The sequence below is a fragment of the Rattus norvegicus genome, chromosome 18 (genome assembly GCF_021556685.1).
Source record: "Rattus norvegicus strain SHRSP/BbbUtx chromosome 18, alternate assembly SHRSP_T2T, whole genome shotgun sequence".
In the NCBI taxonomy this organism is placed as follows: domain Eukaryota; kingdom Metazoa; phylum Chordata; class Mammalia; order Rodentia; family Muridae; genus Rattus; species Rattus norvegicus.
Window position 1 is genome coordinate 55,629,454 of NC_141551.1, and position 259,736 is coordinate 55,889,189.

Here is a 259,736-nt window from a genome sequence, read left to right on the forward strand (position 1 = left end):
GTTTTCTTAGCCATCATGTTCCCTATGGACACCTTAGCACATGAATCAAATCAATGATGCATGCTGATGTACAGGAGCGATGCTGATCCTACAAGGTTAACATTTTAACAGAGATGTTTCTCCTTTTAGTGTATCATAGCAACCAACTTAAAACACAAGGCCCAATCAATATCCTAAGGAGCAATAAAAGAAAGGACCCAGATGCAGTAGTCAAAGGGGAGGTAGGGTGAGTCATGGGGACCATGAGGAAGGAGACAAGTACCAGTTAGAAGCCTCGATTTGCTCCTTTGCCCTTAACCCTACATTTTCTGAACTATAGCTTGTGTTTCCCCTATTGACATAAAAAACAGCATTTTTCAAAAAAATAGCAGACAGCAGCAAGACTAGTCTGAAGGTAATGCTATCTCAAGTGATTGTTCACAGTCAGTTACAGGTTTAGACCATTCTTAATGTCCTACTGGCACTCTATCCTTGTGATGCTGGTAACTGGCCATTCACTGTGACTCTGTGGAGATGGAGTCTGAGTCTCAATTCTTGGCTAACCTGGAACTGAGGGTTTGATTACACATCAGTGACTTGATCAGACCCTGCCTCTGCATAAATAAACAAATACAATAAATGAGTCAAACTTGAAAGAATTCTTCTGTTAATATTTTATTTCTATTTAAAATCAGTAATGAGTTTTGATGTTCTGATAGTTTGACTAGGAATGGCTCCCATTGGCTCATGTAATTGACTGCTGAGTCATCAGGGAGTGGAACTCTTTGATAGGATTAGAAGGACTGGGGGTGTGGCCTTGTTGGAGGAGGTGAATTCAGCAGGGCCCAGTGTGATTCTCCTCCTCTCTCACCAAGCATCAGGTTATGCCTCTCAGCTGCTGTCCCAGAGACTGCCTGCTCACTGTTATGCTTGCCGTGAGCCATGATGATCATGCACTAAGCCTCTGAAAATCTAAGCAAATACAGACACTCTAAGTTAAATACTTTGTTTCATAAGAGTTTCCTGGTCATGGTGTCTCTTCACAGCAATAGAACAGAGACTAAGACATAAGACAAGTGTCTATCTGTAGACAAATATATTACATGTGTATTTATAACAGAGAAAAGGTAAAAAAAACACAATAAATTTGAAGTATTTTCTAAAATAATTTTTGACAGATAAATAAAATTTGTGCAAGGGTGGAGTCTATTATTATTTATTTTCTTTAATGAAAACTAAATGCAGAGACCAGCATGGTATCACACATCTATAATCTAAGTTATGGGGGAAAGGAGGCAGGAGAGTGTGACTTAGGGGCAAGACTGGGAAAAATATGCACAAAGTGACACAAAGAAAGAAAAAATGGAAGGAAGGAAGGAAGGAAGGAAGGAAGGAAGGAAGGAAGGAAGGAAGGAAGGGAGAGAGGGAGGGAGGGAGGAAGGAAGGAAGGAAGGAAAAGAAAGAGAAAAAAGAAAGGGAAAAGGAAGGAAGGAAGGAAGAGAGAGAGAAAAGAAAGAGAAAAAAGAAAAGAGATTGAAATTTTTTTTCAAAAGAAAGGAGGTAGCTGGATGGCTAACTTGCTTCTTAGGTTTCAGTGTTCTTTCTCTCTCAATTATATCTTTCTGCTAAAAATGGATTCTACGTACGTTTTAAAGGTTTCAAGAAATGGACTTCAGGCACAGATCTTCCTGGTGGCTGCCGCCGCAGAGAGCTCATAAGCAACACCCCACTAGCAAACTTGAGCCTCGGGACCACAGTTAAGACCAACTTTTCTGCTACAAACGACCTGCCTGGTGAACTCAAGACACAGGCCCACAGGAACAGCTGAAGACCTGTAGAGAGGAAAAACTACACGCACGAAAGCAGAACACTCTGTCCCCATAACTGGCTGAAAGAAAACAGGAAAACAGGTCTACAGCACTCCTGACACACAGGCTTATAGGACAGTCTAGCCACTGTCAGAAATAGCAGAACAAAGTAACGCTAGAGATAATCTGATGGCGAGAGGCAAGCGCAGGAACCCAAGCAACAGAAACCAAGATTACATGGCATCATCGGAGCCCAATTCTCCCACCAAAGCAAACACGGAATATCCAAACACACCAGAAAGGCAAGATCTAGTTTCAAAATCATGTTTGATCATGATCCTGGAGGACTTCAAGAAAGATGTGAAGAACTCCCTTAGAGAACAAGCAGAAGCCTACAGAGAGGAATCGCAAAAATCCCTAAAAGAATTCCAGGAAAACATAAATAAACAAGTAGAAGCCCATAGAGAGGAGTCACAAAAATTCCTGAAAGAATTCCAGGAAAACACAATCAAACATTTGAAGGAATTAAAAATGGAAATAGAAGCAATCAAGAAAGAATGCATAGAAACAACCCTGGATATAGAAAACCAAAAGAAGAGACAAGGAGCTGTAGATACAAGCTTCACCAACAGAATACAAGACATGGAAGAGAGAATCTCTGGAGCAGAAGATTCCATAGAAATCATTGTCTCAACTGTCAAAGATAATGTAAAGCAGAAAAAGCTACTGGTCCAAAACATACAGGAAATCAATGAGAAGATCAAACCTAAGGATAATAGGTATAGAAGAGAGTGAAGACTCCCAGCTCAAAGGATCAGTAAATATCTTCAACAAAATCATAGAAGAAAACTTCCCTTACCTAAAAAAAGAGATACCCATAAGCATACAAGAAGCCTACAGAACTCCAAATAGATTGGACCAGAAAAGAAACTCCTCCCGTCACATAATAGTCAAAACACCAAACGCACAAAATAAAGAAAGAATATTAAAAGCAGTAAGGGAAAAGGTCAAGTAACATATAAAGGCAGAATCACACCAGACTTTTCACCAGAAACTATGAAGGCCAGAAGATCCTGGACTGATGTCATACAGACCCTAAGAGAACACAAATGCCAGCCCAGGTTACTGTATCCTGCAAAACTCTCAATTAACATAGATGGAGAAACCAAGATATTCCATGACAAAACAAAATTTACACAATATCTTTCTACAAATCCAGCACTACAAAGGATAATAAATGGTAAAGCCCAACATAAGGAGGCAAGCTATACCCTAGAAGAAGCAAGAAACTAATCGTCTTGGCAACAAAACAAAGAGAAGAAAAGCACACAAACATAATCTCACATCCAAATATGAAAATAACAGGAAGCAATAATCACTATTCCTTAATATCTCTCAACATCAATGGCCTCAACTCCCCAATGAAAAGACATAGATGAACAAACTGGATACACAATGAGGACCCTGCATTCTGCTGCCTACAGGAAACACAGAGACAAAGACAGACACTACCTCAGAGTGAAAGGCTGGAAAACAACTTTTCAAGCAAATGGTCGGGAGAAGCAAGCTGGAGTAGCCATTCTAATATAAAATAAAATCAATTTTCAACTAAAAGTCATCAAAAAAGATAAGGAAGGACACTTCGTATTTCTCAAAGGAAAAATCCACCAAGATGAACTCTCAATCCTAAATATCTATGCCCCAAAATCAAGGGCACCTACATACGTAAAAGAAACCTTACTAAAGCTCAAAACACACATTGCACCTCACACAATGATAGTAGGAGATTTCAACACCCCACTCTCATCAATGGACAGATCATGGAAACAGAAATTCAACAGAGCCGTAGACAGACTAAGAGAAGTCATGAGCCAAATGGACTTAACAGATATTTATAGAACATTCTATCCTAAACCAAAAGGATATAACTTCTTCTCAGCTCCTCCTGGTACTTTCTCCAAAACTGACCATATAATTGGTCAAAAAAAAGGCCTCAACAGGTAAAGAAAGATAGAAATAATCCCATGCGTGCTATCAGACCACCACGGCCTAAAGCTGGTCTTCAATAATAATAAGGGAAGAAGGCCCACATATACATGAATGTTGAACAATGCTCTACTCAATGATAACCTGGTCAAGGAAGAAATAAAGAAAGAAATTAAAGACTTTTTAGAATTTAATGAAAATGAAGGTACAATATACCCAAACTTATGGGACACAATGAAAGCTGTGCTAAGAGGAAAACTCATAGCGCTGAGTGCCTGCAGAAAGAAACAGGAAAGAGCATATGTCAGCAGCTTGACAGCACACCTAAAAGCTCTAGAACAAAAAGAAGCAAATACACCCAGGAGGAGTAGAAGGCAGGAAATAATCAAACTCAGAGCTGAAATCAACCAAGTAGAAACAAAAAGGACCATAGAAAGAATCAACAGAACCAAAAGTTGGTTCTTTGAGAAAATCAACAAGATAGATGAACCCTTAGCCAGACTAACGAGAGGACACAGAGAGTGTGTCCAAATTAACAAAATCAGAAATGAAAAGGGAGACATAACTACAGATTCAGTGGAAATTCAAAAAATCATCAGATCTTACTATAAAAGCCTATATTCAACAAAACTTGAAAATCTGCAGGAAATGGACAATTTCCTAGACAGATACCAGGTACCGAAGTTAAATCAGGAACAGATAAACCAGTTAAACAACCCCATAACTCCTAAGGAAATAGAAGCAGACATTAAAGGTCTCCCAACCAAAAAGAGCCCAGGTCCAGACGGGTTTAGTGCAGAATTCTATCAGAACTTCATAGAAGACCTCATACCAATATTATCCAAACTATTCCACAAAATTGAAACAGATGGAGCACTACCGAATTCCTTCTATGAAGCCACAATTACAATTATACCTAAACCACACAAAGACCCAACAAAGAAAGAGAACTACAGACCAATTTCCCTTATGAATATCGATGCAAAAATACTCAATAAAATTCTGCAATTTTATTGCAAACCGAATCCAAGAGCACATCAAAACAATCATCCACCATGATCAAGTAGGCTTCATCCCAGGCATGCAGGGATGGTTTAATATACAGAAAACCACCAATGTGATCCATTATATAAACAAACTGAAAGAACAAAACCACATGATCATTTCATTAGATGCTGAGAAAGCATTTGACAAAATTCAACACACCTTCATGATAAAAGTCCTGGAAAGAATAGGAATTCAAGGCCCATACCTAAACATAGTGAAAGCCATATACAGCAAACCAGTTGCTAACATTAAACTAAATGGAGAGAAACTTGAAGCAATCCCACTAAAATCAGGGACTAGACAAGGTTGCCCACTCTCTCCCTACTTATTCAGTATAGTTCTTGAAGTTCTAGCCAGAGCAATCAGACAACAAAAGGAGGTCAAGGGGATACAGATCGGAAAAGAAGAAGTCAAAATATCACTATTTGCAGATGATATGATAGTATATTTAAGTGATCCCAAAAGTTCATACCAGAGAACTACTAAAGCTGATAAACACCTTCAGAAAAGTGGCTGACTATAAAATTACCTCAAATAAATCAGTAGCCTTCCTCTACACAAAAGAGAAACAAGCCGAGGAAGAAATTAGAGAAACGACACCCTTCATTATAGATCCAAATAATATAAAGTACCTCGGTGTGACTTTAACCAAGCAAGTAAAAGATTTGTACAATAAGAACTTCAAGACACTGAAGAAAGAAATTGAAGAAGACCTCAGAAGATGGAGAGATCTCCCATGCTCATGGATTGGCAGGATTAATATAGTAAAAATGGCCATTCTACCAAAGACGATCTACAGATTCAATGCAATCCCCATCAAAATACCAATCCAATTCTTCAAAGAGTTAGACAGAACAATTTGCAAATTCATCTGGAATAACAAAAAACCCAGGATAGCTAAAACTAACCTCAACTATAAAAGGACTTCAGGGGGGAATCACTATCCCTGAATTCAAGCAGTATTACAGAGCAATAGTGATAAAAACTGCATGGTATTGGTACAGAGACAGACAGATAGACCAATGGAACAGAATTGAAGACCCAGAAATGAACCCACACACCTATGGGCACTTGATTTTTGACAAAAGAGCCAAAACCATCAAATGGAAAAAAGTTAGCATTTTCAGCAAATGGTGCTGGTTCAACTGGAGGTCAACATGTAGAAGAATGCAGATCGATCCATGCTTATCACCCTGTACAAAGCTTAAGTCCAAGTGGATCAAGGACCTCCACATCAAACCAGACACACTCAAACTAATAGAAGAAATACTAGGGAAGCATCTGGAACACATGGGCACTGAAGAAAATTTCCTGAACAAAACACCAATGGCTTACGCTCTAAGATCAAGAATCGACAAATGGGATCTCATAAAACTGCAAAGCTTCTGTAAGGCAAAGGACACTGTGGTTAGGACAAATCGGCAACCAACAGATTGGGAAAAGATCTTCACCAATCCTACAACAGATAGAGGCCTTATATCCAAAATATACAAAGAACTCAAGAAGTTAGACCGCAGGGAGACAAATAACCCTATTAAAAAATGGGGTTCAGAGCTAAACAAAGAATTCACAGCTGAGGAATGCAGAATGGCTGAGAAACACCTAAAGAAATGTTCAACATCTTTAGTCATAAGGGAAATGCAAATCAAAACAACCCTGAGATTTCACCTCACACCAGTGAGAATGGCTAAGATCAAAAACTCAGGTGACAGCAAATGCTGGCGAGGATGTGGAGAAAGAGGATCACTCCTCCATTGTTGGTGGGATTGAAGACTGGTACAACCATTCTGGAAATCAGTCTGGAGGTTCCTCAGAAAATTGGACATTGAACTGCCCAAGGATCCAGCTATACCTCTCTTGGGCATATACCCAAAAGATGCCCCAACATATAAAAAAGACACGTGCTTCACTATGTTCATCGCAGCCTTATTTATAATAGCCAGAAGCTGGAAAGAACCCAGATGCCCTTCAACAGAGGAATGGATACAGAAAATGTGGTACATTTACACAATGGAATATTACTCAGCTATCAAAAACAATGTCTTTATGAAATTCGTAGGCAAATGGTTGGAACTGGAAAATATCATCCTGAGTGAGCTAACCCAATCACAGAAAGACACACATGGTATGCACTCATTGATAAGTGGCTATTAGCCCAAATGCTTGAATTACCCTAGATCCCTAGAACAAACGAAACTCAAGACGGATGATCAAAATGTGAATGCTTCACTCCTTCTTTAAAAGGGGAACAAGAATACCCTTGGCAGGGAATAGAGAGGCAAAGATTAAAACAGAGACTGAAGGAACACCCATTCAGAGCCTGCCCCACATGTGGCCCATACATATACAGCCATCCAATTAGACAAGATGGATGAAGCAAAGAAGTGCAGGCTGACAGGAGCCAGATGTAGATCGCTCCTGAGAGACACAGCCAGAATACAGCAAACACAGAGGTGAATGCCAGCAGCAAACCACTGAACTGAGAATAGGACCCCCGTTGAAGTAATCAGAGAAAGAACTCAGAGAGCTTGAAGGAGCTCGAGACCCCTTATGAACAACAATGCCAAGCAACCAGAGCTTCCAGGGACTAAGCCACTACCCTAAGGACTATACATGGACTGACCCTGGACTCTGACCTCATAGGTAGCAATGAATATTCTAGTAAGATCACCAGTGGAAGGGGAAACCCTGGGTCCTGCTAAGACTGAACCCCCAGTGAACGTGATTGTTGGGGGGAGGGCGGCAATAGGGGGAGGATGGGGAGGGGAACACCCATAAAGAAGGGGAGGAGGAGGGATTAGGGGGATGTTTGCCCGGAAACCAGGAAAGGGAATAACACTCGAAATGTAAATAAGAAACACTCAAGTTAATAAAAAAAAAAAAAGAAATGGACTTCACATTTACAGTGCTGCATTCCAAAGTGGCAACACTGAATGTGTCTAAACAGCCTGTGGATGACTACGTCCTCAAACTGGAAAAAAAAAATAACTTTTCCTGAGAAGTTGTGACGTTGATTTTTAAGTTTATAAATGTACAGTATTAAGTCACAGAATTAAATTTAGTGACATGAACCCTAATGACTCAGGCTCTCTGGGTATAAGCAGTCACTGTAGCACCATCTTGTTTGTTGGGGGCGGGAGAGGGGTTGTTTTGTTGGTTGGTTGGTTTAGTTTGGTTTGGTTTGGTTTGGTTTGGTTTGGTTTGGTTTGGTTTGGTTTGCTTTAGTCTACACAATCAATGTATCAATGAGCAGTTTCTTCTGGAGGAACGTAAAAAAAAAATTTATTCCTGCAGACTGACTTGCTTTATTTTACATGTAGCAAAATGTGGATTCCAGGCTTCCAAGTCTACACTTATCATATCCTAGACAACACCTGTCTGTGTCTAGCCTTCAAATCCCCTGAAATAGGCACAAGCCTGACTGACTTGTTACAGGTAGTGCAGTGCATTCTGTTTTAATCCACTCTGTAAGGTGCTATCAGAACGTTGTAACTCTCAAGGCTTCACTCAGATTCACCTGGATTTCATCAGCTCTCTCTAAGGAAGGGAACCAGATGGAGCTACGCAGTGTAGTCCTGCTATTTATGGATGCTATCAGTACACCTTGTCTTTAACAACAGTATATTGCTAGGAAGTCTATGACAAGCCTGTTCCCTAAAACAAATTTTAAAAAATGATGGAAGATATGAAAACTAGTTTAATAAAACTTTGTTTGGGTTTTGACTTTTTGGTGTCAGGTTTGAAAGCACAATTATCCTGCGTACGCTTAAGAGATAGAGCAAACATCTACAAGGCTGGGGGCAGGTCCCTATGTCTGTGAACTAGAATAAAACCAATACTCCCACCCTCCCTTCATCTAGAACAGTGTTCTAGGAAATTACTTTTCTTTTGCTCAAACAAAATTGGAATTTTAAAACTCAGTAGTTTTGGAAGGAAACAGACCGGATAAACAGTTCTCTGCACCCAAATCCCGTGAGAGGGAGAGCTAAACCTTCAGAGAAGCAGACATGCCTGGGAAACCAGAAGAGACTGCACTCTGTACACACATCTCGGACGCCAGAGGAAAACACCAAACGCCATCTGGAACACTGGTGCACTGAAGCTCCCGGAAACGGCAGCGCAGATCTTCCTGGTTGCTGCCGCCGCAGAGAGCTCGTGGGCAGCACCCCGCGAGCAAATTTGAGCCTCGGGACCACAGGTAAGACCAACTTTTCTGCTGCAAGAGACCTGCCTGGTGAACTCAAGACACAGGCCCACAGGAACAGCTGAAGACCTGTAGAGAGGAAAAACTACACACCCGAAAGCAGAGCACTCTGTCCCCATAACAGGCTGAAAGAAAACAGGAAAACAGGTCTACAGCACTCCTGACACACAGGCTTATAGGACAGTCTAGCCACTGTCAGAAATAGCAGAACAAAGTAACGCTAGAGATAATCTGATGGCGAGAGGCAAGCCCAGGAACCCAAGCAACAGAAACCAAGATTACATGGCATCATCGGAGCCCAATTCTCCCACCAATGCTATCAAAAACAATGACTTTATGAAATTCGTAGGCAAATGGTTGGAACTGGAAAATATCATCCTGAGTGAGATAACCCAATCACAGAAAGACACACATGGTATGCACTCATTGATAAGTGGCTATTAGCCCAAATGCTTGAATTACCCTAGATGCCTAGAACAAATGAAACTCAAGACGGATGATCAAAATGTGAATGCTTCACTCCTTCTTTAAAAGGGGAACAAAAATACCCTTGGCAGGGAATAGAGAGGCAAAGATTAAAACAGAGACTGAAGGAACACCTTCAGAGCCTGCCCCACATGTGGCCCATACATATACAGCCACCCAAATAGACAAGATGGATGAAGCAAAGAAGTGCAGGCTGACAGGAGCCAGATGTAGATCATTCCTGAGAGACACAGCCAGAATACAGCAAATACAGAGGCGAATGCCAGCAGCAAACCACTGAACTGAGAATAGGACCCCCGTTGAAGGAATCAGAGAAAGAACTGGAAGAGCTTGAAGGGGCTCGAGACCCCATATGTACAACAATACCAAGCAACCAGAGCTTCCAGGGACTAAGCCACTACCTAAAGACTATACATGGACTGACCTTGGACTCTGACTTCATAGGTAGCAATGAATATCCTAGTAAGAGCACCAGTGGAAGGGGAAGCCCTGGGTCCTGCTAAAACTGAACCCCCAGTGAACTAGACTGTTGCGGGAGGGCGGCAATGGGGGCAGGGTTGGGAGGGGAACACCCATAAGGAAGGGGAGGCGAGAGGGGGATGTTTGCCCGGAAACTGGGAAAGGGAATAACACTCGAAATGTATATAAGAAATACTCAAGTTAATAAAAAAAAAGTAAAAAAAAAACTCAGTAGTTTTTACTAGTCTTTTATATAATATATATCCCTATAGTAACAGTATGAACTTGAGTGGGATTTTATTATCTTGGAGGTAGCTAAGAGCCCAAGTACAACTGCTGGTAGCCAGGAGGTAGAAAGTCAGTTGAGAAGAGAAAAGGTATATCTTTATTCTAGTTTGATTTCTCTTGCTGTGATAAAAAAAAATTAAATGAGAGAGAGAGAGAGAGAGAGAGAGAGAGTATTTAAGAACTTTTACCAAGAGCAATTTGAGGGAGGAAAGTATTTATTTTAGTTAACAGGCTATAGTCCACCACTGACAGAAGTCAAGGCAGAACTTGAAGGCAGACCTCATTATGCCATACAACATCATCTCTGACTCAGAAACTTAGCAGAAAGAAACTACAGTAACCATGCAAGAATGCTGCTGGCTGCCTTGCTCAGAGCCTCTTGCTTATCTTTTTAATACCATCCAAGACCATCTGCCAGGGAATGAGGCCACCCACAGTGATCTGGGTTCTCCAATATCAATTAACAATATAATCCCCCACAGACATGGCCACAGGACAATCTGACTAAGTGTTCTCTTAATTGAGACTCCCCTTCTCAAGTGATTCTAGGCTGTGTTGTGTTAACAGTTAAAGTTGACTGGGACTACTCTCCCCCATCCAGGCACCACTTCCTAATAGTCCACTCAGCTACCAAGCTGTGAATGATTAATAAAGTTAAAATCCTCATGATCTAATCACTTTATCAAAGCCCATGAGCTGGCAACCAATCCTTCATTACCTGGGCCTTCAAACCATAGATCTTTAAGTATTATTTCTGGCACCAATTTTGTCTTCTGTGACACCATATTAGCACCTTGCAAACAACTATGGTGAGAGTATTTGTACCATGGAACCTGACATATACAACAGATCAAATCTCCACTTACAGATTTATTGATTATCTGCATCAGGTGCCAGCTAACTGCAAATGTGCACAGTTCACAAAATGAAGCTCAAGAAGGACGAACAAAGTGCAGATGCTTCAGTCCTTCTTAGAAGGGGGACAAAAATATTCATAGGAGGAAATGTGGAGACAAAGTCTGGAGCAGAGACTGAAGCAAAGGCCATCCAGACACTGCCCCACCTGGGGATCCAACCCATATACATACAGACACCAAACCTAGACAATATTGCTGATGCCAAGAAATGCATGTTGACAGGAGCCTGATATAGCTGTCTCCTGAGAAGCTCTGCCAGAGCCTGACAAATACAGAGGTGAATGCTCGCAGCCAACCATTGAACTGAGAATAGGGTCCCCATTGGAGGAGTTAGAGAAAGGATTGAAGGAGCTGAAGGGGTTTGCAACCCCACAAGAGCAACAATACCAACCAACCAGAGCTCCCAGGGACTAAACCACCATCCAAAGAGTACACATGGACAGACCCATGGCTCCAGCTGCATATGTTGCAGAGGATGGCCTTGTTGGGTACCAATGGGAGGAGAAGCCCTTGGTCCTGCAAAAGCTAGACAACCCCCTCCCAGTGTAGGGGAATGTCAGGGTGGGGAGGCAGGAAGGGGTGGATGGTTGGTTGGGGAGGGGGAACAGAAAAAGGGGGAGAAGGTGGGATAGGGGGATTATGGATGGAAAATCAGGGAAGGGGATAATATATGAAATGTAAAACTATCCAGTAAAAAAAAGAAATAGAATACTTTCCATAGCCTGGTTGCAGAACTAAAGACTCACATCAGAGCCCATAAAGCCACAAAATATGTATTTGGTTCCTTGTTAAAAAAAAATACCCAGCTCCGAAAAAAAGAACCAAAAAAAAAAAAATAAATAAAAATAAAAGATGACTGAGCTGTGGTTTATAGGTGAGAAAGTGCTAACAACATAGATTAATGTACAAGTATATGTAAGCTGCCATGTTGTGAATGGCCCCCAAAATTGAGAAAATAATCTTTCTGCTGTTCGAAAATGTTATCTATTTCAACACCAAATTCACTTGTGTCATTGAATAATGAGTAAGTTCCCAAGATATGTCTTCATTGTTTCACTTCTGTCGTGTTAACATAAATTAAAATGTCAGCAACACTTATATAACCATTATGCTTCTTATTAGAAATACAAGCTGGCTACATACAAGTTTGGAGCATTCTGAGAAACAACTGGCTATACTTGTATTTATGGTAAACTATAGTATGTATTTATTTTATTACTTATATAATTCAATAAAATCATCTTATGGTAAATTTTCAATAAATATAAAATAACATCCCAATTAGCTTTAACAGTCAAATTAACATAGCCTTGGAGGATAATGTCATACAGGTAAAGGGAGGTACAAGATAGATCGAGGCCTGTCATTGGATGAGAAGGAAGGATGGGCGAGAGAAAAGTTTAAGAGAGAGGGGGAGAGTGGAATCGAAGGAGAAAGAAGCAGCCGGGAGAACATGGAGGCATATGTTAAGATTCCTCTCTGCACCTTTACAGGTTGTTATGAATATTCTTAAGGGATGGATATACACAGGGCTTTGTGTGTCTAGATGAGCAAATTATATATTATAAATTAGATCAGAGGTTATTGTGTTGTGTGTTCTTTCATGTGGAGATTTAAGTTCAAGAGGGTATGTGATGGCTGGAGACATGTGTGTGGTGGCAGCCTGCCTTGGGAACTAGATGGGTAGAGAAATTGTTGCCAGGCTCAGAGAGAAGCCATCGCAGTGTGATATTAGATAGAGCAAAGTAGGTGAGAGGTTTTGCTGCTGAGAGGAAGATATCTACCAGATATCTTGGGGCACTACCATGCCTGATCTTGTGTGGGGTAAAAGACACCATTTTTTATCATTTTACAGCTACACAGCCTAGAGTCATATGAGAAAGAGGCTTGAGCTGAAGTCTTCCTCAAACTAGATTAGCTTGTTGGCATGTTAGTGGAGGATTATCTTGCTTGTTAATTGATACAGGAGAACCCAGCCCAGTGTGGCTGCTACCAATCCCTGAGCAGGTAGTCATGGACTGTTCAAGGAAGTTCACATAAGCTCATAAGACAGCAGATAATGTATCTCCAGGGTTTCTGTTTCTAGTTCATGCTTGAGTTCCAGCTCTGACTTCCTTCATGGATGTACTGTCACCTGGAATAAAGCCTTTTCTCTTCTGAGTCATTTTGGTCATGATGTTCGTCACAGCAACAGAGAGGAAACGGAATGAAATAATAGCACAGTTTGGGCTTTATTTGTTTGGCTTTTGTAAAGCTCCATATATGTTAGACCAGCATTGCACCACTGAGTTATAGTGCCAGCTTTAGCTTTTAATACCATTAGGGCTGTAATACGCACACACATTTTTCAAAGTATTGGTTGCTATACATTTCCCAATGTACTACTTCCTCCCTCCCAGCCATCCCAAGAGACCCGGAATGGCACCAGCTGAGAGAGAAGAGTTTGGCCAAGCTGACTTCCTCTTTCCTTCCTAGCTCCAGTTCATGCAAAAATCTGGGTGGAGAAGATGGAGGAAAAGACAGGGAAGGAAAAGGAGGAGTTTCTTCAGAGTACTGATGACCTCCTGGTGTAGAAATTTGGATACAGGGAAGCGTCACATAGGACAAAGTTAAATTTTTCATGAGGCATAAATCTGCATGTATTAGATGGTTTTCGAAACACTGAAAGTAATTAGAATACCATAAATCTGCCCAAGATGTTATAAAACATAACGGAAAAAAACTAGAATGAGTACAAATCAAGATCAGCATAAAGGAGAAAACAAATAAAAAATAAAAGTACTTGCCCCGCACAAACCCGATTCAGAGCACTCAATAAACGAGCTGAATAAGTCTCGGAAGAAAAACCATTTATTCAAGGAAATGAGAGGACTGGCATTGTCACTGCATGGTTCCCCGTGTAGGACATTGCTTTTTAGTATTTGTCCCGAGGGCACAAGGCTTGCAATGCGATGTAATACATAAGCAAATAAACAACCCTACCACCACCTCTGGCTTTACATTTTAGAAGTCAAAATGGCCTGGCACTTCCCTGTGGAGCCACTGCAATCCACCTCAAGTTCATCATCCTGGACTCCCCAACGTGCTCCCGGAACCCCCACATTCATCTTCCGGTGTCCTCCTTCTAGCTTCCGGAGTTATGGAAAGCCCTCAACCTCAAGCAGGTTTGTTCTTCCCACAGGTGCCAAACTCTGAATTTGAATTTTTGCTGCCTTTCTGAAACACCCTGTCCTTCAAATTCACCCAGTTACATAAGATTTTCAGAAGTATTTCTTTAAGAGGAAACCGTTCCACTGCTCGTTTATCTCCTTGATGTATGATGCAGTCGGGCACACTGAAATAGCACAAAAACAAGGAACACAGAAAAGAGTGCTAATATGAACTTCTCATAAATATTTGCCTAAGAAATATTTTAATCTGCCCATGATCAGGCACACCACCCTGCCATGCTATGGTGTATGTAAGCACCAGAGGGGACCAGTGAACAGGGCCAGAGATGAAGTACCGAGCAAGGAAAGAATGTGCTGCAGTCACTTGTGAGCCAGCACACAGTCTGAAGTAAGCCCCAGCCAGCCACGAATTCATTCGCAGAAATTTGAGCTACGGGGGTTCCCACTCTTTTCTAAGGAGTTTCCAGTTTTCACAACAATATCCCAAGCAAAATTACATCGCCTGTTAATATTCTGAATTCCCGATCACCATTCCCACCAGTGAGAGAAGAGTGGAGGGAAAATGAAAATCCTGAGCTCTAACTGCTGCTACAAAGTCTGTGTAGCCCTGAAACCATAAACCTTGTCTTTCTAATGATTCAAAAATCTATTTTAATAATGTGCTCTTATGAAGAAAAGCAATTGAATTTGTTTCGAATCACAAGGATGTGGTTTCAAAGTCTGTTTCCTCACCGTAGGTATGCATCAGTTGTTAAGTTTTCAAAGACTATGGTATCCTTCTGGCTACAATGTGGTGCATATTAAATGAAACACTGGCTGTAAACTACTTACAGTCCATGCCTGACCCTCAACAGATACCATCCAAACGGGAAATATCTAAAGGACATCCTGAGCCTCCCTCACTGTGCCTAAGTTTTGTGTATTAATATCCTCAGAGCTACACTGTTCTGGATAATAACATACACAGCAGGTATGTTGCTGAATAGAACAGTGGTGAGTGGATGCATTGTCTCCCCTTCCCCCCACCCAGTAAAGCACCTTTTCAAAAATGCCCTTTCTATTAAGCGTAGTTGAATTAAATAGAAAAAGTAGAGATAAAGACAGACAAAAAATTACCCAGCAGACAGGTAGTTTATCCTCTAGTAGCATGAGTAGATCAGGGGAAATGACAGTGTCTGACCCTTAGCTGATGTGCTAATCAGGGTTTTCCGGAAGAATAGACCTAATAAAAATGAATGAAGATAGATCAGACAGACAGACAGACAGGTAGGACTACTGGACCACGACCTGTTAGTCATTCTAATAAATCCCACTTGCAGGCTAAGGTCCAGATAGTTAAACAATGGCTGTCTACCAATAGAAGGTCAAAGAATCCATTAATCGTTCAGTCCATGAGGATGGATGTCTCAGCTAGTCTTCAGTCTATGTCAGAATCCCAAAGTAGACTCTAATGCCAGTGGGAATGAACTCACCAGTGAGAGTGAAGATAATCAGGCAAAAAGCAAAAGCATCCTTCTTCTAAGAATAGGCTACCACCAGAAGGTGTGGTCCAGACTAAACATGACTCTTCCTACCTCAAAAGATCTGGAGTAAAGATATATATATATTCCCATCTCAAAATATTCAGATTAAAATGTGTCTTTCCCCCAGCAATACCATTCTTGAGCATATACCCAAAAGATGCCCCACCATACCACAAGTACACATGTTCCACCATGTTCATAGCAGCCTTATTTGTAATAGCCAGGAGCTGGAAACAACCTAAATGTCCCTCAACTGAAGAATGGATAGAGGAAAATGTAGTTCATTTACATAGTGGAATACTATTCAGCTATCAAAAATGAGATCATGAATTTTGCAAGCAAGTGGATGAAACTAGAAAATATCATCCTGAGTAAGGTAACTCATATCCAAAAGGACATGCATGGTATGTACTCACTGGTGAATGGATATTAGCCAAAAAGTACAAAATACTTAGGATACAACCCACAGATTGTAAAAAGTGTAACAAGCAGAAATGCCCAAGTGAGGAGGCTTCAATCCCACTTAGAATGGGAAAGGAAATAATCACAGGAGGCAGAGAGAGGGAGGAACCTGGATAGGAGACAGGATGGGAAAAGGGGAACAGAATCAGATATGGGGATAAGAGGCAGGAGAGAAGCCCAGAGGGCCAAGAGAATGAATGGAAATAAGTAGCCTCGGGGCATAGGAGATGGGGGACCCTCTAGAAAGTACCAGAGACCTGGGATGTGAAAGACTCTCAGGACTCAACCTTAGCCAAAAATGCCTAACATTGGGGAAAAGGAAGAAAAGTCCACCTCCAGTAGGTAGACAGGGCCTCAAGTGTAAGGACAGGGTTATTAATCCACAGTCAAAATTCCTGACCCAGAATTGTTCCTGTCTATAAGAAATTCAGGGACAAAAATGGATAAGAGAGTGAATGAAGGGAAGGAGGTCCAATGACCAGCCCAACTTGAGATCCATCTCATGGGGGGGACACCAAGGCCTGATACTGCTCTGCTATGATGTGCTTTCAGACAGGAGCCTGAAATGACTCTCCTCTGAGAGGCCCTACCAGTAGCTGACTGAGACAGAAGCAGATATTTACATCCAACCACTGGACTAAAGTCAGTGTGTGGTTGAATTAGAGGAAAGATTGAAAGAGAGAGTGATCCCAAAGGAAGACCAGCAGACTCAATTAGTCCAGACCCCAGAGGGCTCCCAGAGACTGAGCCACCAACCACAAGCATACATGAGCTGGTCCAAGACTCCTGGCACTGACATGTACGGAAGCTCAACAAGGTCTGGCCTCAGTGGGAGAAGATACACTTAATCCTGGAGAGACTTGAGACCCCAGAGAAGGGGAAGGTCTGAAGGGGATGGAAGAACCTTCTTGGAGGCAAGGGGGAGGAATGCAATGAGAAACTGTGGGAGGGGGGACTGAGAGAGAGGACAACAATGACTGGAATATAAATAAATAAAATAATTTATAAAAATAAAATAAAATGGGTCTTCCCACTTCAACCGATTTAATTAAGAATAAATCCCTCACAGATATACCTGGCCACTTAAGTTTTAGTTAAATTCCAGTCACAGTCAGTTGACAACCAAAAGTAGCCATCACAGCCTACTAATGCTTCCTCTTGTCCCCACAAAGGCTCTTGCTGATGGAGAAGTTCTGTGACGTCCAGGTGACCAGGCAGGAATCACTGTCAATCATATTACTAGTCAGGCCAGACTACCAAGAGCTCCAGGGTGTGGGGGTGGGGACTCAGCTGTCCACTGTGAGGAAAAATAAAGTTCAAGTTTGAGGACAAATCGATGCTCCTGACTCTTTCCAAATCTGAGCTCAGAGTGTGAGGAACGTAACCTCCAATAGCTTCAGAGCTTCAGAAAGCTGCCCTGCAGCTGGGTGGCTTCCCTGAAGAACACGGTAGTGAAGAGAATATTCTACGAGGCCAGAGGTGGGAGAAAGCAAAAGCTGAGATTAAAGAGCTTATGATATCCTGCTGTTAGAACCCACCCCCAAGTCCTGACTCTTTGATCCTATCCACTGTCAAACTACCTGATCAATTAACTGCACCACTAGCCTGCAACCTGTGGAGAAAGGAACTCTGAAGTGAAAAGCAGTTCTATCAGCACTGACCACAGAGTACATCTAGGTATAGCTGCTCAGACATGTTCTGCAATCCCAGAAAGGCTGGGTGTGGTCTGTAACAGGACATGGACATGGAGGGAGGTATAAGAAATGCCATGTGGTGCTCTGTCCCTGTGATCCCAGAACCCTGAAGGATGAGTATGGCAGGAGGATTTCAAGGGTGAGGCCAATTTTGACTACATACCAAGAAGCAAGGGAAGGAGGAAGAAACAGAGAAAAAGGAATGTATAGAGGCAGGGAGGGATGGAAGTGTTCCTCACCAAGTTCTTCTAGGGATCAGTGAACAAGAGACTGTCTACAAGGACAGGACTTGTCTTTGGAAATAATGACAGATGGCAAATCTAAATGATTGGTTGACTCTTCCCCCTCTTGCCTGGTTTTTTCTTGCCCAAGCTCTATTTATAAAATAAAAGGGGGAAAAGTAAGAGGGATAAAACTTGCTGGTTTCCTGTTAGTATTGCCTTGGTTTGGGGTTTTCTCAGATCTGAAAGGTATTTTTAATTCAAGAAACTGAACTTCAAAAAGAAGAAAGAGATCCCAAACCCAAACTTTCCTTCTTTGAAGACTGCGTCGGGCCACTTCAGCAGTCAGCCAGAAGGCTCTGTTCCTTCCTCAGCAAACAAAACAAGGCTTCACATTCGAGGCTCTGAACTGTTCTATTCTGGGAACACACAAATGAAGCCATGCTTACAAAAAGGTAGATGATTCCTGACAGCCAACTCTCATACCCTCTTCCAGCAACCAAGAGAGACCATCCCTCCAGAAAGCCACAGCTCCTGTCTGAAAGGACTGAGATTCTGACAGTCTATGGGAGCCACCCAGTGGTGAGCAGGTGTTTCTGGGTTCTTTAAGTCAGGGTCAGAAGATTCTGACCACCATCAAGCGCTCTCTCTCTCTCTCTCTCTCTCTCTCTCTCTCTCTCTCTCTCTCTCTCTCTCTCTCTCTTGATATAGAGATATAGAGATATACATCCCTTCCTCCCTTCTCCTCCCCTTTCCTTTCTGGAAGGAACAGAGACAGAAGAAAAGAAGAGAGGGAAAGTTTTGAATGCTCATTGTGTTTAGCATCATGGCAGCTCTTGCTTCTCGTTCAGATTTTGAATTTGCAATGAGGATTAGTACAACACCGCCCCACAGTTTGATCCACCCAAATCCAAATACAGTCTCGATATTAAGAGTTGAATGACAATGCCAGCCATAGACTGCTTTTTAGGTACCTATAGGGATTTTGAAAACATCATGGATTTCACTGTCTGAATTTGGTAAGGGGACATGCAAATTTCATGCTTTTTGAATAGAGATGTTTCTCACCTGGTCAACACAGCTCACGCAAAGTTCCTGAAGCTGTGCAGAATCTGTCCCATCACACTGGGAGAGAATCTGAAAGCCCTGCCCTCTTCAGGCAGCATAAAAATCCCATTTAAACTTGCCCACCCTCTCAGAAATCAGGAAAAGAAAGCCTCAATCCACCAACCCAAGACATGAAGAAATAGTGTATGGAAGCAGGGCTGCTATCCAGTTTGAAGCTTGAGTCTCTCAGCTGCAGAGCTGACACAGACACCACACAGTTCCACCTCAGGCTTCCTGCCTGACCTTCCCTTTAGCCTCTTCCCTGAAGAGGTCAGCAAGGAGGCCACTGACCTTTCCATTTTCCATCTGTCTATTGGGTCCTGTCATCAACAGGATGAACTCTGAGAACGCCAGCACCGTTACCCTCCAGGCTTCTGTGTACTTCACAATGTCCAATTGTGGATCCTACTCTCTACTATGTCTAAATTCTAAGAAGCAATTCCAAATCCCCACTTCAGGCAAGAGATAAAGCTGCTATCGATTGGTGTCTTTGGAGATCTAATCACTACTCCTTCCATTTCTTCAGGCATGGTACAGTGAGTGGCCAGCAAATTGATCTGAATTAAATTCTTCACCGGGTCAAAGTTTTTCATAAATTAGGTTCAAAACACAGAGGGCTTAAAAAATATTCTAAAGGCATATACATAAGAAACTGCTGAATCCTTTAGAATTGTATATGTTAATAAAGTGGGAAGTCTGACCATGACACTTGTTTGTCCAGAAGACACAATTAACATACATACACATGCACACATGTACACACATACATCATTGTAAAATAGAGCAATACAGTTAATTCTCTGTGTTTCAAAGCCTTTAGTATATAAATTGAATAACCAAGTTAATTAATGAAATTTATCAAAGACAAAACAACTTCAAATTGGATATCAAACAAAAGTTTACACAAGTGGCTATATCAAAAATCATTAAAGTTAAAATGTTAAATTGGTGATAATGGACTAAATGGCCCATTTCTGTTCCAGTGTCATTTTGTTCTGTGTAGAACATATATTTTCACAGAGTAAGAAGACAATAATGTAACTGCTTCACTTGCTACAGAGCCCTTTCCACAGGGTAATAGCTATGTGGGAATTAATTATTCTAGGAACTCTGTTCTATATGTTTGAAAAATTATGCACTAAGGATGCTTAAAGATGAGTCTTCTTAAGGCAATGATAAGTGAAGCCTCTCCACATTAAGTCCTAACAGAGTCAGCTTGGTTTCAGAAGTGTTCCCTGGAGCTTGTGAGCACCAATGTTCTAGTATCTTCTCTATTGTGGGAACAAGCACCATGACCAAAAGCAACTTGAAAGAAAGGGTTTGTTTTATCTTACAGCTTACACTCCATTATTGATGAAAACTGGGGCAGAACTTCAAAGAAGGAACCATTGGGTAATGCTGCTTGCTAGCTTACACTTTGGGTCGCTCTCAGGCTCATGCATAACTGACTTTCTTATATACCCCAAGACCATTTGTTGAGGAATGCTGCTACCCACAGTAGGCAGAGTCCCACTGCACCGGTTCATCCTTCACAGGTCTACAGACCAACCAGATAAAGATAATTGAGACTTCTTTTCCAGGTGATTCTAGATTACATCAAGTTGACAGTTAATGCCAGCCAGGAAAATTGCCTTCAGATAGCAAAAAAGATCCCTGAGCCCCTTTGCCCTGTGTCTTGTATTGCAACAACCCCACTGTTTTTATGATAACCCAAGAGACAAACTCAATAATCATCAATGCTGTGTGCCAGGCAGGGATGGTGACACAGACCTACAATTTCAATATTCAGAAAGTACTGAGGGCAAGCTGAACTACAGAGGTAGCTTGAGCTAATTTCAACCTAATTACACAGCAAGACCCTGCTCAAATATGAAAGAAACTCTGAAAACATGAGTTCAAAACCCAAGACCCACAGGATAAAAGAACAGAACCTACTTCCACAAGTTGTCCTTTGGATTCAATTATGCACTGTTTCACACTTGTAGCACATACACATGAACATACAGACACAGAGATAGATAGATAGATAGATAGATAGATAGATAGATAGATAGATAGATAGATAGATACATACATACATACATACATACAGACAGACAGACAGACAGACAGACGTACGTAATTTTAAAAATTGGCAAAAATGACAATAAACAGGGAAATCATAGGACTGATAAGTATTCCTTTTAGAATAGAAGTTTCCCCACCAAATGCCATATAATCTCATAATAGTAAACTATTTTATTTAAACAATGTTGGAATTGTTAAATCATAATGCAAGCACTGGGCTTATTCAATGGACCAGCTGTATGTATAAGGATAATTACATGCTTCAAGGTCTTTTTTATTGATAAATACCACTGGACTGGATGGGACTGGACTAGACTGGACTGTGTGAGAAACCCTGTGTTAACTCGACATTGCAGAAAAAAAAAACTACAAAATACTGTTAAATAAAGATTCATACAGGGAAGTTTAATAAAGAACTGGTTTGAGCAAATGTGGGAGGGAAGGAAAATGGTGGTGTGCTCTGGAGCTAGTGGCAGCAGTCTGCCATTAACCTGTCCTTAAAAAAAAAAAAAAAAACAAATAAGGGAACAGCTCCCAGAGAACACAGGAGAGACTAGGAAGCCTGTAAGGGAGGATTAGATATAGCTTTCCCCAAAAAGACTTTTGGACTTCCTAGTAGCCAAACCAAATGGGACAAGGGACAAGGCAGCCCTTAATGCTCCCTAGAAGTCAGCCTCCAGGAAAGGTGGTGGCAAGAGTCAAATGAAGATGACTGGTAAACAGGATGATCCCATTTAATTTACATAAGAATTCTTATGCATGCTCAATCAGAAAATTGAGCAAGTAAGTTGAGTAAACAACAGAATTAAAATTAGCATCCAGCTCTGCCCACACCTGTGATCAAAACTACTCAGGATGAAGTTTGCAAGTAAATGGATAAAAATTTTAAAAATTCTCCTGATTGAGGTAATCCAGACCCAGATAAACAAGTATGGCATTTATTTACTTACATATCAAAAATGGCTCTTAAGTCAACTACAAACTAGCACAGAAATTGGGTATAAAGACTAGGAGGGACAAATAGCTCTCCCTATTTGTAGGGACAGATAGTTATGGATAGAAGGAGAGAGGTTGGGACAGGTTTAGGAGGGGTCAGCCAAAATTAAGGGCCATTTTGAAGGTTAGCATGGAAACCAAGGACAGAAGAAGCATCCTAAAATATATACATACATAAAGACAATCTATTTTTTAAAAAATCACCAAATAATGGAGGAGACAGGTTCATCTAAATACCTCTTGTCACCAAATGAAGCTTCTAGTACTAGGAATAGATTCCATCTAAATGAGTCCTTGGTCAAAGTGATCCTATGGGAACTACTATTCAAGCCACTGCCAAGATTATAGTTTTTTTTCTACAAACTGACAGCAAGGCCCTATTGGTGAAGATAACACGGCTACAGCTCACTGATTATGAAGAAGTCAAGCTGGTACCTACATACAAGGCTCATCTCAGTGCTAGTGTCTTTGGTACAGGAAGTTACTCTGCATGCTACCAAAGGAGAAATGTAAACACAGTCTAGCAACAAATCCTTTGATCTGCAACGGTATTTTGCCTATATGATATGCTAGTTAAACGGTGGCACTAACATCACTGGAGTAAAACAATATCTGGTTTAACCTAAGACTTCATGAGAAGGAGCACATACCCAACACTGTTTAGGTGACCAAGACTAGGGGACCAAAGATGTAGGGGAAAACCAAACACTAGTAAAATAACGCAGCAATGAAATGGCTTCTGAAAGCATTCTGCTGTGTTCCTAGGTCAATGCCTTGCTCAGCCATCATCCGAGAAGTTGCCCCATCCAGAAGATGGAAACAACTACAAAAACCACCCTACAACATCAGAGATGGACATTACCTCAGAGTAAAGAGTTGGAAAAAGGTATACCAAGCAAATGGTCCTAAGAAGCAAACAAAATATTTTAGAGAAGATAGTCTTTGTACCAAAACCAATCAAAAGGGATAGGAAAGGATACTACATACTCATAAAAGTAAAAATCTACCAAGATGATATTTCAGTTTTTAAAATCTACGTCCTAAACACAAGTGTACCCAAGTTTATAAAAGAAATTCTACTATAGCTTAATTACATATTCACATTCACACACTGGTAGTGGAAAACTTCAATACCTCACTCACACCAACGGACAGGTCATCTAGACAAAAACTAAACAGAGAAACACTGGAGCTAATAGACCTTAGAAAGCAAAAAATCCAACAGATGTTTAAAGAACGTTTCACCAAAACACAAAGGAATATATATTCTTCTCTGCACCTCATGAAACATTCCCTAAAATTGACCACATACTCAGACACAAAGCAAGTCTCAAGAAAACTGAAATAACTCCCTGAATTCGATCAGACCACTACATATTAAAGCTAGATATCAACAACAACAGAAAACTTACAAATTCACGGAAACTGAACAACTCTCTCCTAAATGAAAAATGGGTCAAAAAGAAAAAGAAAGACATAAATTAAAGACTCTAGAATTCACTGAAATGAATACCCAGCATAACCAAACTAATGGGACACAATAAAAGTGATCCTACAAGGAAAGTCCACAGCACTAAGTGCCTACACTAAAAAAATTGGAGGGATCTCATACTAGCAACTTAACGGCACACATAAATACTCTAGAAAAAAAAAGAAGTAAGCACACCCAAGGGGAATAGATGGCAAGAAATAATCAAACTAAGGGCTGAGATCAATAAAATAAAAATAAAGAACAAAACAAACATGAGCTGGTTCTTTTAGAAAACCAACAAGATAGAAAAACTCTTCTCCAAACTAACTAAATGATGGGGAACTAAAGAGGACACTGAGGAAATCCAAAGAACCATGGGAACATACTTATAAACCCTGTACTCCACCAAATTAGAAAATCTAAAAGAAATGGACAATTTTCTTGATGGGTACCACTTACTGTAGTTAAATCAAGATTAGATAAACAATTTAAATAGACCTGTAACCCCTAGTGAAATAGAAGCAGTCATTAAAAGTCCAGAGCCAGATGGTTATAACACAGAATTCTACCAGACTTTCAGAGAAGACTTTCAAAGAACACCAAAACACCTCAAATTATTTCACAAAATAGAAACAGAAGGAACATTGCCAAATTTATTTTATAAGAACACAGTCGCACTGGTGAACCACATGAATACTCAAAAAAGAAAATTACAGACCAATGTCCCTCGTGAACATTGATATCAAAATACTCACAGACCAATTCCAAGAACACATCAAAAAGATCATCCACCATGATGAAGTAGGCTTCATCCAGAGATGCAGGTCTGGTTCAACATATGAAGATGAGTCAATGCAATATACCATATAAACAGATGGTAAGAAAAACATTGCATGATCATCTCATTAGATGCAGAAAAGGACTTTAGCAAAACCCAACACTCCTTCCTGATTAAAAGTCCTGGAGAAATTAGGGATACAAGGGACATACCTAAGCATAATAAAGGCAATTTACAGCAAACATATAGCCAACATCAATTTAAATGGAGAGAAATTCTGAGCAATTCCACTAAAATGAGAAACAAGACAGGTTTTTCATTCTATAATAGCTTGTTTGAAGTTTTAGCTTGAGGGGATCAATGGGATACAAATTGGAAAGGAAGAAGTAAATGTATTGTTATTTGCAAATGACATAATAATATTTGTAAGTGACCCTAAAAATTCAACCTTGGAACTACTACATCACCTTCTGTGAAGAGGATGGATACAAGATTAATGAAAAAAAAAAATCCTCAGTCCTCCTACATAGAAACGGCAGACTGAAAAAGAAATCAGGGAAACAATACCCTTCAAAATAGTCCCAAATAATATAAAATATTTTGAGATAATCCTAACCAATCAAGTAAAAATCTTGAATGATAAAAACTGCAAGTCGTTGACGAACAAATTGAAGAAGATATCATAAAGTGGAAAGATCTCCTATGCTCATGAATAGGTAGGATTAGCATAGTCCAGCCAGCCATCCTACCGAAAGCATCTACAGATACAGTACAATTCCCATCAAAATCCCAACCCAATTCTTTACAGACATTGAAAGTACAATCCCAACTTCATATGGAGACCAAAAAGAAAAAAGAAAAACAACCCAGAATTTCTGAAATAATTTTGAACAATAAAAGAACTACAATAGGAATCACCATCCATGATTTCATTTTGTTCTATAGTAATAAAACACTTCGTGATATTGGTACAAAAATAGACACATGGATTAATAGAATTTAACTGAATAACAAGTCATAGACCCACATGTCTATGAACACCTGATTTTTTTTTATAAAGAAGCCAGAAGTACACACTAGAAAAAAGACATCATTTCAACATCATTTTCAACAAATGGTGCTGGTCAAACTGGATGCCTACATGCAGAAGAATGCAAATATATCCATATTTAGCATCCTGCACAAAACTCAAGTCCAAGAGGATCAAAGGCCTCAAGAGATGCACTGAACCGACAAAGAGAGCACGAGGAATAATCGTGAGTGCACTGGCACAAGAAATGACCTTCAGTAGCGCAGGCACTAAGAACAACGACGAATAAATGGGACCTCAGGAAACTGAAAACCTTCTGTCAGGCAAAAGACATCCTCAGTGGGACAAAGCAGCAGACTACAGAATGGGCCTAGTCCACAACTGATAGAGGACTAATATCCAAAATATACAAAGAACTCAAGAAACTAGTTATCAACAAAAATAACTAATTTTAATAGTGGGGTACAGATCTAAGCAGAGAGTTGCCAACAGAAGAATTCCAAATGGCTGAAAAAATACTTAAAACAATATTCAATATCATCAGCTAGCCACCAGGTAAATTCAAACCAAAACCGTTTTGAGATTCCACATTACACCTGTCGGAATGGCTAAGATCAGCAACACCAGCGATAGCTCATACCGGTGAGGATGTACAGCAAAGGAAATACATCTCCACTGCTGCTTAGAGTGCAAGCTTGTACAGCCACCATGAAAATCAATATGGTGATTGCTCCAACAATTGGGAACTGATCCACTTCAAGACCCAGCAATACCACTCTTGAGCATGTACACGAAGAATGCTCTGCCGTACCACAAAGACACTTGGTCAACCATGTTCACTGTAGCTTTAATCATAATGGCCAGAAAGTGGTAGCAATCTAGATGTCCCTCTACAGAAGAATGGATAAAGAACATGCTCTGTGTTTACACAATGGGGCACTATTCAGCTATTTTTAAAACGACGTCATGAAATTTGCAGGCAAATGGATGGAACTAGAGAAAAATCATACCGAGGGAAGTAATCCAGACCCAGAAAGATGGATATGGTCTATATTCACCCATCAGTGGATATTAAACATTAAGTAAATGATAGCTACACTATAATCTGTAGAGGGGAGAGATTAGGGAAAGAGGAGGAGTATAGGCAGGACACATGGATCTCCATGGAAAGGGGGAAAAGAATAGATTTTGTGAGTGGACAATGGAGGATGGGGATGAAAGCAAGGTGGAGAATCAGGTCAGGGAGAGGTTTCAATGGAGGGAGAGAGCATGGGAGAGATGATTCAAATTAGAGAACATTTGGGGAACGGTGTGGGAATCTATTGCAGTGGAAACTTCCTGCAGTCTATGAGGGATATGGAGTCTGAACTTGTACCATGCAAGGTTCCCAATGGCAGGAAAGGATGTTCCCCAGACTGCCCAAGTTTATGCTAGGAAAAAGGATTTCTCTCAGCAAACTGACAGTGGGCCTCCATTGCCAAGGGCGACATTCACATAGCTCTTTCAATGTGGAGAGGTTAAGAGGGTACCTGCACGGAGCCTTCACCCCTCCGTTCTAGCCAGTTTGGTGTGGGAAGGTACTCTACAGGCTACTGAAAGAAGTGAGGACACCGATCCAGCCACAAAATCTTTGACCTACAATCTTTCCTTCCTGAAAGATATGCTATGGCAATCATTGACACAGAACTTGTGGGAGTAGAGAGCCGGTGTCTGATCTGACTTAAGCCTACAGAATGAGAGGGAGCCCATATCTGACACACTGCTTGGGTGACCAAGAACAAGAGACGAGGGAGCCCAGAGACCTGGGGAAAACCAAACATGACTGGTCTGAAACAAACAAAAAACACATAAAATGATTCCGAATGATATTCTTCTATTCTCATAGATAAGCGCCTTATCCAGTCATCACCACAGAGGCTTCTTCCTGCCGCAGATAGAAACAGATGCAAAGACCCACAACCAGACGTTCCATGAAGAATCTAATTTGGAAGTCTCTATCCAACCCCTCCTTTCAGAGCTCAGAGAATCCTATGGAAGAGAAGGTAGGAAGATTGTAGGAATCAGAGCTCATGGGTGACACCAGGAGAATAGGGCCCTGAGTCAACTAAGCAAGATACACACGAGGCTAAAGCAGCAAGCACTGGGCCTATGTAGACCTACACCAGGTCTCTGCATATCTATTACAGCCATCAGCTTAGTGTTTTTATTGGGACACCTGAATGTGAGAATAAATGGATCTTCTGACTCGTGCGCCTGCTCTTGGGACTCTTTTCCTCCTGTTGAGTTTGCTAAGCCACATCTGACTTTGATATGGTAGTTTTTGCTTCATCATATTATATTTTAATTTGCTAATTTTGGCATCTGTCTCTTAGAAGTCTGCCCTGTTCTGATGAAACAGAAAGGAAGTGGATCCAGAGGAAAGGTGAGGTGATGGAGGAACTAAGAGGAGTGGAGGTGGGGGGACTATATTCGGGATATATTTATGAGAAAAATAATCTATTTTCAAATTAGAAGAAAAAAAGAAATTGTAGTTTCCTCTAAGGGAGTCTCCCTGGAGATCCAAACAACTCTCGAGGATAGGCTGGGTGCCCAACGGTACATTGATGGCTGTTATTGTAAAAATATAAAAAATAAAAAGGTAAGGTTGTGGTTTGGGGATTTAGTTCAGTGGTAGAGCGCTTGCCTAGCAAGCGCAAGGCCTTGGGTTCGGCCCCCAGCTCCAAAAAAAGAACCGAAAAAAAAAAAAAAAGTAAGGTTGTCTTTTACCTCGCTAGGTCTGACACTTCAGTGCCCCAAGATATCTGCTAGAAACACATCCCAACTCCTTGGCAGCCCAGTGTCTCCTGCCGCCTCACACTTTCCTACACTCAAACCATCACATAAAAGAACACACAACACAATAATCTTAGATCCAATCGATAAGATATGATTGCCCACTTAAACATACAAAGCTCAGTACCATCCATCCCTTAGGAACATTGATAACAACCTGTAAATACACAGAGCGAGATCTTTACGTCAGCCTCCATTGTCCTGTCACGACTTCTCCCCTTCTCTCCTGTCTCTCTTCCTTTTCGTTCCAGTCTCCTCCTCTTCCTTCAAACTTCTCTCCCAACCATCCTTCCTTCTCGTCCAATGACAGGCCTCCTTCTATCTTGTGCCTGCCTCACCTGTGACATCAGGGACATCTTCGGAGGTTCCTTGTCCCACAGGTAAGGCCTTTGGGCGGTTTTGCTTCGTTTTTATATTTTTTGTCTTTCTTTAGCCTACAGGTCGTTTGCTTATATAATTAGTTTCTAGCTTAGTGTTTCTATGGGATTCCTGAGTGTGTGAGTGAGTGAGTTTCTGTATCTATATGGTTTCTTGTGCCTTTTGGGGGGGCTCTTTCCTTTCTGTTTGGTTTATTTTATTATTACTCCTTAGAAGCCTGTTGTTTTCCAATAAGAGTCAGAAAGGGAGTGGGTTTGGGTGGGTGAGGAGGTGGGAAGGAACTTGGAGAATAGAGGGAAGGAAAACCATAATCAAGGTATGTGCTATGAGGAAAAAAATACTTTCAAGAAATGAAAACAAACTATTTGTGTACTATGGATGTGTTACCAGCAAGCGTCTTTTAAAACATTCCTGGTCCAAAGTCTGAGTGCGACGGCGCATGCCTTTAATCCCAACAGTCAGGAGGTAGCAGCAGGTGGGTCCCTGTGAATTTGAGGCCAGCCTGGTGTGCATAGTGAGTTCCAGGACAGCCAAGGCTACAGTGTCTCTAAAACAACAAAACATCGCTATTTCACTGTAACAGTTCACTGACGTAATGGCTGATAAAATGTTTGCCACAAAATAGAAAACTACCAGTGTTTGTAAACAAGCTATGTTTGTAAATTTGTTTTAATTTTCAATTTTTTAAAAAAAAAAATTTCGAGTCTGATAAGAATTTCACAGATGAGCCAGAAAGAGAGAGAGAGAGAGAGAGAGAGAGAGAGAGAGAGAGAGAGAGAGAGAGAGAGAGATACAGAAACAGAGACAGAGACAGAGACAGAGGGGGAAAAATCTTCAGTTTTTTTAATTCTTTGACAACCATTTCTTATCACACGGGCTCCCCCACCTGGCAATGTTAGGTAATGCAGATAACGTTTTGTTTTTCTTTGGGTAAGGGCTTTAAGGACTTGAGGCACTGAAGTTGTATGTGCTAGGTATCATATCATAACAAGCTAGAGAAAAGGTGACGTGGCCAGACCAAGGTGACCCATGCACCATGGCTCGCACAAAAATCCTTCGTCTAGATTATTAAAGCTAGCCATGAGGCCAAATCCTCATTGTGTCATAATGCAGCATTCATATATCTGTTTAGTTCCCCTAGTTCCCCTTGGGTGTCTGTTTCATGAAGAAAAAAAAATCACAGTGAAAAACACTGCAAGGACAAATCAAAAGTGTCTCAAAGCACACAGAGCTAGAGACAGGATGCACATTTCTGCACCCATGAAAGAAAAACCTAATGAAAACGGATCAAAAGGTTAACACAAAACTTAAGTTCTTCATAGCTACACTAATATACAAAAGGAAAAATTTGAACATGAGGTTTGGGATATGATTCTTAAGGGGTATTCATCTGCAGCATATATTTCTGCTGTTTTCATCAATTCCTTACAAACAAACACAAACTTGCAAACACTGAACTGCATTATGTCAAAAGCTTGGGTTTGCACTGTTGGCTAATACGCCACTCAGAATAACACGAAAAGGCATTCGTCGGGTGCTTACCTTTCATATTGCTTAAAGGTACCCTAGACACCAAGGAGTAGGTTTTGGTTTTTAGTTAACAAATCTAGGAGGTAGGATTGAAGTCCTAACATTGATTGAGTCATGACTTCTGATTTTATTGACATGAACAGCAAGAGGTTCTCCTGGCAAATGACCAAGAGTCCCAGCCACCCTAGTGAGGTCTCACACTCATTTGAGAAGAAACCATCACTCAGATTCCCATCTTATTTGAACCTTCCACGACTCCACTCTGCTCACCATCTGCCTCCAACTGCAAGAGAAACTATGTGAAAAATAGCCACAAAGCACAATCCATACATGGAAGTGTAAGATAGAAATATGTTGGTTTGGGTCACCATATTTTGAAGTACTGAGCTGTGCAGTAGCATGTAGCTGATGCATTTTATAGGTAGATAGATAGATAGATAGATAGATACATACATACATACATACATACATACATACAAAGATACATAGATAGATACATAGATAGACACATAGATACAAAGATAGCTACATAGATACATATATAGATACATAGATAGTACATAGATACATAGATAGATACATAGATAGTACATAGATACATAGATAGATACATAGATAATACATAGATACATAGATAGATACATAGAGATATATATGTGTGTGAGTTTATATATATTATATATATGTTTATGTATATGTATGTACACATATACACCGATATTTTTTAAGTACGTAGGGCACACAGCCTTCAACTGCATCAAATTATCCTTTACCAAAATATCATAGAAAGCTCAGGTTGGCAGAAGGGATTCAGAAAGATTTGCAGAAAACATGACATTTCTCCATGCGAAGGTTAGAAAATTTGAAAGCTAGTCACTTGCCCAGTAAACAGATTCCATGAATGCCCTGTGCTCCAGTCACCAACACCCCAGCAGCTGGCCTTCTCTGCAGGGCATCAAAATGAATTTGGTGGGACAAAACCTCAGTAAGCTCACGTCTCTTAGTCCGGACGATAAAGTTAATTGAAGGTACTACAATGGCAGGATTACAAGGAACCATCGGATCTCCAACTGAAAACTGTTATGTCTTTAAGGGTTGGCATCGTCAAACCTGCTGTAAAAATCAAACAATGAAAGTGCCTGCTGCACAGAAGACAAGGCTTAGGATATTCCTATCCATGTGACAAGCCAGTCCTCCTACTCACACTTGGGCTCCAAGAGAGGCAGAGACAGGAGACCTGCTGACTGCCAACCTGGTTAAGACTATGCAAGTCCCAGGTTCAGGAAGAGAAGCTGTCTCGAACTAACAGGTCAAAACCAATAGAGGTGGACACCTGACACCTTCCTTAGCACATACACTCACAGACACACATACATAAATAACATATATATATATATATACATATATATATATATATTTCACTCTGTTATGTGTATATGTGGGGCAGGTAGCATGCACATGAGTGCGGTATCCACAGAGACATGAAGAAGTTTCCTCTGGAGCTGGAGTTATTAGCCAATTCAGTGTGGGTGCTGGGAACCGAACTCTTTTTAACCACAAGCCATCTTTCCAGTCCCACAAAAATCATTTTTAAGAGACACCAGGAACTACTCTATGAATTCACATTTCCAAAATAGGAGTTGTTAAATCAATCTAGCCAATGACTCAATCACCAGCTCATGCATTGCCCAACACCACTGAGCCTGGTGATTTGCCATTGGGTCTGCTGTATTTAACAGTAAAAAGAGAGGTCATTAAGTATATGGAAACTTCGAGTCATCTCAAAAACTATAGCTACTCAGCAAAATATGACTTATAATATTACCGATCTTCAGTCCTAAGGAAGCCACTTGGTAAAATCTGACGATTTTATTTCTCACTGTTTCCTTTGTGGTTTAGTGCTTTGATTTGAGGAGTGGGAAGGGTAACTGTAGAAAGTCCTTCAAGAATAATGTCACATTGCTATTTAAGCAACTGTGAGCCTTTAATGACACACGGAAAACTGAATAGAAGGAGCCAATTATTTCTAAAATTGGAGGGTTGTCAGCAAGATAAGTACTTAGTGCTTAGCATCTCCACTCTGTGGTACCTCCTCTCCCGAGTACTTGGTTTTAGAAAGGCTTGCAGAATAAATAATTGGGGTTTCTTGACCATGGTGAGGTTCTCTGTGTATGCAACCATTAATTTGTAGAATTATAGGGATGTGTGTGGTTTGTTATATTTAGTGGATTATTATTTGCCTTGTAGGTTAACGTGAGTTTTTTGAAGAATTAACTATACATTTCCAAATGGTGTAAGACTTAACTGGGAAAGTGACTCCATTGCAGTCAGTCACGCTGTATGTCCCAAAAATAGTGTCATGTTGAATCGTTTCATTATCTGCTGACCTGTTAGAAGTGACAATATGCCAAGAACTAAAAAAAATTCACATCAGTAAATTTAAGACATGTCTGGTTTTCTTTTCAACTCTGAGCCTAAGATGTGAAACCATCTGATCATAATTGGTTCCCATAAGTGGTTTCAGAATCTGCCATAGAAGTGACCATTAAAACATCTGGGAAACAATACCGAGCAATCCAATTAGTTCCGTTACTCGCATTCTACTTGGTGTTACTTTATTTTGTCATTCGTTTATTTATTGTTGGGTTTCTGGTATGGAATCTAAGAACCCGAATATCTGGGCAAGTCCCATGCCATTGATGCTCATCTCCAGCCTCCTTTTTGCGTTATTTTTTCCTCTCATTAGGTTTTCTAAGCTGGCTGTGAACTTGAGTTCCTCCTGCTTAGTCCCTGAGAGTTCTCAGGGGTCCAGGTTAGTAGACAATGTTGTGCTTCCTATGGGGTTACCATCCCCTTCAGCTCCTTCAATCCTTCCCCTAACTCTTCCTTGTGGGTCACTGACCTCAGTCCAATGGTTGGAGTAAACAACATGTTTTGATGATTTATACATTGTAGAATGGCTCAATCCAAGTAATAAACAGGGTTTTTAAGTGGTTATTTAAATAGCTATTTTAAAACCCTCAATTTCTGAGTAAATCAAACATTTAAGTACTAAGAAATGAAATTTAAAGATGCTTAGAAAATAACATGGAGGAGTCTTCTAAATTTACTTTAACATAAGAGCAAGGTCTTTCTAAAGCAATACCCAAAGACAGAAAAAGCCTAGTGTTAGGCTTTACTATGTAAACATTGAGTTTTTAGTGATCAAAGAAAACCCTAAGGACTACCATCATCTTACTCCCAGATCTAGCCCCAGACACAAAGCTCCTGCACCAGCCTTCCCTGGAGAGCCACCCAGAACTACATTAGATAGTGCCATCTCCAAACTCCTAGGCCTATTTCAAGATGCACAGATCTTAAACCAGTATTTCCTATTGAGCTCTACAGAACCTCACCCACCAACACCATCTCCACACTCCCAAGCTTAGCTCAGCAACACAGCTTCTGCACTGGCTTCCCTTGGTGTTTTGGTTACTTTTCTATTCCTATGACAAAACACCATGATAGAGGCAACTTATAAGAGAAAGCATTTAATTTTGGGGATCACAGTTCCAGAGGATTAGACTCCATGACCATCATGGAGAATAGTATGACAGCATGAAGACAGACATGGTGCTGGAGCAGTAGGTAGCACCTGATCCATAAGCATAAGGCATAAAGAGATAACTAACTGGGAATGGTGTGGGCTTTTGATACCTCAAAGCTGACTCCCAGCGACACACTGCCTCTAAGGCCACACCTCCTTTCCAAACAATTCCACCAACTAGGGACCAAGGAAATGAGCCTATTGGGATCATTCTCATTCACACATGTGAATCTCAATCACCACGTGGTGGTTGTGCCCAGAGTCAACCCTGCCCATACCACCACCTCTACACTCCCAAGTCTATCTCCATATATGCTACTAGAACACTAACTTTGCCTGGTCTGCTCATGAAGCCCCAAGTTATACTGCTATTTCCACATTCACAAAGCTCCTGCCTGGCCTGGGGCATGCTACAATCTCACATTAAATATGTAACCAAGGAGAGTGGTCTACATGGCTAGGACACATCACAAAAACACAATCAATAGGAAAGGTACAACAAAATGTCCTCTCTAGACCCAGTAGTCCTATACAAGTGCTGTGTAATAGAATTACCTAGGTTAAAAGAAAATCTAAACTTTATCATAAAATCCAAAGAATTTAATAAAAGCTTGAAGAAATGCCTCAATGAACTTATAATAAATTCCTAAGTGATGTCCAAGAAAATAGAAATGTATGACTGAATGGAATGATAAAAAAAATTCAGGATTTGAAAACTGAATTCGGTGATAAAATAGAAGTATTGGAGAAAAGTCAAGCTGAAAATTTAAAACTCAGTAATTCAATTAGACAATTCAGAAGAAAGCCTGACAAGTTAAAACTAGTAGAAGACAGAATATCAGTACATTAAGCTAAAAAGGAAGAATGGACCACTCAAAAATATGAAAAGAATCTGAATGCATAAAAGGAATATGCAAAAACTATGGGATACCATGAAAAATAAAATTCAAATATGTATGTAGATGAAGAGAAGAATATCAGGTCAATATTCTAGACTAGAACTCCAACAAAATCATAGATAAAAAGTTACTCAAATTAAAAAAAGACAACATACCCATAGAGATGCAAGGACTACAGAGAACAAGAAACAGATGAGACAAGAAAAGAAATGCCCCACAAATTTAATAAGGACAAGAAAATATTTTCAACAAAATCCTAGAAGGAAACTTTCCCAACCTAAAGCAATGGATGCACATAAACATATCAGAAGTTTACTGAAGATCAATTAGACTGGACCAGAAAAGAAAATCCTCCTTACACATAATAATCGAAACACAAAACCTACAGAACAAAGAAAGAATATTAAAAGCTGCAAGGGGCAGAAAACCAAGTACAAAGGCAGACCTATAAGAATTACACCCAACTTCTCAACCGAGACTCTGAAAGCTAAAAGGTCCTGGACAGAAATCTTGAAACCTCTAAAATAAAACACAGAAGTCAACCTAGACTACTATACCCAGCAAAATTCTCAATCAGCATAGATGGCAGAAACAAGATATTTAAAGAGTAATCCAAATTTAAACAATATCTATCCACAAATCTAGCCCTTGGTACTTTAGAAAATGCTAAAAGAAAAACTCCAAGCCAAGGAGGATAATGACATTAAAGAAATAAGTAATTCCATACCAGCAAAAGCAAAGGAAGTACACGCAATTACACACACACACACACACACACACACACACACACACACACACACACACACACACCACCGCCAACATCAAAATAACATGAATTAAAAATTACTGGTCATTTATATTTCTCAATATCAATGGACTCAATTCTCCAGTAAAAAGACACATGGAAACCGAGCAACTCTATCTACTTAGTGATATTTGAGTCAGGAAAGAAAGAAGGAAGGAAAGAAAGAAAGAAAGAAAGGAAGGAAGGAAGGAAGGAAGGAAGGAAGGAAGGAAGGAAGGAAGGAAGGAAGGAAGGAAGGAAGAAATTGAAAACTTTCTAGGATTCAATGAAAATGAAGCCTTTCCGCTCGGCTGTTCTCCTGTATGGGAGGCAGCCGTGGCACCCAGCTGGATGGCATGATCCTGAAACCCCACTTCCACAAAGATTGGCAGCAGCGAGTGGATACTTGGTTCAACCAGCCAGCACGCAAGATCCGCAGACGCAAGGCCTGGCAGGCCACATTGCCTCTCGCCCCGCGTCTGGTCCCATCAGGCCCATCGTGAAGTGCCCTACACTTAGATACCACACCAAGGTCCAGACTGGCAGGGCCTTCAGGCTGGAGGAACTCAGGGTGGTTGGTATCCACAAGAAAATGGCATCTCCGTGGACCCAAGGAGGCGAAACAAATCCACTGAGTCACAGCAGGCCAACATGCAGTACCTGAAGGAGTACTGCTCCAAGCTCATACTTTTCCCAAGGAAGCCTTCTGCTCGGAAGAAGGGAGACAGTTCTGCTGAAGAATTTAAATTGGCCACCCAGCTAACAGGACCCGTGATGCCCATCCGGAAATGTGTACAAAAAGGAAGAGTCATGACAGAAGAAGAGAAGAACTTTAAGGCTTTTGCCAGTCTTCGCATAGCCTGTGCCAATGCCCAGCTCTTTGGCATCCGAGCAAAAGGGCCAAAGAAGCTGCAGAGCAAGATGTCGAACAGAAAAAGGAGAGTTGTAATAAATTCTCCATAAAGCAAGCAAGCAAGGAAGAAAGGAAGGAAGGAAGGAAGGAAGGAAGGAAGGAAGGAAGGAAAATGAAGGCACAACATACCCAAATTTATAGGACATAATAAAAGAAGTGCCAAGAGGAAAGTTCATAACACTATGTGCCTCCATAAAGAAATTAGAAATTTCTCATCATACCAGCAATTTAAAAGCACACCCGAAAACTCTACAAGAAGAAGAAAGAAGCAGGAAGGGGAGGAAGAGAAGGGAGAAGAACAAGAACAAGAAGAAACACTGAAGAAGAGTAAAGGCAGGAAATAGTCAAAAATCACGGCTGAAATCAAACAACTAGACACAAAGAAAACAATATAAAGAACTGATGAAACCAAGAGCTGGTTCTTTGAGAAAATCAACAAGATAGACAAACCCTTAGCCAAACTAAGTGCAAGACAAAGAGACTATATCCAAATAAACAGAATTAGAGATGAGAAGGGAAAACATAAAAACAGACAATGAGAAAATTTAAAGAATCATTAGGTCTTACTTCAAAAGACTATACTCCACAAAATGGAAAAAATCTTAGTGAAATGGATGACTTTCTAGATAGATACCACTCACCAAAGTTAAATAAAGATCACATAAACAATTTAAAAAGCCCTACAATGCTGACGGAAATAGAAGCAACCATTGAAAGTCTCCCAGCCAACAACAACAAAAAAGCCTGGGACCTGCTGGTATTAGCACAGAATTCTACCAGACTTTCTAAGAAGAACTAATACCAATACTCCTCAAACTGTTCTACTAAAGCAAAACAGAAGGAACACTGCCAAACTCATTCTATAAGGCCACAGTTACCCTGATTCCTAACCCACACAAAGACTCAACAAAGAAAGACCAATTTCTCTTATGAACATTGATGGAAAACTATTCAATAAAATACTCATAAACTGAAACCAGGAACGCTTCAAAAACATGATCCACCCTGATGAAGTAAGCTTCATTCCAGGGATGCAGAGATGGTTCAATATATAAAAATCCACCAAAATAACCCTCCATATAAACAAAAAACAAGCTAAAAGAAAAAAGTCACATGGTTATCTCAGATGCTGAAAAAATGCCTTTGACACGGCACATACCTAAACATAATCAAAGTAATATACAGCAAACCAATATCTAACATCATATTAAATGGAGGTAAACTTAAAAATGTCCCCTGACAAGGCAAGGCTGCCCAATCTCTCCCTATTTAATATAGTACTTGAAGTCCTAGCTAGAGCAATAAGACAACTAAAGGAGATAAAGCAGATACAAATTAGAAAGGAAGAGGTCAAAGTATCACTATTTGCAGATGATATGATAGCATATATAAGCAATGCAAAAAACTCTACCAGAGAACTCCTACACCTTCAGCAAAGTGGCTAGACACAAAATTAACTCAAAATTATCATTAGCCCTTCTTTATACAAATGATAAACAGACCAAGAAAGAAATTAGAGAAACAGCATCCTTAACAATAGCTACAAATAGTATAAAATATCTTGGTATAAAACTCTAACTAAGCATGTGATAGACCTACAAGGCAAGAACTTCAAATCACTGAAAAAAGAAATTGAAGAAGATCTCAGAAGATAGATTGTTCATGCTCATGGATCAGTAGGATTTACATAGTGAAAATGGCCATCTTACCAAAAGCAATCTACAGATCCAATGCAATTCACATCAAAATTCCAACATGAATCTTTATACACCTTGAAAGAACAATTCTAAACTTCATATGGAAAAAACAAAGCAAAACAAAACCCAGGATAGCTAAAACAATCCTGAGCAATAAAAGAACTTCAGCATCACTGACCTCAAGCTGTACTACCAAGCAATAGTGATAAAAACTGCATGGTATTGGACAGACAGGTTGATCAATGAACTCAAATTGAAACCCTGAGATAAACTCACACACCTATGGATACTTGATTTTTGAAAAAGAAGCTAAAACTATCCAATGGGAAAAAGAAGAGAGAGCATCTTCAGCAAATGGTGCTGATATAACTGGATGTCAGAGTGCAGAAGAAAACAAATAGATCTATATTTATCACCCTGCACAAAACAAGTCCAGGCAGATCAAAAACTGCCTGTAAAGCTGGATACATTAAACCTAATAGAAGATAAAATAAAAAATAGCCCTGAACACATTGGTATAGGAGACAATTTCCTGAACAGATCTTAGAACTCAGGCTGTAAGATCAATAACTGATAAATGTGACCTCAAGAAACTAAAAAGCTTCTGAAAGGCAAAGGACACTGTCAATAGGAAAATGGCAGCCTACAGATTAGGAAAGGATCTTCACAATCCTTATATCCAACATAGGAGTAATATTCAAAATATATAAAGAACTAAAGAATTTAAATACCAAAAAACCATATAGCCAATTTAAAAGTGGGGCACAGAGCTAATCAGATAATTCTTAGCAGAGGAATCTCAAATGCCCAAGAAGTGCTGAAAGAAATGCTCAATATCCTTAGTCATCAGGAAAATGCAAATCAAAACAACCCTGAGGTTCCACCCCACATCAGTCAGAATGGCTAAGATCAAAAATTCAGGTGACAGCAGATGCTGGCGAGGATGTGGAGAAAGAGGAACACTCCTCCACTGTTGGTGGGATTGCAAGCTGGTACAACCACTCTGGAAATCAATCTGGAGGTTCCTCAAAAAAATGGACATAGCACTACCTGAGTACCCAGCTATACCACTCTTGTGCATATACCCAAAAGATGTCCCAACATATAACAAGGACACATGCTCCATATGTTCACACCAGCTTTATTTATAATAGCCAGAAGCTGGAAAGGTCCCAGGTATCCTTCAACAGAGGAATGGATTCAGAAAATGTGGTACATCTACACAATGGATTTCTACTCAGCTATTAAAAACAATGACTTCATGAAATTCATAGGCAAATGAACATACATGGTATGTACTTACTGATAAGTGATATTAGCCCAAAAGCTCAGAATACCCAAGATACAATTCACAGACCACATGACGCTCAAGAAGAACTACACCCAAAATGCAGATGCTTCAGTCCTTCTTAGAAGGGGGAACAAAATACACACAGGAGGAAATACAGAAACAAAGAGTGGAGCAAAGACTGAGGAAAGGCCATCCAGAGACTGCCACGCATAGGGATCCATCCCACATGCAGTCACCAAACCCAGACACTATTGGGAATGCCAAGGCCAAGAGGTACGTGCTGACAGGAGCCTGATATAGCCATCCCCTGAGAGACTCTGCCAGAGCCCAACAAATACAGAGGCGAATGCTCGCAGCCAACCATTCGACTTAGAACCGGATCCCCAATGGAGGAGTTAGGGAAAAGACTGAGGTAGCTGAAGTGGTTTGCAACCTCATAGGAAGAACAACAATATCAAACAACCAGACACCCCAGAGCTCCCAGGGACTAAATCACCAACCAGAGTCACATGGAAGGACCCATGACTCCAGCCGCATATATAGCAGAGGATGGGCCTTATAGGAGGAGAGGCCCTTGACTCTGTGAAGGCTCTATGCTCTAGTGTAGGGAAATGCCAGGGCAGGGAGGCAGGAGGGAGTGGGTGGGCTGGTAGAGGAGCACCCTTATGGAGGCAGGAGGTAGGAGGATGGGATAAGGGTTTCCGGAGGGGAAACTAGGAAAGGGGATAACATTTGAAATGTAAATAAAGAAAATATCCAATAAAAGAAAAGATGAAAAAATTAACACATTAAGATAAATGGGGTATTGAGAAAAAGTGTCTTCAGCTAATAATGCAAAGAATAGATCTGTAAAATACATGACATTTATATTAACCTATTTTAAAAATACCAAAACCATAAACCTTTAGGAAAAAACAGTTAGAGCGATACATATGTGTGTATTGTATACTTTGTATGTATTTTGTGTATATATGTTTTATTATGTATAAATAGTGCATATATATGTTTATATTTGCATGTGTGTATATACAAATATATATACATTATATATAATATATACACACAAAATATGATGATTAGATGTGTAAGTCAGTAACAGAAAGGTGCTGGTTTTAGCCCATCTTATCCAAGTTTCCAAGTCCTTACTATTCATTATGCTTGAATAAGAAACCACTCATGTATTGTTGGCTACATTATTATTTCAGACTCCTCAGAGGCCAAGTATCTGTAGCAAAATTGCAAATACAATGGTCCTCATTATTTGTAGTAGTTACTAGTCCGTGAGGTCAGCAGACACACGGGGTCGGTGAATGTTGAGTTATAGCTTCTAGAAAAGCACAAAACTGAAGTTCTACAAACTTTTGCCTGTGGTCCTTGCATCAGTTGGGTTGATAGACACATAACCTTTGTAAAGCTCTGTTTCTATTTCACAACATGGTGTATTTAACAGAGTGCTGCTTCCTTAACACTGAACTCACCGCCAACCGCACTGTACCTCATGCCTGAGCCGGGCTCATCTTTCTCCGTAAGAGTCACCAGTCCTTCTGTACCCTGCAGTAGTTCTCCAGTGAGGCTTCAAAGCCATTGTAGGTGGCTTTGAAGGGCCAAACTTCCTCGCCTATAAAAACAGAGGAAGATGTAACACTAAATAAACAATTAAGAGGATGCTGGCTTGCACTTTGGGGCCTGAAACAAGAAAGAAAAAGCTATCCTGGGGTAATCTCAGCTGGGAATGAGCACAATACGCAACTGAAATGTTTTGCTACTTACTATGTGCAAGTTGACAAGTGAGAGGAAGTGAGACCTGGGCAAATACTGGCTGTGGTGCTGCACGGTGTTCAGCAAACCCTAAATTTTAAAAGTAGATAAATTCACAAGCACAGAAGTAGAAGTTTAGTTATAGATGTGTCTTAAGTTCTTAACTATACCAGTTAATACAAAGCATACAGATATGCTTATTATATAAGCTGCCTTTATAAAAATCAATCATAACAAACACTACATTGCAACAAAAATGGAAACATCTAAAGATCAATGTTTTCCATAAATTATGTTAAACACACACAGAGGAAGGGAGGACTCTGTGCTCCTGCTCTGTAGGCATTAGAGGGGCTTTTACACAAATTTATAAAGCTGTGGTGAATGTCTGATAGGCAGCCAAGTTCATAGACACAGTTTAAGAATAAGGAGAGCTCACGTTCTGATGTTCATGCTTACACATTGCTTGAATAAATTGAATTTATTCACAGAGCATCTAAACCACACTAAAACTCTGTCCTTCCATTAAAAAATGCTCAAAGCATTTTGAAGATAAAGGGAGAAATCAGTTCACCTGACAAAGCAGGAAATAAAGGAAGGAAAGTGAGTGTTTTGCCAAAGCCAAGTGAAGGATGTGTGTCAGACTGGAGCCTGTGATCGACTCTGTCAAGGGCTGCTGTGGGGTCAACTGTGAGGCAGACTGAAAATTAATCACTGGAGTCAGCAGCGATGTGGAAGGTACTGATGCCCTTATACACAGCACAGAAACAGGACGATGCAAAAACCTGTATTAGGATGGGTTTGTGGGAGAATAAATAGAGAGTTGAAACCATGACAACAGAAGGCCTTTCCATTCACAGAGAAACAGGAGGTGGGAATTGCAGGAATTTGAGGCTCAAGAGGAATGGTCTCGTTCTAATGGGAGGAGATGGATTTATAAGCTGACTAGAATGATCCATGAGAAACACACATCATAGAGGAATTAATGACAAATAAATTAACTCAGGCAAGTTCCATAAGCAACTACAAGCCTTACTACAATCTAGTGTGAGGAGTTTGCTTATTCATTTCTTAGCAATCCTTTAAAAGACAACGAATATGAGGGATATAAGATCCCGGGATCTCAGGGCATGCAAACACTTTGAGCAGCAGAACTAGGAAAGGAAGGAGTCTAGAAACACAGTCTCTGACAAGTATGGCAACAGTGCAAACAGAGATTTGAAATGTATGTGTGATGGTTGATATGGTCAGGTTGAGAGGACTTGGGATCTCGCAGGAGACACAATCTCTCGGCATGCCTATGAAGGTGTCTCCAGAGAGGCTCAACTGAAGTGGCAAGGCTTGCTGTGAACACAGGTAGACCATCCAATGGGCTGGCATGTCAGACTAAACAAAGTAAGAGAAAGCTATTGCAGGATGGTGTTTCATCTTCTCTGTTTCCTGACGGTGAACACAGTGTGACCACCAGCCCAGCTGAGCTTTCCATGACACAGTAGACTAAGCTTTCAAGTCCTTAAGTTACTTTTGTCTGGTACTTTGTCACATTAATGAGAAAAGTCACTCATACAGGATTTGGGGCATTCTTAAATTACAAGAAAGATAAAGCAAGTTGCCTCACAAAGGAAAACCTCCTGTAACTACAAAGAGAAAAGAGGAGGCAGACAGCAAGTAGTTGAATGCCTGGGGCCAACATTCTTTCCATATCATGGAAGGCCTGGTGGCTTTTCCAGATCCATGCTGAAATTGTTTGGTATTTGCACTGTGATACAACTGTATCTCTCTCTCTCTCTCTCTCTCTCTCTCTCTCTCTCTCTCTCTCTCTCTCTCTCTCTCTCTCTCCCTCCCTCCCTCCCTCTCTCTCTCTCTCTCTTTGTCTCTCACTCTCTCTCATTGATCCAATATCTCACCCCTTCAATCATGTGAGACAAAATCCATCCATTTCTCCTGTGTTTTCTTCTAGACGTGCTCTTACATACTCCCTTGAAACCCTCTCTCCATCTTGCTCCTCCCATCTGTGTACAGCACCTTCCCTTCGGAATTCAAAGCACCGGAAGTGCACTGGTCAGTGGTGGTGCACACTAATCCCAGCACTCATGAAGCAGAGGCAGATGGATCCTGGTGAGTTCAAGGCCATCCTGGTCTACAGAGCTAGTTCCAAGACAGCCAAGGCTACACGAAGAAACCCTGTGTTGAAAATGCTAAAAAATAAAGTCAAAGTTTTAAATAAAATAAAATGGAAATGGAAATGTAATTGAGTAATCTTTGATGACCACCTTCAGAAAGCGTGAATGAGCTCACTGCAAAGACCATCAAGTATATATTGACTGCTGCCTTAAGGCTAAGGAAAACTAAAACCCCGTGGGAGAGAGACCTCACCGCCTGGTCAGGTGGGCACTCCCGAGGCTGCAGAGCGGAGGAGACCACCAACACTGCCCACCCCTGCCCACATCCCTGGCCCAAGAGGAAACTGTATCTGGGTTCCCTTAGGAGAGGGCCCAGGAGCAGCAGGACTCCTGTGCCTGAGACACGGCCGGAACCTGAAGGAAACAGACCGGATAAACAGTTCTCTGCACCCAAATCCTGTGGGAGGGAGAGCTAAACCTTCAGAGAGGCAGAAATGCCTGGGAAACCAGAAGAGACTGCACTCTGCACACACATCTTGGATGCCAGAGGAAAACACCAAACGCCATCTGGAACCCTAGTGCACAGAAGCTCCCGGAAAGGGCAGCGCATATCTTCCTGGTTGTGGCCGCCGCAGAGAGCTCGTGGGCAGCACCGCGCGAGCAAACTTGAGCCTCAGGACCAGAGGTAAGACCAACTTTTCTACTGCAAGTGACCTGCCTGGTAAACTCAAGACACAGGCCCACAGGAACAGCTGAAGACCTGTAGAGAGGAAAAACTACACGCCCGAAAGCAGAACACTCTGTCCCCATAACTGGCTGAAAGAAAACAGGAAAACAGGTCTACAGCACTCCTGACACACAAGCTTATAGGACAGTCTAGCCACTGTCAGAAATAGCAGAACAAAGTAACACTAGAGATAATCTGATGGCAAGAGGCAAGCACAGGAACCCAAGCAACAGAAACCAAGACTACATGGCATCATCGGAGCCCAATTCTCCCACCAAAGCAAACATGAAATATCCAAACACACCAGAAAAGCAAGATCTAGTTTCAAAATCCTATTTGATTATGATGCTGGAGGACTTCAAGAAAAACGTGAAGAACTCCCTTACAGAACAAGTAGAAGCCTACAGAGAGGAATCGCAAAAATGCCTGAAAGAATTCCAGGAAAACATAAATAAACAGGTAGAAACCCATAGAGAGGAGACACAGAAATCCCTGAAAGAATTCCAGGAAAACACAATCAAACAGTTGAAGGAATTAAAAATGGAAATAGAAGCAATCAAGAAAGAACACATGGAAACAACCCTGGACATAGAAAATCAAAAGAAGAGACAAGGAGCTGTAGATACAAGCTTCACCAACAGAATACAAGAGATGGAAGAGAGAATCTCAGGAGCAGAAGATTCCATACAAATCATTGACTCAACTGTCAAAGATAATGTAAAACAGAAAAAGCTACTGGTCCAAAACATACAGGAAATCCAGGACTCAATGAGAAGATCAAACCTAAGGATAATAGGTATAGAAAAGAGTGAAGACTCCCAGCTCAAAGGACCAGTAAATATCTTCAACAAAATCATAGAAGAAAACTTCCCTTACCTAAAAAAAGAGATACCCATAGGCATACAAGAAGCCTACAGAACTCCAAATAGATTGGACCAGAAAAGAAACACCTCCCGTCACATAACAGTCAAAACACCAAACGCACAAAATAAAGAAAGAATATTAAAAGCAGTAAGGGAAAAAGGTCAAGTAACATATAAAGGCAGACCTATCAGAATCACACCAGACTTTTCGCCAGAAACTATGAAGGCCAAATGAAACTATGAAGAACTATGGACAGATGTCATACAGACCCTAAGAGAACACAAATGCCAGCCCAGGTTACTGTATCCTGCAAAACTCTCAATTAACATAGATGGAGAAACCAAGATATTCCATGACAAAACCAAATTTACACAATATCTTTCTACAAATCCAGCACTACAAAGGATAATAAAGGGTAAAGCCCAACATAAGGAGGCAAGCTATACCCTAGAAGAAGCAGGAAACTAATCGTCTTGGCAACAAAACAAAGAGAAGAAAAGCACACAAACATAACCTCACATCCAAATATGAATATAACAGGAAGCAATAATCACTATTCCTTAATATCTCTCAACATCAATGGCCTCAACTCCCCAATAAAAAGACATAGATTAACAAACTGGATACGCAACGAGGACCCTGCATTCTGCTGCCTACAGGAAACACACCTCAGAGACAAAGACGGACACTACCTCAGAGTGAAAGGCTGGAAAACAACTTTCCAAGCAAATGGTCGGAAGAAGCAAGCTGGAGTAGCCATTCTAATATCAAGTAAAATCAATTTTCAATTAAAAGTCATCAAAAAAGATAAGGAAGGACACTTCATATTCATCAAAGGAAAAATCCACCAAGATGAACTCTCAATCCTAAATATCTATGCCCCAAATACAAGGGCATCTACATACGTAAAAGAAACCTTACTAAAGCTCAAAACACACATTGCACCTCACACAATAATAGTGGGAGATTTCAACACCCCACTCTCATCAATGGACAGATCATGGAAACAGAAATTAAACAGAGACATAGACAGACTAAGAGAAGTCATGAGCCAAATGGACTTAACGGATATTTATAGAACATTCTATCCTAAAGCAAAAGGATATACCTTCTTCTCAGCTCCTCATGGTACTTTCTCCAAAATTGACCATATAGTTGGTCAAAAAACGGGCCTCAACAGGTACAGAAAGATAGAAACAATCCCATGCGTGCTATCAGACCACCACGGCCTAAAACTGGTCTTCAATAACAATAAGGGAAGAATGCCCACATATACGTGGAAATTGAACAATGCTCTACTCAATGATAACCTAGTCAAAAAAGAAATAAAGAAAGAAATAAAAAACTTTTTAGAATTTAATGAAAATGAAGGTACAATATACCCAAACTTATGGGACACAATGAAAACTGTGCTAAGAGGAAAACTCATAGCGCTGTGTGCCTGCAGAAAGAAACAGGAAAGAGCATATGTCAGCAGCTTGACAGCACACCTAAAAGCTCTAGAACAAAAAGAAGCAAATACACCCAGGAGGAGTAGAAGGCAGGAAATAATCAAACTCAGAGCTGAAATCAACCAAGTAGAAACAAAAAGGACCATAGAAAGAATCAACAGAACCAAAAGTTGGTTCTTTGAGAAAATCAACAAGATAGATAAACCCTTAGCCAGACTAACGAGAGGACACAGAGAGTGTGTCCAAATTAACAAAATCAGAAATGAAAAGGGAGACATAACTACAGATTAAGAGGAAATTCACAATATCATCAGATCTTACTATAAAAGCCTATATTCAACAAAACTTGAAAATCTACAGGAAATGGACAATTTCCTAGACAAATACCAGGTACCGAAGTTAAATCAGGAACAGATAAACCAGTTAAACAACCCCATAACTCCTAAGGAAATAGAAGCAGTCATTAAAGGTCTCCCAACCAAAAAGAGCCCAGGTCCAGACGGGTTTAGTGCAGAATTCTATCAAACCTTCATAGAAGACCTCATACCAATATTATCCAAACTATTCCACAAAATTGAAACAGATGGAGCACTACCGAATTCCTTCTACGAAGCCACAATTACTCTTATTCCTAAACCACACAAAGACCCAACAAAGAAAGAGAAATTCAGACCAATTTCCCTTATGAATATCGACGCAAAAATACTCAATAAAATTCTGGCAAACCGAATCCAAGAGCACATCAAAACAATCATCCACCATGATCAAGTAGGCTTCATCCCAGGCATGCAGGGATGGTTTAATATATGGAAAACCATCAACGTGATCCATTATATAAACAAACTGAAAGAACAAAACCACATGATCATTTCATTAGATGCTGAGAAAGCATTTGACAAAATTCAACACCCCTTCATGATAAAAGTCCTGGAAAGAATAGGAATTCAAGGCCCATACCTAAACATAGTAAAAGCCATATACAGCAGACCAGTTGCTAACATTAAACTAAATGGAGAGAAACTTGAGGCAATCCCACTAAAATCAGGGACTAGACAAGGCTGCCCACTCTCTCCCTACTTATTCAATATAGTTCTTGAAGTTCTAGCCAGAGCAATCAGACAACAAAAGGAGGTCAAGGGGATACAGATCGGAAAAGAAGAAGTCAAAATATCACTATTTGCAGATGATATGATAGTTTATTTAAGTGATCCCAAAAGTTCCACCAGAGAACTACTAAAGCTGATAGACAACTTCAGCAAAGTGGCTGGGTATAAAATTAACTCAAATAAATCAGTAGCCTTCCTCTACACAAAAGAGAAACAAGCCGAGAAAGAAATTAGGGAAACGACACCCTTCATAAGAGACCCAAATAATATAAAGTACCTCGGTGTGACTTTAACCAAGCAAGTAAAAGATCTGTACAATAAGAACTTCAAGACACTGAAGAAAGAAATTGAAGAAGACCTCAGAAGATGGAAAGATCTCCCATGCTCATGGATTGGCAGGATTAATATAGTAAAAACGGCCATTTTACCAAAAGCGATCTACAGATTCAATGCAATCCCCATCAAAATACCAATCCAATTCTTCAAAGAGTTAGACAGAACAATTTGCAAATTCATCTGGAATAACAAAAAACCCAGGATAGCTAAAACTATCCTCAACAATAAAAGGACTTCAGGGGGAATCACTATCCCTGAACTCAAGCAGTATTACAGAGCAATAGTGATAAAAACTGCATGGTATTGGTACAGAGACAGACAGATAGACCAATGGAATAGAATTGAAGACCCAGAAATGAACCCACACACCTATGGTCACTTGATTTTTGACAAAGGAGCCAAAACCATCCAATGGAAAAAAGATAGCATTTTCAGCAAATGGTGCTGGTTCAACTGGAGGGCAACATGTAGAAGAATGCAGATTGATCCATGCTTATCACCCTGTACAAAGCTTAAGTCCAAGTGGATCAAGGACCTCCACATCAAACCTGATACACTCAAACTAATAGAAGAAAAACTAGGGAAGCATCTGGAACACATGGGCACTGGAAAAAATTTCCTGAACAAAACACCAATGGCTTATGCTCTAAGATCAAGAATCGACAAATGGGATCTCATAAAACTGCCAAGCTTCTGTAAGGCAAAGGACACTGTGGTTAGGACAAATCGGCAACCAACAGATTGGGAAAAGATCTTTACCAATCCTACAACAGATAGAGGCCTTATATCCAAAATATACAAAGAACTCAAGAAGTTAGACCGCAGGGAGACAAATAACCCTATTAAAAAATGGGGTTCAGAGCTAAACAAAGAATTCACAGCTGAGGAATGCCGAATGGCTGAGAAACACCTAAAGAAATGTTCAACATCTTTAGTCATAAGGGAAATGCAAATCAAAACAACCCTGAGATTTCACCTCACACCAGTGAGAATGGCTAAGATCAAAAACTCAGGTGACAGCAGATGCTGGCAAGGATGCGGAGAAAGAGGAACACTCCTCCATTGTTGGTGGGATTACAGACTGGTACAACCATTCTGGAAATCAGTCTGTAGGTTCCTCAGAAAATTGGACATTGAACTGCCTGAGGATCCAGCTATACCTCTCTTGGGCATATACCCAAAAGATGCCCCAACATATAAAAAAGACACGTGCTCCACTATATTCATCGCAGCCTTATTTATAATAGCCAGAAGCTGGAAAGAACCCAGATGCCCTTCAACAGAGGAATGGATACAGAAAATGTGGTACATCTACACAATGGAATATTACTCAGCTATCAAAAACAACGGCTTTATGAAATTCGTAGGCAAATGGTTGGAACTGGAAAATATCATCCTGAGTGAGCTAACCCAATCTCAGAAAGACATACATGGTATGCACTCACTGATAAGTAGCTATTAGCCCAAATGCTTGAATTACCCTAGATGCCTAGAACAAATGAAACTCAAGATGGATGATCAAAATGTGAATGCTTCACTCCTTCTCTAAAAGGGGAACAAGAATACCCTTGGCAGGGAAGAGAGAGGCAAAGATTAAAACAGAGACTGAAGGAACACCCATTCAGAGCCTGCCCCACCTGTGTCCCATACATATACAGCCACCCAATTAGACAAGATGGATGAAGCAAAGAAGTGCAGACCGACAGGAGCCGGATGTAGATCGCTCCTGAGAGACACAGCCAGAATACAGCAAATACAGAGTCGAATGCCAGCAGCAAACCACTGAACTGAGAATAGGTCCCCCATTGAAGGAATCAGAGAAAGAACTGGAAAAGCTTGAAGGGGCTCGAGACCCCATATGTACAACAATGCCAAGCAACCAGAGCTTCCAGGGACTAAGCCACTACCTAAAGACTATACATGGACTGACCCTGGACTCTGACCTCATAGGTAGCAATGAATATCCTAGTAAGAGCACCAGTGGAAGGGGAAGCCCTGGGTCCTGCTAAGACTGAACCGCCAGTGAACTAGACTGTTGGGGGGGGCATTGGGGGGAGGGTTGGGAGGGGAACACCCATAAGGAAGGGGAGGGGGGAGGGGGATGTTTGCCGGGAAACCAAAGAATTATTATTAAGTATTAAATAAATTTTTTTAAAAAAGGTTAAGGAAAACTTAAAACAAACAAAAACCAACAATAAAACAGCTATGTCACGTTACTAAGATGAGATAGACAGAGAAAGCTAACCTATGGGTAAGAGGGCATATATAGGTGGTTTCTTAAGAAAACAATGTTGCTTCTGACAGTTTGGATTTGGGAGACTAGAAAGTAACCATGTCTTCTTAGGGTTCAAAATCCAAAACAACTCAAGCAGGCACAAGAGTCCACTGCAAAGCCAGACCTTTATTTGAATTAGGTAACAAAAACTGACCAGTCAGGAACAGCAAGAAGGACAGACTTGGGAGCTGACAGTGACCTGGAACACTCATCATAGTAAGTATTTAATCAGATGACCAAAGTTTATTGTATCAAGCTATTACTGATCAATCAGGGCCATAGAGCAGACTCAGAAGCTGAACTGTGATCCGAGCCAGAGAATGTTACAGAGCTGTTGAGCTTGAAAACCACAAGTACCTGTGCCAAGTTAGAGTTAGAATTTTCCATCAATCAGAATCATGTGTTCTTTCATGGTTAAAAACGATCTTTATGTTTGGGGGAAAAACAGAAGAAAAATAAGGAAGAAATTGGCTAGTCACCTGGAAAGCCCCCCTAGAGCCTGGGAGCTTGAACTTAATTTTACTTTATGATCAAAATAGAGTCTGAAAACAAAATGGCAGCACTTAGGATAAGTCTCTTTTGTTTGATCCCAACAGGTTGGAGAATAGGAAGACTGCTGGGAAGGGAAGGGTCAAGCATACAACCGAACTTACCTTCACTGTAACAGACCAGACCATGGAAGACACAATTAGCAGCAATCGCTGCTTTAGAGTTCTCTAGAGGAAGAGAATAGATGAAATCATACATATTATGAGAGAGATTTGTTCAGTTTGCTTACATTATGTGGATTTATCTAGCAATGGCTGTCTCACACTGTAGAAGCTGAGAACCTGGTACCTATTTGTTCCATAAGGCATGAATGCCTAGAAGACTCCTGGAAAGCCTTTGGTCTTCAGTTCACAATGGAAAGCCAAACATGATAAGTGCTGATGCAAGAAATGATAGTGAGGTAGGTGGTTGGGTGGCTGGGTGGTGGCAGCAGCAGTGGCGGCAGCAGCAGCAGCAGCAGTGGGACAGAATCCTTACCAGCAAGGAGCAAAAGCAAGCCAAGCAAGCTGCTTTTGCTCAGACCTCTTTATAAATGGCCACCAACGGAAGGTGCCACCCACTCTTGGAAATGGTCTTTCCACCACCTTCCCTCCACTTCAGCTAATCCTTCAGAAAAAAATACCTTTCTAGATCTGTCCAGGGGTGTGTCTTGAAGTTAAGTTCATATCCAATCAAGTCAACAGTCAAAATTTAATACCACAATTATGATCACAGAATAGTTGTACACTTTTCTCCTTTACCACCTAAAGCAAGACCTGCCTAATGACAGCACCTGGTAGCATGCCAGTAGGGAGAGGGAAAATTTCACAAGACTCTACTCCTAAATGAAAAGCTACAGCCAATCATCAGCTGCTGCAGGAGAATCGATCTTGTCCAGACAAATGCAAAATAGGCTGGGAAATGACATTTTTATTTTGCTGCAACTGTTAGCGGTGTTTGGGGACTGGGGAGAGCTCTCCAGATTCTTGGCCTTTTGTATAAGAATGAAATAAAAAGCCTACACTGATGTCCAATGTAGTAAAGAAACTATTCAAAAACAATTCAGAGCAATCGTGAAGATTAGAAGCAATACACTGTCAAAATTTATAGTGAGTCACAAAAAAAGGAGGTATTCAGGAAATTGATTACTGTTTGGGCTTCCTCTTATGTGGCTCAGGGAACCAAGGAGTTTTGGTTAAGGAGGGCACAATGTGAGTGAGTCTCTGTTTTTGACTGACAAACTCGGATTATATAAATCCTTGTGCACTACTCATATCCCTTCCCATAATGCACCTGTCTTAATCATATGCACACTACTTCTGCATAAGACTGCAACTAAAGGATCCTAAAAGCTGACTTGGGGACACAGTTTCACCTTATTGTGCATACACACCAAACCAGTCTGGTCTGGATATGGGTTCATTGTCCATAGTTGGCAGCTTGTGTTCCAGAATGGATTGAATAGGAACAAGGCGTTCTCAATGGATTGATAAGGAGAGTAACTTATTTCCAGTCTTTAAAACAGATATACATGTAGCTTGATAATGAATTGCTTCTAATATTAATTTAAGGCTGGTGAGCTGACCCAGGGGATAAAGGAACTTAACCCTGATGATATGGGTTCAATTCCAGAAATCTACATTATAGATAGAGAGAATAGACTTCTGCATGTTGCTTTCTGATATCCATATACAACAACATGCATGGCATGTACTCTGTCTGTCTGTCTGTCTGTCTATCTATCTCTTGACATGATGAAAGCTAAAATTAAATCAATTTGCTTTGGCAGGTTCAAATACCTTAAATTTAGTCTAAATTTAATTTGAAATTATAAAAACCAAAAATGGTATTAGCATAAAGCTAACATTCTCCCTAGAATGTGTAATCTAGCTTTTATGATAATTTAATACAGGGTACAACCACTAGAAAGTAGGAAGCCTCAGTTGAGAAAATGCCTCCATAAGATCTGACTGTTGGCAAGTCTATTGGGCATTTTCTTAATTAGTGATTGATGTGGAAGGGCCGAATCCATTGTGGGTCGTGCCACCCCTGGGCTGGACCGGTGGTCCTGGATTTTAAAAGAAAGCTGGCTGAGCAAGCCGTGAGGAGCAATCCAGTAAGCAGCAATTATCCATGGCCTCTGCACCAGTTCCTGCCTCCAGGTTCCTGTGGGCTTCAGTTCCTGCCTTGGCTTCCCTTAGGAGACAATGACTCTGGGTATGTACTCCAAATAAACTCACTCCTCCCCAAGTTGCTTTCAGATATGGTACTTTCTCACAGCAATAGTAACCTTAAATTAGACAAAGAGTAAAATAAAAGTCTGTACAATTATTAAATTGAACTTGAATGGTTGAACTTAAAGAATTCAGAAAGCCATGTAGCAATCCTTTCAAGCTGCGTCTTCTTTAGATGGATGTATAATGAGCTTTGTTTTCTGTCCAAACTAATGTAGCCATTAATAGCTAAGCGCATATGTATTACGAGCATACTAATCAACACCTCACAGAAGCCACTGAGTGAGATGAGAAGAGTTGGCATGCCAACATCACTTAATCTTTCTGGTTTAGACGCTGAGTGTAATTTTTAAAATGTCAGCAGTTGGCACTTCATAGCATCTTTCATTGTTCTCCATAAAAGCACTTCATAAATATTTATCCTATAGCATCATTGTAACTTAAAAGAACATTCTATTTTACTTCCTCCTTAAAAGAGTTGAGGAAACAGCTCTGCAAGACAGCAAATAATCAAAGGCTGTACTCTCCTTTGTTGGTATCTGGGCTGTTAATTCCCATAGTTAATGACCAAACTGACTTTATTTACTTCTGAAGGCTTCCAGGGGAGGAATAATTTAGAAATTAGAAGGATTTGACAAAATCTTTTAGATTCTGTGGTCCCTTGTTGATATTGTTATTACACTGAGTGAAGACTGTTGGCTTTTTTTTAACTTCTATATTTAAACTACCACTACTGCTCTATGATAAGAGGCGTTTACAAAGAAGGGCCTTTAATAGTGTGAAGCTATTCCATGGTCCAATTTATTCTCAGTGCAAGGATTTTAGGGAAATTTTGCTTTCAATAATTTTTTTTATAATTGACTCTCACAAAAGCAAACATTTCCTTTCAAGGTGAAAAGTATTAATAGATCACTAAATGGAAAATGAGTTTCAGTTATTGTTCATGCCTTTAAGGCAAGACAGAATCACACTAGGTAGCATAAAGAAGAAAATTGGGTCAGTCTCTTGATTTGTCACTCTGACTTCACAGAGCAGTCAAGAAAAGCAAAGGTCACTCCTCCCTAGCAAGGTTCCCCACACCTACATAGGCCATAGGTTGTCTTAACAGACGATGCTGTTAACAAAGAAGAAATCATATTTCTTCCAACATAAAAACGCTCTACAAATAGACTAAAGAAATCAACACTGTATTAATCAGCATTCTCTAAGAGAACTGATAAAAATTAGTGAGTTCTGTGTGTGCCTGTGTGTGTGTGTGTGTGTGTGTGCACGCGCGCGCACATGTGTGTTAATATAAAGTGGGTCTAGTAGAATGTTTTACAGGCTGTTCTTTATCGAGTCCAACAATGGTTGTAGAAGACCCAGAATCTGGTAGTTGTTTAGTCTACAAGACTGGATGTCTCAGCAGTCCCAGTCTGGATCTATAGCCCTAGAGGAATTCCTAAAGAGCTGATAGCCTTACGTCTGTGTTGGAATCCCAAAAATATAGGTTCAAATACCAGCAAAGGAATAAGTCAACAAGATAGATAAACTTGTCAGTGAGAGTGAGGAAAAGCAGGCAAAAAGCAAATGCTTCCTTCTTGCTTGTCTTTTTTATTTTTTTAAGTGTGGACTACCACCAGAAGGTGTGGCTCAGAATTAGAGTGAGCCTTTCCAAATCAAATGGTTTAATCAACAAAATTCCCCACAACTTGCATTTTAGTTGATTTCAGAGGTAGCCAAGTTGTGAGCCAAGATTACTAATCATATCAGAACATTGTTATCTACAAGATGAAAACAACGGTATGCAATGGGTCACATCCTGAGGGCTGGAAGGGTAATCTAAGGCCTGTGTTTTAGATCAGTGACCTCTGGTAAGAAATACAATGCCTGCCCTCTGATATCCATGCTTTTAAAAATACACTCTCACATAACTAGGAAGACCCTAGGCCATTAAATATCTTCAGGAAGGACAGCATAGTAATGACTTCTGTGATGTTTAAACATACACATTGCTGTTAGGAATATGAGATAATGAATTATAATAAAAACAGCAATTTTAACATGCATGAATTATAATTTGTATACAAGCATTATGAATGTAAATGTCAAACATGATCTTTCAAACTTTGCAAGACATAAGCACTTCTTGTTTTCATAGTTTGAACTTTGAAAGGTTAGAAGTTATACTGATGGAATAGCATTTGTATGTGATTTGGCCCTTCTGTTTCACAGCTTTCAATATATGTTCTTTGTTCAGTAAATTTCATATTTTAACTATAGTATAATGTAATTTTTTTACTTGGTCCTTTCTGTTTTGGTGTTCTGTGTGTCTTCTATCTGGATGGGATTTTCTTTCCCCAGATGTGGGAAATTTTCTTGTGTGATTTTATTTAAAATATTCTCTATGTATTTTGCATGAAAATTTTTATCCTCTTAAGAAATGAACCTCAGGACCTTTTAGCCCTTCCTCATTGCTTCATGATAGCCCCTCTATTAGTCATAAAGGAACAAACACACAGAAACATACACACACACACGTGTATTGAGTGAGCATGTGTGGCATGTATACATACACATAGATTATAGATACATAGATGATAGATAGATTAGATAGATGGATGGAGATAGATATATATAGAGAGATAGATATATATGGATATATCTATATATCTATATATAGATATCTCCAATAATGGCTGTCTACCAAGAGAAATCCAATAATCCAATAGTTGTTAGTTGTTTAATCCACAAGGCTGGACCTCTCAGCTGGTCTTCAATATACACCAGCATCAAAGAGTGATGAACTTGCCGGTGAGAGTGAGGGCAAGCAGGCAAGGGAAAAATCTTCTTTCTTTCATGTCCTATAAATGTTGCCACCAAAAGGTGTGACCAATATTAAAGGTTCACTTCCAAAGATCTGGGCTAAAAGTGCATCCTCCCACCTCAAATGATCTTAACCAATACAAAAACTCCCTCACGAGTATACAGAGCCACCTGGACCCTAGCTAACTTCAAATGGAGTTAAGTTGTCAACCAAGAATAGCCATTACAGTCCTCAATACCTAGAAAGCCATTCTATTAAAATACCCAATGGACACAACTGGGAGGGACACAGAAATACACTCCATACTAGGCAACCCACAGCCAATACACTCTTCTAAGAGACAGAGAGGGTAACAGAAATCAAGGAAAAGAATAACCACAGAGCAAAGACGAGAACAGGTATGAAAGCCTGGAATTACAGTCATCCCAAGCACAGATGTGTAGATATGAGCATAAAAACACAATCAGTGACACCTAGGACAATATGTCTCCACCAGAACCCATTAGGCCTGGATAAATGCTTTATAGATGAAACAAAAGATGAGGAATATGTTGAAGGACCTTAAAGAGATATCCATTAAAGAAGTCTGTGAAAACATAGATTTTTCTAAGTGAAATGAACTAAAAAGTTCAATTCAAAAGTAAAAATAGAATCACTAATGTTTATTATCTTTCTATGTTTTCACATTTCTTTTCAAAAACAATAGTATGGTTAAGTGTTTTGTCATACAACTTTTTTTAAAAAAAATTTACCCTTCATTATAAAAGCTTTTATGGATGTTTGGTGTATCTTCCCATAATTGTATATAAATTTTCCCTTGTTTATTATAATAACATGTCCTTATGATGTGTTCATTCATTACTGATTTCCCATATATAAAAATGAAGATTATAATTTTTAAACCATTCGATTATTTTTTTGTTTTTGAAATTTTATTTTTTATAAGATATAGTTCTTTACTTACATTTCAAATGTTATTCCCTTTCCCAGTTTCCTGTCCATAAGCCCCACATCCCCTCCCCCTTCCTCATACGGGTATTCTTCCCCCATCCACCCCCCTTACCACCCTCCGACATTCCTCTGCATTGGGGGTCCAACCTTGGCAGGACCAAGGGCTTCCCCTTCCATTGGTGCCCCAACAAGGCTATTCACTGCTACCTATGCAGTTGGAGCCCTGAGTCAGTCCATATATATAGTCTTTGGGTAGTGGTTTAGTCCCTGGAAGCTCTGGTTGGTTGGCATTGTTGTTCTTATGGGGTTGCAAGCCCCTTCAGCTCTTTCAATACTTCCTCTAATTTCCCCAAAGGAGGTTCTGTTATTAGTTGAGTGGTTTGCTGCTAGCATTCACCTCTGTATTGGACATGCTCTGAATGTGTCTCTCAGGAGAGATCTACATCCGATCCCTTTCAGCATGCACTTTTTAGCTTCATTAATCTTGCCACATATATGGCCTATTCATTCAGTCTCTGCTCTAAACCTTGCCTCCATATCCCCTCCTATGGATATTTTTGGTCCCCCTTTTAAGAAGGAGGGGGAACATCCCCATTTTGGTCCTCCTTCTTTGTGAGCTTCCTGTTGTCTTTGGATTGAATCTTGGGTAATTCGAGCTTTTGGGCTAATATCCACTTATCAATGAGTACACACCAAGTATATTTTTCTGTGATTGGGCTTCCTCACTCAGGATGATATTTTCTAGTTCATTCCATTTGCCTATGAATTTCATGAAGTCATTGTTTTTGATAACTGAGTAGTACTCCATTGTATAGATGAACCACATTTTTTAAATCCATTCCTCTGTTGAAGGGCATCTGGGTTCTTTCTAGTTTAATTTCAGGTCTCTGAAAAAAGAAATTGAAGAAGATCTCAGTAGATGGAAAGATCTCCAATGCTCATGGATTGGCAGGATTAATACAATAAAAATGGCCACTTTGCCAAAAGCAATCTACAGATTCAATGCAATCCCTAACAAAATTCCTACTCAATTCTTTATAGAAATAGAAAGAGCAATTTGCCAATACATTTAGAATAACAAAAAACCCAGGGGAACAAAAACTATACATAACAATAAAAGAACTTCTGGGGGAATCACCATCCCGAACCTCAAGCAGTATTACAAAGCAATAGTCATAAAAACTGCATGGTATTGGTAAAGAGACAGGCAGGTAGATAAGTGGAACAAAACTGAAGACACAGCAATGAACCCACACACCTACCGTCACTTGATCTTTGACAACAGAACTAAAATCATACAATGGAAGAAAGACAGCATGTTCAACAAATGGTGTTGGTTCAACTGGGGGTCAGCATGTAGAAGAATGCAAATCAATCCATTCTTAACACCCTGTACAGGTCTTCCTGGTTGCTGCCGCCGCAGAGAGCCCGTGGGCAGCACCCCGCAAGCAAACTTGAGTCTCGGGACCACAGGTAAGACCAACTTGTCTGCTGCAAGAAAGCTGCCTGGTGAAATCGGGACACACAGAGGCAGAATTTCTCTAGGACCAGGCACGTCCTGTGTATACCGGAAGTCCCACACCCGCGGATCCCGGCCCGCAGCAGCTCTCTGCTCCCAGACCCCGTGGGAAAGAGACCTCACCACCTGGTCAGGTGGGCACTCCTGAGGCTGCAGAGCAGAAGAGACCACCAACACAGCCCACCCCTGCCCACATCCCTGGCCCAAGAGGAAACTGTATAAGGCCTCTGGGCTCCCGTGGGGGAGGGCCCAGGAGCGGCAGGACCCCTGCCTGAGACACCTCCGGAACCTGAAGGAAACAGACCGGATAAACAGTTCTCTGCACCCAAATCCGGTGGGAGGGAGAGATAAACCTTCAGAGAGGCAGACAAGCCTGGGAAACCAGTAGAGACTGCTCTCTGCACACACATCTCAGACCCCAGAGGAAAACACCAAAGGCCATCTGGAACCCTGGTGCACTGAAGCTCCCGGAAGAGGCGGCGCATATCTTCCTGGTTGCTGCCGCTGCAGAGAGCCCGAGGGCAGCACCCCACGAGCGAACTTGAGCCTCGGGACCACAGGTAAGACCAACTTTTCTGCTGCAAGAAAGCTGCCTGGTGAACTCAAGACACAGGCCCACAGGAACAGCTGAAGACCTGTAGAGAGGAAAAACTACATGCCCGAAGCAGAACACTCTGTCCCCATAACTGACTGAAAGAGAGGAAAACAGGTCTACAGCACTCCTGACACACAGGCTTATAGGACAGTCTAGCCACTGTCAGAAATAGCAGAACAAAGTAACACTAGAGATAATCTGATGGCGAGAGGCAAGCGCAGGAACCCAAGCAACAGAAACCAAGACTACATGGCATCATCGGACCCCAATTCTCCCACCAAAATAAACATGGAATATCCAAACACACCAGAAAAGCAAGATCTAGTTTCAAAATCATATTTGATCATGATGCTGGAAGACTTCAAGAAAGACGTGGAGAACTCCCTTAGGGAAACACAGGAAAACATTAATAAACAAGTAGAAGCCTACAGAGAGGAATCACAAAAATCCCTGAAAGAATTCCAGGAAAACACAATCAAACAGTTGAAGGAATTAAAAATGGAAATAGAAGCAATCAAGAAAGAACACATGGAAACAACCCTGGATATAGAAAACCAAAAGAGAGAAGAGACTGCACTCTGTGCACATCCAGACGCCAGAGGAAAACACCAAACGTCATCTGGAACCCTGGTGCATGGAGGCTCCCGGAAAGAGCGGCACAGATCTTCCCGGTTGCTGCCGCCGCGGAGAGGACTTAGGCAGTACCCCATGAGCAAACTTGAGCCTTGGAACCACAGGTAGGACCAACTTTTCCCCTGCAAGAAACCTGCCTGGTGAACTCAAGACACAGGCCCACAGGAACAGCTGAAGACCTGTAGAGAGGAAAAACTACAGGCCCGAAAGCAGAACACTCTGTCCCCATAACTGGCTGAAAGAAAACAGGAAAACAGGTCTACAGCACTCCTGACACACAGGCTTATAGGACAGTCTAGCCACTGTCAGAAATAGCAGAACAAAGTAACACTAGAGATAATCTGATGGCGAGAGGCAAGCGCAGGAACCCAAGCAACAGAAACCAAGACTACATGGCATCATCGGACCCCAATTCTCCCACCAAAATAAACATGGAATATCCAAACACACCAGAAAAGCAAGATCTAGTTTCAAAATCGTATTTGATCATGATGCTGGAAGACTTCAAGAAAGACGTGGAGAACTCCCTTAGAGAACAAGTAGAAGCCTACAGAGAGGAATCGCAAAAATGCCTCAAAGAATTCCAGGAAAACATAAATAAACAAGTAGAAACCCATAGAGAGGAGACACAAAAATCCCTGAAAGAATTCCAGGAAAACACAATCAAACAGTTGAAGGAATTAAAAATGGAAACAGAAGCAATCAAGAAAGAACACATGGAAACAACCCTGGACATAGAAAATCAAAAGAAAAGACAAGGAGCTGTGGATACAAGCTTCACCAACAGAATACAAGAGATGGAAGAGAGAATCTCAGGAGCAGAAGATTCCATAGAAATCATTGACTCAACTGTCAAAGATAATGTAAAGCAGAAAAAGCTACTGGTCCAAAACATACAGGAAATCCAGGACTCAATGAGAAGATCAAACCTAAGGATAATAGGTATAGAAGAGAGTGAAGACTCCCAGCTCAAAGGACCAGTAAATATCTTCAACAAAATCATAGAAGAAAACTTCCCTTACCTAAAAAAAGAGATACCCATAGGCATACAAGAAGCATACAGAACTCCAAATAGATTGGACCAGAAAAGAAACACCTCCCGTCACATAATAGTCAAAACACCAAACGCACAAAATAAAGAAAGAATATTAAAAGCAGTAAGGGAAAAAGGTCAAGTAACATATAAAGGCAGACCTATCAGAATCACACCAGACTTTTCGCCAGAAACTATGAAGGCCAGATGAAACTATGAAGAAACTATGAAGATCCTGGACAGATGTCATACAGACCCTAAGAGAACACAAATGCCAGCCCAGGTTACTGTATCCAGCAAAACTCTCAATTAACATAGATGGGGAAACCAAGATATTCCATGACAAAACCAAATTTACACAATATCTTTCTACAAATCCAGCACTACAAAGGATAATAGAGGGTAAAGCCCAACATAAGGAGGCAAGCTATACCCTAGAAGAAGCAAGAAACTAATCGTCTTGGCAACAAAACAAAGAGAAGAAAAGCACACAAACATAACCTCACATCCAAATATGAATATAACAGGAAGCAATAATCACTATTCCTTAATATCTCTCAACATCAATGGCCTCAACTCCCCAATAAAAAGACATAGATTAACAAACTGGATACGCAACGAGGACCCTGCATTCTGCTGCCTACATGAAACACACCTCAGAGACAAAGACAGACACTACCTCAGAGTGAAAGGCTGGAAAACAACTTTCCAAGCAAATGGTCGGAAGAAGCAAGCTGGAGTAGCCATTCTAATATCAAATAAAATCAATTTTCAATTAAAAGTCATCAAAAAAGATAAGGAAGGACACTTCATATTCATCAAAGGAAAAATCCACCAAGATGAACTCTCAATCCTCATCTTCGGTTGGTTTATATACAAGTGTGCAATTTCTAGGCTTGAAAGTAAAATGATGCTATCTGGTGCTGGATAGAGGAGCCTTATTTTTTATTATGGCAGCTTGCTATTTTTGTAACATGGTGATTTGGTTGAACACAATAAAGTACAGTCGTAACTGATCTCCCCTTCTTCCTGGATGAGTGAGGAGATGATTAAATGTTGATGTCAGCATCCTTGAGCATATTCAGATGAGCTTCTGCTTCTGTTGAAAAGGATGCTGTGTTTGATTGTGGTCCGAAGCTTTGAAGCACTACTTGGCATCTCCTTCCTTGGAGGTCTCACTGTTTAAACATAACAGATTTGATAGCTTGTTGGTAAGGTGAGGTCCAGCTTGTCTCCACTAGGTCATCTTCATGTGAATCCGGTGGTTATACGGTTTTGTTTTAGGGATATTTCATTTTTTTAATAACGGTTTTAGCTGACATTCATGGAGAGAATGAATCCTTAGAACTGTGCCACTAGTGAAAGGAAATCCTGTCTAGAGTATGTTTCTTTACAAAGCTGTGTCACACCATCCTTTGGGCCCTCCGCTGGAAAAGTAGAATCAAGTCTCAAATAATGCCTTTTAAATTGTATCCTCTAGTATTATAGATGTAGGACAGTACTGTATCATACCTCTGTGGATGTAAAATAGCTTGTACCTGCTTTATGATACGTAGTAGTGACCGTGCTTTATCAGAGCTGTTTTTAATGATGTTGCTCAGAATGTTTTCTTTCCAGATGATGATTGAGAAGCTAATTTTAAAAAAAATGGTGCCAGGTACCACAAGAGTAACAGAACTGTGCTGTTTTCTCGGGTTTTGTTTTTTTACTTTTTTTTTAATGGAGTGTGCTGGATGTCTCTACAGTTTTGTTCAGATGACTGCAGAACCTGGAAAAGCTGTTGCTGCTGTTGATGCATAACACACTGCTATTATTGGTCTTTTTATATAAATATAAATATATATATATATATACAGATATATAATTTGAATTTTTGGAAACTTTAGCTGTGCTGTCAACTTTGGAAAAAAGTATCCCCGTTTACTGTGTTGAGTTGGCACTGTACAGAAATTAACAGCCATATGGGTCTAGAAATGTTGAACTTAAGTTTTTTCCATTTGTACAGGGGTAACGCACTGTATTAAATATGTAAGGTCTTATCTACGTGGGTTTGATTACAAAAACTAATAAAGTATTCTCTAAATTTAAAAAAAAATTATCCAAACGCTAGAGTTTCCAGTTAGACTCAGAAAAACTCAAAGATGGAGGAAATCAATTACTCTCTGTCTAGCTGCTGTGGTAATGAATAAGCAATACTTAAATGGTTAACAGAATAAGGATATACATACTTCCTAAGCTAACATGTATTTAGCTTGTATATCACATTGATATCTATTCTATGTAGTGGGCAGGATTTGATTCACTTGCCTTTATTTCAATAAACTTGGCTTCAGATACTAAAGATGCCAGTGGCAGTGCAAGAGCCAGAGAGGAAGAGTTAGAAACCAGGACAACAAATAGACATAGACGGAACAGGACTATGGAAACCTAGGACTCCTAAATGTAACTCAAGCTGTTAGTACCCATCAGTTATTCACTATTTAGGGTTGAATTCACTATTTAGATTGAATTTTGATATTGAATGTTCCATCCTAGTTGAGACATCTATATCACACCCTCCACACTTGGAGAGCATCGTGGAAGAAGGAAAGACTAAGCTCTGGAAGGAGAGAATTGACTCCACTGTGCATACCGGCTGCTGGATATGGTGGGACTGTCCCAGTCACAAACACATGGCAGCTGTGGCTACCTGTATAAAACATGCACACCTGCACATACATACACACAGAGAAAGAGAGACAGACAGACAGAGACAGAGAGACACAGAGAGACACAGAGAGGAATAGAAAGGGAACTAGTTATGAAAAAGAGAATGAGAGTCAGAGGTGGATAAGAGGATAGATGGGAGGTTATTATAATTTCAATATATTTCATGCATGTATGTCATTGTGTCTTAGCTAGGGTTTCTACTGAGGAACACTGTGACCAAAGCAAGTTGCGGAGGAAAGCATTTATTTGGCTTACACTTCCATAGTACTGTTCATCATCAAAGGAAGTCAGGACAGGAACTCACGCAGGGCAGGAACCTAGGGCAGGAGCTGATGCAGAGGCCATGGAGGGATGCTGCTTACTGGCTTGTTCCTTATGGATTGCTCAGCCATGGCTGCTTTTTATAGACTACCAGCCCAGGATGGCATCGCCCACAATGGGGTGGGAGTGGGCCCTCCCCATCCATCTCTAATTGAGAAAATACTCTACAGGTTTGCCTAAGCCCAATCTTACAGAGCCATTTTCTAAATTGATGTTCTTTCCTCCCAGATGACTCTAGCCTGGGTCAAGTTGACATAAATCTATCTAACAGGTTGTCAAAACTTAACTACAAATAAACAAAGAGGAAAAAAAAAGAAAAAAGAAAACCAAAAGAAGAGACAAGGAGCTGTAGATACAAGCTTCACCAACAGAATACATGAGATGGAAGAGAGAATCTCAGAGGCAGAAGATTCCATAGAAATCATTGACTCAACTGTCAAAGATAATGTAAAGTGGAAAAAGCTACTGGTCCAAAACATACAGGAAATCCAGGACTCAATGAGAAGATCAAACCTAAGGATAATAGGTATAGAAGAGAGTGAAGACTCCCAGCTCAAAGGACCAGTAAATATCTTCAACAAACTCATAGAAGAAAACTTCCCTAACCTAAAAAAAGAGATACCCATAGGCATACAAGAAGCCTACAGAACTCCAAATAGATTGGACCAGAAAAGAAACACCTCCCGTCACATAATTGTCAAAACACCAAACGCACAAAATAAAGAAAGAATACTAAAAGCAGTAAGGGAAAAAGGTCAAGTAACATATAAAGGTAGACCTATCAGAATCACACCAGACTTCTCGCCAGAAACTATGAAGGCCAGAAGATCCTGGGCTGATGTCATACAGACCCTAAGAGAACACAAATGCCAGCCCAGGTTACTGTATCCTGCAAAACTCTCAATTAACATAGATGGAGAAACCAAGATATTCCATGACAAAACAAAATTTACACAATATCTTTCTACAAATCCAGCACTACAAAGGATAATAAATGGTAAAGCCCAACATAAGGAGGCAAGCTATACCCTAGAAGAAGCAAGAAACTAATCATCTTGGCAACAAAACAAAGAGAATGAAAGCACACAAACATAACCTCACATCCAAATATGAATATAACAGGAAGCAATAATCACTATTCCTTAATATCTCTCAACAACAATGGCCTCAACTCCCCAATAAAAAGACATAGATTAACAAACTGGATACGCAACGAGAACCCTGCATTCTGCTGCCTACAGGAAACACACCTCAGAGACAAAGACAGACATTACCTCAGAGTGAAAGGCTGGAAAACAATTTTCCAAGCAAATGGTCAGAAGAAGCAAGCTGGAGTAGCCATTCTAATATCAAATAAAATCAATTTTCAACTAAAAGTCATCAAAAAAGATAAGGAAGGACACTTCATATTCATCAAAGGAAAAATCCACCAAGATGAACTCTCAATCCTAAATATAGATGCCCCAAATACAAGGGCACCTACATATGTAAAAGAAACCTTACTAAAGCTCAAAACACACATTGCACCTCACACAATAATAGTGGGAGATTTCAACACCCCACTCTCATAAATGGACAGATCATGGAAACAGAAATTAAACAGAGATGTAGACAGACTAAGAGAAGTCATGAGCCAAATGGACTTAACAGATATTTATAGAACATTCTATCCTAAAGCAAAAGGATATACTTTCTTCTCAGCTCCTCATGGTACTTTCTCCAAAATTGACCATATAATTGGTCAAAAAACGGGCCTCGGGGTTGGGGATTTAGCTCAGTGGTAGAGCGCTTGCCTAGGAAGCGCAAGGCCCTGGGTTCGGTCCCCAGCTCTGAAAAATAGAACCAAAAAAAAAAAAAAAAAAAAAAAAAAAAAAAAAAAAAAAAAAACGGGCCTCAACAGGTACAGAAAGATAGAAATAATCCCATGCGTGCTATCGAACCACCACGGCCTAAAACTGGTCTTCAATAACAATCAAGTAAGAATGCCCACATATACTTGGAAATTGAACAATGCTCTACTCAATGATAACCTGGTCAAGGAAGAAATAAAGAAAGAAATTAAAAACTTTTTAGAATTTAATGAAAATGAAGGTACAATATACCCAAACTTATGGGACACAATGAAAGCTGTGCTAAGAGGAAAACTCATAGCGCTGAGTGCCTGCAGAAAGAAACAGGAAAGAGCATATGTCAGCAGCTTGACAGCACACCTAAAAGCTCTAGAACAATAAGAAGCAAATACACCCAGGAGGAGAAGAAGGCAGGAAATAATCAAACTCAGAGCTGAAATCAACCAAGTAGAAACAAAAAGGACCATAGAAAGAATCAACAGAACCAAAAGTTGGTTCTTTCAGAAAATCAACAAGATAGATAAACCCTTAGCCAGACTAACGAGAGGACACAGAGAGTGCGTCCAAATTAACAAAATCAGAAATGAAAACGGAGACATAACAACAGGTTCAGAGGAAATTCAAAAAATCATCAGATCTTACTATAAAAACCTATATTCAACAAAACTTGAAAATCTTCAGGAAATGGACAATTTCCTAGACAGATACCAGGTACCAAACTTAAATCAGGAACAGATAAACCAGTTACACAACCCCATAACTCCTAAGGAAATAGAAGCAGTCATTAAAGTTCTCCCAACCAAAAAGAGCCCAGGTCCAGACGGGTTTAGTGCAGAATTCTATCAAACCTTCATAGAAGACCTCATACCAATATTATCCAAACTATTCCACAAAATTGAAACAGATGGATCACTACCGAATACCTTCTACGAAGCCACAAATACTCTTATACCTAAACCACACAAAGACACAACAAAGAAAGAGAACTTCAGACCAATTTCCCTTATGAATGTCGACGCAAAAATACTCAACAAAATTCTGGCAAACCGAATCCAAGAGCACATCAAAACAATCATCCACCATGACCAAGTAGGCTTCATCCCAGGCATGCAGGGATGGTTTAATATACGGAAAACCATCAACGTGATCCATTATATAAACAAACTGAAAGAACAAAACCACATGATCATTTCATTAGACGCTGAGAAAGCATTTGACAAAATTCAACACCCCTTCATGATAAAAGTCCTGGAAAGAATAGGAATTCAAGGCCCATACCTGAACATAGTAAAAGCCATATACAGCAAACCAGTTGCTAACATCAAACTAAATGGAGAGAAACTTGAAGCAATCCCACTAAAATCAGGGACTAGACAAGGCTGCCCACTCTCTCCCTACTTATTCAATATAGTTCTTGAAGTTCTAGCCAGAGCAATCAGACAACAAAAGGAGGTCAAGGGGATACAGATCGGAAAAGAAGAAGTCAAAATATCACTATTTGCAGATGATATGATAGTATATTTAAGTGATCCCAAAAGTTCCACCAGAGAACTACTAAAGCTGATAAACAACTTCAGCAAAGTGGCTGGGTATAAAATTAACTCAAATAAATCAGTTGCCTTCCTCTATACAAAAGAGAAACAAGCCGAGAAAGAAATTAGGGAAACGACACCCTTCATAATAGACCCAAATAATATAAAGTACCTCGGTGTGACTTTAACAAAGCAAGTAAAAGATCTGTACAATAAGAACTTCAAGACACTGAAGAAGGAAATTGAAGAAGACCTCAGAAGATGGAAAGATCTCCCATGCTCATGGAGGCAGGATTAATATAGTAAAAATGGCCATTTTACCAAAAGCGATCTACAGATTCAGTGCAATCCCCATCAAAATACCAATCCAATTCTTCAAAGAGTTAGACAGAACAATTTGCAAATTCATCTGGAATAACAAAAAACCCAGGATAGCTAAAGCTATCCTCAACAATAAAAGGACTTCAGGGGGAATCACTATCCCTGAACTCAAGCAGTATTACAGAGCAATAGTGATAAAAACTGCATGGTATTCGTACAGAGACAGACAGATAGACCAATGGAATAGAATTGAAGACCCAGAAATGAACCCACACACCTATGGTCACTTGATTTTTGACAAAGGAGCCAAAACCATCCAATGGAAAAAAGATAGCATTTTCAGCAAATGGTGCTGGTTCAACTGGAGGTCAACATGTAGAAGAATGCAGATCGAACCATGCTTATCACCCTGTACAAAGCTTAAGTCCAAGTGGATCAAGGACCTCCACATCAAACCAAACACACTCAAACTAATAGAAGAAAAACTAGGGAAGCATCTGGAACACATGGGCACTGGAGAAAATTTCCTAAACAAAACACCAATGGCTTACGCTCTAAGATCAAGAATCGACAAATGGGATCTCATAAAACTGCAAAGCTTCTGTAAGGCAAAGGACACTGTGGTTAGGACAAATCGGCAACCAACAGATTGGGAAAAGATCTTTACCAATCCTACAACAGATAGAGGCCTTATATCCAAAATATACAAAGAACTCAAGAAGTTAACCGCAGGGAAACAAATAACCCTATTAAAAAATGGGGTTCAGAGCTAAACAAAGAATTCGCAGCTGAGGAATGCCGAATGGCTGAGAAACACCTAAAGAAATGTTCAACATCTTTAGTCATAAGGGAAATGCAAATCAAAACAACCCTGAGATTTCACCTCACACCAGTGAGAATGGCTAAGATCAAAAACTCAGGGGACAACAGATGCTGGCGAGGATGCAGAGAAAGAGGAACACTCCTCCATTGTTGTTGGGATTGCAAACTGGTACAACCATTCTGGAAATCAGTCTGGAGGATCCTCAGAAAATTGGACATTGAACTGCCTGAGGATCCAGCTATACCTCTCTTGGGCATATACCCAAAAGATGCCCCAACATATAAAAAAGACACGTGCTCCACTATGTTCATCGCAGCCTTATTTATAATAGCCAGAAACTGGAAAGAACCCAGATGCCCTTCAACAGAGGAATGGATACAGAAAATGTGGTACATCTACACAATGGAATATTACTCAGCTATCAAAAACAACGAGTTTATGAAATTCGTAGGCAAATGGTTGGAACTGGAAAACATCATCCTGAGTGAGCTAACCCAATCACAGAAAGACATACATGGTATGCACTCATTGATAAGTGGCTATTAGCCCAAATGCTTGAATTACCCTAGATGCCTAGAACAAATGAAACTCAAGACGGATGATCAAAATGTGAATGCTTCACTCCTTCTCTAAAAGGGGAACAAGAATACCCTTGGCAGGGAAGAGAGAGGCAAAGATTAAAACAGAGACTGAAGGAACTCCCATTCAGAGCCTGCCCCACATGTGGCCCATACATATACAGCCACCCAATTAGACAAGATGGTTGAAGCAAAGAAGTGCAGACCGACAGGAGCCAGATGTAGATCGCTCCTGAGAGACACAGCCAGAATACAGCAAATACAGAGGCGAATGCCAGCAGCAAACCACTGAACTGAGAATAGGACCCCCGTTGAAGGAATCAGAGAAAGAACTGGAAGATTTTGAAGGGGCTCGAGACCCCATATGTACAACAATGCTAAGCAACCAGAGCTTCCAGGGACTAAGCCACTACCTAAAGACTATACATGGACTGACCGTGGACTCTGACCTCATAGGTAGCAATGAATATCCTAGTAAGAGCACCAGTGGAAGGGGAAGCCCTGGGTCCTGCTAAGACTGAACCCCCAGTGAACTAGACTGGTGGGGGGAGGGCGGCAATGGGGGGAGGGTTGGGAGGGGAACACCCATAAGGAAGGGGAGGGGGGAGGGGGATGTTTTCCCCGATACCGGGAAAGGGAATAACACTCGAAATGTATATAAGAAATACTCAAGTTAATAAAAAAAATAAATAAAAAAAGGCAACAATCAAAAAAAAAAAACACCCTGTACAAAGCTTAAGTCCATGTAGATCAAGGACCTCCACACCAAACCCCATACACTCAAACTAATAGAAAAAAAAGTGGGAAAGAGTCTCAAACAAATGGACATTAGGGGAAAATTCCTGAAGAAAACACCAGTGGTTTATGCTCTAAGATCAAGAATCGACAAATGGGACTTCATAAAACTGCAAAACTTCTGTAAGGCAAAGGACACTGTCATTAGGACAAAATGGCAACCAACAGATTGGGAAAAGATCTTTACCAATCCTACATCTAATAGAGGGCTAATATTCAAAATATACAAAGAACTCAAGAACTTAAATTCCAGAGAGCCAAATAACCGTATTAAAAACTGGGGTACAGAGCTAAACAAAACATTCTCAGCTGAGGAATATCAAGTGGCCAAGAAGCACCCAGGGAGATATTCAATATCTTTAGTCATCAGAGAAATGCAAATCAAAACAAGCCTGAGATTCCACCTAACACCTGTCGGAATGGCTAAGATCAAAAGGTGTCTCAGGTGACAGCAGATGTTAGGATGTGGAGAAAGAGGAACACTCCTCCATTGGTAGTGAGACTACAAACTGGTAGAACCACTCTGGAAATCAGTCTGGAGGGTCCTCAGAAAATTGGACATTCCACTACCTGAGGACCCAGCTATACCTCTTCTGGGCATATACCTAAAAGAAGAGTATAATTTTTATAGAATTATTGTGAGGGCTGAGTAGAAAGAACATTTACAACCAACCCAAGGGTGCTGCTTATAAGGTATATGTTAGGTCTTATTACAGAGTTGTTTCCTTCAAATATGAAAATTGCTTACTAGGAGTCCTGGTTCAACAATTGAGTCCTATTGCAAAAAGATTGGTTCCTATCTTTTAGTACATGCAAATGGTATAGTGTATGGGTAGAAATGCCATACAAAATACCAACAGAAATGTATTGTGTTATAGGCCTGGAGGCTTATGGTCAAAAAAAATTAGTCTTTATGTGACAAGTTTCTTCTGATGCTGTAACAAAGGGCTGCTTTAAGTATCTTTCCTTGACTTATTAGTCTCTTAACATCATCTTCACTCAGTGCATGTCTGTCCATTGGTTACACTTTCTCTTATGATGACATCAACTCAATTAAATTATCATCCGTCCTATTGACTTTGTAGCACCAGCTGTGTACAAAATGACTTTATTTCCAAAAAAGGTCACTTGCTGACATGCTAAGGACATTAGGACTTCAGCATATGTTTTTAACATAGAGTTACCATGTTATTGTATTCTGTGTGTCTGTCCTGTTGTGTCTGCTGCTTTCATGAACTAATGCATCTCCTTTTGGGTTGTTTGCATGTGACTGCCATAACTTATTTTCACCACAGGAATTAAGTGGGCATTTTATAATTTATTGCTTCCATTTTCCTGCTCTGCCTTGTTATTCTGCTTAAACTGGGGCTTTATGTTGTTTTATTTTGTTATTATTATTTATAAATTCTTTGAGAATTTCTTACAAAGCATTCTGATCATATTCACCACGACCCCTTCTCCTTCTATTTCCTTCCATATCCACTTCCCATTCCCATCCCCAGTTTCCTGTGTCTCTTTTTTTAAAGCCACTGAGTCTAATTTGTGCTGCTCCATATAATCCTAAGTGCAGAGCGATTCGATGGAACATGGTCAACTTTCCAGGGGCTATACCCAAAAAACTGACTTTCCTTCTCCCAACAGTTATCAGTTATCAGTAGTTCCTCATCTAAAAAGGAGATCACTTTGTGATCACCATCCCCCTCTCTATGCTTGGATTTTGTCTGCCTTGATCCTGAGCAGGTCTTGGCAGGAATGCTGTAAATGCTGTCATAATGCCTGTGAGTTCATATGTGCACTAGTCCTGCTGTGTTCAGAAATCGGTTTTGCTGTAGCCATTTCCAGCCTCTGATTTTTATAATCTTTCTATACCCTCTTCTGCAATTATTCATCAGAAAAAAGAGGAGGAGTTGAGATATCCTGATTAAGTTGAGCATTCCACACTTTATTATCATTTTAACGTTGTGCACTTGTGGGTCTCTGTATTGGTCACCACCTCCTACAAAATTAAGCTTCTCTGATAAGGCTTTGAGGGTACACTAATCTATGTGTTTTGCAGTAAGTCATTAGGACTAGGTTTAATATTATGTCCACTTAGAAGAATAATATTAGTAAGTTCTCCTCTAGGGTCTGTGACTTTTCTAGCCACAGGTTCTTGACCTGGATGACAGTGTAAGACATGACTTCCATCTTGTGAAAGAGACTTTAAATCCAGTCAGAAGAATTGATTAGCCCCATGAAATTTATTCCACTATGGCACAAAAGGCATTTCTTCTCAGACTGGTCATTATTTTAGCTCAAAGGATTCACAGCTGGATAAGATTGATGTTTACTTTTCTGCATAGCACCTTCTAATACCAGGAAAGCTACACAGTAGGAATGAAGCTTCTGGTCAGTGCCAACTTGGTTTCTTCATTTTCTGTGACTCAAAGATGTCATGTCTTCATTACTGTGGTCTTATCATCATATTCTGGAGGACAGCCAAGATTAATGTCAATAGCGTGTAATATTGAGGTTTCGTGGGAACCCAGTGTCCAATAATTCCAAAAGAGGTAACCTATTCCTGGTATTGGGCTTTATATTAGATAACTTATGGTGTCTATGATGGTTATTATTGCCTCATTATAGGGTAAATGTGTTTAAACTGTGTGTGTGCGCAATATATAATACAATATATAATATGTAATATATTATTTTAAAAGCTTCTATAGTAGTAAGTTTCCATACTGTTTTTCAAATGTCTTCAATGTTAAGTTTTACTCCCTACCTCTCTCCTATATCCTGCCCTTGAATAACCTACTTCACTGAATCCTTCTTGCTCCATTCTTCTTCCTCTTTTTACCACCCTTATTCTACATTCTAATACTTTACATTTTATGTCTCAAAACGTAGGGTATGAAAATAGGTGTGAATAAACAGGGATGTGCTGTTGCAGAAATTGGTGTCATTCAAGGACATAGATGTGGATTTCACTGAGGAGGAACAGAAGCATCTGGATTGTGCTCAAAGAGACTTTTCTAGCTGTGGTTCTCAATCTATGGGTCCTGACCTCTTTGAGGGTCATCTAAAACCATTAAAAAGACAGATATTTAAATTATGATTCATAACAGTAGTACAGACATAGTTATCGAATAGCAACAAAAATAAATTTATAGATGGGAGTGACCATGAAATAAAGAACTACAGGGTTGCATTGAAAACCACTGTTGTAGAGGGATGTGATGCTGGAGAACTATGGTCACCTAATCGCAACCAGTAAAGATGTCTTCCCCTCATAATTCAGAGTTGTCCAACTAAGTGTTTTTCATTATCAGTTGCTGTGATTCGGTAGTTCCTGGTATATATGATGACTCTTATGATCTTCATATTTTCCCAAAAAGAAGACATTGTTTTCTTGAGTGTTACCTGGACAAATTTATTGTAGGCTAAATGAAACTACACATTCTCTTTTTCCTTTTGCTCAGTAAATACAATATTATCTTCATAATTTAATAAGTTATCCAGTTTCCAAACCAGATATTATTTTCAAGCTGGAACAAGGAGAATAACTATAGATCATAGAGTGGATCTATCCAAATGAAAATCATGAATATGAATAAGGAAAGTTATATCTGTTTGTTTTATCTTATTAACTCATTGGTGCCTTTTTCAACTGATTGGTGCCTTGGTCATTTGTTTTGTCCTTGTTGAAATCTACTATTCTTTGCTTGTGTTCTGAGAATTTAGTAACCATTCAGCAAAATAATGTGGGAAGCACTCAACAAATTATTGAAAGTAATTGTGGAACTCTTAGTGGAGAGTCATTACTTGTTCACTTGTAATTGTCTATAATATGAAAAGGCTTCGAGGGAAATGTAAAGCAAAGTTCTTGCAAGAACACAAGCAAGGCCTCCAAATGTATGACTTTGCACAGTCAGATATCAAATGCAGTAAGAAAGTATAATATCTGTGAATGGCATCAGTGCTGAAGAAGAGTAGTGTAGACTAACCGGATGGGAGAGCATCCAGACAAACAATGGTATCAGAAATATATAAGTTTGGTGGGGGAACTTTTGCTAGTTTTATATGATGCATATGATAGATGTTTTATCATGAGAGGTAGAGCCTATGCTTATTCTTGACATGAATCTGACTATTCATATTCATATTATATTCTGTCTTTTAGATGCCTTGTCTCCACCTTTGTTTTCTGAGGTCATTAACAATGGGATTGTTCACTTGTCCCAGTTACTTTGATTATTCCCTATGACTTTATGATTTTCCTTCCTTCTTTTAGACAGGAAGAAAAACTTTCATAACCCCCAGTCACATACCCTGAAGACTATTCCCTTCCAAAATAAGATGCTGAAATGAATCCCAATACCGAAAAAATATTCCAAAAGACAGTTCACTTGACTCCATTTCAAAGTTGGTTCAGATACTGGTCAATGCAGAAATGTGAAGAAACTCAAGAAAATCTTTACAGGCTTGTCATAGTCATTGATGGCAGGTCAATGACTAAGACATCAACTCATAAATACAAGTTACTTGGTGAAATATTCCAAGGGTCTATATTGTCATATGTATCAAAGCAAGGACAATAAATATGATATAGTTAAAAAGAACCTAAAATCAAATATCAACCTCCTTCATTGTAATAAGAATAATATAAGAACAAACCCTGATGAATGTTGTGGAAAATCTTGTGGCTACAATGTTTCAAACCTTGAAAAAATTAATAACAAGGTATAACCCTGCAGTAATAATTACTCTATTAAACATTTTCAGGAATAATCAGTCCCTCATTCAGTATAAAGAAACTAAGGGGGAAAATTGTGCCTGGATTACATGTGAAAAAAGATTTTGCTCAGAAGATACAGCTTTCTGTGCATCAAAGAATCTACACAGGTGAAAGTTTTTGCCTCATTGTACATCAGAGAACTCTTACTAGGGAGAAATCTTCTGACTGTTCCAAGTGTGGGAAAACCTTCTCTCAGGAATCATCCCTCATTATATATCAGAGAATTCATGCTAGAGAGAAACTTTATCTATGGAGAGAACTCAGAAGGCATTTCCCCAGAAGTCCCAGCTTATTATACATCAGAAAGCTCACACTAGAGAGAAGGCATCTGAGTGCACTGGATGTGGCAAAGTCTTCTGCAAAAAATTTCTACCTTATTATACATAAAAAGATTCAAACAAGTATGAAGCCCTACACATGTGCCCAACATGAAGAAGCCTTCAGCAGGAAGTCAAAACCCACTGCACATCAATTGGTTCATACTGGGGAGAAGCCCCATGACTGTACTGAATGCAAAAACACATTATTCCAGAAATCACATCTCATCATATATCACAGGACACACACTGAAACGAAACCCTACAAATGCAATGACTGTAGAAAAGCCTTCTGTCAAAAATCACATCTTTTTGGACATCAGAGAATTCTTACAAGGAAAAAAAACAGTATGTGCTGAATCTGAGAGAGCTTTCTTTCAGAAGTTCCACATCACAGGAAATCAGCAAATAATTCCTGCTGGAGAAAAGCATTACATATGTGCTGAGTGTGAAAGGCCTTTTCTAGAAGTCATACTTTGTTCTAAATCTGAGAATTCACGCAGGAGAGAGACCATATCAATGTGTTCACTGTGGTACCTGCCACATAATAATAAAAACGCTAAATGTATAGAACAAAGAAAGAATATTGAAAGATGCACGGGGAAAAGGCCAAGTAACATATAAAGGCAGACCTATCAGAATTACACCCAACTTCTCAACAGAGTCTCTAAAAGCCAGAATAGCCTGGGCAGATAACTTGCAAACTCTAAGAGACCACAGATGTCAGCCCGGACTATTATACTCAATAATCATCATAGATGGTTTTTTAATCATCATAAATGGAGAAAATAAGATATTGCACAGGAAAACCAAATTTACACAATATCTATCCACAAATCCAGTCCTACAGAAGAGACTAGAAGGAAAACTCAAACTCAAGGAGCCTAACTATACCCAAGAAAGCACAGAAAATAAATAACCCTACACCAGCAAAACCAACAGAAGGGAAGCAAGCATATATGTGCACGTGCATGCATACACACACACACACACACACACACACACACACCACACCACACACACACACACACACACACACACACACACACACACTGAGGGAGGGGAGCTTCCCTTCTCATTAGAGACAGGAAGGGGGAGTGGGGCAACGGGGTGGAAGGGTGAAACTGAGAGGAGAGGAGAACTACCTCATTAATTAATTTATACTAATTAGTTAATGAAAAAAGATGAATGGGTAAAGTTCATGCTGAAGCTGTTCTGTACTCTGAACACATGAGACATCTTTCTGGCCTCCTGTATCTATTTATTTTGTCAGATATATACTCTAAAATCTACTAAAGCCAGTAAGATGACTCTATGAGTAAAGGTGCCTACCACTAAGTCTTACAATCTGAGTTCAAATTTTAGAACCCATATGATAGAAGGAAAGAACTGACAACTGAAGGTTGTCTTCTACTTTAATACATGCTCCACAGCATGCACACACACACACATACACACACACACACACACACACACACACACACACACACACACACACCTGTAACTCCAGTTCTAAGAGATCTAATACCTTCTTCTAGATTTTCTGGACACACATGCACACACAAACAAACACACACACAGGCACATGCACATGCACAAACATGCACCCTCTCATTCACACTCAATAATTAAATGTTTGAATGTTTTAAACCTTAATACTAAAAAAGTCAAGCCCCATCAGCTTCACTAGTGAACTTCCCCAAATTAAATTGTATTTACAAAAGTAATAATATAATTTTTTTCACAAATTTGGAGAGTAAGAAGTAAGTGCAAATCCATTCTATTAGGCCATCATTGCTTTGACACAAAACCAAAGATTAACAGTGATGTAAAAAGATTAAACATGGGACTGGAGAGATGGCTTTGTAGTAAAAAGCACTTGCTGCTCCTTTAGAGGACCAGAGTTCAGTTCCAAGCATCCATATTGAGTAGCATACAATCACCTGTAACTCCAGTTCTAAGGGATCTAATTGCTTCTTCTAGATTTTTTGGACACAGACGTGCACACAAACACACACTTATCATGCACTCACCCAGAAACACATAAATAAAAATAAATCTGAAAAACTAGGCAATATTTTTAGCAAACTGAATTCAGTATTATACAAAAGAGTAGTGTGCAAGACCAGGAGATTTTTATTATAGTTAGTTTCGTGACAGCAACAGCCCCACTGATATCAAATTTCTGTCTCTGCTACTTTCTTGTTGCTTTGAACCCAACAAAAACAATGCAATAGAGAAGTAGACTTTTTGGGTTCACAGCTTGAGGGTATAGTGATGGTGTGGGAGTCTTTGAGGTAGCTGGTCCCATTGCACCAGAAGTAAAACAGAGGGTAGTGACTACTAATGCTCAGTCCTTTTATACAGTCCAGAATTCCATCCCAACAAATGATATCACCGTATTTATTGTGGCCCTTTCCACATCAATTGCCATAATTAAGAAAATCCCACATACTACCTGATAACTATCCAATAAAATATGTATATTCAGAGTTATACAGCCTGATAGGCTATGAGACTATAATCAGTCTTCATACAAGCTAGCCAAGATATAATATAGATTTTAAGCCTTTCTTAAGCTGGAATGGATAACTAAATGTTCTGTCTAACTGATATAGTGATGGACTGGGTGTTGAGTATATCATATGCTTTATAAATTGTAGAATGGTAATAATTGTACTCAATTTATATATAAGTGAAAAGGCTTTTTAACTGGACAAAAAGGGGGAAATGTTATGGTTTGCCCTGAAGTTATCTGTATTTTGATGCTAATTCCACTGCCCCAAGGACCTAGTCATATACTCAGAACTCAGGTGACTTCACCAGAACCACCTCCCCATTGAATTTGTAAAGTACAGGTGAGGAGCAGGTACAGGATAGAAGGAGGCCTGTCATTGGAGGAGAAGGAAGGATGGGTGAGAGAGAAGTTTGAAGGAAGAGGAGGAGACTAGAACAGAAAGGAGAGACAGGACAGAGGAGAGGGTGAGAAGCCATGGCAGGTGATGTTAAGATTCTGCTCTGTGTATTTACAGGTTGTTATTAATGTTCCTAAGGGATGGATGGTACCGGGCTTTGTATGTTTAAGTGGGCAATTATATCTTATCAATTGGATCTAAAAGAAAGAAAGAAAGAAAGAAAGAAAGAAAGAAAGAAAGAAAGAAAGAAAGAAAGAAAGAAAGAAAGAAAGAAAGAGAGAAAGAGAGAAAGAGAGAAGGAAGGAAGGAAGGAAGGAAGGAAGGAAGGAAGGAAGGAAGAAAGAAAGAAAGAAAGAAAGAAAGAAAGAAAGAAAGAAAGAAAGAAAGAAAGAAAGAAAATCCAACATAAACATGCCAGAGGCTCTTCTTCTGGGTGATTCTGGGTCTCATCAAGTTAGTAATTAAAATTAACTATCAAACCAGGAAAAGTCACACAATTAAATTGGCACCTGAACAAAAAATAACAAAATCAAAGTTCAGTTGGGGAGGAGCAGTTGCATGGCCATGAGATGGGGGATGAGACATACAATTGAGGTTGATCTGATGGTAAAGTAAAATATCCACATGGACAATCTCTATGGAGATAAACTTCCGAATGTAGTTCGGGGTAGCGTGTCCTTTTGCTACAGGAACAGTTACATGTTACAGTGGTAAAGCAGACAAGAAAGGATGAAACGCCTGAGAGTGGAGTGGGATGGTTTCCTTTGAATGAATTACAGGGCATCCTACTTTCTCTGAATGATACGGGGCATCATGTGTCCTTAATAAACGTGTCCACTGCATAACTACAGGGATACCCTTCAAAGGTTGATGGACTAGTGAACATACAATGATCCATAAAAGTAGCATGTGTGGATGGAATCATAACCAGGCTAGGGTAGCTATTTCATGGTCTTTTCATGGCTGATAAGACAGGCAAGTGAGGTTCAGTCATCTCTTTAAAAAGAACGTGTTCAAATAAAGAATGACTTATAAAGGGGAAATAGCATAGCAATCCTCCACATTAGCCTCTGCTTGACAGGACAATGTGAAAATAGAGAATTAGATAAAACAATAAAAATAGTAGTTGAGGAGTCTTAACAAAGGTCTCCCCATGTAAGTTGGAAAAGTCGGTCCCAAAAGCAATGAGGTTGCATGAAAATCCCAAAGCTAAATTTCGGTTACCTCGCTATCTCTAGACTCTGTAAATCATAAGGCTGAGCCACACCTTTTTTTTCACAAATAACACAATCTCGGAGTTCACAGTGTGGTTAAAGAGCTCCTGATATTTGCAAGATTCCTAAACTCATATGAGCAGTAATAACTGCTGGGGAAAAGAGATAAGTCAAACATTCTGCAAATTGTGCAGAGAGATCCAGGGCTAGAATTTTCATGAATTATCATTCATGCTGGAGTGGGATTTTTGGTGATGCAATATATTTGAATTATTCACACTCAGTTATCTAGATTTATGATCATGATGTGTTATGATTTTATTATTTATCATTAATAAACAGGTTCTAATGGAATAAATATTTAATCTTCCCTGAGACACAATTTATACAATTCTTAGTTTCAACATATAAATCATAGAGGGTGAGATACAAATTAATTATTTGTGATTTTGGGTAAGAAGGAATAAATGAAAAACTAGTGTAACTGCAGGGTTTTCTACCCACACCCAAGTTCCCAAAATAGAGAGGCCCATCTGATCACACTTCCATAAGCTAATGAGAAGGTGGCATAGTTAGGGTTTTACTGCTGTGAGCAAACACCATGACCAAGGCAACTCTTATACAACATTTAGTTGGGGCTGGCTTACAGGTTCAGAGGTTCAGTCCATTATCATCCAGGCAGGCCTGGTGTAGGCAGAGATGAGAGTTCAACATCTTCATCTATAGGGCTGCTAGCCCAATACTGACTTCCAGGTAGCCAGGGTGAGGTTCTTACCAATCCTACAACAGATAGAGGGCTTATATCCAAAATATACAAAGAACTCAAGAAGTTAGACTGCAGGGAGTCAAATAACCCTATTAAAAAATGGAGTTCAGAGCTAAACAAAGAATTCACAGCTGAGGAATGTCGAATGGCTGAGAAACACCTAAAGAAATGTTCAACATCTTTAGTCATAAGGGAAATGCAAATCAAAACAAACCTGAGATTTCACCTCACACCAGTGAGAATGGCTAAGATCAAAAACTCAGGTGACAGCAAATACTGGCAAGGATGTGGAGAAAGAGGAACACTCCTCCATTGTTGGTGGGATTGCAGACTGGTACAACCATTCTGGAAATCAGTCTGGAAATCATGTTCCTCAGAAAATTGGACACTGAACTACCTGAGGACCCAGCTATACCTCTCTTGGGCATATACCCAAAAGATGCCCCAACATATAAAAAAGACACGTGCTCCACTATGTTCATAGCAGCCTTATTTATAATAGCCAGAAGCTGGAAAGAACCCAGATGCCCTTCAACAGAGGAATGGATACAGAAAATGTGGTACTTCTACAGAATGGAATACTACTCAGCTATCAAAAACAATGACTTTATGAAATTCATAGGCAAATGAATGTATCTGGAAAATATTATCCTGAGTGAGGTAACCCAATCACAGAAAAACACACATGGTATGCACTCAGTGATAAGTGGCTATTAGCCCAAATGTTTGAATTGCCCTAGATGCACAGAACACATGAAACTCAAGACAGATGATCAAAATGTGAATGCTTCACTCCTTCTTTAGAAGAGGAACAAGAATACCCTTGGCAGGGAATAGGGAGGCAAAGATTAAAACAGAGACTGAAGGAACACCCATTCAGGACCTGTCCCACATGTGGCCCATACATATATAGCCACCCAATTAGACAAGATGGATGAAGCAAAGTGCAGACCGATGACTTCCGGATGTAGATCGCTCCTGAGAGACACAGCCAGAATACAGCAAATACATAGGCGAATGCCAGCAGCAAACCACTGAACTGAGAACGGACCCCCGTTGAAGGAATCAGAGAAAAGACTGGAAGAGCTTGAAGGCATTCGAGACCCCATATAAACATCAATGCCAACCAACCAGAGCTTCCAGGGACTAAGCCACTACCCAAAGACTATACATGGACTGACCCTGGGCTCCAACCTCATAGGTAGCAATGAATGGCCCAGTAAGAGCACCAGTGGAAGGGGAAGCCCTTGGTCCTGCCAAGACTGAACCCAGTGTGAACGTAATTGTTGGGGGGAGGGCGGTAATGCGAGGAGGATGGGGGGCAAACACCCATATAGAGGGGGAGGGGGAGGGGTTAGGGGGATGTTTGCCCAGAAACCGGGAAAGGGAATAACATTCGAAATGTAAATAAGAAATACTCAAGTTAATAAAAAAAATAGAAATGTAAATAATAAATACTCAAGTTAATAAAGAAAAATAAATAAATAAATTTTCCCTCTGACCATAATACATTTAACTGCTTTTATCACATACATCTGTAAGTAATTGTATCAACCTATGATTTTCTTCAATTTTGAAATAATAAATAGTTGAAGTGAAAATTTAAAAAAAGGTATCAGCCGAATTTTCAAGATCAAAGATAGCAAAGTAAAAATCTAGGTGGAAAAAAATTTAACATGAAGTAAAAATGCTGACTTGTTCTGGCACTAAAGATAATGAGTCACTAATATAACCGGCTGCAACCTCTGGAAGAGAAAACCCTAGAAATAATTTGAATTTGAGGTAAACTGAGCTTTGCCAAGTATGTAAGTCCACCTTAAAGCAGCTTGGTCCCTATGTGAGTTAAGGTGATCTCTCCTCAGTTTTCTTGTCTAATTCAAGAGGAAAAAAGACTGAAGTATTTTCAGTGATAGATAATGCTAAATGGTCCTAAGCTTTTTAAATTATGTATCTATTTAGGTTTGAATTTTGATTACTCATCATGAAATCAACTAAACACTTTTTTTAATTTCACAAGTCACACTTCAAGTGTTTATCGTAAGCAGGGATGTGACGGTACACAGTATAAGAGTTATAAGAAATATGCACTGTGAGAGAAAGATTATTGGGCAGTACTGCTGTGGTCTGAGAATAGAGACAGACCTCAATTTAACTAACTCTCTTTCATCCACTATTATTTCACTATGCTCCTGTCCTTGCCTTTGAAATGGTAATATATATATTCTGTGTCAATATATGTTTTTTGCTTGCAAATTGCTCTTTTATTTTCTAGGTGATTACAATTAAGAGTTTGCCTTGAGTCTCAGAAAAGATTTTGGACTTTGGGCTTATAAATTATGTTGGGACTATTACAGACTATGAGGACTTTTGAAGTCAAACTACATGTGTTTTGAATTATGTATGACCACAGGCCTTTGCGATTTTGTGGTTTGAAATTCAGCTATTATTCTAGATTCATGCCTGCCTGCCTGCCTGCCTGCCTGCCTACTTGCCTATCTGCCTACTCCCTACCATGATAGTCATGGACTCACCCTCTGAAACTGTAAGTCCAAATAAACTCATTCTTTTATAAGTTGCCTTGGCCTTGGTGCTTTATCAGAGCAATTTAAAAAGTAACTAAGACCATTGTCATTACAAAAACAAAATCATGACTTTCAACTTTATCATTGCAGAAGAGATAGCCTTTATTAAAACATGTGGAAATGATAGCTGAAATAAAGTAGTTATTTCCAAAGAGTCTGATGTAGGGGTTGGGGATTTAGCTCAGTGGTAGAGCACTTGCCTAGCAAGGGCAAGGCCCTGGGTTCAGTCCCCAGCTCAAAAAAAAAAAAAAAAAAAAAAAAAAAAAAAAAAAAAAAACAGCCGGCTCCATGGTAAGGGGTTGGGGATTTAGCTCAGTGGTAGAGCGCTTGCCTAGGAAGCCCAAGGCCCTGGGTTCGGTCCCCAGCTCCAAAAAAAAGAACCAAAAAAAAAAAAAAAAAAAAAAAACAAAGAGTCTGATGTGAGTTAGTAAGAAAAGCAAAATAAAGAATTATATTGATGTGTTAAGCTACTTTCTAAGATAATCAATAATGTCTGTCTCCCTACATTATTTGTTTGTTTGCCTGGTTGGTTGGTTTGCTTTGGTTTGATTTTTTTGTTTTTGAGACAGGATTTCTCTATGTAGCTTTGACTACCCAGTAATCCTGGAACTCATTGTGTAGACAAGGCCAGCCTTGAACTCATAAAGATCCACCTGCCTCCCGAGTGCTGGAGTTAAAGGTGTGCACGACCACCCTCAGAGTCTCATACTCATTCAGTTTTGTAACCCTCTTTCCCTCCAAAGATAGGAAGCTACAACTAATTTTTTATTAGGGTAAAGGTGGGTAAGTGTAGCTTATTTTAACTCAGTTTAAAAACAAATATGATTTCATCTTGCTACAGGATTGTTTAATAACATAGATGAAGCAAATGGGCTTTGTTCAAAAATCACTTGTTGATGAATTGAGGTGACTAGATAAACAATCTTAGAACAAGTCCTTAAATTCCCTCAGTTGAATCCCTAGCTCAGTCTGACACATGACCACAGCCCTGTGAAAGCATACACGAAGCAACCAGTGAAGACATACCCCAATTCATGACCCACAGACAACCATTAGACAAGAAATATATACATAATAAATAATGAAAATGGTAAAAAGTTTTAAAATATCATAATTAGAAAAATTATAGCCTCTAAAAGTATTAATAAAATATTAATTATCTTTCTAAAACATCTATTTTATTTGATTTATGTGTGGTGTATATGTGTGCAGATGCCCCTAGAGTTCTGAAGAAAGCATCCCCTGAGCCTGAAGTCACAGGTAGTTGTGAGCCATAAAATACATGCTGGGACTCGAACTTGGGTATTATGCAAAAGCAATAATTATTCTTCACCACTCACCCATTTCCCCAGGCCCAAGTAAGATACTCATTATAAAAGACAAGAACTTGGGGTTGGGGTAGGCAAGAAATATACTAGACTTAATAGGAAAACAATGTGTAATAACATTTAAATGTAATGGTTGAGATATTAAAAACTAATGGCTAGCTATGTCTTAGTCAGTAAAAGTGTTTGTTGTACAAGCATGAGGACCATAGTTCAGATCCCGGTGCCCACACAAAAGCCAGGTATGGCCATATTATAATTGATTTTTACTGTCAACCTGCTACAACTTAGAATTAAGTGAGGCCCACCTGAAGACATGTGCTGCTTGCCTTGATTGACAGTGAAAGACACATCCTGATTGTGGGTGGCAGCTTTCTGTAGAGGCCCAGATAAAAGGTAAGACAGGAGGAAGATCGCTTGCCTTTTGCCGTCTTGCGCTTCCCTCTTTCTGTGGATTGATTCACCTGCCGTTGCTACTGAAGCCTTCACTGGTATCAAAACAAGAGTTCCCAACTTCCGTTGTGCATCAGTGGCTCTCCCAAACCTTTCAGGATTTTGAGACCACACTGGAACTGCTGAGGTAACCGGCATTGTGGACTAAGCAACTATAGAATCCCAGGTATGATTCAGCTGCTATTGCTATTATATATGCTGATGTAATAAATTCACATACACACATATACGTAATATGTAAATGTTCACCCTATTGATTTTATTCCTCCACTAATGAAACTCTTATAACCTGAGTGTTGTTGGGGCTGAGACAGGTACACACTGAGAATTGTTGCCCTTCAACCTAGCTTTGAGTTGAGTGACAGATCCTGTCTCAAGGGAATAATGTCCTCTCATTTGGTCTCTGCAAGTCACACACAGAGATGTATACCTATGCGTTCATGTCCACATGCGTGCGCACACACACACACACACACACACACACACACACACAGATCAAGTGAGAATAATTTATTGTCAATAAACATGAATTTCTATAAAACATAAAGTGTTCAAATTAGTAAGCTATCAAATATGAAAAAGGCAACAACCAGGAATCATAAAAAATACACTTTTCTATTAAAAATAAGACATTAGATCTGAATAGTTCAAATTTTTCTATGCAGTATGATCAGAGAGTAATACCTTTAAAGATAAGTGGAGAAACTACTCCAATTCTGACTTTCAATATGAAATAATAATGATAAGAAGACTCATTAAGAAAAAGATCAACCTTCATTACAATCCCAGCTAGAAAATCATTATTTGTTAGTTCCTTTAGTGTCTTACATACATATTTGCATGAATATGTATATGTATCCTTCAGAAGGATAAAAAAAGATGATCAGTGAAAATATTTTTTAGTCTTTTATAGAAACAGTGTATTGAAATGTACCTCAGGCTGCCTTGTATTTACTGTGTACCCCAGGCTTACTTCAAACCCATGATCCTCCTACCTCAATGGTGAAGTTTAGAACCACAGACCACCATGCTCTAAAGAAAATCTAAAAAGCATAGATTTGGCATCTTTACCTTCTTTTCTTCCTAAGCCCACTGTCTTGGTTACTTTTCTATTGCTGTGACAAAACACCAAAACCAGGGCAATTTATAAAAGAAATAATTTAATCGGGCTTATGGTTTCATCGAGAGCTCACAGCACATCCTACAGAAGCAGGAGGCAACACCAAGAACGGTACAAGTCTTTTGAAACCTCAAAGTCCATCCTAAGTAATATACTTCCTCCAAAGAGGACACACCACCTAATACTTCTCAAACAGGTCTACCAATTAGGTACCAAGTATTTACTCATATAAGCTTATGGGAGGAAAATCTCATTTAAAAACCACACCCATATCCTCTGAGATTTCCCATTGTTAGGACATGAACTAACACAATGAATATAGGAGAAACAAAGTTGGCAGGTCTCATTGATTTTCTTCTGCCTCCCAAGTGTGAGTTTTGTGTTTGCACTAGTCCTGGATATTCAGCAACAAATATATAAATAAAGAAAATGGGATATTCATAACAGTATTTATTGCTCACACACAAAAAAAGGACTTCATGTCATTTGCAGATCAAATAAATGGAAACAAAGCTCTTCATTTTAAGTAAAATAAGCAGAATCTTGGGAAAAAAGTACCACATTTTCCTTCATGTAGAATCCAGGGAGAAAGACAAGAAAAAGCAGACTTTGAGAGTACAGGAGGGAGGAAGATAAGAATGGGTATCTCCCATGCAAATGGATTGGCAAAATTAATATTGTAAAAATGGCAATCTTGCCAAAGCAATCTAAAGATAGAGTTAGAAAGAGAAATTTGCAAATTCATTTGGGATAATAGAAAACCTAGGATAGGGACAACTATCCTCAACAATAAAAGAACATATGAGGGAATCACCATCCCTGACCTCAAGCTATACTACAGAGCAATAGTGATAAAACAGTATTGTATTGGTACAGAAACAGGCAGGTAGATCAATGGAATAGAATTGAAGACCCAAAAATGAACCCACATACCTATGGTAACACGATCTTTGACAAAGGACCTAAAACAATCCAGTGGAAAAAAGACAGCATTCCTTTTTTTTTTAATGGTAAACCAAATGATACCATTTTTAATGTGTTTTTATTTTTTTAAAGATTTATTTATTATATAAAAGTACACTGATGCTATCTTCAGACATACCAGGAGAGGGCATCAGATCCAATTACAGATGGTTGTGAGCCACTATGTGATTGCTGGAACTTGAACTCAGGACCTCTGGAACAGCAGTCAGTGCTCTTAACCACTGAGCAATCTCTCCAGCCCAAAGAAGGCATCATATTCTTGGGGCTAGATTTATACCACATGGGTGCTGGGAATCAAACCCAGGTCCTCTGGAAGCACAGCCAGTGCTCTTAACCACTGAGCAATTCCTTGAACAGAAGACAGCATTCTTAACAAATGGTGCTAGTTCAACTGGTGGTCAGCATGTAGAAGAATGCAAATCGATCCATTCTTAATGCCCTGTATGAAACTCAAGTCCAAGTGGATCAAGGACCTCCACATCAAACCAGATACACTCAAACTCACAGAAGAAAAAGTGGGAAAAGTCTTGAACACATGGGTACTGAGGAAGACTTACTGAACAGAACACCAATGGCTTATGGTCTAAAATCAAGAATGGACAAGCAAAACCTCATAAAATTTAAAGCTTCTGTAAGGCAAAGGACAATGTCATTAGGACAAAACGGCAACCAACAGGTTGAGAAAAGATCTTTACCAATCCTACATACGATAGAGGATTAATATCCAATATATGCAAAGAAATCAAGAAGATAAACTCCACAGAATCAAATAACCATACTAAATTATGGGGTACAGAGCTAAACAAAGAATTGTCAGCTGAGGAATATCGAATGGCTAAGAAGTTCCTAAAGAAATGTTCAGCATCCTTAGTCATCAGGGAAGTGCAAATCAAAGCAACCCTGAGATTTCACCTCACACCAGTCAGAATGGCTAAGATCAAAACCTCAGGTGACAACAGATCTGGTGAGGATATGGAAAAAGAAGAACACTCCTCCATTGTTGGTAGGATTGCAAGCTGCTACAACCACTCTGGAAATCAGTCTGGAGGTTCCTCAGAATATTGGACATAGTACTGCCTGAGAACCTAGCTATACTACTCTTGGGCATATACCCAAAACAAGAACACATGCTCTTCTATGTTCATAGCAGCCTTATTTATAATAGCCAGAAGCTGGAAAGAACCCAGATGTCCTTCAACAGAGGGATGAATACAGAAAATGAGGTACATCTGAACATTGGAGTTCTACTCAGCTGTCAAAAACAATGACTTCATGACATTCATAGGCAAATGGATGGAACTAGAAAATATCATCCTGAGTGAGGTAACCCAATAACATATCCAGCCCATATACATACAAACACCAAACCCAGACAATATTGCTGATGCCAAGAAGTGCATGCTGACAGGAGCTGGATATAGCTGTCTCCTGAGAAGCTCTGTCAGAGCATACAGAGGTGAATGATCACAGTCAACCATTGAACTGAGAATGTGGTCCCCATTGGAGGAGTTAGAGAAAGGATTGAAGGAGCTGAAGGGGCTTGCAACCCCATAAGAACAACAATGCCGGGGGGGGGGGGAGGAAGGAGTGAGGGGAAAAAAAAGAACAACAATGCCAACCAATCAGAGCTTCCAGGGACTAAACCACCATCCAAAGAGTACACATGGACTGAACCATGGCTCCAGCTGCATATGTAGCAGAGGATGGCTTTGTTGAACACCAATGGGAGGAGAAGCCCTTGATCCTGCCAAGGCTGGATCCCCCGCCCCCATGTAGGAGAATGTCAGGGCAGGGAGGTGAGAATGGTGGGTGGTTGGGTGGGGGAACACTCTCATAGAAGCAGGGGGAGAGGGGATGAGATAGAGGGTTTATGGAGAGAAACTGGGAAAAGGGATAACATTTGAAATGTAAATTTAAAAGTACCCAACTTAAAAAAAGAAAGGGTATCGCAGGTGTTAATATGATCAAATATATTATAGTTATGTGTGAAAGTATAACAATTGTACCTATTATTTCATAAAATTGATATACACTAAATAAAGGGCCATTTGAAAAGCTAAAAAAAAATACATTTCTAGTGCTCAGATATGCACAAAAGGCAAGCAAATCAGAAGAAAACCAAGTTGGATGTGGGAACCCACATCTCCAATCCCAGCACTTGGGAGGCAGAGACAAGAGGATTGTAAATTTGAGGCCACCCCAGAGCTACATAGCAAATGTACAGTCAGCTAAATCTAGCAGTAAGCCTATTTCTCGAAAAAGGACACTGGGGGGGGGATGGTTAGGAGAAAAGAAAGATAAAAGAAAGCACTGTGGGAGGAAGAATGAAGTGTTCATTGACTTACAGCTAAGTGAAAGCGTAGACTTGTGAATGCTTGGATGTTGAGTAAAGGGGTAGGGTGGTTTCTGGAATCAATACAAAGTACAAGGAATTATATAGAGAACACCAGGACTCTGAGATGCATGGCATATCCAGTAGTAAGAGAATAGTCAATGTGAAGGCCCGGAAGTACTTTCTACAAAGCTTCTGAGTTACTCTGGTCCCTGGGACCCTTGACAATTACTGGAGACATTTGTGATTCTCACAACTGGAAGATGAGGTAGCAGTGACACCTCTTGTGCAGAGACCAGGGATACTGTAAGGCGCCCAGTGTCGCATAAGACAGGAATGCCCCCATACCTCATCACTCCTTTATTTTTAGTTTGATTTGTTTTTATTAGGAAAGTTAAATCATATTTTTAGAGACTACTAGACGAGATCCATTAAGGAATCCTGAATAGGACAGACATTAAAGTACAAAATAGAATATTGAATGAACAGAAATGCAATAGGAATTAAGAGGAGGTAAGGGGGAAAAAAGGTAAACGTAGCTGAATAGGGTAACATTTTCTGTATGAGATCCTTTGTTCATATTGGAGCATATAATGGGCAAAACACTGCTTAAGAAAAGATGGGTTTGAGGGGTTAGGGGGATGTTGGCCCAGAAACCGGGAAGGGGAATAACAATCGAGATGTAAATAAGAAATACTCAAGTTAATAAAGATAAAAAAAAAGAAAGAAAGAAAAGATGGGTCTATTTTGGCTTAGTCTTCAAGGGGTTAATAAGTCATCCTAGTAGAAAGAGTTGGCAGCAAGAGCCTGGCTGTTCGCATATTAAACAATCAGGAAACAGAAAGTCCACAGAAAGTGGGGGATGCCTGTAAGATCTTAAATGTTACTACCAGCTGGGACCAAATGTTTAGAGACGAGAGACTATGGAGAGTTTTTCCCATCGAACTACAATATTTTGTGGTTTAAAAGGCTTCAGGAAAAAAATGCTACTAATTTTCCATTAATGTAAATAGGCTTCAATGCCTGTCTTGTGTCGGTCAGAGTCAGCAATGATAAATGGCTAGGTCTGTGGGAGCATGTTAATAGGATGTGTACTTTCATAAACACAATATTCACTGAAGAATAGCAATAATAGCAATGTAAGCCAGAAGTGACTGTGCACAATAGAAAACTCAGTCTTTGGGAGGTGGAGGGAAGAGAATCCGAAGAAGCTTCTCCAGAGAGTGGATGCTTCTAGAGTAAAACAGTGTCTAAGAGGGAAAAACAAAACATGTTATATATAGAAGTATAAATGTAAACCCAAATCATCAACACTTTCAAAACAACATAAAACACACTAGAAAAAGTTAAGGTGAAATTTGATTATCAGTTAATTCTATTGTGTGTATTAGGTTCAAATATACAAACAATTATATAGGAGGATGATACCATGCTAGACTAGAATATTAAAATAGAATCACTAGAGTCAGAAATTGTCTGGTTGAAGTTATTTTCCCAGATACAATGTATTTCTATAAAAAATTTTTGGAAATTATACAAGAGGATTAGAATAAAGAATTCATTCTAGAGTCATTCAAAAGCTTCATAACCCACAGAGGCAATACTAAAAGCATAAAGCTAAAATTTAGGGGGAAAAGAACAAAACGAAGATTTCTATGCTAACTAATAACAGTAATGAATAAGTGAATGGTAGGAATTATAAGATAATAATAATAAGATACCTTTTATGAGGTAGTATTACCTCATGAAAAGTAACAAAATTTAACCACACAATATGTAAGGAAAGGAGCAGAATTTTTGCTGCAGTATTATATCAAGTTAAGAACACCCCAAACATCTGTAATACTTATATACACACTTAACAATGGTCAAAAACAATACACTAGTGCTACCTGAAAATAGCCCATAATAAAAATTTTTTCCATTTCCTTTTTTTTTGGAAACTTTTTTATTTACATTTCAAATGTTATCCCCTTTCCCAGTTTCCCTCCATAAACCCCTTATCCCACCCCCTTCCCCCTGCTTCTATGGGGGTGTTCCCCCATACAACCACCCACCCCTTCACACCTCCATACCCTGACATTCCCCTACACTGAGGGGATCCAACCTTAGCAAAACCAAGGGCTTCTCCTTCCAACGGTGCCCAACAAGGCCATCCTCTGATACATATGCAGCGAGAGCCATGGGTCTGTCCATGTGTACTCTTTGGGTTGTGGTTTAGACCCTGGGAGCTCTGGTTGGTTGGTATTGTTGTTCTTATGGGGTTGCAAGACCCTTCAGCTCCTTTAATCCTTTTTCTAACTCCTCCAATGGGGACTCAGTTCTCAGTTCAATGGTTTGCTACTAGCATTAGACTCTGTATTTGTCATGCTCTGGCAGAGCCTCTCAGGAGAAAGCTGTATCAGGCTCCTGTCAGCATGCACTTCTTGGCATCAGCAATATTGTCTGGGTTTATATGTATATGGACTGGATTCCCAGGTAGAGCAGGCTCTGGATGGCCTTTCCTTCAGTCTCTGCTCCAAACTTTGTCTCCATATATCCTCCTATGAATATTTTTATTCCCCCTTCTAAGAAGGACTGAAGCATCCTCACTTTGGTCATACTTCTTCCTGAGCTTCATGTGGTCTGTGGATTACATCTTGGGTAATTCAAGAGTTTGAACTAATATCCACTTATCAATGAATGCATAACATGTGTGGTTTGTTTTTTGGGGGTTTTTTGTGATTGGGTTACCTCACTCAGGATGATATTTTCTCATTCCACCCGTTTGTCTATGAATTTTATGAAGTCATTGTTTTTGATAGCTGAGTAGTACTCCTTTGTGTAAATGTACCACATTTTCTGTATCCACTCCTCTGTTTAAAGACATCTGGGTTATTTCAAGCTTCTGGCTATTACAAATAAGGCTGCTATGGAAATAGTGGAGCATCTTTCAGTATATGCCCAGGAGTGGTATAGCTGGGTCCTCACATAGTCCAATTTTTTGAGAAACCTCTAGACTGATTTCCAGAATGGTACCAGTTTGCAATCCCACCAACAATTAAGGAATGTTTCTCTTTCTCCACATCCTGGCCAGCATCTATTGTCACCTGAGGTTTTTTTTAATCTTTATCCAAAATTCTATCATATCCCCCAAAGTCACAAAAGCCAATCTCTGGAAAAGCTCGTGCCATAGGATTCGGTCAGCCATCCAATCTGCACTGCTTTGTGACCACAGCGCACAGCACAGACCTTAGGTGCAGTGGACAGTTTGGGCAACTAGAAAAGAAATTATGATCATTGTATATGTCTGCCTGTCTAATTCACAGAGCTCTCATTGGCAGACCTCTTTAGAAGGGATACCAATCGGCTTACTTAAAAGTAAGCACATTGAAATGTGGAGGATCCACCAGTATTCCAGACTACAGAAAGAAGGATCTGTACAAATATTGACCCTTCTGATCTTCTGATTTCTACTTGAGGGTTTCACTCCTAACAGTATGCACAGAAGACTGGGTGATGGGGATAATGACAAAGAACAGAGAGACTGCATGGACTCCCACCAGGCCCACACAGAACAGCACTGAAGGAAGGCATGCTGTTCTCTCTCAGACTGCTCAGTTTCCTCATCTCATTCTTTCTGTCTCCATCCCTTCTTCTAACTGTACTATTGCTCTTCATTAACAACAGTAGGAACATGGTATATCAGTGCTAATAAAGGATGCATGTCCGACATCATTTGGTTAGTCTATGCTGACATGGCTTTCTTTTATTCATAAACGTAAAATAAGGATGCGTAGAAAAATGGGGGAGATGGTCCTGAAAGAAAAGGTCAAGGCCAAAGATCAGAAACACTGAGGTTTTCTCTGCTTGCTCCTTTGGATAACCTTCCATAGTTGCTTCTCCATGGGATTCCTGCACTAAGGGTCCAGCTTAGTCAGACCACATAGAATGTCTTTCAAACCCCAACCGTTTGGGCATGTCTCTTGCATTTCCAATCCAGTTATAGTGAACAACATTTCTTCAAGCAGGATTTTAGAGTTTAAGTGAAAATGTTTGTGCCATAGCATCTTATATAATCAAAAGGCACATGATGGGTTGTTTACCATCCAAATGTGAGCCAAGTTCTCACCAAGACCACCTACATTCCAAAGCAAGTCGATGATCGTGGTGGTGCCATTTCCAGCACCTTGTCACATAGATGTTGTCCAGAACCCTTATACCATGTCCAGAGTCTCCCTGATGCTGTTGACAACCATCAGCAAGTTCCAATTCCCAGTGTGTTCTTACACTTCATGGTTTTTGCTTCATTAAGACCCCAGTCTTTATGCTATGGCAAAGTAATGGAGAATAGGGGAAGAGTAGGCACTGCACCATGTCAGTGAGTAGTGAGGCACCTAAGAACAGAAAAGCCAAGTTAGGGTACAGGGAAGGGCTCAGCAACACACACTAGAACAGTATGACTTCACCTCTCTGGGCTCTGGGTTTTATCTACCAATGGAGGCAGTGTAGACAGTTTAACTGAAAACAAAACAAGCAAAAATCACTCCCTTATTCAACTAACAAACATGGAGCCAGGTATGTGTGGCTGATTAAAAGAAGATAATCCTCCCTCATAAGGGAGGTCACAATCCCTCCAGGGAGGATGAAAGATAGAGCCTGGGAAACAGGCTTCTAACAATCACCTGCCAAAGCAAGAAAAATGTAATGTGGGGACCAGAGTAACAAACTGATCTCTCCCCCCCCCCCCTCTCTCTCTCTCTCGCTCTCGCTCTCCCCTCTCTCTCTCCCCTCTCTCTCTCCTCTCTCTCTCTCTTTCCTCTATCTCTCCTCTCTCTCCTCCCCCCCCTCTCTCCTCTCTCCGTTCATTCTCCTTATCTGCATGTTATTCTATATTAATATGTTATCAATGACAAGAAAGCAATAGTTGCTTATATATTTCTCTGCTGTAGGTGGCACCAAAGGACATTAAATAGCAAGATGAGGCTGGACTAGGCAGGTACAGTAATAGATATGTACTAAAAAGTCCTATTGAGGCCTAAGTTATACAGGAACTTCCTGAACCAAATGAGAAATTCTGCCTTCTCCAGTTGAAACCTTCCTATACTAGCAACCCACAGAGACCAACTAACAAAGCCCCCCTTTACTAGGCTGATCTACAATTTTCAGAAATTTTGCTCCAGAACTAACATCAACCCCACAAAGAAAAATGGATACATCAACCCTGCTAAGACTTATTCTCCTCCTCCACATTGCAATACCTCCATAGAAAGAAGACAGGTGACTTGAGAAAAAATGAAGACCACCCCCTCCCTTTGCCCCAACCATCCTCTCGGATTCTGCTAGGACCAGCCCTGCATGCCACCATCCACAGGTTGTTTTTGTACCTCATCCAACTGCTTCACTCAATCAGAACTCCCACTTTCTTCTCCAGGGTCTAGCTCAGTGAGAGCTTGATGAGTCTCTTTGAATTGCTTCTTCCACACCTTCTCCCCAACCTGATAGATCTAATCAGAGTTCAACATCCAGTACACTGACCTATTCTGCCCTCCCTTGCCTGAACTGGAAACCATCCCTAATATTCTTCTGGGACCCATCCCATACCACATCCAACTTTTCCACTCAGCCAAATCTAACCCCACACTCCAGGCTTGAACCAGGAGGAACATTCTGGATATCATCCCAGTACCCTCTGACCACCTGATTTCATTCCACTCAAGCTATTTCCAACCTCCTCTTTTTTGCCCCAACCCACCTATCTACATCAGACATAGAAAAAAAATCCACATTCCAACAATACAAAAGATCAAGTCAGTATATTGTCTCCAAAATCTACTAGAACTATGTAAATGCTTTCCAATGATAATTACCTAGATGAACTCAGAACATCCATAAGAACAATTACGAACTTCATCAAAGAATTCAAGGAGTTTAAAGAGAGCACATACATATTTAAAAACTTATCAGTAAAGTTAAGAAAAAGGAACTTGAGAACAAACTACCTAGGTGATGCCTGAGAAAATAGAAACATAAGGCTGGTGGAGAGTATATCATAGATAATACACTAAATATACATGACACTGAACCTATATTAAAAGCTTCTGGAGAAAATAAAGCAAGTTACATATAAAGAAAAACTATTGGAATGACGACTGGTTTCTCAATGGAAATACTGAAAATCAGAAGAGTCTGGAACAATGTATTCCAAGTCCTACATTAATATGCCCAGCAAAACTGCCCACCGTTATTGAAGAAGAAAGAAAAACTTTCCTTGATGTTATAAAAATGGTCATGGAAATAAAAAGGGGTATAAAAACTTGTATATACAACAAGCCAAACATAAGGAAAATATAGAAACCAATATTCAGGCCTAAAGAAAGGAATGAGAACGGAAGGGGCTCTGTGGAAAGAAACACAAAGCCATAATTCTTAAAAAACACAATACCACTGAACACACAAAAATCAACAGCATGATGACCACAATGATCACACTACATTTCATTAATAGCCTTAAAAATCAATAGCTTCAATTCTCCAATCAGGAGATTTAACTGAACAGATCAAGAAGAAAAATCCATCTACCTATTATCTATAGCAAATACATCTTAATTTTAAAGATAGTTGCCACCTTAGGATAAAGGATGGACTGTGATCAAATGGGACCAGAAAACAATCAGGAGCCACTATCCGCACATCTGACTAAACAGACTTCAAACTTGAACCAGAAGCAATTAAGAGGAACACTTCATTCTAATCAATGAGACAGTAAACCAAGAAGATATTACTGTTCTAAACATATGTGCACGAAACTCTTGTGTACCCATTTACTCTCTCTCTCTCTCTCTCTCTCTCTCTCTCTCTCTCTCTCTTTCTCTCTCTCTCTCTCTCTCAGAGAGAAAGAGAGAAAGTATTGGATTTCAAGATATAGATTAATACCAATCCATTATCAGTAGATGGTTTCCAAGAAGCAGGTCATCTGAACAAAAACTAAACAGAGAAACATGAGGATTAATTGACATATTGTATCAAGTAGACATAACAATCTACAGAACAGTCCATGAAGATACCAAAGATTACCATTGTACTCAGCAAACAAACTGAGCCACAAAACAAAAATGCAAAAAGACTGAAGTCACTCTTTCTATTCTATCTAACCACAATGGAATAAAACTTAAAACTGACATCAAATTAATCTCTAGTAAACATACAAACTCACAGAGATTAAGCAACTCATTGCTGAATGGTGAATGAGCCAAAAAAAAAAAAAAATCAAGAAAGACAGAAAAATTTCCAGAATCTAAATGGGAATTAAAAGACAATACAGCAAAATGAAACACAAGAACAATGGGGAAACAGTCCTATGAAGGAAATTTACAGCACTGAGTGCCTACATTAAAAAGTCCAGGGGTTGGGGATTTAGCTCAGTGGTAGAGTGCTTACCTAGGAAGCGCAAGGCCCTGGGTTCGGTCCCCAGCTCCGAAAAAAAAAAAAGTCCAAAACACAGCTCTCTGGACACCGATCTCTTGGGGAGAGAGCTGGATTCTCAGAACTGTGGACAATCCTGAGAGCACAAGTGAGACCAACACTTCTGCTCACATTCCTGTCCCAAAATGACCATGCCTGGACCCCTCTGGATACAGGAACCATGGAGCCCTGTGGGACAGGATCCTTCTGCATACTGCTTGTGTCAGGAGCTGACCCTGTGCCACAGCTATTTGTACCCAGATCCTGCAGGCAGAAAGTTGGTCTTAAGGAGTGCTGACACACAGGCTTACAGGAGGGTCAAGCCACAGTCAGAGACAGCAAGACCAGCTAACACTAGAGATAAGCAGATGGCGAGAGGCAAGGGCAAGAACCTAAGCAACAGAAACCAAGGCTACTTGGCATCATCAGAACCCAGTTCCCCCACCACAGCAAGTCGTTGATACCCCAGCACAACGGAGAAGCAAGATTCTGATTTAAAACCACAACTCATAATGATGATAAAGGACACTAATTAAGAATGACATTAATAACTGCCTTAAAAAATACAGGACTGCTACACCCGCTCCAGTGGAGACAGTGCAGCATGGAGCAAAAAGAGCTTGAATGGCTGCCAGTCCCGAGGTTCGCACCATACGTGGTTAGGCCTCCTGGAGGTCCCTGGCAGACCCCTATAAGGAAACATGCAATCAGCTTTTTTCTTGGCTCAGGTATTGGGTGTATGGCTGCTTGGAAGTGTATTATCTTGCTGGTGTTTGAAACAATAGCCTGTGGCACCTCATCGTCTTATGAGAACCAAGTTGTGTTTTTAGATGTTTTAGGAACTGAGGGATCACAGGACACAAGTCAGCAGACTTTGACCTCGGTGCCCTCGACCGCAGCATCTGAAGCTACTCCAGGAATAGAATTACAAATAGAGAAGTAATTGTGCAAACTTGCTAGAAATGTGATTTTGCCACCAAATAACCCCCAGCAGCATAACTGCTGATTCAAATGTTGTAAACTACTAATGAGACATTTGGGGAAATTATGGACATTTTACAGAAACTTGAATTAGGATTCCAGGGAATTTCTAGAAAGAAAATATAGGAGAAACAGAAGATAAGGATGAATTAGACCAGGAAATGGAGGATTTACAGAATATGGGCTTAATTGTTAGGAGGAAGAATGACTCAATACAGTTCCTTGTGCAAGGAACGTGGTGGCAGCCCCCTAGATGGAAAGGCCCTTACAAGTATGATTCTACAGATGCACCTTTACCTTGGATAGGAATTTATGATAATAATTTAGATAGATGAGTGGTGGTTAGTGGTAAAGGAGTCAAGTGTGGTTCCCTATGTCCCTGGGAGAGGATCAGATGACCTTGAGCTCCCTGGTGTGTTCTCTCAGAGGATCAGCAATGACAGCTGAGGTGATAAGTATATAAATTTCTTATTTTTGGAAAAGATGATTCCTTTTATGGGAGAAATATATTGGATCACCTGAGATCAAAAGAAGAAATATTAAGATTATTAATATGGGAAGTTTAGAGATAGGTTGTTTTGGTTAATAATGAAACTAGTAAAAATCAGATGTCTGGCAGCATGACCACAGGTGAGCATAAAATAGAAATTCTTTCCTGTTTAGTCTATGCTTGAAGTTTCTATATCGTGGTGTGATGATTTCTAAATAAGATTGTAATCATTTGAACCTGTGCCAAAGCCCTTGAAATAATGTATATATGCCCTGATGCTCTTAAGTAAAATTCGCAGCAGTAGCAAACCTCTCTCGTGTGTTTGACTCTGTCTGTCATGCTGAATTCATCCCTGACCTGTATATCCGTGCCTGGTCTCTCCGCAGTATGCCAGACCCCTGAGCAGTCTGCGGCACAGGACAACACAGGAAAACAGGTAGAAGCCCTTAAAGAGGAAAAACAAAAATGCCTTAAAGAATTACAGAAAACCACAACCAAACAGGTGAAGGAATTGAACAAAACCATTCAGGATCTAAACATGAAAGTAGAAACAATAAAGAAATCACAAAGGAACACAACCCTGGAAATAGAAAAACTAGAAAAAAGATCAGGAGACATAGACACAAACATCACCAAAAGATAAAAGAGACACAAGAGAAAAAGAGAGAATCTCAGGGGCAGAAGATACCATAGAAAACATTGACACAACAGTTGAGGGGAAAGTAAGATGCAAAAGGCTCCTACCCCCAAACATACAGGAATCCAGGACACAATGAGAAGATCAAAGCTGAGGATAATAGGTATAGAAGAGAGTGAAGACTCCCAACTTAAAGGGCCAGTATCCTCAACAAAATTATAGAAGAAAACTTCCAAAACCTGAAGAAAAGGATGCCCATAAACATACAAGAAGCCTATAGAACTCCAAATAGATTAGATCACAAAAGAAATTCCTCCTGTAACATAATAGTCAAAACACCAAATACACAAAACAAAAGAAAGAATATTTAAAGCAGTAGGGAAAGGGGTCAAGTAACATATAAAGTCATGGTATACATTCACTGATAAATGGATATTAGCCCAAAAGCTCGAATTACCCAAGATACAATCCACAGACCACATGAAGCTCAAGAAGAAGGACACCAAAAGTGCAGATATTTCATTCCTTCTTAAAAGGGGAAACAAAAATATTCATAGGAGAAGTTATGGGGACAAAGTTTGTAGCAGAGACTGAAGGAATGGCCATTCAGAGCCTGCCCCACCTGGGTATCTAGTCCATATACATACAGACACCAAACCCAGACAATATTGCTGATGCCAAGAAGTGCATGCTGACAGGAGCCTGATATAGCATTCTCCTCAGAGGCTCTGCCAGAGCATGACAAATTCAGAGGTGAATGATCATACCCAACCACTGAACTGAGAGCGGGGTCCCCATTGGAAGAGTTAGTGAAAGGATTGAAGGAGCTGAAGGGGTTTGCAACCCCACAAGAACAGCAATATCAACCAACCAGAGCTCCCAGATACTAAACCACTACCCAAAGAGTACACGTGGACAGACCCATGGTTCCATCTGTATATGAAGCAGAGGATGGCTTTGTTCAGCACCAATGGGAGGAGAAACCCTTGGTCCTGCCAAGTCTGGAACCGCTAGTGTAGGGAAATGTCAGGGAGAGGAGGCAGGAAGGAGTAGGTGGGTGGGACAGGTTAACACCCTCATAGAAGAAGAAGGAGGTAGGGGAGGTGATAGGAGGCTTTTGACTGAAACCTGGAAAGAAGATAACATTTGAAATGTCCATCTTAAAAAATTCCATTAAAAAAGGAAGTAAGGAAAAAAGATCAAGTAACATAAAAAAGCAGACCTATCCATATTACACCAGACTTCTCACCAGAGACAGTGATAGCCAGAAGACCCTGGGCATACATCACACAGATCCTAAGAGAACACAAATGCCAGGCCAGGCTACTAGATCCAGTCAAACTCTGAATTAACATAGATGGAAAAACCAAGATATTCCATGACAAAACCAAATTTACATGATTTATCTTTCCATAAATACAGCCATACAAAGGATAATAGATGGTAAACTCCAACAAAGAAGGGAAACTCCACCCTGGAAAAAGCAAGAAAGTAATCTAATTTCAACTACTCCAAAAGAAGATAGCCACACAAACATAACTCCACCTCTAACAACATAAGTATCAGGAAACAACAATCAGTGGTCCCTAATATCTCTCAACATCAACACACTCAATTCTGTAATAAAAGGACATAAACAATGGGAGATAGAGTTTTAAATTAGCCCAAAACTCAGCAAATCAACAAAACGAGGAGCTATTTCTTTGATGAAATCAACAAGATAAACAAACCCTTAGCCAGAATAACCTGAGGGCACAGAGAGTGCATCCAAATTAACAAAATCAGAAATGAAAAGGGAGACATACCAACAGAATCTAAGAAATTAAAAAAATCATCAGATTTTACTACAAAAGCCTATGTTCAACAAAACTGGAAAATCTGGATGAAATGGACAATTTTCAAGACAGATACCAGGTACTAAAGTTAAATCTGGGTCAGTTAAACCATCTAAACTGTCCCATAACTCCTAAAGAAATAGAAGCAGACACCCGCGGATCCCGGCCCGCAGCAGCTCTCTGCCCCCAGACCCTGTGAGAGAGAGACCCAACCACCTGGTCAGGTGGGCACTCCTGAGGCTGCAGAGCGGAAGAGACCACCAACACTGCTCACCCCTGCCCACATCCCTGGCCCAAGAGGAAACTGTATAAGGCCTCTGGGCTCCGGTGGGGGAGGGCCCAGGAACGGCAGGACCCCTGTGCCTGAGACACCACCAGAACCTGAAGGAAACAGACCGGATAAACAGTTCTCTGCACCCAAATCCCGTGGGAGGGAGAGCTGAACCTTCAGAGAGGCAGACAAGCCTGGGAAACCAGAAGAGACTGCTCTCTGCAAACACATCTCGGACGCCAGAGGAAAAAGCCAAAGACCATCTGGAACCCTGGTGCACTGAAGCTCCCGGAAACGGCAGCACAGGTCTTCCTGGTTGCTGCCGCTGCAGAGAGCCCGTGGGCAGCACCCCACGAGCGAACTTGAGCCTCGGGAGCACAGGTAAGACCAACTTTTCTGCTGCAAGAAAGCTGCCTGGTGAACTCAAGACACAGGCCCACAGGAAAAGCTGAAGACCTGTAGAGAGGAAAAACTACATGCCCAAAGCAGAACACTCTGTCCCCATAACTGACTGAAAGAGAGGAAAACAGGTCTACAGCACTCCTGACACACAGGCTTATAGGACAGTCTAGCCACTGTCAGAAATAGCAGAACAAAGTAACACTAGAGATAATCTGATGGCGAGAGGCAAGCGCAGGAACCCAAGCAACAGAAACCAAGACTCCATGGCACCATCGGAGCCCAATTCTCCCATCAAAACAAACATGGAATATCCAAACACACCAGAAAAGCAAGATCTAGTTTCAAAATCATTTTTGATCATGATGCTGGAGGACTTCAAGAAAGACGTGAAGAACTCCCTTAGAGAACAAGTAGAAGCCTACAGAGAGGAATCGCAAAAATGCCTGAAAGAATCGCAAAAATCCCTGAAAGAATTCCAGGAAAACATAAATAAACAAGTAGAAGCCCATAGAGAGGAGACACAAAAATCCCTGAAAGAATTCCAGGAAAACATAAATAAACAAGTAGAAGCCCATAGAGAGGAGACACAAAAATCCCTGAAAGAATTCCAGGAAAACACAATCAAACAGTTGAAGGAATTAAAAATGGAAATAGAAGCAATCAAGAAAGAACACATGGAAACAACCCTGGATATAGAAAACCAAAAGAAGAGACAAGGAGCTGTAGATACAAGCTTCACCAACAGAATACAAGAGATGGAAGAGAGAATCTCAGGAGCAGAAGATTCCATAGAAATCATTGACTCAACTGTCAAAGATAATGTAAAGCGGAAAAAGCTACTGGTCCAAAACATACAGGAAATCCAGAACTCAATGAGAAGATCAAACCTAAGGATAATAGGTATAGAAGAGAGTGAAGACTCCCAGCTCAAAGGACCAGTAAATATCTTCAACAAAATCACAGAAGAAAACTTCCCTAACCTAAAAAAAGAGATACCCATAGGCATACAAGAAGCCTACAGAACTCCAAATAGATTGGACCAGAAAAGAAACACCTCCCGTCACATAATTGTCAAAACACCAAACGCACAAAATAAAGAAAGAATACTAAAAGCAGTAAGGGAAAAAGGTCAAGTAACATATAAAGGAAGACCTATCAGAATCACACCAGACTTCTCGCCAGAAACTATGAAGGCCAGAAGATCCTGGATGGATGTCATACAGACCCTAAGAGAACACAAATGCCAGCCCAGGTTACTGTATCCAGCAAAACTCTCAATTAACATTGATGGAGAAACCAAGATATTCCATGACAAAACCAAATTTACACAATATCTTTCTACAAATCCAGCACTACAAAGGATAATAAATGGTAAAGCCCAACATAAGGAGGCAAGCTATACCCTAGAAGAAGCAAGAAACTAATCGTCTTGGCAACAAAACAAAGAGAATGAAAGCACACAAACATAACCTCACATCCAAATATGAATATAACAGGAAGCAATAATCACTATTCCTTAATATCTCTCAACATCAATGGCCTCAACTCCCCAATAAAAAGACATAGATTAACAAACTGGATACGCAACGAGGACCCTGCATTCTGCTGCCTACAGGAAACACACCTCAGAGACAAAGACAGACACTACCTCAGAGTGAAAGGCTGGAAAACAACTTTCCAAGCAAATGGTCAGAAGAAGCAAGCTGGAGTAGCCATTCTAATATCAAATAAAATCAATTTCCAACTAAAAGTCATCAAAAAAGATAAGGAAGGACACTTCATATTCATCAAAGGAAAAATCCACCAAGATGAACTCTCAATCCTAAATATCTATGCCCCAAATACAAGGGCACCTACATACGTAAAAGAAACCTTACTAAAGCTCAAAACACACATTGCACCTCACACAATAATAGTGGGAGATTTCAACACCCCACTCTCATCAATGGACAGATCATGGAAACAGAAATTAAACAGTGATGTCGACAGACTAAGAGAAGTCATGAGCCAAATGGACTTAACGGATATTTATAGAACATTCTATCCTAAAGCAAAAGGATATACCTTCTTCTCAGCTCCTCATGGTACTTTCTCCAAAATTGACCATATACTTGGTCAAAGAACGGGCCTCAACAGGTACAGAAAGATAGAAATAATCCCATGCGTGCTATCGGACCACCACGGCCTAAAACTGGTCTTCAATAACAATAAGGGAAGAATGCCCACATATATGTGGAAATTGAACAATGCTCTATTCAATGATAACCTGGTCAAGGAAGAAATAAAGAAAGAAATTAAAAACTTTTTAGAATTTAATGAAAATGAAGGTACAACATACCCAAACTTATGGGACACAATGAAAGCTGTGCTAAGAGGAAAACTCATAGCGCTGAGTGCCTGCAGAAAGAAACAGGAAAGAGCATATGTCAGCAGCTTGACAGCACACCTAAAAGCTCTAGAACAAAAAGAAAGAAATACACCCAGGAGGAGTAGAAGGCAGGAAATAATCAAACTCAGAGCTGAAATCAACCAAGTAGAAACAAAAAGGACCATAGAAAGAATCAACAGAACCAAAAGTTGGTTCTTTGAGAAAATCAACAAGATAGATAAACCCTTAGCCAGACTAACGAGAGGACACAGAGAGTGCGTCCAAATTAACAAAATCAGAAATGAAAAGGGAGACATAACTACAGATTCAGAGGAAATTCAAAAAATCATCAGATCGTACTATAAAAACCTATATTCAACAAAACTTGAAAATCTTCAGGAAATGGACAATTTCCTAGACAGATACCAGGTATCAAAGTTAAATCAGGAACAGATAAACCAGTTAAACAACCCCATAACTCCTAAGGAAATAGAAGCAGTCATTAAAGGTCTCCCAACCAAAAAGAGCCCAGGTCCAGACGGGTTTAGTGCAGAATTCTATCAAACCTTCATAGAAGACCTCATACCAATATTATCCAAACTATTCCACAAAATTGAAACAGATGGAGCACTCCCGAATTCCTTCTGCGAAGCCACAATTACTCTTATACCTAAACCACACAAAGACACAACAAAGAAAGAGAACTTCAGACCAATTTCCCTTATGAATATCGACACAAAAATACTCAATAAAATCCTGGCAAACCGTATTCAAGAGCACATCAAAACAATCATACACCATGATCAAGTAGGCTTCATCCCAGGCATGCAGGGATGGTTTAATATACGGAAAACCATCAACGTGATCCATTACATGAACAAACTGAAAGAACAGAACCACATGATCATTTCATTAGATGCTGAGAAAGCATTTGACAAAATTCAACACCCCTTCATGATAAAAGTCCTGGAAAGAATAGGAATTCAAGGCCCATACCTAAACATAGTAAAAGCCATATACAGCAAACCAGTTGCTAACATTAAACTAAATGGAGAGAAACTTGAAGCAATCCCACTAAAATCAGGGACTAGACAAGGCTGCCCACTCTCTCCCTACTTATTCAATATAGTTCTTGAAGTTCTAGCCAGAGCAATCAGACAACAAAAGGAGATCAAGGGGATACAGATCGGAAAAGAAGAAGTCAAAATATCACTATTTGCAGATGACATGATAGTATATTTAAGTGATCCCAAAAGTTCCACCAGAGAACTACTAAAGCTGATAAACAACTTCAGCAAAGTGGCTGGGTATAAAATTAACTCAAATAAATCAGTTGCCTTCCTCTATACAAAAGAGAAACAAGCCGAGAAAGAAATTAGGGAAACGACACCCTTCATAATAGACCCAAATAATATAAAGTACCTCGGTGTGACTTTAACAAAGCAAGTAAAAGATCTGTACAATAAGAACTTCAAGACACTGAGGAAAGAAATTGAAGAAGACCTCAGAAGATGGAAAGATCTCCCATGCTCATGGATTGGCAGGATTAATATAGTAAAAATGGCCATTTTACCAAAAGCAATCTACAGATTCAATGCAATCCCCATCAAAATACCAATCCAATTCTTCAAAGAGTTAGACAGAACAATTTGCAAATTCATCTGGAATAACAAAAAACCCAGGATAGCTAAAGCTATCCTCAACAATAAAAGGACTTCAGGGGGAATCACTATCCCTGAACTCAAGCAGTATTACAGAGCAATAGTGATAAAAACTGCATGGTATTGGTACAGAGACAGACAGATAGACCAATGGAATAGAATTGAAGACCCAGAAATGAACCCACACACCTATGGGCACTTGATTTGTGACAAAGGAGCCAAAACCATCCAATGGAAAAAAGATAGCATTTTCAGCAAATGGTGCTGGTTCAACTGGAGGGCAACATGTAGAAGAATGCAGATCGATCCATCCTTATCACCCTGTACAAAGCTTAAGTCCAAGTGGATCAAGGACCTCCACATCAAACCAGACACACTCAAACTAATAGAAGAAAAACTAGGGAAGCATCTGGAACACATGGGCACTGGAAAAAATTTCCTGAACAAAACACCAATGGCTTCTGCTCTAAGATCAAGAATCGACAAATGGGATCTCATAAAACTGCAAAGCTTCTGTAAGGCAAAGGACACTGTGGTTAGGACAAAACGGCAACCAACAGATTGGGAAAAGATCTTTACCAATCCTACAACAGATAGAGGCCTTATATCCAAAATATACAAAGAACTCAAGAAGTTAGACCGCAGGGAAACAAATAACCCTATTAAAAAATGGGGTTCAGAGCTAAACAAAGAATTCACAGCTGAGGAATGCCGAATGGCTGATAAACACCTAAAGAAATGTTCAACATCTTTAGTCATAAGGGAAATGCAAATCAAAACAACCCTGAGATTTCACCTCACACCAGTGAGAATGGCTAAGATCAAAAACTCAGGTGACAGCAGATGCTGGCGAGGATGTGGAGAAAGAGGAACACTCCTCCATTGTTGGTAGGATTGCAGACTGGTAAAACCATTCTGGAAATCAGTCTGGAGGTTCCTCAGAAAATTGGACATTGAACTGCCTGAGGATCCAGCTATACCTCTCTTGGGCATATACCCAAAAGATTCCCCAACATATAAAAAAGTCAAGTGCTCCACTATGTTCATTGCAGCCTTATTTATAATAGCCAGAAAATGGAAAGAACCCGGATGCCCTTCAACAGAGGAATGGATACAGAAAATGTGGTACATCTACACAATGGAATATTACTCAGCTATCAAAAACAACGAGTTTATGAAATTCGTAGGCAAATGGTTGGAACTGGAAAATATCATCCTGAGTGAGCTAACCCAATCACAGAAAGACATACATGGTATGCACTCATTGATAAGTGGCTATTAGCCCAAATGCTTGAATTACCCGAGATCCCTAGAACAAACGAAACTCAAGACGGATGATCAAAATGTGAATGCTTCACTCCTTCTTTAAATGAGGAAAAAGAATACCCTTGGCAGGGAAGGGAGAGGCAAAGATTAAAACAGAGACTGAAGGAACACCCATTCAGAGCCTGCCCCACATGTGGCCCATACATATACAGCCACCCAATTAGACAAGATGGATGAAGCAAAGAAGTGCAGACTGACAGGAGCCGGATGTAGATCGCTCCTGAGAGACACAGCCAGAATACAGCAAATACAGAGGCGAATGCCAGCAGCAAACCAATGAACTGAGAATAGGTCCCCCGTTGAAGGAATCAGAGAAAGAACTGGAAGAGCTTGAAGGGGCTCGAGACCCCAAAAGTACAACAATGCCAAGCAACCAGAGCTTCCAGGGACTAAGCCACTACCTAAATACTATACATGGACTGACCCTGGACTCTGACCCCATAGGTAGCAATGAATATCCTAGTAAGAGCACCAGTGGAAGGGGAAGCCCTGGGTCCTGCTAAGACTGAACCCCCAGTGAACTAGACTATGGGGGGAGGGCGGCAATGGGGGGAGGGTTGGGAGGGGAACACCCATAAGGAAGGGGAAGGGGGAGGGGGATGTTTGCCCGGAAACCGGGAAAGGGAATAACACTTGAAATGTATATAAGAAATACTCAAGTTAATAAAAAAAAAAAAGAAATAGAAGCAGTCATTAAAGTCTACAAACAGAAAAAAAAAATCTCAGGACCTGATGGGTTTAGTGCAGAATTCTATCAGACCTTCATAGAAGACCTAATACCAATACTGTCCAAACTATTCCACAAAATATAAACAGAAGGAACACTACCCAATTCCTTCTATGAAGCCACAATTTCGCTTATATCTAAATGACACAAAGACCCAACAAAGAAAGAGTACTTCAGACCAATTTCCCTTATGAATATTGATGCAAAAATACTCAAAAAAAAACTATCTTCAAAAAAGTAACCTCAAAGGTAAAAAAAAAAAGTGATCATTTCATTAGATGCTGAGAAAACATTTGACAAAACTCAACACCCCTTCATGTTAAAAGTCATGAAAAGATCAGGAATCCAAGGTCCATACCTAAACTTAGTAAAAGCAATATATAGCAAATCAGTAGCCAACATCAAACTAAATGGAGAGAAACTTGAAGCAATACCACAAAATCAGGGATGAAACAAGGCTGCCAATCCTCTCCCTACTTATTCAACATAGGACTCAAAGTCCTAGTCAGAGCAATCAGGCAATAAAGGAGGTCAAATGAATACAAATTGGAAAGGAAGAAATCAAAATATCACTATTTGCAGGAGATATGATAGTTTACTTAAGTATACTATCATATCTTCTGCAAACAGTGGCTTGACCCTCCTGCATACCTGTTTTCTTTGAGCTGAATCTGAGAGGAGAGAGATCTGCTCTCAGGTGCATAGGTGCTCCTGGCAACTGTCTTTCAGCTCTCAGGGCAGCCAGAAACCCGAAGGGTCTTGCCCCTGACTGTTCCTAGGTCCCTGTGCCCAGAGGACAGAGATGGCAGTAGGCAATTTCCTCTTGGTTCAGGAATATGAGCAGAAAGTAGTTGACTCCTCTGAGTTCTCTGGAGTGTCCACACTTCTGAGGGTGCAGATCTGTCCCCCTTGGGATTTGGGTGAAGGGAGCTGTGGGATTGGTTCAGTTTAGTCCCAGGCACAGGCAGAAATCAGCAGGTTCCTGCGGCTGACTTCTTTTTTCTTTTCTGTGAATAATGAGATAGGAGTTTTTTAAACCCTTAGAGAATATAGGGCTACAGTTAACATAGCTCAACATAATAAAAGCTATATATAGAAACCCACAGCCAATATCTCACTAAATGGGGAGCTTGATGCAATCCTACTGAGGTCAGGAATGAGACAGGGATGTCCACTATCTCCATTCCTAATCAATATTGTGTTAAAAGTACTAGTTGAGGCAATAAGGTAAGGGAACAAAATTAAAGAGAAACAAATAAAGAAATCAGACTATCACTATTTGCAGATGTTATGACACATATCACATACATACCTATAGATATTCTAAAACTTCTATCAGTAAACTTCTAGAAATAAAAAAATTAGTGACAAATACAAAATAAGCTCCCACAAATCAATGTCTTGCCCGTAGATCAACAACTGAAGAGAGAGGGGCTGATAAATAGATCTGGGACACATGCAATTCCATTCCCAATAGCCTCAAAGAAAATAAAATATCTAGGAATAAAATTAACCCAGGAAGAGAACTTCTACAATAAAAGCTTTAAGACACTGAAGAAATAAAGACATGGAAATTTTAAGCACATTCCTTCCTCTTGGATTAGTAGAAATTGTATTTTGAAAACTCCCATTTTACCAAAAGAGACTTAGAGATTCAATGCCATCCCAATTTTAAATACCCCTATCTCATTATTGACAGAAAAGAAAAAAGAAAAAAAAGTATCTTAAAATTCAGATGGAATCATAAAAGACTAAAACAATCCTGAACAAAATGATCAATGCTCTGAACTGAACACAGTTCCCTGCACCCAAATCCCATGGAGGAGACAGGAGATCTGAACTCCCAGAAGTGCAGACAATCTTGAGACTTCAGGACAGACCAACACTTCTGCCCACATTCCTGGCCCAAGAAGAAACTGCATAGTGCCTCTGGATACAGGAATATAAGAGAAGTCACCAGCAGGAACCTGCTGGTTTCTGCCTGTGCCTGGAACTGAACTGAACTGATCCCACGGCTCCCTGCACCCAAATCCCAAGGAGGACAGATCTGAACCCTCAGAAATGAGGACACTCTGGAGAACTCAGAGGAGTGAACGACTTTCTGCTCATATTCCTGAACCAAGAGGAAATCGCCTACTGCCATCTGCGCCCTCTGGGACCTAGGAGCAGTCAGGGGCAGGACCCTTTGGGTTTCTGCCTGCCCTAAGAGCTAAAAGCCAGTTGCCAGGAACACCTATGTACCTGAGTGCAGAGCTCTCTCTTCCCAGATACAGCTCAAAGAAAACAGGTCTACAGGAGTGCTGACACACAGGCCAACAGGAGGGTCAAGCCACTATTTGCAGATGATATGATAGTATTCTTAAGTGACCCCGAAAGTTACATGAGAGAACTTCTAAGCCTGATAAACAACTTCAGCAAAGTGGCTGGATATAAAATTAACTCAAACAAATCAGTAGCCTTCCTCTACTCAAAGAATAAACAGTCTGAGAAAGAAATTAGGGAAATGACACCCTTCAAAATAGTCACAAATAATATAAAATATCTCAGTGTGACTCTAACCAAGCAAGTGAAAGATTTGTATGACAAGAACTTCAAGTCGCTGAAGAAAAAAATTGAAGAAGATCTCAGAAAATGGAAAGACCTCCCATACTGATAGATTGGCAGGCTTAATATTGTAAAAATGGCCATTTTGCCAAAAGCAATCTACAGATTCAGTGCAATCCCCATCAAAATTCCAACTCAATTCTTTATAGAATTAGAAGGAGCAATTTGGAATAAGAAAAATCCCAGTATATCAAAAACTATTCTCAGCAATAAAAGAACTTCTGGGGGAATCACCATGTCTGACCTCAAGCTGTATTACAGAGCAATAGTCATAAAATCTCTATGGTTTCGGGACAGAAATAGGCAGGTAGATCAATGGAATAGAAATAAAGACTCAGAAATGAACCCACACACCTATGGTCACTTGATCTTTGACAAAGGAGTTGTCCCCTCCAGTGGGGAAAAAAGATAACATTTTCAACAAATGGTGCTGGTTCAACTGGAGGTCAGCATGTAGAAGAATGCAAATCAATCACTCTTATCTCCCTGTACAAAGATCAAGTCCAGTTAGATCAAGAATCTCCAAATCAAACCAGATACACTCAAACTAATAGAGAAAAAAGTGGGCAACAGCCTTGAACACATGGGCACTGGGGAAAATTTACTGAACAGAATACCAATGGCTTAGGCTCTAAGATCAAGAGTTGACAAATGGTACATCATAAAATTGCAAAGGTTCTGTAAGGCAAAGGACACTGTCATTAGGACAAAACAGCAACCAACAGATTGGGAAAAGATCTTTACCAATCCTACATCTGATAGAGGGTTAATAGCCAATGTATACAAAGAACTCAAGAAGTTAGTCTATTTCATAGACTCAAATAACCCTATTAAAAAACGGGGCACAGAGCTAAACAAAGAATTCTAAACTGAGTAATATCGAATGGCTGAGAAGTACCTAACCAAATGTTGAACATCATTGGTGATCAGAGAAATGCAAATCAAAACAACCCTGGGATTCCACCTCACATCAATCAGAATGGATAAGATCAAAAAACAGGTGACAACAGATGCTGGCGAGGATGTGGAGAAAGAGGAACACTCCTCCATTATTGATGGGATTGCAAGCTGGTACAACCACTCTGGAAATCAATCTGGAGGTTTCTCAAAAAATTGGACATAGTGCTACCTGAGGACCTAGCTATACCACTCTTGTGCATTTACCCAAAATATGATCCAACATATAACAAGGACACATGCCTCACTATGTTCATAGCAGCCTCATTTATAATCACCAGAAGCTGGAAAAGTCCCTGGTGTCCCTCAACAGAGGAATGGATACAGAAAATGTGGTATATCTACACAATGGAGTTCTACTCAGTTATTAAAAACAATGACTTCATGACATTCACAGGCAAATGGATGGAACTAGAAAATATCATCCTGAGGCAGGTAATCCAATCACCAAAAAACACACATGGTATGCAGTCAGTGATATGTGGATATTAGCTCAAAAGCTCAAATTGCCCAAGATACAGTCCACAGACCACATAAAGCACAAGAAGAAGGACAACCAGAATGTGGATACTTCATTCCTTCTTAGAACTGGGAACAAAAAAATAATCATAGGAGGAGATATGGAGACAAAGTTTGAAGCAGAGACTGAAAGAAAGACCATCTGACACTGTCCCACCTGGGGACCCAGCCCATATACATACAGCCACCAAACCCAGACAATATTTCAGATGCCAAGTAGTACAAGCTGACAAAAGCCCAATATAGCTGTCTCCTGAGAGACACAGTCAGAGCATGGCAAATACAGAGGCGAATGCTAGCAGCAAACCATTGAACTGAGAACGGGACTCCGCTGGAGGAAATAGAAAAAGGATTGAGAGAGCTGAACGGGCTTGCAACCCCATAAGAACAATGCCAACCAACCAGACCTCCCAGGTACTAAACCACTACCCAAAGACTATACATGGACTGAACCATGGCTCCAACTGCATATGTAGCAGAGGATGGCCTTGTTGGGCACCAATAGAAGGAGAAGCCCTTGGTCCTGCCATGGTTGGACCTCCCAGTGTCTGGGAGGGTATGTGGGAAGGGGTGGATGAGAAGGGGAATACCCTTATTGAACAAGGGGAAGGGATGGGATAGACAGCTTATGTCCAAGAAATCGGGAAAGGGGATAACATTTGAAATGTAAAAAAATAATCCAATATAAAAATGTCAGTGCTAGAGGTCTTAAGGCACACATTGCAGAACCATACTGATAAACGGCAGTCTGACACTGGCACACAAACATGTAAGCCAAAGAAAAATCAAAGAGCCAGACATGAGTACACAGATCATGAGCCACTGAATATTTAACCGAGATTTCAAAAACATAAGCTAGAAAACAGAATGCAGTGCAGGGATCGCTGGAAATCCACGTGCAGGCGAATGAAATTACACCCATATCTATTACCTTGGCAAAACACCTTCCTCCAACAAAATCCAAGGCCTAAACATGAAATCTGAAAACAGTGATATAGGTGCAGAAAAAGACTTTCTGAACAAGACTCCATTTGTCCAACAATTAAGGCCAAAGGTTGATAAGTAGTGCTTCATAAAACTTCTATGTGTCTAGAGAAACAGTCAACAGATGAGGAATAACCATATAGTATAGAGAAAAGTCTTCATAAGCAAAACCTCTGACAAAGGGTTAATATCCAAAGGATATAAAGAACTCAAAGCGGAGCTAAAAAACATGACCCATTTAAAAACTCAGCCTGGCATCTGAACAAAGTGTTCTCAAAAGAAGATTAAAAACAGACAGACATACAAAGGCTAAGAAATACTTCCAAAAAAAAAGTTAGTCATCCATAGCAATTAGGGAAATGCAAATCGAAACAACATTAAGAGTTCAAGGGGTTAGGGATTTAGCTCAGTGGTAGAGCGCTTGCCTAGCAAGCACAAGGCCCTGGGTCCGGTCCCGAGCTCCGGAAAAAAAAAAAAAAAAAAAAAAAAAAAAAAAAAAAGAAGGGTTCAACTTACCTAATCAGAATAGCAAAGCTGAAAAAAAAAAAAACCAACAGACAAATGATGGAGGTGGGTGTAGGAAAGGCTGAGGAACCCTCAGCCACTGCTGGTGGGATTGCAAACTGGCGCCACCACTCTGGAAATCGGTTTGGGGAATTCTCAAAAATAAAAAAATAAATTATCACATAATCTACCTGTACCGCTCCTTGGCCCATGCCCAAAGGACTCCACATCATGGTCCACAGACGCTTGCTCAGCCTTGTTCACTGCTGCTCTCTTCACAACAGCTAGGGAATGGAAACAGCATAGATACCTTTCAACCAATTAGTGGATGATGAGTGTGTATTCACTGTGGAATACTATTGATCTGTGAAGAAAAATGAAATCATGAACACTGCAGGTAAATAGATGGAACTAGAAAAGGTCGTATTGAATGAAGTAACACAGACCCAGAAAGAAAAACCGCTAGATGTTCTGTCTCTCATTTGGGGACCATTATCAGTTTAGTTGTCTGAATGAAAATCACCCCCGCCCCAGACTCAGAGGCATTGTTGAAGGCATGGCCTTGTTGGAGAAGGTATGGCCTTGTTGGAGAAGGTATGGCCTTGTTGGAGAAGGTATGGCCTTGTTGGAGAAGGCATGGCCTTGTTGGAGAAGGTATGGCCTTGTTGGAGAAGGTATGGCCTGTTGGAGAAGGTATGGCCTTGTTGGAGAAGGTATGGCCTTGTTGGAGAAGGTATGGCCTTGTTGGAGAAGGTATGGCCTTGTTGGAGAAGGCATGGCCTTGTTGGAGAAGGTATGGCCTTGTTGGAGAAGGTATGGCCTGTTGGAGAAGGTATGGCCTTGTTGGAGAAGGTATGGCCTTGTTGGAGAAGGTATGGCCTTGTTAGAGAAGGAATGGCCTTGTTGGAAAAAGTGTGTCATGGAGGGGGGTGGGGGCTTTAAGGTTTCAGATACTCAAGCCAGGCAGGCCCAGTAACTCACTCTCTTCCTGCCACCTGCTAATCCAGATGTAGAAGTCTCAGCTACCTCTCCAGCTCTCTGTCTGCCTGTGTCATGCTGTTTCCCGCAATGTTTCCCACCATGACAATAATGAACTGAGTCCCTGAATTGTAAGCCAGCACCAGCTAAATGTTTCCTTATAGAGTTGCCATGGTCATGGTGTCTATTCACAGCAATAGAACCCCTAACTCAGACAGGCTGTCTTCCTCATATTAGCTATAGCACCGCTGAGAGATGACTGAAGGTTTGCAGGTGTAACAAAGCAGAAGAATATTTTTCCCAGCAGGGAGCAGGTCCTTCATTTCATTCCTGGACATCACCAGAAGAAGGAGAAGAAGGAAGAAAAGGAAGGACAGAAAAGAGACAGTTGAGCTCCTCATACTTCCAGAATAATCCTCACTAGCACATTCTGAGTTAAAGGAACCATCCCAATTACAAGGCACTGAGCTTTAATGCCCCCAAATAAAAATGTGAAGTGTGTGTGTGTGTGTGTGTGTGCACGTGCGCACATGTATGTGCACACACTCGCTCACACACATGTACCTTTGTAAGTCTATTGCCACCATGTGGGTACATGGGACTGCAAAAGCCAGAAAGAATCAAATTCTATGAAACGAGTTAACTGATAGTGTTGCTGGAAACCGCAGCCCGGGGTCCTCTGCAACAACAGGAAATGCTCTTTATGACTGCGCCATCTCTCCAGTGCCCATAACATATGCTTTTATTGGTGTTTGGCTCATAGCCTGACCTTACTTGCTATCTACTCAGGAGATCTTTCTTGAGGTGCCCATTAGACAACAGACTGGATTATCGTTAATCACAGACGTTGTCCCTCACTCGATTCCATGCAAGGAAAACCAGTGTTTGCTGGTTTTGTTTCCCTCTGGCTCTCCACCCACAAAGGTTGGTTTTATCAGACGGAGATTTTCAATTAATAATTTTTAAATGATGGAAAATTCTTCCTCTGTGCTGGCTAGTTTTATGTCAACTTGTCATAAGCTCTAGTTATCTGAGAAGAGGGATCCTTGGTTGGGGAAGTGCCTCCAGAAGCTCTAGAAATAAGCAAACAAGCCTACATTTTCTTAATTAGTGATTGAAGGGGGAGGGCCCAGCCCATTGTGGGTGGGGCTACTCCTGCACTGCTAGTCCTGGCTAGTCCTGGCTTCAGGGATGAACAGTGATGTGCAAGTGTAAGCCGATTAACCCTTTCCTTCTCAGGGCTCTTTGCTCATAGAGTTTCATCACAGCAGTGATCAGCCTAAGACACCATCCTATGTGATTTAGGGTAAATGACTCAATTGTTAAAGAGACTCAGTTACTTTTGCTGAAGTATTAAACACCACCCACTCCTGGGTTTATAAGGAATTGTAGAGAAGGGACAGGAGTGTGGAACTCCATGTGTGCAGTCCTGATGAGATGCGTATCTTCAGCCACACTGACTTTCCAACCCTGACTGTCTTCTCATCCCCAAATTCTAAGCCCATGATCCAGTTCTCCCTCCCATCTGCTAGAGTAGTGCTAACAAGTAAAGAATATGACACCATGATGGTGAGAAAATAGGGTTATAGTCAGAGGGCCAAATAGGATCATAGTCTGAGGGTCAAAATGGGGTGGGGGTGGTGAGATTGGCAGTTGCACAGGACCCAGGAATTGTGCTATGTAACTTCAACTCAGGATGTGTTTGTGGAATCAGGGGCTGTCTTAGTTAAGGTTGCTGTCGCTGTGACGAAACACCAAAACCACCTTGAGGAGGGAAAAGAGTCCAAGAGAAGATTTGCACTTCCACATCTCATATCTCTGTTCATCATTGAAAGAAGACAGCACAGGCATTCAAGCAGGGCAGGAACCTGGAGAAGGAGCTGATGCAGAGGTCGTGAAGGAGTGCTGCTTGCTGGTTGCTCACCCTGCTACATTATAGACCCCAGACCACCAGCCGAAAGATGACGCCACCCACAACAATGTGCACCCCTCCCTCCCCAATCACCAATTTTAAAATGTCCCACAAGCTTGCCTGCAGCCTGATATTAGGAAGACATCCCTTAACTGAGGTCCCCTCCTCTCAAATGACTTTAGCTTATGTCAAGTTGACATAAAACCATTAGCTCAGGGGTACGAAGGAAATGAATTCTAAAGGGCCATGGAGGATCTTCCAACCTAGGTAGTAAGTTGCTTCTGCAGCTACTACCGCTCGCTAACCTGTGTTAATACAGCTTTGTTAGGACAGCACAGTTTCTACTTCCTAGAATCCCTTTAGAGCAAAGAAAACTAGTTTAGTTTCACTTTCCTGTTCTTAGAAATGCAGGGTCTCCTGAGTCTAGATACACCCTCCCCTGTGATTGGCTAGCACACTCTGAAGGGGAGACAAAAGCCAGAAGAGTGTAGGAGCCCTGCCCAACTTCCTTTTTTCTCTGAAGAAGCAGAGTAGACCTCAAGCCTAGAGCACACCGGAGGGCTAGAGGGCTATTCCTTTCCGGAGCAGTGAGCACGCCCACTGGACACAGGATTTTCTGGTAACTCAGCACTCAGATCTGGTTTTTCACTATCATCATCTCTTTCCTAAGGAGCTTGTGGGTGACAAGGCATCTAGAGATCTAGCCTGAGAGCTGGGCTCCTCAGGTTGAAAGCCACTGGCCTTTGGGGGCTTTGTTTGCAGGTACTGAGGACTTGTTTATAGATGTTCTTCAGAGAGGCCTAAACTAAATGACCTGAGTATTATTTAAAACTTACCCAGTTTTTTTTGGGGGGGGGGCGCGTGGGGGTGTTGTTCCTTTGTTCTCTACTTCCTGTAAGAGTTGAAAATGAACCTTGCAGGGTATGTGTTATGAAGTATCACTACAGAATATATGAAAACTGTTTTTTTCTCAATCCTACCGCTTCCTACTACTATTTTCTTGCCTCTTTCCACCCAGCTCAGCATATTTATTCTAAAGTCCAGTGGAAGTTAGACTGCAGTAAAAAAAAAAAAAATGGCCACTGTGCAGTGCTTCTGCCAGAACCTGCTGGGGAGAAATTCTAGGATTTGTTCGTTTTGCTTAAAAATATTTTTTAATTATTTTACAAAGATTTCATATGTGTATATAACATTTTGACCATCTTCCCCCATCATTCCTCTCTCTTTTCTCACCCATATTTTCTCTGGTATTCTTCCCCTTCCCAATGACTGCTGCACTGTTCTCTTTTCTTCCTTTTTGTTTTTTGTTTTGTTTTGTTTTGTTTTTTTGTTTTTTAATACACTGATATTAGGGTCTCTTGCATGTTCTGGGTGTAGAGTCATTTACTGGATTCTGGGCAATTTTCTAGTAGCTACATCTCTAAAAAGAAAAAAAATGATACTGCCTCCCCCACTAGTCCATCTAATATTAAGCTAAGGATAAGGCCTCCTGTACCCCTAGTCTCAGGAATGCTAAAATGTTGACAAGCTAGATCTCATGTAATTCTGGTGCAGCTGCCATGAGTCCAAATTCCACATGACATTAATAAGACTTCAAGTCACACCACCCCTCGGGCCTCCTCCCCTGACTCCTCCACTGTTTCCTGAGCCTGACTAAGGTGGGGGTTGATCTAGATGTCTCTCCCAGTTCTATTTAGAACAAGCACTCAACAGTCTCCTCTTTTCGGCCCTTTGACTAGTTATGAGACTACGAATTTAAATCCTCCCCACTGCAAAATGAAACAAATGGGACACAAAGTACAGCAACAAAACCCTTGTCTAACTAAGGCTGAGATATCACTAATCTCTGGCATAATCAGAAATATGCAGAAGGGCAACTTGAAAACAAGTCATGCTGTGAACACTTTTAACTGGGCAATCCTCTTTAACGTCATGGTTTTTAGTTTAGAGTTGGAGTGCTAATGAAGAAATGTGTCCTTCTACAATGATTGATGGTTCCTTTCACTGTCATTTGCTGTGGTCATACGCAACGCAATGACATTGAAGACCACTTTTTGCTGTGATTTATTTTTCTCTTTATCATTCTAGCAATTCTTTGAGAATTTTGTACAATGCATTTTACTTATTTTCATTACATTTATTTATTCATTTTGTGGATATTCGTGGACTGGGACTGGGTGCTCTCATGCCACAGTGTGCACAAGCTGTGGTAGTCACTTCTCTCTCCCCACTGTGTGACTCTCGGGACGAGAACTCAGATCACCTAGCTTAGCAACAAGCACTCTTATCTATCCAGCCATCTTGCTGGCCCAAGACAAACGTTAGTGTGTAATGGGAACAGAGGATGGGTTCTAAAAGAATGGAAAGCTTTGGTGGAACAATCCTCTGCATCTTTTGTCTTCCTTCCTCCCCTCAGACTAAATACAGTGTGTCCAGGCTCGTGGTTGCACTGATAGATATAATTGTGCTCAATTCCATCAGGGTCCAGTTAGCTTTTGTGATTGGCCAAATTTATTATCCAATAATTAATTTCAGTAACTATGAGGAAAGCTTCAATCTGCCCATCGATGCATCCTCCTCCCCATTAGTTTTATCTAAAGCTGAGTGATTCAAAGGGGAATAGATTATGGAGTCTCTTGAAGTTATCCTGAAAATGTAGCAGGAATTACCAAGCCAGGAGGCTATGGGCTGAGCAACCCCCTACCTGTGCATGATGTGTTATTTCTCTGTAAGGACACCCCTTTTTTCTGAATATGGGGAGCAGAGCTCTGGTTTTGTCACCACTGTTGCTTGGCACTTTGTTGTGTTGCTAACAACAGCGCTGGGGCAGAGGGCCTGTGCTTGTCAGCAGTCACATGTCAGGAGAAAATGCAAATAGTTACCTTAAGGAAGCATCAAGCTCAGATAATTTTACAAGAAAGGTACATATGAATTTAGGTATTAGGATATTGTATCCCATAACATTAAATAAAAATGTATGCTCTCCTAGCCCCATGAATTGCTGGTCAAATACAGTTTATTTTGTAACTCCTCACAATCTTTACCTTATGGCTGTGGTGAATGCTAGTCTACTTTTATAAGTGAAACCAAAAGCATATCGGTATCTCAAGGGAACCTCGTTGATATAAACAAGACTAGATTTCTAGATTTGTTTCAGTGAATTTGACCGTGGGAACTTTTAAAAATCTTTTATTATAGCCAACTGAGTCATACCCATGGACTTTTTAGCTTTTACAAAACAGTTATGGCAGGTTATATTTTGGGGTTTTAATGTGTTTCATCTGTCACCCTGAAGTCATCCTCTTAGAACAAAACCAATTTAAAAGCTAAAATTTCTTCTCTACAACATTTTCTTTAAAAATGTATCTGCATACTTATGACCTCTGAAACACCTTTTCATCTACTTATTGGATCCTGTTTTTATTTTTAATACTGTAAAGCATATTGAAACGCACACACACACACACACACACATACATACACACACACACACACACATACATACATACATACATACATACACACACACATACATACACACATACATGCATACACACACATACACATACACACATACACACACACACACATACATACATACATACATACATACACACATACATAATGTATTTGTTGCCCCAAAGAACTCTCGGGGTTGAAATGATTGCTTTATCATAGGGTCATAAGCATCATTAGACCAATCTGTCAGAACAGGCCCCGTGGAGTTACTATCAAAATCAGGCTATGTCCCCCATTGCAACAGTCAGGACTCTGGAAGTAAGGAGAAAACAGAACACATGGATACCTCACAGAGGCCACACAACTCTGTCCTCAAAGACAAAACAGAATAGATGTGTGCATTTAAATTAGAAGTCAGATTAAGTTTTAACTGAAAAGTTCGTAAATCTTAAGAAATGTAAACAAATCTGTGGATGCCATTCTGGGCCCTGTCTGTGCTCAGCTTCATTGCTTATGCTATTGTTCTGTGGCAGGGCAGGCTCAGAGAAGAGCCTCCATTGTCTCTGGGCAGGAACTTTATCTTATACGGAATTAATCATAATAGTTCTAGCTGCTGACTGTCCCAGGGAAGCATTTAAGAGACAATTGTTAACCCAATTGGCCAGCACCCCAGGAAGAATACACATTAGCAATTCTGAAGGCAGCCTCACCTTTTACCAACAAATCTAAGTTATTTCTCAAAGATTTATTTAAGTTATGTGAACTAGAAGGCATTTATGTCAATCTACCAGATATAATTTAGATTAACGCCCACTACAAGGCAATTTGGTGCCACATAAGCAATACATGAGCATAAGCATACATGTAGATGTGATACAACATACACATGCATGAAAACATACATCAAACACATTTTAAGAAAACCACAAGAATTGTTTTGCTAAATTTATCACGTCAGGATTTTTTTTTAAAGTCTTCTTCTCTGGTTATTTTTCTCTAAGTCTCTAAGTAAGCTTCAATCTTAAATCTGTTCTTTAAAAGTTCTCAGTTCCAGTAGGAGAAAATTAGGAAACTTGTATCCCAGTATGTAGCCTTTACCTTAAACAGGATAACTAAACAGGAAGTGGTATGACCCTGGGGGCTTGGGGGGCAGGGAAGGCTAGTCAACATGCAAACTCTTTTCTTTACTCAGTTGAAATTTGATTTTGGTGTTTACACGACTGAATTGCAAAAATCATGTACCTGGACAATCTGGAGCATGAAAATGAAACCAACCTACTAACACACACACACACACACACACACACACACACACACACACACACACACACACAGAGAGAGAGAGAGAGAGAGAGAGAGAGAGAGAGAGAGAGAATGGCTTTACCTTGATGCAGATCTATAGGATGAGATATTCCACCTCCTTATCATCAGAAAAAATCCCAAGTCTGAGGTTCAAGAAGCACACTGGGGTAGATAAGGGATTGTGTACGCCATAGAGGAACAGGCAGACAGCAACACAGCGGAGGATCTGAGATCAGGCCCATGTGGAAGAGTGGGAAATCCCTTCTTAGGCTCTCAGGGGAAGAGGGGATTTCTAGCTTGGTGAGGAGGACTCAAGCAGTCTACAAGAGTGTGGACAGCAAAAATCTGGATTGGGTTTTTCATTGGGTTGTTTGGATTTTTGATGGTAAGCTTCTTGAGTTCTTTATATATTTTGAATATTAGCCGTCTATTGGATGTGACGGTTACTGAAGGTTTTTTCCCCAATCTGTAGGATGCCCCTTTGTTTATTGACTATGTCCTTTGCCTTACAGAAGCTTTCCACTTTTATGAGGTCCCATTTATCAATTCTTGATCTTAGAGCGTAAACCATTGGAGTTCTGTTTAGTTCTTATTTTAGTCATGGAGACCTATCATACCTGAAATTATATTTGGTTGTGAGCCTAGCCTTTAACGGCTGAGCCATCTCTCCAGCCCCATACCTGAAATTATAACAATTCAACATGAATGTGGTTGCTTTACAAAATGATTTGGCCCTGGCTAACATTTTAAATTGCTAGAAGTTAAACCCAGAATCTCTTCCAATCTTCCCAGAACTCCTTTGAGGCTTTCACAGTCAAGTTTCCCTGACTAGACTCCCCATTCCAGATGCAGCAGACTCCTGTTAGTCTCCCTGGAGCCTGTAAGGACAAGAATATCTCTCAGTTCTCCAGACCCCAAACTCAAGATGCAGTCTAAAACCTGTGGCTGAGCCCTGCATGCTTCTCTGATCCATCTGGTCTTTTTCCCTCTATCACAGAACTGTTAGCTGGCTCAAGGGTCCTACAACATTAGCAAGATTGAAACAATTTCTGAAGATTCTGAGAAGCTACAAAGCTTTCTCAGGACCACCTGGCTGTGCCTGAGCTGAAATCCAGGTCCCTGACCTGCTTCCCTTACCTGTTTTATATCCAGCAGTGCAGAGAGGTCTTTCCTGAAAGGGGTTCTTTAATGTAACCAGCAATTCAAAGCTTCCCTGGGGTAACACCAATGAGTAACCTGATCCAGCAAGTCTAACTCAGAGCCAAAATAAACAAGGAAATAGGACACCAGTGGAGAGATACTTAGTGCCTGAATCAGGCAAAGCTGGTACAGGAGTCATTTCCAAAGCAAAGCTAAGACTCACTCCCCAACAGAGGAAGCATAGGAATGTTATGTAAGGGTGCATACATCTTCATAGAGAGGGGTGTGAACTTTCATTCATGAGCATGTTAGGATCACATTCCCTGAGCATGCTCACTTTAAAGTGAGGTACAGAACTGCCTCCCGGAGTCCTCAGCTTTCATGATATTTTAGTTGGCAATAAAAGAAAGGATAGGTTGAAGGTGCTGAGTGAAGGGATCTGTCCATGAAGGTGCCTGCCTCGATTGATCAGTAACAGATTGACACATCTTGTTGTCCTTGGTGGTTTTTTTGTTTTGTTATTTTTGTTTTCTTTTGTGGTGACCCACTTTTTTATTTATTTATCCCCACCTGCCCCCTTTTAATTTATTTTTCCCCTCCTGGTCCACACCCCTACCCCTGAGAGTTCCACATCCTATAACTCCTCCCTGCCCCACCCCACCCACCCCACCAGAAGTCTAAATTTCCTTCTGCTGTGAATGTTGGAGACTTCATCTCACCTGGTATATGCTGCCTTCCTGGTGATCCAGTATCTGAGAGATTTCAGAGGTCCAGGTTAATTGAGACTGCTGGTCTGCCTACAGGGTTGCCCTCCTCCTTAGCTTCATACAACTTTTCCCCAATTCAACCAGAGGGGCCAGGAGTTTCTGTTCATTAGTTGGATGCACATTTCTTTTTTTTTTCTTTTTTTCGGAGCTGGGGACCGAACCCAGGGCCTTGTGCTTCCTAAGCAAGTGCTCTACCACTGAGCTAAATTCCCAACCCGGGTGCACATTTCTATATCTGACTCTATGAGCTGATTGTTGGGTCTTTTGGAGAGCAGTCATGGTAGACCCCTTTTTGTAACTAAGGAAGTAACTTCCTTTAAAATATTGTAAGAACTGAATACTTCATAAAGGCCAAATAGCATAGATTATAAAGAATGATGGACACAGTTACAGACATACAACCCAAGTAGGGCAATTGAGAGTCCATGACCAGATACAGATGAATAACACTGGAAGCTGGAAGGGGAGGGACCTCTGCTGGCATGGTCTACATGTCACAGAGACACAGAGGGGTTTTAAAGGTAAAGTAGACCTGTGGAGAGACGTGGAGAATAAACCATTCAAATCTCATGTGCTAGTCTCAGCTATCTGCAGAAGGAATGGTCCTACACTGTCACTCATGGGTAAAATCTAAAGAATCCAAACTCAAAGAAGTGGAAAGCAGGGTGGTGGTCTGACATGCTATGAGAAGAGAGAAATGGGATAATGGTAGTCAAAGGACTCAAAGACCCAATTGTGTGAAAGGAACATCTGGGAGATTGAATGCACAATTACAACTACTAAAAATAGTGTATGTGCCAATGTGCTTGAAATTTGCTGCAATTAAGATCTTAAATTTCATGCATACTCTCTTGGCTCTCCTTTCATTCTTCCAGTGGCTTTATTTGCTTGAAGTCATGGGTCAATGGTTCTCTTCGAAGAATGAACAGCACCAAGATTTGGCCTCCAGTTTTAAAGAATATTTTAAGAAATTTAAGACGGGACACAAAATCATTTCTGAGGAAATCATCACTTCAGTTGAATTAAGCATGACAAAAGGGAACATTCAAATGGCAAACTCTGCAATCAGTGAGGCATTAAGAGAAATCGATGGTACACCGCTCAATGTTGCTGTCACCGGGGAGTCTGGAGCAGGAAAGTCCAGTTTCATCAATGCCCTGAGAGGCATTGGGCATGAAGAGGAAGGTGCAGCTAAAATTGGGGTGGTGGAGACAACCGCGGAGAGATGGCCATACAAACACCCCAGTATGCCTAATGTGGTCATTTGGGACCTGCCTGGAATTGGAACCACAACTTTCCCAACAAAAACGTATCTAGAGAAAATGAAATTCTATGAATATGACTTCTTCATTATTATTTCAGCCACCCGCTTTAAGAAAAATGATATAGACCTCGCCAAAGCAATCAGTATGATGAAGAAGGATTTCTACTTTGTGAGAACCAAGATAGACTCTGACTTAAGAAATGAAGAGGAATTCAAACCACGATCCTTTGACAGAGAAAAAGTCCTGCAGAACATCCGCTTTAACTGTGTGAAGCACTTCAAGGAGAATGGCATTGATGAGCCACCGATCTTCTTGATCTCTAACAGAAATCTTTCTGACTATGATTTCCCAATCCTGATGGACAAGCTGATAAGTGATCTCCCTGTATACAAGCGACACACTTTCATGCTCTCCTTACCCAATATTACAGATTCAGCCATTGAAAATAAGCGACAATCTTTGAAGCAGAAGATTTGGCTCGAAGCCTTTGCAGCTGACCTACTGAGCATCATCCCTTCACTGACCTTCCTCTTGGACAGTGATTTGGAGACTCTGAAGAAATGCCTGAAGTTCTATCGCACTGTGTTTGGGGTGGATGATGCAGCTTTGCAGAGTTTAGCTAAGGACTGGCAAATGCCGTTGGTTGAGCTCGAGGCCAAGATGAAATCTCCGATCGTGTTCAAACCTACAGATGAAGAAACAATACATGAAAGGCTTTCGAGATATTACCGGGATTTCTGTTTGGCTAATGGGTATTTAGTTACTCAAAATCTTTATCTTAGAGAAATATTTTACCTGAAATTCTATTTCCTTGACATAGTGACTGAGGACTCAAAGACTCTTCTCAAAGAGATATGTTTAAGAAACAAGTTGGTTTCTAATTAGGCTGAAGTCATACGGCTGTCAAAGATTCAGGACCAATGACAGAAAAATAGGATGGCGATATTGGAAAACAATATACTGTGTTTATTCAAGCTATTCAGACTTATCCATATTTAGTGATTACATATCCACACTAGCTGTAGCAAGGTGATCAGATATGTATAAATAAGCTTATAGCAATGTAGAATCACATATAAGATTAACCTCTGAACTTGCATTTAGGAAATTATTTTACTTAAGTTAATTGAGTTAGGAAGCCCTGCCTACTGTGGGTGGCACCATTCCCTAGCTTGCACTCTTTGTGTATATGGAGAGGGAGCTAATCAGCAGCATAGTAGCATTCTTTCATAGCTCTTAGGTTATTGATTTTTAAACTATGAACAAGTAGTACTAGCTGCCTCAAGCTACTGCAAGGAATTCTTGATAATAATGGCCTGTATAACCTTGAACTTAATACTGCAGGCACTCATTACAGAGATGTTAAAGAAGAAACCATAACTAGGCAGGAGAAATAGCTCCATTAATAAAGTAGACCTTGCAAGTCTGAAGACTGAAGTTCAGATTCCCAGAACCCACATAAAGCCAGCATCTGTAATTCATTCACTTCTATGGTGAGCTGGGAGGCAGAAAGAGGAAAATTTTGGAAGATATGGGGCCAGCAATCCTGACACATACTGCGGTGAACAAGAGGCCCTGAAATAAGCAAGTAAAAGGTAAAATCCAACACGCAAGCTTGTCCTCTGATCTCTGCTTATATACCATGTAATGTTCATGCCTGTAATCACACATGGAAATCCACACACAAAAAAAAGATTTTCATTTAAAAAACAGATGATTTGAGGCAGTAGTTCAGTGGTATAATACATGCCTCACATTCATAAGGCCTCAAATTCAATCAATCGTAGCACACCAGAAAAAGGCAAAAGTGGGGGGGCGGGGTCCAGGGATTACTCCAAGGTTAAGAGAGATGGTTCAGAGGCTAAGACTATTGGTTGCTCTTCCAGAGGACCAGCATTCTATTGCCAGAACACATACAGTAACTCAAAGTTGCCTGCAAACCTCATTCCAGGAAATCTGATATCATCTCCTGACCTCCACAAGGACTAGGCACACAGACATACAAGCAAGGCAAATATTCATATGATAAGGGTGAATAAAGAAAAAAATTTTAGATATATGGTTAAATTAAAAGGGAAGAGAAAAGCAATAACCAAGAGAGCACAATAGCCTTAATAATGACTAAGAATTTCCCAAAGAAATCCAATTAGTCAGAATCTTTGAGAAAATACTAAGGAAGCTCTCTATTCTATACCAGAAGTAGGGGAGATGAGGAAATTTCTCTGCTTTATAATGATTGGTGTTTTGAATGCTGTGATAGGAAATGTCTGCTCTACTCCACATCAATACCAAAAGTCATTTAATAAATTCTTCTGAAAAACAAAATGATTGCTATTTGACATCCCAGGAACCCATCATAGCTTTACAGTGACTTGGCCTTAATATTACTGTTAGGTGCTGATTGTCTCGTTGCCCATTCCCTCATCTACATCATATCTTCCTTGAAATAAAGTACAAATAAACAGCATGTGTGTTTGTAAGACAGAAAGGGAAACACAGAAGAAAGGGAAAATTTATTCTTGGTGGGGAATGATTTCTTTTTTTTCTTTTAAAGATTTACTTATTCATGTATTCATGAATATGATGAGTACACTGTTGCTGTCTTCAGACACACCAGAAGACAGCCTCAGAGCTCCTTTTAAACGAATTTGACCCACTATGTGGTTGCTGTGAATTGAACACAGGACCTCTGCAAGAACTGGCAGTTCTCATAACCTCTGAGTCATCTCTCCAGCCACCTAAATTATTTCTTAAATAGTTTGAGCTGATATAATCCTATGAACTAGGTGGCTTAAAGAATAGAATTTTGTTCTTACACTTCTAATGACTGATGTCTGAGATCAGGGTATCAATGTGGCCAAATCCTCAGTGAAAGCATCCTTCCTGGTAATGCCTTCACTTGGTCTTCCACAATATGTGGAGAATGATTGCCTGTCGATTTTTCCTATGATCACATCATTTGGAAACCATTTTCATGAACTAGTCTGAGCATAGATGCCTCCCAAAGACTTTCCTCCTAACATTTTCCCATAGAGGGTATGGGTTATTAACATATGACTAACATATTAACATTCAGAGAGAAAAACAACCAGTCCCTAACAAGCTATGCAAATTATGATGGCGATTCAGCTGCTTTCTTATTAGAAGCTATGTCACTCACAAACACATTACTCCAAAGTACTTTTACCATAAATGGAGATACAGACTTGCCTGACTTCCATGTGTGGGATACCCTCAAAGACTGCTTAAGAGGCTCAATCATGGTACCACAAATTGTACTTATGTCTTGGCTGTTAAAATGTCATCACCCTGTGGGACCTGCTAAAGATCAGGGCATAAGACCTTGTTATCATATTCAAGTCCTCAGAGTCAGAGTCATGAATTAGAATGAGCTAATGAGCTAATGAGAATCACCAGACAACCCCTGCTTCATTTAAGAAATAAAACCAAAGAACATGCACACAATGTCTACTGATAATATTTAGATAATACTAGAATACAATGCACATGAAAGAGAATTATGGCAAATAATAACTCCCAGTTGTAAGGTCAAGAAAAGAAAAAAGCACCTTTCATAGAAGGTGCTCTTGAGGGGCTTGGGGATTTAGCTCAGTGGTAGAGCGCTTGCCTAGCAAGCGCAAGGCCCTGGGTTCGGTTCCCAGCTCCGAAAAAAGAAAAAAGAAAAAAAAAAAAAAAGAAGGTGCTCTTGATTCCCAGCCTGGATTTGTCTGAATGCGGAAAGTCATCTCACATCTCAGGAACTATAAATAGTAGAGCCTAAACTGACCACATCAGCACCATAGAGACAAGGCATTTTTTTCCTTAAGGTAATACTGAAACCATCAATGGTTTAGAGCTCCACAAGGAGTTGGAATGGCATACACAACATTGCACTGGTTCACATGGATACCTCTACTTACATAGTTCCCTCCCCTATGTAAGCTATACCTCAACCTGACTTCCATGTGTGGGATACCCTCAAACACTGCTTAAGAGGCTCAATCATGGTACCACAAATTGTACTTATGTCTTAGCTGTTAGAATGTCATCACCCTGTGGCACCTGCTAAAGATCAGGGCATAAGACCTTGTTATCATATTCATCAAGTCCTCAGAGTCAGAGTCATGAATTATAATTGTGGAGACACCAATGAAGTCCAAATAGAACCAAAGCCAATGCAGCCTCTATAATAATACCCAATATTCAGGAGAAAATCTTTTCCTGCTTAATCCTCCTCCTCAATTAGTAAGACACAGACACACCTTACTGTAATGATGGTTTAGACTCTGATAATGATGGTATAAGTTGAACAAAGACCTGCCTGGAGACAGAGCCTTCCATGACACTCTATACCTTGGGCTAGCACAAAGAAGGTGGGAGATACCAAGAGAAATGACAACTTGCCCTGAAGTGGAAAGTTCAGTGATAATGCCAAGCACACCCCCACAGATTGAGTGAACAAACACCTCAAAGGTCATGCAAACACCAGCTTAGAGTTCACCTGGTCACAAACTCACAGAAGCAAACACAGGTGGTGGAAGAAAACCAACCCCAGCCCTGTCAAAATGAGGGGATCCAGCAGCAAAAATACATACACTTGCCTTAGATACTGAAATGTATGCCTGCAACCAGCCAGTACACAAAAAACTAGCTGTTAAAAGCACATCCCACCCACACCCCACATCTCCTAACCCCCAACAGAAACTGAAGATAACCTGACATAACTAGCTATTCTGCTATCTGACAAAATTAACTTCCAGCCAGAACTTGTCAGAAGAGATAATGACGACTGCTGTATACTAATAAATTATAATATATCAAGGACACCTAACAATTATAAATATACATTCACCAAACTTTGAGGACACCAATGAAGAAAATAATTGGTTTTTCAAAATGATAAACAAAATTGGCAGACCTTAGGCCAAAATAACCAAAAGAAATAGAGAAGATACAAATTAATAAGATTATAGATGAAAACCTTATAACAAATATAATGAAAGAGAGCTAGGTCATTGAAATATACTTTGAAAATCTATATTCCAAAAAACTGGAAAATTAGAAACACAGGGAGAGATGTCTAAACATATATGACTTACCTAGAGAATATATAACACCAAAACAGATCTCTAATGGGCATACTGGGCCTAGAGTTTTGCTAGTGAATTTCTTTATTATACAAAAGGCTATACAGGTAGTCTATTTCCTCTGGAGTCATGCAAATGGACACCATTCAAAGGACTGCTCCTTTTGTCAAGTGGTCCAAAATTGTAGACAGATATGAACTATCCATTTTCCTATATCATCCTATTGTTATAGTGATGCTAAAAGAACTATGTCAATATTTTTGATCTGGGAAAATAGTTAAGATACTCAGTCAAATGAAAAAACCCTTAAGGTGACCATGGAATTCAATGTATTAATCACATTGAATAGGCAACTTTAAATAGGCAACTTACTCCAGATTATCATACTAAAAACCAAGAGGCCTTGTGTTAGTTAACTTAGTATTACTGTAATAAATATCACAGAAAATCATCATACAGAGAAAAAATGTTTATTTTGGCTTATAGTTTCAGTGTCTGTGGGCTGTGATTAGATAGCCCCAGTGCTATGGACCTGCAGTAAAACCTCAGCTTGGAGAACACATGAAATCTGATCATTGGGGAAGAGCAGTCCCAATGTCCCCTCTACAGTATACCACTAATGACATTATACCTTCTTAATAGGCCCCATTACTTAAAGGTTCTACTACATCACATGCTGGTGACCAATGGACCTTGCTTTGGGAACACTTTAAACCCAACTGTAGCATGTCACTACTTTCACAAGAGGGAAACAGAAGAGATCTGAATGGGTCTTCGATGCAAAACAGGGCTCATGTAGTTACAGCACTCACAGTTTGAAGATGATGGAAGAACCACGATTCTGAAACCATGAGGAACTCTGAAAGAAGGTGAAGCAAGAGAATTGACTCTCCTGAAAGAGAATGTCCAAAGAGAATCGGGCTAACACTTGGATTTAGAGACCCTTGAGTCTTACTTTTCCTCATATACTTATTTATTCACTTTACATCCCAGTATCTACCCCCTAAGCTTCCATGCCTGCCCCTCACACAGCCCCACCCCACCCCGAGAAGGAGGAAGTCTCCCTGGGTATTACCCCAGTCTAGCACATCAAGTCACTGCAGGACCTGGAGCATCCTATCCCACTGAGGCCAAAGAAAGCAGCCCAGTTAGGAGAATGGGATCCACAGGCAGGCAGGCAACCTGTTCAGGGACAACCCCTACTCCAGCTGTTGGGGAACACACATAATGACCAATCTGCACATCTTCTCCATATGTGCAAGGGGCCGAGCCCATGCTAGCTCTTTGGTTCATGGTTCAGTCACTAGGAGCCCTAAAGGTTCAGGTTAGTTGACTCTGTTGTTCTTCCTTTAGAGTCCCTATGCCCTTCAAGGCCTTAAATCCTCCCTCTAAGTCTTTCATAGGACTCCCAGAGCTCCATTTAATATTCTGGTCTCTGCATCTTTTTCCATCGTCTGCTGGGTGGAGCCTCTCAGAGGACAGTTATGTTGCCCCCCATCTGCAAGCATAACAGAGTATTATTATAGTGTCAAGGATGGTTTCTTGCCCATGGGATAAGTCAAATTTGGGTGTCATTGGTGAGCCAGTCCCTCCATCTCTGCACATACTTTGTCCCTGCACATCTTGTAAACAAGACACATTTTAGGTGGTGGTGGCCACTTCAGGGGTCATATCCCCCCTGCTAGGAGTTCCAGCTAGAGCTAGAGCTGCCCCTATAGACTCCCTGGGGCCTCCCCATCCCAGGTCTCTGGTACATCATAGAGATCCCCACATTCCCACTGTCTTATTTCTTTCATTCTTGCCTGCTGTTCCTACACCTGATACCCCCACCCAACTCCCCTCACCATTTCATCTCCCACTCAATTCCCTCCCTCCACCCACCTCCGATGTCTACTTTATTTCCCCTTCTGAGAAAGATTCATTCATCCTCCATTGGGCCCTCCTTGTTATTTGGCTTCTATATGTCTGTGGATTGTAGCATGTTTATCCTCTACTTTATGGCTAATATCCACTTATAAGGGAATATATACCATGCATATCCTTTGGGGATTGGGATACCTCACTCAGGATGATATTCTCAAGTTCCATTCTTTTGACTGTAAAATTCATGACGTCCTTGTTTTTAATAACTGAACAGTATTCCATTGTGTGAATGAACCATATTTTCTTTATCCATTCTTCAGTTGAGGCGCCTCTGGGTTGTTTCCAGTTTCTGGCTTTTGCAAATAAAACTGCTATGAACATAGTTGAGCACATGTCTTTGTGGGATTGTGAAGTATCTTTCAGTTATATGCCCAGGAGTGGTACAGCTAGGGCTTGAGGAAGAACTATCCCCAGTTCTCTGAGAAACTACCAAATTGATTTCCAAAGTGGTTGTACAAGTTTGCACTCCCACCAGCAATGAAGGAGTGTTCACTGTATTCCACATCTTTGCCAGCATGTGCTATCCCTTGACTTATTAGCCATTCTCATAGCTGTAAATTACAATCTCAGAGCCATTCAGCAATAATTTCTTTCTTTACTATGTTTCAATAAAATTGTCATTTTAATTGGGGCTCTTAAAACTTTTACATTTTATATATGTGTTGATATGGTCATACTTAAGTCTGCCAAATTGATGTTTTTTATTTTCTTGCCTCTTCGTTCTCTTTTTTCATTGCATATTTTTAATTAAACAGGGATACACTACTTTTGATTTCTGGCTCATTATTTCTTCACTATGTATTTACAAAAGAGTCCTCAGGTTTGCAGTGAACACTCATTGTTTACCACAGTCTGTGAATAAAACGAATGTATAACAAGTTTGTTCTCTCCTTTCACCATGTGGGTTCTGGGATAAGGATCAGGACTTCAGGCAGAGAGGCAAGTGGTTTTTTTTCTACTGAGCCTTCTTGGCCTCCTTCCCATTTCCTTTCTCTCACCATTTCTAATACTGTAGTAATTTATCTCTCAATACTTCACATGGTTGAGGTAATAATAGCATTTTGTTGTTGTTGTTGCATCCCTCAGATATCTCAGGAGCTGGCCTGGAGAAATAGCTTAGAGTACTTGACACAAAATAATGAGGATCTGAGTGCAAAGAAAATGTGCAATGAGGTAAAAGGCTGGCATGGGACCCTGCGGAGAGTGTGAAGACAGGGGCCATGCCAAGGCTTTCTGGCCTGCCAGTAGCATAGCCCTAGACTCGGTGAGAGACCCTCTCTCAAATGAATAAGGTGGACGTGAACTAATGGGACATGTAGCATCTTCATTTGACTTCTCTGTACCCATAATTACACACACATACATTCACATAAAACCACATACATACAACATATTCACAGGTATACAAGCACATAGGCACACATGCCACACAGAAACAGGGAATATCTCAAATTTATTTGTAGATTTTGGCTGAAAATCAATGCCTTAAAACTACTGCTTCACAGATTCATTTTTCCTTTTCAACTAAGTTGGGAGAATGCATTTCTCACTAGAGCACATACCTCACAGATAGATTCCCACTGTGCATTTTAACCATCGTGGCCAGCAATCCAGAATTTATATTTGTTTTACCAAGTCTTAAAATAGATTGCTGAGTTTGGATGGAGTGAATCAACACTTCTCTAAGCCTATGACCACTCTGACTGTAGTTCCCACTATATCTTCCAATCTTGCAGGGGGTTGCTTTATTTTGTCTTGTTTTGTTTTGTTTTGTTTGTTTTTAGTGGAAATAGATTGTATTGGACAAGGAAACCCAATAGGAAGAAAGGATGCCTAAAGCAGGCAAAAGAGTAAGAGAAAGCCCCTGCTACCAGACACATCCTGGACAGCCAGGACACAGAGGCTAGAAACCCAAAAACCAAGGATGAAAAAATTAGCCCTAATAATATTCTCTGCTATATTCATATATGGGTGCCTAGCCCAATTGTCACCAGAGAAGCTTCATGCAGAACTGATGGAAACAGATACAGGGACCCACAGCCGAGAATTAGGCAGAGCTCTGGAACCATGCAGCATTCTTATCCATCAGGGAATGCAAATTAAAACTACTCTGACATTTCAACTCACCGGAGTTACACTGGCTAGAAACAAGAATACAAACAGCAACAAATGCTGTTGTGGGTGTAGGGAAAGGAGAACACTATGTACCTGCTGGTGGGAGTGCCAACTGGTGCAGCCACCAAGGCAATTTCTGTGGAAATTCCACAAAAAGGAAAAGTAGTTTTAACATACCAATCCAGCTCTACCACCCTGGGAAACCTTCCCAAACTTTGTACCTGTTGGCCAATAAGGTAATTCCTGGCCATTACAAGACACTGTAACTGCTCTTGGTTACCTTCCAGACCTTATTGGAAAGATGCTACTATGTGCCTAATTAATAGAACATGAAAAAAATCAAGCTGATACTAACCTATTGATACTGGCTTTATCCATACTGGTTAGATTTCATACTGCTGGAAATTTCTAGCCACACTACCACAAGTGAAAATGAACCATAAATTTCCAGGTATAAACTTTTCGAAAAACAATAACAACTGAACAGATAATACATAACCAATGTGATAGCTTGTATATGCTCAGCCCAGGAACTGTCACTATTAGAGAGTGTGGCCTTGTTGGAGTAGATGTGTCACTGTGGGTGTGAGCAGTCTTCCACTAGCAGCCTTCAGATGAAGATGTAGAACTCTCAGCTCCTCCTGTTCAATGCCTGCTTAGATGCTGCCATATTTCCACCTTGATGATAATGGACTGAACATTTGAACCGGTAAGACGGTTCCAATTAAAGTGTTATAGATAGGCAAGAAACTAAGATTATACTGCTCATACACCCTAGGTCAGAATCTAATACTATTTATTCTGCTAAATGGATTCAATAGTAAACCATTTCCTAATGATTTGCCATTATACCTATAGATTAAGGCATCGATAAACCCTTATGGGAGCTCATATATGCAGTAGATGATAATCAATACAACTGGCCAAGGTACAGAGAATTAGACATCAATAAATGTCCAGCATTAAATAAAATATACAGAGATATTAAATAAAATATACAGAGATGCCTCCAAAGCACAGGATTGGCTGTGGAAGAGGGGGTGAAAGGACTATAAGAGCCAGAGTTGGTGGAAATACAAGAAAACAGTGTATTTGTCACACGGCAGGAAAGCTACATGTAGAAATTCACAGTGATTGTGACAGCATGTGTAAGTCCTGTCAAGCTCTAGCCAGACCAAATCTCAACAGGACAGGGGAGTTGACCAGAACTAAGGAACGTGGATCTACAATGGTAGGGAAATAAGGTTATAGTCAAAGAGGAGGAGTCCAATTGTGTCTTAAGTGAGACCAAAATTAGCATCTGCACAGACTCCCAGACAAAGTGTTGTGTGACTTTAGTTTAGCATGCATTTGTGGAGCCAGGTATCAGAAAAACACACAGGTCCAGTTCAAGCCACTTAGTAAACACTTTCTTCATGAACCCTCAGTGTCGAAATCCCCCACTGTTATGTTAGAACTGGCCAGCTTTCTCTGCCAAGAAATTATTTCTGGCATGGAAAACAGCTCTTTGTTTCGTTTCACTTTCGTCTTCTTGGAAATGCAGGAGATTCTGGAAAGCAAATAGATCTCTGCTCCTCCACGATTGCCCATCACACACTGAGAGGGGAGAAACATGAGCCAGGAACATGTGTACGTCCTATATAACTGAGTTGAACCTGCTGCCTTCCACAGAGCAAGCAGGGGTGGGTTTCATGTGAGGAGGCTGGAGCACGGTGAAGGGGGCTTCCTGTAGCTAAACTACAGCAAACAAATCCACTGCACATAGGAATTTCTGGTGACTAGGCAGGAGCATTCAGATCTAACTTCTAACCTGCACTATTTGTTTACTCTGAAGATCTTATAGGTAAGGAAACGTTCAGGAACACGCCCAGACAATGGAGATCCTCAACTTGGAAGCTAGAGGGACTTTGGTGGGAGGTGGGCAGAACTGGCTGTGAATGGTGTAGCCTATCATTCAAGTTGAGGTAGATCTAAGGGAGATGACATAGATGTTGTTTTTGGTAAAAACTTATCCAAATGATGTGATTGCCTCTTACTCCTCTCCCTAAGATGGTTGAAATGGATGTGTCAGGTAGCAGAAAATGTCTTCAGTGTGTATAAAATCTGTTGTGTCCTGAGTTCATCTTGTTTCCCAGTTAATTATTTTACTAAGTCAACTAGAGCTCATGAAGTTATTCTGATAATTTAGTAAGAATTACCAAGCCAGGAAGCCATGGCCTGAGCATCCCACAGCTGTGCATGATGTGTTATTTCTCTGTACGGACACCAGTTTTTTCTGAATATGGGGAGCAGAGCTCTGGCTTTGTCACCACTGTTGCTTGGCACTTTGTTGTGTTGCTAACAATAGTGCCCTCTGGGGCAGAGGGCCTGTGCTTGTCAGCAGTCACATGTCAGGAGAAAATGCAAATAGTTATCTTAAGGAAACATCAAGTTCAGATAATTTTACAAGAAAGGTATATAAGAAACTATGTATGAGGATACTGTATCCCATAACATTAAATAAAAATGTATGCTCTACTAGCCCCATGAATTGTTGGTTGGATTCATTTTTTTTCTATAACTCCTCACAATCTTACCTTATGGCTGTAGTGAATGCTAGTCTACTTTTGCAAGTGAAACCAAAAGCATATCAGTATCTCAAGGGAACCTGGTTGATATAAACAAAACTAGGTTTTCAGATTTGTTTCAGTGAATTTGACCTTCGGAACTTTTAAAAATTTTTACTGTAGCCAACTTAGTCATACCCATGGACTTCTTTTGCTTTTACAAAACACTTATGGCAGATTATATTTTGGGGTTTTTGTGTGTTTCATCTCTCACCCTGAAGCTATCCTCTTAGAACAAAATCAATTTACAAGCTAAAATTCCTTCTCTACAACATTTTCTTTAAAAATGTATCTGCATACTTATGACCTCTGAAACACCTTTTCTCCCACTTATTGGATCCTGTTTTTTTACAATATTATAAAGCATATTGAAATAAATAAGTAACTAAGGTTTTCATTGTCCCAGGGAAGTGGCAGGGTTGAAATGATTCTTTATCATACGGTCATAAGCAACATTAGACCAACTTGACAGAACAGGCCCTGGAGAGCTGTTATCAAAATCAGACTATGTCTCCCATTGCAACAGTCAGGGCTCTGGAAGGAAGCAGAAAACAGAACACAGGGATACCTCACAGAGCCCACACAGCTGTATCCTCAGAGGTCTAAACAGAATACATGTGTGCATTTAAATTAGAAATCAGATAAGTTTAACTGGAAATGTTCATAAACCTTAAGAAACATGAACAAATCTGTGGATGCCATTCTGGGCCGTGTCTGTGCTCAGTTTCATTGCTAATGCTATTGTTCTGTGCCAGGGCAGGCTCAGAGAAGAGCCTCCATTGTCTCTGGGTAGGAACTTTATCTTAGAGGGAATTAATCATAAAAGTTCTAGCTGATGACTGTCTCAGGGAAACATTTAAGAGACAATTGTTAACCCAATTGGCCAGCACCCCAGGAAGAATGCACGTTAGCAATTCTGAAGGCAGCCTCAACTTTTACCAAAAAAATCTAAGTTATTTCTTAAAGATTTATTTAAGTTGTGAGAACTAGAAGGCATTTATGTCAATCTACCAGATATAATTTAGATTAATGCCCACTACAAGGCAATTTGGTGCCACATAAGCAATACATGAGCATAGGCATACATGTAGATGTGACACAACATACATATGCATGAAAACATACATCAAACACATTTTAAGAAAACCACAAGAATTCGTTTGCTAAATTTATCATGTCTGGATTTTTTTTAAGTCTTCTTCTCTGATTATTTTTCTTCACGTCACCAAGAAAGTTGATATCTTAAATCTGTTCTTTAAAAGTTTTCAGTTCCAGTAGGAGAAAATTAGGAAACTTGTATCCCAGTATGTAGCCTTTACCGCAAGCAGGATAACTAAATAGGAAGTGGTATGGCCCTGTGGATTTGGGGGGCAGGGAAGACTAATCAACATGCAAACACTTTCCTCTACACAGTTGAAATTTGACTTTGGTGTTTACAGGGCTGAGTTGCAAAATCATGTATCTGGATGATCTAGACCATGAAAATGAAACCAACCAATCAATACACACACACACACACACACACACACACACACACACACACACACACACACACTGAATGACTTTACCTTGATGCAGATCTATAAGATGAGAAATTCCACCTCTTTATCATCAGGAAAAATCCCTTATCCCTCAGTCTTTTTCCCTCTATCACAGAACTGCTATCTGGCTCAATAGTCCACCAACATTGGCAGGATTGGAACAACTTCCGAAGATTCTGAGAAGCTGCAAAGCTTCCTCAGGGCCACCTGGCTGTGCCTGAGCTGAAAACCAGGTCCCTGACCTGCTTCCCTTACCTGTTCTATTTCCAGCAGTGCAGAGAGGTCTTTCCTGAAACAGGCCTTTTTTTAATATTAATAAAGTATCTTTATTATGATATTACTTGAGTGAAAAAATAAAATTCATGGATTCTTAAATTCAGAAAATCTAGCCAAATTTATATACAAGGAAGAAATATTAAATTGACATCATGAGTTTATTATCACAGAAAATAAAACTCCACCAAAGCCAAGTTGATATTCAGAATGAAAACAAGACATTGGAGACTAACATACTATTCCATTTAGTTTCAGCATATGCCATGGATGAGTCTATTGTCGTCCCAGATTTCTCTAAAGTAAAGTTGAACATTTGTTTGGAAAGCATGCTGCATAAATATGAGTCCAGTAAATAAGAAAGATAAATATGTAGAGAGTGGCTTACTTTAAAGTATTATAGGCAGAATGAAGTTTTATGAAGAGAAAAAACATCAATGTGTGAAAACAGAAGACAGAAATAAAAAAAGTAGTTTCCCCTTAGGAAATGTTTTCAATAATCATTTTATGTATTCACTTTACATATTGATCACAGCACCCTCCTTCCTCTCCTCCTAGTTCCAACCTTACAAATTCCTCCCCACATTAGCCCCTCCATTGCTCCACAGAAAAGGGTAAGCTCCCTTGAATATCACCAGCCTGGGACATCATGTCCTACCAGGCCCATCTTTCCTACTGAGGCCCAACCAGGCAGTCGAGTTAGGAGAAGTGTATCCAATGGGAGGCAGCAGAATCAGAAACAACCTCCTCTCCAATTGTTAGGGGATGGCATTAATACCAAACTACACATTGCTACAAAAGTATTGGAGCTCTGGGTCCAGCTCGTTCAAGTTCTTTGGTTGGTGGTTCAATCTATGACAGGTTAGTTGACTCTGTAGGTCTTCTTATGGTTTCCTTGACCACTCAGCTCACTCAGTTCTGCCTGCTACTCTTCTACAAGACTGCCTGAGCTCTGCCTGATATTTGGCTGTGGTTTTCTGCATCTGTTTTCATCTGCTGCTAGATGAAGTCTCTCTGGTCCCAGTTATGCTACATTCCTGTCTGCAAGCATAGCAGAGTATCATTCATGGTGTCAAGGGTTGGCTCTCTCGAATTGGATGGGTTTCAAGTAGGGCAGACATTGGGTGGCCATTCCCACAGTTTCTCCTCTATCTTTATCCCTGAACATCTTGTAGGCAGGACAAAATTGGGGTTAAAGGCTTTGAGCGTGGGTTGATGTCCCCTCCCTCCACTGGAAGTCCTGGCTGGCTAAAAGAGATAGCCAGTTCAGACTCCATACCCTCACGGTAGGAATCTCAGTTAGGGTTACGCCCAAGAGCAATTCTCAACTTCATAAGAAAAACAAAAAACCTAGGACAACTAAAACAATCCTGTACAATAAATGAACTTCTGGAGGCACTACCAACCCTCATTTCAAGCTGTGCTACTGAGAAAATAGTAATAAAAAGTGCATGGAATTGGCATAGAAAAAGACAAGTTGAGACCCCACCGCCTGGTCAGGTGGGCACTCCTGAGGCTGCAGAGCAGAAGAGACCACCAATACTGCCCACGCCTGCCCACATCCCTGGCCCAAGAGGAAACTGTATAAGGCCTCTGGGTTCCCGTGGGGGAGGGCCCAGGAGCGGGAGGACCCCTGCTCCTGAGACACCGCCAGAACCTGAAGGAAACAGACTGGATAAACAGTTCTCTGCACCCAAATCCCGTGCGAGGGAGAGCTAAACCTTCAGAGAGGCAGACACGCCTGGGAAACCAGAAGAGACTGCACTCTGCACACATCTTGGACGCCAGAGGAAAACACCAAATGCCATCTGGAACCCTGGTGCACTGAATCTCCCGGAAACGGCTGCGCAGATCTTCCTGGTTGCTGCCTCCTCAGAGAGCTCGTGGGCAGCACCCCGCGAGAGAACTTGAGCCTCAGGACCACAGGTAAGACCAACTTTTCTGCTGCAAGTGACCTGCCTGGTGAACTCAAGACACAGGCCCACAGGAACAGCTGAAGACCTGTAGAGAGGAAAAACTACACGCCCGAAAGCAGAACACTCTATCCCCATAACAGGCTAAAAGAAAACAGGAAAACAGGTCTACAGACTCCTGACACACAGGCTTATAGGGCAGTCTAGCCACTGTCAGAAATAGCAGAACAAAGTAACACTAGAGATAATCTGATGGCGAGAGGCAAGCGCAGGAACCCAAGCAACAGAAACCAAGACTACATGGCAGCATTGTAGCCCGATTCTCCCACCAAAACAAACATGGAATATCCAAACACACCAGAAAAGCAAGATCTAGTTTCAAAATCATATTTGATCATGATGCTGGAGGACTTCAAGAAAGACATGAAGAACTCCCTTAGAGAACAAGTAGAAGCCTACACAGAGGAATCGCAAAAATGCCTGAAAGAATTCCAGGAAAACATAAATATAAAAGTAGAAGCTCTTAGAGAGGAGACACAAAAATCCCTGAAAGAATTGCAGGAAAACACAATCAAACAGGTGAAGGAATTAAAAATGGAAATAGAAGCAATCAAGAAAGAACACATGGAAACAACCCTGGACATAGAAAACCAAAAGAAGAGACAAGGAGCTGTAGATACGAGCTTCACCAACAGAATACAAGAGATGGAAGAGAGAATCTCGGGAGCAGAAGATTCCATAGAAATCATTGACTCAACTGTCAAAGATAATGTAAAGCGGAAAAAGCTACTGGTCCAAAACATACAGGAAATCCAGGACTCAATGAGAAGATCAAACCTAAGGATAATAGGTATAGAAGAGAGTGAAGACTCCCAGCTCAAAGGACCAGTAAATATCTTCAACAAAATCCTAGAAGAAAACTTCCCTAACCTAAAAAAAGAGATACCCATAGGCATACAAGAAGCCTACAGAACTCCAAATAGATTGGACCAGAAAAGAAACACCTCCCGTCACATAATAGTCAAAACACCAAACGCACAAAATAAAGAAAGAATATTAAAAAGCAGTAAGGGAAAAGGGTCAAGTAACATATAAAGGCAGACCTATCAGAATCACACCAGACTTCTCGCCAGAAACTATGAAGGCCAGAAGATCCTGGGCTGATGTCATACAGACCCTAAGAGAACACAAATGCCAGCCCAGGTTACTGTATCCTGCAAAACTCTCAATTAACATAGATAGAGAAACCAAGATATTCCATGACAAAACCAAATTTACACAATATCTTTCTCCAAATCCAGCACTGCAAAGGATAATAAATGGTAAAGCCCAACATAAGGAGGCAAGCTATACCCTAGAAGAAGCAAGAAACTAATCGTCTTGGCAACAAAACAAAGAGAAAAAAGCACACAAACATAACCTCACATCCAAGTATGAATATAACAGGAAGCAATAATCACTATTCCTTAATATCTCTCAACACCAATGGCCTCAACTCCCCAATAAAAAGACATAGATTAACAAACTGGATACGCAACGAGGACCCTGCATTCTGCTGCCTACAGGAAACACACCTCAGAGACAAAGACAGACACTACCTCAGAGTGAAAGGCTGGAAAACAACTTTCCAAGCAAATGGTCAGAAGAAGCAAGCTGGAGTAGCCATTCTAATATCAAATAAAATCAATTTTCAACTAAAAGTCATCAAAAAAGATAAGGAAGGACACTTCAAATTCATCAAAGGAAAAATCCACCAAGATGAACTGTCAATCCTAAATATCTATGCCCCAAATACAAGGGCACCTACATATGTAAAAGAAACCTTACTAAAGCTCAAAACACACATTGCACCTCACACAATGATAGTAGGAGATTTCAACACCCCACTCTCATCAATGGACAGATCATGGAAACAGAAATTCAACAGAGACGTAGACAGACTAAGAGAAGTCATGAGCCAAATGGACTTAACGGATATTTATAGAACATTCTATCCTAAAGCAAAAGGATATACCTTCTTCTCAGCTCCTCATGGTACTTTCTCCAAAACTGACCATATAATTGGTCAAAAAACGGGCCTCAACAGGTACAGAAAGATAGAAATCATCCCATGCGTGCTATCAAACCACCACGGCCTAAAACTGTTCTTCAATAACAATAAGGGAAGAACGCACACATATTCGTGGAAATTGAACAATGCTCTACTCAATGATAACCTGGTCAAGGAAGAAATAAAGAAAGAAATTAAAAACTTTTTCGAATTTAATGAAAATGAAGGTACAACGTACCCAAACTTATGGGACACAATGAAAGCTGTGCTAAGAGGAAAACTCATAGCGCTGAGTGCCTGCAGAAAGAAACAGGAAAGAGCATATGTCAGCAGCTTGAGAGCACACCTAAAAACCCTAGAACAAAAAGAAGCAAATACACCCAGGAGGAGTAGAAGGCAGGAAATAATCAAACTCAGAGCTGAAATCAACCAAGTAGAAACAAAAAGGACCATAGAAAGAATCAACAGAACCAAAAGTTGGTTCTTTGAGAAAATCAACAAGATAGAAAAACACTTAGCCAGACTAACGAGAGGACAAGAGAGTGTGTCCAAATTAACAAAATCACAAATGAAAAGGGAGACATAACTACAGATTCAGAGGAAATTCAAAAAATCATCACATCTTACTATAAAACCCTATATTCAAGAAAACTTGAAAATCTGCAGGAAATGGACAATTTCCTAGACAGATACCTGGTACCGAAGTTAAATCAGGAACAGATAAACCAGTTAAACAACCCCATAACTCCTAAGGAAATAGAAGCAGTCATGAAAGGTCTCCCAACCAAAAAGAGCCCAGGTCCAGACGGGTTTAGTGCAGAATTCTATCAAACCTTCATAGAAGACCTCATACCAATATTATCCAAACTATTCCACAAAATTGAAACAGATGGATCACTCCCGAATTCCTTGTATGAAGCCACAATTACTCTTATACCTAAACCACACAAAGACCCAACAAAGAAAGAGAACTTCAGAACAATTTCCCTTATGAATACCGACACAAAAATACTCAATAAAATTCTGGCAAACCGAATCCAAGAGCACATAAAAACAATCATCCACCATGAACAAGTAGGCTTCATCCCAGGCATGCAGGGATGGTTTAATATACGGAAAACCATCAACGTGATCCATTACATGAACAAACTGAAAAAACAGAACCACATGATCATTTCATTAGATGCTGAGAAAGCATTTGTCAAAATTCAACACCCTTTCATGATAAAAGTCCTGGAAAGAATAGGAATTCAAGGCCCATACCTAAACATAGTAAAAGCCATATACAGCAAACCAGTTGCTAACATTAAACTACATGGAGAGAAACTTGAAGCAATCCCACTAAAATCAGGGACTAGACAAGGCTGCCCACTCTCTCCCTACTTATTCAATATAGTTCTTGAAGTTCAAGCCACAGCAATCAGACAACAAAAGGAGGTCAAGGGGATACAGATTGGAAAAGAAGAAGTCAAAATATCACTATTTGCAGATGATATGATAGTATATTTAAGTGATCCCAAAAGTTCCACCAGAGAACTACTAAAGCTGATAAACAACTTCAGCAAAGTGGCTGGGTATAAAATTAACTCAAATAAATCAGTAGCCTTCCTCTACACAAAAGAGAAGCCAGCCGAGAAAGAAATTAGGGAAACGGCACCCTTCATAATAGACCCAAATAATATGAAGGACCTCGATGTGACTTTAACCAAGCAAGTAAAAGGTCTGTACAATAAGAACTTCAAGACACTGAAGAAAGAAATTGAAGAAGACCTCAGAAGATGGAAAGATCTCCCATGCTCATGGATTGGCAGGATTAATATAGTAAAAATGGCCATTTTACCAAAAGCGATCTCCAGATTCAATGCAATCCCCATCAAAATACCAATCCAATTCTTCAAAGAGTTAGACAGAACAATTTGCAAATTCATCTGGAATAACAAAAAACCCAGGATAGCTAAAACTATCTTCAACAATAAAAGGACTTCAGGGGGAATCACTATCCCTGAACTCAAGCAGTATTACAGAGCAATAGTGATAAAAACTGCATGGTATTGGTACAGAGACAGACAGATAGACCAATGGAATAGAATTGAAGACCCAGAAATGAACCCACACACCTATGGTCACTTGATTTTTGACAAAGGAACCAAAACCATCCAATGGAAAAAAGATAGCATTTTCAGCAAATGGTGCTGGTTCAACTGGAGGTCAACATGTAGAAGAATGCAGATCGATCCATGCTTATCACCCTGTACAAAGCTTAAGTCCAAGTGGATCAAGGACCTCCACATCAAACCAGACACACTCAAACTAATAGAAGAAAAAGTAGGGAAGCATCTGGAACACATGGGCACTGGAAAATTTTCCTGAACAAAACACCAATGGCTTATGCTCTAAAATCAAGAATCGACAAATGGGATCTCATAAAACTGCAAAGCTTCTGTAAGGCAAAGGACACTGTGGTTAGGACAAAACGGCAACCAAGAGATTGGGAAAAGATCTTTACCAATCCTACAACAGATAGAGGCCTTATATCCAAAATATACAAAGAACTCAAGAAGTTAGACCGCAGGGAGACAAATAACCCTATTAAAAAATGGGGTTCAGAGCTAAACAAAGAATTCACAGCTGAGGAATGCCCAATGGCTGAGAAACACCTAAAGAAATGTTCAACATCTTTAGTCATAAGGGAAATGCAAATCAAAACAACCCTGAGATTTCACCTCACACCAGTGAGAATGGCTAAGATCAAAAACTCAGGTGACAGCAGATGCTGGCGAGGATGTGGAGAAAGAGGAACACTCCTCCATTGTTGGTGGGGTTGCAGACTGATACAACCATTCTGGAAATCAGTCTGGAGGTTCCTCATAAAATTGGACATTGAACTGCCTGAGGATCCAGCTATACCTCTCTTGGGCATATACCCAAAAGATTCCCCAACATATAAAAGAGTCAAGTGCTCCACTATGTTCATCGCAGCCTTATTTATAATAGCCAGAAGCTGGAAAGAAACCAGATGCCCTTCGACAGAGGAATGGATACAGAAAATGTGGTACATCTACACAATGGAATATTACTCAGCTATCAAAAACAATGACTTTATGAAATTCGTAGGCAAATGGTTGGAACTGGAAAATATCATCCTGAGTGAGCTAAGCCAATCACAGAAAGACACACATGGTATGCACTCACTGATAAGTGGCTATTAGCCCAAATGCTTGAATTACCCTACATGCCTAGAACAAATGAAACTCAAGACGGATGATCAAAATGTGAATGCTTCACTCCTTCTTTAAAAGGGGAACAAGAATACCCTTGGCAGGGAAGAGAGAGGCAAAGATTAAAACAGAGACTGAAGGAACACCTTCAGAGCCTGCCCCACATGTGGCCCATACATATACAGCCACCCAAATAGACAAGATGGATGAAGCAATAAAGTGCAGGCTGACAGGAGCCGGATGTAGATCGCTCCTGAGAGACACAGCCAGAATACAGCAAATACATAGGCGAATGCCAGCAGCAAACCACTGAACTGAGAATAGGACCCCTGTTGAAGGAATCAGAGAAAGAACTGGAAGAGCTTGAAGGGGCTCGAGACCCCATATGTACAACAATGCCAAGCAACCAGAGCTTCCAGGTACTAAGCCACTACCTAAAGTCTATACATGGACTGACCTTGGACTCTGACCTCATAGGTAGCAATGAATATCCTAGTAAGAGCACCAGTGGAAGGGGAAGCCCTTGGTCCTGCTAAGACTGAACCCCCAGTGAACTAGACTGTTGGGGGGAGGGCGGCAATGGGGGGAGGGTGGGGAGGGGAACACCCGTAAGGAAGGGGAGGGGTGGAGGGGGATGTTTGCCCGGAAACCGGGAAAGGGAATAACACTCGAAGTGTATATAAGAAATACTCAAGTTAATAAAAAAAATGGGTCCATTCTATTGTATTGTTTGGGCTCATCAAATATCAAGTGTCCATAGGTGCATGGGTTTATTTCTGGATCTTCAATTTTATTTCATTGATCAACTTGTCTTTTTTTTTTTCACTTTTTTTTTTTATTAACTTGAGTATTTCTTATATACATTTCGAGTGTTATTCCCTTTCCCGGTTTCCGGGCAAACATACCCCTAATCCCTCCCTTCTTTATGGGTGTTCCCCTCCCCATCCTCCCCTCCTTGTTGCCCTCCCCCCAACAATCTAGTTTACTGGGGGTTCAGTATTAGCATGACCCAGGGCTTCCCCTTCCACTGGTGCTTTTACTAGGATATTCATTGCTACCTATGAGGTCAGAGTCCAGGGTCAGTCCATGTATAGTCTTTAGGTAGTGACTTAGTCCCTGGAAGATCTGATTGCTTGGCATTGCTGTACATATGGGGTCTTGAGCCCCTTCAAGCTCTTCCAGTTCTTTCTCTGATTCCTTCAACGGGGGTCCTATTCTCAGTTCAGTGGTTTGCTGCTGGCATTCGCCTCTGTATTTGCTGTATTCTAGCTGTGTCTCTCAGGAGCGATCTACATCCGGCTCCTGTCGGTCTGCACTTCTTTGCTTCATCCATCTTGTCTAATTGGGTGGCTGTATATGCATGGGCCACATGTGGGGCAGGCTCTGAATGAGTGTTCCTTCTGTGTCTGTTTTAATCTTTGCCTCTCTCTTCCCTGCCAAGGGTATTCTTGTTCCCCTTTTAAAGAAGGAGTGAAGCATTCACATTTTGATCATCCGTCTTGAGTTTCATTTGTTCTAGGCATCTAGGGTAATTCAAGCATTTGGGCTAATAGCCACTTATCAATGAGTGCATACCATATGTGTCTTTCTGTGATTGGGTTACCTCACTCAGGATGGTATTTTCCAGTTCCGACCATTTGCCTAGGAAATTCATAAAGTCATTGTTTTTGATAGCTGAGTAATATTCCATTGTGTAGATATACCACATTTTCTGTATCCATTCCTCTGTCGAAGGGCATCTGGTTTCTTTCCAGCTTCTGGCTATTATAAATAAGGCTGCAATGAACATAGTGGAGCACTTGACTTTTTTATATGTTGGGGAATCTTTTGGGTATATGCCCAAGAGAGGTATAGCTGGATCCTCAGGCAGTTCAATGTCCAATTTTCTGAGGAACCTCCAGACTGATTTCCAGAATGGTTGTACCAGTCTGAAATCCCACCAACAATGGAGGAGTGTTCCTCTTTCTCCACATCCTCGCCAGCATCTGCTGTCACCTGAGTTTTTGATCTTAGCCATTCTCACTGGTGTGAGGTGAAATCTCAGGGTTGTTTTGATTTGCATTTCCCTTATGACTAAAGATGTTGAACATTTCTTTAGGTGTTTCTCAGCCATTGGGCATTCCTCAGCTGTGAATTCTTTGTTTAGCTCTGAACCCCATTTTTAATAGGGTTATTTGTCTCCCTGCGGTCTAACTTCTTGAGTTCTTTGTATATTTTGGATATAAGGCCTCTATCTGTTGTAGGATTGGTAAAGATCTTTTCCCAATCTCTTGGTTGCCGTTTTGTCCTAACCACAGTGTCCTTTCCCTTACAGAAGCTTTGCAGTTTTATGAGATCCCATTTGTCGATTCTTGATTTTAGAGCATAAGCCATTGGTATTTTGTTCAGGAAATTTTCCAGTGCCCATGTGTTCCAGATGCTTCCCTACTTTTTCTTCTATTAGTTTGAGTGTGTCTGGTTTGATGTGGAGGTCCTTGATCCACTTGGACTTAAGCTTTGTACAGGTCACCTGAGTTTTTGATCTTAGCCATTCTGACTGGTGTGAGGTGAAATCTCAGGGTTCTTTTGATTTGCATTTCCCTTATGACTAAAGATGTTGAACATTTCTTTAGGTGTTTCTCAGCCATTCGGCATTCCTCAGCTGTGAATTCTTTGTTTAGCTCTGAACCCCATTTTTAATAGGGTTATTTGTCTCCTTGCTGTCTAACTTCTTGGGTTCTTTGTATATTTTGGATACAAGGCCTCTATGTGTTGTAGGATTGGTAAAGACCTTTTCCCAATGTGTTGGTTGCCGAAACTGGCCTTTTTATTGTAACCAGCAATTCAAAGATTTCCTGTGGGTAAGACCAATGTATAACCTGATCAAGCAAGTCTACCTCAAACCCAAAATAAGCAAGCCAAATAAATAGGACACCAGTGGAGAAATACCTAAAAAGCTGGTACTGGAGTCATTTCCAAAGCAGAGCTCTGACTCCCTCCCCAACAGAGGAAGCATAGGAATTTTATGTAAGGTACATACATCTTCATAGAGATGGGTGTGAACTTTCAGTCATGAGCATTTTAGGATCACATTCCCTGAGCATGCTCACTTTAAAGTGAGGTACAGAACTGCCTCCCAGAGGCCTCAGCTTTCAGGATGACATTTTAGTTGACAGTAAAACAAAGGATAGCTTGAAGGTGCTGAGTGAAGGGATCTGTCCATGAAGGCATCTGCCTCATTTGATCAATAACAAATTGACACATGTTGTTGTCCTTGGTAGTTTTTTTGTTCTGTTCTGTTTCATTTTGTTTTTGTGGTGACCCACTTTTTTTTTCTATTTTCCCCTCCTGATCAGGCCCCCTCAAAACCCTCCCCCTGAGAGTTTCACATCCCATCCCTCCTTCCTGCCGGACCCCACCCACGGCACCAGACCTCTAAACTTCCTGCAGCCTCCAGTCTCTTGAGGGTTAGGTGCATCTTCTCTGACTAAAACCACACCTGGGAGGCCTCTGCTGTATATGTATTGGAGGCTTCATCTCAGCTGGTATATGCTGCCTTCTTGGTGATCCACTCTCTAAGAGATTTGAGGGGTCCATGTTAATTCAGATTGCTGGCCCACCTACAGGGCTGCCCTCCTCCTTAACTTCCTACAGTCTTTCCCCAATTCAACCAGAGGGATCAGGTATTTCTGTTTGTTGGTTGGGTGCACATTTCTGTATCTGACTCTTTAACTTGCTTGTTGGGTCTTTGGAGAGCAGTCATGGTAGGACCCATTTTGTGAGTAAGGAAATATCTTCCTTTAAAATACCATAAGAACTGAATATTCATAAAGACCAAATAGCATAGATTATAAAGAATGATGGACACAGTTACAGATGTGCAACCCAAGTAGGGCCATGGGGAGTCCATGACCAGATACAGCTGAATAACACTGGAAGCTGGAAGGGGACAGACCTCTGCTGGCATGCTCTACATGTCACAGAGACACAGAGGGGTTTGAAAGGTAAAATAGACCTGTGAAGAGACAGTGGAGAATAAACCATTCAAGTCTCATGTGCTAGTCTCAGCTACCTGCAGAAGGAATGGTCCTACTCTGTCACTCATGGGTGAAATCTAGAGTAGCCAAACTCAAAGAAGTGGGAAGCAGGATGGTGGTCTGCCAGGCTATGGGAAGACAGAAATGGGATAATATTAGTCAAAGGACTCAAAGCCCCAATTGTGTAAATGGAACAGCAAGGAGTTTAAATGCATAATTACAATCACTAAAAATGATGTATGTAGCAATGTGCCTGATATTTGCTACACTGAAGATATTAAATTTCATGTTCTCCCTTCTTCCAGTGGCTTTATTTACTTGAAGTCATGGGTCAACTGTTCTCTTTGACAACTAATGAACAGGGTGAAGATTTACCCTCCAGCTTTGCAAAATATTTTAAGAAATTTAAGACAGGACACAAAATCATTTCTGAGGAAATCATCACTTCAGTTGAATTAAGCATGACAAAAGGGAACATTCAAATGGCAAACTCTGCAATCAGTGAGGCATTCAGAGAAATTGATAGTACACCGCTCAATGTTGCTGTCACCGGGGAGTCTGGAGCAGGAAAGTCCAGTTTCATCAATGCCCTGAGAGGCATTGGGCATGAAGAGGAAGGTGCAGCTGAAATTGGGGTGGTGGAGACAACCATGTGGAGACACAAATACCAACACCCCAGTATGCCTAATGTGGTCATTTGGGACCTGCCTGGGATTGGAACCACAAATTTTCCACCAAAAACATATCTAGAAAAGATGAAATTCTATGAATATGACTTCTTCATTATTATTTCAGCCACCCGCTTTAAGAAAAATGATATAGACCTCGCCAAAGCAATCAGTATGATGAAGAAGGATTTCTACTTTGTGAGAACCAAGGTGGACTCTGACTTACGAAATGAAGAGAACACCAAACCACGATCCTTTGACAGAGAAAAAGTCCTGCAGAACATCCGCCTTAACTGTGTGAAACACTTCAAGGAGAATGGCATGGATGAGCCACCAATCTTCTTGATCTCTAACATAGATCTTTCTGACTATGATTTCCCAATCCTGATGGACAAGCTGATAAGTGATCTCCCTGTATACAAGCGACACACTTTCATGCTCTCCTTACCCAATATTACAGATTCAACCATTGAAATGAAGAGACAATGTTTGAAGCAGAGGATTTGGCTCGAAGCCTTTGCAGCTGACCTACTGAGAATCCTCCCTTCACTGACTTTCCTCTTGGACAGTGATTTGGAGACTCTGAAGAAATGCCTGAAGTTCTATCGCACTGTGTTTGGGGTGGATGATGCAGCTTTGCAGAGTTTAGCTAAGGACTGGCAAATGCCGTTGGTTGAGCTCGAGGCCATGATGAAATCTCCGATCGTGTTCAAACCTACAGATGAAGAAACAATACATGAAAGGCTTTCAAGATATTATCATGATTACTGTTCGGCTAATGGACATTTACTTACTAATAATCGTGATCTTAGAGAAATATCTTACCTGAAATATTATTTCCTTGACATAGTGACTGAGGATGCTAAAACTCTTCTCAAAGAGATATGTGTAAGAAACAAGTTGGTTTCTAATTAGCATGAAGTTGTGTGGCTGTAAAAAAAAATGAGGATCGATGACAGAAAAATAGGATGGCGATATTGGAAATCAATATACTGTGTTTATTCAAGCTATTCAGACTTTATCCATATTTAGTGATTACATATCCACACTAGCTGTAGCAAGGGGACCAGATTTGTATAAATAAGGTGATAACTAAAAACTGTCTCCTCACTTTAAGTAACTCTAAGATCAAGTAATTCTACTTGCATTTTAATTTGTTAAGTACAAATTGACATCCACATTCAGGGTTAGCATTGTGGTGGTTAGTATTGTCAACTGGACAGACTCTAGAATCACCTGAAAGATTAATCTCTGAGCTTGCATTAGAGAAGTTATTTTACTTAAGTTAACTGAGGTAGGAAGCTCTGCCCACTCTGGGAGGCACCATTCCCTAGCTTGCATTCTTTGTGTATATGGAGAGGGGGCTAAGCATCAGCATAGTAGCATTCTTTCATAGCTCTTCAGTTGCTGTTTATTTAAACTGTGCACAAGTGGCACTAGCTGCTTCAAGGCACTTCAGGGACTTCTTGATAGTAATGGGCTGTATAACCTTGCACATGATAATGTAGGTGCTCTTTACAGAGATGTTAAAGGAGAAACCATAACCAGGCTGGAGAGATGACTCCGTAAACAAAGTAGACCTTGCAAGTCTGAAGACCTGAGCTCATATTCCCAGAATCCACATAAAGCCAGCATCTGTCATTCATGCACTTCTATGGTGAGAGGGGAGGCAGAAAGAAAAAAATTTTGGAAGATCACGGGGCCAGCTATCCTGCCACATGCAGGAGTGAATAAGAAGCCCTGAAACAAGCAAGTGAAAGGTAAAAGTCAACACACAAGCTTGTTCTCTGATCTCTGCATACATGCCATGTAATACTGTTCATGCCTGTATCACACATAGAAATACACACACACACACACACACACACACACACACACACACACACAAAGATTTTTCGTTAAAAAAAGAAGGAAGATTTGAGGCACTACTAGCTCAGGGGTATAATATATGCCTCACATTCATAAGGCCTCAAAGTCAATCCTAGCACTCAAGGAAAAGGCAAAAAGTGTGTCCAGGGATGGCTCCGAGGTTAAGATAGATGGATCAGAGTTTAAGAATAATGGTTGTTCTTCCAGAGGACCAGGATTCAATTGCTAGAACACATACAGTAGCTCAATGTTACCGGCACCTCCCATCCCAGGGAATCTGATATCATCTCTTGATCTCCACAAGATTAGGCATACATGCAAGGCATACATTCACACAATAATGGTAAATACAGGAAAAAATTTAGATATGTGGTTAAATTAAAAGGGTAGAGAAAAACGATAACCTAGAAATCAAAATAGCCGTAATAACGACTAAGAATTTTTAAAAAAAATCTATTTAGTCAGAATCCTTGAGAAAATAAAGAAGCTCTCTAATTGTATACCAGAACTAGGGGAGAAGAGGAAATTTCTCTGCTTTATACTGATCGGTGCTTTGGATGCTGTGATAGAAAATGGTTGCTCTACTCCACATCAATACCAAAAGTCATTTAATAAATTCTTCCTGAAAAAAAAAATGCGTATCTACTTGACATCTCCAGAAGCCCATAATAGCTTCAAAGTAATCTGGCCTTAGTATTACTGTTGGATGCTGATTGTCTTGTTGCACATTCGCTCATCTATATCATATCTTCCTTAAAATAAAGTACAAATAAACAGCATGTGTGTTAGTAAGACAGAAAGACAAACACAGAAGGAAGGGAAAATTTATTCATGGTGGGGAATGATTTCTTAAATAGTTTGAGCTGCTATACGCCTATGAACTAGGTGGCTTAAAGAATAGAATTTTTTTTCACACTTCTAATGACTGATGTCTGAGATCTGGGAACCAGTGTGGCCAAATCCTGAGTGAAAGTGTCCTTCCTGGTAATACCTTCACTTGGTCTTCCACAGTATGCAAAGAATGAGTACCTGTCGATCACATCATTTGGAATCCATTATCATGACCTAATCTGAGCATAGATGCCTCCCAAAGGCATTCCTCCTAACATTTTCCCACAGAGGGTATGGGTTATTAACATATGACTAACATATTAGAATTCAGACAAAAACAATCAGTCCTGAACAGGCTATGAAAATTATGCTGGTGATTCAGCTGCTTTCTTATTAGAAGCTATGTCACTCACAAACACATTGCTCCAAAGTATTTTTGCCATAAATGGAGATACAAACTTGCCAGAAAGATAGCTAATGAGAATCACCAGACAACCCCTGCTTCATTTAAGAAATAAAACCAGGGTCCAAACACCACCCAGACATGAAGGAACCTGGTCAACAGTTCTCTGCACCCAAATCCCATGGGAGGGAGAGCTAAACCTTCAGAGGGGCAGACACGCCTGAAGGAAGCAGAGAAAGGACTGGAAGAGCTTGAAGGGGCTCGCGACTCCATATGAACAACAATGCCAACCTACCAGAGCTTCCAGGGACTAAGCCACTACCCAAAGACCATACATGGACTGACCCTGGGCTCCAACCTCATAGGTAGCAATGAATAGCCTAGTAAGGACACCAGTGGAAGGGAAAGCCCTTGGTCCTGCCAAGACTGAACCCCACAGTGAACATGATTTTTGGGGGGAGGGCAGTAATGGGGGGAGGATGGGGAGGGGAACACCCATATAGTAGGGGAGGTTTAGGGGTTAGGGGGATGTTGGCCCAGAAACCGGGAAGGGGAATAATAATCGAAATGTAAATAAGAAATTCTCAAGTTAATAAAGATGGAAAAAATAAAATAGAAAAAAACAAAAAACAAAAAAAAAGAAATAAAACCAAAGAACATGTACACAATGTCTACTGATAATATTTAGATACTACTAGAATACAATGCACGTGAAAGAGAATTATGGCAAATAGTAATTCCCAGTTGTAAGGTCAAGAAAAGGAAAAAGCACCCTGCATAGAAGGTGCTCTTGATTCCCAGCCTGGATTTGTCTGAATGCGGAAAGTCATCACACAACTCAGGAACTATAAATAGTAGAGCCTAAACTGACCACATCAGCACCATAGAGACAAGGCATTTTTTTTTCTTTAAAGCAACACTGCAGCCATCAATGGTTTATAGCTCTGCAAGGAGTTGGAATGAAATACACACCATCTCACTGTTTCACATGGATACCTCTACTTACATAGTTCCCTCCCCTATGTAAGCTATTACTGCATGGTGCCATTGTAAGACTGAATATAACCACACCTCAACCTGACTTCCATGTGTGGTGTACCCTAAGAGGCTGCTTAAGTGGCTCAATCTTGGTACCACAAATTGTACTTAGCACTTTGGCTGTTAGAATGTCATCACCCTGTGCCAGCTGCTGCAGATCAGGGCCTCTAACCTTGTTATCACATTCATCAAGTCCTGAGACTCATCAGTTATAATTGTGGAGACACCAATGATGTCCAAATAGAATCAAAGCCAATGCAGCCTGTATAATAACCCAATATCTTCAGGAGAAAAGCAGATCCTGCTTAATTCTCCTACTCAATTAGTAAGACACAGACACACCTTACTGTAATGGTGGTTTAGACTCTGATAATGATGGTATAAGTTGAACAAAGACCTGCCTGGAGACAGAGCTTTTTACAACGCTCTATACCTTGGGCTAGCACAAAGAAGGTGGGGGATACCAAGAGAAATGACAAATTGGCCTGAAGTGGAAAGTTCAGTGATAATGCCAAGCAAACCCCAACAGATTGATTGAACAAACACCTCAATGGTCATGCAAGCAACAGCATGGAGTTCACCTTCTCACAAACTCACAGGAGCAAGCATGGGTGGTGGAACAAAAGCAACCCAACCCTGACAAAATGAGGGGATCCAGCTGCAAAAGTCCATATATACATTTGCCTTAGATACTGAAATGTATGCCTGCATCCAGCCAGTACCCAAAAAATTAGCTGTTAAAAGCACATCCCCCCCACACCCCACATCTCCTAAACCCTGCCCCAGAAACTGAAGATAATCTGACATAGCTAGCTATACGGCTATTTGACAAAATTAACTTCCAGCCAGAACTTGTCAGAAGAGATAATGATGACTGCTGTACACTAATAAATTAGAATACATCAAGGACACCTAAATGATTATAAATATGCATTCAACAACCTTTGGGGACACCAATGAAGAAAATATTTGTTTTATCAAAATGATAAACAAAATTGACAGACCTTAGGCCAAAATAACCAAAAGAAATAGAGAAGATACAAATTAATAATATTATAAATGAAAACCTTGTAACAAATATAATGAAAGAGAGCTAGGTCATTGAGAAATACTTTGAAAATCTATATTCCAAAAAATCTGGAAAATTAGAGATGTCTAAATATATATGACTTACCAAGAAACTATAAAACACCAAAACAGATCTCTAATGGGAAAACTGGGCCTAGAGTTTTGCTAGTGAATTTCTTTATTATCCAAAAGGCTATACAGGTAGTCTATTTCCTTGAGTCATGCAAATGGACACCATTCAAAGGACTACTCATTTTATCAAGAGGTCCAATATGTTGTCAGGTATGAACTATACATTTAACTATATCAACCTATTGTGGTAGGAATGCTAAAAGAACTATGCCAATAGTTTTGATCTGGGAAACTAGTTAAGATACTCAGTCAAATGAAAAACCCTTAAGGTGACCATGGAATTCAATGTGTTAAGCAGTTGCCTTTAAATAAGCAAATTAAGACTGAACGTGATTGTTGGGGGGAGGGCAGCAATGGGGGGAGGATGGGGAGGGGAACACCCATAAAGAAGGGGAGGAGGAGGGGTTAGGGAGATGTTGGCCCTTAAACCGGGAAGGGGAATAACACTCGAAATGTAAATAAGAAATACTCAAGTTAAAAAAAATAAAATAAAAAATAAAAAAATAAGCAAATTACTCTGGATTATAATACTATAAACCAAGAGGCCTTGTGTTAGTTAACTTAGTATTACTGTAATAAATATCACAGAAAATCATCATATGCAGAAAAAATGTTTATATTTGGCTTATAGTTTCAGTGTCTGTGGTCTGTTATTAGATAGACCCAGTGTGATGGACCTGCAGTAAAACCTCAGCTTGGAGAACACATGAAATCTGATCATTGGTGAGGAGTAGTCCCAATGTCCCCTCCACAGTATACCACTAATGACATCAAACCTTCTTAATAGGCCCCATTACTTAAAGGTTCTACTACATCACATGCTGGTGACCAATGGACCTTGCTTTGGGAACACTTTAACCCCAACCGAAGCATGTCACTACTTTCAGAAAAGGGAAACAGAAGAAGGGATCTGAGTGGGGCTTGAATACTAAACAGGGCTCATGTAGTTACAGCACTCACAGATTGAAGATGATGGAAGAACCACGATTCTGAAACCATGAGGAACTCTGAAAAATGGTGAAACAAGCTAATGGACTCTCCCGAAAGAGAATGTCCAAAGAGAATCTGGCTAACACTTGACTTTAGAGATCCTTGAGTCATACTTTTTTCATATATTTATTTATTTACTTTACATCCAATATCTGCCCCCTCAGCTCCCAGGCCTACCCCTCACATAGTTCCTTGCTCCCTCACCCTCCTCCTCTGAGAAGGAGGGAGTCCCCCCGGTATTACCCCACTCTAGCACATCAAGTCACTGCAGGACTAGGAGCTTCCTATCACACTGAGGCCAAACAAAGCATCCCAGTTAGGAGTAGGAGAGCCACAGGCAGGCAGGCAACTTGTTCAGGGACAACCCCAACTCCAGCTGTTGGGAACACACATCAAGACCAATCTGCACATCTGCACCATATGTGCAAGGGACCTAGGTCTAGTCCATGAAGCTCTTTGGTTCATGGTTCAGTCCCCAGGAGCCCTAAGTGTCCAGGTTAGTTGACTCTGTTGGTCTTCCTATACTGTCCCTATGCCAGTCAAGGCCCTTAATACTCCCCCAAAGTCTTCCATAAGGTTCCCAGGGCCTCATTTAATGTTTGGTTGTCCACTCTGCATCTTTTTCCATGAACTGCTGGGTGGACCCTTGACCCAGCCCTCAAGGCAGTCAGGGGAGGTTAGGGACCACCTAGGAGAAAATGGGGGACAAGAGAAGTGAAGAAGGATGCCAAGACAAGAGTCTGATCAAGGCAACAAATTTTATCTTTTCCCAAGATTGAATTTATAACATAGCAGAGGTAACAGAGGGAGAGGGGAAGCAAGAAACATATACGCAAGCCAAGGACACCGTGTTCTCATGGTCAGCTGATGTCAACAAGATATTGGTTTCTCAGAAAGGTCACAAATTTATCATATCATTAGACAACCTGACCACCAGATATACTTCTCTAAAAGGTCACAAGTTTGTCATATCATTAGGCATCCTGACCACCAGATTTGTATTAGCCTTCTACAGCTGGCTGGGGAGTTTTCTCCATCTCCTCTTGGTTGTCCACCCTGCTTCCATCACCTTTGGGCCCCCTAGTAGGCCTTCTTTTGCCTCTTTTGGCCTTTGGGCATTTAATAGTTTAACCAGCTTAATGAACCTAGTCATACTTAACTCTAATATTAACATCAATAATGGAGGGTTTTAAGGGCATAGCTCCCAATATCTCCCCCTTCCTTATTATCAAATAAAACGGTGACCAATGGCCGTGCTGTCCTGGAATGAGCCCCTTGGAAACTGTGTCTGTCTTAGGTTGGAGCAATATTTGTCACATGGACAAGAGAATCTCGTGGCCAGGTATAAAGCAGCAGCTAATGATGTCCCTCCTGTCTTAGGCCCTTTATTCGTGAGTATATAGCTCTCTTACCCATCATTAACAGTCCAGCTCAGCACACAGGGGTGACAATTCATTGATGTTTCAGCAAAGGCATCAGGACAGCAGGCAAGAAAAGAATATTGGCCTCATTTGGCCCAAGGACAAAAAGGTCCTTGCCTGGGCTGGGAGTAGATGTGTAGGTGAGCTTGGCCCTCAGCAAAGGCATCCTCCATAGCTAGCCTATGATATTATACCTGAATAGGTTTGGGTGCCATATTATCTACCTGTTGTTTAATAAGGCTGGTTAAACTATTAAATGCCCAAAGGCCAAAAGATAAAAGCAAAAGAAGGCCTACTAGGGGGCCCAAAGGTGATGGAAGCAGGGTGGACGACCAAGAGGAGATGGAGAACCAATTTTGATACTAGCTCTCAGCTTTTCTTTCTCATTTTCTCTTTTCTAAGCCTTCTCTGACCTTTTTAATACTCTCTTTAACTTTATTCTAAGACACAGGAAGTATCCAAGCACCGCCTTTCTCTCACAAACCAGAATTTACTCTGATTGCTCAAAGTTGGGAAATTAAAGGTAAAAAGCCAATCAGAAATAAGTACACTTATTAGCATGTATGGTTTATGTAAAAGGGGAGCCAGACAATTGTTCTTTCTGATTAACCTCTGACTCTTAAAGACAGTGTGAGTCAAAACTGAAATAGTCAGGTATACTTAAAACACTGCTTCATACTATACATGGACTGACCCTGGACTCTGACCCCATAGGTAGCAATGAATATCCTAGTAAGAGCACCAGTGGAAGGGGAAGCCCTGGGTCCTGCTAAGACTGAACCCCCAGTGAACTAGTCTATGGGGGGAGGGCGGCAATGGTGGGAGGGTTGGGAGGGGAACACCCATAAGGAAGGGGAGGGGGGAGGGGGATGTTTGCCCGGAAGCCGGGAAAGGGAATAACACTCGAAATGTATATAAGAAATACTCAAGTTAATAAAAAAAAAAAAGAAAAAAAAAACAAAAAAAAAACACTGCTTCATTTTGGATAGATGTAGAAGTTTAAAAATTGAATGAATTTATATGATTGTAAATGTTTACAGTGAAATATCACAGAAGGGATGCCACCAGGCAGGGAATTACAATTTTAACTGATATTAAACATCTTAATAATTTTCAGAAACCTCAGCATTGAATTATAACCATCATGGAAAAAAACAAAATCATAAATAGATATCCCATACATGTTATGTAAGAAAAAAGCAAACCCCAAGTCAGTACAGTATAGTATCACTGACTGAAAGTTAAATAATATGTTGATTCATAGAAGGAAAAGATAACATGTTGACTGCAATTGTTGAAATTCCCAAAATAATTGCACTAGAAATTTCAATTTGGGTACCTGCAATAATCATAATTGTATTATCCAAAAAGCCAAACCGTAGGAAAAGGTATTGCATTGTTCAAGAATGCATATCGCAGCTGTCCTGGAGTGGGTGGTAGAGCTTCCAGTTTTTCTAGTGTGATGGCAATGGACTCAAAGTGGTGCAACCTTTGAGCAAGCACCTCCTCTCAGTGGAGTGCAGGCTGTAGATGAAGTCACATCTGGGGAATTTCAACAGAACCGGGAATCCTAGGGACTGCACTGTTCTGGCCGCACCTAGGATTGCACGCAAAACCTAGGGCTCCAGCACCAGGGCAGCTTGAGTTGGACTGGTGATGAGAGCACTGAGCATGCTTAGAGCCTAGGGAGCCCAGCGTCCAGAAGGAAGAATCCCCTAGAGGGTTTGGTATTTTCAAAAACAAGCTGTTTAATAAAGGGGTTTTCAAGCTCTTGGACAACAAACAGGCTGTCTCCACCAAGAGACCAGGGGAGAAAAGCATTTGAGCCTCTAGAGTTTTGAAGGGAGGCTCATCCAGGGGGGTGTGTGTTTAATCCTATTGAAGCCTCCGGTATCAGAGAGTAAGCTATAGTTAGAGATAACTGGCTCGCCTGGGGATATAAGGACTCTTTCCACTGCCATACCTGAGGCAGGAGTCACACTTGAGCTGGGCTTCCTGCCTGTAGCATCTAATAAAGAGATTGCTAACACTAGAGTACTTATCTTTAATAGAACTACAGCCCTCTCCATGCTTCTGAATTCCAGGACTCCAGTAGCAGTCCCCAGCCCTTCAACAGGCTGTCTCACTGGGTTAGAGGCCCATGGAAAAGGAAACATTGCTCCAGACCTGGGCCACAGCCTCCAGATGGGGTAGGCTGAAGAGCCCGTGCCAAGACTTCCACCTGATATCATCCTAGGGTAAACCCAGCCAAAGTCTGTTTCAAATTCTGTCTGGCAAAACAAAGTTCCTCTCAGTCTACTGCAGACTCTTTCTGTAACTACTTTAGGTGTTCCCCTGCCCCGTAACCAGGGGCATTTTGACCACACGGGCAGGAACTGACTAATGATTGACCGGGAAGGTGACTTAATGCCAGAGACAGACTCCTTTTCTGGAATAGGATCAGCAGATAAGGGGAGGGAGGCAGGCTCCCTCAAAGAACGTTCTCTTAATGAACGCTCTCCTTCTGTGACCAAGTGTTGAAGGTCTGGCCACTCCAGGGGTGGTCCTAAGGATATCATTAATAAGAGACCAGTAACTGAAGACAGTGACTGGAATTTTTCAGGGCCAAAAGTCTGATAATACTCTTTAACACAATCACCAACTGGGTGCCATCTTTTGGCATCAATTGTTCCCTCCTGGGGGAATCATGCACAAATATTTCTCACAAAGTCTAAGAATTTCTTTAGATTTCTTTTTTTTCTTTTTAACCTTCTTCCTCAGGTCTTGAGTGACTCCTTGGGTCCTGTCACGAAAGGTTACTGTTAAAATGCTTGTCCCATCACTAAAACTTACGTTAAGATCTGCCCCTGCTCTATATTCTCCTGGACTGTCTCACGGTGGGTACCTTGGCATTGTATCCTGCCAAAGTCACTCTCTGGTGCTTCTGTAATGAACTATAGGCCTATACTTCCCTAGTGAGCATTGTTCTCTCCTCTGCGACACTAGTAAGCCTCACGTCTGGGTGCCAGTTTGCCCTGGCACACAAAGCAGACAGAAGAGGTTGGGGACCATCTAGGAGAAAATGGGGGACAAGAGATGCAAAGAAGGATGCTAAGAGTCTGATCAAGGCAACAAATTTTATTTTTCCACAGAATTTGTATGATAGCGGGGATAACAGGGGATGGAGGGGCAAGAAACATGTACACAAACCAAGGACACAGTGCTCTCATGGTCAGCTGATGTCAACAGGATGTTGGTTTCTCAGAAAGGTCACAAATTTATCATATCATTAGGCATCCTGACCACCAGATTTGTATTAGCCTTCTGCAGCTGGCTGGGGATTGTCCATCATCCTGACCTCTTAATGAACCCAGTCATACTTATCTCTAGCATAATATTAACATCAATAATGGAGGGTTTTAAGGGCATAGCCTGCAACAGAGCCTTTCAGAGTACAGATATGCAGCCCCCCCCCCATTTGCAAGCATAACAGAGTATTATTAATAGTGCCTTAATGGGATGGTTTCTTGCCCATATCCCCCACTGCTACAAGTCCTAGCTACACTGACCCTATAGACTCCCTGGGGCCTCCCCTTCCCCACCACATCCCAGGTCTCAGGCACATCGTAAAGATCCCTGCCTTCCCACTGACTATTTGCTTTCTTTCTCCCATGCTCTCCCTACACCCGATACCCACACCCAACTACCCTCCATCCCCCCTCTTTCACCAAGTTCCCTCCTTCCATCAACCTCCAAATCTACCTTATTTCCCTTTCTGAGAAAGACTCACCCATCCTCCCTTGTGCCCTTCCTGTTATTTGGCTTCTATGTGGCTGTGGATTATATCATAGTTATCCTTTAGTTTATGGCTAATATCCAATTATAAGGAAATATATACCATGCATATCCTTTGGGGATTGGGTTACCTCACTCAGATGATATTCTCAAGTTCCATTCTTTTACCTGTAAAATTCATGATCTCCTTGTTTTCAATAACTGATTAGTATTCCATTGTGTGAATGAACCATATTTTCTGTATCCATTCTTCAGTTGAGGAGCATCTGGGTTGTTTCCAGTTTCTGGCTATTGCAAATAAAACTGCTATGAACATAGTTGAGCAAGTGTCTTTGTGGGATGGTGAAGCATCTTTCAGGTATATGCCCAGGAGTGGTACAGCTAGGTGTTGAGGTAGAACTATTCCCAGTTCTCTGAGAAACCACCAAATTGATTTCCAAAGTGGTTATACAAGTTTGCACTCCCACCAGCAATGAAGGAGTGTTCACATTATTCCACATCCTTGCCAGCATGTGCTATCCCTTGACTTATTAGCCATTCTCATAGCTGTAAGTTACAATCTCAGAGCCATTTAGCAATAAGTTTTTTCTTTATTATGTTTCAATAAAATGGACATTTTAATTGGGCCTCTTAAAACTTTTATATTTTATAGATGTATTGATATGGTCATACTTAAGTCTGCCAATTTGCTGTTTTTTATTTTCTTGCCTCTTTGTTTTCTTTTTTCCTTGCATATTTTAAGTTAAACAGGGATATACTACTTTTGATTTCTCCCTTATTATTTCTTCACTATGTGTTTACAAAGTGTCCTCAGGTTTGCAGTGCACACTCATTGTTTACCATAGCCTGTGAATAAAAAGAATGCATAACAAGTTGGTTCTCTATTTTCACCATGTAGGTTCTGGATTAAGGCTCAGGACTTCAGGCAGACAGGCAAGTGTTTTTTTCTACTGAGACTTCTTGGCCTCCTTCCCATTTCCTTTCTCTCACCGCTTTTCTTACCATAGTAATTTATCTCTCAATAACTCACATGGTTGAAGTAATAATAGCATTTTATTGTTGTTATTGTTAAATCCCTCAGATACCTCAGGAGCTGAGCTGGAGAAATGGCTTAGAGTGCTTGACACAAAATAATGAGGATCTGAGTGCAAAGAAAATGTGCATTAAGGTAAAAGGTTGGCATGCCACACTGCAGAGAGGGTGAAGACAGGGGCCATGTCAAGACTTTCTGGCCTGCCACCAGCAGGGCCCTAGATTCAGTGAGAGACCCTCACTGAGAGAACTAATAGGACATCTAGCATATTCCTTTGACTTCTGTGTACCCATAGTTACACACACACACACATACATGCACATATACAACATACATACAACATACACACAGGTATACAAGCACACAGGCACACATGCCACACAAAAACAGGGACTATCTCAAACTTACTTGTAGATTTTGGCTGAAAATCAGTGCCTTAAAACCACTGCTTCATAGATTCATTTCTCCTTTTCAACTACCTTGGGGAATCCATTTCTTACTGGAGCACATGCCTCACAGATAGATTTCCACTGTGTGTTTTAACAATTGTGGCTAAGGTTTCTAGAATTTATCTTTGTTTCACCAAGTCTTTAAAGTCCCCTATTTTCATATGTATTCTAACATTGTAACAGGCCGCCAGACCTTAGCACAGATGCTGTCATATGATAGAAGTGCCATTCAGCCCATAAAAGTCCACACATGGACTACACTACATACATGAAAACAAAGGCCTAATTCACCAAAATCCATAATGCTAGGAAAACCCCTTGTTTTTTGGCTTCTGTAGTTCTACTTGTGGCTAATTGCTTTTGCTAATTGAAGCATGTCAACTAAGGATGTGACTTTTGTGCTTAAAAGCTCACCCTGAGTCCTGAACACCGAGTGCAGTTAGATACCAAGCCAGCTAATAAAGACTTTTTATTGGTTTCAATCCAGATAATCATCTCTGCTGGATATCCCAGAACAACATGGATGTCATCTATTTTTAAAAACATTTCTAAGTTGATATGCTAACATTGGCTTTTCTTGCAGCCGTGGAGTTCCACCTTACCCTACCTCCAGAAATGCTCTGACAAAGGCAGACTTTTCTAAGGTTTGGGTAATCTTTGGTTACTGAAGCAAGTTTAAGGGAATATTTGGGTATCAGGCTGCCTTACTGAGTGAAATCTTCCTTCCAAGTCTTCTACTTTTGCAGATAGTGAGGCATTTGGGAAACCTCTATCTAAGTTCTGATCCAATGAGACCTAGGTGAAGCATTAGGATACAAATGGAGTTTTCAGCTCAGTTTCCATTCCTTGCCCTTCTCTAGGGAACAATATTCATACCATGTTTCTCTGATATTCTGGTTGATTGAGCTTTCAACGTACGGCTTGCCCTGTTGGAAGCAGGTGGGGAATGCTGCTGTTCAGATCCTGAAATGTGAACATTACAATTATCCACCAAAAGATGGTGGAATTTGCCAGACACTTGCTCTCTAGCTTCTCAGTCAGATTCTGTCTGATCTGGACTATGGGGTATGTGGGATGAGTTCTCCAAATATCATGGGGAATGTTCAGGAGTCTTCATTCTCTTACCATCTTAGAAATATAGGATGTTCTAGCCTGAGGTTTTACTAATGCTGTTTCCCATCCTTTCTTTTTCCTGTTTGGTTTTCAAAATCTATTTCATCTTTGAGCTTAACAATAGAGTAAGTCCTTCAGTCTTTGGCTCATGTTACTAGTAAGAATGATCACACATGCTTTTTCTATGAATAAGGAATTCAAAAATAATTGACTGAGGCAACCAAAGCCAAAAACTTGGGGCAAATAATGAAATTGTATTAATGAAAATATGTTTTATATAAAAAAGAGTATTACAATTAATGTTGATATAGAATTTGTCTTGCTAATATTTGAGCAATGTACTTGAAAGTGATTGAAATAGTAATGGATTCTTTACTTTCTTAGCTTCTTCCTCCTCAATGAAAGACTTCACAATTTAAATGTGGTGGTGAGTTTGAATGGAGTGACTCAACATGTCTCTAAGCCTATGACCACTCTTACTTTAGTTCCCACTGTATCTTCCAATCTTGCAGAGGTTTGTTTTGGTTTTTTTTTAGTGGAAAGCGATTGTATTGGACAAGGAAACCCAATAGGAAGAGAGGATCCTTAAAGCAGGCAAAAGAGTAAGAGAAAGCTCCTACTACCAGACACATCCTGGACAGCCAGAACCCAAAGACTAGGAAGCCCAGAAACAAGGATGAAAAAATTACTCCTAATAATATTCTGCTATATACATAGATTAATGCCTATCCCAATTGTCACCAAAGAAGCTTCATGCAGAACTGATGGAAACAGATACAGGGACCCACAGCCAAGAATTAGGCAGAGCTCTGGAACCATGCAGCATTCTCATCCATCAGGGAATGCAAATCAAAACTACTCTGACATTTCATCTCACACCAGTTACACTGGCTAGAAACAAGAATACAAACAGCAACATTTTCTGCTGTGGGTGTAGGGGAAGGAGAACACGTTGTACCTGCCGGTGGGAGTGCCAACTGGTGCAGCCACCAAGGTAATTTGTGTGGAAATTCCACAAAAAGGAAAAATAGCTTTACTATATCATTCCAATTGAACCACCCTGGGAAACATTCCTAAACTCCTCTGTCTCCTCCTACACAGCTATTTGCTCACTCATCATTCCTGCTTTATTCACAATAGCCAAGAACTGCAAAGAATTTAGATTCCCATCAGCTGAGGAATGCATAATGAGATACGCTATTGTACAGAATGGAATATTACTAATCTGTGAAGCAAACTGAAACTATCGAATTCATGTGGAAATGGATAGAGGTGGAATCATCATTCTGAATGAGGTAGCACAGACCCAGAAAGATAATCATTTCATTTTTCTCTCTGTGGACGTGAGCCTTCACATCCATATGCGTGCTCCATTTGGAATACTCACAGAGGTTTTGAAATTACTGTGGCACCATGGAGTGGGATTCTCAAGAGAGGGGAGATGGCAGAAAAAGTTAAAAGAGAATTATAGAATAGTAAGATTTAAATTGGGGGGGATGTGATAGAAGAAGGAGATGTGGGAGGCAGTAAAGTCTTTTCAAAATAGAAATCGACTACTGCAGAAGATTCTAAAAATACACACAAAATAATCACACACATGCCCGTAGGCACACACTTATACAAGCACATATGTGCACGTGCACACAGACATATGGACTGGGACTTTCAAGAGAGGGAAGATAAGATTTAAAAGAGAAAACCCAATGGCTAGAGACAAGTGCAGGAACCTAAACAACAGAAACCAAGACTACTTGGTGTCATCAGAGACCAGTTCTCCCACCAAAACACAAGAAAAACACGAGGATATCCAAACACACAAGAAAAGCAAGATTTAGATTTAAAATCACGTTTTTCATAATGATGGTGAACTTTAAGAAAGATATAAAGAACTACCTTACTGGTTGCTGCCGCTGCAGAGAGCCCGTGGGCAGCACCCCACGAGCGAACTTGAGCCTTGGGACCACAGGTAAGACCAACTTTTCTGCTGCAAGAAAGCTGCCTGGTGAGCTCGGGACACACGGAGGCAGAATTCCTCTAGGACCGGGCATGTCCTGTGTTTACCTGAAGTCCCACACCTGCGGATCCCGGCCTGCAGCAGCTCTCTGCTCCCAGACCCCATGAGAGAGAGACCCAACCGCCTGGTCAGGTGGGCACTCCTGAGGCTGCAGAGCGGAAGAGACCACCAACACTGACCACCCCTGCCCACATCCCTGGCCCAAGAGGAAACTGTATAAGGCCTCTGGGCTTCCGTGGGGGAGGGCCCAGGAGCGCAGGGACCCCTGCCTGAGACACCGCTGGAACCTGAAGGAAACAGACCGAATAAACAGTTCTCTACACCCAAATCCCATGGGAGGGAGAGCTAAACCTTCAGAGAGGCAGACAAGCCTGGGATACCAGAAGAGACTGCTCTCTGCACATACATCTCGGATGCCAGAGGAAAACACCAAAGGCCATCTGGAACCCTGGTGCACTGAAGCTCCCAGAAAGGGCGGCGCAGATCTTCCTGGTTGCTGCCGCCACAGAGAGCCCGAGGGCAGCACCCCGCAAGCGAAATTGAGCCTCAGGACCACAGGCAAGACCAACTTTTCTGCTGCAAGTGACCTGCCTGGTGAACTCAAGACACAGGCCCACAGAAACAGCTGAAGACCTGTAGAGAGTTAAAACTACACGCCCGAAAGCAGAACACTCTGTCCCCATAACTGACTAAAAGAGAGGAAAACAGGTCTACAGCACTCCTGACACACAGGCTTATAGGACAGTCTAGCCACTGTCAGAAATAGCAGAACAAAGTAACACTAGAGATAATCTGATGGCGAGAGGCAAGCGCAGGAACACAAGCAACAGAAACCAAGACTACATGGCATCATCGGAGCCCAATTCTCCCACCAAAACAAACATGGAATATCCAAACACACCAGAAAAGCAAGATCTAGTTTCAAAATCATATTTGATCATGATGCTGGAGGACTTCAAAAAAGACGTGAAGAACTCCCTTAGGGAAACACAGGAAAACATTAATAAACAAGTAGAAGTCTACAGAGAGGAATCGCAAAAATCCCTGAAAGAATCGCAAAAATCCCTGAAAGAATTCCAGGAAAACACAATCAAACAGTTGAAGGAATTAAAAATGGAAATAGAAGCAATCAAGAAAGAACACATGGAAACAACCCTGGATATAGAAAACCAAAAGAAGAGACAAGGAGCTGTAGATACAAGCTTCACCAACAGAATACAAGAGATGGAAGAGAGAATATCAGGAGCAGAAGATTCCATAGAAATCATTGACTCAACTGTCAAAGATAATGTAAAGCGGAAAAAGCTACTGGTCCAAAACATACAGGAAATCCAGAACTCAATGAGAAGATCAAACCTAAGGATAATAGGTATAGAAGAGAGTGAAGACTCCCAGCTCAAAGGACCAGTAAATATCTTCAACAAAATCCTAGAAGAAAACTTCCCTAACCTAAAAAAAGAGATACCCATAGGCATACAAGAAGCCTACAGAACTCCAAATAGATTGGACCAGAAAAGAAACACCTCCCGTCACATAATTGTCAAAACACCAAACGCACAAAATAAAGAAAGAATATTAAAAGCAGTAAGGGAAAAAGGTCAAGTAACATATAAAGGCAGACCTATCAGAATCACACCAGACTTCTCGCCAGAAACTATGAAGGCCAGAAGATCCTGGATGGATGTCATACAGACCCTAAGAGAACACAAATGCCAGCCCAGGTTACTGTATCCTGCAAAACTCTCAATTAACATAGATGGAGAAACCAAGATATTCCATGACAAAACCAAATTTACACAATATCTTGCTACAAATCCAGCACTACAAAGGATAATAAATGGTAAAGCCCAACATAAGGAGGCAAGCTATACCCTAGAAGAAGCAAGAAACTAATCGTCTTGGCAACAAAACAAAGAGAATGAAATCACACAAACATAATCTCACATCCAAATATGAATATAACGGGAAGCAATAATCACTATTCCTTAATATCTCTCAACATCAATGGCCTCGACTCCCCAATAAAAAGACATAGATTAACAAACTGGATACGCAACGAGGACCCTGCATTCTGCTGCCTACAGGAAGCACACCTCAGAGACAAAGACAGACACTACCTCAGAGTGAAAGGCTGGAAAACAACTTTCCAAGCAAATCGTCAGAAGAAGCAAGCTGGAGTAGCCATTCTAATATCAAATAAAATCAATTTTCAACTAAAAGTCATCAAAAAAGATAAGGAAGGACACTTCATATTCATCAAAGGAAAAATCCACCAAGATGAACTCTCAATCCTAAATATCTATGCCCCAAATACAAGGGCACCTACATACGTAAAAGAAACCTTACTAAAGCTCAAAACACACATTGCACCTCACACAATAATAGTGGGAGATTTCAACACCCCACTCTCATCAATGGACAGATCATGGAAACAGAAATTAAACAGAGATGTAGACAGACTAAAAGAAGTCATGAGCCAAATGGACTTAACAGATATTTATAGAACATTCTATCCTAAAGCAAAAGGATATACCTTCTTCTCAGCTCCTCATGGTACTTTCTCCAAAACTGACCATATAATTGGTCAAAGAACAGGCCTCAACAGGTACAGAAAGATAGAAATAATACCATGCGTGCTATCGGACCACCACAGCATAAAACTGGTCTTCAATAACAATAAGGGAAGAATGCCCACATATACGTGGAAATTGAACAATGCTCTACTCAATGATAACCTGGTCAAGGAAGAAATAAAGAAAGAAATTAAAAACTTTTTAGAATTTAATGAAAATGAAGATACAACATACCCAAACTTATGGGACACAATGAAAGCTATGCTAAGAGGAAAACTCATAGCGCTGAGTGCCTGCAGAAAGAAACAGGAAAGAGCATATGTCAGCAGCTTGACAGCACACCTAAAAGCTCTAGAACAAAAAGAAGCAAATACACCCAGGAGGAGTAGAAGGCAGGAAATAATCAAACTCAGAGCTGAAATCAACCAAGTAGAAACAAAAAGGACCATAGAAAGAATCAACAGAACCAAAAGTTGGTTCTTTGAGAAAATCAACAAGATAGATAAACCCTTAGCCAGACTAACGAGAGGACACAGAGAGTGCGTCCAAATTAACAAAATCAGAAATGAAAAGGGAGACATAACTACAGATTCAGAGGAAATTCAAAAAATCATCAGATCTTACTATAAAAACCTATATTCAGCAAAACTTGAAAATCTTCAGGAAATGGACAATTTCCTAGACAGATACCAGGTATCGAAGTTAAATCAGGAACAGATAAACCAGTTAAACAACCCCATAACTCCTAAGGAAATAGAAGCAGTCATTAAAGGTCTCCCAACCAAAAAGAGCCCAGGTCCAGACAGGTTTAGTGCAGAATTCTATCAAACCTTCATAGAAGACCTCATACCAATATGATCCAAACTCTTCCACAAAATTGAAACAGATGGATCACTACCGAATACCTTCTACGAAGTCACAATTACTCATACCTAAACCACACAAAGTCACAACAAAGAAAGAGAACTTCAGACCACTTTCCCTTATGAATATCGACGCAAAAATAATAAAATTCTGGCAAACCGAATTCAAGAGCACATCAAAACAATCATCCACCATGATCAAGTAGGCTTCATCCCAGGCATGCAGGGATGGTTTAATATACGGAAAATCATCAACGTGATCCATTATATAAACAAACTGAAAGAACAGAACCACATAGTCATTTCATTAGATGCTGAGAAAGCATTTGACAAAATTCAACACCCCTTCATGATAAAAGACCTGGAAAGAATAGGAAGTCAAGGCCCATACCTAAACATAGTAAAAGCCATATACAGCAAACCAGTTGCTAACATTAAACTAAATGGAGAGAAACTTGAAGCAATCCCACTAAAATCAGGGACTAGACAAGGCTGCCCACTCTCTCCCTACTTATTCAATATAGTTCTTGAAGTTCTAGCCAAAGCAATCAGACAACAAAAGGAGATCAAGGGGATACAGATCGGAAAAGAAGAGGTCAAAATATCACTATTTGCAGATGATATGATAGTTTATTTAAGTGATCCCAAAAGTTCCACCAGAGAACTACTAAAGCTGATAAACAACTTCAGCAAAGTGGCTGGGTATAAAATTAACTCAAATAAATCAGTTGCCTTCCTCTATACAAAAGAGAAACAAGCCGAGAAAGAAATTAGGGAAACGACACCCTTCATAATAGACCCAAATAATATGAAGTACCTAGGTGTGACGTTAACCAAGCAAGTAAAAGATCTGTACAATAAGAACTTCAAGACACTGAGGAAAGAAATTGAAGAAGACCTCAGAAGATGGAAAGATCTCCCATGCTCATGGATTGGCAGGATTAATATAGCAAAAATGGCCATTTTACCAAAAGCAATCTACAGATTCAATGCAATCCCCATCAAAATACCAATCCAATTCTTCAAAGAGTTAGACAGAACAATTTGCAAATTCATCTGGAATAACAAAAAACCCAGGATAGCTAAAGCTATCCTCAACAATAAAAGGACTTCAGGGGAATCACTATCCCTGAACTCAAGCAGTATTACAGAGCAATAGTGATAAAAACTGCATGGTATTGGTACAGAGACAGACAGATAGACCAATGGAATAGAATTGAAGACCCAGAAATGAACCCACACACCTATGGTCACTTGATTTTTGACAAAGGAGCCAAAACCATCCAATGGAAAAAAGATAGCATTTTCACCAAATGGTGCTGGTTCAACTGGAGGTCAACAGATAGAGGAATGCAGATCGATCCATGCTTATCACCCTGTACAAAGCTTAAGGCCAAGTGGATCAAGGACCTCCACATCAAACCAGACACACTCGAACTAATAGAAGAAGAACTAGGGAAGAAGCATCTGGAACACGTGGGCACTGGAAAAAATTTCCTGAACAAAACACCAATGGCTTACGCTCTAAGATCAAGAATCGAAAAATGGGATCTCATAAAACTGCAAAGCTTCTGTAAGGGAAAGGACACTGTGGTTAGGACAAAACGGCAACCAACAGATTGGGAAAAGATCTTTACCAATCCTACAACAGATAGAGGCCTTATATCCAAAATATACAAAGAACTCAAGAAGTTAGACCACAGGGAGACAAATAACCCTATTAAACAATGGGGTTCAGAGCTAAACAAACAATTCACAGCTGAGGAATGCCAAATGGCTGAGAAACACCTAAAGAAATGTTCAACATCTTTAGTCATAAGGGAAATGCAAATCAAAACAACCCTGAGATTTCACCTCACACCAGTGAGAATAGCTAAGATCAAAAACTCAGGTGACAGCAGATGCTGGCGAGGATGTGGAGAAAGAGGAACACTCCTCCATTGTTGGTGGGATTGCAGACTGGTACAACCATTCTGGAAATCAGTCTGGAGGTTCCTCAGAAAATTGGACATTGAACTGCCTGAGGATCCAGCTATACCTCTCTTGGGCATATACCCAAAAGATGCCTCAACATATAAAAGAGACACGTGCTCCACTATGTTCATCACAGCCTTATTTATAATAGCCAGAAACTGGAAAGAACCCAGATGCCCTTCAACAGAGGAATGGATACAGAAAATGTGGTACATCTACACAATGGAATATTACTCAGCTATCAAAAACAACGAGTTTATGAAATTCGTAGGCAAATGGTTGGAACTGGAAAATATCTTCCTGAGTGATCTAACCCAATCACAGAAAGACATACATGGTATGCACTCATTGATAAGTGGCTATTAGCCCAAATGCTTGAATTACCCTAGATCCCGAGAACAAACAAAACTCAAGACGGATGACCAAAATGTGAATGCTTCACTCCTTCTTTAAATGAGGAAAAAGAATACCCTTGGCAGGGAAGGGAGAGGCAAAGATTAAAACAGAGACTGAAGGAACACCCATTCAGAGCCTGCCCACATGTGACCCATACATATACAGCCTCCCAATTAGACAAGATGGATGAAGCAAAGAAGTGCAGACTGACAGGAGCCGGATGTAGATCACTCCTGAGAGACACAGCCAAAATACAGCAAATACAGAGGCGAATGCTAGCAGCAAACCACTGAACTGAGAATAAGACCCCGGTTGAAGGAATCAGAGAAAGAACTGGAAGAACTTGTTGGGGCTCGAGACCCCATATGTACAACAATGCCAAGCAACCAGAGCTTCCAGGGACTAAGCCACTACCTAAAGAATATACATGGACTGACCCTGGACTCTGACCTCATAGGTAGCAATGAATATCCTAGTAAGAGCACCAGTGGAAGGGGAAGCCCTGGGTCCTGCTAAGACTCAACCCCCAGTGAACTAGACTTTGGGGGGGAGGGCTGCAATGGGGGGAGGGTTGGGAGGGGAACACCCATAAGGAAAGGGAGGGGGGAGGGGGATGTTTGCCTGCAAACCAGGAAAGGGAATAACACTCGAAATGTATATAAGAAATACTCAAGTTAATAAAAAAAAAGAGAATGAAAAAAAAAAAGAACTACCTTAAAGAAATGCAGGAAAAAACAAGTAAACAAGTAGAATCCTTTAGAGAGGAAACACAAAAATCCCTGAAAGAATTATAGGAAAACAAAATCAAACTGGTTAAGGAATTGAAAATTGAAATAGAAACAATAAAGAAAACACAAAGGGAGAACAACCCTGGATATAGAAAACCAAAGGAAGAGACAAGGAGCCATAGATACAAGCATCACCAGCAGAATACAAGAGAAAGAAGAGAGAATCTCAGGAGCAGAAGATACTATAGACAACATTGACACAACTATCAAAGATAATGTAAAGTGGAAAAAGCTCCTAGCCCAAAACATACAGGGAATCAAGGCCACAATGAGAAGATTAAACCTAAGGATAATAGGTATAGAAGAGAGTGAAGACTCCCAGCTCAAAGGACCAGTAAATATCTTCAACAAAATCATAGAAGAAAACTTCCCTAACCTAAAGAAAGAGATGCCTATAAACATACAAGAAGCCTACAGAACTCCAAATACATTGGACCAGAAGAGAAATTCCACCCATCACATAATAGTCAAAACACCAAATGTACAAAACAAAGAATGAATATTAAAAGCAGTAAGGGAAAAAGGTCAAGTGACACATAAAGGCAGAGCTATAAGAATTACACCAGACTTCTCACAAGAGACTACGAAAGCCAGACGATTCTGGACAGATGTCATACAGACCCAAGTTACTGTACCAGCAAAACTTTCAATTAACATAGAGGGAGAAACCAAGATATTCCATGACAAAAGCAAATTTATACAATAACTTTCTACAAATCCAGCCCTACAAAGGATAATAGATGGAAAACTCCAACACAAGGAGAGAAACTACACCATACAGAAAGCAAGAATATAATTTCCTTGCAATGAAACCAAAAGAGAGACAAACATAATTCCACCTCTAACAATGAAAATAACAGGAAGTGACAATATTATACCTTAATATGTCTCAACATCAATGGACTCAATTCACCAATAAAAAGATATAGACTAATATATTGGATATGTAAAGAGGACCCAGAATCTTGCTGTATTCGGGAAACACACCTCAGAGAAAAAGACAGACACTACCTCAGAGTAAATGTCTAGAAAACAACCTTACAAGCAAATGGCCCGAAGAAAAAAGCTGGAGTTGCCATTCTAATATCAAATAAAATGGATTTTAAACCAAGAGTCATTAAGGACCTCCACATCAAACCAGATACACTCAAACTAAGAGAAGAAAAAGTGGGGAAGCATCTCGAACACATGGGTACTGGAGAAAATTTCCTGAACAAAACACCAGTGGCTTATGCTCTAAGATCAAGAATCGACAAATGGGACCTCATAAAACTGCAAAGTTTCTGTAAAGCAAAGGACACTGTTGTTAGGACAAAGTGACAACCAACAGATTGGGAAAAGATCTTTACCAATCCTACATCTGATGGAGGGCTAATATCCAAAATATACAAAAAATGCAAGAAGTTAGACCAAAGGGAGACAAATAACCCTATGAAAAAATGGGGTTCAGAACTAAACAAACAATTCACAGCTGAGGAATGCCGAATGGTTGAGAAACACCTAAAGAAATGTTGAACATCTTTAGTCATAAGGAAATGCAAATCAAAACAACCCTGAGATTTCACCTCACACCAGTCAGAATGGCAATGATCACAGACTCAGGTGACAGCAGATGCTGGCGAGGATGTGGAGAGAGAGGAACACTCCTCCATTGTTGGTGGTATTGCAGACTGGTACAACCATTCTGGAAATCAGTCCGGAGGTTCCTCAGAAAATTGGACAATGAACTGCCTGAGGATCCAGCTATACCTCTCTTGGGCATATACTCAAAAGATGCCCCAACATATAACAAAGACACGTGCTCCACTATGTTCATAGCAGCCTTATTTATTATAATAGCCAGAAGCTGGAAAGAACCCAGATGCCCTTCAACAGAGGAATGGATGCAGAAAATATGGTACATCTATACAATGGAATACTAATCAACTATCAAAAACAATGCCTTTATGAAATTCATAGGCAAATGGATGGGACTGGAAAATATCATCCTGAGTGAGGTAACCCAATCACAGAAAAACTCACATGGTATGCACTCATTGATAAGTGGCTATTACCCCAAATGCTTGAATTACCCTAGATGCACAGAACACATAAAACTCAAGAAGGATGACTAAAATGCGAATGCTTCACTCCTTCTTTAAAAGGGGAGCAAGAATACCCTTGGGAGGGAATAGGGAGGCAAATTTAGAACAGAGGCAGAAGGAACACCCATTCAGAGCCTGCCCCACATGTGGCCCATACATATATAGCCACCCAATTAGATAAGATGGATGAAGTAAAGAAGTGCAGGCCAACAGGAACCGGATGTAGATCTCTCCTGAGAGACACAGCAAGAATACAGCAAATAAATAGGCGAATGCCAGCAGCAAACAACTGAACTGAGAACGGGACCCCCGTTGAAGGAATCTTAGAAAGGACTGGAAGAGCTTGAAGGGGCTTGAGACCCCATATGAACAACAATGCCAACCAACCACAGCTTCCAGGACTAAGCCACTAACTAAAGACTATACATGGACTGACCCTGGGCTCCAACCTCATAGGTGGCAATGAATAGCCTAGTAAGATCACCAGTGGAAGGGGAAGCCCTTGGTCCTGCCAAGACTGAACCCCCAGTGAACGGGATTGTGGGGGGAGTGTGGTAATGGGGGGAGGAATGGGAGGGGAACAGCAATATAACAGGGGATGGGGAGGGGTTAGGGGGATGTTGGCCCAGAAAGTGGGAAGGCAAATAACAATCAAAATGTAAATAAGAAATAGTCAGGTTAATAAAGATGGAAAAAATGAAAAAAGATAAGGAAGGACACTTCATATTCATCAAAGGAAAAATCCACCAAGATGAACTCTCAATCCTAAAAATATATGCTCCAAATGCAAGGGCACCTACATTCATAAAAGAAACCTTACTAGAGCTCAAAACACACATTGCACCTCACAAAATAATAGTAGGAGATTTCAACACCCCACTCTCATCAATGGACAGATCATGGAAACAGAAATTAAACAGAGATGTAGAGAAACTAACAGAAGTTATGAAACAAATGGATTTAACAGATATTTATAGAACATTCCATCCTAAAACAAAAGGTTGTACCTTCTTCTCACCACCTCATGGTACCTTCTCCAAAATTGACCATACAATCGGTCACAAAACAGGCCTTTACACATACAGGAAGATAGAAATAATCTCATGCATCCTATCAGATCACCATGCACTAAGACTGGTTTCCAATAACAACAATAATGACAGAAAGTCCACATATACATGGAAGTTGAACAATGCTCTACTCTATGAAAACTTGGACAAGGAAGAAATAAAGAAAGCAATTGAAGATTTCTTAGAATTTAGTGAAAATGAAGATGCAACACTTATGAGTTCCCAAACTTATGAGACACAATGAAAGTAGTACTAAGAGTAAAACTCATTATCTCTGAGTGCCTGCAAAAAGAAACAGGAGAGAGCATATGTCAGCAGCTTGACAGCACACCTAAACTCTAGAACAGAAAGAAATAAATAAACGCAAGATGAGTAGAGGCAGGAAATAATCAAATTCAGAGCTGAAATCAACCAAGTAGAAAGGAAAAGGACTATACAAAGGATCAATAAAACCAGGGGCTGGTTCTTTGAGAAAATCAACAGGATAGATAAACCTTTAGCCAGAATAAACAGAGGTCACAGAGACTATATCCAAGTTAACTAAATCGAAAAATGAAAATGAAGACATAAAAACAGAATCTGAAGAAATTGAGAAAAATCATCAGATTCTACTACAAAAGCCTATATTCGAGGAAACAGACCGGATAAACAGTTCTCTGCACCCAAATCCCGTGAGAGGGAGAGCTAAACCTTCAGAGAGGCAGACAAGCCTGGGAAACCAGAAGAGACTGCTCTCTGTACATACATCACGGACGCCAGAGGAAAACACCAAAGGCCATCTGGAACCCTGGTGCACTGAAGCTCCCGGAATGGGCGGCACAGGTCTTCCTGGTTGCTGCCGCCGCAGAGAGCCCGTTGGCAGCACCGCACGAGCGAACTTGAGCCTCGGGACCACAGGTAAGACCAACTTGTCTGTTGCAAGAAAGCTGCCTGGTGAAATCGGGACACACAGAGGCAGAATTCCTCTAGGACTAGGCACGTTCTGTGTTTACCGGAAGTCCCACACCCGCGGATCCCGGCCCGCAACAGCTCTCTGCTCCCAGACCCCGTGGGAAAGAGACCTCACCGCCTGGTCAGGTGGGCACTCCTGAGGCTGCACAATGGGAAGAGACCACCAACACTGCCCACCCCTGCCCACATCCCTGGCCCAAGAGGAAACTGTATAAGGCCTCTGGGTTCACGTGGGGGAGAGCCCAGGAGCGGCAGGACCCCTGCCTGAGACACCGCCGGAACCTGAAGGAAACAGACCGAATAAACAGTTCTCTGCACCCAAATTCCGTGGGAGGGAGAGCTAAACCTTCAGAGAGGCAGACAAGCCTGGGAAACCAGAAGAGACTGCTCTCTGCACACACATCTCGGACGCCAGAGGAAAACACCAAAGGCCATCTGGAACCCTGGTGCACTGAAGCTCCCGGGAGGGGCGGTGCATATCTTCCTGGTGGCTGCCGCTGCAGAGAGCCCGTGGGCAGCACCCCATGAGCGAACTTGAGCCTCGGGACCACAGGTAAGACAAATTTTCTGCTGCAAGAAACCTGCCTGGTGAACTCAAGACACAGGCCCACAGGAACAGCTGAAGACCTGTAGAGAGTTAAAACTACACGACCGAAAGCAGAACAACTCTGTCCCCATAACTGACTGAAAGAGAGGAAAACAGGTCTACAGCACTCCTGACACACAGGCTTATAGGACAGTCTAGCCACTGTCAGAAATAGCAGAACAAAGTAACACTAGAGATAATCTGATGGCGAGAGGCAAGCGCAGGAACACAAGCAACAGAAACCAAGACTACATGGCATCATCGGAGCCCAATTCTCCCACCAAAACAAACATGGAATATCCAAACACACCAGAAAAGCAAGATCTAGTTTCAAAATCATATTTGATCATGATGCTGGAGGACTTCAAAAAAGACGTGAAGAACTCCCTTAGGGAAACACAGGAAAACATTAATAAACAAGTAGAAGCCTACAGAGAGGAATCGCAAAAATCCCTGAAAGAATCGCAAAAATCCCTGAAAGAATTCCAGGAAAACACAATCAAACAGTTGAAGGAATTAAAAATGGAAATAGAAGCAATCAAGAAAGAACACATGGAAACAACCCTGGATATAGAAAACCAAAAGAAGAGACAAGGAGCTGTAGATACAAGCTTCACCAACAGAATACAAGAGATGGAAGAGAGAATCTCAGGAGCAGAAGATTCCATAGAAATCATTGACTCAACTGTCAAAGATAATGTAAAGCGGAAAAAGCTACTGGTCCAAAACATACAGGAAATCCAGGACTCAATGAGAAGATCAAACCTAAGGATAATAGGTGTAGAGGAGAGTGAAGACTCCCAGCTCAAAGGACCAGTAAATATCTTCAACAAAATCATAGAAGAAAACTTCCCTAACCTAAAAAAAGAGACACCCATAGACATACAAGAAGCCTACAGAACTCCAAATAGATTGGACAAGAAAAGAAACACCTCCTGTCACATAATTGTCAAAACATCAATCGCACAAAATAAAGAAAGAATATTAAAAGCAGTAAGGGAAAAAGGTCAAGTAACATATAAAGGCAGACCTATCAGAATCACACCAGACTTCTCGCCAGAAACTATGAAGGCCAGAAGATCCTGGACTGATGTCATACAGACCCTAAGAGAACACAAATGCCAGCCCAGGTTACTGTATCCTGCAAAACTCTCAATTAACATAGATGGAGAAACCAAGATATTCCATGACAAAACCAAATTTACACAATATCTTTCTACAAATCCAGCACTACAAAGGATAATAAATGGTAAAGCCCAACATAAGGAGGCAAGCTATACCCTAGAAGAAGCAAGAAACTAATCGTCTTGGCAACAAAACAAAGAGAATGAAAGCACACAAACATAACCTCACATCCAAATATGAATATAACGGGAAGCAATAATCACTATTCCTTAATATCTCTCAACATCAATGGCCTGTTCTCCCCAATAAAAAGACATAGATTAACAAACTGGATACGCAACGAGGACCCTACATTCTGCTGCCTACAGGAAACACACCTCAGAGACAAAGAAAGACACTACCTCAGAGTGAAAGGCTGGAAAACAACTTTCCAAGCAAATGGTCAGAAGAAGCAAGCTGGAGTAGCCATTCTAATATCAAATAAAAGCAATTTCCAACTAAAAGTCATCAAAAAAGATAAGGAAGGACACTTCATATTCATCAAAGGAAAAATCCACCAAGATGAACTCTCAATCCTAAATATCTATGCCCCAAATACAAGGGCACCTACATACGTAAAAGAAACCTTACTAAAGCTCAAAACACACATTGCACCTCACACAATAATAGTGGGAGATTTCAACACCCCACTCTCATCAATGGACAGATCATGGAAACAGACATTAAACAGTGATGTCGACAGACTAAGAGAAGTCATGATCCAAATGGACTTAACGGATATTTATAGAACGTTCTATCCTAAAGCAAAAGGATATACCTTCTTCTCAGCTCCTCATGGTACTTTCTCCAAAATTGACCATATAATTGGTCAAAAAACGGGCCTCAACAGGTACAGAAAGATAGAAATAATCCCATGCGTGCTATCGGACCACCACGGCCTAAAACTGGTCTTCAATAACAATAAGGGAAGAATGCCCACATATACGTGGAAATTGAACAATGCTCTACTCAATGATAACCTGGTCAAGGAAGAAATAAAGAAAGAAATTAAAAACTTTTTAGAATTTAATGAAAATGAAGGTACAACATACCCAAACTTATGGGACACAATGAAAGCTGTGCTAAGAGGAAAACTCATAGCGCTGAGTGCCTGCAGAAAGAAACAGGAAAGAGCATATGTCAGCAGCTTGACAGCACACCTAAAAGCTCTAGGACAAAAAGAAGCAAATACACCCAGGAGGAGTAGAAGGCAGGAAATAATCAAACTCAGACCTGAAATCAACCAAGTAGAAACAAAGAGGACCATAGAAAGAATCAAAAGAACCAAAAGTTGGTTCTTTGAGAAAATCAACAAGATAGATAAACCCTTAGCCAGACTAACGAGAGGACACAGAGAGTGCGTCCAAATTAACAAAATCAGAAATGAAAAGGGAGACATAACTACAGATTCAGAGGAAATTCAAAAAATCATCAGATCTTACTATAAAAACCTATATTCAGCAAAACTTGAAAATCTTCAGGAAATGGACAATTTCCTAGACAGATACCAGGTATCGAAGTTAAATCAGGAACAGATAAACCAGTTAAACAACCCCATAACTCCTAAGGAAATAGAAGCAGTCATTAAAGGTCTCCCAACCAAAAAGAGCCCAGGTCCAGACAGGTTTAGTGCAGAATTCTATCAAACCTTCATAGAAGACCTCATACCAATATTATCCAAACCATTCCACAAAATTGAAACAGATGGAGCACTACCGAATTCCTTCTACGAAGCCACAATTACTCTTATACCTAAACCACACAAAGACACAACAAAGAAAGAGAACTTCAGACCAATTTCCCTTATGAATATCGACGCAAAAATACTCAATAAAATTCTGGCAAACCAAATTCAAGAGCACATCAAAACAATCATCCACCATGATCAAGTAGGCTTCATCCCAGGCATGCAGGGATGGTTTAATATACGGAAAATCATCAACGTGATCCATTATATAAACAAACTGAAAGAACAGAACCACATGATCATTTCATTAGATGCTGAGAAAGCATTTGACAAAATTCAACACCCCTTCATGATAAAAGTCCTGGAAAGAATAGGAATTCAAGGCCCATACCTAAACATAGTAAAAGCCATATACAGCAAACCAGTTGCTAACATTAAACTAAATGGAGAGAAACTTGAAGCAATCCCACTAAAATCTGGGACTAGACAAGGCTGCCCACTCTCTCCCTACTTATTCAATATAGTTCTTGAAGTTCTAGCCAGAGCAATCAGACAACAAAAGGAGATCAAGGGGATACAGATCGGAAAAGAAGAGGTCAAAATATCACTATTTGCAGATGACATGATAGTATATTTAAGTGATCCCAAAAGTTCCACCCGAGAACTACTAAAGCTGATAAACAACTTCAGCAAAGTGGCTGGGTATAAAATTAAGTCAAATAAATCAGTTGCCTTCCTCTATGCAAAAGAGAAACAAGCCGAGAAAGAAATTAGGGAAACGACACCCTTCATAATAGACCCAAATAATATAAAGTACCTCGGTGTGACTTTAACCAAGCAAGTAAAAGATCTGTACAATAAGAACTTCAAGACACTGAGGAAAGAAATTGAAGAAGACCTCAGAAGATGGAAAGATCTCCCATGCTCATGGATTGGCAGGATTAATATAGTAAAAATGGCCATTTTACCAAAAGCAATCTACAGATTCAATGCAATCCCCATCAAACTACCAATCCAATTCTTCAAAGAGTTAGACAGAGCAATTTGCAAATTCATCTGGAATAACAAAAAACCCAGGATAGCTAAAGCTATCCTCAACAATAAAAGGACTTCAGGGGGAATCACTATCCCTGAACTCAAGCAGTATTACAGAGCAATAGTGATAAAAACTGCATGGTATTGGTACAGAGACAGACAGATAGACCAATGGAATAGAATTGAAGACCCAGAAATGAACCCACACACCTATGGTCACTTGATTTTTGACAAAGGAGCCAAAACCATCCAATGGAAAAAAGATAGCATTTTCAGCAAATGGTGCTGGTTCAACTGGAGGACAACATGTAGAAGAATGCAGATCGATCCATGCTTATCACCCTGTACAAAGCTTAAGTCCAAGTGGATCAAGGACCTCCACATCAAACCAGACACACTCAAACTAATAGAAGAAAAATTAGGGAAGCATCTGGAACATATGGGCACTGGAAAAAATTTCCTGAACAAAACACCAATGGCTTATGCTCTAAGATCAAGAATCAACAAATGGGATCTCATAAAACTGCAAAGCTTCTGTAAGGCAAAGGACACTGTGGTTAGGACAAAACGGCAACCAACAGATTGGGAAAAGATCTTTACCAATCCTACAACAGATAGAGGCCTTATATCAAAAATATACAAAGAACTCAAGAGGTTAGACCACAGGGAAACAAATAACCCTATTAAAAAATGGGGTTCAGAGCTAAACAAAGAATTCACAGCTAAGGACTGCCGAATGGCTGAGAAACACCTAAAGAAATGTTCAACATCTTTAGTCATAAGGGAAATGCAAATCAAAACAACCCTGAGATTTCACCTCACACCAGTGAGAATGGCTAAGATCAAAAACTCAGGGGACAACAGATGCTGGCGAGGATGTGGAGAAAGAGGAACACTCCTCCATTGTTGGTGGGATTGCAAACTGGTACAACCATTCTGGAAATCAGTCTGGAGGTTCCTCAGAAAATTGGACATTGAACTGCCTGAGGATCCAGCTATACCTCTCTTGGGCATATACCCAAAAGATGCCCCAACATATAAAAGAGACACGTGCTCCACTATGTTCATTGCAGCCTTATTTATAATAGCCAGAAGCTGGAAAGAACCCAGATGCCCTTCAACAGAGGAATGGATACAGAAAATGTGGTACATCTACACAATGGAATATTACTCAGCTATCAAAAACAACGAGTTTATGAAATTCGTAGGCAAATGGTTGGAACTGGAAAACATCATCCTGAGTGAGCTAACCCAATCACAGAAAGACATACATGGTATGCACTCATTGACAAGTGGCTATTACCCCAAATGCTTGAATTACCCTAGATGCCTAGAACAAATGAAACTCAAGACGGATGATCAAAATGTGAATGCTTCACTCCTTCTTTAAAAGGGGAACAAGAATACCCTTGGCAGGGAAGAGAGAGGCAAAGATTAAAACAGAGACTGAAGGAACACCCATTCAGAGCCTGCCCCATATGTGGCCCATACATATACAGCCACCCAATTAGACAAGATGGATGAAGCAAAGAAGTGCAGACCGACAGGAGCCGGACGTAGATCTCTCCAGAGAGACACAGCCAGAATACAGCAAATACAGAGGCGAATGCCAGCAGCAAACCAATGAACTGAGAATAGGTCCCCCGTTGAAGGAATCAGAGAAAGAACTGGAAGAGCTTGAAGGGGCTCGAGACCCCAAAAGTACAACAATGTCAAGCAACCAGAGTTTCCAGGGACTAAGCCACTACCTAAAGACTATACATGGACTGACCCTGGACTCTGACCCCATAGGTAGCAATGAATATCCTAGTAAGAGCACCAGTGGAAGGGGAAGCCCTGGGTCCTGCTAAGACTGAACCCCCAGTGAACTAGACTATGGGGGGAGGGCGGCAATGGTGGGAGGGTTGGGAGAGGAACACCCATAAGGAAGGGGAGGGGGGAGGGGGATGTTTGCTCGGAAACCGGGAAAGGGAATAACACTTGAAATGTATATAAGAAATACTCAAGTTAATAAAAAAAAATTGTCTTGAACCACAGGCCTTTCAAGTAATAAATGGATGGAGTGGACCACCCAAAAAAAAAAAAAAACTGCATGGTATTGGTACAGAGACAGACAGATAACCAATGGAATAGAATTGCAGACCCAGAAATGAACCCACACACCTATGGTCACTTGATTTTTGACAAAGGAGCCAAAACCATCCAATGTAAAAAAGGTAGCATTTTCAGCAAATGGTGCTGGTTCAACTGGAGGTCAACATGTAGAAGAATGCAGATCGATCCATGCTTATCACCCTGTACAAAGCTTAAGTCCAAGTGGATCAAGGACCTCCACATCAAACCAGACACACTCAAACTAATAGAAGAAAAACTAGGGAAGCATCTGGAACACATGGGTACAGGAAAAAATTTCCTGAACAAAGCACCAATGGCTTATGCTCTAAGATCAAGAATCAACAAATGGGATCTCATAAAACTGCAAAGCTTCTGTAAGGCAAAGGACACTGTGGCTAGGACAAAACGGCAACCAACAGATTGGAAAAAGATCTTTACCAATCCTACAACAGATAGAGGCCTTATATCCAAAATATACAAAGAACTCAAGAAGTTAGACCACAGGGAGACAAATAACCCTATTAAAAAATGGGGTTCAAACAGATTGGGAAAAGATCTTTACCAATCCTACAACAGATAGAGGCCTTATATCCAAAATATACAAAGAACTCAAGAAGTTAGACCACAGGGAAACAAATAACCCTATTATAAAATGGGGCTCAGAGCTAAACAAAGAATTCACAGCTGAGGAATGCCGAATGGCGGAGAAACACCTAAAGAAATGTTCAACATCTTTAGTCATAAGGGAAATGCAAATCAAAACAACCCTGAGATTTCACCTCACACCAGTGAGAATGGCTAAGATCAAAAACTCAGGGGACAACAGATGCTGGCGAGGATGTGGAGAAAGAGGAACACTCCTCCATTGTTGGTGGGATTGCAAACTGGTACAACCATTCTGGAAATCAGTCTGGAGGTTCCTCAGAAAATTGGACATTGAACTGTCTGAGGATCCAGCTATACCTCTCTTGGGCATATACCCAAAAGATGCCCCAACATATAAAAAAGACACGTGCTCCACTATGTTCATTGCAGCCTTATTTATAATAGCCAGAAAATGGAAAGAACCCAGATGCCCTTCAACAGAGGAATGGATACAGAAAATGTGGTACATCTACACAATGGAATATTACTCAGCTATCAAAAACAACGACTTTATGAAATTCGTAGGCAAATGGCTGGAACTGGAAAATATCATCCTGAGTGAGCTAACCCAAACACAGAAAGACATACATGGTATGCACTCACTGATAAGTGGCTATTAGCCCAAATGCTTGAATTACCCTAGATGCCTAGAACAAATGAAACTCAAGACGGATGATCAAAATGTGAATGCTTCACTCCTTCTTTAAAAGGGGAACAAGAATACCCTTGGCAGGGAATAGAGAGGCAAAGATTAAAACAGAGACTGAAGGAACACCCATTCAGAGCCTGCCCCACGTGTGGCCCATACATATACAGCCACCCAATTAGACAAGATGGATGTAGCAAAAAGTGCAGACCGACAGGAGCCGGATGTAGATTGCTCCTGAGAGTCACAGCCAAAATACAGCAAACACAGAGGTGAATGCCAGCAGCAAACCACTGAACTGAGAATAGGACCCCTGTTGAAGGAATCAGAGAAAGAACTGGAAGAGCTTGAAGGGACTCGAGACCCCATATGTACAACAATGCCAAGCAACCAGAGCTTCCAGGGACTAAGCCACTACCTAAAGAATATACATGGACTGACCCTGGACTCTGACCTCATAGGTAGCAAGGAATATCCTAGTAAGAGCACCAGTGGAAGGGGAAGCCCTGGGTCCTGCTAAGACTGAACCCCCAGTGAACTAGACTGTGGTTGGGAGGGCGGCAATGGGGGGAGGGTTGGGAGGGGAACACCCATAAGGAAGGGGAGGGGGGAGGGGGATGTTTGCCGGGAAACCGGGAAAGGGAATAGCACTTGAAATGTATATAAGAAATACTCAAGTTAATAAAAAAAAGACAAATAATAAATTAAAAAAAAAGAGTTCAATTTACCTAATCAGAATAGCAAAGCTAAAAAAAAAAAACCAACCGACAAATGCTGGAGGTGGGTATAGGAAAGGCTGAGAAACCCTCAGCCACTGCTGGTGGGATTGTAAACTGGCACCACCACTCTGGAAATCGGTGTGGGGAATTCTCAAAAATAAAAAACTAATTATCACATAATCTACCTGTACCGCTCCTTGGCCCATGCCCAAAGGACTCCACATCGTGGTCCACAGACGCTTGCTCAGCCTTGTTCATTGCTGCTCTCTTCACAACAGCTAGGGAATGGAAACAGCATAGATACCTTTCAACCAATTAGTGGATGATGAGTGTGTATTCACTGTGGAATACTATTGATCTGTGAAGAAAAATGAAATCATGAACACTGCAGGTAAATAGATGGAACTAGAAAAGGTCGTATTGAATGAAGTAACACAGACCCAGAAAGAAAAACCGCTAGATGTTCTGTCTCTCATTTGGGGACCATTATCAGTTTAGTTGTCTGAATGAAAATCACCCCCGCCCCAGACTCAGAGGCATTGTTGAAGGCATGGCCTTGTTGGAGAAGGTATGGCCTTGTTGGAGAAGGTATGGCCTTGTTGGAAAAAGTGTGTTATGGAGGGGGGTGGGGGCTTTAAGGTTTCAGATACTCAAGCCAGGCAGGCCCAGTAACTCACTCTCTTCCTGCCACCTGCTAATCCAGATGTAGAAGTCTCAGCTACCTCTCCAGCTCTCTGTCTGCCTGTGTCATGCTGTTTCCCGCAATGTTTCCCACCATGACAATAATGAACTGAGTCCCTGAATTGTAAGCCAGCACCAGCTAAATGTTTCCTTATAGAGTTGCCATGGTCATGGTGTCTATTCACAGCAATAGAACCCCTAACTCAGACAGGCTGTCTTCCTCATATTGGCTATAGCACCGCTGAGAGATGACTGAAGGTTTGCAGGTGTAACAAAGCAGAAGAATATTTTTCCCAGCAGGGAGCAGGGCCTTCATTTCATTCCTGGACATCACCAGAAGAAGGAGAAGAAGGAAGAAAAGGAAGGACAGAAAAGAGACAGTTGAGCTCCTCATACTACCAGAATAATCCTCACTAGCACATTCTGAGTTAAAGGAACCATCCCAATTACAAGGCACTGAGCTTTAATGCCCCCAAATAAAAATGTGAAGTGTGTGTGTGTGTGTGTGTGTGTGTGTGTGTGTGTGTGTGTGTGTGCACGTGCGCACATGTACGTGCACACACTCGCTCACACACATGTACCTTTGTAAGTCTATTGCCACCATGTGGGTACATGGGACTGCAGAAGCCAGAAAGAATCAAATTCTATGAAACGAGTTAACTGATAGTGTTGCTGGAAACCGCAGCCCGGGGTCCTCTGCAACAACAGGAAATGCTCTTTATGACTGCGCCATCTCTCCAGTGCCCATAACATATGCTTTTATTGGTGTTTGGCTCATAGCCTGACCTTACTTGCTATCTACTCAGGAGATCTTTCTTGAGGTGCCCATTAGACAACAGACTGGATTATCGTTAATCACAGACGTTGTCCCTCACTCGATTCCATGCAAGGAAAACCAGTGTTTGCTGGTTTTGTTTCCCTCTGGCTCTCCACCCACAAAGGTTGGTTTTATCAGACAGAGAGCTTCAATTAATAATTTTTAAATGATGGAAAATTCTTCCTCTGTGCTGGCTAGTTTTATGTCAACTTGTCACAAGCTCTAGTTATCTGGGAAAGGGGGAACCTTGGTTGGGGAAGTGCCTCCAGAACCTCTAGCTATAAGCAGACAAGCCTACATTTTCTTAATTAGTGATTGAAGGGGGAGGGCCCAGCCCATTGTGGGTGGGGCTACTCCTGCACTGCTAGTCCTGGCTAGTCCTGGCTTCAGGGATGAACAGTGATGAGCAAGTGTAAGCCGATTAACCCTTTCCTCCTCAGGGCTCTTTGCTCATAGTGTTTCATCACAGCAGTGATCAGCCTAAGACACCATCCTATGTGATTTAGGGTAAATGACTCAATTGTTAAAGAGACTCAGTTACTTTTGCTGAAGTATTAAACACCACCCACTCCTGGGTTTATAAGGAATTGTAGAGAAGGGACAGGAGTGCGGAACTCCATGTGTGCAGTCCTGATGAGATGCGTATCTTCAGCCACACTGACTTTCCAACCCTGACTGTCTTCTCATCCCCAAATTCTAAGCCCATGGTCCAGTTCTCCCTCCCATCTGCTAGAGTAGTGCTAACAAGTAAAGAATATGACACCATGATGGTGAGAAAATAGGGTTATAGTCAGAGGGCCAAATAGGATCATAGTCTGAGGGTCAAAATGGGGTGGGGGTGGTGAGATTGGCAGTTGCACAGGACCCAGGAATTGTGCTATGTAACTTCAACTCAGGATGTGTTTGTGGAATCAGGGGCTGTCTTAGTTAAGGTTGCTGTCGCTGTGACGAAACACCAAAACCACCTTGAGGAGGGAAAAGAGTCCAAGAGAAGATTTGCACTTCCACATCTCATATCTCTGTTCATCATTGAAAGAAGATAGCACAGGCATTCAAGCAGGGCAGGAACCTGGAGAAGGAGCTGATGCAGAGGTCGTGAAGGAGTGCTGCTTGCTGGTTGCTCAGCCTGCTATATTATAGACCCCAGACCACCAGCCGAAAGATGACGCCACCCACAACAATGTGCACCCCTCCCTCCCCAATCACCAATTTTAAAATGTCCCACAAGCTTGCCTGCAGCCTGATATTAGGAAGACATCCCTTAACTGAGGTTCCCTCCTCTCAAATGACTTTAGCTTATGTCAAGTTGACATAAAACCATTAGCTCAGGGGTATGAAGGAACTGAATTCTAAAGGGCCATGGAGGATCTTCCAACCTAGGTAATAAGTTGCTTCTGCAGCTACTATCGCTCACTAACCTGTGTTAATACAGCTTTGTTAGGACAGCACAGTTTCTACTTCCTAGTATCCCTTTAGAGCAAAGAAAACTAGTTTAGTTTCACTTTTCTGTTCTTAGAAATGCAGGGTCTCCTGAGTCTAGATACACCCTCCCCTGTGATTGGCTAGCACAGGGGAGACAAAAGCCAGAAGAGTGTAGGAGCCCTGCCCAACTTCCTTTTTTCTCTGAAGAAGCAGAGTAGACCTCAAGCCTAGAGCACACCGGAGGGCTAGAGGGCTATTCCTTTCCGGAGCAGTGAGCACGCCCACTGGACACAGGATTTTCTGGTAACTCAGCACTCAGATCTGGTTTTTCACTATCATCATCTCTTTCCTAAGGAGCTTGTGGGTGACAAGGCATCTAGAGATCTAGCCTGAGAGCTGGGCTCCTCAGTTTGAAAGCCACTGGGCTTTGGGGGCTTTGTTTGCAGGTACTGAGGACTTGTTTATAGATGTTCTTCAGAGAGGCCTAAACTAAATGACCTGAGTATTATTTAAAACTTACACAGTTTTTTTTGGGGGGGGGCGCGTGGGGGTGTTGTTCCTTTGTTCTCTACTTCCTGTAAGAGTTGAAAATGAACCTTGCAGGGTATGTGTTATGAAGTATCACTACAGAATATATGAAAACTGTTTTTTTCTCAATCCTACCGCTTCCTACTACTATTTTCTTGCCTCTTTCCACCCAGCTCAGCATATTTATTCTAAAGTCCAGTGGAAGTTAGACTGCAGTAAAAAAAAAATGGCCACTGTGCAGTGCTTCTGCCAGAACCTGCTGGGGAGAAATTCTAGGATTTGTTCGTTTTGCTTAAAAATATTTTTTATTTATTTTACAAAGATTTCATATGTGTATATAACATTTTGACCATCTTCCCCTATCATTCCTCTCTCTTTTCTCACCCATATTTTCTCTGGTATTCTTCCCCTTCCCAATGACTGCTACACTGTTCTCTTTTCTTCCTTCTTGTTTTTTGTTTTGTTTTGTTTTGTTTTTTGTTTTTTAATACACTGATTTTAGGGTCTCTTGCATGTTCTGGGTGTAGAGTCATTTACTGGATTCTGGGCAATTCTCTAGTAGCTACATCTCTAAAAAGAAAAAAAATGGTACTCCCTCCCCCACTAGTCCATCTAATATTAAGCTAAGGATAAGGCCTCCTGTACCCCTAGTCTCAGGAATGCTAAAATGTTGACAGGCTAGATCTCATGTAATTCTGGTGCAGCTGCCATGAGTCCAAATTCCACATGACATTATAAGACTTCAAGTCACACCACCCCTCGGGCCTCCTCCCCTGACTCCTCCACTGTTTCCTGAGCCTGACTAAGGTGGGGGTTGATCTAGATGTCTCTCCCAGTTCTATTTAGAACAAGCACTCAACAGTCTCCTCTTTTCGGCCCTTTGACCACTTATGAGACTACGCATTAAAATCCTCCCCACTGCAAAATGAAACAAATGGGACACAAAGTACAGCAACAAAACCCTTGTCTAACTAAGGCTGAGATATCACTAATCTCTGGCATAATCAGAAATATGCAGAAGGGCAACTTGAAAACAAGTCATGCTGTGAACACTTTTAACTGGGCAATCCTCTTTAACGTCATGGTTTTTAGTTTAGAGTTGGAGTGCTAATGAAGAAATGTGTCCTTCTACAATGATTGATGGTTCCTTTCACTGTCATTTGCTGTGGTCATACGCAGCGCAATGACATTGAAGACCACTTTTTGCTGTGATTTATTTTTCTCTTTATCATTCTAGCAATTCTTTGAGAATTTTGTACGATGCATTTTACTTATTTTCATTACATTTATTTATTCATTTTGTGGATATTCGTGTACTGGGACTGGGTGCTCTCATGCCACAGTGTGCACAAGCTGTGGTAGTCACTTCTCTCTCCCCACTGTGTGACTCTCGGGACTAGAACTCAGATCACCTAGCTTAGCAACAAGCACTCTTATCTATCCAGCCATCTTGCTGGCCCAAGACAAACGTTAGTGTGTAATGGGAACAGAGGATGGGTTCTAAAAGAATGGAAAGCTTTGGTGGAACAATCCTCTGCATCTATTGTCTTCCTTCCTCCCCTCAGACTAAATACAGTGTGTCCAGGCTCATGGTTGCACTGATAGATATAATTGTGCTCAATTCCATCAGGGTCCAGTTAGCTTTTGTGATTGGCCAAATTTATTATCCAATAATTAATTTCAGTAACTATGAGGAAAGCTTCAATCTGCCCATCGATGCATCCTCCTCCCCATTAGTTTTATCTAAAGCTGAGTGATTCAAAGGGGAATAGATTATGGAGTCTCATGAAGTTATCCTGAAAATGTAGCAGGAATTACCAAGCCAGGAGGCTATGGGCTGAGCAACCCCCTACCTGTGCATGATGTGTTATTTCTCTGTAAGGACACCCCTTTTTTCTGAATATGGGGAGCAGAGCTCTGGTTTTGTCACCACTGTTGCTTGGCACTTTGTTGTGTTGCTAACAATAGTGCCCTCTGGGGCAGAGGACCTGTGCTTGTCAGCAGTCACATGTCAGGAGAAAATGCAAATAGTTACCTTAAGGAAGCATCAAGCTCAGATAATTTTACAAGAAAGGTATATATGAATTTAGGTATTAGGATATTGTATCACATAACATTAAATAAAAATGTATGCTCTCCTAGCCCCATGAATTGCTGGTCAAATACAATTTATTTTGTAACTCCTCACAGTCTTTACCTTATGGCTGTGGTGATTGATAGTCTACTTTTGTAAGTGAAACCAAAACCGTATCGATATCTCAAGGGAACCTCGTTGATATAAACAAGACTAGATTTCTAGATTTGTTTCAGTGAATTTGACCTTGGGAACTTTTAAAAATCTTTTATTATAGCCAACTAAGTCATACCCATGGACTTTTTAGCTTTTACAAAACAGTTATGGCAGATTATATTTTGGGGTTTTAGTGTGTTTCATCTGTCACCCTGGAGCCATCCTCTTAGAACAAAACCAATTTAAAAGCTAAAATTTCTTCTCTACAACATTTTCTTTAAAAATGTATCTGCATACTTATGACCTCTGAAACACCTTTTCATCTACTTATTGGATCCTGTTTTTATTTTTAATACTGTAAAGCATATTGAAACACACACACACACACACACACACATACATACATACACACACACACATACATACATACATACATACATACATACATACATACATACACACACATGCATACACACACACACACACACACACACACACACATATACATAATGTATTTGTTGCCCCAAAGAACTCTTGGGGTTGAAATGATTGCTTTATCATAGGGTCATAAGCATCATTAGACCAATTTGTCAGAACAGGCCCCGTGGAGATACTATCAAAATCAGACTATGTCCCCCATTGCTACAGTCAGAACTCTGGAAGTAAGGAGAAAACAGAACACAGGGATACCTCACAGAGGCCACACAACTCTATCCTCGGAGACAAAACAGAATAGATGTGTGCATTTAAATTAGAAGTCAGATAAGTTTTAACTGGATACGTTCATAAACCTTAAGAAACATGAACAAAACAGTGGATGTCATTCTGGGCCGTGTCTGTGCTCAGTTTCATTGCTTATGCTATTGTTCTGTGGCAGGGCAGGCTCAGAGAAGAGCCTCCATTGTCTCTAGGTAGGAACTTTATCTTAGAGGGAATTAATCATAATAGTTCTAGCTGCAGTCTGTCTCAGGGAAGCAAAGAGCATTATAGCATTTAAGAGACAATTATTAACCCCGGGAAGAATACACATTAGCAATTCTGAAGGCAGCCTCAACTTTTACCAGCAAATCTAAGTTATTTCTCAAAGATTTATTTAAGTTATGTGAACTAGAAGGCATTTATGTTAATCTACCACTTATAATTTAGATTAATGCCCACTACAAGGCAATTTGGTGCCACATAAGCAATACATGAGCATAGGCATACATGTAGATGTGACACAACATACACATGCATGAAAACATACATCAAACACATTTTAAGAAAACCACAAGAATTGTTTTGCTAAATTTATCACGTCAGGATTTTTTTTTAAAGTCTTCTTCTCTGGTTATTTTTCTCTAAGTCTCTAAGTAAGCTTCAATCTTAAATCTGTTCTTTAAAAGTTCTCAGTTCCAGTAGGAGAAAATTAGGAAACTTGTATCCCAGTATGTAGCCTTTACCTTAAACAGGATAACTAAACAGGAAGTGGTATGACCCTGGGGGCTTGGGAGGCAGGGAAGGCTAGTCAACATGCAAACTCTTTTCTTTACTCAGTTGAAATTTGATTTTGGTGTTTACAGGACTGAATTGCAAAAATCATGTACCTGGACAATCTGGAGCATGAAAATGAAACCAACCTACTAACACACACACACACACACACACACACACACACACACACAGAGAGAGAGAGAGAGAGAGAGAGAGAGAGAGAGAGAGAGAGAGAGAGAGAGAGAATGGCTTTACCTTGATGCAGATGTATAGGATGAGATATTCCACCTCCTTATCATCAGAAAAAATCCCAAGTCTGAGGTTCAAGAAGCACACTGGGGTAGATTAGGGATTGTGTACGCCATAGAGGAACAGGCAGACAGCAACACAGCGGAGGATCTGAGATCAGGCCCATGTGGAAGAGTGGGAAATCCCTTCTTAGGCTCTCAGGGGAAGAGGGGATTTCTAGCTTGGTGAGGAGGACTCAAGCAGTCTACAAGAGTGTGGACAGCAAAAATCTGGATTGGGTTTTTCATTGGGTTGTTTGGATTTTTGATGGTAAGCTTCGTGAGTTCTTTATATATTTTGAATATTAGCCCTCTATTGGATGTGACGGTTACTGAAGGTTTTTTCCCCAATCTGTAGGATGCCCCTTTGTTTATTGACTATGTCCTTTGCCTTACAGAAGCTTTCCACTTTTATGAGGTCCCATTTATCAATTCTTGATCTTAGAGCGTAAACCATTGGAGTTCTGTTTAGTTCTTATTTTAGTCATGGAGACCTATCATACCTGAAATTATATTTGGTTGTGAGCCTAGCCTTTAACGGCTGAGCCATCTCTCCAGCCCCATACCTGAAATTATAACAATTCAACATGAATGTGGTTGCTTTACAAAATGATTTGGCCCTGGCTAACATTTTAAATTGCTAGAAGTTAAACCCAGAATCTCTTCCAATCTTCCCAGAACTCCTTTGAGGCTTTCACAGTCAAGTTTCCCTGACTAGACTCCCCATTCCAGATGCAGCAGACTCCTGTTAGTCTCCCTGGAGCCTGTAAGGACAAGAATATCTCTCAGTTCTCCAGACCCCAAACTCAAGATGCAGTCTAAAACCTGTGGCTGAGCCCTGCATGCTTCTCTGATCCATCTGGTCTTTTTCCCTCTATCACAGAACTGTTAGCTGGCTCAAGGGTCCTACAACATTAGCAAGATTGAAACAATTTCTGAAGATTCTGAGAAGCTACAAAGCTTTCTCAGGACCACCTGGCTGTGCCTGAGCTGAAATCCAGGTCCCTGACCTGCTTCCCTTACCTGTTTTATATCCAGCAGTGCAGAGAGGTCTTTCCTGAAAGGGGTTCTTTAATGTAACCAGCAATTCAAAGCTTCCCTGGGGTAACACCAATGAGTAACCTGATCCAGCAAGTCTAACTCAGAGCCAAAATAAACAAGGAAATAGGACACCAGTGGAGAGATACTTAGTGCCTGAATCAGGCAAAGCTGGTACAGGAGTCATTTCCAAAGCAGAGCTCTGACTCCCTCCCCAACAGAGGAAGCATAGGAATTTTATGTAAGGTGCATACATCTCCATAGAGAGGGGTGTGAACTTTCACTCATGAGCATGTTAGGATCACATTCCCTGAGCATGCTCACTTTAAAGTGAGGTACAGAACTGCCTCCCGGAGTCCTCAGCTTTCATGATATTTTAGTTGGCAATAAAAGAAAGGATAGGTTGAAGGTGCTGAGTGAAGGGATCTGTCCATGAAGGTGCCTGCCTCGATTGATCAGTAACAGATTGACACATCTTGTTGTCCTTGGTGGCTTTTTTGTTTTGTTATTTTTTTGTTTTCTTTTGTGGTGACCCACTTTTTTATTTATTTATCCCCACCTGCCCCCTTTTAATTTATTTTTCACCTCCTGGTCCACACCCCTACCCCTGAGAGTTCCACATCCTATAACTCCTCCCTGCCCCACCCCACCCACCCCACCAGACGTCTAAATTTCCTTCTGCTGTGAATGTTGGAGACTTCATCTCACCTGGTATATGCTGCCTTCCTGGTGATCCAGTATCTGAGAGATTTCAGAGGTCCAGGTTAATTGAGACTGCTGGTCGGCCTACAGGGTTGCCCTCCTCCTTAGCTTCATACAGCTTTTCCCCAATTCAACCAGAGGGGCCAGGAGTTTCTGTTCATTACTTGGGTACACATTTCTTTTTTTTTTCTTTTTTTCGGAGCTGGGGACTGAACCCAGGGCCTTGCGCTTCCTAGGCAAGCGCTCTACCACTGAGCTAAATTCCCAACCCGGGTGCACATTTCTATATCTGACTCTATGAGCTGATTGTTGGGTCTTTTGGAGAGCAGTCATGGTAGACCCCTTTTTGTAACTAAGGAAGTAACTTCCTTTAAAATACCGTAAGAACTGAATACTTCATAAAGGCCAAATAGCATAGATTATAAAGAATGATGGACACAGTTACAGACATACAACCCAAGTAGGGCAATTGAGAGTCCATGACCAGATACAGATGAATAACACTGGAAGCTGGAAGGGGAGGGACCTCTGCTGGCATGGTCTACATGTCACAGAGACACAGAGGGGTTTGAAAGGTAAAGTAGACCTGTGGAGAGACAGTGGAGAATAAACCATTCAAATCTCATGTGCTAGTCTCAGCTATCTGCAGAAGGAATGGTCCTACACTGTTACTCATGGGTGAAATCTAAAGTATCCAAACTCAAAGAAGTGGAAAGCAGGGTGGTGGTCTGTCACGCAATGAGATGAGAGAAATGGGATAATGGTAGTCAAAGGACTCAAAGACCCAATTGTGTGAAAGGAACATCTGGGAGATTGAATGCACAATTACAACCACTAAAAATAGTGTATGTGCCAATGTGCTTGAAATTGGCTACAATTAAGATCTTAAATTTCATGCATACTCTCTTGGCTCTCCTTTCATTCTTCCAGTGGCTTTATTTGCTTGAAGTCATGGGTCAATGGTTCTCTTCGAAGAATGAACAGCACCAAGATTTGGCCTCCAGTTTTAAAGAATATTTTAAGAAATTTAAGACGGGACACAAAATCATTTCTGAGGAAATCATCACTTCAGTTGAATTAAGCATGACAAAAGGGAACATTCAAATGGCAAACTCTACAATCAGTGAGGCATTAAGAGATATCGATGGTACACCGCTCAATGTTGCTGTCACCGGGGAGTCTGGAGCAGGAAAGTCCAGCTTCATCAATGCCCTGAGAGGCATTGGGCATGAAGAGGAAGGTGCAGCTGAAATTGGGGTGGTGGAGACAACCGCGGAGAGATGGCCGTACAAACACCCCAGTATGCCTAATGTGGTCATTTGGGACCTGCCTGGGATTGGAACCACAAATTTTCCACCAAAAACGTATCTAGAAAAGATGAAATTCTATGAATATGACTTCTTCATTATTATTTCAGCCACCCGCTTTAAGAAAACTGATACAGACCTCGCCAAAGCAATCAGTATGATGAAGAAGGATTTCTACTTTGTGAGAACCAAGGTGGACTCTGACTTACGAAATGAAGAGAACACCAAACCACGATCCTTTGACAGAGAAAAAGTACTGCAGAACATCCGCCTTAACTGTGTGAAACACTTCAAGGAGAATGGCATGGATGAGCCACCAATCTTCTTGATCTCTAACATAGATCTTTCTGACTATGATTTCCCAATCCTGATGGACAAGCTGATAAGTGATCTCCCTGTATACAAGCGACACACTTTCATGCTCTCCTTACCCAATATTACAGATTCAACCATTGAAATGAAGAGACAATGTTTGAAGCAGAGGATTTGGCTCGAAGCCTTTGCAGCTGACCTACTGAGAATCCTCCCTTCACTGACCTTCCTCTTGGACAGTGATTTGGAGACTCTGAAGAAATGCCTGAAGTTCTATCGCACTGTGTTTGGGGTGGATGATGCAGCTTTGCAGAGTTTAGCTAAGGACTGGCAAATGCCGTTGGTTGAGCTCGAGGCCATGATGAAATCTCCGATCGTGTTCAAACCTACAGATGAAGAAACAATACATGAAAGGCTTTCAAGATATTATCATGATTACTGTTCGGCTAATGGACATTTATTTACTGATGATCGTGATCTTAGAGAAATATCTTACCTGAAATATTATTTCCTTGACATAGTGACTGAGGATGCTAAAACTCTTCTCAAAGAGATATGTGTAAGAAACAAGTTGGTTTCTAATTAGCATGAAGTTGTGTGGCTGTAAAAAAAATCAGGATCGATGACAGAAAAGTAGGATGGCGATATTAGAAAACAATATACTGTGTTTATTCAAGCTATTCAGACTTTATCCATATTTAGTGATTACATATCCACACTAGCTGTAGCAAGGGGATCAGATTTGTATAAATAAGGTGATAACTAAAAACTGTCTCCTCACTTTAAGTAAACTCTCAGATCAAGTAATTCTACTTGCATTTTAATTTGTTAAGTACAAATTGACATCCACATTCAGGGTTAGCATTGTGGTGGTTAGTATTGTCAACTGGACAGACTCTAGAATCACCTGAAAGATTAATCTCTGACCTTGCATTAGGGAAGTTATTTTACTTAAGTTAACTGAGGTAGGAAGCTCTGCCCACTCTGGGAGGCACCATTCCCTAGCTTGCATTCTTTGTGTATATGGAGAGGGGGCTAAGCATCAGCATAGTAGCATTCTTTAATAGCTCTTCAGTTGCTTTTTATTTAAACTGTGCACAAGTGACACTAGCTGCTTCAAGGCACTGCAGGGACTTCTTGATAGTAATGGGCTGTATAAACTTGCACATGATAATGTAGGTGCTCTTTACAGAGATGTTAAAGGAGAAACCATAACCAGGCTGGAGAGATGACTCCGTCAACAAAGTAGACCATGCAAGTCTGAAGACCTGAGCTCAAATTCCCAGATTCCACATAAAGCCAGCATCTGTCATTCATGCACTTGTTTTTTTTTTTTTTTTTTTTTGGTTCTTTTTTTCGGAGCTGGGGACTGAACCCAGGGCCTTGCGCTTCCTAGGCAAGCGCTCTACCACTGAGCTAAATTCCCAACCCCCATTCATGTACTTCTATGGTGAGAGGGGAGGCAGAAAGAAAAAAGTTTTGGAAGATCACGGGGCCAGCTATCCTGCCACATGCAGGAGTGAATAAGAAGCCCTGAAACAAGCAAGTGAAAGGTAAAAGCCAACACACAAGCTTGTTCTCTGATCTCTGCATACATGCCATGTAATAATGTTCATGCCTGTATCACACATAGAAATACACACACACACACACACACACACACACACACACACACACAAAGATTTTTCGTTAAAAAAAGAAGGAAGATTTGAGGCACTACTAGCTCAGTGGTATAATATATGCCTCACATTCATAAGGCCTCAAAGTCAATCCTAGCACTCAAGGAAAAGGCAAAAAGTGTGTCCAGGGATGGCTCCGAGGTTAAGATAGATGGATCAGAGTTTAAGAATACTGGTTGTTCTTCCTGAGGACCAGGATTCAATTGCTAGAACACATACAGTAGCTCAATGTTACCGGCACCTCCCATCCCAGGGAATCTGATATCATCTCTTGATCTCCACAAGATTAGGCATACGTGCAAGGCAAACATTCACACAATAATGGTAAATACAGGAAAAAATTTAGATATGTGGTTGAATTAAAAGGGTAGAGAAAAACGATAACCTAGAAATCAAAATAGCCTTAATAACGACTAAGAATTTTTAAAAAAAATCTATTTAGTCAGAATCCTTGAGAAAATAAAGAAGCTCTCTAATTCTATACCAGAACTAGAGGAGAAGAGGAAATTTCTCTGCTTTATACTGATCGGTGTTTGGGATGCTGTGATAGAAAATGGTTGCTCTACTCCACATCAATACCAAAAGTCATTTAATAAATTCTTCCTGAAAAAATACAAAAAAAACAAAAAAACAAAAACAAAAAAAAATGCGTATCTACTTGACATCTCCAGAAGCCCATAATAGCTTCAGAGTGATCTGGCCTTAGTATTACTGTTGGATGCTGATTGTCTTGTTGCACATTCGCTCATCTCTATCATATCTTCCTTAAAATAAAGCACAAATAAACAGCATGTGTAAGTAAGCAGTAAGACAGAAAGGCAAACACAGAAGGAAGGGAAAATTTATTCATGGTGGGGAATGATTTCTTAAATAGTTTGAGCTGCTATACGCCTATGAACTAGGTGGCTTAAAGAATAGAATTTTTTTTCACACTTCTAATGACTGATGTCTGAGATCTGGGAACCAGTGTGGCCAAATCCTGAGTGAAAGTGTCCTTCCTGGTAATACCTTCACTTGGTCTTCCACAGTATGCAGAGAATGAGTACCTGTCGATCACATCATTTGGAATCCATTTTCATGACCTAATCTGAGCATAGATGCCTCCCAAAGGCATTCCTCCTAACATTTTCCCACAGAGGGTATGGGTTATTAACATATGACTAACATATTAACATTCAGACAAAAACAATCAGTCCTGAACAGGCTATGAAAATTATGCTGGTGATTCAGCTGCTTTCTTATTAGAAGCTATGTCACTCACAAACACATTGCTCCAAAGTATTTTTGCCATAAATGGAGATACAAAATTGCCAGAAAGATAGCTAATGAGAATCACCAGACAACCCCTGCTTCATTTAAGAAATAAAACCAGGGTCCAAACACCACCCAGACATGAAGGAACCTGGTCAACAGTTCTCTGCACCCAAATCCCATGAGAGGGAGAGCTAAACCTTCAGAGGGGCAGACACGCCTGAAGGAAGCAGAGAAAGGACTGGAAGAGCTTGAAGGGGCTCAAGACTCCATATGAACCACAATGCCAACCTACCAGAGCTTCCAGGGACTAAGCCACTACCCAAAGACCATACATGGACTGACCCTGAGCTCCAACCTCATAGGTAGCAATGAATAGCCTAGTAAGGGCACCAGTGGAAGGGAAAGCCCTTGGTCCTGCCAAGACTGAACCCCACAGTGAACGTGATTGTTGGGGGGAGGGCAGTAATGGGGGGAGGATGGGGAAGGGAACACCCATATAGTAGGGGAGGTTTAGGGGTTAGAGGGATGTTGGCCCAGAAACCGGGAAGGGGAATAATAATCGAAATGTAAATAAGAAATTCTCAAGTTAATAGAGATGGAAAAAATAAAATAGAAAAAACAAAAACAAAGAAATAAAACCAAAGAACATGTACACAATGTCTACTGATAATATTTAGATACTACTAGAATACAATGCACGTGAAAGAGAATTACGGCAAATAGTAACTCCAGGTTGTAAGGTCAAGAAAAGGAAAAAGCACCCTGCATAGAAGGTGCTCTTGATTCCCAGCCTGGATTTGTCTGAATGCGGAAAGTCATCTCACAACTCAGGAACTATAAATGGTAGAGCCTAAACTGACCACATCAGCACCATAGAGACAAGGCATTTTTTTTCTTTAAAGCAACACTGCAGCCATCAATGGTTTATAGCTCTGCAAGGAGTTGGAATGGAATACACACCATCGCACTGTTTCACATGGATACCTCTACTTACATAGTTCCCTCCCCTATGTAAGCTATTACTGCATGGTGGCATTGTAAGACTGAATATAACCACACCTCAACCTGACTTCCATGTGTGGTGTACCCTAAGAGGCTGCTTAAGTGGCTCAATCTTGGTACCACAAATTGTACTTAGCACTTTGGCTGTTAGAATGTCATCACCCTGTGCCAGCTGCTGCAGATCAGGGCCTCTAACCTTGTTATCACATTCATCAAGTCCTGAGACTCATCAGTTATAATTGTGGAGACACCAATGATGTCCAAATAGAATCAAAGCCAATGCAGCCTCTATAATAACCCAATATCTTCAGGAGAAAAGCAGATCCTGCTTAATTCTCCTACTCAATTAGTAAGACACAGACACACCTTACTGTAATGGTGGTTTAGACTCTGATAATGATGGTATAAGTTGAACAAAGACCTGCCTGGAGACAGAGCTTTTTACAACGCTCTATACCTTGGGCTAGCACAAAGAAGGTGGGGGATACCAAGAGAAATGACAAATTGGCCTGAAGTGGAAAGTTCAGTGATAATGCCAAGCAAACCCCAACAGATTGATTGAACAAACACCTCAATGGTCATGCAAGCAACAGCATGGAGTTCACCTTCTCACAAACTCACAGGAGCAAGCATGGTGGTGGAACAAAAGCAACCCAACCCTGACAAAATGAGGGGATCCAGCTGCAAAAGTCTATATATACATTTGTCTTAGATACTGAAATGTATGCCTGCATCCAGCCAGTACCCAAAAAATTAGCTGTTAAAAGCACATCCCACCCACACCCCACATCTCCTAAACCCTGCCCCAGAAACTGAAGATAATCTGACATAGCTAGCTATACGGCTATCTGACAAAATTAACTTCCAGCCAGAACTTGTCGGAAGAGATAATGATGACTGCTGTACACTAATAAATTAGAATACATCAAGGACACCTAATGATTATAAATATGCATTCAACAACCTTTGGGGACACCAATGAAGAAAATATTTGTTTTATCAAAATGATAAACAAAATTGACAGACCTTAGGCCAAAATAACCAAAAGAAATAGAGAAGATACAAATTAATAAGATTATAAATGAAAACCTTGTAACAACATAATGAAAGAGAGCTAGGTCATTGAGAAATACTTTGAAAATCTATATTCCAAAAAATCTGGAAAATTAGAGATGTCTAAATATATATGACTTACCAAGAAACTATAAAACACCAAAACAGATCTCTAATGGGAAAACTGGGCCTAGAGTTTTGCTAGTGAATTTCTTTATTATCCAAAAGGCTATACAGGTAGTCTATTTCCTTGAGTCATGCAAATGGACACCATTCAAAGGACTACTCATTTTATCAAGTGGTCCAATATGTTGTCAGGTATGAACTATACATTTAACTATATCATCCTATTGTGGTAGGAATGCTAAAAGAACTATGCCAATATTTTTGATCTGGGAAACTAGTTAAGATACTCAGTCAAATGAAAAACCCTTAAGGTGACCATGGAATTCAATGTGTTAAGCAGTTGCCTTTAAATAAGCAAATTAAGACTGAACGTGATTGTTGGGGGGAGGGCAGCAATGGGGGGAGGATGGGGAGGGGAACACCCATAAGGAAGGGGAGGAGGAGGGGTTAGGGAGATGTTGGCCCTTAAACCGGGAAGGGGAATAACACTCGAAATGTAAATAAGAAATACTCAAGTTAAAAAAAATAAAATAAAAAATAAAAAAAATAAGCAAATTACTCTGGATTATAATACTATAAACCAAGAGGCCTTGTGTTAGGTAACTTAGTATTACTGTAATAAATATCACAGAAAATCATCATATGCAGAAAAAATGTTTATATTTGGCTTATAGTTTCAGTGTCTGTGGGCTGTGATTAGATAGACCCAGTGTGATGGACCTGCAGTAAAACCTCAGCTTGGAGAACACATGAAATCTGATCATTGGTGAGGAGTAGTCCCAATGTCCCCTCCACAGTATACCCCTAACGACACCAAACCTTCTTAATAGGCCCCATTACGTAAAGGTTCTACTATGTCTCATGCTGGTGACCAATGGACCTTGCTTTGGGAACACTTTAACCCCAACTGAAGCATGTCACTACTTTCAGAAAAGGGAAACAGAAGAAGGGATCTGAGTGGGGCTTGAATACTAAACAGGGCTCATGTAGTTACAGCACTCACAGATTGAAGATGATGGAAGAACCACGATTCTGAAACCATGAGGAACTCTGAAAAATGGTGAAACAAGCTAATGGACTCTCCCGAAAGAGAATGTCCAAAGAGAATCTTGCTAACACTTGACTTTAGAGATCCTTGAGTCATACTTTTTTCATATATTTATTTATTTACTTTACATCCAATATCTGCCCCCTCAGCTCCCAGGCCTACCCCTCACATAGCTCCTTGCTCCCTCACCCTCCTCCTCTGAGAAGGAGGGAGTCCCCCCAGTATTACCCCACTCTAGCACATCAAGTCACTGCAGGACTAGGAGCTTCCTATCACACTGAGGCCAAACAAAGCATCCCAGTTAGGAGTACAAGAGCCACAGGCAGGCAGGCAACTTGTTCAGGGACAACCCCAACTCCAGTTGTTGGGGACACACATCAAGACCAATCTGCACATCTTCTCCATATGTGCAAGGGACCTAGGTCTAGTCCATGAAGCTCTTTGGTTCATGGTTCAGTCCCCAGGAGCCCTAAGTGTCCAGGTTAGTTGACTCTGTTGGTCTTCCTATACTGTCCCTATGCCAGTCAAGGCCCTTAATACTCCCCCAAAGTCTTCCATAAGGTTCCCAGGGCCTCATTTAATGTTTGGTTGTCCACTCTGCATCTTTTTCCATGAACTGCTGGGTGGACCCTTCACCCAGCCCTCAGGGCAGTCAGGGGAGGTTAGGGACCACCTAGGAGAAAATGGGGGACAAGAGAAGTGAAGAAGGATGCCAAGACAAGAGTCTGATCAAGGCAACAAATTTTATCTTTTCCCAAGATTGAATTTATAACATAGCAGGGGTAACAGAGGGAGAGGGGAAGCAAGAAACATATACGCAAGCCAAGGACACCGTGTTCTCATGGTCCGCTGATGTCAACAAGATATTGGTTTCTCAGAAAGGTCACAAATTTATCATATCATTAGACAACCTGACCACCAGATATACTTCTCTAAAAGGTCACAAGTTTGTCATATCATTAGGCATCCTGACCACCAGATTTGTATTAGCCTTCTACAGCTGGCTGGGGAATTTTCTCCATCTCCTCTTGGTTGTCCACCCTGCTTCCATCACCTTTGGGCCCCCTAGTAGGCCTTCTTTTGCTTATATCTTTTGGCCTTTGGGCATTTAATAGTTTAACCAGCTTAATGAACCTAGTCATACTTAACTCTAACTATAATATTGACATCAGTAGCCGTGCTGTCCTGGAATGAGCCCCTTGGAAACTGTGTCTGTCTTAGGTTGGAGCAATGTTTGTCACATGGACAAGAGAATCTCATGGCCAGGTATAAAGCAGCAGCTAATAATGTCCCTCCTGTCTTAGACCCTTTATTCATGAGTATATAGCTCTCTTACCCATCATTAACAGTCCACCTCAGCACACAGGGGTGACAATTCATTGATGTTTCAGCAAGATCTGCCCCTGCTCTATATTCTCCCGGACTGTCTCACAGTGGGTACCTTGGCATTGTATTCTGCCAAAGTCACTCTCTGGTGCTTCTGTAATGAACTATAGGCCTATACTTCCCTAGTGAGCATTGTTCTCTCCTCTGCAACACTAGTAAGCCTCACGTCTGGGTGCCAGTTTGCCCTGGCACACAAAGCAGACAGAAGAGGTTGGGGACCATCTAGGAGAAAATGGGGGACAAGAGATGCAAAGAAGGATGCTAAGAGTCTGATCAAGGCAACAAATTTTATTTTTTCCCAAGAATTTATATGATAGCAGGGATAACAGGGGATGGAGGGGCAAGAAACGTGTACACAAACCAAGGACACAGTGCTCTCATGGTCAGCTGATGTCAACAGGATGTTGGTTTCTCAGAAAGGTCACAAATTTGTCATATCATTAGGCATCCTGACCACCAGATTTGTATTAGCCTTCTGCAGCTGGCTGGGGATTGTCCATCATCCTGACCTCTTAATGAACCCAGTCATACTTATCTCTAGCATAATATTAACATCAATAATGGAGGGTTTTGAGGGCATAGCCTGCAACAGAGCCTTTCAGAGTACAGATATGCAGCCCCCCCCCATCTGCAAGCATAACACAGTATTATTAATAGTGCCTTAATGGGATGGTTTCTTGCCCATATCCCCCACTACTACAAGTCCTAGCTACACTGCCCCTATAGACTCCCTGGGGCCTCCCCTTCCCCACCACATCCCAGGTCTCAGGCACATCGTAAAGATCCCTGCCTTCCCACTGACTATTTGCTTTCTTTCTCCCATGCTCTCCCTACACCCGATACCCACACCCAACTACCCTCCATCCCCCCTCTTTCACCCAGTTCCCTCCTTCCATCAACCTCCAAATCTACTTTATTTCCCCTTCTGAGAAAGACTCACCCATCCTCCCTTGTGCCCTTCCTGTTATTTGGCTTCTATGTAGCTGTGGATTATATCATGGTTATCCTTTAGTTTATGGCTAATATCCAATTATAAGGGAATATATATACCATGCATATCCTTTGGGGATTGGGTTACCTCACTCAGGATGATATTCTCAAGTTCCATTCTTTTGCCTGTAAAATTCATGATCTCCTTGTTTTTAATAACTGAATAGTATTCCATTGTGTGAATGAACCATATTTTCTGTATCCATTCTTCAGTTGAGGAGCATCTGGGTTGTTTCCAGTTTCTGGCTATTGCAAATAAAACTGCTGTGAACATAGTTGAGCAAGTGTTTTTGTGGGATTGTGAAGCATCTTTTTGGTATATGCCCAGGAGTGGTACAGCTTGGTGTTGAGGTAGAACTATCCCCAGTTCTCTGAGAAACCACCAAATTGATTTCCAAAGTGGTTATACAAGTTTGCACTCCCACCAGCAATGAAGGAGTGTTCACTGTATTCCACATCCTTGCCAGCATGTGCTAGCCCTTGAGTTATTAGCCATTCTCATAGGTGTAGGGTAGAATCTCAGAGTCATTTAGCAATAAGTTTTTTCTTTATTATGTTTCAATAAAATGGACATTTTAATTGGGCCTCTTAAAACTTTTACATTTTATCTATGTATTGATATGGTCATACTTAAGTCCAATTTGCTGTTTTTTATTTTCTTGCCTCTTTGTTTTCTTTTTTCCTTGCATATTTTAAGTTAAACAGGGACACACTACTTTTGATTTCTCCCTTATTATTTCTTCATTATGTGTTTACAAAAGGGTACTCAGGTTTGCAATACACATTCATTGTTTACCATAGTCTGCAAATAAAAAGAATATATAACAAGTTGGTTCTCTACTTTCACCATGTAGGTTCTGGGTTAAGGCTCAGGACTTCAGGCAGAGAGGCAAGTGGTTTTTTCTACTGAGACTTCTTGGCCTCCTTCCCATTTCCTTTCTCTCACTGCTTTTCTTATCATAGTAATTTATCTCTCAATAACTCACATGGTTGAAGTAATAATAGCATTTTATTGTTGTTATTGTTAAGTCCCTCAGATAACTCAGGAGCTGAGCTGGAGAAATGGCTTAGAGTGCTTGACACAAAATAATGAGGATCTGAGTGCAAAGAAAATGTGCATTAAGGTAAAAGGTTGGCATGCCACACTGCAGAGAGGGTGAAGATATGGGCCATGCCAAGGCTTTCTGGCCTGCCACCAGCAGGGCCCTAGATTCAGTGAGAGACCCTCACTGAGAGAACTAATAGGACATCTAGCATATTCCTTTGACTTCTGTGTACCCATAGTTACACGCACACACACACACACACACACATACATGCACATATACAACATACATACAACATACACACAGGTATACAAGCACACAGGCACACATGCAACACAAAAACAGGGATTATCTCAAACTTACTTGTAGATTTTGGCTGAAAATCAGTGCCTTAAAACCACTGCTTCATAGATTCATTTCTCCTTTTCAACTACCTTGGGGAATCCATTTCTTACTAGAGCACATGCCTCACAGATAGATTTCCACTGTGTGTTTTAACAATTGTGGCTAAGGTTTCTAGAATGTATCTTTGTTTCACCAAGTCTTTAAAGTCCCCTATTTTCATATGTATTCTAACATTGTAACAGGCCCCCAGACCTTAGCACAGATGCTGTCATATGATAGAAGTGCCATTCAGTGCATAAAAGTCCACACATGGACTACACTACATACATGAAAACAAAGGCCTAATTCACCAAAATCCATAATGCTAGGAAAACCCCTTGTTTTTTGGCTTCTGTAGTTCTACTTGTGGCTAATTGCTTTTGCTAATTGAAGCATGTCAACTAAGGATGTGACTTTTGTGCTTAAAAGCTCACCCTGAGTCCTGAACACCGAGTGCAGTTAGATACCAAGCCAGCTAATAAAGACTTTTTATTGGTTTCAATCCAGATAATCATCTCTGCTGGATATCCCCGAACAACATGGATGTCATCTATTTTTAAAATCATTTCTAAGTTGATATGCTAACATTGGCTTTTCTTGCAGCCGTGGAGTTCCACCTTACCCTACCTCCAGAAATGCTCTGACAAAGGCAGACTTTTCTAAGGTTTGGGTAATCTTTGGTTACTGAAGCAAGTTTAAGGGAATATTTGGGTATCAGGCTGCCTTACTGAGTGAAATCTTCCTTCAAAGTCTACTTTTGCAGATAGTGAGGCATTTGGGAAACCTCTATCTAAGTTCTGATCCAATGAGACCTAGGTGAAGCATTAGGATACAAATGGAGTTTTCAGCTCAGTTTCCATTCCATGCCCTTCTCTAGGGAACAATATTCATACCATGTTTCTCTGATATTCTGGTTGATTGTGCTTTCAACGTATGGCTTGCCCTGTTGGAAGCAGGTGGGGAATGCTGCTGTTCAGATCCTGAAATGTGAACATTACAATTTTCTACCAAAAGATGGTGGAATTTGCCAGACACTTGCTCTCTAGCTTCTCAGTCAGATTCTGTCTGATCTGGACTATGGGGTATGTGGGATGAGTTCTCCAAATATCATGGGGAATGTTCAGGAGTCTTCATTCTCTTACCATCTTAGAAATATAGGATGTTCTAGCCTGAGGTTTTACTGATGCTGTTTCCCTTCTTTTCTTTTTCCTGTTTGGTTTTCAAAATCTATTTCATCTTTGAGCTTAACAATAGAGTAAGTCCTTCAGTCTTTGGCTCATGTTACTAGTAAGAATGATCACACATGCTTTTTCTATGAATAAGGAATTCAAAAATAATTGACTGAGGCAACCAAAGCCAAAAACTTGGGGCAAATAATGAAATTGTATTAATTAAAATATGTTTTATATAAAAAAGAGTATTACAATTAATGTTGATATAGAATTTGTCTTGCTAATATTTGAGCAATGTACTTGAAAGTGATTGAAATAGTAATGGATTCTTTACTTTCTTAGCTTCTTCCTCCTCAATGAAAGACTTCACAATTTAAATATGGTGGTGAGTTTGAATGGAGTGACTCAACATGTCTCTAAGCCTATGACCACTCTTACTTTAGTTCCCACTGTATCTTCCAATCTTGCAGAGGTTTGTTTTGTTTTCTTTTTTAGTGGAAAGAGATTGTATTGGACAAGGAAACCCAATAGGAAGAGAGGATCCTTAAAGCAGGCAAAAGAGTAAGAGAAAGCTCCTACTACCAGACACATCCTGGACAGCCAGAACCCAAAGACTAGGAAGCCCAGAAACAAGGATGAAAAAATTATTCCTAATAATATTCTGCTATATACATAGATTAATGCCTATCCCAATTGTCACCAAAGAAGCTTCATGCAGAACTGATGGAAACAGATACAGGGACCCACAGCCAAGAATTAGGCAGAGCTCTGGAACCATGCAGCATTCTTATCCATCAGGGAATGCAAATCAAAACTACTCTGACATTTCATCTCACACCAGTTACACTGGCTAGAAACAAGAATACAAACAGCAACAAATTCTGCTGTGGGTGTAGGGAAAGGAGAACACGTTGTACCTGCCGGTGGGAGTGCCAACTGGTGCAGCCACCAAGGTAATTTGTGTGGAAATTCCACAAAAAGGAAAAATAGCTTTACTATATCATTCCAATTGAACCACCCTGGGAAACCTTCCCAAACTACTCTGTCTCCTCCTACACAGCTATTTGCTCACTCATCATTCCTGCTTTATTCACAATAGCCAAGAACTGCAAAGAATTTAGATTCCCATCAGCTGAGGAATGCATAATGAGATACGCTATTGTACAGAATGGAATATTACTAATCTGTGAAGCAAACTGAAACTATCGAATTCATGTGGAAATGGATAGAGGTGGAATCATCATTCTGAATGAGGTAGCACAGACCCAGAAAGATAATCATTTCATTTTTCTCTCTGTGGACGTGAGCCTTCACATCCATATGCGTGCTCCATTTGGAATACTCACAGAGGTTTTGAAATTACTGTGGCACCATGGAGTGGGATTCTCAAGAGAGGGGAGATGGCAGAAAAAGTTAAAAGAGAATTACAGAACAGTAAGATTTAAATTGGGGGGGATGTGATAGAAGAAGGAGATGTGGGAGGCAGTAAATCTCTTCAAAATAGAAATCGACTACTGCAGAAGATTCTAAAAATACACACACAATAATCACACACATGCTCGTAGGCACACACTCATACAAACACATATGTGCACGTGCACACAGACATATGGACTGGGACTTTCAAGAGAGGGAAGATAAGATTTAAAAGAGAAAACCCAATGGCTAGAGACAAGCGCAGGAACCTAAACAACAGAAACCAAGACTACTTGGTGTCATCAGAGACCAGTTCTCCCACCAAAAATATACTGGATATCCAAACACACAAGAAAAGCACGATTTAGATTTAAAATCACATTTTTCATAATGATGGTGAACTTTAAGAAAGATATAAAGAACTACCTTAAAGAAATGCAGGAAAAAACAAGTAAACAAGTAGAATCCTTTAGAGAGGAAACACAAAAATCCCTGAAAGAATTATAGGAAAACAAAATCAAACTGGTGAAGGAATTGAAAATTGAAATAGAAACAATGAAGAAAGCACAAAGGGAGACAACCCTGGATATAGAAAACCAAAGGAAGAGACAAGGAGCCATAGATACAAGGATCACGAGCAGAATACAAGAGAAAGAAGAGAGAATCTCAGAAGCAGAAGATACTATAGAAAACATTGACACAACTATCAAAGATAATGTAAAAAGGAAAAAGCTCCTAGCCCAAAACATACAGGGAATCAAGGACACAATGAGAAGATTAAACCTAAGGATAATAGGTATAGAAGAGAGTGAAGACTCCCAGCTCAAAGGACCAGTAAATATCTTCAACAAAATCATAGAAGAAAACTTCCCTAACCTAAAGAAAGAGATGCCTATAAACATATAAGAACTCCAAATAGATTGGACCAGAAGAGAAATTCCACCCATCACATAATAGTCAAAACACCAAATGTACAAAACAAAGAAAGAATATTAAAAGCAGTAAGGGAAAAAGGTCAAGTGACACATAAAGGCAGAGCTATAAGAATTACACCAGACTTCTCACAAGAGACTATGAAAGCCAGACGATCCTGGACAGATGTCATACAGACCCAAGTTATTGTACCAGCAAAACTTTCAATTAACATAGAGGGAGAAACCAAGATATTCCATGTCAAAACCAAATTTATACAATAACTTTCTACAAATCCAGCCCTACAAAGGATAATAGATGGAAAACTCCAACACAAGGAGAGAAACTACACCATACAGAAAGCAAGAATATAATTTCCTTGCAATAAAACCAAAAGAGAGACAAACATAATTCCACCTCTAACAATGAAAATAACAGGAAGTGACAATATTATACCTTAATATGTCTCAACATCAATGGATTCAATTCACCAATAAAAAGATTTAAACTAATATATTGGATATGTAAAGAGGACCCAGAATCATGCTGTATTCAGGAAACACACCTCAGAGAAAAAAACAGACACTACCTCAGAGTAAATGTCTAGAAAACAACCTTACAAGCAAATGGCCCGAAGAAAAAAAGCTGGAGTTGCCATTCTAATATCAAATAAAATGGATTTTAAACCAAGAGTCATTAAGGACCTCCACATCAAACCAGATACACTCAAACTAAGAGAAGAAAAAGTGAGGAGGCATCTTGAACACATGGGCACTGGAGAAAATTTCCTGAAAAAAACACCAGTGGCTTATGCTCTAAGATCAAGAATCGAAAAATGGGATCTAATAAAATTGCAAAGTTTCTGTAAAGCAAAGGACACTATTGTTAGGACAAAGCGACAACCAACAGATTGAGAAAAGATCTTTACCAATCCTACATCTGATAGAGGGCTAATATCCAAAATATACAAAAAACTCAAGAAGTTAGACCACAGGGAAACAAATAACCCTATTAAACAATGGGGTTCAGAGCTAAACAAAGAATTCACAGCTGAGGAATGCCGAATGGCTGAGAAACACCTAAAGAGATGTTCAACATCTTTAGTCATAAGGAAATGCAAATCAAAACAACCCTGAGATTTCACCTCACACCAGTCAGAATGGCTATGATCACAAACTCAGGTGACAGCAAATGCTGGCGAGGATGTGGAGAAAGAGGAACACTTCTCCATTGTTGGTGGGATTGAAGACTGGTACAACCATTCTGGAAATCAGTCTGGAGGTTCCTCAGAAAATTGGACATTGAACTACCTGAGGATCCAGCTATACCTCTCTTGGGCATATACCCAAAATATGCCCCAACATATAAAAAAGACACGTGCTCCACTATGTTCATAGCAGCCTTATTTATTATAATAGCCAGAAGCTGGAAAGAACCCAGATGCCCTTCAACAGAGAAATGGATACAGAAAATATGGTACATCTATACAATGGAATACTACTCAGCTATCAAAAACAATGCCTTTCTGAAATTCATAGGCAAATGAATGGAACTGGAAAATATCATCGTGAGTGAGGTAACCCAATCACAGAAAAACACACATGGTATGCACTCATTGATAAGTGGCTATTAGCCAAAATGCTTGAATTACCCTAGATGCACAGAACACATAAAACTCAAGAATGATGACAAAAATGTGAATGCTTCACTCCTTCTTTAAAAGGGGAGCAAGAATACCCTTGGGAGGGAATATGGAGGCAAAGTTTAGAACAGAGGCAGAAAGAGCACCCATTCAGAGCCTGCCCCACATGTGGCCCATACATATATAGCCACCCAATTAGATAAGATGGATGAAGTAAAGAAGTGAAGGCCAACAGGAACCGGATGTAGATCTCTCCTGAGAGACACAGCAAGAATACAGCAAATACATAGGTGAATGCCAGCAGCAAACCACTGAACTGAGAACGGGACCCCCGTTGAAGGAATCTTAGAAAGGACTGGAAGAGCTTGAAGGGGCTTGAGACCCCATATGAACAACAATGCCAACCAACCACAGCTTCCAGGACAAAGCCACTACCTAAAGACTATACATGGACTGACCCTGGACTCTGACCTCATAGGTAGCAATGAATATCCTAGTAAGATCACCAGTGGAAGGGGAAGCCCTTGGTCCTGCCAAGACTGAACCCCCAGTGAACGGGATTGTGGGGGGGAGGATGGTAATGGGGGGAGGATGGGGAGAGGAACACCCATATAACAGGGGATGGGGAGGGGTTAGGGGGATGTTGGCCCAGAAAGTGGGAAGGCAAATAACAATCAAAATGTAAATAAGAAATAGTCAAGTTAATAAAGATGGAAAAAATGAAAAAAAGACAAGGAAGGACACTTCATATTCATCAAAGGAAAAATCCACCAAGATGAACTCTCAATCCTAAAAATGTATGCTCCAAATGCAAGGGCACCTACATTCATAAAAGAAACCTTACTAAAGCTCAAAACACACATTGCACCTCACAAAATAATAGTAGGAGATTTCAACACCCCACTCTCATCAATGGAAAGATCATGGAAACAGAAATTAAACAGAGATGTAGAGAAACTAACAGAAGTTATGAAACAAATGGATTTAACAGATAGTTATAGAACATTCCATCCTAAAACAAAAGGATGTACTTTCTTCTCACCACCTCATGGTACCTTCTCCAAAATTGACCATACAATCGGTCACAAAACAGGCCTTAACACATACAGGAAGATAGAAATAATCTCATGCATCCTATCAGATCACCATGCACTAAGACTGGTCTCCAATAACAACAATAATGACAGAAAGTCCACATATACATGGAAGTTGAACAATGCTCTACTCAATGAAAACTTGGACAAGGAATAAATAAAGAAAGCAATTGAAGATTTCTTAGAATTTAGTGAAAATGAAGATGCAACATTCCCAAACTTATGAAACACAATGAAAGTGGTACTAAGAGTAAAACTCATTATCTCTGAGTGCCTGCAAAAAGAAACAGGAGAGAGCATATGTCAGCAGCTTGACAGCACACCTAAACTCTAGAACAGAAAGAAATAAATAAAGGCAAGATGAGCAGAGACAGGAAATAATCAACTTCAGAGCTGAAATCAACCAAGTAGAAAGGGAAAGGACTATACAAAGAATCAATAAAACCAGGGGCTGGTTCTTTGAGAAAATCAACAAGATAGATAAACCTTTAGCCAGAATAAACAGAGGTCACAGAGACTATATCCAAATTAACAAAATCAAAAATGAAAATGAAGACATAAAAACAGAATCTGAAGAAATTGAAAAAAATCATCAGATCCTACTACAAAAGCCTATATTCAACAAAACTGGAAAGTTTGGGGGAAATGGACAATTTTCTAGATACCAGGTAACAAAGTTAAATCAGGAACAAATAAGACATCTAAACAACCCCATAACTCCTAAAGAAATAGAAGCAGTTAAAAGTCTCCCAACGAAAAATAGCCCAGGTCCAGACAGGTTCAGTGCAGAATTCTATCAGACCTTCATAGAAGACCTAATACCAATACTGTCCAAACTATTCCACAACATTCAAGCAGACAGAACATTACCAAATTCCTTCTATGAAGCCACAATTACTCTTATACCAAAACCACACAAAGACCCAACAAAGAAAGAGAACTTCAGACCAATTTCCCTTATGAATATTGATGCAAAAACACGCAATAAAATTCTTGCAAACCGAATCCAAGAACACATCAAAACAATCACCCATCATGATCAAGTAGGCTTCATCCCAGGGATACACAGATGGTTAAATATACAAAAATCCATCAATGTAATCCACTGGATAAACAAACTCAAAGATAAGAACCACATGATCGTTTCATTACATACTGAGAAACCATTTGACAAAATTCAACAACACTTCATGATAAAAGTCCTGGAAAAATCAGGAATTCAAGGCCCATATCTAAACATAGTAAAAGCAATATACAGCAAACCAGTAGCTAACATCAAACTTAATAGAGACAAACTTGAAGCAATCCGACTAAAATCAGGGGCTAGACAAGGCTGCCCACTCTCTCCCTACTTATTCAGTGTAGTACTTGAAGTCCTAGCCAGAGCAATCAGACAGTGAAACGAGGTCAAAGGGATACAAATTGGAAAGGAAGAAACCAAAATATCACTACTTGCAGATGATATGATACTGTATTAAGTGACCCCAAAAGTTCCACCAGAGAACTATTTAATGTGATAAACAACTTCAGCAATGTGTCTGGGTGTAAAATTAACTCAAATAAATCAGTGGCCTTCCCCTACTCAAAGGATAAACAGGCTGAGAAAGAAATTAGGGAAATTACACCTGTTATAATAGCCCCAAATAATATAAAATATCTTGGTGTGACTTTAACCAAGCAAGTGGAAGATCTGTATGACAAGAACTTCATGTCTCTGAAGAAAGAAATTGAGGAAGATCTCAGAAGATGGAAAGATCTTCCATGCTCATGGATTAGCAGGATTAATATGGCAAAGATGGCCATTTTGCCAAAAGCAATCTATAGTTTCAATGCAATCCCCATCAAAACTCCTACTCAATTCTTTATAGAGATAGAAAGAGCAATTTGCAAATTCATTTGGTATAACAAAAAACCAAGAATAGCAAAAACTATACTCAATGATAAAGAATTTCTGGGGGAATCACCAGCCCTGACTTTAAGTAGTATTACAGAACAATAGTCATAAAAAATGTTTGGTTTTGGTACAGAGACAGGCAGAAAGATCAGTGGAACAGAATTGAAGACCCAGAAATGAACCCACACACATATGGTCATTTGATCTTTGACAAAGGAGCTAAAACCATCCAATGGAAGAAAGACATCACTTTCTACAAATGGTGCTGGTTCAACTAGAGGTCAGCATGTAGAAGAATGCAGATCGATCCATGATTATCACCCTGTACAAAGCTTACGTCCAAGTAGATCAAGGACCTCCACATCAAACCAGATACACTCAAACTAATAGAAGAAAAAGTGGGGAAGCATCTCGAACACATGGGCACTGGAGAAAATTTCCTGAATAAAACACCAATTGCTCATGCACTAAGATCAAGAATCGACAAATGGGACCTCATAAAACTGCAAAGCTTCTGTAAGGCAAAAGACACTGTCATTAGGAAAAAACAGCAACCATCAGATTGAAGAAGGATCATAACACCAGTCAGAATGGCTAAGATAAAAACCTCAGGTGACAGCAGATGCTGGTGAGGATGTGGAGAAAGAGGAACACTCCTCCATTGTTCATGGGATTGCAAACTGGTACAACCACTCTGGAAATCAGTCTGGATGTTCCTCAGAAAATTGGACATTGCACTACCTGAGGACCCAGCTATACCTCTCTTGGGCATATACCCAAAAGATGCTCCAACATACAACAAAGACACATGCTCCACTATGTTCATAGCAACCTTATTTATAATAGCCAGAAGCTGGAAAGAACCCATATGCCCTTCAACAGAGGAATGGATTCAAAAAATGTAGTGCATCTACACAATGGAATACCTCTCAGATATCAAAAACAATGACTTCATGAAATTCATAGGCAAATAGAATGAACTGGAAAATATCATCCTGAGTGAGGTTACTCAATCACAGAAAAACACACTTGGTATGCATTCATTCATAAATGTATATTAGCCAAAAAGCTTGAATTACCCAAGATGCAATCCACAGACCAGAGGAAGCTCAAGAATAAGGATGACCAATATGTGGATGCTCCCACTCCTTCTTAAAAGGGGAAAAAATAACCATAGAAGGGGATATGGAAGCCATGTTTAGAGCAGTGACTCAAGGAATGGCCATTCAGAGCCTCACCCACATGTGGACCATATATATATACATATATATACATATACACATATATATACATATATACATATACATATATATATACAGCCGCCATGTGGAATATATATATATATATATATATATATATATATATATATATATATATATATATATATCTCCGCCAAAACTAGATAAGATTGATGAAGCTAAAAAATCCATGCTGAAAAAGACTGGATATAGATTTCTCCTGAGAGACACATCCCAGCAAATCATTGAACGGAGAACAGGACCCTGTTTAGGGGAATTAGAGGAAGGATTGAAAGAGCTGAAGGGGCTTGTAACCCCCTAAGAACAACAATGCCAACCAACTAGAGCTTCGAGGGATTAAACCACTACCGAAAGACTATACATGGAGTGACCCAGGGCCAACTGCATATGTAGCAGAGAATAGCCTTGTTGGGGCACCAGTAGAAGGGGAAGCCCTTGGTCCTGTCGAGGTTGGATCCCCCAGTGCAGGGGAATATTGAGGGGAGGCAATAAGGGGTATGTATACTGGTAATACCCATATGGTGGAGGGGGAGGGGAGGGAATGGGGGCTTGTGGGCAAGAAACCAGGAAGGGGAATAACATTTGAAATGTAAGTAAAGAAATATATCTAATAAAAAATTTTAAAAAGAAAAGGAAAAAAAGAAAAATATTTGAAGTAGAGAAAAATAAAAGAGAATTACATGTAAAGACAGGTTAGATTAGGTAGAAAAGAAAAATAGAGGAGGGGAAGGAAAGTAAATAGTATCAGGTTTTCATAATGTCATACATAAACTATTAATGTAGAAGCTTCCTAAAAATATACTGATATACATATTTTAAAAAAGATGGAGTCACCCTCTACTGCGGCAACAATGCTTGCTTATGCTAGACACCATGGGATAACTAATGCAGAGCCCATACCCAGGAATTACTGAGCCTGTTTTGGACCTGTTGGCCAGTGAGGCCATCCCTGGCCATTACAAGACACTATCAGTGTTCTTGGATACCTTCCAGAACTTATTGGTAAGACCCTGCTATGTGCCTGAGTAGAACATGAAGAAATCAAGCTGATACTGACCCACTGATACTGGCTTTATCCATACTTGTTAGAATTCATACTGCTGGAAAGTTCTAGCCACACTACCACAAGTGAAAATGAACCATAAATACTCAGGTATGAACTCTGTGAGAAACAATAATGACGGGCCAGATAACACATAACCACTGTGATGGTTTGTATATGCTTGGCCCAGGATGGCACTATTAGAGAGTGTGGCCTTGTTGGAAGAGGTGTGTCATTGTGGGTGAATGCGGTCTTCCACTAGCAGCCTTCAGATGAAGATGTAGAACTCTCAGCTCCTTCTATACAATGCCTGCTTAGATGCTGCCATATTTTGACCTTGATGATAATGGACTGAACCTTTGAACCTGTAAGACAATTCCAATTAAATGTTGTCCTTTATAAGACTTACCTTGGTCATGATGTCTATTCACAGCAGTAAAACCCTAACTAAGACAACCACTGATGTAGTATTGGGGCAGGAAACTAAAACTATACTAGTCTTATACCCTAGGTGAGAATCTAATACTATTTATTCTGCTAAATGGATTCAATAGTAAACCAGCTCCTAATGATTTGCCATTGTACCCATAGATCAAGACATCGAAAAACCCTTATGGAAGCTCATATATACAGTAAATGATAATCAATACAGATACCCACAACTGGCCAAGGTGCAGAGAATTAGACATCAATAAATGTCCAGCGCTAAATAAAATATGCATAGATCTTCTTCCAAAGGCACTGGAATGGCTGTGGAAGAGGGGGTCAAAGGACTGTAAGAACCAGAGTTGGTGGAAATACAAGAAAACAGTGTATTTTGCATACTGCAGGAAAGCTACATGTATAAGCTCACAGTGATTATGACAGCATATTTAAGGCCTGTCAAGCTCTAGCCAGACCAAATCCCAACAGGACAGGGGAGATGACAACAAGAATTAAGGAACATGGGTCTACAAAAGTAGAGAAATACGGTTGTAGTCAAAGGGAAGGAGACAGATTGTGTCTTGAGTGAGACTAAAATTAGCATCTGCACAGACTCCCAGACAATGTGTTGTGTGACTTTAGTTTAACGTGCATTTGTGGAGTCAGGTATCAGAAAAAATCACGAGTTTGGTTCAAGCCTAGTTAGGAAACTGTTTCCTATGCCCCATCAGCTTCCAAGTTCCCCACTCCTATGTTAGAACTCTCCAGCTTTCTCTGCCAAGAAAGTAAGTGTTTCTGGCATGGAAAACAGCTCTTTGTTTCGTTTCACTTTCGTCTTCATGGAAATGCAGGAGATTCTGGAAAGCAACTAGATCTCTGCTCCTCCATGATTGGCCATCACACACTGAGAGGGGAGAAACATGAGCCAGAAAAATGTGTAAGTCCTATATAACCGAGTAGAACCTGCTGCCTTCCATAGAGGAAGCAGGTGTGGGTTTCATGTGAAGAGGCTGGAGCACAGTGAGGGGGGATTTCCTGTAGCTAAACTACAGCAAACAAATCCACTGGACATAGGAATTTCTGGTAAGTGGGCAGGAGTATTCAGATCTAACTTCTAACCTGCACTATTTGTTTTCTCTGAAGATCTTATAGGTAAGAAAGTGTTCAGGAACACACCCAGACAATGGAGATCCTCAACATGGAAATAGAGGGACTTTGGTGCGAGGTGGGCAGAACTGGCTGTGAATAGGTGTAGCCTATCTTTCAAGTTGAGGTAGACCTAAGGGAGATGACATAGATGTTGTTTTTGGTAATAACTTATTCAATTGATTTGCTTGGCTCTTACTCCTCTCCCTAAGATGGTTGCAATGCATGTGTCAGGTAACAGAAAATGTCTTCAGTGTGTATGAAGTTTATTGTGTCCTAGGTTCATCTTGTTTCCCAGTTAATTATTTAACTACTTCAACTAATTCCTAATATTCTTGAGGACCCTGGCCTATAGAGAAGAGGTTCATCTTGATGCTGCTTCTGCCGGAGGTGGCTGTGAAAATCTGTGCCCCAAGAGTTGTGTAGGCAAATTAAAAATGATTTAAGTGAAATACAGATAGTTGGACTCAGTGAAATCTTTTAATAACAAAAATAAAACAGAAAAAAACAGACTTATATGATCATTAAATATTTGGCATTGATTAAACACTGATTTCAATTATTATTCAATTTTGTTTGCATTTAGTTTGAAAAACTAGAAGTATATTGATTAAGTTCCCACACATTTGAAGGGACACACTGAAGGAAGTGTGCACACCATGAGAAGACATTTTATTTCATATAAAATACTCTAGTATGGTTAGATGTAACACAGTTCTTGTGTTTTTATAGTTGTTGATGCTGGCTTTGGGACACATGCAGATTTTCATGTTATTTTCCCTTATTTTGCTTAGTTTTAATTTCTCCATAATTAACTGAGAGCTAGTAGAAATTGTTTCTAGTTTCCTTTTTATTCCCATTATAAACACCATGAACAAAGCATTTTGAAAAGAAAACCATTTGGGGGTTTACATATTGTGATCACAGGCAACCATCACAAAGCAAAATCAAGGTAGAAATTCAAGCAGGGGCAGAAATAAGAACAGTGAGAGAATGTTGCTTAATAACTTGCTCCCTTGATTTGATCATGCTTTCTTAAATTACCTAGGACAGCCTACCCAGGGGGGATACTAACCCACATTGGGCTGAGACCTTCCACATTAATCCTTAATCAAAAAAAAAAATCCCATAGCCATGCCTCCAATTCAAAGTGATGGATGTAATTCTTCAAATGAGGTTTTCTCACCTGAAAGGACTCTCTAGTTTGTATTTGTTGATAAAAAAAAAAAGAAAGGAAGGAATGAAAGAAGAAAGCAAGGAAGGACGGACGGACGGACAGAAGGAAGGAAGACAGAAAGAAAGAAAAGAGATAGAGAGAGGGAGGGAGGAAGGAAAGAAGGAAGGAAGGAAGAAAGAAAGAAAGAAAGAAAGAAAGAAAGAAAGAAAGAAAGAAAGAAAGAAAGAAAGAAAGAAAGGAAGGAAGGAAGGAAGGAAGAAAGAAGAGACAGACAAACAGAGATTACTCAATAAGAAGGTAACTAAGGCTACAGCATGGGGGAAAAACACATTGCTAAGCGCAAAGGATCTTCAATCTCTTGCAACTTACTGTCCCTTCCTTCTTTCAGTGACTTTATAAATCACCGACATGGGTCAGCTCTTCTCTGATACATCTAAGAATGAAGACAATGAAGGAGATTTGGTGTCCAGCTTCAAAGCATATTTTAAAAAATTAATACAGAAACAAAAATCATTTCTCCAGAAACTATCCATTTAATAGAGTTACACCTGAGCAAAGGAGACTTTCTTGGGGCAAATGATTTAATTAGTGATGCATTAAAAAATATTGATAACATCCCAATAAATATTGCTGTGACAGGAGAGTCAGGAGCAGGAAAATCCAGCTTCATCAATGCACTGATAGGGATTAGACCTGAAGAGGAAGGTGCAGCTGAAGTTGGGGTAGTAGAGACAACTATGAAGAGAACTCCTTACCAACATCCCAAAATTAAAACTTTAACCTTATGGGACCTGCCTGGTATTGGAACTCAGAAATTCCCACCAAAGACTTATTTGGAGAAAGTGAAATTCAAAGAATATGATTTCTTCATTATTGCTTCTGCCACACGTTTTACAAAACTTGAATTAGACCTCGCCATAGCAATCAGAATTTTGAAAAAGAATTACTACTTTGTGAGAACCAAAGTAGACATTGATTTAAACCACGCACTTTTGACAGAGAAAAGACCCTGAAGCAGATCCGAAGCTATTCTGTGAATACCTTTAGTAACAATTACATGGATGTACCACAGATTTTCTTGATCTCTAACTATGATTTATCTGACTATGATTTTCCAATCCTGGTGGACACCCTGAATAAGAATCTCCCTGCTCAAAAACGCTACAATTTTATGCTTTCCCTGCCAAAAATTACAGAGGCAGCAATTGACAGAAAGCACAAGGCTTCGCAACAGTTTATCTGGCTAGAAGCCTTCAAGGTTGGAATTTTGGCAACATTTCCTGTAGTGGGCATCCTCAGGGATAATGATGTTGAGAAACTAACGGAGAGTTTAAACCACTATCGACAACTCTTTGGAGTGGACGATGAATCTCTGGAGTTAATGGCTAGGGATTTCCAAGTGCCTGTTGGACAACTAAAAGAAAAAATTAAGTCTCCTCATTTGTTGAAGACTAACAGAGAGGAAACATTAGGAAAAAAGCTTTTAAAATATTTAGAGAAATTTGCATCAGCTAATGGTGGGCTCCTTGCTACAGGTCTTTACTTCAGGAAAACTTTTTATTTACAGCTTCATTTCCTTGACACAGTGGCTGAAGATGCCAAGGTTCTCCTTCAATGGACATACTCAAAACAGTAGTTCAAACTCAACTTATCCACAGCTTCTGACTCTGACAACATCAAGTGGTCAATATCAGGAAGTCACTAGGGAAATTCTCCGTCTGATTGCTTTTCTTTTCAGCCAATCCACTACCACCATGGAAAAGCTGACGATAAAGTCCATATGTCTTAATTTGCCAGAACGTGGCAATTCCCAATTTTTTTCAGTTCTTTAATTTCCCTCATATCCTTTTCTCTCTCCAGTACACATGCATACTTGAATACATACACAAATGCACACATACACACACATGTACACACACACACAAAAAAACATGCCAGCAAACATGCAAGTGCATACACACAAAAGAAGCAACAGGAGTTTTGTAGCCATTTTCTCCTAATCAAAACATCCTATCAAAGACTCAGGAAGCTGGGGTCTCTATGCAGAGTACAAAAAACACTTGACATGTGTGCTGGTTTGAACACATATGGCTCCATAGACTCAATTATTTTAATGTTTCACTCATAGGTAGAGGCCCTATTAGAAGGTATGGCCTTGTTAGAATAATTGTTGCCATGTAGGGGCAGTAGGTATATTTGGGTCTCATATATGTTCAACCTAACCCAGTTTTTTTTTTTAATTTATTTAATACTTAATAATAATTCTTTGGTTTCCGGGCAAACATCCCCTTCCCCCCTCCTCTTCCTTATGGGTGTTCCCCTCCCAACCCTCCCCACATTGCCGCCCTCCCCCCAACAGTCTAGTTCACTGGGGGTTCAGTCTTAGCAGGATCCCAGGGCTTCCCCTTCCACTGGTGCTCTTACTAGGATATTCAATGCTACCTATTGTGTTTTCCTGGAATTCTTTCAGGGATTTTTGTGTCTCCTCTCTATGGGTTTCTACTCGTTTATTTATGTTTTCCTGGAATTCTTTCAGGCATTTTTGCGATTCCTCTCTGTAGGCTTCTACTTGTTCTCTAAGGGAGTTCTTCACATCTTTCTTGAAGTCCTCCAGCATCATGATCAAATATGATTTTGAAACTAGATCTTGCTTTTCTGGTGTGTTTGGATATTCCATGTTTATTTTGGTGGGAGAATTGGGCTCCGATGATGCCATGTAGTCTTGGTTTCTGTTGCTTGGGTTCCTGGGCTTGCCTCTTGCCATCAGATTATCTCTAGTGTTACTTTTTTCTGGTATTTCTGACAGTGGCTAGACTGTCCTATAAGCCTGTGTGTCAGAAGTGCTGTAGACCTGTTTTCCTGTTTTCTTTCAGCCAGTTATGGGGACAGAGTGTTCTGCTTTCGGGCATGTAGTTTTTCCTATCTACAGGTCTTCAGCTGTTCCTGTGGGCCTGTGTCTGGAGTTCACCAGGCAGGTCCCTTGCAGGGGAAAATTTGGTCCTACCTGTGGTTCCAAGGCTCAAGTTTGCTGGTGGGGTACTGCCCAAGTCCTCTCCGCGGCAGCAGCAACTGGGAAGATCTGCGCCGCTCTTTCCGGGAGCCTCCGTGCACCAGGGTTCCAGATGGCGTTTGGTGTTTTCCTCTGGCGTCTGGATGTGCGCAGAGTGCAGTCTCTTCTGGTTTCCCAGGCGTGTCTGCCTCTCTGAAGGTTCAGCTCTCCCTCCCACGGGATTTGGGTGCAGAGAACTGTTTATCCGGTCTGTTTCCTTCAGGTTCCGGCGGTGTCTCAGGCGCAGGGGTCCTGCCACTCCTGGGCCCTCCCCTAGGGGAACCCAGAGGCCTTATACAGTTGCCTCTTGGGCCAGGGATGTGGGCAGGGGTGGGCAGTGTTGGTGGTCTCCTCCGCTCTGCAGCCTCAGGAGTGCCCACCTGACCAGGCGTTGAGGTCTCTCTCCCACGGGGTTTGGGAGCAGAGAGCTGCTGCAGGCCGGGATCCGCGGGTGTGGAGCTAACCCAGTTTTGTAGTCATTTTCTGCTGCCTGGGAATTAAGATGTAGACCTCTTTGCTCCTGCAGACACATATCTACCTGCACACGGCCATGCTTCCCACATGATGAAAATGGAATAAACCTCTGAACTGTGAGCCAGCCCCAATTAAATATTTTCCTTTATAAGAGTTGCTTTGGTCATGGTGTCCCTGCACAGCAATAGAAACCCAAAGACAGAAATTTTTACCAGGGACTTGGGTGTTGCTGTGATGGGCCTGACAATGTATTCATTTGGAGGAATTTGGACTTTGGGACTTTGTTTTAGGAAAGCAGTAGAGGACTCTAAGAGCTAATTAACAGTCCATACTAGTAAGAGCATGAAAGACAGTATTTATTGCTGGTGTGATTTAACATTTGAGTCCTAGATTAAGAGCTTTCAGAGGAGACACATATTAGTATGTTGCCTAGACATCATCCTTGTATTATTTTGGTGAAGAATGTATCTCATTTTTGCCATTATCAAAAGACTCAGCCTAAAGCTAATTTGAAAAGATTTAGATTAATTGCATGGGCAAAGGAAATCTCAAAGCAGCCTAACACACACTGCCCTGTTGTTCATTCTTTTTGATGAAACAATGTAAACTTAGAAAGGAAAAAAAGCATGGTTCAAGGTTTAAAGAAGCATCAGAAAGTGAAAGGGAGCTAAATTCTGTGTTCAGAAAGATAAACAGATTGAAGATATTTAATGGAATTAAGGGAGTGGGAACCTCAAGGCAAGATCCCACCCAGATAAGCTTCCATTTTATAAAAAGGAATTAAAGAAAAGCTTAGGTTCAGCTTTTAATCTCAACACTCAGGTAAGACCGGCATGCAGGTCTCTTGAATCTAACATCAGTCAGTATACAGAGCAAGTTCCAGGAGAGGCAAGTGGCAGACACCATGAAGGAAAAACTGCTGTGGAGAAGTGAGCTTCCTGGAGACTGCCCACTGTTTTGTTCAGCTGCTATGGGTATACACTGGAGAGGTACAGAGCCAGGGACTTGATTTCAGGATTGCTGCTTCCTACTGATGTTCCTTCTCATGTGTGTCATGGCTATATTCCTCACATATCTCTAGCATAACAGGATTGGGCATGAAGAGGACCTCACTGCCTAGAGCCTGGTGTGATTCCTCCCTGAGTGAAAGCCCACTGCTGAGCAATTTTCCTGCAGAACAGCATGAAGATGAACATTTATGAGATAACATTATTTAGGGGCTGGGGATTTAGCTCAGTGGTAGAGCGCTTACCTAGGAAGCGCAAGGCCCTGGGTTCGGTCCCCAGCTCCGGAAAAAAAGAACAAAAAAAAAAAAAGAGATAACATTATTTAGATTAACTAATGGTTTTACAGAACCTGGGTTGGTTTAACTAGTTTAAATAAGTTAGAGTACTTGATGGAAAGTGTAAGGAGATGGTTTAAGTTGTTTTGCCAGAAATATATGAAAAAGTAAAAAAACAAGACTGCATTATGCCCTTTCCTTGTAGGTACGTGTTTCAAAGACTTAAACATAATCAACCATACCATTGTAATTACCTGCTGTGCCATGATCTTATCTGTTTTTGAAGAATATGCTGTGGCGATAACTGATTTTTAAAGAATATGTAATTGTGCCTATGTAGCAATCTTTCTTACATAAAGAACTTTGTCTTAGGTGGTATAAAATTGCTAAGAAAAAAATAAAGTTGCTAAAATCAACTCATTGCTGCTTGTTCCATACACCAATGTGTGTATATATGTATATGTGTATATATGTATAAGTGTATATATGTATATGTGTATATATGTATATGTGTATATATGTATATGTGTATATATGTATATGTGTATATATGTATATGTGTGAAGTTTGTTGGAGTCTGCTCATTGGAACTTTGCTCCATCCATCCATAAATCATATGTATGTGTATATATGTAAAATTGGAGTCTCTTCATATGAACTTTGCTCCATCTACCCAGTGTGTGTGTGTGTGTGTGTGTGTGTGTGAAGCCAGATGTGTGGCATGGGTGTCCCTGCATGGAGGCCCAGAAGGGCCGTCTCCCTCCTTAATCAAGGAAAGGCATTGGGGCCAGTTGTCTGGCAGTGATGTCCCTGCATGGAGGCCGAGAAAGGTCATTGTGTAAAGTTCTGAAGGTGAATGAAACCTGTATTGCCTTAAAGACTCCAAGATGTTAGAGATTCCAGAGCTGTGGGATAAGGTGATCTGCTAACAGGGAATAGAACCAGTCCAAGATGCCTTGGGCCAGCTCCAGCAAGCAGGGGGGTTGGGAGGGTGTCTTCTTTCTTGTCAGTTCTTCTTGAGGCAGCAGAGGGGGAAGAGCATAGGCAGAGAGTAAGACTTCATCTTACAAGATATTTAAGGTTGCTGCATAATAATAAAAAGTTTACTTATCTAAGTCTAAGTTACCTTGCTACTGTAGCTGCTCTGCTGTCTGTGATCCTCTGAGGCCAGAAACTGCAGTTACTGGCATTAGCACCTCTTCCTCAAACAGGAAAGGTTTAAGTAAATGGCCTTTGCACTGTCTCAGAAGGAACTGTGCAGCTCTAACTTTCAGCCTGCTAGACAGAAGTCTCAGGAAGAAAAGGGAGCACTTTGAACAGTGATTATAGAGTTTATTACCAAGTTGTAAAATGTTTTCTATGGAAGCTATATAAGAGGGAAAGCAAAAAGATCCTAAGCAGGGAAATGGAAATAATACTTCTGGGGGAAGAAATTCATCTAGGTGGGGAAAAGAAAAAACGTTCCTCTCTTCTCTTTGTCGTCAGTACTTATACATCTTTCAGAACATGATCACATGTTTAAAAGTTCATCACAAATTCACACAAAAAAATCAAATCATAAATTGAAAAGTTTCAACAAAGAATGTTTGCATGCATATCCATTAGGAGTAATTATTTGGCTAAACATCCATCACCTGTAACAGCTCCACAGGTTCACAGAAGGTTCAAAACCTTAACTAAGTTATTAGTGAAGTTCTGTATAGCTAAACCCAATCAATGTTTTATCTTCTGTCCTAGAATCTATAATAAATCATTAGTTCCCATTTTATGACCTTTGGTTAAATGTTTTACAACCTCTTGGAAACTGCTATGAGTAGGAGAAAGTCTGGTTACTAAGAGCAATTAACTGGTGACAGACACATGGAAGACTGGTAGAGTTCTCATTGCAGTTTTGACTATCAGAAAAGAACCTTATAGCAGTCCTACTACAAAAGAGCTTAACTATCACTTACAAAATTTTAGAAATTCTTTTTTTTTTATTCTTTTTTTCGGAGCTGGGGACCGATAGAAATTCTTATAGGATCATCATTAAGACTTAAGTCATCTATTTGTCTATATAGCATCACTACAAAGCAGTACATCTTCATAGAATTGCTCAAAAGTGGTGGGCTAATACCTAGTTATTGTTATATATGTTTAATGATAACAGAAAAAGCATATTAATACCAGGAATCTTTCCTAAAATGAATTCTTTTACAGCCTTGCCATGACGGAGTGAATCTGTTGCAGATTATATTATAATCTGAGGCAGACCATCTCTGGAAGATCACCTGCTACTTATTAGCTAGTCCTAGTATGGCTCCTGACACTGTTAACAGGGAATGGCATCAGTCCAAGAGAAAGAAATATGTTCCAGTCAACAAAGCTAAAAGAAGTTGGAGATCAGAAGAGAAGAAATTAGAGATTGCCCAGCTGGGTTTTGCTCTTGCTTTAGTCTGATATTTCCTTACTATCCTGCCTTTCCTCCATTTTAGAATGGTAATATGTGTGATCAGTTTCTTTTTATTTTGATTTTGTAGTAAATGACCCCGTGGTGCCAAAGCTTGTCTTTGATAGCCAAGTTTAGGCAGTGAAGGAAACCTGTGAACACAGAAAACTGGTGAAGATATAAAAACAAAAGAGTGCTACATCCACCCTTTAGGAGATTGCATGAAATCTCAGACGAGACTTTAAATTTTAAACTTTTAACTGTTCAGAAATGTCATTGAACTTGAGACTTTTAAACATTGTTCCCCCAGTGTAGGGGAATTCCAGGGTGTTGAGGTGCGAGTGGGTGGAACCATCTTCATAGAAGCTGTGGGAGGGGAAGGGAATGGGAGGGGGAGAGGAGAGAGGGCAAAGGACATAACATTTGAAATTTAAATACATAAAATATCCAATAAAAATAAATGAATTCTCAGCTCACAAAATGCCCACACAATAAATTCAGAGCCAATTGATAGTGATAGGAGCTGCCCACCAAGATTACACAAGTTGTCCTAGTCAGTCTATTCTTTCTATGATAACCATGGCTAATTGTGGCTATATAAAGTCATGTGGATAAGATTCATCCTCTTCTCCATCCATTTTTTCTCATCCTCCTCATTCTCCTTTGTCTCCCTGTCTCTGAAACACTTAGTTCAGCCTTCCTTTTCCCTGTCCAATTACAGGCTTCTTGTTGTGTTTAATATGTAACTCAACTAGGGGAAAATTCTGCTGCGGACACCGGCCTTTAATGCAAATCTTGAGTCAGGAAGATGTACCTTTAATGTGGGCCATAGTTTCTGCTGAAAGTCTATATAGAGACACAGAAGAAGGAGGCTTTTGCTCGTTGTTTGCTTGCCCTCCCTCACTGTGCTATCCATCACTGGCATTGGACCCTACTTCTTTTGGATACCAGCACATATAGAAGTCCCACCCAGCCTTGTGAAACTGAGCAACTACTACTAGACTCTGGGACTTTCCATTCAATATAGCCATTGTTGGATTAACTGGACTGCAACCTGTGGATCATTCCAATAAATCCCTGAGTTTGGGTTTGATAAGCTATATCTTCTTGAATGAGCATTACACCCTCACTCCTACATCCAGTAACTCCAGTTAAAACTCCTTATGCATGCATAAAATAGAAAGGTTCAGTTTAGTGTTTTCAGACATCACCATTTTGTGATTCCTTCCTCCACTCCATCCTCCTCTGCCCTGTCCTTCCACACTCCTCCCTCCTTAATCTCATACCCATTACACACCTCTCCCTATTATTTCACATCCTACATGTTCCAGTAACTCCTGAAGTATTAGGATTCTCTGGATAAAAAAAATCAAAGTGATGAACATGTATATTATTTAATATAATAATGATTTATAATTAATAATTTATTAAGCCAATTTACATTGAAGTAATATCAACAACTGAATCCTGGCTAAGATGCCAAAAACCTGCTGGTTCCTCCATTTGTCAGGTAAGATGCCTCAGTACTTAGATTAACTAGGCAAGACAACAACCACATAGCTGCTTAGCCTACAAGAGGGGGTACCTAAGAAATCACAAACTGGAACAAAAAAAGCTGGAAGCTTCCTGGAGAGTCACTGATCCAGAGACCAGGATAGATTTCCAGAAATTCCTGTTCTGATGTCAGTGATGGAGGCAGCAATCGTGACAGGGTAAATCGGTCTGCAGTTAAGAGGGAAGACCAAGCCAGCACAAGGTAAGAGATCATCCCTGCCTCACCCTTTGCATCTGGGTGGGTCTTCCAGCAGGCTCAAGGCAGTCAGGACACTTCTTCAGGTGAGACTTCCGACAAGTGATTCTAATCTGTGGCCAGTTGACACTAAAATCAACCACAAGATCTTCCTTTAAGATCTCTCTTCCCTTTCTACAGTGGCCCCTTTCTACTTTCCTGGTTTCTCTGCTTATTCCAAGTGAATGACACAAATCTAAAGATTCAATCTCATTCAGTGAAAAAGAACATGTGTTTGTCTTTCTGACTCTGGGATACAGCAATCTTTGTGTTTACCAGATCTGACCATTAACCTGAAATTTTTGTGATTTTATTCTTCTTCACAGATAAATAGAATTCTACTGTGTGTGTGTGTGTGTGTGTGTGTGTGTGTGTGTGTGTGTGTGTGTGTGTGTCATGTTTTCATTGAACATTCTTCGGTTCATGGGCATTCAGACTGCTTCCATATTCAGCAATTGGGAGTAGAGTTGGAATGGACATGAATGAGCAGGTATCCGTATGGTAAAAATATAGAGTCCTTGTGGTATATGCCAAGGGTTGATATAGCTGAGTATATAGTGTATCAATTCATAATTGATGTTTCGTTTTTTGTTTGAGAAACATCCACACTGATTTTCAGAAAGGCTGCACCAGTTTGTACTTAAACCAACCATGAATAAGAATTTCTATTATCCTACATACTAGCCAGAGCTTATTAATATTTGTTTTCTTTTTCTCCTTTTCCCCTTTTTTTGAAAATAGATTTTCTTTTTCTCACACTTTATATCCTGGTAACAGATTCCCTCCCTCAACTCCTCACAATTCCTTCTCTTTTCAGGTCCCCTAAAGATTCAATCCCTTTCTATTACTCACTAAAAAACAGATTACTAACAGATAACAATATAACACATAATATATAATTCATCATACATCATATATCATATAACATGTAAATGTATAACATAATGTGTATAATATACAATATAAAATTAAAATATAATGTAATAGAATGAAAACTAATACATTGAAATTGGACAAAACAAACAAAAACAGGAGAAAAAAGAGAGAAGGCACAGAAAACAGAGTTCCACTCATTCCCATAATCAAGAATCCCATAAAAGCTGGAAGCCATAAGATGTACATAAAGAGCATTGTGTTGATGTGTGCATGCCTTATGCATGCTGCCTGCTTCTGTGAGTTCATATGATGTTATCTATCCTGTTAATTTAGAGGGTCTAGTTCCTTGGTGTTCTCCATTCCTTTTGTCTCTTGTACTCTTTTTTTCCACTCTTCTGAATGATACCCAGAATCCTGAGGGGAGGCATTTAATGGAGACACACCATTTAAAATCAGATGTTCCAAGGTTTTTTACTTTCTGCATAATTCTCTCTGTGGGTCTCTGTTCCTATCTGCTTCAGAAGGAAACTTCTTTAATTATGCCTGAGCAGGGAACTGACCCATGTGTTCAGAAGAATGTCATTAGGATGTTTTATTCTAAAAAAATGTAGAGTGGAAAAAGAGAATAAGTGACAGAAGGGAGGAAGAACACCAAGGAATTAGACTTTTCAAGCATGCCTTCTTCAAGTTCTTGGTTTGTTTTTTTATTTTTGTTTTTGTTTCTTTTTTCATTTTCAGACTTTCCTCTTTATTGATTCATTTCTACTATCAGGTCTGGAATGTTTTATTCGTTTGCTTCTACTTTTTTATGTTTTTATAGAGTTTTTTAAGGAATTTATTTATTTCCTCTTTAAGGACCTCTATCATGTTCATAAAGGCTATTTTAAATCTTGTTCCTGTGGTTCAGGTTATATTGCAATACTCAGGAACTGTTCTGGAAGGGTTGCTGGGCTCAGAGACATAACGTGTTTTGTTGAAGTGGAAATTTCTAGCTTCTTTACAAACTCTGTTGTGTCACGTGATCTTTTTCTAGAAGCTGTCTTGTAAGAAGACCTGTGATGTTTTGCTGAACACACATACTTCAAAGAGCATCTGAAGTTTGGGCAGAATATTATTGGAATCCCACAAAGAATGAGAGGATGCCATTGCATCACTACACTGTAATGCTTCACTTCTTCACTGTTCTTCACTGGTCATTTCTGGTCTTTGCTGGTCTTCATTGGTCTTCACTGGTCTTCATAGAAACATGCCAAAGTCCCTCTCCTGGTATTCCAGCTGATTCTGGCTATTTCTACGGACTCCTCCCAATTTGGCAGGGCCTTTTGGTTTCTCCTAGATCATGCCACTGCTTCTGATTCATACTGGCTGTTGCTCTGGAGTGCTGATATACCGATCGTGCTTTGATCTTTGCTTTCTATTGCCCTTTCTAGCTTTCAGGAGAGTGTGGTGGCTGTGTGTTGCCTTGTAGGAAATTCTCCTAGTGTCCCTAGGTGTGGCCAATAAGGTTCCAATCAAAGTGTGTTTCTGGGTATTGAGTACTGACACTTAGAAATGGGAATGTGCTGGGAGGGTGCTAAGGGGGTCCAAATAACTCAGGGAAGCAGAGTGTTCTACCAGGATCTCATCCAGGAATGGGGACAGAGGAGGAGAGGCCAAAGCAGGTGGTCAGCAATAGATCTGTGGATAACATTCAGGGATTGATTTGGGGGAAATAAAGGAGGTATAATAATCTACAGTTAACCTACCTGCTGCCCTAGCTGGAGGTGTCTGAGAGTTCCCAGGGATTCCTTGCTAGAATTGGGACTTGATAAAGCAATGATTAGGAGAAGAAAATTTTGAAAAGGAACATCTATGAGATCCATTGGAGATTAGGGCAGGGGTACATAGTAGGCCTCAGAAGTTGGTGGGCTGCAAACCTGGGCATGAGACTTGGGGATTGGATTTAAAGGAGAACAGAGGTAGGTGAAAATCTGCAGATTGCCTATCTGTTTCCCTGGCAGGAGTGGTGTGTGTGTTCCTGGCGAGTTCCTGCTGGCATTGGGAGTTTGGATAAGGAAGTAGGTTAGAGAAGACACTAAGGATGTGAAATTCTCTGTGGTCATTTGGAGATGGGGGCATGTGGTAAAGGAGGATACTGCATCAGGTAGTCTGATTCATAGCTGGTCATGAGACTATTGGATTTAGAGGACATAGGGGAAAGAAAAAGATCTGCACGTAGCCTCCCTCGGGCAGAGTCTTGTTGGTTTTCTTAATCTTAAACATCTGAGTAGGGTTGGATGAAAGCTCAAAGTAATTTTAATTAAAAGTACCTTGATGGCTAGGAATTTGAATGCTCTTTCTGATTTTTTTTATCACTTCTGTTTCTCCTATAACTCATTTTTATTGAGTTTCTTATTTTCTAAGTGACTACTTTTTCAACTCTTTGCATATTCTATATATCAATCCTCTATCTGATTGACTGCTGGTGAAGATTGTTTCCTATTCTGAAGGCTGTCTGCAATAGATTACCAGTTTCAGAATATTGAAGCAATTTATCTTCATAAGTCCACTTGTTTATTGATGGCTCATTTCCTGTGTGAAACAAGGTCTATTCAGAAAGTACATTCTAAACCTGAACATTCTGAAATGTACTCCCAATATAGTCCCATGGAAGTTTCAGAATTTTAAGGGTAACCTTGAAGCCTTTGGTTAATGTGAAATTTATTTTTGGCCTATTCCTCACGTCTTCAGTGACTCCTTGAGTCCTGTCACAAAAGGTAACTGTTAAAATGCTTGTCCCATCACTTAGACTTACCTTAAGATATGTGCCTGTTCTATAATCTCCTGGACTGTCTCACAGTAGGTACCATGGCATCATATCACCAAAAGTCACTCTCTGGCTTCTGTAATGAACAGATAGGCCTATCCTTCCCAGGTGAGCAGTGTTCTCTCCTCTGCAAACCCAAAAGCCTCATGTCTCTGCAACAGTTTGCCTTGGCCTGCAGGGCAGTTAGTGGAGGTTGGGGACCACCTAGGAGATAATGGGGGACAAGAGACGTGAAGAAGGACACCAAGACAAGAGTCTGATCAAGATGACAAATTGTATTTTTCCCCAATACTGAATTTATACAATAGCAAGGGTAACAGAGGGAGGGGGAAAGCAGAAAACATCTATGCAAGCCAAGGACACAGTGCTCTTCTGGTCAGCTGTTGTCAGTAGGATGTTGGTTTCTCAGAAAGGTCACAAGATTGGTGGCATATCATTAGGCAACCCGACCACCAGATGTATTTCTCTGAAAGGTCACAAGTTTGTCATATCATTAGGCATCCTGACCACCAGATTTCTATTTGCCTTCTACAGCTGGCTGGGGATTTTCCATTTTCCTGACCTCTTAATGAACCCAGTCATACTTAACTCTAACTATAATATTAACGTCAATAATGGAGGGTTTTAAGGTCATAACTCCCAACAGAGACTTTCAGAGTACAATTATGCTGGCCCCCATCTGCAAGCATAACAGAGTATTATTAATAGTGTCAGGGATGGTCTCTTGCCCATGGGATAGGCCTGAATTTGGGTGTCATTGGTGAGCCATTCTCTCTGTCTCTGCGCATCTTTTGTCCCTGCACATCTTGTAAACAAGACACATTTTGGGTGGTGGTGACCATTTCAGGGGTCATATCCCCCACTGCTAGGAGTCCCAGCTAGATCTGCCCCTATAGACTCCCTGGGGCCTCCCCTGTCCCCACCACATCCCAGGTCTCTGGCACATCCTAGATATCCTTCCCTTCCCACTGCCAATTTGCTTTCTTTCTCCTATGCTCTCCATACACCTGATATATCCACCCAACACCCCTCCTTCTCCCCTCTCCCACCCAATTCCCTCCTTCCATCAACCTCCAATATCTTCTTTATTTCCCCTTCTGAGAAAGATTGACCCATCCTCTCTTGGGCCCTCCTTGTTATTTCACTTCTATATGTCTGTGGATTGTAGCATGGTTATCCTGTACTTTATGGCTAATATCCACTTATAAGGGAATATATACCATGCATATCCTTTGGGGATTGGTTCACTTCACTCAGGATGATAGTCTCAAGTTTCATTCTTTTGACTGTAAAATTCATGATGTCCTTGTTTTTAATAACTGAATAGTATTCCATTGTGTGAAGAACCATATTTTCTTTGTCCATTCTTCAGTTGAGGAGCATCTGGGCTGTTTCCAGTTTCTGGCTATTGCAAATAAAACTGCTATGAACATAATTGAGCAAGTGTCTTTGTGGGATTGTGAAGCATCTTTCAGGTATATGCCCAGGAGTGGTACAGCTAGATCTTGAGGTAAAACTATCCCCAGTTCTCTGAAAAACCAACAAAATGATTTCCAAAGTGGTTGTGCAAATTTACACTCCCACCAGAAATAAAGGAGTGTTCACATTATTCCACATGCTTCCCAGCATGTGCTATCCCTTGACTTATTAGCCATTCTGATAGGTGTAAGGTAGAATCTCAGAGTCATTCAACACTAATTTTTTTCTTTACTATGTTTCGATAAAATTGACGTTTTATTAGGCCTCAAATCATTTTTATTTTATATGCGTGTTGATATGGTCATACTTAAGTCTGTCAATTTGCTGGTTTTTATTTTCTTGCCTCTTCATTTTCATTTTTCCTTGTATAATTTCAATTAAACAGGGATACACTACTTTTGATTTCTGGCTTATTATTTCTTCACTATGTGTTTACATAAGAGTCCTCAGGTTTACAATGCACACTCATTGTTTACCATAGTCTGCAAATAAAAGAATGCATAGCAAGTTGGTTCTTCCTCTCACCATATGGTTTCTGGGACAAGGCTCAGGACTTCAGGCAGAGAGGCAAGGGTTTTTTTCTACTGGGCCTTCTTGGCCTCCTTCCCATTTCCTTCCTCTCACCACTTTTGTTACTGTTGTAATTTTTCTCTCAATAACTCACATGGTTGATGTAATAATAACATTTTATTGTTGTTGTTAGATCCCTCAGATATCTCAGAGGCTGAGCTGGAGAAATGGCTTAGAGAGCTTGACACAAAATAATAAGGATCTGAGTGCAAAGAGAATAGGCAATGAGGTAAAATACTGGCATGCCACACTGCAGAGAAGGTTTTCACAGGGGCCATGCCAAGGCTTTCTGGCCTGCCACCAGCATAGCCTTAGACTCAGTGAGAGACCCGCTCTCAAATGAATAAGGTGGAGCATGAACTAAAGGGACATCTAGCATCTTCTTTTGACTTCTGTGTACCCATAGTTACACGCACACACATATATACCACATACATACATACAACATATACACAGGTATATAAGCACTCAGGCACACATGCCACACAGAACAGGGACTATCTCAAATGTACTTGTAGATTTTGGCTGAAAATCAGTTCCTTAAAACTACTGCTTCATAGATTCATTTCTCCTTTTCAACTAAGTTGGGAGAATGCATTTCTCACTAGAGCACATACCTCACAGATAGATTTCCACTGTGCATTTTAACATTTGCTGCTTACTTTTCTAGAATTTATATTTGTTTATCCAAGTCTTTAAACACCCCTCTCTTCATATGTATTGTAAGACTGTAACAGGCCCCCAGACCTTAGCACAGATGATGTCATATGACGGAGGTACCATTCAGCCCATAAAAGTCCACACATGGACTACGCTACATACATGAAAACAAAGGCCTAATTGACCAAAATCCATAATGCTAGGAAAATCCCCTGTTTTTTGCCTTCTGTTGTTCTACTTCTACTCCCAAGTCTTCTACTTTTGCAGATAGTGAGCCTTTTGGTAGACCTCTATCTAACTTCAGAGCCAATGAGGCCTGGGTGAGGCATGAGGCTACAAATGGGGTTTTCAGCTCCATTTTTTTTTTATTAACTTGAGTATTTCTAATTTACATTTCGAGTGTTATTCCCTTTCCCAGTTTCCGAGCAAACATCCCCCTAATCCCTCCCCCTCCCCTTCTTTATGGGTGTTCCCCTCCCCATCCTCCCCCCCTCTCCGCCCTCCCCCCAACAATCTAGTTCACTGGGGGTTCAGTCTTAGCAGGACCCAGGGCTTCCCCTTCCACTGGTGCTCTTACTAGGATATTCATTGCTACCTATGAGGTCAGAGTCCAGGGTCAGTCCATGTATAGTCTTTAGGTAGTGGCTTAGTCCCTGGAAGCTCTGGTTGCTTCGCATTGTTGTTCATAAGGGGTCTCGAGCTCCTTCAAGCTCTTCCAGTTCTTTCTCTGATTCCTTCAACGGGGGTCCCGTTCTCAGTTCAGTAGTTTGCTGCTGGCATTCGCCTCTGTATTTGCTGTATTCTGGCTGTGTCTCTCAGGAGCAATCTACATCCGGCTCCTGTCGGCCTGCACTTCTTTGCTTCATCCATCTTGTCTAATTGGATGGCTGTATATGCATGGGCCACATGTGGGGCAGGCTCTGAATGGGTGTTCCTTCTGTCTCTGTTTTAATCTTTGCCTCTCTATTCCCTGCCAAGGGTATTCTTGTTCCCCTTTTAAAGAAGGAGTGAAGCATTCACATTTTGATCATCCGTCTTGAGTTTCATTTGTTCTAGGCATCTAGGGTAATTCAAGCATTTGGGCTAATAGCCACTTATCAATGAGTGCATACCATGTGTGTTTTTCTGTGATTGGGTTACCTCACTCAGGATGATATTTTCCAGTTCCAACCATTTGCCTATGAATTTCATAAAGGCATTGTTTTTCATAGCTGAGTAATATTCCATTGTGTAGATGTACCACATTTTCTGTATCCATTCCTCTGTTGAAGGGCATCTGGGTTCTTTCCAGCTTCTGGCTATTATAAATAAGGCTGCTATGAACATAGTGGAGCATGTGTCTTTTTTTATATGTTGGGGCATCCTTTGGGTATATGCCCAAGAGAGGTATAGCTGGGTCCTCAGGCAGTTCAATGTCCAATTTCTGAGGAACCTCCAGACTGATTTCCAGAATGGTTGTACCAGTCTGCAATCTCACCAACAATGGAGGAGTGTTCCTCTTTCTCTGCATCCTCGCCAGCATTTGCTGTCACCTGGGTTTTTGATCTTAGCCATTCTCACTGGTGTGAGGTGAAATCTCAGGGTTGTTTTGATTTGCATTTCCCTTATGACTAAAGATGTTGAACATTTCTTTAGGTGTTTCTCAGCCATTCGGCATTCCTCATTCAGCTCCATTTTCTTTCCTTGTCTCTTCTCTGGGGAACAATATTCACACCACGTTTCTCTGATATTCTGGGTGATTGTGCTTTCAACACATGGCTTGCCCAGTTGGAAGCAGGTGGGGAATGCTGCTGGAGGTTCTCCTCCTGTTCAGACCCTGAAATGTGAGCAATACAATTTTTCCCCAAAAGATGGTTGAATTTGCCAGACACTTGCTCTCTGGCTTCTGAGGCAGGTTCCATCTGATCTGGACTGTGGGGTACGTGGGAGGTGTCCTCAAAAGTATCATGAGGAATGTTCAGGAGTCTTCATTGTCTTACCATCTTAGAGATATAGGATGTTCTAGCCTGAGATTGTGCTGATGTTGTTTCCCTTTCTTAAAATGATTATATGTAGGAGGTTGGGCATCTGTGGTGGCTATTTTTGGTTGTCAACTTGACTACATCTAACTGAAACCTAAGTGTCTAGATACACTGGTAAGGGATTTTTTTAATTAAATAAATCGTTTGAAGCATGAAAGACAACGTTTAATCTGAATTGTATAAAGTGGGAAGATATATGCTTAATTTGGGCCACACCTGCTGATAGCCTATATAAAGCACATGGAAGAAGGAAGTTTCTGGATTTTCCCTTCTTGCTCTCACTCCCTCTGGCTAGACCATTTCATCATTGCCAATTAGAGCCTACTTTTTCAGGATTCCAGTGTATACTGAACACAAGATTGGACATCCAGCTGGATTCTTGACCCTTCTACTGGAAGACAGCCATTGTTGGACTAGCTGGACTACAGTCTATACACCATTCTAATAACCCCATATATACATCCATGTTTGAGGAATGCCTTCAAAAGGGCAAGTGATGTAGGTAGGGATATAACACAATTCTTTCAACTTTAGAAACCCAGACACCATTGATTGATAGGACTCACTATGCTTGTCTATCATAGCATATCCTAAAGTAGGGGAGGACAGAAAAGAAGGGGACAGTAGCAAAAGTTTGTAAAGACATAAAGAAATACTGGGAGACACCGCCGGAACCTGAAGGAAACAGACCGGATAAACAGTTCTCTGCACCCAAATCCCGTGGGAGGGAGAGCTAAACCTTCTGAGAGGCAGACACGCCTGGGAAACCAGAAGAGACTGCACTCTGTGCACATCCAGACGCCAGAGGAAAACACCAAACGCCATCTGGAACCCTGGTGCACGGAGGCTCCCGGAAGGAGCGGCGCAGATCTTCCCGGTTGCTGCCGCCGCGGAGAGGACTTGGGCAGTACCCCACGAGCAAACTTGAGCCTTGGAACCTCAGGTAGGACCAACTTTTCCCCTGCAAGAAACCTGCCTGGTGAACTCAAGACACAGGCCCACAGGAACAGCTGAAGACCTGTAGAGAGGAAAAACTACACGCCCGAAAGCAGAACACTCTGTCCCCATAACTGGCTGAAAGAAAACAGGAAAACAGGTCTACAGCACTCCTGACACACAGGCTTATAGGACAGTCTAGCCACGGTCAGAAATAGCAGAACAAAGTAACACTAGAGATGATCTGATGGCGAGAGGCAAGCGCAGGAACCCAAGCAACAGAAACCAAGACTACATGGCATCATCGGAGCCCAATTCTCCCACCAAAGCAAACACGGAATATCCAAACACACCAGAAAAGCAAGATCTAGTTTCAAAATCATATTTGATCATGATGCTGGAGGACTTCAAGAAAGACATAAAGAACTCCCTTAGAGAACAAGTAGAAGCCTACAGAGAGGAATTGCAAAAATCCCTGAAAGAATTCCAGGAAAACACAATCAAACAGTTGAAGGAATTAAAAATGGAAATAGAAGCAATCAAGAAAGAACACATGGAAACAACCCTGGACATAGAAAATCAAAAGAAAAGACAAGGAGCTGTAGATACAAGCTTCATCAACAGAATACAAGAGATGGAAGAGAGAATCTCGGGAGCAGAAGATTCCATAGAAATCATTGACTCAACTGTCAAAGATAATGTAAAGCAGAAAAAGCTACTGGTCCAAAACATACAGGAAATCCGGGACTCAATGAGAAGATCAAACCTAAGGATAATAGGTATAGAAGAGAGTGAAGACTCCCAGCTCAAAGGACCAGTAAATATCTTCAACAAAATCATAGAAGAAAACTTCCCTAACCTAAAAAAAGAGATACCCATAGGCATACAAGAAGCCTACAGAACTCCAAATAGATTGGGCCAGAAAAGAAACACCTCCCGTCACATAATAGTCAAAACACCAAACGCACAAAATAAAGAAAGAATATTAAAAGCAGTAAGGGAAAAAGGTCAAGTAACATATAAAGGGAGACCTATCAGAATCACACCAGACTTCTCGCCAGAAACTATGAAGGCCAGAAGATCCTGGACAGATGTCATACAGACCCTAAGAGAACACAAATGCCAGCCCAGGTTACTGTATCCAGCAAAACTCTCAATTAACATTGATGGAGAAACCAAGATATTCCATGACAAAACCAAATTTACACAATATCTTTCTACAAATCCAGCACTACAAAGGATAATAAATGGTAAAACCCAACATAAGGAGGCAAGCTATACCCTAGAAGAAGCAAGAAACTAATCGTCTTGGCAACAAAACAAAGAGAATGAAAGCACACAAACATAACCTCACATCGAAATATGAATATAACGGGAAGCAATAATCACTATTCCTTAATATCTCTCAATATCAGTGGCCTCAACTCCCCAATAAAAAGACATAGATTAACAAACTGGATACGCAATGAGGACCCTGCATTCTGCTGCCTACAGGAAACACACCTCAGAGACAAAGACAGACACTACCTCAGAGTGAAAGGCTGGAAAACAACTTTCCAAGCAAATGGTCAGAAGAAGCAAGCTGGAGTAGCCATTCTAATATCAAATAAAATCAATTTTCAATTAAAAGTCATCAAAAAAGATAAGGAAGGACACTTCATATTCATCAAAGGAAAAATCCACCAAGATGAACTCTCAATCCTCATCTTCGATTGGTTTATATACAAGTGTGCAATTTCTAGGCTTGAAAGTAAAATGATGCTATCTGGTGCTGGATAGAGGAGCCTTATTTTTTATTATGGCAGCTTGCTATTTTTGTAACATGGTGATTTGGTTGAACACATTAAAGTACAGTAGTAACTGATCTCCCCCTCTTCCTGGATGAGTGAGGAGATGATTAAATGTTGATGTCAGCATCCATGAGCATATTCAGATGAGCTTCTGCTTCTGTTGAAAAGGATGCTGTGTTTGATTGTGGTCCGAAGCTTTGAAGCACCACTTGGCATCTCCTTCCTTGGCGGTCTCACTGTTTAAACATAACAGATTTGATAGCTTGTTGGTAAGGTGAGGTCCAGCTTGTCTCCACTAGGTCATCTTCATGTGAATCCGGTGGTTATACGGTTTTGTTCTAGGGATATTTCATTTTTTTAATAACGGTTTTAGCTGACATTCATGGAGAGAATGAATCCTTAGAAGTGTGCCACTAGTGAAAGGAAATCCTGTCTAGAGTATGTTTCTTTACAAAGCTGTGTCACACCATCCTTTGGGCCCTCTGCTGGAAAAGTAGAATCAAGTCTCAAATAATGCCTTTTAAATTGTATCCTCTAGTATTATAGATGTAGGACAGTACTGTATCATACCTCTGTGGATGTAAAATAGCTTGTACCTGCTTTATGATACGTAGTAGTGACCGTGCTTTATCAGAGCTGTTTTTAATGATGTTGCTCAGAATGTTTTCTTTCCAGATGATGATTGAGAAGCTAATTTAAAAAAAAAATGGTGCCAGGTACCACAAGAGTAACAGAACTGTGCTGTTTTCTCAGGTTTTGTTTTTTTACTTTTTTTTTTTTAATGGAGTGTGCTGGATGTCTCTACAGTTTTGTTCAGATGACTGCAGAACCTGGAAAAGCTGTTGCTGCTGTTGATGCATAACACACTGCTATTATTGGTCTTTTTATATAAATATAAATATATATATACAGATATATAATTTGAATTTTTTGAAACTTTACCTGTGCTGTCAACTTTCGAAAAAAGTATCCCCGTTTACTGTGTTGAGTTGGCACTGTACAGAAATTAACAGCCATATTGGTCTAGAAATGTTGAACTTAAGTTTTTTCCATTTGTACAGGGGTAACACACTGTATTAAATATGTAAGGTATTATATACATGGGTTTGATTACAAAAACTAATAAAGTATTCTCTAAATAAAAAAAAAGAAATACTGATGGCTTAAGTTATAGGATATTCATGCTCAAACTGACTGTAGAGAAATGACATAGCATAACTGCTTACTCTTAGAATTACTATCATCTGCCCCAGTGGTAACACAAAATGACAGCACTCCTAAAAGTAATTGACTCAGAGGAATGTGCATCATTTCCATTTTGAGCCACTGATGCTGTTTCAAAATCTCTTCTTAAAAAACACCGGAGGAAATAGAAAAATGTATACCTGCAGGGAATGGGTTTGACGTTCAGCAGTATAAACTTTTTTAAAGATTTATTTTATTTTTAATCATATATATGTATTATGGGGATTAAAGAATATGTATGTAAGTGCAGGGACTCTCAGAATTCAGAGACATCAGAAGCTAGAATTATAGGCAGTTGTGAGCTACCTGACATGGTTACTGGTAACAAACTCAGGTCCACTTTCAGAGCTCTTAACCTCTGAGCCATTTCTCCAACACAGACATATAATGTTGAGAATACAGTTACTTCCATGTCCAAGACAGATTTCTCTATAGAATAGATGTACAGGTAGATTTGTTTATGACACACAGAGAGGTCAATCTCTGCATCTGTCTATACCTATTTTGGAATGGCACTGAACTTTCTACTGTAGTAGCACATCATGTATAAGATGTGCCGGGCCTGGTCAATATTTTACAATAAAATATGATTCCCTTCCCTGGTTTAAATTTTCTATGTCAGAAACCACAGGTTCCTTTCCATTAAGCACTACATCTCCCCAATATATTTCCACTATATGCTGATACATGCCAGCATTATACAGCTTCATAAGTCATTCACTACAATCATCTATGCCTAGAATCAGGTCAGTCAGCTTTGTCTCCTACTGGTCATTAAAGTGCAGTGCAGTGTGTCTCTTCTGAAACTCTTCATGGCCTTCTAGTCTAAGAGAAGGGATGATAGCCAGGATCTTACTGTGGTCATTGTATTTCTTTGTATTCATGATTAGGATTGCTATGCCAAACAGCTAATGAAGGTTTATATGTCCTGAGGCCAGATGTCCTATTATAATAAACTGATTATATTTAAGCCCTCAAAAGGCTAACAAAGAAACTAAGCAAGTATACCATTGTGTTAAGTAAATGTTGATCTTATGGAAGGCAATTGGCTTTTGAGGTCACTATAGTCCTAAAGAGGTTGTCACTGGTCCTGTGTCCAGATATTTCTTATAAACATTCAGGCCAGGCTTCAGAAGCTTCCCTGCCACCTACCTAAGGCAAGGACAATGGGGCAGCAGCAGTTTCCAGACTTCCCAAGCTACTTAAGGAGACAATCACAGGCTGAGAAAAGATACCAGAATGGGCTTGAAAAATTAAAAGGCCTAGTAAAAGCTTTCTCAGTAAAGCATAGGCAACTACCATGACATCCTGACCAAGTGACCTCCTGATCTCTTGACCTCCTGACCTCCTGATAACCTGACCTCCTGACCTCCTGACCTCCTGATAACCTGACCTCCTGACCTCCTGATAGCCTGACATCTTGACATCCTGATCCAGTTTTCTCAAAATATCAAAGCCCCAGGACCTAGCAATCCTTTAAGGACTCCCCATCATTCAGTCTACCACTAACTCCAACTATCCATCATGGACTCCTCAGAGGGACATCAGTCCATATATTGTTTTACCCCTCACAACCATTCTGGGTGCCAGAGATAGCCATGAACCCACCACTACTGAACTTCTCACGAGTGTCTCATTGTATATTTCCAACCCTCAGATAAGCTCACTGGTATTCCTAAATAGAAGGAACTGTCTCTCTTGGAAAAGGTGCATGAATAGTCCATGAATGGCCTTTTCCAGGCAAGGCCCTTAGAGGTTCTCTCTCCTTAGAGGCAAGGATCAGTGGAAATGAAATCCAGAATGACTGAATCAATCTTTGGAAGAGGGGGACTTGATTCCTGATTACTTAAAATGTTAAGTAAAGACATGATTGATCAAACCTTTGAAAAAGATTCCTTATTGGATGATCTCAATGGTTACTAGATGAGCACCACTGCTTATTGTCTGTGAACATCATAGGTTTCTGAGCTTAAGCTGGTCCATATGGGATGCTTTGTTCAACAGGAAACATGGCTGCTCCCTGTATGGTTTCCAAAGGGAGTTGCCCTCTTGAACTGTGTTTTCATTCAAAACACAGAAACCCAACTGTCAAAGGGGAAGAAACAGGAAGAACTACGGTACAAACTTGGAGAGAGATTGTGGCAACTTGGTCCACAAATATTTATACAGACTCAAACATGGCCCTGATGAAAGCCTAAACTAGAAATTCACCAGAGCCTGCTCATATCGGTCTGTTCCTACAGCCATTGAGTCTCCAGGTTCACCTTTTCCCACAGAGTACAAACTCCATGCAGATTGAAGGAAAAGAAGAAATTAGATAGAGACAAAAGATAGGAATAGACAGAGACAATGGAAAGAAGAGAACTTTGCCAACCCAGAGGCAACAAGAAAGATAGACTGGTGGGGAAAATGAGAAACAGAGGACAGTAGGAAGGTGCAAGATGGGTCATGGGAGACAGAGAAAAAAGGGAAAAGAAAAAAAGGAAAAAAGTTTTTTAAAAAGTGAAAAATGAAACCTCGCTGATCCTGGCCCACAGCTCCCTGCTCCCAAACCCCATGGGAAAGAGAGCACATCGCCCAAGCATGTGGGCACTCTTGAGACTGCAGGGCAGGAGAGACCACCACTACTGCCCACCTTTGCACACAGCCCTGACTGAAGAGGAAACTTTAGAGGGCCTCTGGGAACAGGAAGATAGGGGCACTCAAGCTGCAGGAGCCCTGCAGGCCAGACTGCACCTGGATCTGAAGGGACCTGGTCAAAGAGCTTCCTGCTCCCAAATCCCATGGGAGGGAGAGCTAGACTTTCAGAGGGGCAGATACGCCTGGGAATCCAGAGGAGACTAATCTCTGCCCACATTTTTGACTCTAGAGGAAAATGCCTAGCGCCATCTGGGCCCCAGTGCACAGGAACCTGGGAGGAAGAGGGGCAGGCCCTTCTGGTTGCTGCCCTCATGGAGAGCTGAAAACAAGACCCAAGGAGGGACTACAGGCCTGAGACCTAAGGTAAGACCAACTTTTCTGCTCCAAGTAACCTGCCTGGTGGACTAAGGACACACACCCACAGGAACAGCTCAATGCCAGTAGACAGGAATGACTACATGCCTGAAACCAGAACACTCTGTTCCCATAACTGGCTGAAAGAAAACAGGAAAACAGGTCTACAGCACTCCTGACACACAGGCTTATAGGACACTCTAGCCACTGTCAGAAATAGCAGAACAAGATAACACCAGAGACAACCTGATGGCGAGAGGCAAGCACAGGAACCCAAGCAACAGAAACCAAGACTACGTCACATCATCAGAGCCCAATTCACCCACCAAGGCGAACACTGAATATCCAAACACACCAGAAAAGCAAGATCTAGATTTAAAATCACATTTGATCATGATGATGGATGACTTTAAGAAAGACATAAAGAAATCCTTAAGAGAAATGAAGGAAAACACAAATAAACATATAGAAGCCCTTACAGAGGAAACACAAAAATCCCTAAAAGAATTCCAGGAAAACACAATATAACAGGTGAAGGAAGTAAAAATGGAAATAGAAACAATAAAGAAAGCACAAAGAGAGACAAACCTGGATGTAGAAAACCAAAAGAAGAGACAAGGAACAGTAGATACAAACATCACCAACAGAAAACAAGAGATAGAAGAGAGAATCTCAGGAGCAGAAGACACCATAGAAATCGACACAACTGTCAAAGATAATGTAAAACGGAAAAAGTTACTGGCCCAAAACATACAGGAAATCCAGGAAAAAATAAAGAGAATATCAAACATAAGGATAATAGGTATAGAAGAGAGTGAAGACTCCCAACTCAAAGGACCAGTAAATATCTTCAACAAAATCATAGAAAACTGCCCTAACCTAAAGAAAGAGATACCCATAGGCATACAAGAAGCCTAAAGAACTCCAAATACATTGGAAGAGGAAAAGAAACTCTTCCCATCAAATTATACTCAAAACATCAAATGCACAAAACAAAGAAAGAATAGTAGAAGCAGTAAGGGAAAAAGGTCAAGTAACATATGAAGTCAGACCTATTCGAATTACACCAGATTTCTCACCGGAGACTATGCAAGCCAGAAGATCCTGGACAGATGTCATATAGACCCTGAGATAACACAAATGCCAGCCCAGGTTATCGTATCCAGCAAAACTCTCAATTAACATAGATGGAGAAACAAAGATTATTCCATGACAAAACCAAATTTACACAATATCTTTCTACAAACCCAGGCCCACAAAGGATAATAAATGGTAAAGCCCAACATAAGGAGGCAAGCTACACCCTAGAAAAAGCAAGAAACTAATCATTTTGCAACAATACAAAGAGAAGAAAGCACACAAACATAATCTCACATCCAAATACGAATATAACAGGAGGCAAAAATCACTATTCCTTAACATCTTTCAACATCAATGGTCTCAATTACCCAATAAAAAGACACAGATTAAAAAACTGGATATGCGCCCAGGAGCGGCAGGACCCCTGCCAGAGACACCGCCGGACCCTGAAGGAAACAGACCGGATAAACAGTTCTCTGCACCCAAATCCCGTGGGAGGGAGAGCTAAACCTTCAGAGAGGCAGACAAGCCTGGGAAACCAGAAGAGACTGCTCCCTGCACACACATCTCGGACGCCAGAGGAAAAAGCCAAAGACCATCTGGAACCCTGGTGCACTGAAGCTCCCGGAAGGGGCGGCACAGGTCTTCCTGGTTGCTGCCCCTGCAGAGAGCCCCTGGACAGCACCCCACGAGCAAACCTGAGCCTCGGGACCACAGGTAAGACCAAATTTTCTGCTGCAAGAAAGCTGCCTGGTGAACTCAAGACACAGGCCCACAGGAACAGCTGAAGACCTGTAGAGAGGAAAAACTACACGCCCGAAAGCAGAACACTCTGTCCCCATAACTGACTGAAAGAGAGGAAAACAGGTCTACAGCACTCCTGACACACAGGCTTATAGGACAGTCTAGCCACTGTCAGAAATAGCAGAACAAAGTAACACTAGAGATAATCTGATGGCGAGAGGCAAGCGCAGAAACCCAAGCAACAGAAACCAAGACTACATGCCATCATCGGAGCCCAATTCTCCCACCAAAACAAACATGGAATATCCAAACACACCAGAAAAGCAAGATCTAGTTTCAAAATCATATTTGATCATGATGCTGGAGGACTTCAAGAAAGACCTGAACACACTTAGGGAAGCACAGGAAAACATTAATAAACAAGTAGAAGCCTACAGAGAGGAATCGCAAAAATCCCTGAAAGAATTCCAGGAAAACACAATCAAACAGTTGAAGGAATTAAAAATGGAAATAGAAGCAATCAAGAAAGAACACATGGTCGGTCCCCAGCTCCGAAAAAAAGAACCAAAAAAAAAAAAAAAAAAAAAAAAAGAAAGAAAGAACACATGGAAACAACCCTGGATATAGAAAACCAAAACAAGAGACAAGGAGCTGTAGATACAAGCTTCACCAACAGAATACAAGAGATGGAAGAGAGAATCTCAGGAGCAGAAGATTCCATAGAAATCATTGACTCAACTGTCAAAGATAATGTAAAGCGGAAAAAGCTACTGGTCCAAAACATACAGGAAATTCAGGACTCAATGAGAAGATCAAACCTAAGGATAATAGGTATAGAAGAGAGTGAAGACTCCCAGCTCAAAGGACCAGTAAATATCTTCAACAAAATCATAGAAGAAAACTTCCCTAACCTAAAAAAAGAGATACCCATAGACATACAAGAAGCCTACAGAACTCCAAATAGATTGGGCCAGAAAAGAAACACCTCCCGTCACATAATTGTCAAAACACCAAACGCACAAAATAAAGAAAGAATATTAAAAGCAGTAAGGGAAAAAGGTCAAGTAACATATAAAGGGAGACCAATCAGAATCACACCAGACTTCTCGCCAGAAACTATGAAGGCCAGAAGATCCTGGACGGATGTCATACAGACCCTAAGAGAACACAAATGCCAGCCCAGGTTACTGTATCCAGCAAAAATCTCAATTAACATTGATGGAGAAACCAAGATATTCCATGACAAAACCAAATTTACACAATATCTTTCTACAAATCCAGCACTACAAAGGATAATAAATGGTAAAGCCCAACATAAGGAGGCAAGCTATACCCTAGAAGGAGCAAGAAACTAATCGTCTTGGCAACAAAACAAAGAGAATGAAAGAACACAAACATAACCTCACATCCAAATGTGAATATAACGGGAAGCAATAATCACTATTCCTTAATATCTCTCAATATCAATGGCCTCAACTCCCCAATAAAAAGACATAGATTAACAAACTGGATACGCAACGAGGACCCTGCATTCTGCTGCCTACAGGAAACACACCTCAGAGACAAAGACAGACACTACCTCAGAGTGAAAGGCTGGAAAACAATTTTCCAAGCAAATGGTCAGAAGAAGCAAGCAGGAGTAGCCATTCTAATATCAAATAAAATCAATTTCCAACTAGAAGTCATCAAAAAAGATAAGGAAGGACACTTCATATTCATCAAAGGAAAAATCAACCAAGATGAACTCTCAATCCTAAATATCTATGCCCCAAATACAAGGGCACCTACATACGTAAAAGAAACCTTACTAAAGCTCAAAACACACATTGCACCTCACACAATAATAGTGGGAGATTTCAACACCCCACTCTCATCAATGGACAGATCATGGAAACAGAAATTAAACAATGATGTAGACAGACTAAGAGAAGTCATGAGCCCAATGGACTTAACGGATATTTATAGAACATTCTATCCTAAAGCAAAAGGATATACCTTCTTCTCAGCTCCTCCTGGTACTTTCTCCAAAATTGACCATATAATTGGTCAAAAAACAGGCCTCAACAGGTACAGAAAGATAGAAATAATCCCATGCGTGCTATCGGACCACCACGGCCTAAAACTGGTCTTCAATAACAATAAGGGAAGAATGCCCACATATACGTGGAAATTGAACAATGCTCTACTCAATGGTAACCTGGTCAAGGAAGAAATAAAGAAAGAAATTAAAAACTTTTTAGAATTTAATGAAAATGAAGATACAACATACTCAAACTTATGGGACACAATGAAAGCTGTGCTAAGAGGAAAACTCATAGCGCTGAGTGCCTGCAGAAAGAAACAGGAAAGAGCATATGTCAGCAGCTTGACAACACACCTAAAAGCTCTAGAACAAAAAGAAGCAAATACACCCAGGAGGAGTAGAAGGCAGGAAATAATCAAACTCAGAGCTGAAATCAACCAAGTAGAAACAAAAAGGACCATAGAAAGAATCAACAGAACCAAAAGTTGGTTCTTTGAGAAAAACAAGATAGATAAACCCTTAGCCAGACTAACGAGAGGACACAGAGAGTGTGTCCAAATTAACAAAATCAGAAATGAAAAGGGAGACATAACTACAGATTCGGAGGAAATTCAAAAAATCATCAGATCTTACTATAAAAACCTATATTCAACAAAATTTGAAAATCTTCAGGAAATGGACAATTTCCTAGACAGATACCAGGTATCGAAGTTAAATCAGGAACAGATAAACCAGTTAAACAACCCCATAACTCCTAAGGAAATAGAAGCAGTCATTAAAGGTCTCCCAACCAAAAAGAGCCCAGGTCCAGACGGGTTTAGTGCAGAATTCTATCAAACCTTCATAGAAGACCTCATACCAATATTATCCAAACTATTCCACAAAATTGAAACAGATGGAGCCCTACCGAATTCCTTCTACGAAGCCACAATTACTCTTATACCTAAACCACACAAAGACACAACAAAGAAAGAGAACTTCAGACCAATTTCCCTTATGAATATCGACGCAAAAATACTCAATAAAATTCTGGCAAACCGAATTCAAGAGCACATCAAAACAATCATCCACCATGATCAAGTAGGCTTCATCCCAGGCATGCAGGGATGGTTTAATATACGGAAAACCATCAACGTGATCCATTATATAAACAAACTGAAAGAACAGAACCACATGATCATTTCATTAGATGCTGAGAAAGCATTTGACAAAATTCAACACCCCTTCATGATAAAAGTCCTGGAAAGAATAGGAATTCAAGGCCCATACCTGAACATAGTAAAAGCCATATACAGCAAACCAGTTGCTAACATTAAACTAAATGGAGAGAAACTTGAAGCAATCCCACTAAAATCAGGGACTAGACAAGGCTGCCCACTCTCTCCCTACTTATTCAATATAGTTCTTGAAGTTCTAGCCAGAGCAATCAGACAACAAAAGGAGATCAAAGGGATACAGATCGGAAAAGAAGAGGTCAAAATATCACTATTTGCAGATGACATGATAGTATATTTAAGTGATCCCAAAAGTTCCACCAGAGAACTACTAAAGCTGATAAACAACTTCAGCAAAGTGGCTGGGTATAAAATTAACTCAAATAAATCAGTTGCCTTCCTCTATACAAAAGAGAAACAAGCCGAGAAAGAAATTAGGGAAACGACACCCTTCATAATAGACCCAAATAATATAAAGTACCTCGGTGTGACTTTAACCAAGCAAGTAAAAGATCTGTACAATAAGAACTTCAAGACACTGAGGAAAGAAATTGAAGAAGACCTCAGAAGATGGAAAGATCTCCCATGCTCATGGATTGGCAGGATTAATATAGTAAAAATGGCCATTTTACCAAAAGCAATCTACAGATTCAATGCAATCCCCATCAAAATACCAATCCAATTCTTCAAAGAGTTAGACAGAACAATTTGCAAATTCATCTGGAATAACAAAAAACCCAGGATAGCTAAAGCTATCCTCAACAATAAAAGGACTTCAGGGGGAATCACTATCCCTGAATTCAAGCAGTATTACAGAGCAATAGTGATAAAAACTGCATGGTATTGGTACAGAGACAGACAGATAGACCAATGGAATAGAATTGAAGACCCAGAAATGAACCCACACACCTATGGTCACTTGATTTTTGACAAAGGAGCCAAAACCATCCAATGGAAAAAAGACAGCATTTTCAGCAAATGGTGCTGGTTCAACTGTAGGGCAACATGTAGAAGAATGCAGATCGATCCATGCTTATCACCCTGTACAAAGCTTAAGTCCAAGTGGATCAAGGACCTCCACATCAAACCAGACACACTCAAACTAATAGAAGAAAAACTAGGGAAGCATCTGGAACACATGGGCACTGGAAAAAATTTCCTGAACAAAACACCAATGGCTTATGCTCTAAGATCAAGAATCGACAAATGGGATCTCATAAAACTGCAAAGCTTCTGTAAGGCAAAGGACACTGTGGTTAGGACAAAACGGCAACCAACAGATTGGGAAAAGATCTTTACCAATCCTACAACAGATAGAGGCCTTATATCCAAAATATACAAAGAACTCAAGAAGTTAGACCGCAGGGAAACAAATAACCCTATTAAAAAATGGGGTTCAGAGCTAAACAAAGAATTCACAGCTGAGGAATGCCAAATGGCGGAGAAACACCTAAAGAAATGTTCAACATCTTTAGTCATAAGGGAAATGCAAATCAAAACAACCCTGAGATTTCACCTCACACCAGTGCGATTGGCTAAGATCAAAAACTCAGGTGACAGCAGATGCTGGCGAGGATGTGGAGAAAGAGGAACACTCCTCCATTGTTGGTGGGATTGCAGACTGGTAAAACCATTCTGGAAATCAGTGTGGAGGTTCCTCAGAAAATTGGACATTGAACTGCCTGAGGATCCAGCTATACCTCTCTTGGGCATATACCCAAAAGATGCCTCAACATATAAAAGAGACACGTGCTCCACTATGTTCATCGCAGCCTTATTTATAATAGCCAGAAAATGGAAAGAACCCAGATGCCCTTCAACAGAGGAATGGATACAGAAAATGTGGTACATCTACACAATGGAATATTACTCAGCTATCAAAAACAACGAGTTTATGAAATTCATAGGCAAATGGTTGGAACTGGAAAATATCATCCTGAGTGAGCTAACCCAATCACAGAAAGACATACATGGTATGCACTCATTGATAAGTGGCTATTAGCCCAAATGCTTGAATTACCCTAGATCCCTAGAACAAACGAAACTCAAGACGGATGATCAAAATGTGAATGCTTCACTCCTTCTTTAAATGAGGAAAAAGAATACCCTTGGCAGGGAAGGGAGAGGCAAAGATTAAAACAGAGACTGAAGGAACACCCATTCAGAGCCTGCCCCACATGTGGCCCATACATATACAGCCACCCAATTAGACAAGATGGATGAAGCAAAGAAGTGCAGACCGACAGGAGCCGGATGTAGATCGCTCCTGAGAGACACAGCCAGAATACAGCAAATATAGAGGCGAATGCCAGCAGCAAACCACTGAACTGAGAATAGGTCCCCTATTGAAGGAATCAGAGAAAGAACTGGAAGAGCTTGAAGGGGCTCGAGACCCCAAAAGTACAACAATGCCAAGCAACCAGAGCTTCCAGGGACTAAGCCACTACCTAAACACTATACATGGACTGACCCTGGACTCTGACCCCATAGGTAGCAATGAATATCCTAGTAAGAGCACCAGTGGAAGGGGAAGCCCTGGGTCCTGCTAAGACTGAACCCCCAGTGAACTAGTCTATGGGGGGAGGGCGGCAATGGGGGGAGGGTTGGGAGGGGAACACCCATAAGGAAGGGGAGGGGGGAGGGGGATGTTTGCCCGGAAACCGGGAAAGGGAATAACACTCGAAATGTATATAAGAAATACTCAAGTTAATAAAAAAAAAAAAAAAACTGGATATGCAATGAGGACCCAGCATTTTACTACCTACAGGAAACATATCTCAGAGACCAAGAGAGACACTACCACAGAGTAAAAGGCTGAAAAACAATTTTCCAAGGAAATGGTCTGAAGAAGCAAACTGGAGAAGCAATTCTAATATTGAATAAAATTGATTTTCAACCAAAAGTCATCAAAAAAGATGACGAAGGACACTCGATTTTCATCAAAGGAAAAATCCACCAAGATGAACTCTCAATCCTAAATATCTATGCTCCAAATACAAGGGCAACTACATACGTAAAAGAAACCTTACTAAAGCTCAAACAAGACACTGCACCTCAAACAATAATAGTAGGAGGTTTCAACACCCCACTCTCATCAATGGACAGATCATGGAAACAGAAATTAAACAGAGACATAGACAGACTAAGAGACATCATGAACCAAATGGTTTAATCAGATATTTATAGAACATTCTATCCTAAAACAAAAAGATATACCTTCTTCTCAGCACCTCATGGTACTTTCTCCAAAATTGACCATATTCATTGTTTATTGGTCATAAAACAGGCCTCAACAGATACAGAAAGATAGAAATAATCCCATGCATCATATCAGACCACCATGGGCAAAAGCTGGTCTTCAATAGCAATAAGGAGAGAATGCCCACATATACATGGAAGTGGAACAATGCTCTACTCAATGATAACCTGGTCAAGAAAGAAGTAAAGAAAGATATTAAAGACTTCTTAGAATTTAACAAAAATGAAGGGACAACATAACCAAACTTATGAGACACATTGAAAGCTGTGCTAAGAAGAAAACTCAGAGCTTTAAATGCATGCAGAAAGAAACAGGAGAGAGCATACATCAACAGCTTGACAGCACTCCTAAAAGCTCTTGAACAAAAAGAAGCAAACATACCCAGGAGGAGTAGAAGACAGGAAATAATCAAACTCAGAGCTGAAATAAACCAAGTACAAACAAAAAGGACTATACAAAGAATCAACAGAACCAAAACCTGGTTCTTTGTGAAAATCAACAAGATATATAAACTATTAGCCAGGCTAACAAGAGGACACAGAGAGTGTGTCCAAATTAACAAAATCAGAAATGAAAAGGGAGACATAACAGCAGAATCAGAGGGAATTCAAAATATCATCAGATCCTACTACAAAAGCCTATACTCAACCAAACTTGAAAATCTGGAGGAGATCCCTAAAACAGGACAAACATACTACAGCAGGAGAAGTGGAATTCTGCAACCGTGCACTGCTCCTAAACATCTTTGCACCGAAGCTGGCAGCAAGAGCTACCTCAGCCCACACTGGAAAAAGAAGAGAGGCACTCAAGCAGCAGGTCTCCTGCAGTCCAGACACCAACCAGATTTGAAGGGACCCGGTAAACAGCTCCCTGCACCCAAATCCCATGGGAGGGAGAGCTAAACCTTCAGTGGGGCAGACATGCCTGGGAAGCCACAAGAGAATACACTCTGCCCACATTTCTGATTCCAGAGGAAAACACCTAACGCCATCTGGGAGCCCTGTGCACAGGGGCCAGGGGAAAGGAGGGGGGGAAGACGGGGCAAGCACTTCTGGTTGCTGCCCTCATGGAGAGCTCAAAAGCAGCCCCACAGGAGCAACTTGAGCCCTGGGACCAGAGGTAAGACCAACTTTTCTGCTCCAAGCGACCTGCCTAGTGGACTCAGGACCACGCCCACGGGAACAGCAGAAGACCAGTAGATAGGAAAGACTACACGCCCAAAAGCAGAACACTCTGTTCCCATAACTGGCAGAAAGAAAACAGGAAAACAGGTCTACAGCACTCCTGACACAAAGGCCTATAGGACGGTCTAGCCACTATCTGAAAGAGCAAAACAAGGTAACACCAGAGACAACCTGATGTCTAGAGGCAAGCGCAGAAACCCAAGCAGCAGAAATGAAGACTACATGGCATCATCAGAGCCCAATTCTCCCACTACAGCAAATACTGAATATCCAAACACACCAGAAAAGCAACATCTTGATTTTAAATCACATTTGATCATGATGATGGAGGACTTCAAGAAAGACATAAAGAACTCCCTTAGAGAAATGCAGGAAAACATAAGTAAACAAGTAGAAGCCTATAGAGAGGAATCACAAAAATCCCTGAAAGAATTCTAGGAAAACACAATCAAACAATTGAAGAAATTAAAAATGGAAACAGAAGCAATGAAGAAAGAACACAGGTAAACAACCCTGGATATAGAAAACCAAAGGAAGAGACAAGGAGCTGTAGATACAAGCATCACCAACAGAATACAAGAGATAGAAGGGAGAATCTCAGGAGCAGAAGATTCCATAGAAATCATCAACACAATTGTCAAAGATAATGTAAAACGGGAAAAGCTACTGGTCCAAAACATACAGGAAATCCAGGACTCAATGAGAAGATCAAACCTAAAGATAATAGGTATAGAAGAGGGTGAAAACTCCCAACGCAAAGGACCAGTAAATATCTTCAACAAAATCATAGAAGAAAACTCCCCGAACCTAAAGAAACAAATGCCCATGAACATACAAGAAGCCTACAGAACTCCAAATATATTGGACCAGAAAAGAAAATCCTCCCATCACATAATAGTCAAAACACCAAATACACAAAATAAAGAAAGAATATTAAAAGCAGCAAGGGAAAAATGTCAAGTAACATATAAAGGCAGACAAATAACCCTATTAAAAAATGGAGCTCAGACCTAAACAAAGAATTCACAGCTGAGGAATGCCAAATGACTGAGAAACGCCTAAAAAAATGTTCAACATCTTTAGTCATAAGGGAAATGCAAATCAAAACAACCCTGAGATTTCACCTCACACCAGTGAGAATGGCTAAGATCAAAAACTCAGGGGACAGCAAATGCTGGCAAGGATGTGGAGAAAGAGGAACACTCCTCCTTTGTTGGTGGGACTGAAGACTGGAACAACCATTCTGGAAATCAGTCTGGAGGTTCCTCAGAAAGTTGGACATTGAACTACCTGAGGACCCAGCTATACCTCTCTTGGGCATATACCCAAAAGATGCCCCAACATATAACAAAGACACGTGCTCCACTATGTTCATAGCAGCCTTATTTATAATAGCCAGAAGCTGGAAAGAACCCAGATGCCCTTCAACAGAGGAATGGATACAGAAAATGTGGTACTTCTACAGAATGGAATCCTACTCAGCTATCAAAAACAATGACTTTATGAAATTGATAGACAAATGGATGGAACTGGAAAATACCATCCTGAGTGAGGTAACCCAATCACAGAAAACCACACATGGTATGTACTCATTGATAAGTGGCTATTAGCCAAAATGCTTGAATTACCCTAGATGCACAGAACACATGAAACTTAAGAAGGATGACCAAAATGTGAATGCTTCACTCCTTCTTTAAAAGGGGAGCAAGAATACCCTTGGGAGGGAATATCGAGGCAAAGTTTAGAACAGAGGCAGAAGGAACACCCATTCAGAGCCTGCCCCACATGTGGCCCATACATATATAGCCACCCAATTAGATAAGATGGATGAAGCAAAGAAGTGCAGGCCTACAGGAACCAGATGTAGATCTCTCCTGAGAGGCACAGCCAGAATACAGCATAGGCGAATGCCAGCAGCAAACCACTGAACTGAGATCGGGACCCCCGTTGAAGGAATCAGAGAAAGGACTGGAAGAGCTTGAAGGGGCTCAAGACCCCATATGAACAACAATGCCAACCAACCAGAGCTTCCAGGGACTAAGCCACTACCCAAAGACTATACATGGACTGACCCTCGGCTCCAACCTCATAGGTAGCAATGAATGGCCTAGTAGGAGCACCAGTGGAAGGGGAAGCCCGTGGTCCTGCCAAGACTGAACCCCGAGTGAATGTGATTGTTGGGGGAGGGCGGTAATGGGGGGAGGAAGGGGAGGGGAACACCCATATAGAAGGGAAGGGGGAGGGTTTAGGGGGATGTTGGCCCGGAAACCAGGAAAGGGAATAACAATCGAAATGTAAATAAGAAATTCTCAAGTTAATAAAGATGGGAAAGAAAAACAAAGAATTACAGGAAAACAGAATGAAACAGGTGAGGGAATTGAACAAAATAGTCCAGGATCTAGAAATGAAAATAGATACAATAAATAAATCAAAAAGGGAGACAACCCTGGAGACAGAAAACCTAGGAAAGAGATCAGGAGTCATAGACACAAGCATTACCAACAGAATACAAGAGATAGAAGACAAAATCTGAGAGGCAGAAGATGCCATAAAAAACATTGACACAACAGTCAAAGAAAATGCAAAACACAAAAAGCTCTTAACCCCAAACATCCAGGACACATTGAGAATATCAAACCTAAGGACAATAGTTAGGAAAGAGCCAAAGATTCCCAAATTAAAGGGCCAATAAATATTTTCAACAAATTTGTAGAAGAAAACTTCCCTAACCTAAAGAAGGAGATGCCCATAAACATACAAGACGCCTAGAGAACTCCAAATAGATTGGAACAGAAAAGAAATTCTTCCCATCACATGATAGTCAAAACACCTGTGATGCTTTGCATATGCTTGGCGCAGAGAATGGCACTATTAGAAGGTGTGGCCTTATTGGAGGAAGTGTGTCACTGTGGGGATGGGCTTGGAGAGCTTCCTCCTAGCTGCCTGAGGATGCTCAGTCTGTTCCCACCTTCCTTCTGGTGAAGATGTAGAACTCAGTGACTTCTGCACCATTCCTGCCTGGATGCTATGATACTGCTGCACTCCCACCTTGATGATAATGGACTGAACTTCTGAACCTGTAAGTCAGCCCCAATTAAATGTTGTCCTTTCTAAAACTTACATTGGTCTGGTGTCTGTTCACAGCAGTAAAGCCCTAACTAAGACAAGACCAAATGCGCAAAACAAAGAAAAATATTAAAAGCAGTAAGGGAAAAAGGTCAAGTAACATATAAGGGCAGACCTATCAGAATTGCACTAGACTTGTCACCAGAGACTATGAGAGCCAGAAGATCCTAGACTCATGTCATACAGGTCCTAAGAGAACACAAATGCCAGCACAGGCTACTGGCAAATTTACAAAATATCTTTCCACAGATCCAGCCCTACAAAGGATAATAGATAGAAAATTCCAATACAAGGAGGAAAACTACACCCTAGAAAAAGACAGAAAGTAATCTTCTTGCAACAAACCCAAAAGAAGAGAGCCACACAAACATAATTCCACCTCTAGCAACAAAAATAACAGGAAACAACAATCACTATTCTTTAACAGCTCTCAACCTCAGTGGACTCAATTCCCCAATAAAAAGACATAGGCTAAGAGACTGGATACATAAACAGGGCCCAACATTTTGCTTCAGACAAGAAACACAACTCAGGGACAAAGACAGACACTACGTCAGAGTAAAAGGCTGGAAAATAATTTTCCAAGTTAATGGTCCCAAGAAACAAGCTGAAGTAGCCATTCTAATATCAAATAAAATCAACTTTCAAACAAAATTTATTTTAGAAAGATAAGAAGGACACTTCATATCTATCAAAGGAAAAATCCACCAAGATGAATTCTGAATTCTGAATATCTATGCTCCAAATGCAAGGGCACCTACAATCAAAAGAGAAACCTTACTAAAAAGCTCAAATCACCCATTGCACCTCGCACAATAATAGCGGGAGATTTCAACACCCCACTCTCAGCAATGGTCAGGTCATGGAAACAGAAACTAAACAGAGACACAGAGAAACTAACAGAAGTTATGAACCAATGGACTTGATCAATATCTATAGAACATTTTATCCTAAAACAGAATACAACTATCCAGCCTCCTTCAGATAGAGGCTACATAAACCATGACAAACATGGACAAATCCAAAGGAATATTGATCTCTGGTGGACTGGCCTTTAGAAGCCATTAGAGACCCTTGGTCACCACAGGATGGGGTCACCATGAATATCAGGAAGACCGCAAAAGACAAATGCCACAGAGTAAACTGCGTATGAGCCAATATTTAATGCCCAGATAGAACGGTATTAGAAGAGCTAGGATGACACCATCAGTTAAGTGCTTGCTGTGCATGAGGACCTCAGTAGGGAACCGCAGCACCCAAATAAAACTCCAGGTGTGTCACACATGCCTGACACCCAACGCTGGGAGCCCAGAGAGGGAAAGATCCCTGGAGCTTGCTGGGGCCCATATAACTGAGTTAGAGAGCTGCAGGCTCAGGGAGAGACCCTGCTCAAAAATATGATGGAGGACCAATTGAAAAGACATTAAATGGGCTGGAGAGATGGCTCAGCAGTTAAGAGCACTGACTGCTCTTCCAGAGATCCTTCCCCAGCAACCACATGATGGCTCACAACCATCTGTAATGGGATCTGATGCCCTCTGCTGGTGTGTCTGAAGACAGCTACAGTGTACATACATAAAATAAATAAATAAATAAATATGTAAAAGAAAAAAGAAAAGACAGTAAACATGTTCTTCCTATACAACCTATTTCTACCTTTTTATGCTTTTACCTTTAATAATAATATATGTACTTGGTTATATTATAATTAGAGTTTTAATTTTACTTTGCATTTGTTAAAGATGAATTAAATTTATCTATCTATTTCTTTTGGTTTTTTGAGACAAGGTTTCTCTGTATAGAACTGGCTTTTCTGGAACAAGGTGTACTTTTTTTAAAAAAAATGTACAGCATTTTGATTTTAATAATGTTCAAAAACTGAGAGACCAAACACTTTAAGTTCAGACTCGAATTTAAGGAACTTGAATTCAAGTGAACTAACAGGCTAGCGCCTAGCATTAGTTTCCAACTTACTCCCTTCCCCCAACAAACTAGAGCCTAGCTCCAGTTCCTAGGCTAACCCCTACAAGACCTGCCTCTCCAGGTTAATCTCCCCCAACAAATCCAGCATTTCCAGGTTAATCCTCAACAAGCCCACTCCTTGCTTAACAACCACGAATGCAGAAGGAAGCAAAAGTGAAGTTTATGGTTTGACCCCCAGCACCAGCCAATTATGCTAAAGGCCATAGTAGCTCTCCAATTAGATGCTTCTCAGACTTGAAACACTCACCCTCCCTTGTTGCTCTCTATAAAAACTTACCCCCATAGATGTTCTGGCTCCTCTCCACCAAAACCATCCTGTGTGTGGGTGGTGGGCTAAGGGGCCTCAGCTACCTTGAACAAAGTCTCTGGTGTGATTGCCTCAGTATGAAGCAGCCATATACCTCTTTTCTCACTAGTTTTGGTATGAAGTCTATTTCTTCAGATATTAGAACAGCTACATCTGCTTGTTTCTAAGTCCATTGGCTTGGACACCTTTTCCTCAGTCCATGACCCTAAAAGAGTGCCAATCTTTTGTGGTACAGTGAATATTGGAGACAACAACCTGTGTTTTCATGCAGAATACTGTTTTTTTTAAGTAGGAAATCGAGACTAATAACATTTAGAATTACTGTTGAAACTTATGTATTGATTCCAGAGGGTTTGCTGATATTTTAGGGATGGGTTTGGGGTTTGTTTGTTCTTTGTTTCTTGCTTAGTTTTATTCTAGCATGCTTTATCCTTTCCTCTGGCTTGCCCTGTGCTGGGATTTTTTCTCTTCAGTCCATAGACTTCCTTCCAGTATCTTCTATGGAGCTGCCTCTGTCATCACAGATTTGTGTTTTATCTATTTTCATCATAGAAAGTTCTTTCTCCCTCAGCTATGACAGATAACTTGGCTTAGTGTTCTGGATGGACAGTTGTATTTATTCAAAACTTGAAATGCTTTATTCTGGTCAAGCTTTACTTGAGGAATCAGTGTCATTTGATGGCCCTGCTATATATTTGACTTGATAGTGCTTCCTTTATTCTGTGTATTTACTGCTGTACTTACGTTAGAGAAGTTCTTTGCAGGCCTTGTCTGTTTGGAGTCCTAAATGACTCCTGCACCTGGAACCTCTTTCTCTAACTCTAGGAAATTTTCTTTTATAATTCATTTGAATAAAATGGGTCTTTTTAGATTGTTCTAAGGGGCTGGGGATTTAGCTCAGTGGTAGAGCACTTACCTAGGAAGTGCAAGGTCCTGGGTTCGGTCCCCAGCTCCGAAAAAAAAGAACCAAAAAAAAAAATAGATTGTTCTATACATGTTGGAATTCCCACTGGTGCCTTATTATTTTATATTTGTTCTTAGACTGTTCAAGTTCCTTACTTGTCTGAAACTCAAGTAATCCTTTGTCACTTGGGCCTAAATTGAAGACTCCCCAGAGGTATTTGACTTTCTGGGTTTGTTGTTGTTTGGTTTTTTGTTTGTTTTTCATTTCATATATTTAGCTAGGTATGTCTTCAAGTATTTGTTAAAATCCTCTTTCATGTAATCCATTGCCTTCTTCATTGACTGCGTTTATGTTTGAACTCATTTGTAATCATTTTTATTGGTGTGGGTTGGGTTGGGTTTTTTGGTCTTTGGTTTTTGGTTTTTTTTTTAAGTTCTCAGTCTGAAACTTCATCCAACTCATTCTCCCTAAATGACACTGCTGTAGGAATAATAATAATATTTTGAAGGGTTATAGCTTTGTTGTTTGTTTCTTTCTTGTCCCTACATGGGAGTTAAGTGTATGGAGTCATTTTTATCACCTGTGTTCTTTCCATTGAACATAGTTCAGGTGGGACATAGATGTGGTATTGTTCAATGTGTACTTTAGAAAATAACTCCTCTGACCAAGAGCTCTGGGCACCTTGAATAAGCCCTACATTATTCCTGAGTAGAATATTAACTGGGAGAGCAACCACAGCTGTCTGAAACTGCAACTACGCATTTGTCATCCAGCCAATCATAACAGATTCATAACAGGCCGCTTGGACTTCAGTGATGGTTGGAGAGTAAACTAAGGAGAGTATAGAGTCTATTGGGACTATAATTCATGAGATCAGGAGAACGGGGGAAGTGGGAGAAATTAAAATAAGATTAAACATTAAGGGAACTTGTAATGATAGCATGGGTAAAGATAGACTTTGAAAGGTAGGGTAAGGATGGACTTTGAAAGGTATGGTGGGTAAAGATAGACTTTGAGTGATATAGTAGATACATGACTTACTTTACTCTCTGTTTCTGTGACAAACATTGTGTTGGTTTCTACATGAAAGCCTTTCGTAGGCTTGTGTATTTGAATGATTAGTCCCCAGCTGTTGAAAATATTTGGGAAGGATTCAGATATGTGGCCTTGTTAGAGGAGGTATGTTACTGATGACAGACTTTAAAGTTTCAAATCCCACATCATTTCCAATTTGCTCTCTCTACCTCATACTTGTAGATGGAGATGTAAGCCTTTAGCTACTGCTCCAGCACCATGCCTCCCTGCTACCCTGCTCCCAACCTTGATAGCCTCAGACACACCCTCTGAAACTGCAAGTGCCAAATGAATTCTATTTCCATAAGTTGCCTTGGTTTCGATGTCTGATCACAGCAATAGAAAAGTAAGATAATGACTGAAAGCAACTGCAGGAGCAAAGTATTCCTCTTACCTTACACCTCCCACGTCACAATCCACGTCACTGAGAAAACTTAGGACAGAAACTCAAGGCTGGCACCTGAAAAAGAAACCATTAAGGAAGGCCATTTGCTGGCCTGCTCTCTGGCTCAGGCTGAGTTGGACTTTTCATCCCAGGATCACGTAGCTATAGATATTGTTGTTGGCAGTAGACTGAGCCCCACACACTAATCATCAATCAAGAAACTTTCTCAGGGATGAAAAGATGGCTCAGAAGTTAAAAGCATTTGGGTGCTTTTCCAGAGGACATGAGTTTGGTTTCCATGAATCACATAGTGGCTCACAGATGTCTGTAAGGCTAGTCCCCAGGGATCAGATGCTTTCTTCTGGCTTCTAAAGACACCAGACCACAAGCAGTACATAGATACAGACAAAACAGCCATAGGTATTGAATTAATTATTTTCTTTAGTCACTCACAGACATGACTTTGTGTGCTTATTGAATATT

General features: G+C 40.6%; 4 protein-coding genes and 2 pseudogenes across 32 annotated transcripts; 5 read left to right on the plus strand and 1 right to left on the minus strand.

The window, feature by feature from the left end:
- Positions 1–634: 634 nt before the first annotated feature.
- Positions 635–120,859, minus strand: LOC147999817 (uncharacterized). Of its 28 annotated transcripts, XM_087593686.1 has the most exons (7): positions 120,754–120,826; positions 112,157–112,329; positions 57,456–57,649; positions 50,897–50,959; positions 41,374–41,451; positions 41,099–41,221; positions 640–951 (listed from the first exon to the last, which is right to left on the minus strand). In XM_087593686.1, the coding sequence occupies exons 3-6, from the start codon at positions 57,586–57,588 to the stop codon at positions 41,136–41,138; spliced, it is 360 nt and encodes a 119-aa protein (XP_087449812.1). In that variant the 5' UTR covers positions 57,589–57,649; positions 112,157–112,329; positions 120,754–120,826; the 3' UTR covers positions 640–951; positions 41,099–41,135. The 28 variants fall into 28 exon arrangements, 2 of the variants coding, with proteins under 2 accessions (XP_087449812.1, XP_087449813.1); XR_015643027.1 differs by lacking the exon at positions 57,456–57,649 and having other exon boundaries at positions 112,157–112,249; positions 120,754–120,825; XM_087593687.1 differs by lacking the exon at positions 57,456–57,649 and having other exon boundaries at positions 120,754–120,842.
- LOC134482970 (large ribosomal subunit protein eL13-like) lies at positions 36,026–40,834 on the plus strand (annotated as a pseudogene).
- RGD1309362 (similar to interferon-inducible GTPase) lies at positions 115,292–125,113 on the plus strand (the record flags this gene model as incomplete). 2 transcript variants are annotated; one of them, NM_001024884.2, is given in 3 exon segments in its annotated part: positions 116,206–116,220; positions 122,242–122,254; positions 122,392–125,113. In NM_001024884.2, a coding segment is annotated over 1 exon segment (1,254 nt). In that variant the 3' UTR covers positions 123,674–125,113.
- Positions 125,114–146,306: 21,193 nt separating this feature from the next.
- On the plus strand, positions 146,307–149,124 carry LOC134483037 (interferon-inducible GTPase 1-like). Its single transcript, XM_087593690.1, has one exon. It carries the CDS (start codon positions 147,857–147,859, stop codon positions 149,111–149,113), a length of 1,257 nt encoding a protein of 418 aa, XP_087449816.1. The 5' UTR covers positions 146,307–147,856; the 3' UTR covers positions 149,114–149,124.
- A 37,628-nt stretch (positions 149,125–186,752) lies between these two features.
- Positions 186,753–195,233, plus strand: Ifgga2l1 (interferon-gamma-inducible GTPase 2 like 1). Its single transcript, NM_001012353.1, is given in 2 exon segments — positions 186,753–186,852; positions 193,738–195,233. A coding segment is annotated over 1 exon segment (1,254 nt). The 5' UTR covers positions 186,753–186,852; positions 193,738–193,758; the 3' UTR covers positions 195,013–195,233.
- A 22,673-nt stretch (positions 195,234–217,906) lies between these two features.
- Positions 217,907–219,318, plus strand: LOC147999818 (interferon-inducible GTPase 1-like; annotated as a pseudogene).
- The last annotated feature ends 40,418 nt before the right edge of the window (positions 219,319–259,736 follow it).

Coding starts and splice junctions, on each gene's coding strand:
- LOC147999817 (XM_087593686.1), bottom strand. CDS start 57,588: ATGTGGTTCATCTATACAATGGAGTACTACTCAGTTATCAAAAACAAT. Junction 50,960..57,455: donor ATCACAGAAAAATATACTTG/GTGTGTACTCAT, acceptor CTCTTCCTCTAG/AGAACTCTAAAGCAGCGATT. Junction 41,222..41,373: donor CACTTGTCAACTTGCACATA/GTAAGTAGCAAA, acceptor CTGTTTTTATAG/GCGAGGAAGTTTGGCCCTTC.
- LOC134483037 (XM_087593690.1), top strand. CDS start 147,857: ATGGGTCAACTGTTCTCTTTGACAACTAATGAACAGGGTGAAGATTTA.